General features: G+C 40.2%; 1 non-coding gene across 1 annotated transcript; it reads right to left on the reverse strand.

The window, feature by feature from the left end:
* Nucleotides 1-107,677: 107,677 nt before the first annotated feature.
* On the reverse strand, nt 107,678-107,781 carry LOC128049129 (U6 spliceosomal RNA). The gene has a single exon (XR_008199495.1). It is a non-coding gene; the product is annotated as a U6 spliceosomal RNA (small nuclear RNA).
* Nucleotides 107,782-288,358: the final 180,577 nt, after the last annotated feature.

A 288,358-nucleotide genomic window follows, 5' to 3' on the forward strand; every position in this document is an offset into this window, starting at 1 on the left:
CCATATATATGTGTTAGTATACTGTATTGATGATTTTCTTTCTGGCTTACTTCACTCTGTATAATCGGCTCCAGTTTCATCCATCTCATTAGAATGGATTCAAATGTATTCTTTTTAATGGCTGAGTAATACTCCATTGTGTATATGTACCACAGCTTTCTATCCATTCATCTGCTGATGGACATCTAGGTCGTTTCCATGTCCTGGCTATTATAAACAGTGCTGCAATGAACATTGGGGTACATGTGTCTCTTTCAATTCTGGTTTCCTCGGTGTGTATGCCCAGCAGTGGGATTACTGGGTCATAAGGCAGTTCTATTTGCAATTTTTTAAGGGAATCTCTACACTGTTCTCCATAGTGGCTATACTAGTTTGCATTCCCACCAACAGTGTAAGAGGGTTCCCTTTTCTCCACACCCTGTCCAGCATTTATTGCTTGCAGACTTTTGGATTGCAGCCATTCTGACTGGTGTGAAATGGTATCTCATTGTGTTTTTTTTTTTTAACTTTTTATTTTTACTTTATTTTACTTTATAATACTGTATTGGTTTTGCCATACATTGACATGAATCCACCATGAGTGTACATGCGATCCCAAACAAGAACCCCCCTCCCACCACCCTCCCCACAACATCCCTCCGGGTCCTCCCCGTGCACCAGCCCCAAGCATGCTGTATCCTGCATCGGACATAGAATGGTGATTCGATTTGCATTTCTCTGAAAATGAGTGATGTTGAGCATTTTTTCATGTGTTTGTTAGCCATCTGTATGTCTTCTTTGGAGAAATGTCTATTTAGTTCTTTGGCCCATTTTTTGATTGGGTCATTTATTTTTCTGGACTTCAGCTGCATAAGTTGCTTGTATATTTTGGAGATTAGTAGTTTGTCAGTTGCTTCATTTGCTATTATCATCTCCCATTCCAAAGGCTGTCTTTTCACCTTGCTTGTAGTTCCCTTTTTTGTGCAGAAGCTTTTAATTTTAATTAGATCCCATTTGTTTATTTTTGCTTTTCTTTCCAGTATTCTGGGAGGTGGATCATAGAGGATCCTGCTGTGATTTATGTTGGAGAGTGTTTTGCCTATGTTCTCCTCTAGGAGTTTTATAGTTTCTGGTCTTACATTTAGATCCTTAATCCATTTTGAGTTTATTTTTGTGTGTGGTGTTAGAAAGTGATCTAGTTTCATTCTTTTACAAGTGGTTGACCAGTTTTCCCAGCACCACTTGTTAAAGAGATTGTCTTTACTCCATTGTATATTCTTGCCTCCTTTGTCAAAGATAAGGTGTCCATAGGTGTGTGGATTTATCTCTGGGCTTTCTATTTTGTTCCATTGATCTATATTTCTGTCTTTGTGCCAGTACCATACTGTCTTGATGACTGTGGCTTTGTAGTAGAGCCTGAAGTCAGGCAAGTTGATTCCTCCAGTTCCATTCTTCTTTCTCAAGATTGCTTTGTCTATTCGAGGTTTTTTGTATTTCCATACAAATCTTGAAATGATTTGTTCTAGTTCTGTGAAAAATATGGCTGGTAGCTTGATAGGGATTGCATTGAATCTGTAGATTGCTTTGGGTAGTATACTCATTTTCACTATATTGATTCTTCTGATCCATGAACATGGTATATTTCTCCATCTATTAGTGTCCTCTTTGATTTCTTTCATCAGTGTTTTATAGTTTTCTATATATAGGTCTTTAGTTTCTTTAGGTAGATATATTCCTAAGTATTTTATTCTTTTCGTTGCAATGGTGAATGGAATTGTTTCCTTAATTTCTTTTTCTACTTTCTCATTATTAGTGTATAGGAATGCAAGGGATTTCTGTGTGTTGATTTTATATCCTGCAACTTTACTATATTCATTGATTATCTCTAGTAATTTTCTGGTGGAGTCTTTAGGGTTTTCTATGTAGAGGATCATGTCATCTGCAAACAGTGAGAGTTTTACTTCTTCTTTACCGATTTGGATTCCTTTTATTTCTTTTTCTTCTCTGATTGCTGTGGCCAAAACTTCCAGAACTATGTTGAATAGTAGTGGTGAGAGTGGGCACCCTTGTCTTGTTCCTGACTTTAGGGGAAATGCTTTCAGTTTTTCACCGTTGAGGATAATGTTTGCTGTGGTTTGTCATGTATAGTTTTTATTATGTTGAGGTATGTTCCTTCTATTCCTGCTTTCTGGAGAGTTTTTATCATAAATGGATGTTGAATTTTGTCAAAGGCCTTCTCTGCATCTATTGAGATAATCATATGGCTTTTATTTTTCAATTTGTTAATGTGGTGAATTACAATGATTGATTTGTGGATATTGAAGAATCCTTGCATCCCTGGGATAAAGCCCACTTGGTCATGGTGTATGATCTTTTTAATGTGTTGTTAGATTCTGATTGCTAGAATTTTGTTGAGGATTTTTGCATCTATGTTCATCAGTGATATTGGCCTGTAGTTTTCTTTTTTTGTGGCATCTTTGTCAGGTTTTGGTATTAGGGTGATGTTGGCCTCATAGAATGAGTTTGGAAGTTTACCTTCCTCTGCAATTTTCTGGAAGAGTTTCAGTAGGATAGGTGTTAGCTCTTCTCTAAATTTTGGTAGAATTCAGCTGTGAAGCCGTCTGGACCTGGGCTTTTGTTTGCTGGAAGATTTCTGATTACAGTTTCAATTTCCATGCTTGTGATGGGTCTGTTAAGAGTTTCTATTTCTTCCTGGTTCAGTTTTGGAAAGTTGTACTTTTCTAAGAATTTGTCCATTTCTTCCACGTTGTCCATTTTATTGGCATATAATTGCTGATAGTAGTCTCTTATGATCCTTTGTATTTCTGTGTTGTCTGTTGTGATCTCTCCATTTTCATTTCTAATTTTATTGATTTGATTTTTCTCTCTCTGCTTCTTGATGAGTCTGGCTAATGGTTTGTCAATTTTATTTATCCTTTCAAAGAACCAGCTTTTGGCTTTGTTGATTTTTGCTATGGTCTCTTTTGTTTCTTTTGCATTTATTTCTGCCCTAATTTTTAAGATTTCTTTCCTTCTACTAACTCTGGGGTTCTCCAATTCTTCCTTTTCTAGTTGCTTTAGGTGCAGAATTAGGTTATTTATTTGACTTTTTTGTTGTTTCTTGAGGTATGCCTGTATTGCTATGAACTTTCCTCTTAGCACTGCTTTTATAGTGTCCCACAGGTTTTGGGTTGTTGTGTTTTCATTTTCTTTTGTTTCCATGCATATTTTGATTTCTTTTTTGATTTCTTCTGTGATTTGTTGGTTATTCAGAAGTGTGTTGTTCAGCCTCTATATGTTGGAATTTTTAATAGTTTTTCTCCTGTAATTGAGATCTAATCTTAATGCATTATGGTCAGAAAAGATGCTTGGAATGATTTCGATTTTTTTGAATTTATCGAGGTTAGATTTATGGCCCAGGATGTGATCTATCCTGGAGAATATTCCGTGAGCATTTGAGAAAAAGGTGAAATTCATTGTTTTGGGGTGAAATGTCCTATACATATCAATTAGGTCTAACTGGTCTATTGTATCATTTAATGTTTGTGTTTCTTTGTCAATTTTCTATTTAGTTGATCTCTCCATAGGTGTGAGTGGGGTATTAAAGTCTCCCACTATTATTGTGTTACTGTTAATTTCCCCTTTTATGCTTGTTAGCATTTGTCTTACACATTGCAGTGCTCCTATGTTGGGTGTATATATGTTTATAATTGTTATATCTTCTTCTTGGATTGATCCTTTGATCATTATGTAGTGGCTTTCTTTGTCTCTTTTCACAGCCTTTGTTTTAAAGTCTATTTTGTTGGATATGAGTATTGCTACTCCTGGTTTCTTTTGGTCTCTATTTGCGTGGAGTATCTTTTTCCAGCCCTTCACTTTCAGTCTGAAAGTGTCCCTTGTTTTGAGTTGGGTCTCTTGTAGGCAGTATATATAGGGATCTTGTTTTTGTATCCATTCAGCCAGTCTTTGCCTTTTGGTTGGGGCATTCAACCCATTTATGTTTAAGGTAATTATTAATAAGTATGGTCCCGTTGCCATTTACTTTATTGTTTTGGGTTCGGGTTTATACGCCCTTTTTGTGTTTCCTGTCTAGAGAATATCCTTTAGCAATTGTTGGAGAGCTGGTTTGGTGGTGCTGAATTCTCTCAGCTTTTGCTTGTCTGTGAAGCTTTTGATTTCTCCTTCATATTTGAATGAGATCCTTGCTGGGTACAGTAATCTGGGCTGTAGGTTATTTTCTTTCAGCACTTTAAGTATGTCTTGCCATTCCCTCCTGGCCTGAAGAGTTTCTATTGAAAGGTCAGCTGTTGTCCTTATGGGAATCCCCTTGTGTGTTATTTGTTGTTTTTCCCTTGCTGCTTTCAATATTTGTTTTTTGTGTTTGATCTTTGTTACTTGATTAATATGTGTCTTGGGGTGTTTCGCCTTGGGTTTATCCTGTTTGGGACTCTCTGGGTTTCTTGGACTTGGGTGATTATTTCCTTCCCCATTTTAGGAAAGTTTTCAACTATTATCTCCTCAAGTATTTTCTCATGGTCTTTCTTTTTGTCTTCTTCTTCTGGGACTCCTATAATTCGAATGTTGGCATGTTTCATATTGTCCTGGAGGTCTCTGAGGTTGTCCTCATTTCTTTTAATTCATTTTTCTTTTTTCCTCTTTGCTTATTTCTACCATTCTATCTTCTATTTCACTAATCCTATCTTCTGCCTCCGTTATTCTACTATTTGTTGCCTCCAGAGTGTTTCTGATCTCATTTATTGCATTATTCTTTATATATTGACTCTTTTATTTCTTCTAAGTCCTTGTTAAACCTTTCTTGCATCTTCTCAATCCTTGTCTCCAGGCTATTTATCTGTGATTCCATTTTGATTTCAAGATTTTGGATTATTTTCACTATCAATTTTCAGAATTCTTTCTCAGGTAGATTCCCTATCTCTTCCTCCTTTGGTTTGGTGGGCATTTCTCCTGTTCCTTTAACTGCTGAGTATTCCTCTGTCTCTTCATCTTGGTTATATTGCTGCATTTGGGGTGGCCTTTCTATATTCTTGGAATTTGTGGAGTCCTCTTTATTATGGAGTTTCCTCACTGTGGGCGGGGTTGTATCAGTGGCTTGTCAAGGTTTCTTGGTTAGGGAGGCTTGTGTTGGAGTTCTGGTGGGTGAAGCTGGATTTCTTCTTTCTGGAGTGCAATGAAGTGACCAGTAATGGGTTATGAGACGTCAATGGTTTTGGAGAAGCTTTGAGCTGCCTGTATATTGAAGCTCAGGGGTGTGTTCCTGTGTTGCTGGAGACTTTGCATGGTATGTCTTGCTCTGGAACTTGTTGGCCCTTGGGTGGAGCTTGGTTTCAGTGTAGGTATGGAGGCATTTGATGAGCTCCTATCGATTAATGTTCTCTGGATTCAGGAGTTCTCTGATGTTCTCAGGCTTTGGACTTAAGCCTCCCGCTTCTGGTTTTCAGTTTTATTTTTACAGTAGCCTCAAGACTTCTCCATCTATACAGCACCGATGATAAAACATCTAGGTTAAAGATGAAAAGTTTCTCCACATTGAGGGACACCCAGAGAGGTTCACTGAGTTACATGGAGAAGAGGGAGTGGGTAGTTAGAGGTGACTGGAATGAGATGAGGTGGGATCAAAGAGGAGAGAGCAAGCTAGCCAGTAATCACGTCCTTATGTGCGCTCCACTGTCTGAACCGCTCGGAGGTGTTCACGGAGTTGTACAGGGAAGAGGAGAAGGAGGAAGTAGACAGAGGTGGCCAGGAGGATAAGAGAGGGAAACGAAAAGGAGAGAGACAGATCCTGCCAGTAACCAGTTCCCTGAGTGTTCTCCACTGTCTGGAACACAGAGCTTCACAGAGTTGGGTAGAGAAGAGAAGGGGGAGGGAGGAGACAGAGGCCACCTGGTGGAGAAAAAGGAGAGTCCAGAGGAGGAGAGCGTGGTCAAGCCAGTAATCTCGCTCTCAGGTAAATTTGGGTACTGAAGATTGGGTTTTTACATGTACAAAATTGACAACAAATACCAAAAAGCAAAGATTAAAAATCTAGAGTAGAGGTTGGATTTTCAAAAATACAATATTAAAGAAAAGAGGAAGAAGAAGAAGAAAGAAAAAAAAACAAAGCCACAAGAATTATTGGACAACAACAATAACAACCACAAAAAGAGTATATATGTATGGCATTTGCTTTAAAAATAGGGTCTTTTTTTTTTGAAAAGTAATAGTAGGTTATAAAAATAAAAATTAAAGGAGAAATAGAGAACTTAAAAATTTAAAAAGGTTAGAAAAAAGAGGAAAAAGAAGAAAAAACAATCAGACAACAATATAAACAACAACAACAAAAAGAATGTTCGTAAAAATAGTAAAGATATATCTGGCCCTTTCCCTGGTGTTGTGGGCAGTTGTGGGGTCACTTCCAAGGCGGTTTCCTCTGTTTAACTTCTGTTTGCTGGTCTCTTCAGTGTCTGAATTCCGCCCTGTCACGGGGGGGCGGTGGTGGACACCTTTTTTTTTTTTTAGGCTCACTTGTTCAGTCGCGCCGTGGGGAGGGAGGGATGCTGCAAACGAGTAACACTGGCATGTGCTTGCAGTGTCTCAGCTCCGCTGGGCCTGCCCCTGCTCACCGCGCACACCACTCAGGCTCTACGTTGCTCTGCTGGGTACCATCTGAGGCGGGCCGTAGGCTGCATGTACCTCCCCGGTCTAAGCCGCTCAGGCTTGGCACTCAGGTAGCCCTCAGAGGTGCAGATTCGGTTGGGCCTGCGTTTTGTGCCCTTCCCAGGTCTGAGTAGCTCAGGTGTTTGGCGAGCGCAGTTGCTGTGACTTATCGCCTTTCCCATCTCTGCTGCTCAGATTTCTGGGTGTATTGCTGGCGTCCCTTCTCTGGCAGCTGATGACTGTCCAGAACCCCCAGAAGTCTTAGTTTGCAAAGAAGCCTGCTTGCATTTTGGTAGGTAATGTGTCTCTTGGGCTGAGATTGCCCGCTTCCAGCCCTTACGGCTCTGGCTGCCTGTCACCAGAGGGGGATGGTCTGCAGCCGGTTATTTCTGTTCCATCCTTTGTTCTGTGTGCAGTCCTGGCGGTGTCTTTTGTTTGAGCTTTTCATGTGGTACCTATCCCACAGTCTGGTTTGCTAGCCCAAGTTAGTTTGCTCTGGTTACGCGCGGGGCATTCCGCCCGAATCTTACAAAGCACAGCAGCCCGCGCCTCCTGCGCCTCCCTGCCCAGCCCCCACTTGCTAGTGTCGGATGCAGGCGTCTGTGCTGCTTCTCTGCTGGGGGAGTTACTGTTGGGCTCATAATCTGTTGGTTTTAATTATTTATTTTTCCTTGTTGTTATGTTGCCCTTTGTGCTTCCAAGGCTCGCCACAGACTCAGCAGTGAGTGTTTCCTGGTGTTTGGAAACCTCTCTTCTTAAGATTCCCTTCCCGGGATGGAGCTCCCTCCCTACCTCCTTTGTCTCCTTTTTCGTCTTTTATATTTTTTCCTACCTGTTTTTGAAGACAATGATCTGCTTTTCTGGGTGCCTGATGTCCTCTGCCAGCATTCAGAAGTTGTTTTGTGGAATTTGCTCAGTGTTGAAATGTTCTTTTGATGAATTTGAGGGAGAAAGTGGTCTCCCTGTCCTATTCCTCTGCCATCTTAGGACCACCCCTTGAAATTTGATTTAAAAATAGGGTCTTTATTTTGCAAGGTGATAGGTTATAAAAATGACAATTAAAGGAGTAATAAGAACTTAAATTTAAAAAAAATTAAGAAGTGACAATAGTAAAAATATATCTTGGAATTTCTCTGGAGCTGTTGCGGGCAGTGTGGGGTCAGTTCGGTTTCAGATAGTTCCTTGTTCCAGCTTGTACTTGTTCTCAGGGTCTATAGGCCCCTCCAACGCTTAGTCCATGTTAACTACAGGGTTTTATGCTGTTGCAACTGTCACTTCCAGAGTGGTTCCCTCTTCTTTATTTTGGCTTCTTTGGTTTGCAAGTCTCTTCAGTGTCTAATTTCCACCCTGACACAAGGGGGCGAAGGTGGCCACTTATTTAGGCTCACTTGTTCAGTTGTGTTGTGGGGAGGGGGACACTGCAAACAAACATTACTGGCATGTGTGGGGAGTGTGCGCAGTGTAGGGACCACACTGCATTTGACCCTGCTCAGGCATAGTGTGCTTCCCAGGTCTACACTGCTCAGGCTAGAAGGTACTCTGCAGGGACGCTGTCCCAAGTGGGCCTTGAGTTTCGTGCGCTTCCCAGGGCTAAGCCACTCAGGTTCTCAGGTACTCCACAACAGCACAGACTAGGTTGGGTGTGCATTTTGTGCCCTTCCCAGTTCTGAGCAGCTCAGGTGACCTGGTGCTTGGTGAGTGCACTGTCCCAGGTGGGCCATGCATCTTAATCACTTCTGGTCCCGACCACTCGGTTTCCAGGTGCACTGCGAGAGCACCATCTCAGAGATATATAGATGAGTTATACAAAAAAGATCTTCACGATCCAGACAACCATGATGGTGTGATCACTCACCTAGAGCCAGACATCCTGGAGTGTGAAGTCAAGTGGGCCTTAGGAAGCATCACTATCAACAAAGCTAGTGGAGGTGATGGAATTCCAGTTGAGCTATTTCAAATCCTGAAAGATGATGCTGTGAAAGTGCTGCACTCAATATGCCAGCAAATTTGGAAAACTCAGCAGTGGCCACAGGACTGGAGAAGGTCAGTTTTCATTCTAATCCCAAAGAGAGGCAATGCCAAAGAATGCTCAGACTGCTGCACAATTGCACTCATCTCACATGCTAGCAAAGTAATGCTCAAAATCCTCCAAGCCAGGCTTCAACAGTTTGTGAATTGTGAACTTCCAGATGTTCAAGCTGGTTTTAGAAAAGGCAGAGGAACCAGAAATCAAATTGCCAATATCCATTGGATCATCGAAAAAGCAAGAGAGTTCCAGAAATACATCTACTTCTGCTTTATTGACTATGCCAAAGCCTTTGTGTGGATCACAACAAACTGTGGAAAATTCTGAAAGAGATGGGAATACCAGACCACCTGACCTGCCTCCTGAGAAATCTGTATGCAGGTCAAGAAGCAACAGTAAGAACTGAACATGGAACAACAGACTGGTTCCAAATTGGGAAAGGAGAACATCAAGGCTGTATATTATCACCCTGCTTATTTAACTTATATGCAGAGTGCATCATGCAATATGCCAGGCTGAATGAAGCCCAAGCTGTAATCAAGATTGCCAGGAGAAATATCAATAGTCTCAGATATGCAGATGACATCACCCTTATGGCAGAAAGCAAGGAAGAACTAAAGAGCCTCTTGAATGTGAAAGAGGAGAGTGAAAAAATTGGCTTAAAACTCAACATTCAGAAAACTAAGATCATGGCATCTTGTCCTGTCACTTCATGGCAAATAGATGGGGAAACAATGGAAACAGTGAGAGACTTTACTTTTGGGGGCTCCAAAATCACTGCAGATGGTGACTGCAGCCATGAAATTAAAAGATGATTGCTCCTTGGAAGAAAAGCTGTGACCAACCTAGACAGCATATTAAAAAGCAGAGACATTACTTTGCCAACTAAGCTCCATCTAGTCAAAGCTATGGTTTTTCCTGTACTCATGTGTGGATGTGAGAGTTGGACTATAAAGAAAGCTGGGCACTGAAGAACTGATGCTTTTGAACTGTGGTGTTGGAGAAGACTCTTGAGAGTTCCTTGGACTGCAAAGAGATCCATCCAGTTAATCCTAAAGGAAATCAGTCCTGGGTGTTCATTAGAAAGACTGATGCTGAAGCTGAAACTCCAATACTCTGGCTACCTGATGCGAAGAACTGACTCTTTTGAAAAGACCCTGATGCTGGGAAAGAGTAAAGGCAGGAGGAGAAGGGGACGACAGGATGAGATGGTTGGATGACATCACTGACTCGATGGACATGAGTTTGAGTAAGCTCTGGGAGTTGGTGATAGACAGGGAAGCCTTGCATGCTGCAGTCCATGGGGTCAGAAAGAGTTGGACATGACTGAGTAACTGAACTGATCACATGTTAATTTTTTTTTATGACATAGTATTTTTTTATATTCTCAGAATTGGATTAGAACTTTCAAGCCTCATTCAACTTTTTTTAAAATCAATAGGATATTTAATTTTCTAGACTTCAGCAGTAATACTAGATGCCAAAATACATGGAACTATATCAGAGTTTGAGTGAATATAAATTAGAAATCTAGCATTCTATTCCTACTAAATCAAACAAGTGGGATCAAAATGCTGTAATTTTTTTAGCTAGGCAAAAATTTACAAATTTTCTAAAATATATATTATATTATACACACTATAAATATATATATGAATAGAAAAGTTTTTCTACCATGCTTGCGAAAAGCTTGAGAAAATACAACAACAGAAAAGAAGAAATGGAGAAATTGGAAAACCATAAACTAGATTGCCAGGAGCCAGCATGTGAGATCCCACCCATGACAAGGTCATGCAGGACTCGAGGGAATCCCTGGGCCATCCGACCCATTACGAGGTCATGCGGAAGAGTCCTGATGAGCAAGGCCTCAGGACTCAACGGACCCCTGGACCTGCTAGAGCATCTACCCCCGAACCAGAATCTGTTGGTCTTATTATTTTGTGTGTTTCACCAGCTCTTCTGGCATTGGCAAGGGGCTGTCCCTGACCAAAAGAGTTAACTTAGGGCTCTGGTTGACAAATCTCCTGGGCATGAAAGGAGTGTTTCAAACCCTCTGTAGGCATTCTAGCTTACTTGGCAGCTTTATCCAGACTCTTGCAACATTGTTGAGCCTATGCAATTCTTGCTGCCAAGTTCTCACATCCCTTGTCCATTGTGTTCCTGGGAGTGCATATGGTTAGGATGTAGAAAAAACAAGTAATAGCCTTAGCATTGGCAACGTTGGACTTTGAGTTGATAAGTTCTTTCTTTGCTGTAACCTGCTGAATCTTTGCTCCATAAGAGTGTGACTCTGTGCTTTGGGGGTGACGCAGGCTAGGAGTTTGAGAGGAAGCGCTTTGAGGGAAAGTCATTGTTCTGGTATTCTGGCTGACCAACCTTTATCAAAGGGAGGTCATGGAATATCGGCAGGCCTCCGGAACAGAAGATGATGTGCAGAGGATGAGACTCTTGCAGGAAGGAACCTGATGTTGATGGGGGTTAGTGCTGATGGAGTGTTGAGTTGACTCTGCATTTTTCACCTTGCTGTATGTATAACTCGGGGTATAAAAGCCCCGAGAAGAATAAAGTAATGGGCCTCGCTTGAAGAAGCTTGGTCACCCCGTGTCTCTTTCTTTATCTCTTTATCTATCTTTCTTCATTCGCTGACGTCATCCATCCTGAGGATATCCCTGGACTCTGCTGAGGCTGGACCTCAGCACTAGATGAAATGGGAGCACTGAATATGAAATAGAAAAAGTGAAACGAACTAGATAAAAGTAAAAGATCATCATGTAGTCCAGATGTTTTCAAATATGAGAAAGATCAATTGTATTTCTATATACTGAAAGTGAACGATTAAAAATGAAACAAAAATTCAATTTATAGTAGTGCTCAAAATAATATGCTTGGAAATAAACAATAAAAGATGTTCAAGACTTGTACACTGAAAACATCAAAATATTGCAAAATAAATTTATGTAAAGTGTACAAAAAGAGCTTCCCAGATGGCGCTAGTGGTAAAGAACCCACCTGCCAGTGCTGGGGACCCAGGAGACCCTGGTTCCATCTCTGATTCAGGAAGATCCCCTGGAGGAGGGCATGGCAACGCACTTCAGTATTCTTGCTTGGAGAATCCCATGGACAGAGGATCCTGGTGGGCTACAGTCCATGGGGTCGCAAAGAGTCAGACATGACTAAAGCAACTCAGCATGTACATATTGTGTTTACAGATTGGAAGTATCAATATGGTTAAGATGGTAGTTTACTCCAACTGAATGTGTATATGTAATACAATTTTCATCAAAAGTCTAGCAACTTTTGCAAAAATTGACAAACTTATTTTAAGTTTTGAGAACTGAGTATCTAGAATCAGTTAGGCACTTTTGAAAAGCAAGAAATAGGTTGGAGGACTTAACATTACCTAATATAAAGATTTACTCTCAAGGTACAGTATTCCCAATATGGTGATAGGGTAAAAAATAGACATTATTGATCAATGGAACTGACTAGACAGAACAGAAATAAATTATAAGTTATAAGCAAACTGACTTATAATTACAGTGTCAAAATAATGTAATAGAGAAAAGAAACTCTTTTCAACAAAAGTCCTAGAAAGACTGGATATCTGTATGGGGAAAAACCAAATCTTGACTGTTAATTTACATCGTATAAAAAATTAACTTGAAATAAATCACAGACCTAAATATATGAGCAAAAACTCTAAAACTTCTGAGAAAAATAGTAGAAAAAAATCTTATGACTCTGAGAAAGGGTAAGGCATGAGGCATGAAAATGGTAAAACTGACTTTATCAAATATAAATACTTTTCCTCTTTGAAAGTCACTGTTAAGAAAATGAAAAGGCAAGCCATAAATTTATAGAAAATAGTTGTGAAACATATTCTAACCTTATATTCAGAACACCAAAAAATGCCCCAAACCAAAAAGCTCTTCCAGTCAGTGATCAAAAGGCAAAAAAAAAAAAAAAAAAAAAAAAAGGCAGAGAAAGATACAGAATAGGAACTGTAGAAAAGAAGATATACCCATGAATATTAAGTACATGAGAAGATGATCAATTACTAGTCATCAAGGAAATGCAACTTAAAATCACAATGAAATGAATCGCCAGTCTATGTTCGATACAGGATACAGGATGCTTGGGGCTGGTGCACGGGGATGATCCAGAGAGATGATATGAGGTGGGAGGTGGGAGGCAGGTTCAGGAATGGGAACTCATGTACACCCGTGGCAGATTCATGTTAATGTATGGCAAAACCAAAACAGTATTGTAAAGTAAAAAAAAAAAAAAGAAAAGATTAAAAAATAAAAAAAATAAAAAAAAATCACAATGAGAAGCTACTATAAACCCACCATAATAGCAAAAATGAAAAAGGCTCACCATACCAAATGTTAGCAACGATGTGGAACAATTGGAGCTCTCAGACTTTGCTGCTGGTGGTGCAAAACTACATACAGCCACTACAGAAAGTAGTGCAGCAATCAGTATTCCATAAAGCTAAAGATATGCTTATCCTGTGCCTCGGAAATCCCACTCTAGGTGTTCACTCGTTAGAAATGGAAATGTATAGCCACACAAAGACTTGTGTGTGAATGTTTGTAACATTTTTCATTATAGCTAAAACTGGAAACCCAACTATCAGTTTGTGAATGGGTAAAGAAAAAAAGCAGAGACATTACTTTGCCAATAAATGTGCGTCTAGTCAAGGCTATGGTTTTTCCAGTGGTCATGTATGGATGCGAGAGTTGGACTGTGAAGAGTGCTGAAGAATTGATGCTTTTGAACTGTGGTGTTGGACAAGACTCTTGAGAGTCCCTTGGACTGCAAGGAGATCCAACCAGTCCATTCTGAAGGAGATCAACCCTGGGATTTCTTTGGAGGGAATGATGCTAAAGCTGAAACTCCAGTACTTTGGCCACCTCATGTGAAGAGTTGACTCATTGGAAAAGCCTCTGATGCTGGGAGGGATTGGGGGCAGGAGGAGAAGGGGACAACAGAGGATGAGATGGCTGGATGGCATCACGGACTCGATGGACGTGAGTCTGAGTGAACTCCGGGAGATGGTGATGGACAGGGAGGCCTGGCGTGCTGCGATTCATGGGGTCGCAAAGGGTCGGACATGACTGAGCGACTGAACTGAACTGAAAGTAAATGTAGAATTACAGAATCAGTTCAGTTCAGTCTCTCAATCATGTCTGACTCTTTGTGACCCCATGGACTGCAGCATGCTAGGCTTCCCTGTCTATCACCAACTCATGGAACTTGCTCATACTCATGTCCATAGAGCTCAATTATAATAAGATACACAATATTAATACAAGAAGAAAATAGATAATTACCCCAAATATTATACTAAGTATCAGAAATCAAACACAGAAAACATACCATGTTATTGCATTTCTATAAAGTTATAGAAAAGAAAAAAATATAGGTACAGAAATCAGATCATGTTTTTTAGAGGCAGGGGATACCAAAAGGGATTTCCTACTAAAGAGCAAGAGAAAACACTTGAGATGGTACAAATATTGTTATTCTTGATTGTGATAGAAGATACCTGTTTGTAGACAATTATCAAAATTCATCACACTACATGTTTAAAATGGGTGAATTTCATTCATGTAAATAATGCTTCAATAAAGTTTAAAAAATCATTGTAGGCTCTGTAAAAATATATTACAATGTAATAAAAAAGAATATAACTCTGTAGATACAGAGGAAAAAAAGAATCTCTAAAAATAATGAGTTTGCTCTTTCAACAAAGAAGACATCATTGAAAACATCTCTTTGTGTCTTTGAAAAGTTTCATAATGGAGATACAGAAAATTATAATGCAGTAAAAGGCTAAAATGGAGGCATAGATGTAAAGGAAACTTAGTTAAATAAAAAGTAGTTTAAGACAACCCAAAATGCAGCAGTGGAAATATAGACTTTGGGATCCTTAGAGTGCTAAATTGATGCAGTACAAAATAAATTCAGTAACAGGAATTCAAAACAAAAGCAGCAACAAAAAGACTATCTTGAAGCGAAGAGAAAAAGACAGAGAGACCAAGAGATTGATGGATATGGAAGGCAGGTATTGGAGATTCACACTAAGATTTTAGTTGTTCCATAAGAATACACTTGATTTCTATGAAGAGTAACAATTATCAAAGGGAACATAGAATCTGTCCTTGAACTAAAAGAAGGTTTGAATCTATAATTCAAATGACCTTATTGAGTAGTAGATAAAATTAATAAAGAGGACAACTTCTAGTCAGATCTGTCAAGGTCTTTCATTTTAAGGAGAAAGAAGAAACACATAATGGCAAAATAAATCAGTTTCATAAAGGGAACTATAATCAGGCTTATTTTTCTCACAAACACTTATCAAATGTTTCTTATCTGAAACACAAAAAGAAAAAAATTCTGTTCTAAGTCAAATCATTCTTCATGTCAAAAGGCAACAGTAAGATATTCTTTATCTTACGAGGTAGCCAGGTACTATTAAACTATCCTAAAACAAACAAATACTTTAAAGGTGTAATCCAATTTTACAGTCTTTGATTTTTGCATGAAAGGCCTTAAAGACAACATGAAAGAAAAGCAACATAGAATATATGATCTGTGTATAGGAAAAAATTTTGAAAAGCATGGCTACAAATTTGTATTATAAACACATATATTACTTAATTTTTATTCTAAATCTGTTTAGTGTATAGTAATCATCTGGATCCTCAGCCAGTGATATTTACAGCCAGTAAGTTAAGGGAACTGAATAATCAGGATAGACACCTGCCATTTGTTGTATGGGAATTGCTGACCAAATATCAGTCCATTCATTTCCTGGGTTGGGAAGATTTGGTGGAGAAAGGATAGGCCACCCACACCAGTATTCTTGGGCTTCTCTTGTGGCTCAGCTGGTAAAGAATCTGCTTGCAATGCAGGAGACCTGGGTTCGATCCCTGAGTTGGGAAGATCCCCTGGAGGAGGGAAAGGCTACCCACTCCAGTATTCTGGCCTGGAGAATTCCTGGACTATTCCATGGGTCACAAAAAGTTGGACATGACTAAGTGACTTTCATTCACTCATCTCACATATCACTTAGGAGAAACTATAAACTTCTGGAAATAAAGGGACAGAATGAATAGGAAAGATATGTGCACAGAATTTCTTGTTATGCTTATGAGAATTGGGAGGTTGTTATTTCTTCACTATCAAATGCAAGTTTAACAATATATTTACAATATTCATGTGATTAAGAACTTGATTTCTACCTTCCAAATACTATGGAATATAAAATCAAAAGTCTATAAAACAAAAGATGAAGCATAATAGAAATAACAGAAAATTAGCAATTAGCATGAAACAAGATAACAAAAATAAGAATGGACATAGTAGTTGCTATAGCAAATATGATTGATCTGTTCTCCTACTAAAAACTCAAATTCTACAGTCTGGCAAAAGTCATAATCAAGCGTAGTTATTTTGAATGCTATAATATTAAAATATTAAAGAAGGCTCTCATCCTTATCAGCAGGGATAGGGCTGTGCAGGGAGAGGCTCAGAGAGCTTTAGTTTCCAAGCTCTTCCAACGCTCCAACCTCTCAGTGTTTCTCTTTACATTCTAAGGGCTCATGGCTCAGGCTGGGGGGCAGGGCAGCGTTTTCCACTGTGTCAGAGATCACCGTTGTGTTCTTGTGCACTGGCTTTTGGAATTCAAGTAAAAGCCCTTTCATTTCTGGTGAAATTCCTCTTGGTAGATTGGACCTAGACTGATCTTTGGAGAGAGGTCGATCTCTGAGCCTTTGGAGTGGGAGCACTGACTATAAGACCCTAGACGACCAGAGAACTAACGCTTTCTGTGCGACCCCATAGATGGCAGCCCACTAGGCTCCCCCTTCCCTGGGATTTTCCAGGCAAGAACACTGGAGTGGGTTGCCATTTCCTTCTCCAAAGCATGAAAGTGAAAAGTGAAAGTGAAGTCGCTTAGTCATGTCCGACTCTTAGTGACCTCATGGATGGCAGCCTACCAGACTCCTCTGTCCATGAGATTTTCCAGGCAAGAGTACTGGAGTAGGGTGCTGTTGCCTTCTCTGAGAACTAACACTAGGGAGTATCAAATAGTGAGAACTCACACAAAGTAAACCACTTGAATACAAGACCCAGCATCACCCAACCACCAGCAGCACCCTGTGCAGGACACCAATCATCAGCAGACAGGATTACCACCTCACTCAGACCTGCCCATCAGAGGAAAAAAAAAACAAAAACAAAAACTCAGCACAAATCTCACCCTATAGGAAGCTTGCACAAACCACCGGACCAACCTTAGGAGGGCAGAAACCAAAAGGAGGAAAGAATTCAACCTTGAAGCCTGGAAAAAGAAGACTTCAAGCACAATAATAAAAAAATAATAACAATAAAAAGTCAGAGAAACACTACACAAATGAAGGAACAAACTAGAAACATAGAAGTCCAAATAGATGAAGAGGAAATAGGCAAACTACCTGGAAAAGAATTCAGAATAATGATAATAAAGATGATCAAAAACCTTGAAAACAAAATGGAGAAAATGCAAGAATCAGTTAACAAAGACCTAGAAGAATTAAAGAATGAACATACAGAGACAAACAACACAATTACTGAAATTAAAAATACTCTAGAAGGAATCAATCGCAGAATATCTGAAACAGAAGAACAAATCAGTCAGCTGGAAGATAAATGGTGGAAATAACTTCTGAAGAGCAGAATAAAGTAAAAAGAATGAAAAGAACTGAAGATAGTCTCAGAGACCTTTGGGACAATGTCAAACGCACCAATATTTGAATTACAGGGGTCCCAGAAGAAGAAGAGAAAAAGAAAGGGTTTGAGAAAATGAGAAAATTTTTGAAGAGATTATAGTTGAAAATTTCCCCAACATGGAAAAGGAAATAGTCAATCAAATCCAAAAGGCACAAAGAGTTCCATACAGGATAAACCCAAGGAGACACCATATTAATCAAACTAACAAAGACTAAACACAAAGAAAGAATATTAAAAGCAGCAAGGGAGAAGCAACAAGTAACATACAAGAGAAACCTCATATGCTCAACAGCTGATCTTTCAGCAGAGACTACAGGCCAGAAGGGAATGGCGGGATATATTTAAAGCATTGAAAGGGAAAAATCTACAACCAAGATTGCAGTACCTGGCAAGGATCTCATTAAAAGGTATTACTGGCCCAGATAACCATGATGGTGTGGTCACTCATGTAGAGCCAGACATTTTAGGGTGTGAGGTCAAGTGGACCTTAGGAAGCATTACCACAGGCAAAGCTAGTGGAGGTGATAGAGTTCCATCTGAGCTATTTAAAATCCTAAAAGATAATGCTGTTAAAGTACTTTACTCAGTATGTCAGCAAATTTGGAAAACTCAGCAGTGGCCACAAGACTGGAAAATGTCAGTTATTCCAATCCCAAAGAAGGGCAATGCCAAAGAATGTTCAAGTTACCACATAGTTGCACTCATTTCACATGCTAGCAAGATTATGCTCAAAATCCTTCAAGCAAAGCTTTAGCAGTACATGAACTGAGAACTCCTTAAGGTACAAGCTGGGTTTAGAAAAGGCAGAGGAACCAGAGATCAAATTGCCAACATTCATTGGATCATGGAGAAAGCAAGGGAGTTCCAGAAAAAAACATCTGCTTCATTGACTATGCTAAAGCCTTTGACTTTGTGGATCACGACCAACTGTGGAAAATTCTTAAAGGGATGGGAGTACCAGACCACCTTACCTGTCTCCCAAGAAACCTGTATCCAGGTCAAGAAACAACAGTTAGAACCTTACATGGAACAATGGACTGGTTCCAAATTGGGAAAGGAGTATGTCAAGGCTGTAGACTGTCACCCTGCTTATTTAACTTATATGCAGAGTACATCATGTGAAATGCCAGGCTAGAGGAATCACAAGCTGGGATCAAGATTTCAGGGAGAAATATCAATAACCTCAGATATACAGGTGATACCACTCTAATGGAAGAAAGTGAAGAGGAACTAAAGAGCCCTGTGATGAGAATGAAAGAGGAGAGTGAAAAAGCTGGCTTAAAACTCAATATTGAAAACAATAAGATCAGGGCATCCAGTCCATCACTTCATGGCAAATAGATGGGGAAAAAGTGGAAGCAGTGACAGATTTTCTCTTCTTGGGATCCAAAATCACTGTGGACAGTGACTGCAGCCATGAAATTAAAAAACGCTTGCTCCTTGGAAGGAAAGCTATGACAAACATAGACAGCATGTTACAAAGCAGAGACATCATATTGCCCACAAAAGTGCAGACAGTCAAAGCTATAGTTTTCCCAGTAGTCATGTACAGATATGAGAGTTGGACCATAAAGAAGGCTGAGCACTGAAGAACTGATGGTTTTGAACTGTAATACTGAAGACTCTTGAGAGTCACTTGGACTGCAAGGAGATCAAACCAGTCAGTCCTAAAGGAAATCAACCCTGAATATTCATTGGAAGGACTGATGCTGAAGTTGAAGCTCCAGTATTTTCTACCTGATGTGAAGAGTTGACTCATTGGAAAAGACCCTGATTCTGGAAAAGATTGAGGGCAGGAGGAGAAGGGGGTGACAGAGGATGAGATGTTTGAATGACATCGCAGACTCAATGGGCATGAATTTGAGCAAACTCCAGGAGATAGTGGAGGACCGAGGAGCCTGCCGTGCTACAGTCCATGAGGTTGCAACAAGTTGGACATGACTTAGTGACTGAACAATAATGTTTCTAGAAATTTATCCATTTCCTCTAAGTTTTCCCATTCATTGGCATATAATTATTCACAGTGGTCTCGTATGTTCTTATGTATTTCTGTAGTATCAGTTATAATGTTTCTCCTCTTTATTTTATAAATATTACTTTCTTTCCTCTCTTTTCTTAGTTAATGGGTTTATCAATTTTGTAGATGTTTGAAAAACCCAACTCTTAGTTTCATTTATTTTTTCTATTGTTTTTCTATCCTCTATTTCTTTTATTTCTGCTGTAATTTGTATTATTTCTTTCCTTCTGATAGTGTTGACCTCAGTTTGTTCTTTTTCTAGTTACCTGAGGTGAAAAGTAAGATTATGTATTTGAGATTTTTCTGTTTTTTAAATTTGTGTTTACAGCTATAAATGTCTCTATTTTCTTTTGCTGTATCCTATATGATTTAGTGTGTATATTGTATTTTTATTTTCATTTTTGTCAAGATTTTTTAAAAAAATATAAATTTATTTATTTTAATTGGAGGCTAATTACTTTACAATATTGTATTGGTTTTGCCATACATCAACATGAATCCACCACAGGTGTACACATGTTCCCCATCCTGAACCCCCGTCCCACCTCCCTTCCCGCCCATCCTTCTGGGTCATCCCAGTGCACCAGCCCCAAGCATCCTGTATCCTGCATTGAACCTGGACTGGCGATTCATTTCATATATGATATTATACATGTTTCAATGCCATTCTCCCAAATCATCCCACCCCCTCCCTCTCCCACAGAGTCCAAAAGTCTGTTCTATACATCTGTGTCTCTTTTGCTGTCTCACATACAGGGTTATCATTACCATCTTTCTAAATTCCATATATATGCGTTAGTATACTGTATTGGTGTTTTTCTTTCTGGCTTACTTCACTCTGTATAATAGGCTCCAGTTTCATCCACCTCATTAGAACTGATTCAGTGTATTCTTTTTAATAGCTGAGTAATACTCCATTGTGTATATGTATCACAGCTTTCTTATCCATTCATCTGCTGATGGACATCTAGGTTGCTTCCATGTCCTGGCTATTATAAACAGTGCTGTGATGAACGTGTCTCTTTCTATTCTGGTTTCCTCTGTGTATGTCCAGCAGTGGGATTTCTGGGTCATAAGGCAGTTCTATTTCCAGTTTTTTAAGGAATCTCCTCAAGATATTTTATGACTTCTTTTTTGATTTCTTCTTTGATCTATTGGTTGTTCAAGAATGTGTTATTTAATTTCCATGTATTTATAAATTCTCCAATTGTTCCTTCTGTTATTGATTTCTAGTTTTCATCTCATTATGGTCAGACAGAATACATAGTATGATTTCAATCTTCTTAAGTTTGTTAAGAACTGTTTTGTGACGTAACATATTTGTCCTGGAAACTGTTCCATTTGCGCCCAAGAGGAGTGTATATTATGCTGCATTTGGTGGAATGTTCTGTATATGCCTGTTAGGTTCATTTGGTCTCGTTTAAAAGAAATTCTTTTCCTTGTTGAGAAGAATTTCAAGTGAGGAGATTATTTCAATTTGGAGAATATAGAAAATAGATACAGGATAAATGAAATGGAGATGATGAAGGCAAGAAGCTGAATAGGACAAAATGCTTTTTACTGATATCTGTTAGTGAACTGGAATAAGAGAGTTAAAATTGCTGAGGCTTTGCAGAACTTACCTGCCCACAACCTGATTTGTCACCTGCTATTCAAGTCTAATACGGGGACTCAGAGCCTTTATAGCAGAAGAAGTCTAGGTCACAAGAAGACCCAATGCCTGCTTTCAATTTGACCATCTCATTCTTATAAGCTGTATTATGGTTAAAGCATCAATCAGGCTGAAGTAGCTTCTTGCAAAAAACTCAAAAAACTCTTGTCACCTAATCTAGGTGAAATCCTCCAAGGCAAGCCAGAAAAATAAGAAGTGTGTGTAACACATGGGGATATTAGGTTTTATTTCTGTTTCCACAGACAGTGGTTTGATCTGAAGCCTGTTCTGGGAGCATCGTGTACCTCTTCTTCTTTGCCTAGGGATTCATTAGGAAAATTTGTAGAAAGTTGGAGCCCCTGGATAGAGCTTGCTGGACTATATGCAGAATATCAATAAAGATCCTCCTTCTAAAGCCACACACAAAACACTGGGTGGGGCAGAGGGGACCCTGGAGGAGTTACTCACACAAAATTTCCATTCCTCAAAACTGACAGTTTAGTCCCTTTTTTTTTTTTTTTTTTTGATGCTCACCAGATATACAGGCAGCAGAGTGGATTTCCCTGGGGTGTTTGGAGTGGCTCATACATACACGACTGTAGACCGTTTGCATTCATTTTTTGTATTTGGCAATAGCTACATCATTAATGCCCAAGTTAAACTTCAGTCTCTTCAAATGCAGAGATCCTAGCAGATTCCAGTGGGAATCTTGGGTTTCTTTGCCAGCTAATTTCATCAGGAGAGCAAGGAATACAGGAAGCAATTAGCAGGCAGTGAGAACCTGCAGTCAGGGAGGCCCTGTGACATGGCACTCTGATGAGGGGAATCCACAGGTAACTTGGCTCCGGTCCCTCTCAACATCTGGGAGGGCAGTTCACAGTGAGCAGCCTCTGGCTTTCCACTGGCAGCTTCTTTTAGACCGTTTTTTCTTTTTTTTTTTAAGAAGTTGTTATCAGTGGAAAGATAGTTTGGTGGGCCAGCTTAAGATCTGCTATGACCTGTCGGGGCTAACCATAGACTCTTTGCTCCCACCATGAGAATCCCTGGGTCCTTCATAGTTCCAGATGGGAAGCAACCTTTTCGGAACCCAAGCTCACCAGACCACAAACAACGACAGCCTCTGTCTATGCTTTTCCTCTGGTGCTTGCCTCCTTGCGTCCACAGAAGTGCCTTCTCCAGATTGAAACTCCTTCCAATTGTGCCTACATATACTTTTTTTTACATGCATATGACCATTGTAAAATCTCAGAAAGTTTAATGAGTGATAAATGATAAGATAAACAAGCATGGAAAAATGTAAATAGAATCCTGTTCCATCACTAAGTCATGTCCAACTCTTTGCTACACCATGGACTGCAGCACACCAGGCCTGCTTGCCCTTCACTGTCTCCTGGAGTTTGCGTACATAGAATCTTAAGCTCTCTGTTTCATTGAGCCACCCTGGCATGGTCTGGCATGAGGTGCTGCTCTCAGGGTTCCTGTTAGTAGTAATATGTCCTAGATTACATCAGTGCTGGATTATTTCTCTGTACTGTGACACTGCATTCTTAGGTTTCCCTAATGGGGCTGTTCTCCCTTAATATTAAAATATATCAGCTTAGCCTCTCAGAAGGCAATGGTTGGATTACAAGTGTGAGGCCATCCCCACTCATAAGCCTAGATCCATTTAGCTTGTGTTTGTGCTTCAGCAACTTTTATACATTGTTGAACTTCATTGCAAATTCATGGACAAAACTGGAAAATATTTTTATCATGGGAATCTGATGGAATTGAATCTATTTGAATAAAATCAGCATCCAGCCTACTTTTTGGAAAGACTGATGGTGCTGTCTGGAGGGCAGAGTTGCTGGAGAGCTCCCAGGCACTGCGTTCATGCTCTCTGGCCTTGTCATTTACGCATTGGCTTACAAGGGAAATTTGTCTGGGCTCTCTAGTCCTAAAATTCTGTGTTCTTCCATTTGAAATTCTCATGTATTTTCAACATTAGAAGAGTTTCTTACATGTGTCCAGCCTTTTGCAATTTAGAAAATTCTTTCATGTATGTGACCTCAAGAATCATCTTTTTATAGGTGAGTAACTTAATTCAGAGATCAGATGACTTTCTCAAGGTCACACTGCCATGAAATGAGAGTTGATTTTTTTTTTTTTTTTACACCCAGTGCTGTTTCCTTATAGCACAGATTTATAGATTTGAATCTTCCTGACAAAGCCTAGCTAGCTACTAAGGCAAAATTGCACAGAGATGGCCAGATTGGAGAATCACTTAAAACTGTAAGAGTTTTTTAAATTTATTTTTTATTGGAATATAATTGCTTTACAACTTCACAATGTTATGTTAATTTCTCCTGCACAAGGAAGTGAATCAGTTATATGTATGCATATATCCCCTCCCCCTTGGACCTCCCTCCTATCCCACCCCCAATCCAACCCTGATAGATTTTTTTTTTTTAATTTTGGACTTAAGAATGAATAGACCTTTATCTGACTGTGATGTAGTTACTCAGAAGTTGAAAACAAGTTCTCACACTCTCCATGTCTTGTGTGTACTTTTGACTGGACTTCATTTTTCTGGTTAATTTTGAATTCATTTACTCATGAAGAAAACTATTAAGCAGCTACCACTATTTCACTGGTACTGTGATAGGAGCCGTGAATAAAAACATAATCAAGACAGGCATGGTATCTGGCTTTTATAGAATGCATGGTCTTGTAAGGAAGTCAGATACTGAATGCAAGTTATGCAACTATAATGAAAAGAAGTACCTCAGGATAGTGTAACAGCAGGAACTGAGGTGCTCTGGGGAACCAGAAAGGTACCTTTCAATAAGTGTTCCTTTTGTTGAAAACCAGGATAGGATGCATATCCAAAAGTGTATAGAAGAGAGGCCCTTGGGGTCTTATTTGATGATCTAGAACTCCAGTGTGGCTGAAGAGCAGAGACAGATAGGGAGAGTAACACTCTCATTCACATTGTAGGGAAAATCTAATCATCTAGGCCGGAGCCCAGGAGGAAGGCGTGAGCCCAGGAGGAAGGCATGAATGCTGTAGCTTGGCTAGTATACAGTCACTCAGAGCATTCACAAGGGTCTGGGATGCCTGACTCAGGACAGCTGCTTTACAGCAGAGTTTTCCTATGAATGGGAATGGCTAGTATTTTGTAGGATTGGCTTGAGCATTGGTATGGTTTAGTCAGCCAAATGAAGATTATGAGAGCTCAGTGGCAGGCATGGATGGGGACCCTTCCTAAGGTACTGGAGGATTGCCTGGTTTTGAATGGTCCTTAGTGGGCTATACTCCTGACTTTGACTGGAGGAGTAGTGTTGTTCACTTTTCACTTTCATGCATTGGAGAAGGAAATGGCAGCTCACTCCAATGTTCTTGCCTGGAGAATCCCAGGGACTGGAGAGTCTGGTGGGCTGCCATCTATGGGGTCGCACAGAGTTGGACATGACTGAAGTGACTTAGCAGCAGCAGTGTTTGCCCTAGAAAATATATCTCAGCAAGAAGATAACATTTCATTTTGGCATAGCTGTGATTTTAAAAATACCTTATAGTTTCAGCATTTTCCTTCTGTAAAATTACTTTGAGTTTGCATACAGAAAGGAAAATCTGTCAATGCAACCAAAATCTGAAATTTTCTCAGAGTTTTCGTGTTTCATTATTTTATTCAAGGTTAAATCATGTGTGACCTTAAATATTTTGCAAAATAATAGCTTGTAGTCAGTGAATCTTCTTGATCAATGTGACTTGAACATGCAATTAGGTATCTATAGCAAAATGAAAGAAACATATGGAAAGTATTATTGGGGGCAGAGATACAAGTTCTGTATTCGGTTATTTCAGCATAACTACCCCAGTGCTGAGAATATAGACACTCCATAAACTGGTGATGAATAAAAGGGATACAAAGTGAATAATTATTCATTGATATGAAGGCAGTTTCTCATTTATAGAGTATAGCTCTTGTGAGTTGACTAGCTGTGAATGGGAATAAGCAGAAGTGAAATAAAGCACCTCATTGGTCAAAGGAAGCTGACAGCTACTATTACCTACCTCATAACAACCCTTAAGGGTTGCTTTTCTGGACTGATGAGAATCTAAGCAATTTTATTGGGCCAGAACCCCAGTGGCGGAGCTTTCAAAGAAGGTGGTAATCTGTGTGATCTGTTGAGGTGGACTTTTGGAGACTCTTCTTTTCAATAACTGGAGAAGACAACCTTCAGTTACTGCTTCTCTGAAAAGAAGTCCAGCCATCTGCAGTTTTCTCTTTGCTGCCTCATTCTGAATGATCTCTTTTTCCAGACAGTAATTATTATGTGTGATTTTTCCTTTGAGAAGGGTCAAGATTTGCAGCAAATACTCTGGGTCTTCATTGGGTCATTTGCTTCCTGTTGGCCAATGTGCTTTTCCCCATTGCAGTTGTAAGATATGTGACTGAGCTATGGACTTTGCAGTAGAAGTAGATGGAACAAGCCTTTCCAAATTCTGTAGGATTCTTTGACTTAGGCAGAAAGTGTCCTCTCCCTTTGATGACCCATGTCAAACAGCCTGGATTATTGGTGACTCAGGATCTAAGCCCCTCAAAATGCCAAATATTCCTTGTGTTATTCTGATTGTGAATTTCTCTTAGGGATCTTAGAAAAGAAAATGAGGGCCTTTACTGGTGGCCTACTAATTAGGATTCCATGTCTTCATTGCTGTGGCGCAGGTTCAAATGCTGGTCAGGGAATTAAGAATCTGTGAGCCTCATCAATTCAATTCAGTCGCTCAGTGGTGTCCAACTCTTTGCAACCCCATGGACTGCAGCATGCCAGGCCTCCCTGTCCATCACCAACTCCAGGAGTTTACTCAAACTCATGTCCATTGAGTCAATGATGCCATCCAAACATCTCATCCTCTGTTGTCCCCTTCTCCTCCTGCCTTCAATCTTTCCAAGTATCAGGGTCTTTTAAAATAAGTCAGCTCTTCACATCAGGTGGCCAAAGTATTGGAGTTTCAGCTTCAGCATCAGTCTTTCCCATGAATATTCAGGATTGACTTCCTTTAGGATTAACTGGATGGATCTCCTTGTTGTCCAAGAGATTCTCAAGAGTCTTCTCCAACACTGTAGTTCAAAAGTATCAGTTCTTCGGTACTCAGCTTTGTTTATGGTCCACCTCTCACATCCATACATGACTACTGGAAAAACCATAGCTTTGACTAGATCGACCTTTGTCAGCAAAGTAATGCCTCTGCTTTTTAATATGCTGTCTAAGTTGGTCATCGCTTTTCTTCCAAGGAGCAAGCGTCTTTTAATTTCATGGCTGCAGTCACCACCTGTAGTGATTTTGGAGCCCCCCAAAATAAAGTCTGTCACTGTTTCCATTGTTTTCCCATCTATTTGCCATGAACTGATGGGACAAGCTGCCATGATCTTAGCTTTCTGAATGTTGAGTTTTAAGCTAGGTTTTTTACTCTCTCCTTTCACTTTCATCAAAAGGCTCTTTAGTTCTTCTTCGCTTTCTGCCATAAGGGTGGTGTCATCTGCATATCTGAGGTTATTGATGTTTCTCCCAAAAATCTTGATTCCAGCTTGTGCTTCATCCAGCTGGCATTTCACATGATGTACTCTGCTTTTAAGTTAAATAAGCAGAGTGACAATATACAGCCTTGGAGTACTCCTTTCCCTAATTGGAACCAGTCTGTTGTTCCATGTCCAGTTCTAATTGTTGCTTCCTGACCTGCATACAGATTTCTCAGGAGGCAGGTTATGTGGTCTGGTATTCCCATCTCTTTCAGAATTTTCCACAGTTTATTGTGATCCATACAGTCAAAGGCTTTGGCATAGTCAATAAAGCAAAGTAGATGTTTTCTAAAACTCTCTTGCTTTTTCTATGATCCTGCAAATGTTGGCAATTTGATCTCTTGTTCCTCTGCCTTTTCTAAATCCAGCTTGAACATCTGGAAGTTCATGGTTCATGTACTGATGAAGCTTTGCTTGGAGAATTTTGAGCATTACTTTACTAGCATGTGAGGTGAGTGCAATTGTGCAGTAGTTTGAGCACTCTTTCTCATTGCCTTTCTTTGGGATTGGAATGAAAACTGACCTTTTCCAGTCCTGTGGCCACTGCTGAGTTTTCCAAATTTGCTGACATATTGAGTGCAACACTTTCACAGCATCATCATTTAGGATTTGAAATAGCTCAACTGGAATTCCATCACCTCCACTAGCTTTGTTCACAGTGTTGCTTCCTAAGGCCCACTTGACTTCTCATTCCAGGATGTCTGGCTATAGGTGAGTGATCATAACGTGATTATCTTGGTCGTGAAGATCTTTTTTGTACAGTTCTTCTGTGTATTCTTGCCACCTCTTCTTATATCTTCTGCTTCTGTTAGGTCCATACCATTTCTGTCCTTTATCGAGCCCATCTTTGCATGAAATGTTCCCTTGGCATCTCTAATTTTCTTGAAGAGATCTCCAGTCTTTCTCATTCTGTTGTTTCCCTCTATTTCTTTGCACTGATCACTGAGGAAGGCTTTGTTATCTCTTCTTGCTATTCTTTGGAACTCTGCATTCAGATGCTTATATCTTTCCTTTTCTCCTTTGCCTTTCACTTCTCTTCTTTTCACAGCTATTTGTAAGGCCTCCCCAGACAGCCATTTTGCTTTTTTGCATTTATTTTCCATGGAGATGGTCTTGATCCCTGTCTCCTATACAATGTCATGAAACTCCGTCCTCCCTGGGTGTTCTTTGGAAGGAATGATGCTGAAGCTGAAACTCCAGTACTTTGGACACCTCATGCGAAGAGTTGACTCATTGGAAAAGACTCTGATGCTGGGAGGGATTGGGGGCAGGAGGAGAAAGGGGCGACAGAGGATGAGATGGCTGGATGGCATCACCGACTCGATGGACGAGAGTTTGAGTGAACTTCGGGAGATGGTAATGGACAGGGAGGCCTGGCGTGCTGCGATTCGTGGAGTCGCAAAGAGTCAGACATGACTGAGCAACTGAACTGAACCGAACTGAATGGTCTAGTGGTTTTCCCTACTTTCTTCAATTTAAGTCTGAATTTGGCAATAAGGAGTTGATGATCTGAGCCAAAGTCAGCTCCTGGTCTTGTTTTTGCTGACTGTATAGAGCTTCTCCACCTTTGCCTGCAAATAATATAATCAATCTGATTTTAGTAATGACCATCTGTTGTCTGGCAAGCCACATGTTGCGGCCTAAAGGAAAATAAAAAGATAGTGAACTGAGAGCAGAATTCAAATATTCTTGGGTCCCTGACCTACTTGCAGCGTATTCTCTTACTTACTGTAACTTAGCTACATTTATAGATACCATGGCTTGATTTTTTTCCTTCTGATTTTATTGAGATATAATTGATATAGTGCTTTAAGGTATATAGCATGATGATTTGACTTATATACTTCATGAAATGATAACTAATAAATTTAATGAACATCCATTGTGTCATATACATACAAAAGTAAAGACATAGGAAAAGCTTTTTTTTTTTCCCCGTGTGATTAGAACTCCTAGAATTTACTTTCTTTTGCCTGTGTCAGTGTGTGTTTAGTTGGTCAATTGTGTCTGACTTTTTGCATCCCCCTGGACTATAGTCCGCTAGGCTCCCCGGTCCATAGAATTTTCCAAGCAAGAATATTGGAATTTTCTAAGCAAGAATATGAGAATTTTCTGAGCAAGAATACTGGAGCAGTTGCCATTTCCTCCTCCAGGGGATCTTCCCGACCCAGGGATTGAACCTGCATCTCTTGCATCTCCTGCGTTGGCAGGCAGGTCCTTTACCACTAGCACCATGTGGGAAGCTCTGTGCATTGGCAGGCAGGTTCTTTACCACTAGCACCATGTGGGAAGCTCTATGCGTTGGCAGGCAGGTTCTTTACCACCAGCACCATGTGGGAAGCTCTATGCATTGGCAGGCAGGTTCTTTACTGCCAGCACCATGTGGGAAGCTCTGTGCATTGGCAGGCAGGTTCTTTACCGCTAGCACCATGTGGGAAGCTCTATGCGTTGGCAGGCAGGTTCTTTACCGCCAGAACCATGTGGGAAGCTCTATGCGTTGGCAGGCAGGTTCTTTACCACCAGCACCATGTGGGAAGCTCTATGCATTGGCAGGCAGGTTCTTTAGCGCTAGCACCATGTGGGAAGCTCTGTGCATTGGCAGGCAGGTTCTTTACCGCTAGCACCATGTGGGAAGCTCTATGCGTTGGCAGGCAGGTTCTTTACCGCCAGAACCATGTGGGAAGCTCTATGCGTTGGCAGGCAGGTTCTTTACCACCAGCACCATGTGGGAAGCTCTATGCATTGGCAGGCAGGTTCTTTAGCGCTAGCACCATGTGGGAAGCTCTATCTTAACAACGTTCCTAAACGACATGCAGCAGTGTTCGTTATGTTTCCCTTGGTGCACTACATCCCTACTGCTTGTTTATCATATAACTGGAAGTTTGCACCTTTTGACTGTCTTCATCCAGTTTCTGCCTACCACCTTTGGAGACCACAAATCTGATGTCTTTTTTCTTTGAGTCTGTCTGTTTTTGAAGTATAAATGACCTACAATACTGTGTCTATTCCTCATGCAGTACAGGGTGATTTTATATTTCTGTACATTTCAGAGTTATCACCACAATAATTCTGTTTATCATCTGTTACTATACAAAGATATTACCTAGTTATTGACTATATTACCCATACTGTACACTTCATATCCATGACTCATTTATTTTATAATTGGAAATTTATATCTCCTTATCTTCTTTAACTATTTCTCTCACACCCTGAACTCCTCTTCCCTCTGATAGTCACCTGTTTGTTCTTTGTACCTATGACTCTATTTCTGCTTTGTTATGCTTATTTATTTGTCTTTTTTAAAAAAATATTCCACATATAGTGGATTCATACAGTATTTGTCTTTCTGTATCTAACCTATTTTACTCAGTGTAACACTCTCTAGGTCCATCCATGTTGTCCTAAATGGCAAGATTTCATTCTTTTTATGACTGAGTAATATTCCATTGCATGTATTTATTACATCTTCTTTATCCATTCATCTGTTTATCAACACTTAGGTTCCTTCCATATATTGGCTATTGTAAATAATGCTGCAGTGAGTGTAGTGGTCTATATATCTTTTCTAATTAATGTTTTCATTTTCTTTAGATAAATACCCAGGAGTGGAATTGCTACATTTTATATTGGTTCTATTTTAAAATTTTTTGAGGAGCCTCCACACTGTTTTACATAATGGGTACACCAATTTACATTCCCACCAATAGTGCACAAGGGTTTCCTTTTCCCCACATCCTCACAAAACACTTGTTATTTCTTGTCTCTTTTTGATGATAAGCATTCTAACAGCTGTGAGGTCAAAGCTTATTGTGGTTTTGATTTGCATTTCCCTGATGGTTAGTGATATTGAGCATTTTTTCATGTGTCTGTTTACCATCTGTACGTCTTCTTTGGAAAAATGTCTCTCCAGGTTCTTTGCCCATTTTAAAATTAGGTGGTTTGGGGTTTTTTGATATTGAATTGCATGAGTTCATATATTTTGAATATTAACCCCTTATTAGATGTATTGTTTGCAAAAATCCTTTCCCACTCAGTAGGCAGCTTTTCATTTTGTTGGTAGTTTCCTTTGTGGTACAAAAGCTTTTTGGTTTGATGTAGTCTCACTTGTTTATCTTTGCTTTTGTTCCCCTTTCCTGAGGAGATGTATCCAAAAAAAACATGGCTAGAACCAATGACAAAAACCATAATGTCTATGTTTTCTTTTAGAATTGTTATGGTTTCAGGCCTTACATTTAAGTCTTTAATCCACTTTGAGTTTATTTTTGTATGTAGTATCAGAAAGTTCAGTTTGATTCTTTTGCAAGTAAGTGTTCAGTTTTCCCAGCACCATTTGTTTAAGAGACTATCTTTTCCCCATTGTATGTTCTTGTATTGCTTGATTTTTTTATGTATAAATTTCCTAGTAAATAACAGCTGCCTCTCACTAAATAAAAAATTTAATAGGCAAAATAGTTTAGGGCAGGATCTTACCAACTACCAATATTAGACATCCTCAAAAGACTCAGCTCTTTAATCTTCGATAACATATTCTGGATCTATACTAGGGTCACAACCTTTTTAATAATGCACTTTCATTGTCGTGGTTATTTAGTTTCCAAAGGATTAAAGATGAACCCATTGACTCTATGGAGTCTCTTAGGTAACTAGAACCAAAAGTGCAATCTCACAGATTTCTATTTACAAACAGAAAGTCAAAGGGAAAAAGATGTTTGGGGAAGGAAGAGCCCCAGAGAAGGACTAGAAGATAGCAAAGGTCTTTGTAGACTACTATATAATGATGTGTTTTCATGTCAGGTAAACAAGTTGGATGGAAAATATTAAGAAAAATATATTTCCCTTCCTGAAAGTGCTTGCATTATATTAAAGGAAACTGGAAAGGTTAGGTTTAACCTGGGTATTTGGAAAATGTCCATGGCTATCAGTTGTTTGTCTAGTTACAGATCACTTCGTTTGTTGCAGTAGGGTTGAGGTCGACTGGGGGGATCAGAACTTGGAATCAGACTTGACCACTGGCGGAGGACCTCTGAAAACAGATTCAGACTTGGCAACTGGGAGGGTGTCCAATCTAACAAACAGACAAAGGTATCCAAGGGGAAAGCAGTCAAAGAGTCAGTAAAAAAGTGACTTGAGGATCTTATGGGGAATACAGACAAACCCATGGGTAGTCTCAGGCAGGGCTGACTCTCTGACTGTGAGTAGCCAGTGGAAAGGGTTCTTGCCTCTCAGTCAGGATCAGGAGGGAGGGCTTTATTACCTGGTAGGGGGGACAGGGACAACAAGAGTAAGGCCAGGGCTGCGGGGGCTGGACCGTCAAGAAAAGGAGCAGACAAAAATGCTAAATGCAAGGGAGTGAGGTGGGGACACGGTTATGATGATGGGCTACAAGGGGTGCTTGGTCATGGGAACCAGGCAGAGTCCAGTTAGACCAAGGCCATCAGATCAGAGTGTGATGGGACTGAATCTATTTAACCCATCTATTCAAGAAATATCCATTGACTGTTTTCAACATTCTGTATACTGTTCCAGGTATGAGGGACACAGCAATGATCAATGCACACCTGGTTTCTGTCCACATGGTATACTTAGTAGGTTAGTCAACAATAAACAATGAAAACAATAAAGAGAAAAAATGTACTGTTAGTTTATTGATTTAAACCTTTTTGATGGGAAAAATACCCCAAAATACAAAGAAGTAGAAATAACTATACGCCAAATACTTCAAAATTATATAAGGTAAAAAAAGCATCATTCTCCTGTACCCTTTTCATCCTGTCCAAAATAGGGTTTATTCCTTTTTAGAAGTTTAAAAAAAATACATTTATAAAGATATTTCTATATATCTATGCATTTTGGTGAGCAGCTTTGCTTTATTATATTACAATATGTTATGGACAACTTAACAGTAAGTATAGATCAGTAAATATACATCTAGCCATTATTTTAATAGTTGTTTTGTAGCCCATAGTATAGTTGTAACATAACACATTCAATTATTTCCTTCTAGACAGGCATTTAGATTATTTCCAGTCTTTATTATAGACAGTGTAACATCTTAAATCTTTTTAATTTAGGATCCTAACTGGTTCTAGAGATAGGAGTAGGGTGGGTTTGAAGGTGGGAGTCACATGGGAATAGGGATGGGAAGGAGGTTGGAAGCAGGTATAATCTGAGAAGGACATGGAATCCATCCTGCCCAAGTTATGTCATATAGATGATAAATAGGTCCATGGTTATTAGTGAAGCCCCCTCTCTAGCATTGTGCCTTTGTTTCAGATGTAAGGGAGCTGCATTCACCCGATGGCTTCTTTATTTAAGAATCTTGGGAGTGCCTTTGAGAAAGATTAGTTGAGGTGAGTGATGTTTCTTTGTTGGAGAGGAATATATTTCAATCAAAAGATAGAAACTGGGGGCTTCCCTGGTGGTCCAGTGGTTAAGAATCTGCCTTCCAATACAGAGGATGCTTCTTCAGTCCCTGGTCAGGGAATTAAGATCCCACATACTGTGGGACAACTACGCCCACACGCTGCAACTAGAGAAAGCCCGAGCACTGTGGTGAAGACCCAGAGCAGCTCCCCCACCAAAAAAAAAAAAAAAAAGATAAAAAGATAGAAACTATGAGAAAGGAAGGAAAGAAAACAATGTAGTATTTTTACAGGATTAATGAAAGCAAACTTTGAAAAAGTTTGATGCAGTAACTGAAAATATTTAGCTTTTTCTGTTAAGGTGGAAGTTCACGAAAAATGTTCTTTTCTTTTTCTGGAATATTAGAGCCAGTTTCTGCTTATTTTCTTTCCAAGTTACTTTTAAGGGAGGACAGCCAGTAGCAAAAATTAAGCTTTAGGACTGCATAAACTGCATGCCTTTCTCAGCGTGCCAGCTCTTCCATTCCCCAGTGGATCATCCTCCATGGCACAGCCGCATGCTTGACAGATTTTTCATTTCAGGTTTTAGATGTTCTTTCTGAAGGGAAAAAAAAAAAAGTATTATTTTATTGCAGAAATGTTAGCAAGAGTGGTGCTCCATGAATGTCTTTGAAAAGGCAAGATAAGCCAGTCTCATTATTTTCCTATTATAGACTTCTCAGTATCAGCTTTTTTCTTTATGTTCACTGCCATTTAGGTCAGCCTAATAGTCCCACACCCCCATTGCCTTTTATTATCCTCTTTGGTGATTTTTAACATTTAGCAGGCAAAAGGGTCATTTGTCACCTCAGAGTGTCATCAAGGGCATCAGTAATTGTACCAAATGTTACTTGCTAGAGCTTGGTACTTTATCCAGCATCATCATTTGTACTTTTTGTTGTTGTTTTTGCATTTTCTATGTTTTGGTTTTTATATTTCTAACTAGGGCGCAGCTTCCATAAAAGTCAGTCTAGACTCCTTCACTGGGTTTCCCATAAAGCTTTGATGAAGTAGATATTCAACAGATAAAGACCTTTTGGCATGGTCTAGAGAGGACTTTGAAGCAAGGGTAAGGAACAGAGGTTATGGATCTGGTCATGAGAGAGTTTCTTCCACAAACCACAGTGTGTGTGGCAGGTGGGGTGGGGTTGTATGTCTGGCTAGGAAGTCCATTTAGGAAGGAACCTCACATTTGTGAAGGAGTTCAAGTTTTGTTTTGGACATCTCCACATGTTTATACTTACAGTCATAGAGACACACTGTATAAAGTGAAAAGGATACAACGTTTGGGCTTGTATCCTATTATGAGACTGTACCATCTGCAATGAATACTACATTAATGTTTAAATAAAATTGTAATTGTCTTATAGTCAGTGTAAATATGTTGCACGTACATTTGTGCTTTATAAAAATAGCTTTATTAAAACATAATTGACATTCAATATACCATACATTGGCTTCCCAGGTGGCTCAGTGGTAAAGAACCCACCTGCCAATACTGGAGATTCAGATTCCATCCCTGGGTCAGGAAGGTTCCCTGGAGAAAAAAATGGCAACCCACTCCAGTATTCTTGCCTGGAAATCCCATGGACAGAGGAGCCTGGTGGGCTACAGTACATGGGGTCACAAAAAGTTGGATATGACTTAGCAACTAAACAACATCAATACTGTATATATTTGAAGTGCCCAGTTCATAAATTTTGCTACATGAAATAATTGTTTCACATGTACCTGTGAAATAATTACCACGATCAAGATAATCACCCTAAAAATTTTATATTTCTCCTTTTGTCATCCTTTCTTCCTACTTCTGTCGCCTTTGCCTCAGGCAACCACTGATCTTTCTGTAACCATACATTAGTTCACGTTTCCGTGACTTTATACAGTTGGAGCCATACTATATTTACCCTGTTTGGGTCTGTCTCATTTCAGTCAACATGACTATTTTGAGTTAAGTCTATGTTGAGCATGTACTGGTAGCTTATTCCTCTTCATTACTGGGTAATATTTCCATTGTATGGATATACATTTTTCTGCATTCACCTGTTGATGTGCATTTGGATTGCTTCTAGTTTGTAGCCATGGCCAAGGCGGGGGTGGGGGGGGGGTGGGGTGGGGGGATGGGAATCTGCCATGAGCATTTGTGCACAACCACTTGTATGGATGGATATTTGCTTTTATTTGTTTTGGATAAATACATAGGAGTGGGTTGGATAGAAGATATGGTTGGTATATATTTAACTTTTTAAGAAACTGCTGAACAATTATGCAAAGTGCTTGTATCATTTTGCATTCCCAGTGGTAATGTATGAGAGTAGCAATTCCTCCACATGCTATCTAACACTTAGTATAATTAGTTTGCTTTTGCCAGTCTAAGACGTGTGTAGTGATATCTCTTTTGGTAAAAATTTACATTCCCTTAAAATTAATCATTAATGATGTTTAGCATCTTCTCAAATGCTTATTTACCACTTGTATATCTTCCTTGGTAAAATGTTTATTCATGTTTTTAAAATTCATTTTAAAACTGATTTGTTATTGAGTCTTGAGAGTTCTTATTTTATCAGTAAGAGTCTTTTTATCAGATATAGGCTTTATAAATGTTTGGTCTCATTCTCTGGCTTGTCTTTAATAGTATACTTGATTAATAGAAGTTTTCAGTCTGATGTTCAATTTATTAATTTGTTTTTATATCAGGGATCTACCAGACCACCCTCAGTTTTGGTCTTTGTTAGGAGAACTTATGGACATGGCATGTAATTATACTTATGGCTAAAATTTGTAACAGCAAAAGATACAAAGCAACATCAGCAAAGAGAAAAGCACATAGGATACAATTCCAAGGAAACCAAGTGCTGTCTATCAGGGAAGCTTCCTAGAGACTGAATGCCTTGGGGCCGGTCATGGAGGCTTCTTCTTCCTAGGATGTATCCAAAATGCCAGACTCTCTGAAGAATGCACATGTTAAGCATAAGCCATGTTGTTTGTAAAAATATTTTAGGCTCACTGGGTTAACTCTTATCAGTTAAGAATGGTGGAATGCGCCTCCAGTCCAAGTTCCCAGACCCTAGTCAAGGGCCAATCTTGCAACAAAAAAGACTTGCAAGCAGGTCTCTCAAGGACAGTAGTCTCAGTTCTGCTATACAGTACTTTTCTGTACACTTCTTTTCTGGCTCACACTTTTGGTGGTATATCTAAGAAATACTATCCTAAGCTAAGGTTCAAAGATCTTCTTCTATGTTGACTTCGAGAAGTTTTATAGTTTTAGTTTGTGCATTTAGGTCTGTGACCTATTTTAAATTTTTTTTTTTTTGCATATGGTACTATTGAAGGAATTAAAATTCACTTTTTAAGGTATGGATAGCCTATTGTTTAAGCACCATTTGTTGAAATGACAATCTGTCCCTTCTTCAGTGAATTGCTTTTGCAATTGTTGAAAACCAGTTGTTCATGTATGTGTGGGTCTACTTATGGACCTTCTTTGATCTATTTCATTGATCTAAGTGTTTACATCGTATTGTTTTCATATGCCTTACTTTTATAATTGTTATAAGCCCCATTCTACATTATTTTTTTATCTCAAAATCTCCTCTTATTTATTTATTTATTTTTTTAAAAAAATTTTATTTTTACTTTATTTTACTTTACAGTACTGTATTGGTTTTGCCATACATTGACATGAATCCACCATGGGTGTACATGCGATCCCAAACAGGAACCCCCCTCCCACCTCCCTCCCCACAACATCCCTCTGGGTCATCCCCGTGCACCAGCCCCAAGCATGCTGTATCCTGCATTGGACATAGACTGGTGATTCAATTCTTACATGATAGTATACATGTTTCAATGCCATTCTCCCAAATCATCCCACCCTCTCCCTCTCCCTCTGAGTCCAAAAGTCCGCTATACACATCTGTGTCTTTATTGCTGTCTTGCATACACGGTCATCATCGCCATCTTTCTAAATTCCATATATATGTGTTAGTATACTGTATTGATGTTTTTCTTTCTGGCTTACTTCACTCTGTATAATCGGCTCCAGTTTCATCCATCTCATCAGAACTGATTCAAATGTATTCTTTTTAATGGCTGAGTAATACTCCATTGTGTATATGTACCACAGCTTTGTTATCCATTCCTCTGCTGATGGACATCTAGGTTGTTTCCATGTCCTGGCTATTATAAACAGTGCTGCGATGAACATTGGGGTACATGTGTCTTTTTCAATACTGGTTTCCTCGGTGTGTATGCCCAGCAGTGGGATTGCTGGGTCATAGGGCAGTTCTATTTGCAATTTTTTAAGGAATCTCCACACTGTTCTCCATAGTGGCTGTACTAGTTTGCATTCCCACCAACAGTGTAGGAGGGTTCCCTTTTCTCCACACCCTGTCCAGCATTTATTGCTTGCAGATTTTTGGATTGCAGACATTCTGACTGGTGTGAAGTGGTACCTCATTGTGGTTTTGATTTGCATTTCTCTAATAATGAGTGATGTTGAGCATCTTTTCATGTGTTTGTTAGCCATCCTTATGTCTTCTTTGGAGAAATGTCTGTTTAGTTCTTTGGCCCATTTTTTGATTGGGTAGTTTATTTTACTGGAATTGAGTTGCATAAGTTGCTTGTATAATTTTGAGATTAGTTGTTTGTCAGTTGCTTCATTTGCTATTATTTTCTCCCATTCAGAAGGCTGTCTTTTCACCTTGCTTATATTTTCCTTTGTTGTGCAGAAGCTTTTAATTTTAATTAGATCCCATTTGTTTATTTTTGCTTTTATTTCCAGAATTCTGGGAGGTGGATCATAGAGGATCCTGCTGTGATTTATGTCGGAGAGTGTTTTGCCTATGTTCTCCTCTAGGAGTTTTATAGTTTCTGGTCTTACATTTAGATCTTTAATCCATTTTGAGTTTATTTTTGTGTGTGGTGTTAGAAAGTGATCTAGTTTCATTCTTTTACAAGTGGTTGACCAGTTTTCCCAGCACGACTTGTTAAAGAGATTGTCTTTACTCCATTGTATATTCTTGCCTCCTTTGTCAAAGATAAGGTGTCCATAGGTGTGTGGATTTATCTCTGGGCTTTCTATTTTGTTCCATTGATCTATATTTCTGTCTTTGTGCCAGTACCATACTGTCTTGATGACTGTGGCTTTGTAGTAGAGCCTGAAGTCAGGCAAGTTGATTCCTCCAGTTCCCTTCTTCTTTCTCAAGATTGCTTTGGCTATTCGAGGTTTTTTGTATTTCCATACAAATCTTGAAATGATTTGTTCTAGTTCTGTGAAAAATATGGCTGGTAGCTTGATAGGGATTGCATTGAATCTGTAGATTGCTTTGGGTCGTATCCTCATTTTCACTATATTGATTCTTCCGATCCATGAACATGGTATATTTCTCCATCCATTAGTGTCCTCTTTGATTTCATTCATCAGTGTTTCATAGTTTTCTATATATAGGTCTTTAGTTTCTTTAGGTAGATATATTCCTAAGTATTTTATTCTTTTCGTTGCAATGGTGAATGGAATTGTTTCCTTAATTTCTTTTTCTACTTTCTTATTATCAGCGTATAGGAATGCAAGGGATTTCTGTGTGTTGATTTTATATCCTGCAAATTTTCTATATTCATTGATTATCTCTAATAATTTTCTGGTGGAGTCGTTAGGGTTTTCTATGTAGAGGATCATGTCATCTGCAAACAGTGAGAGTTTTCCTTCTTCTTTTCCAATTTGGATTCCTTTTATTTCTTTTTCTTCTCTGATTGCTGTGGCCAAAACTTCCAGAACTATGTTGAATAGTAGCGGTGAAAGTGGGCACCCTTGTCTTGTTCCTGACTTTAGGGGAAATGCTTTCAGTTTTTCACCATTGAGGATAATGTTTGCTGTGGGTTTGTCATATATAGCTTTTATTATGTTGAGGTATGTTCCTTCTCTTCCTGCTTTCTGGAGAGTTTTTATCATAAATGGATGTTGAATTTTGTCAAAAGCCTTCTCTGCATCTATTGAGATAATCATATGGCTTTTATTTTTCAATTTGTTAATGTGGTGAATTACATTGATTGATTTGTGGATATTGAAGAATCCTTGCATCCCTGGGATAAAGCCCACTTGGTCATGGTGTATGATCTTTTTAATGTGTTGTTGGGTTCTGATTGCTAGAATTTTGTTGAGGATTTTTGCATCTATGTTCATCAGTGATATTGGTCTGTAGTTTTCTTTTTTTTTGTAGTATCTTTGTCAGGTTTTGGTATTAGGGTGATGGTGGCCTCATAGAATGAGTTTGGAAGTTTACCTTCCTCTGCAATTATCTGGAAGAGTTTGAGTAGGATATGTGTTAGCTCTTGTCGAAATTTTTGGTAGAATTCAGCTGTGAAGCCGTCTGGACCTGGGCTTTTGTTTGCTGGAAGATTTCTGATTACAGTTTCAATTTCCATGCTTGTGATGGGTCTGTTAAGAGTTTCTATTTCTTCCTGGTTCAGTTTTGGAAAGTTGTACTTTTCTAAGAATTTGTCCATTTCTTCCACGTTGTCCATTTTATTGGCAGAGAACTGCTGATAGTAGTTTCTTAACGATCCGTTGTATTTCTGTGTTGTCTGTTGTGATCTCTCCATTTTCATTTCTAATTTTATTGATTTGATTTTTCTCTCTTTGCTTCTTGATGAGTCTGGCTAATGGTTTGTCAATTTTATTTATCCTTTCAAAGAACCAGCTTTTGGCTTTGTTGATTTTTGTTATGGTCTCTTTTGTTTCTTTTGCATTTATTTCTGCCCTAATTTTTAAGATTTCTTTCCTTCTACTAACTCTGGGGTTCTCCAATTCTTCCTTTTCTAGTTGCTTTAGGTGTAGAGTTAGGTTATTTATTTGACTTTTTTCTTGTTTCTTGATGTATGCCTGTATTGCTATGAACTTTCCTCTTAGCACTGCTTTTATAGTGTCCCACAGGTTTTGGGTTGTTGTGTTTTCATTTTCATTAGCTTCCATGCACGTTTTGATTTCTTTTTTGATTTCTTCTGTGATTTGTTCATTATTCAGAAGTGTGTTGTTCAGCCTCCATATGTTGGAATTTTTAATAGTTTTTCTCCTGTATTTGAGATCTAATCTTAATGCATTATGGTCAGCAAAGATGCTTGGAATGATTTCGATTTTTTAAAAATTTATCAAGGTTAGATTTGTGGCCCAGGATGTGATCTATCCTGGAGAAGGTTCTATGAACACTTGAGAAAAAGGTGAAATTCATTGTTTTGGGGTGAAATGTCCTATAGATATCAATTAGGTCTAACTGGTCTAATGTATCGTTTAAAGTTTGCGTTTCTTTGTTAGTTTTCTGTTTAGTTGATCTGTCCATAGGTGTGAGTGGGGTATTAAAGTCTCCCGCTATTATTGTGTTATTGTTAATTTCCCCTTTCATGCTTGTTAGCATTTGTCTTACATATTGCGGTGCTCCTATATTGGGTGCATATATATTTATAATTGTTATATCTTCTTCTTGGATTGATCCTTTGATCATTATGTAATGGCCTTCTTTGTCTCTTTTCACAGCCTTTGTTTTAAAGTCTATTTTATCAGATATGAATATTGCCACTCCTGGTTTCTTTTGGTCTCTATTTGCGTGGAATATCTTTTTCCAGCCCTTCACTATCAGTCTGAAAGTGTCCCTTGTTTTGAGTTGGGTCTCTTGTAAGCAGCATATAGAGGGGTCTTGTTTTTGTATCCATTCAGCCAATCTTTGTCTTTTGGTTGGGGCATTCAACCCATTTACATTTAAGGTAATTATTGATAAATATGATCCCATTACCGTTTACTTTATTGTTTTGGGTTTGGGTTTATACACCCTTTTTGTGTTTCCTGTCTAGAGAATATCTTTTAGAATTTGTTGGAGAGCTGGTTTGGTGGTGCTGAGTTCTCTCAGCTTTTGCTTGTCTGTGAAGCTTTTGATTTCTCCTTTGTATTTGAATGAGATCCTTGCTGGGTACAGTAATCTGGGCTGTTGGTTATTTTCTTTCATCACTTGAAGTATGTCTTGCCATTCCCTCCTGGCCTGAAGAGTTTCTGTTGAAAGATCAGCTGTTGTCCTTATGGGAATCCCCTTGTGTGTTATTTGTTGTTTTTCCCTTGCTGCTTTTAATATTTGTTCTTGATCTTTGTTAATTTGATTAATATGTGTCTTGGGGTGTTTCGCCTTGGGTTTATCCTGTTTGGGACTCTCTGGGTTTCTTGGACTTGGGTGATTATTTCCTTCCCCATTTTAGGGAAGTTTTCAACTATTATCTCCTCAAGGATTTTCTCATGGTCTTTCTTTTTGTCTTCTTCTTCTGGGACTCCTATAATTCGCATGTTGGAGCGTTTCAAGTTATCCTGGAGGTCTCTGAGAGTGTCCTCATTTCTTTTAATTCGTGTTTCTTTTTTTCTCTCTGCTTCATTTATTTCTACCATTCTATCTTCTATTTCAGTAATCCTATCTTCTGCCTCCGTTATTCTACTATTTGTTGCCTCCAGAGTGTTTCTGATCTCATTTATTGCATTATTCATTATATACTGACTCTTTTTTATTTCTTCTAGGTCCTTGTTAAACCTTTCTTGCATCTTCTGAATCCTTGTCTCCAGGCTATCTATCTGTGATTCCATTTTGATTTCATGATTTTGGATCATTTTCACTATCAATATTCGGGAGTGTTTCTCAGGTAGATTCCCTATCTCTTCCTCTTTTGTTTGGTTTGGTGGGCATTTTTCCTGTTCCTTAACCTGCTGGATATTCCTCTGTCTGTTCATCTTGGTTATATTGCTGCGTTTGGGGTGGCCTTTTAATATTCTGGTAATTTGTGGAGTTCTCTTTATTATGGAGCTTCCTCACTGTGGGTGGGTTTGTATCAGTGGCTTGTCAAGGTTTCCTGGTTAGGGAGGCTTGTGTTGGAGTTCTGGTGGGTGGAGCTGGGTTTCTTCTCTCTGGCGTACAGTGGAGTGACCAGTAATGGGTTATGAGACGTCAAAAGTTTTGGAGTAGCTTTGAGCTGCCTGTATATTGAAGCTCAGGGGTGTGTTCCTGTGTTGCTGGAGAATTTGTGTGGTATGTCTTGCTCTGGAACTTGTTGGCCCTTGGGTGGAGCTTGGTTTCAGTGTAGGTATGGAGGCATTTGATGAGCTCCTATTGCTTAATGTTCCCTGGCTTCAGGAGTTCTCTGATGTTCTCAGGCTTTGGACTTAAGCCTCCTGCTTCTGGTTTTCAGTTTTATTTTTACAGTAGCCTCAAGATTCCTCCATCTATACAGCACCGATGATAAAACATCTAGGTTAAAGATGAAAAGTTTCTCCACATTGAGGGACTCCCAGGGAGGTTCACTGAGTTACATGGAGAAGAGAAGAGGGAGGGGGTAGTTAGAGGTGACTGGAATGAGATGCAGTGAGATCAAAAGAGGAGAGAGCAAGCTTGCCTGTAGTCACTTCCTTATGTGCGCTCCACAGTCTGGACCTCTCTGAGGTATTTATGGAGTTATACAGGGAAGAGGAGAGGGAGGAAGTAGACAGAGGTGGCCAGGAGGATAAGAGAGAGGAATGAAAAGGAGAGAGACAAATCCTGCAAGTAACCAGTTCCTTAGGTGTTCTCCACCATCTAGAACACACAGAGATTCACAGAGTTGGATAGAGAAGAGATGGAGGAGGAAAGAGACAGAGGCCACCTGGTGGAGAAAAAGGAGAGTCCAAAGGAGGAGAGAGTGGTCGAGCCAGTAATCTCGCTCTCAGGTAAAATTGGGTAATGAAGTTTGGGTTTTTAAATGTAGAAAATTGACAACAAAAACCAAAAAGCAAAGATTAAAAATCTAGAGTAGAGGTTGGATTTTCAAAAATACAATATTAAAGAAGAGAAGCCGAAGGAAAAAAGGAAAAAAAAAAAAAGAAAAAAAGCCACAAGAATTATTAAAAAACTCCAACAACAACCACATAAACAGTATATATGGTGTTTGCCTTAAAAAATAGAGTCTGTTTTTTGAAAAGTAATAGTAGGTTATAGAAATAAAAATTAGAGGAGAAGTAGAAGACTTAACATTTAAAAAAAAGTTAGAAAAAATAAAGCAAGAAAAAAAAAAGAGAGGAAAAAAAAAGGAATGATTGTAAAAATAGTAAAGATATATCTGGCCCTTCTCTGATGTTGTGGGCATTGTGGGGTCACTTCCAAGGCGGTTCCCTCTGTTTAACTTCTTCTGTTTGCTGGTTTTTTAGGCTCACTAGTTAAGTCGCGCTATGGGGAGGGGGGGATGCTGCAAAAAAATAGCACTGTCGTGTGCACACAGTGTCTCAGCCCCGCTGGACCTGTCCCTTCTCACGGTGCACAAACCACTCCGGTTCTACGATGCTCAGCCAGGAACCGTCTGAGGCCGGCTCTTGGCTGCATGCACCTCCCCGGTCCAAGCCGCTCAGGTTCGGCTCTCAGGTAGCCCTCAGAGGCTCAGATTTGGTTGGGGCTGTGTTTTGTGCCCTTCCCAGGTCCGAGTAGCTCAGGAGTTTGGCGAGTGCGGTCGCTGCAACTTGTCGCCTTTTCTGTCTCTGCTGCTCAGTTTTCTGGGTGTATCGCTGGCGCCCCTTGTGAGGCAGATGGTGGCTGTCCAGCACCCCCAGAAGTGTTAGCAAAGAAGCCTGCTTGCAGTTTGGTAGGTAGAGTCTCTCCGGGGCTGCAGTTGCCCCTTTCCAGCCCTTATGGCTCTGGCTGCCTGTCCCCGGCGCGGGATGGTCTGCAGCTGGCTATTTCTGTTCCATCCTTTGTTCTGTGCTCGGTCCTGGTGGTGTCTTATGTTCGAGCTTTTCGCGTGGTAGCTATCCCACAGTCTGGCTTGCTAGCCCAAGTTAGATCGTTCTGGTTATGCGTGGGGCGTTCCTGCCCAATTCTTACAAAGCACTGCAGCCCGCGTCTCCTGCGCTTCCCTGCCCTGTCCCCACTTGCTAGTGGCGGATGCAGGCGTCTGTGCTGCTTTTCCGCTGGGGGAGTTACTGTTGGGGTTGTAATCTGTTGGTTTTAATTATTTATTTATTTTTCCCTTCCTGTTATGTTGCCCTCTGTGTTTCCAAGGCTCACCACAGACTTGGCAGGGAGAGTGTTTCCTGGTGTTTGGAAACCTCTCTTCTTAAAATTCCCTTCCTGGGACAGGCTTCCCTTACCGGGACGGAGCTCCCTCCCCACCTCCTTTGTCTCTCTCTTCATCTTTTATATTTTTTCCTACCTGTTTTCGAAGACAATGGTCTGCTTTTCTGGTTGCCTGATGTCCTCTGCCAGCATTCAGAAGTTGTTTTGTGGAGTTTGCTCAGTGTTGAAATGTTCTTTTGAGGAATTTGTGAGGGAGAAAGTGGTCTCCCCGTCCTATTCCTCTGCCATCTTAGGACCGCCCCCCTCTACGTTATTTTTATTTAAACAGTTGTCACTTATCTTTTAAAGATATTTAAACAACAAGAAAAGCTAATATATTTATTAATACTAATTCAGTTATCATATCTGGTATTCTTTCTTTATGTAAATTCTTTTATTATCTGATATTATTTTCCTTCTGCCCAAAGAACTTTAAAAAGATTTTGTAGGTCTGCTGGTGATGAACTTTTTCAGATTTTGGATATCTGAAAAAATTGATTTTGCTTTTATTTTTAAAAGATAAATTTTGCTGGGTATAAAATTATACATTGATAGTTTCTTTTTCCAGTACTTTAAGGATTTGCTTTATTCTTCTCGCATGCATTCTTTCAAAAAGATGCCTGCTGTCTTAGTTTATGTCTTTTAAAAGAATCTTAAATTCCCTTCGCATATTTCCTGGCCAACTTTTAAAGTAGAGTGGGAGCTTCATTGTAGATGGAGAATCCAGGCTCAAGTGGCTGGTGAATTGTGCTTCTGGCATTCGCTATGTGTATGGCATAAGGCAAGATGTTTAATCTCTGTTATCTTCTGTCTTGTGTGTACTGGGGACATCATACCTGAAAAAGTTATGGGTAGACATTGAATAAAATACAAGTCAGTGAGTACTTATGACATTGCTAGGCATTATATTTGTTGTTTAGTCACTAAGTTGTGTCAGCCTCTTTTGTGACCCCATGGACTATATAGCCCACCAGGATAGTCTGTTCATGGGATTTCCTAGGCAAGAATTCTTGAGTGGGTTGCCATTTTCTTCTCCAGGGGATCTTCCTGATGTAGGGATCTAATCATGTTTCCTTCTTGGAAGGCAGATTGTTTACCACTGAGTCACCTGGGAGCAGGCATTATATTATGTGTTTGTATTAGTCTTTTCTGAAGAAAGAGAACCAATAGAGTGTGTGTGTGTGTAAAATTTTCTGCAAGTATGAAGGCTATTAAGTCCCAAATGTGTAAAGTGAGCGGGCAGACTGGAGACCCAGAAAGGAGCTGGTGCTGCAGTTGAAGTCTGAAGGCTGTATTCTGACAGAATTCATTCTTCTGCAGGGGAGGTCAGTCTTTTGTTCTACCCAGGCCTTCGGCTAATTGAGTACACACACTGAGCCTGTCACATAGCAGGTGCTCAGTTAAGGTTAGCTCTCCCTTCTCGCAGTTTAAACTTCTGGTTTCCATCTCTCCCTTGCTGACTAAGCTGTGAGGAACTCAACACTCTGACAGATCTTTTTGTTCTTTCATTCTTTACCCTTACTAAAGTACAAGGTATGCAGCAGGTGCTCTGTGAATTGATGTCTGATTGCAGTTGTAGACACTATTTTGAATCTCTTCTTTATTAAATCAAACACATTTTTTTTCTTGAATGATTACTTTTTTAAAGTACCAAAGAGAAAATAAAGCTGGCCATGTCCTGAATCTGGAGAAGGCAATGGCAACCCGCTCCAGTACTCTTGCCTGGAAAATCCCATGGATGGCGGAGCCTGGTAGGCTGCAGTCCGTGGGGTTGCAAAGGGTTCGAAACGACTGAGTGACTTCACTTTCACTTTTCACTTTCATGCACTGGAGAAGGAAATGGCAACCCACTCCAGTGCTCTTGCCTGGAGAATCCCAGGGACGGGGGAGCCTGGTGGGCTGCCATCTATGGGGTCGTGCAGAGTTGGACATGACTGAAGCGACTTAGCAGCAGCAGCAGTCCTGAATCCTGCCTTCAAAAATCTTATAGTTTCACATTGAAGGTGAGTAATAAATTCATTCAGTTATTCTTCGTTCAACAGTGTGCATTTATCCCCTACTCTTTGCCAGGAATTGGTCCAAGAGCTGGAAATGCACCATAGGCTCTGTATTAGTAGACCTTGTTGCTGCTATAACAAATTACCACAGTCTTAAAATAATTCTGTCACCTTACAGTTTTACAGTCAACATCCAAAATGAGTCTTGTGTGCTCTATCACTCAGTCATGCCCATCTCTTTTGATCACATGGATTGAAGCCCACTAGGCTCCTTTGTCCAGGGGATTCTCCAGGCAAGAATAGGGTGCCATTTCCTACTCCAGGGGATCTTCCTGACACAGGGATTGAACCTGTGTCTCTTGCATCTCCTGCATTGGCAGGCAGATTCTTTACCATTGTCCCACCTGGAAAGCCCAAAATGTGTCTTCCAGGGCTAAAATCTAAATGTTGGCAGGACTGGTTCCTTCTGGAACCTCTAGGGAAACCCATTCTTTGTTTCTTCCAGTTTCTAGAGGCTACCTACATTCTTTGACTCATGGTCCCACATCACATGGCCTTTTCTTATTCTGCATTCATCATCACATCATCTTCTATTGACTCATCTCCTGCCTCTTTGTTATACGGACCCTTGTAATTTCATCTTATCCACCTGGCCAGGATAATAGCCCCATATGGTCCTTAATTTATTCACATCTGCAATGTCCATTTGACATATGCTGCTGCTGCTAAGTTGCTTCAGTCGTGTCCAATTCTGTGCGACCTCATAGACGGCAGCCCACCAGGCTCCCCAGTCCCTGGGACTCTCCGGGCACGAACACTGGAGTGGGTTGCCATTTCCTTCTCCAATGCATGAAAGGGAAAAGTGAAAGTGAAGTCGCTTAGTTGTGTCCGACTCTTAGCAACCCCATGGACTGCAGCCTACCGGGCTCCTCCGTCCATGGGATTCTACTGGAATGGGTTGCCATTGTGCACATATAAGGTAACCTATTTACAGGTTTCAAAGATGAAGGCATGATCATCTTCAGTTGATATTTATTCAGCCTACCATAGACTCTCATGTGGTAAGTGGAGACACATTTTATTAGTGTGCAAAATAATATTATGTTTAGATAAGTGTTATAAAGGAAAGTGAATCATGGTAGAGAATAACTGGGATGGAGGAACTCTTCTTGTGAGAGATTTATTTGTTAGAGAAGACCTATCTGGTGAGGTGACATTTGAGCATAAGGTGTGGGACTGTAGGGTATCCCAAACATTGCCCCACAGTATGACTGGGGGTCATCATAGAACAACAGTTTCCTACCTTGAGCAAATCACCACACACTGTTCAAATTTCCTGTGGTGGGCTTCAAGCTCTTGATGGCATTCCTGACCTCAGTCAGTAACAAGAAATCTACATGGGGTCTAATATAGTAGCGGCACCTAAGAGGTTGACCAAGCATATGCTTAGGATGAAGGAGGAGTGCCCCCTCTGCCAGAAAAGGGGGGATAATACAATTTTAATTAATGTACCCATAATTTTGCAATTAGAAAATCTAGAAAAAGCTCTTTTCTTCCATCCTATAATGTCATTTTGAAAAATGAATTTTCTTTTGACTTGCCTATAAGGAATGAACCATAATATTTCATTTTCTCAGAGTCTTCATGTGGCCCTGACCTCAGACATCTAGGCTCACCTAGGTGCCAGCCAACTTTGCTCAGCCTTCATTCTTCCTTGGCGGGCTGGCCACATTCAGAAACTGGACCTTTCTGCCACTTCTCTCCATCCCCTAGCACATGCTCCTGCTACAAATTGCCTCCTGTCTGAGTCTCCAACTTGGTTATTTACTTGCTGTTTTGCTATATTTTTTCCAGACTGTGATTAACATCTAGAAAGGCAAGGATCCCTCCAAGTAAAGTGTTGGACCATCACCTGGAAATATACCAGCTGTTTCTATAGCAGAGTTTAAGAGCATTTAGCTAATTACAAGCCTCAGGAAAAGAAAGCTTCTTAATGGAAGCAGCAAGATCTTTTCTGCCTTACAGTGGGAGCCAGTCACCAACAGATAAACAGGAGTTATGTCACGCCTCGGCCGTTTATGCCTGCACAGGGGAGAGTGTTGTAAAGTACCTCCTCTGCAGGTCTAATGCTATGATGTGTATTTTGACAAAGATGCTTTTCCAGGGCCATGAAAGTAAAAGTGCCATTAAATCAGAGGGAAGCAGAGTATAAATTGAATCTGAATGAGTCCCAGCCCAGCTTCGCCATTGCACCTTGGCTGAAATGGCCTGACCCTCCGTCACCTCCAGTTGCTTCAGTGACTGGACTTCTTAGAGGCTGATAATGGAACAGTCTATTCAGCTGGCTTGGCCTGGAGGGCCTAGGGAAGGAGGGGAGGAAGGAAGGAAGGGAGGAAGGCCCTGTCTTAGTGCCGTGGGTGCACAAGGGCCCTGAAAGTCAGTGTGTCGCATGTGTGTGTGTGTTGGTGGGGGAGGGAATGTATTGGTGCTTGGAAGTCAGTGTGTTGCATGTTTGTATGTGTGTGTGTTGGTGGGGGAGGTAATGTATTGGTGCTTGGCTGGGCAATGGCTCAAGGCCCTGGCTCTCGCATTCTAAAAGGTGGCTGCCCACTCCTTTTACGAGGCATAGCTGGGAGCAGGCTTGCCCTAATTAATCTCCGTAATAGCAATAAGTAGGCAATTAAATTCTCCCAAGGATGCGTGTAAGATTTCTTGGCTTTGGCAAAGCTATGCGATTTGGAGTTAATGGCAGGGAGCTGGAGCTTTGTGTCTGAATTGAAGCTTATTTTCAGGTTCAGAGAGATAATGACAGGCCTAGAGTTGATCCATTTTGCCGGCTCAGAGAGGTCACCCTCAGGCTTGCTAGACAGTGAGCTCAGCATCCCAGGGGTCGTGACTTCTTCATCTCCCTGATGCAAGGATTTTCTGAGTAGCTGCCTCTGCCTGACCCCTCTACCAAAGGAGTGCCCTCACTAGCTAACTCCCGCTCACCTCGGAGAGGAAGGGTGGGGCCGTTCCTGGATGTGGCTCACACACTCTGTTGTTAGAATGAGTGCCAAACCGTGTTGGTGAGCTAAAATCAACACTGAAAATACTGTTGGTCTGATGAATTCTGGCATCTTAAAGGCCAGTCCAAATCTGTGTGTCATCAGATCATTAACAGTCTCACGGTTGGTGACTGCAGCCATGAAATTAAAAGATGCCTGCTCCTTGGAAGAAAGCTATGACCAACTTAGACAGCATATTAAAAAGCAGAGGCATTACTTTGCTAACAAAGCTCCATCTAGTCAAAGCTATGGTTTTTCTGATAGTCATGTATGGATGTGAGAGTTGGACTATAAAGAAAGCCGAGCACCAAAGAATTGATGCTTTTGGGCTGTGGTGTTGGAGAAGACTCTTGAGAGTCCCTTAGACAGCAAGGAGATTTAACCAGTTCATCCTAAAGGAAATCAGTCCTGAAAATTCATTGGAAGGACTGATGTTGAAGCTGAAACTTCAAAATTTTGGCCACCTGATGTGAAGAACTGATTCATTGGAAAAGACCCTGATGCTGGGAAAGATTGAAGGTGGGAAGAGAAGGGCACAACAGAGGATGAGATGGTTGGATGGCATCACCGGCTCAATGGACATGAGTTTGAGTATGCTCTGGGAGTTGGTGATGGACAGGGAAGCCTGGTGTGCTGCAGTCCATGGGGTTGCAAAGAGTTGGACATGACTGAACGACAGAACTGACTGACTGAAGTGGGATTTCCTTGAAGCTCTTTCTTGCCCATCTCCCAGATCATCTAGGTGTTAGACAACTTCCTTAAAACCCCACCTCAGCATACTGTACACTGCACAGGAGCCCTTTAGGTTCCCCATCTACTTTCGAACAAAGCAGGCTGACTCCCCACCGCCCCCCGAGTAATCCTTGCTCACTCAGCCCTCCCAGCTTGTGTATGACATGCTGCCTCATTCTCTTCAGGGTTTCTCCTTTCCTTTTGCCTTTTCTCCTGCTGTTCTGCTCATTTCATTCTTAGAGAAGATTCTCTGCTCTCTTCTTCCCTTAAATCCTATCTATTCTATCTATGATTGTGAATCCTGCCTCCTCCAGGAAGGCTTCCTGGACTGATCCCTAGCTGTACCAAGCCCTTGTTCCTTGAACTCCTCTTAGGTCTTTTATCATATAGCTGAAACTTTAATTTTTATTGAGTTGATAGTTTCCTTTATTTCTTGTGTGTCATCTGTTCAGTTTTTACCCAACCTCACTGGTAGTACCTGGAGGGCAGAGATCAATCTTTCAGTTACTCAGTGGTACAGTTTAGAACATGGGTGCAGCAGTAGACGTGGACACACAAAACCAGAGAGCTAGTGCTGCCACTTCCTACCTGTGGGGATTTGAGGAAATTAGTTTTCATGACGGTTAGATTTTCTACTACGAGCCTAAAAGCCCTACTTAAGACAGAGGCTGCCTTTCCCTGTCTCACACGCTTCTGTCTAGGGCATAATGTCCTCAGCTCAGGCTCAGGGCTATTTGTTGACCTTTCCTTTTTTCCTTCCACTGCAGCAATTGTACTTAGTCTGCTCAGTCGTGTCTGACTCTTTGCTACCCCACAGACTGTAGCGTGCCGGGCTCTTCTGTCCATGGGGATTCTCCAGGCAAGAATACTGGAGTGGGTTGCCATGCAATCCTCCAGGGGATCTTCCCAACCCAGGGACTAAACCCAGGTCTGTCACACTGCAGGAAGATTCTTTACCATCTGAGCCATCAGGGAAGCCCACAGTAATTGTTAGGATAATGATACATATTCAGGTCTTCCCTTAAGGGCACACAGTGGGATTGTACTTCCTTGCCCATTAGGGGTGATCAAATGACTATTATTTACTTAATAAAACATGAGCTTAGCTGGTACTTGTCACTTCCCCATGGAAGTATTAGCAGCTAGAGCACAAGCCCACAGTTCTCCTCCCTCATGGTGACTGGGAAATGCATTGCTTCAAGTGGTGGCTGCTCCCTCCGTCTGGATCCCTGAGTGAAGGTGTAATGATGCAAGCAGAACCTGCATCCTGTCCAAGAAGGTTATGTAGTGTGACCAAGAAATCAACCTTTGGGGAATTTCCTGGTGGTCCAGAGGTTAAGACTTGGCCTTTCACTGTGACGGGCCCAGGTTCAATTCCTGGTCAGGGAACTAAGATCCTTCAAGTCTTGCTGCTGCTGCTGCTGCTGCTAAGTCACTTCAGTCGTGTCTGACTCTGTGCGACCCCACAGAGGGCAGTCCACCAGGCTCCCCTGTCCCTGGGATTCTCCAGGCAAGAGCACTGGAGTGGGTTGCCATTTCCTTCTCCAATGCATGAAAGTGAAAAGTGAAAGTGAAGTCGCTCAGTTGTGTCTGACTCGTGTCAGACCCCATGGACTGCAGCCCCCCAGGCTCCTCTGTCCATGGGATTTTCCAGGCAAAAGTCGATGTGGCCAAAAAAACCACAAAACCAAAAAAAAAAAAAAAAACAAAACCCCAAACCAGAAATCCACTTTTGTTAGTTTGAGCCACTGAGATTTTGTGTGTGTTTGTTTTTAATTAGCACAATATAACCTGGTCTGCCCTGTCTGATCCACCATCCTCCTTAGTCTCTGCTGCAGCCGGGTAACAAACGCTTACATGCAGTGCTAAGAGCATGAGAAATTCTTGAAGGGTGGGCTCCTGACAGTCTCAACAGTAAGTCTCCATTGATTTCAGAACCAGAAAATTCTTCCTGCTCTTTTAAAAAAAAATCAATTTATTTATTTCAATTGGAGGCTAATTACTTTACAATATTGCGGTAGTTTTTGCCATACATTGACATGAATCAGCCACAGGTGTACATGTGTCCCCCATCCTGAACACCTCTCCCACCTCCCTCCCCACCCCATCCATCTGGGTTGTCCCAGCGCACAGGCTTTGAGTGCCCTGTTTCATGCATTGAACTTGGCCTGGTCATCTGTTTCACATATGGTAATATACATGTTTCAATGCTGTTCTCCCAAATCATCCCACTCTCACCTTCTCCCAGAGTCCAAAAGTCTGTTCTTTATATCTGTGTCTCTTTTGTTGTCTCACATTGTTACCATCTTTCTAAATTCCATATATATCCATTAATATATTGTATTGGTATTTTTCTTTCTGACTTACTTCATTCTGTATAATAGGCTCCAGTTTCATCTGCCTCATTAGAATTGATTCAAATGCATTCTTTTTAATAGCTGAGTACTACTCCATTGTGTATATGTACCACAACTTTCTTATAAATTCATCTGCCGATGGACATCTAGGTTGCTTCCATGTCCTGGCTATTGTAAACAGTGCTGCGATGAACAATGGGGTACATGTGTCTCTTTCAATTCTGGTTTCTTCAGTGTGTAAGCCCAGCAGTGGGATTGCTGGGTCATATGGCAGTTCTATTTCCAGTTTTTAAAGGAATCTCCACACTGTTCTCCATAGTCTTCCTGCTCTTTTGATGAACAAAATTGAAGGTGTGAATAAGTTTGGCCAAATCAAGGCTTCAATTTTGATTTTGTAGGTTGTGTGTCATTACTTCCCCAATATATCCTTCCAGTGTCCAAAACCATGTACTACAGAAATATGTAGAATACTTAAAATGTTAGAACTAATAAAAAAAAAAAAAAAAAACCTGTAATAGGTTTGAATTGATATGAACTCCTTTACGCCTCCCCCCCCTCCCCCGATATGCTACCTCACTAATCTAAGGCATTACAACCTCCAAACACTCTTTGCCAAATTAAGATCTGGGAAAGTGAATCTTTGGTGACATATAGAGCTGATAAAGCTGATTTTGCTTTATCTACTGTACTTTGTTGAGAGAGATGAACAAAGACTTCCTCAGGATCTCTGATATGGTTGTCTGAGAGAGCCCCAGAAAGCAAAATGTCCTCATAGAATTAGTTTTAATTTCTTACATTCTTACCTTTCTCAGCTCCAAATGTACCTGCCTGCCTGTGTCTGTAGTAGGATCTCTAAGAGAAATTTCAAAATGGAAAGGTGAGGGGTGTCGACCAACAAAATGCACAGAAAATTGATAATTATGTTTTACTCGGGGGACTTGCTGAGGACCTCATTAAGTCTGGGAGGCAGCTTCTCAGATTGCCCTGAGGTTCTGCTCTGAAGCGGTGAGGGAGGAGCCAGAATACATAGAAGTCTTTGCAACAAAAATCAGGTAGTCAGCACATCAACAGATTACCATTAATTAAAGAAAAAAAATTTCTCCAGTTATTGAATTCAGCACTTTTCTAAGTATGGGAATATGCAAGAATCTGGCTTATTACAGCCATTCCTTTGATATGCACCTCCGCTATCCAGGGCAATAGCCCCTTTTCACCTTCCTACATCCTCTCAGGGTAAACAGCTGAGGTGGGTGGGAGAGGCTGCAGTGGCTGATGGCTGTATGGCCTCATGTTTTTTGATATGGCAGGTGACATTTGCCCACAGGAGGAATAGTTTTGCATCTCAGCTGAGAAGAACAATGTAACTTTTTATTCAGTTGTGGCTAATCTAGACTTTTCCTTAATTAACAGACTTGGCTAATACTGCATTATCTAATGGTGTGTCTGAAAATAATAACACTTGTTTTCCTTCCTCTGTGACAAGGCTCAGATGTATTCAAGTTAAGAGTTAGTGCGGTGGTGTTGTAGCCATGCGTTCTGGGAAACAGACTCACTCAGAAGGACGATGCAGCTTGGAGTGCAGTTTGTTACACCGGCTGGCTCAAGCAGAGTCTCCTCTTAGCTAAGGACCTCCAAACAGTTTTTGTGAAAACCTTATAGACCCTAAGTGTATGTGCTCAAACCCACCTCCCCAAATTCTCTGAAACTAGTCTGAACAAAGGAAAAAGAAAGATACAATCAAAGTTAACCTGTGAATCATATGCCTTAAGCCTAGGTAGTTAAAGGTGGAAAATTACTAATAGACCTGTGGTCATACCCCAATAAGCATAATAGAATGTATGATTCTATTTGGATACACAGATAATTAGGGTATTCTTTTAGGTGAAGGAGAGTCTAGGTAGGAGCCCTGGGGCTCTTCCATCCTGGGGCTCTGGTTTTCCAGTTGGTATGTCATTTCTATAGATACTGGGCATATAGCTCAAAGTCCACAGTCCGGCCCAAGACGGAGTCCTGCTTTCAAGATGGAGCCTGTTCTGTCTGTTTCCTCCTTCAGTGTAACTTCCCTGTCAATCCTGTGGTTAAGACTCCATACTCCCAATGCAGGGGGCAAGGATTTGATCCCTGGTCAGAGAACTAGACCAGATGCAGCCAAAAAAAAAATAAAAAAGAGTCATTGTGGAATCCAAATCCCAAGACCAGACACATGGTTTAGTTAAAAACCTAGTGAACAAGACAAGAGCGAAGTAAAGTTCAAAAGTTCCCAGCTATTTTGTTTGACTGGAGATGGGACTTGATGCATAACATGAGCTGCTCTCCCTGGGCTTCCCAGGTGGCACTGGTGGTAAAGAACCCACCTGCCAGTGCAGGAGGCATAAGAGACACGGCTTCAATGCCTGAGTCAGGAAGACCCCCTGGAGGAGGGCATGGCGGCCCACTCCAGTATTCTTGCCTGGAGAATCCCGATGGACAGAGGATCCTGGAGGGCTACAGTCCTTAGGGTTTCAAAGAGTTGGACATGCCTGAAGCGACACACACACAGACACACGCACACACAGACACACACACAGATACACAGACACACAGACACACACACAGACACACAGACACACACAGACACAGACAGACAGATACACAGACACACAGACACACACACACAGACACAGACACACACACAGACACACAGACACAGACACACAGACACACACACAGACACAGACAGACAGACACACAGACACACACAGACACAGACACACACAGACACAGACAGACAGATATACAGACACACAGACACACACACACACAGAAACACACAGACACAGACACACACACAGACACAGACAGACAGATACACAGACACACAGACACAGACACAGACACACACACAGACACAGACACACAGACACACACAGACACACAGACACACACACAGACACAGACACACACACACACACAGACACACAGACACACAGACAGACACACAGACACACACACAGACACAGACACACACAGACACACAGACACACACACAGACACACAGACACACACACACACAGACAGACAGACAGACACACAGACACACAGACACACAGACACACAGACACACACGCACAGACACAGACAGACAGACAGACACACAGACACACACATACACAGACACACACACAGATACACATACACAGACACACACACAGACACACAGACAGACACACACACAGACACAGACACACAGACACACACACACACACACACACACACACACACACACAACTTCTATCCCTGGATGGTCAGGCATAAAGGACCCAGTCTGCGGGATGGTATGGTTGTTTCTAGAAGTAAGTTTTGGGCAAGTACAGTTTTTAGAAATATTTTCTGTAGGAAACAAAATGTCACAGAATGTGAAATTTCCAGGGTATCAGCTCATTTTATAGCTGCAGTCAGATGATGGACATGACCCACCTCTTTCTCAATTTCAATGCTGGATATGAAAATTAAAATTGTAATTTTTTAACTGAAAGAACCCCTGGAGACAGTGGTGCAGTAGTCAATTTATAGATGTGAGGGTTTAAATAGCCACGACCTAAGAGAATTATAGCCATGTTGACACATTGAAAGACACCCCTTTCTCTTTGACTCAGCATGGGTGAGCACACTAAATACAGAGATTATTCAGTTTTACAGGAAAATCATAGTGTTGTATGAATACTGAGGAGTAGCAAGCTTTGGCAGCCTGGAAAATTCTTCAAAGTGGAGTGCTTGCTAATGAAACTGTTCAGGAAAAATTAAGGAGGTGAGACAAAGCGAATGATTTTCTATTTTTCAAAGTGATAAAGCAGGCTCGGTTGACTGTATACTTACACATTTATCCACAGAGGAGGAGGGAAAAGAACTGGGATTCATCTAGGGGACACTGGAATCCCAGCTTTGTTATTTTCAGCTGTGTTTCATTAAGCAGATGATTCAACCTCTTTGAGCCCGCTTCCTGATCACTGATGCTAATGCAGAAGGTTATTTTCGCAAACAAATAATTTATTTGAAAACATTGTGTAATTTGTAAAGAACATCAGAAATATGTCAGTATGATTGGCACTATTGTTGTTTTTAATTTCCTACTTTTGTTGGGTATGGAATCAATCTCTAAGTGAATTCAATCCAAGGTGAGCTTTTCCAAAAGGAAGGATAGGTGTAATTTATGTATGCAGAGAAGGTAAATGAGTTGTTCTAATAGTCTCATTGTGATGGTTAATTTTATGTGTTTGACTAGGCTAAAGGATGCCCAAATAGCTGGTAAAACATATTTTCTGAATGTGTCAGTGAGGGTGCCTCTGGAAGAGATTAGCATTTGAATTGGTGGACTGAGAAGAGAAGAGCATCCTCATAAAATGAGGTATCATCCAATCTGAGGGCCTGAATAGAACAAAGAAGTGGAGGCAAGGCAAATTTGCTCTCCTTGCTTGAGCTGGGACATTCATCTTCTCTTGCCCTTGGATGTTGGTGCTTCTTGTTCTCAGACCTTTGGACTTGGAGTCAGATTTATACCATTACCCTCTAATTTTCAGGCATGTGGACTCAGACTGGGACTGACACCCTTGACTTCTCAGGTGCTTAAGCCTTTGGACTCTGAGTTACACCACCAGCTTCCCTGGGTCTCTGGTTTGCAGATATCAGATCATGGGACTTTCTGGCCTCCATAATCTTGTGACTCTGTTCCTGCAATAAATCTCCTCTTGTGTATATCTCTATATAAACCTATTAGTTATGTTTATCTGGAGAATCCTGACTAATATGCTCATATTGCTGATGACCTAGCATAGAGACAGCTAGCCCAAAGATCACTTAATCTTTGGGCAGTATTACAAAAGATATTAGAAATCCAAAAGAAAGCCTGTTCCCCATGGCCATTCTCTATGTGCAGGACTGGTTTCTATATCTGAGAGAAAGATTGCAGATGGGTTAGAGAAAGCTGAGAGAGAGAGAGACAGAAAGGGAAAGGGGGAGAGACAGCAAGTGTTACAGGGATCAGAGAATGGAGACTCTTGCATCAAATCACATAAGTAGAACTTCAGCCTAAGATGGGGCAACAGGGGGTTAAAATCTACAAATACATGAATAGTGAGAATTTTGTTCACCCAGCTTCCTCTATGTGCATTTATTTGATATATGAATATGGGGCAAATTGGGGCTTCCCAGGTGGCACTGGTGGTAAGGAATCTGCATTCCACTGCAGGAGACAGATGAGATATGGGTTCAATCCCTGGGTCGGGAAGATTCCCTTGGAGGAAGAAAATGGCAACCACTCCAGTATTCCTGCCTGAAAAATTCCATGGACAGAGGAGCCTGGTGGGCTACAGTCCATGGGGTCACAAGGAGCTGGACACAACTGAGTGACTGAGCACACACATGGGTCAATTTTAGAGGTTGAGAAAATTTTAGAACAAATCCTTAATGTATGTGCATATACAAAAGATAGTAAACAGGAAGTTCCTCTCTCATCTGCTAATTGATCTCTTTGCCACTTCTTGTTCAATCCACTCTTCATACTGTAGCTCCAGATACACTTCCAAAATGTACATCTCACCATGCCCCAAATTACACTTTTGTATACATCTACCAAAATTACATATGTGGTTTTCTCAAACTATTTGCAAAGATGTGATGACAGAAGAAGCTGAAGACAAATGTTTTAATCTCCAGTGTTTTACCACATTGTAGAGATATGATTGTGCCAATACTTTGCTCTAACCATGAACATAGCTAATATGTTATTCTACACTCTAACCTTCACAGTAGTTTTTGGAACTAAAGAACAGTGGAGGGACACCTTGGATTTCTTCTAAGTGACCATATTTCGTTTAATTTACTTCTTTCCCTTGCTAACTTAATGGACCTCAAAGTCAGTTCTGTGGGCATCCTGATGATGTGGCTACTTGCTTTAGAGAAAGAGCCTAGGTACCAGAGAAATACATCTGTTTATGCTCTTATTACCCCTGCTTCTTTGTTACCTTCCACCTGACAGGGAGGAATGGGTGGTTCAGCTTCTTTAGACAATCACAAACCAGTCTTCTTGTTGCTCCAGAAATGTCTGGCATAGATTTCTTCTGAACATCACATAACCACCAAGCCACAGGGTATATACTAGACTGAGGTTTATTCATGATTCTATCTCTCATTTCAAATTAGATGCAGCTTCCTTGTTTAAACAAGCTCATCAGAGAGTTGAACAATGGGCATCAGATGAAAGGATTGTCCAAATAATAACCCATTAGCAATGTAACATGCTTGTAATTTGTTGTGACACTTTAAAAATAATTTGAGCCCCTGCCCCATGTAAGGACAATTTCTTTTTTCCTGGAGAAACTATAGTCTAACTGAATAAGTCACACCTCCACCTCTTTAAAGAGGAATAGGAATATATAATTTCTTGAGCTGTGCTTAATTGCTGAGTTGTGTCTGACTCTTTGTGAACCCATGGACTGTATGTAGCCTGCCAGGCTGCTCTGTCCATGGGGATTCTCCAGGCAAGAATACTAGAGTGGGTTGCCATGCCTTCCTCTAGGGGATCTTCCCGACCCAGTACCTTAATTAGGTACCAAAGTGTCTTCTCTCTCCATTTGTTCCCAGACATTTCTCTTGTTCCAAATGCTGGACCCTCAGGTTCGTGGTGAGAGGTGGTGTGAGCTCGGCCATTTATTCCTTTCCTAACTTTCCTTCCCTCAGATCTAAAGTTCTAGAAAGGCTGAGTAACTTGTTTTACTTCAGTGTAGCCAAACTCCCAACAAGTTAAATTCATGACAATTCTTTCTCCCTCCGGGGCTTCTTTTCACTCTTCTCTGTTGAGAACTTGTTCTTTCTTTCTTTCTTGATGCAGTTGTAATTTATTTATTTATTGGCTGCGCTGGGTCTTCGTTGCTGCGCAGACTTTCTTTAGTTGCAGCGAGCAGGAGCTACTTTCTAGTTGTGGTGTGCAGGCCTTTCACTGCAGTGGCGTCTCTTGTCGTGGACCCATGGACCATAGGCTCTGGAGTGCGTGGGCATCAGTAGCTGTGGCTCGTGTTGCCCCGAGGCACGTGGAATCTTAGTTTCCAGAGCAGGGATCAAACTGTATCCCCTGCATTGGCAAGCAGATTCTTAATCATTGGACTACCAGGGAAGTACCAGGGCATCCTTCTTTCAAGCAGGTTCAGCCCACAACTCAAGCCTGCTGCCTAGACTGAGCTTCTTCCTTCTTTACTGTATGGAAAGCCAATACTTTATTTCCTGGTTTGGAAGATCTTTTCTTTCCCACAAGTTTTAATATAAAGCAAACTATGTTTCTTTAAATTATTTATTTTCCTCCTTGATTTTTCTGATATCTCAGTTCCAGAGGTTAAGTGATAGTTAACTGTTGGAATACTAAATCATGAAGACTCTATTTCTGAGATTTTTTTGCTGCTATGAGCAATCACACTCTTCTGTCAGTTGCCAATTTCTTCTTTCACAGTGACTAAACCTGCATTTTTAGTCTCTGGACTCCACAACCATCATTCAATGTCTATCAGTTGTTCATTAAGTCAACTTAAAAATATATGGTACAGGGGTTCATAGAGAGGCTGTGGCAAGCTATAGAAATTTCTAGGTGAGTCTTGCCTCAGGTCTTTCCTTGAACCTGAATGCAAGTATTCAAAATATGTAAAGAAAAAAAAAATGAGGTTGCAACTTTTTTTTTTCTTTTTTGCTAATTCTAGCGTTGACAGTCCAAAGACAGTATCTACCGTACATTTATACTCTTATTCTGAAACAGAGAAGTGGAAGATAGACTTCAGAGCAATCATTCCTAGGTTGCTTCGGGGGGGGACTGAGATAGCTTATAAAAACCCTGGAGACATTGAGACTATGGGAGAGGTGTTGTAGGTGTTTGCAGATTTGATGTGAGAATACCAGAAGTCCTTAGGGTAGGAAATGACAGCTTGTTCCAATATTCTTGCCTGGGAAATGCCATGGACAGAGGAGCCTGGTGGCCTACTGTTAATGGGGTCACAAAAGACTTAGTAACTCACAACAACAAGAATCAGAAGTCCTAGGGTCACATGCAGATTTTTCACTGGACAATCATGGCAAGTGAAGGTCAGTGGGGTGCTAATGAATCATTAGGATAAGATTGTATCCTGGATCTCCTTGAGTGACAGTTACCTATCCATGGAGAATATGACTTCTCAAAATAGCACCTCTCTCAGCGTTTGAGTGACCTTGGGAATATCAGAAGCTCAGGTGAACACAGAGACCCATGTATCTATCTGCAACAATGAACAGAGTGCTATTACTATAGGTGGTGCTGAGTAGGTCACATTTTTCAGAAGGGCAATCACCTGGGTGAGCTTTCCAGGTGGCTTAGTGGTAAAGAATCTGCCTGCCAGGGCAGGAGACACGGGTTCAACCCCTGAGTTGGCAAGATCCCCTGGAGAAGGAAATGGAAACCCACTCCAGCCTTCTTGCCTGGCGAACCCCATGGATGGAGGAGACTGGTGAGCTAGAGTCCACGAGGCTGCGAAGAATCAGATACAACTTAGCAAATAAACAACAAGGATCACCTGGGCCCAGCTATACAATTAACAGTGGAATTCAGGCTTCAGCAAAGTTTCTGCCTAGTAATGTGGGGATTGAAAGTGTCAAGATATTAAAAGTAAGTACCTGATAAAATTGATCATTTATGCTGGTGTGAACTAAATTTAGCATCTGTTCTAGGCTATAGATGACCTCAACTATGGGCATTTCAGAGAAGAAGGGACATAGAAGAAGGCATTCCTTAAAGTGAAATTTTCCTGTTAAGGAATGGTCTCCAAGGAGTTCCCTGGTGGTCCAGTGGTTAGGTCTCGGCACTTTTACTGCCATGGCCTGGATTCAATTCCTGGTTAGTACCCCCTCCCCCAAAATAAAGGAATGGACTCTAGTGCCAAACTGGAGATACTAGTCTTTCCCAGACAGGGCGTGTCTGAAGCAGAACTGCGCAAGCCACTGTTGCTGTTGTTCAATGGCTCAGTCATGTCTGACTCTTTGTGACCGTGTGGACTGCAGCATACTAGGTTCCCTGTCCTCATCATCTCCTGGAGCCTGCCCAAACTCATATCCATCGAGTCAGTGATAACATCCAACTATCTTGTTCTCTGTAGTTCCCTTCTCCTCCTGCGTTCGATCTTTCCCAGCATCAGGGTCTTTTCAAATGTGTCAGTTCTTCTCTTCAGGTGGGACCAAAGTATTGGAGTTTCAGCTTCAGCATCAGTCCTTCTAGTGAATTTTCAGGACTGGTTTCCTTTATGATGGACTAGTTGGGTCTCCTTGCAGTCCAAGGGACTCTCAAGAGTCTTCTCCAGCACCACAGTTCAAAAGCATTGATTCTTTGGTGCTCAGCTTTCTTTACAGTCCAAGTCTCACATCCATACATAACCATAGCTTTGACTAGATGGACTTTGGTTGACAAAGTAATGTCTCTGCTTTTTGATACACTGTCTAGCTTGGTCATAGCTTTTCTCAGGGGTCTGTGGCCTCCAAATGGCATGGACGAGCAGCCTCTGAAACTAAAACGTGCTGACCACACAAGCTTGGGTGGTGAACATCTCAACACTAAGCTGTGTGCACAGGGGATTGATGATCAGGAAAGACACCTGTACTCCCTGGTGCTGTATAATTACCCTGGTGTTTGGCATAACCCCATGTTGGGAATTCCCAAGGATTACTGAAATTTAATTTTTCATTTGCCTGAGAGAATGGCTAGAGAAGATTAGTTTGATTTCATTCAAACAAGGAAATATAATAAATCTTGAATATCTGTATGTGGACTTTGAGTTACAACTTGTACTCTGTGATAGAAAAGTCAAGTGTAATAAGAGTTTATAATAATGGCCCTGGTTTCTTATGGGTAGTCAAGGAAGGCGTCTCTGAGGAAGTGACATTGAAGCTGAGCATTGAAGGGTGCATAGGATTTAACCAGCTGAAGAGGGGAAAGGATGAATGAAAATCCCTGAGACAAGAAGTAACTTGATGTCTTCTGTGATCTAAAAGAAAGCTAGTGAGGGTGGTGTGTAATGGACAAATGGGAGAGTATCCCAGTATGAAGGAGATGTGTTTAGGGGTCAGATTATGTAGAATTCTACAATAATAGACAGAGGTCATATCTAAAATGTCCTCTGGAAGGTTCATGAAGAATGATTTGAACAGAATGAGTACAATCAGTTTAGTTCAGTTCAGTTGCTCAGTTGTGTCCAACTCTTTGCGACCCCATGAACTGCAGCATGCCAGGCTTCCCTGTCTGTCACCAACTAATGGAAATTACTCAAACTCATGTCCATCGAGTCATTGATGCCATCCAACCATCTCATCCTTTGTTGTCCCCTTCCCCTCCTGCTTTCAACCATTCTTAGCATCACGATCTTTTTCAATGAGTCACTTCAGGTGGCCAAAGTATTGGCATTTCAGCTTCAGTATCAGTCCTTCCAGTGAATATTCAGGACTGATTTCCTTTAGGATAGACTGGTTGGATCTCCTTGCAGTCCAAGAGACTCTCAAGAGTCTTCTCCAACATCACAGCCCCAAAACATCAATTCTTTGGCGCTCAGCTTTCTTTATAGTTCAACTCTCACACCCATACATGTCTACTGGAAGAACCATACATTTGACTAGACATACCTTTGTTGACAAAGTAATGTCTCTGCTTTTGAATATGCTGTCTAGGTTGGTCATAGCTTTTCCTCCAAGGAGCAAGCATCTTTTAATTTCATGGCTGCAGTCACCATCTGCAGTCATTTTGGAGCCCCCCAAAATAAAGTCTGTCACTGTTTCCATTGTTTTCCCATCTATTTGCCATGAAGTGATGGGACCAGATGCCATGATCTTCGTTTTCTGAATGTTGAGCTTTAAGCCAACTTTTTCGCTCTCCTCTTTCACTTTCATCAAGAGGCTCTTTAGTTCTTCTTCACTTTTTGCCGTAAAGGTGGTGTCATCTGCATATCTGAGGTTATTGATATCTCTCCTGGCAATCTTGATTCCAGCTTGTGCTTCTTTCAGTCCAGCATTCTGCATGATGTACTCTGCATATAAGTTAAGTAAGCAGGGGGACAATATACAGCCTTGACGTACTCCTTTCCCAATTTGGAACCAGTCTGTTGTTCCATGTCCAGTTCTAACTATTGCTTCTTGACCTGCATGCAGATTTCTCAGGAGGCAGGTAAGGTGGTTTGATATTCCCATCTCTTTAAAAATTTTCCACAGTTTGTTGTCATCCACACAGTCAAAGGCTTTGGCTTAGTCAGTAAAACAGAAGTAGATATAGATGAGTAGAACAGTCCAGTAGAAAAGTGATCGTTGCTTGCACAAATAATGACGCAGTGATGTAAAGACATCAGTAGATTTAAGATCTCTCCTGACAATGCAATTGACAGTACTGATTGAAGAAGCAGCTATTTAATACAACCTCTTAGTTTTTGGCATGAACCAATAGATCTGTGGGATTTCCAGGAGCTAAGAGAAGAAACTTTTCATGAGGAACAGATTTCATGTGTGAGGAGGGGGATAGTAAGAATGCAGTTCTGGACTTTTATGTTGGAGAAGTCAGTGAAATAGCCAAATGAAGATATTTTATATGATTCTGAAGCACGGGGGAGAGGTCTGAATTGTAGATATGCTTTGAGAAATGTCAACCTAGAGATGCTATTTTAGCTAGAGAGATGGATGAGGCTCTCCAGGGGTTAAAGTGCGTGAGAAGAGAAGACAGTCTAGGATTAAGCCCATGGAACTCCAACATTTAGAAACTCATAGAATAAGTGGGTCCACCAAAAGAAACTAAAAGGAAGGCAGAAGAGCCATAGAAGCAGAAGGAAAACCAAGAGACTGTTTGCAGAGAAGCTTAAGGGAAGAGGGTGGGTCAAAGAGCGACTAGTACTCTGCCATGATCGCACAAAAGCAGCCTAAGATCATATATAAGTGGATGACCCTGGCCTTGTTTCAATTAAACTTTATTAGAAAACGTGTTGTAGTTGCCCAGTCCCTGGCGCAGAGGACTACTGAATAGTCTGATAAGGTGAGAACTGAATTGCTCATTTATTTAGCTGCAGTAGGATCACTATTGTCCTTATTATGATAATTTTTAGTTAATCTGTGGGAGCAAAGACTCTGTTGGTATCTACCAAAGAAAGAATGGGAGTTAGGAAGTGGAAGCAATTTATAATTTGTTCTGATGAAATATAATTTTGAAGGAAAGATATTTAAGGGCAATAGAAAGAATGAGATAGGGGGCTACGAAAAAAAGTTGTTTTGTTTGCATTTTTAAAAGAAACTAGAGTGAGCAGAATGATCCAGAAGAGTGGAGTGGAAAGTCCCCCAAGAAAATAGAATTGGAGGAGATCCAGAGTAATATAGAGAATTTGGTTTCTGAACACTTCTTCCTTTGTAACAGGAAGAAATGTGAAGGTGTCATGAGTGTGGCCTTCAGTCAACAAGTATCCTGAGTTGTGTTTAGTTTGATGAGACTATGAGGACATTTGCTTCTGACAGCTTCTATTTTCTACTTTTCTTTATGAAAGAAAACATTGAGAATTAAGAAAAACTATTCTAAAAATATTCACTATCAGTGGGACACTGGGTGAAGGGAGAAAGAAAAAAACAATTCAAAATTGGAGAAATTTGTATTACATATAACATAGTTCTCTGAATTCTGTTTCCATTGTTTGGCCATTTAGGATATTCTCTGTTTTCTGAGATTCTTTTAAAAAAGTGATATATTGCACTCTTTTTGCAACAAAGTAATTCTATTTGTATTTGTTTCCTTAGGATAGATTCTCAGAAAAAAAAAGTTTTCTTTCTCTTTTCTTAAAGAACTATTTTTAATTTTTTAAAACGTAATACCCTCTTCTGTTAAATTAGTATATGTATAACTGCAATGCTCAATTAGTATATGTATAACTGAATTACTTTGCTGTACGTAAGAAATCAATGCAACATGATAAACCAATTATACTTCAATAAAATAAATTTTAAAAAATTCTAGGACTGCAAAATATTCATTTAGCTGAAAAAAGCTTATAATAATGGCCTAAGAATACTGCAATTTTCTAGATATGTAATCCAGTATAAATTACTGGACTTAAAAAGCTTCCATTTCCTGAATTTGATGTACCAACACCACCAGTGGACGTTCACTCAGTCTGAAAGAATCCTAAGTGGAAGCAGCAGTCTGATCCAATTAATCTTCTTACTAGGATTTTGGATTGATGAAGTCTGTGTAAATTCCTTGAATCCATGGGGATTGTCTTCACTACCATCATTAAGAAATTTATCAGTAAGAAAATTAGAAGACAGGATTCAGTGACTAATCTTACAAATAATTAGTATTTTCATTTTTCAGAGCAAATTAATAAGTCTAAAAAATGTTCACATCTTTCCCTGAATGCTAAAGCATTCAGTCAGGCTTGATGATTTAATTCAATCTCTGCTTGTTCATTTTTTAATTAAAAAAAGATTTTGTATTTTTTTTCCTGCCAAATTGAATTCATTCAGCCCTTTACTCATTCATTCATCAACTCTCACTGAGCATCTACTAAGTGCTGGGCCCTCGACCAGTCCCAGGGGAGACACAGATGGTAAACTCCATCTTCCCTTATAAGGCGCCTATGTTTTGTGGATGGGAGAGGTGCGCAAGCGGCAAATGTCACAGAAGTGTGGTAAGTACAGTGGAAGAAATATGCACACAGTATCATGGAAGCCTCAAGGAAGGGGCCAGGTGAGAAGGGGCCAAAGTCCTCCCTGGAGGCAGAAATCGTAATGTGTGGGCCAAGGTTTTCAGGACAAGGATGTTTGTCAGCTGAGGGGTGTAGCTGGTGTCAGAATATCAAATGACTTCCTTGGTTTAACCCCAAATCAGCAGTGTCACTGGGCCATGACGACACCGTTAAGATGGTCCCTACTCTGCTTCTTCCTCTCCTCCTCCTTTTTTTCCTTCTTTTATTTAATTAAAAAATTTAAAAAATATTTATCGGGCTGCGTAGGGTCTTCGTTGCGTGGCACAGGCTCTTCCTTATGAGCACACGGGCTTCTCTAGTTGCACTGTGTGGGTTTAATTGCCTGCCTACATGTGGGATCTTAGTTCCTGGACCAGGGATAGAGCCCACATCCCCTGCATTGGAAGGTGGATTTTTAACCACTGGACCAGCAGGGAAGTCCCTTTTCATTTAAATCTGTAATTATTCTGAATATTTCCACAGTAATTTAACAGCAAGAAATTATACACCTTTGATGTGGCTTCTTAATTATAGCCAGAGACTTTCCAGGGCACTTTCTCACTTTTTTTTCCTAGAAGACATTTCCATTTACCTATTCATCCTAGGTTGTCGCTTTAGTCTTCTCACTGGTCCCTTTAAACCATTCATATCACTGAATCCACTCCTATGATGTGATGGGACATCTCCCCAAAATGCAGATTGGATCACTTCATCATTTAAAACTACACATTTCACTTCTCATTATCATAATCTGGATCCTTAGCAAATTTCCATGCGAATTCCTCCTCCCTTGGTAAGTATGAGGAGGAGGCTCGATGTTGCATTCTATTCATAAACTTGCTGCTGCTGCTGCTTCAGTCGCGTCCGACTCTGTGCGACCCCACAGACGGCAGCCCACCAGGCTCCGCCGTCCTTGGGATTCTCCAGGCAAGAACACTGGAGTGGGTTGCCATTTCCTTCTCCAGTGCATGAAAGTGAAAGTGAAGTTGCTCAGTTGTGCCCGACTCTTTGTGACCCCATGGACTGCAGCCTACCAGGCTCCTCTGTCCATGGGATTTTCCAGGCTACTACTTAAACTATTTACTTAAAAAACTTTATTCCTTTTCTTGGATACAAAAAGTATCATGCTTTTGTTTGTCACTTATCAGTATCCTGGACATTGTTCTATATGGGTTCATACAGCCTTTTGCATTGTTGTTTAAGGCGGTATAGTAAGTACTTAACATGAATGTAGTTCATTCCGCTAGATCTCTATTCATGAAAATTTTAGTTTTTCATCTTGTGCTGTTATAATCAATAATTTAATAAATAATCTTGAGCATAGTTGAGGAAGTGTAAGTTCTACATCCTTAAAAGTGGGTTGGATTGACAAACGGTGAATTTTATCTGTAACCTTGCTAGATACAGCCAAGTGCTCCATAGAAGCTTATTTCCTTTTTTAGTCTTGGTAAATGTGAATGAGAGAGCCTCACAAACTGACCACAATGAGTCTATTGTCACACTTTTGTAGTTTTCCCAATCAATAAATACTATCTCACAAATTTTCATGTGTTCTTTCTAACTATCATGAAGTTGAGCATCTTCTCTTGTAGTTAACATCCATTTGCTTACCCTGTTTTGGGGGGAGGGGGAAAATATCTCTTAAAAAATTTTTTTTCTATACTGTCTTTTCCCATTTGGTTCATTTGGTGTTTTTTTGGTTTGTTTTGTTTTTAAAGAGCTGTTTCTACATTTAGCCTATTAGCTTTTGTTTGTGTTATAGATTGTCAACATTTTTACATACTGTATCATTTGTCTTTGCTTATGTGTATTTTTTACCATTTAAAGATTTATTTTATTTTTATAAGTCAAAGTAACCTGACCTGCCTCTTGAGAAACCTATATGCAGGTCAGGAAGTAACAGTTAGAAATGGACATGGAACAACAGACTGGTTCCAAATAGGAAAAGGAGTACGTCAAGGCTGTATATTGTCACCCTGCTTATTTAACTTATATGCAGAGTGCATCATGAGAAATGCTGGGCTGGAAGAAGCACAAGCTGGAATCAAGATTGCTGGGAGAAATATCAATAATCTCAGATATGCAGATGACACCACCCTTATGGCAGAAAGTGAAGAGGAACTAAAAAGCCTCTTGATGAAAGTGAAAGAGGAGAGTGAAAAAGTTGGCTTAAAGCTCAACATTCAGAAAATGAAGATCATGGCATCTGGTCCCATCACTTCATGGGAAATCGATGAGGAAACAGTGGAAACAGTGTCAGACTTTAATTTTCTGGGCTCCAAAATCACTGCAGGTGGTGATTGCAGCCACAAAATTAAAAGATGCTTACTCCTTGGAAGGAAAGTTATGACCAGCCTAGATAGCATATTCAAAAGCAGAGATATTACTTTTCCAACAAAGGTCCGTCTAGTCAAGGCTATGGTTTGTCCAGTAGTCATGTATGGATGTGAGAGTTGGACTGTGAAGAAAGCTGAGCACTGAAGAATTGATGCTTTTGAACTGTGGTGTTGGAGAAGACTCTTGTGAGTCCCTTGGGTGGCAAGGAGATCTAACCAGTCCGTCCTAAAGGAGATCAGTCCTGGGTGTTCTTTGGAAGGGCTGATGCTAAAACTGAAACTCCAGTACTTTGGCCACCTCATGCGAAGAGTTGACTCATTGGAAAAGACCCTGATGCTGGGAGGAATTAGGGGCAGGAGGAGACGACAGAGGATGAGATGGCTGGATGGCATCACCAACTCGATGGACATGAGTTTGAGTGAACATCAGGAGTTGGTGATGAACAGGGAGTCCTGGTGTGCTGTGATACATGGGGTCGCAAAGAGTTGGACAAGACTGAGGTACTGAACTGAACTGAATCAATCTTTTGCCTCATAACTTTTGAATTTTGAGGGATATTTTAAAAAAATTTGTCACACCCCTGGATTAAAAAGAAAAATGTATGCAGTTTTTGTAAGTTGCATGGTTTCATTTTTAACTTTGGTTTTGCTGAGTATTATTTGAGCTATGGTTCCAATTCAACTTTTTCTAAATGGTATCTAGTGGTCACAGCAGCATTTTATATTTTTATTTCTGGTAAAGAAACACTGCAAGATTATATTAGGGACTGGATATATTAGGAGACAAATCGGTAGAGTTACAATGGAGGGAAAATGGATGGGAGTGAGTATACGTTGTGTATATAGTTTTCAGTTCAGTTTAGTCAGTAGTGTCAGATTCTTTGTGACCACGTGGACTGCAGCACTCCAGGCTTCCCTGTCCATCACCAACACCCAGAGCTTACTCAGACTCATGCCCATTGAGTTGGTGATACCATCAAACCATCCCATCATCTGTCATCCCCTACTCCTCCTGCCTTTAATCTTTCCTAGTACTAGGGTCTTTTCCAGTGAGTCAGTTTTTCGCATCAGGTGGCCAAACTTTGGAGTTTTAGCTTCAGCATCAGTAATTCCAAAGAATATTCAGGACTGATTTCCTTTAGGATGGACTGGTTGGATTTCCTTGTGGTCCAAGAGACTCTCAAGTGTCTTCTCCAACACCACAATTCAGAAACATCAATTCTTCGGTACTCAGTTCAGTTCAGTTGCTCAGTCATGTCTGACTCTTTTCGACCCCATGAACTGCAGCAAGCCAGGCCTCCCTGTCCATCACCAACTCCCGGAGTTTACCCAAACTCATGTCCATTGAGTCGGTGATGCCATCCAACCATCTCATCCTCTGTCATCCCCTTCTCTGCCTTCCCTCAATCTTTCCCAGCATCAGGGTCTTTTCAAATGAGTCAGCTCTTTGCATCAGGTGGCCAAAGTATTAGAGTTTCAGCTTCAACATCACTCCTTGCAGTGAACACCCAGGACTGATCTCCTTTAGGATGGACTGGTTGGATCTCCTTGCAGTCCAAGGGACTCTTAAGAGTCTTCTCCAACACCACAGTTCAAAAGCATCAATTCTTCTGCAGTCAGTTTTCTTTGTAGTCCAACTTTCACATCCATACATGACCACTGGAAAAACCATAGCCTTGACTAGATGGACCTTTGTTGACAAAGCAATGTCTCTGCTTTTTAATATGCCGTCTAGGCTGGTCATAACTTTCCTTCCAAGAGCAAGCTTCTTTTAATTTCATGGCTGCAGTCACCATCTGCAGTGATTTTGGAACCCCCAAAATGAAGTCAGCCACTGTTCCCACTGTTTCCCCATCAATTTCCCATGAAGTGTTGGGACCAGATGCCATGATCTTTGTTTTCTGAATGCTGAGCTTTGCGCCAACTTTTTCACTCTCCTCTTTCACTTTCATCAAGAGGCTCTTTAGTTCTTCACTTTCTGCCATAAAGGTGGTATCATCTGTGTATCTGAGGCTATTGATATTTCTCCTGGCAATGTTGATTCCAGCTTGTACTTCATGCAGACTGGAACTTTGCCTGATGTACTCTGCATATAAGTTAAATAAGCAGGGTGGTAATATACAGCCAAGACATACTCCGTTCCCTATTTGGAACCAGTCTGTTGTTCCATGTCCAGTTCTAAATGTCACTTCTTTACCTGCATACAGATTTCTCAGAGGCAGGTGAGGTGGTCTGGTATTCCAGTCTCTTTCAGAATTTTCCACAGTTTGTTGTGATCTACACAGTCAAAGTCTTTGGCATAGTCAATAAAGCAGAAGTAGATGTTTTTCTGGAGCTCTCTTGCTTTTTTGATGATCCAGTGGATTTTGGCAATTTGATCTCTGGTTCCTCTGCTTTTTCTAAAACCAGCTTGAACATGTAGAAGTTCATGATTCATGTACTGTTGAAACCTGGCTTGGAGAATTTTGAGCATTACTTTGCTAGCGTGTGAGATGTGTGCAATTGTACAGTAGTTTAAACATTATTTGGCATTGCCTCTCTTTGGGATTGGAGTGAAAACTGACCTTTTCCAGTCCTGTGGCCACTGTTAAGTTTTCCAAATTTGCTGGCATATTGAGTGCAGCACTTTCACAGCATCATCTTTTAGGATTTGAAATAGCTCAACTGGAATTCCATAACCTCCACTAGCTTTGTTCATAATAATGCTTCCTAAGGCCCACTCGACTTTGTATTCCATGTTGTTTGACTCTAGATGAGTGATCACACCATTGTGGTTACCTGCTTTCTGAGGCCCACTTGACTTCACATTCCAGGATGTCTGGCTGTAGGTGAGTGATCATACTGTCGTGATTATCTTGGTCGTGAATATCTTTTTTGTACAGTTCTTCTGTGTATTCTTGCCACCTCTAAATATCTTCTGCTTCTGTTAGGTCCATACCACTTCTGTCCTTTATTGAGCCCATCTTTGCATGAAATGTTCTCTTGGTATCTCTAATTTTCTTGAAGAGATCTCTAAACTTTCCCATTTTATTATTCCTCTATTTCTTTGCATTGATTCCTGAGGAAGGCTTTCTCATCTCTCCTTGCTATTCTTTGGATCTCTGCATTCAAATGGGTATATGTTTCCTTTTTCCTTTGCCTTTAGCTTCTCTTTTTTTCTCAGCTCCTCCTCAGACAACCATTTTGCGTTTTTGGATTTCTTTTTCTTGGGGATGGTCTTGATCACTGCCTCCTGTACAGTGTAACAAACCTCCATCCATAGTTCTTCAGGTACTCTATCAGATCTAATCCCTTGAATCTATTTGTCACTCCCACTGTATAATCATAAGGGATTTGATTTAGATCATACCTGAATGGTCTAGTGTTTTCCCTACTTTCTTCAGTTAAGTCTGAAGTTTGCAATAAGGATTTCATGACCTTTCAAGTCAGCTCCCGGTCTTGTTTTTGCTGACTGTATAGATCTTCTCCATCTTTGGCTGCAAAGAATATAATCAATCTGATTTTGGTATTGACCATCTCGTGATTTCCATGTGTAGAGTCTTCTCTTGTGTTGTTGGAAGAGGGTGTTTACTATGACTAGTGTTTTCTTTTGGCAAAGCTCTGTTAGCCTTTGCCCTGCTTTATTTTGTACTCTAAGGCCAAATTTGCTTGTTACTCTAGGTATCTCTTGACTTCCCACGTTTGCAGTCCTATCCCCTATAATGAAAAGAACACCTTTTTTTGGTGTATATAGTTTAGTATTATTTTAATTTTAAACCATGTAAATATTTTATATACTAGAAAATTAAATCAAAAGAGAAAAATCAAACATTTAAATTCCATGTAAATTAAAATAAAATGAACCTAACTATCAAATTGATAGCAATTACACAGAGGGAGCAATTATTTTAAGTAATGTCTGGACAGAGCACTCTGACTGTACTTTTTTGGTTCGATGGACTCTGAAGACAAAACAAAGAGGTGTACAAATACCATGGCAATCATGTTGAAATTACCAAAGAACTAAATCACTGTACCTCCCACTGGACAGATAGAGGACAGTCTGAGAATCTTAAAGAATAATTACTCAAACTGATTATAATCAATTGAATGAAATTATCCACATATCAACTGTTATGCAAAAGCTAAAAGAGTGAAAGAGAAGAAAAGAAAAAGGAAAGTTCTTGTACCAAAATCTACAAACTAATAAATAGAGAAAATATGGTATAATTATAAAGTTATTATTTTGAAAACACCAGTGTAATAATTTAAGGCATATACTATCAATGAATATTAAACTTATCACATGTAAGTATATTAAACAGGTATTCATATGGTGGCAGAGGATCACCCACAGATGACTGTTGTAATTACATGGAATAATAACACATGAGAAAATAAATCTCTCTGTGCTTCTCTTAAATTGTTCACAAAAATGGCCCATTGCTGTCTTCCCTGTATCTCCCTCCCTTCTAAGGTGAGTAGCAAGTGCCATCAGGAGGTGGTGTCTATGTCCCCACCCTTTACATATGGATTGGGTTTATGACTTCCTTTGGCAATAGAACACAGCAGAATAATGTTCTTCACTTCTGTGTCCAGGTCCCTAGAGGTGTGTGTGTGTTTGCCCATTCTCTTTTATTTCTGCCATGGCATCAGGAACAGCCTACTGGACAATGAGGGATCACAAGGGCAGAATTGGTCCAGTTGTTTCAGACAAAGCCCCAGACGCATGAGGTCAGCATCAGTCAACCTGTAGCTGGCCACAGGTGCGTGAGTGAGCCTTGCCCAAAGACCTGAGCCCAGCACACCCAGATGATCAGCCCAGCTGACGGTCACACTCTTGCTTTAAAGCTAATAGATTTGGAGGTGGCTTGTTCCAAAGGAAAATCTGATTCAGACATGAGCCTGTTAGTGTAGAAGCATTGGCTTTGGGGCCAGGCAGCTGGAAGTAGCTGGAAAAATAATGAGCAGTTAACTGAAGCTGAAAAACTGAAGAGGCAATTGTTGTTGAAGTCTGGATGGAAAAGCTCCATGTTATGTAGTAGTGAAGCCACTGGAAAAATGTTGCCGTTAGTAGCTTGGAAGGTTAAAATATGTACCTGGTGGGCTTTACATTTGCCTTATTTTAGCGGCATATGACGACATTCAAGGGATGCATGAGCTGAAGTTAGAACTATTTAGTTTGCAAATAGAATTTGGAGGAAATTCAAAGGAACTAGAACTTGTAGGGATAGAACATGAAACTACTTATTGTCTTGCCTTCTCAATCAATAAAAGATTCTTGAGGTAGAATACAGCCTATGGGTACAGAGGAAATCATGAATGTGCCCCTAAGATCCTTTATCAAGGTGTCTGAAAGAATTAAGGAGACATCTAGAAGAACTTCTCCAGTCAGAAATATGATTCATAGTCATCTCAAGGGCATTCTGTCAAGGAGACTGCCATGCACAAAGTGCTGCAAGTAAGTTAGGATGCACAGAAGTGCATTTGTTCCACATTTATATATTTTTGTATTATTATTGAGACAATTGATATTCGACATTGTATAAGTTTAAGGTGAACAGTGTATTCATTTGCTGCATTTATATACTGCAGTATGATTACCACCCTTGGGTTAGCCCACACCTCTATCACATAATTATCATTTCTTTTTTTGTGTGATGGAAACAGCTAAAATCTAGTCTCTTTCCAACTTTGAAATTTATAGCACTATTTCTATCTGTGCTTTCTATCTCCAGCACCTGTTGGTCTACTGGTTGCTCACTCGTACCCTTAGAAACCGTCTCTCCAATTCCCACCCCCACCTCCCTAGCTCCTGGTAACCACCATTCTATTCTCTCTTTCTTACAGATTTGGCTTTTTAAAAAGATGTAATCATGAGATGAACCTTTTTATTTATTGATTGATTTTTTTATTGAAGAATAATTGCTTTACAGAATTTTGTTTTCTGTCAAACCTCAAGATGAATAAGCCATAGGTATACATATATCCCCTCCCTTTTGAACCTCCCTCCCACGTCCCTCCCCATCCCACCCCTCTAGGTTGATACCAAGCCCCTGTTTGGATTTCCTGAGCCACACAGCAAATTCCCATTGCCTATCTATTTTACATATGGTAATGTAAGTTTCCATGTTACTCTTTTGATACATCTCACCCTCTCCTCCCCTCTTCCCATGTCCATAAGTCTATTCTCTATGTCTGTTTTATGCCAAGTGAGATAACATAGAGAAAGACAAATACTGTATGACTTCAATTAAATGTGGAATCTAAAAAATTTACAGATTTTACAAATCTGTAAAAGCAGAAGTGTGTTTTGAAAGCAATTGTGGGTGTGGATTTTTTTCCCCAAATGGATTAGAATTTACTGTCAGATATGTAAAATCTAAGCAGTTTTAAGAGACTTTAAGAGCAGCAGAAGCATCATCAGCTGAATTCAAAGGAACTCTGATTTTATAAATTTCACAAAAGCCTTTGGGCCTCCAAATTTCCACAAGAAATAAATAGGCTGCAAAAAGTTACTTGGCTATAAATATAGCTATTTCATTTATCTCTGAGGGTGAGGCCAAGAACCTAATAAGTCAGTTACATTGAGAACAATGGATTTGTGAGCTTCCCAAGGTTATTAGAGGATAATGAACTAGAAGCTAGTCCCAGGGAGCAGAACTAGGCTGTGATCAAGAAACATTCCTTGCTCCCGTATTTGAGGATCTGATAACCTTTGTTCAGTGGGGTTTTAGAATTGCTATGGACCCGAGAATGCCACAGCAAAGAGAGCAAACCAGTTGATCCTAGAGGAAATCAATCCTGAATATTCCTTGGAAGGACTGATGCTGAAACTGAACTTCCAGTACTTTGGCCACTGATACGAAGAGCCAGTTCACTGGAGAAGACCCTGATACTGGGAGAGATTGAGGGCAGGAGGAGAAGAGGGTGACAGAGGATGAGATGGTTGGATGGCATCACCGACTCCGTGGACATGAGTTTGAGCAAACTCCAGATGATAGTGAAGGACAGGGAAGCCTGTTCATTCTGCAGTCCATGGGGATGCGAAGAGTGGGACATGACTGAGTGAGCAACAGGAGCATCAACAAGAAAATGCCTCTACTCCCATCTTAAAGGCTCCCATTTACTCCCTGAAAATGAAAACATTTTTTGTGGTTTGTCCCATTTTCTATCTCATAGTTATTTCTTTTTAAAAATATTTATGTTTGTTTATTTATTTGTTTGTCCACATTGTGTCTTAGTTTCAGCGTGTGGGGTCTAGATCCCCAACTAGGCCCAGGCCCCTTCCTTGCATTTGGCTTATGGAATCTTAGTCACTGGACCACAAGTAGAGTCTTTCATCATTATTTCCTGAGTGTGTGGCAGCAAAAAACTTGCGGGTATTGACCAAGAGAATCCAGACGTCAAGAGTGAAGACCTGATTATAGGAGGCTTTTGGAGGTGTCAGGTGGGAATTCATCTTTTTCATATAGGAAGGTTCTGGATAATTTTGATCAGAGCGGAGAATGTGGTAGATCATTTGCAGAAATGACAACAGTTCTTCTTTTATATTCATGTACCACCATTCTTCCCATTGAGATGTGAAGTCCATTTCCCTTCCTCTTACATTTGAACTGGTCTTGTGACTTGCTTATCAATGGGTTACTTCTGAACCAGGCTTCATGAGGACCTATATATTTCCACTTAGTCTCTTGAATCCCTGCCCTCTCATGAGAACAAGGCCAAGTTAGCCTGCTGGGTGATAAGAAACTGCAAGGAGCAGGGTGAGTCCAGGTGGACCAGCCAAGATCCCAGACACATAAGAGAGCTCAGCCAAAAAAGCAAAGCTGGCTCTCTGAATGACCCACAGCTGATCTCAAATGCTTGAGTGGACTCCACTGAGAATAAATGGACCAGGCCTGGGTTTACCAGAACATCACAACTGACCTGTGGATGCGTGAGGTAATGAATGGTTGTTGATTAAACCATTAAAATTTGGGAGGCTTTTTCATGCAGTAAAAACCAACTGATATAATGCTAAATGTTGTGGAACAGAAAGATAAATAGAAACATGTTCCAGATGGTATCACTGGTCAGCAGAACCAATGCCAACACATACCTTCTTTGGATATTTTATTATATGAGATAAATCAACCCCTATGTATTTCAGCCACTCTAAGTAGGCTTGTGTGTTCCTTGCAGCTGAATTAATTTCAAATTGATTCATCAGCTCTTTTGCCCTGAGTACACTTCTCTTTTTACCTGCCTTGAGCAAATTTGTCTAGATTTATCTGATGCTTTTCTTAATTCATAGAACGAAATAAATTCTCAGAAAGTATTTATTAAATGAATTGATGAGTGAATGATTTGGCCACCTAATGATTATGATCTTGGAATCTTTGTCTTCATCTAGCAGTATTTCTGGGCTCCAGGTCAATATTTCTAACAGTCTTAAGAGTCATTAAACCTAAAAAAAAAAAAAAAGCTTCTTTCAACCAGAACGTCTTATTCAGTTACTAGTTTTCTGCCTTTTTAGAAAGAGGATTGTGATGGATTAGGATATCTATACTGCAGTTTCAGACTTCTTGTTTTCTTAAAGAAAACTGCAAACAAATCTGTCATTGCTGTGAACACCAGTGCATGTGAGGGCATAAAGTATTCGAGTAGAACTCTACATTTTGCTCTATCAGAGTTACTAGTTTCACTTCTTTAAATTCTTAAGCTTTCTGTACCTAATCTATCCAATTAGGAGTATTATATATTAACACACTGGGACTGCAGCGGATATCTCTAGACTTCTGAGTGCATGAGAAGTTAGAGTCATGTAAATGCATTGTCTCACTGTCAATATCTTTTTATTTTTTGTCAGTTTTTTTGGCTGCACTGTGTCTTTGATGTGGCATTCGGGCTTCTCTGGTTGTAGAGCTCAGGCTTCAGAGCGCGTGGGCTCAGTAGTTGCAGTGAGCAGGCTTCCTTGCTCCTGGGCGTGAGGGATCTTAGTTCCTGACCAGGGATCAAGCATGCATCCCCTGCATTGGAAGGTGGATTCTTAACCACTGGACTACCAGGGAAGCCCTCACTGTTACTTTCTGTTTTCTGTGTTCTTACACATACTGCCATGTACTGGGATGGGAGAATGTTTTATTGTACTAAAGACTTGCAAATTAGATCAAAAAACGAAGAAAACAATGTGATAACCAAGTACAACTTTATTGTATGCTAGGAAGTTTTTGAACTGAGAAAGGCGGTGGGAGAGAAATGAACTTAAAACTTGGGCAAGTAATTTAAACTTATTCCATCTCAACATTCTCACCTGTATAATTGAGGTGATAATAATCTATTCCCTTCACAGGGATATTCTGAGAACAAAATGGACAGGGAAGAGCTTTGGGAATTGTAAACGACTATGAAGTAGGAAGACTTCTTCAGTGGCTCAGTGGTAAAGAATCTGCTTGCAATGCAGGAACCACAGGAGATGTGGGTTCGATCCCTAGGTGGGAAGATCCCTTGGAGGAGGGTGTGGCAATCCACTCCAGTATTCTTGCCTGGAGTATCCCCATGGACAGAGGAGCCTAGAAGGGCTACAGTCCGTAGGATCACAAAGAATTGGACATGACTAAAGCGATTTAGCATGAACGCATGAGGTAGAAATTGTTTGTGTATCACCCCACAAAATACATGTGTATCACTATATGCCTTCTTATAGCTCATAAAAGTCTATTTTAAAGAAATGCCAACAGTTTGTGAAAAAAAAAAGACAACATCTTTGTTCCTAGAAATCTTGTTTTCCTATAAATATTGAATATATGATATTTGAGAGACATTAATTAATATTGTGGTCATTGTTATCCTTATTACTATCAGTTTTTTTGTCTGTGTGTGTGTCCTTTTTGCCACTTTATCTTTCCTTCAAAGAATATGTTAGTAGGACTTTAAATTGCATTTGAATGCTGCCATTTAAAAAAAATATTTGCATAGCATTTTATTATCAGCAAAAGATTTTCACTTTTATTCTGTTATTTGAAACTCAAACCAAAACTGAAAATCTTTTCAAGGTATGGCCCTGATAATTGATTCTTAATCACCAGGTAATCAGAAAGCTATACACATTAGAAACCTTTCTTTCTGGACCCCCAGAAAAACTGCTTTAATCTCAGTGTCTATGAAGCCCCTCATTTCCTCTAGTAGTTTCTTTTAAGTCTTTCTTAAATTATGTGTTTATTTTGACTGCTCTGGATTTTCCATGTTTTCTCTAGTTTCAGCAAGCAGGCCCTACTCTCTAGCTGTGATGCAAGTATTTCTCATTGCAGTGGCCTCTCCTGCCACTGAGCAGGGGCAGAACGCTGCCATTTCTAATTAAATCAGGGTGCTGAATGATCCTGATAGATTTCAAGGGACACCCTGGGCCCTCAAATGGTCCAAACGCCTTGCCAAATGGCACGTGCCTGATCTGGGGTGATGGGAAAGCCACTGGATTTGCAGTTAGAACTGAATGTAACCATACTTCTGTCACTCAGAGAGGAGATCTTGGTTCTTAGACTGGAAGAAGACTTTTATTAATATGAATAGGGAAAACAGAAGCTTTAAGAAGAGAAATGTAAGCTCAATTAAATGGGAGTGCAATTACTTGGGATATGGATCAAGGAATCAAAGCAGAGACAAATATTGCAGTAGTAAGATAACTGAAACAAAAACACATCTTCAAGGTCTAGTTGAGATGGAGCAACAAAGAAGAGGTGATATTTGCATGCTGGGGAAGATGAGTTGTGGGTGAGAGACCTTTTCCATCAGGGAGGAGAGATTTTTCTTTCTATACCATGACTTTTGCTTCCTGGGATGTGATTTCACTTACTATCACTTCATTTTCCACTGCAAAATGATCATCAGAGATGTTCTTAGATGTGCTAACATCCATGGGTGCCATTTCAGATGCTGAACATTGGGGACACTGGAGGGCCTTGTTATGGAGACAGGTGGAATGGTGGTGGGGTGGAACAGTCTAGGGCATGATGACAATGGCTCTACTTTTAAGGTTAGAGAACAGACTCCATTTGCCTTCACAGAAGCCCAGTTTTGTACATTTCAGACTTAGGTAAGAAATATTCTCTCCAGCTAGCACAAGGAAATTTATAGCTCACAATCACTTACACTTGTAAGTACTTGAAGAAAAATGCCCCTTTGTTCTTACTGCTGAAGAAATGGTAGCTAGGTGTTTCCCCCTTCTTTATTTTGTGATCTGAGCATAGTTTCTTTGCTGAGGGAAGTCTTTTATTCATTCATTCACTTACCCATTGAAACACTTCTCGAGTAGGTGTTTTGTGTCAGGGTTCTAGCTGTGACAAAAAAGACAAAATATCTCTGCCCTTGTGGAACCTATAATTTAATTTGGAGAATGTAATCATGAAAACAAAGCATAAGATCACTTAAGGTAACAGGGTGCATATGACAGTGGGAGGGGAAATTTTTAAACCATCAGGTAATTTCTCTCTGAGAAGGGACCTATGGACTGACTTCTGAGTGATGGATGCATAGACATTCCAGAAAAGTGGATGAACATTGTCTCAAATCACTAGAACTTTTATTTTTGGGTACATATACAACATATCTGGACTTCCTCGGTGGCTCAGCAGTAAAGAATCTGCCTGCAGCCCAGGAGATGTGGGTTCCATCCCTGGGCTGGGAAGATCCCTTGGAGGAGGGCATGGCAACCCACTCCAGTATTATTGCCTGGAGAATCCCCGTGGACAGAGGAGCCTGGTGGGCTACATATAGGGTCACAAAGAGTTGGCTATAACTGAGTGACTTAGTACACATGCATACAACATATCTAGAAGTGGACAGCTGAGGACCAATGTATTAGTTCAATGACCATCTCAAGGAGAGAAACTCTTATTATCATTCTGATCATCCGTTTTTAATATGTTGGATTTTCTCCTCATGATTCCAAAATGACTGCTGTACTCCTAGGTGTCACATGTGGATTCAAGTCAGAACAAAAAGGAAATGGGAGTGTTTATCAGGGCTGGCTATATAATTAATAGGAATGGTAAAAAATGGAATTGTGGGGTCCTTCTTCATGAAGTAGGGAAAAAATGACCTTTAAAAAGACTGACACAAGACTTCCCTGGTGGCACCATAGGTAAGAGTCTGCCTGCCAGTGCAGAGGACATGGGTTCAATCCCTGGTCTGGGAGGATTCCACATGCCTCAGAGTGACTGGGCCTGAGCACCTAGAACCTGTTATCTGCAACATCAGAAGCTGCTGCAAAGCAAGCCTGCATACCACCACGAAGAATAGGCCTCACTCACCACAACTAGAGAAAGCCGGAGCAACAGCAATGGAGATCCAGTGCAACCAAAAAATAAATAAATTATTTGTTAAAAATAATAAAGTTAAAGAAAGGAGAGTATCAAAATTAGAAGAACTTTGAAAAAGGACTAACACAAAATAAAGCTTTTCATTAAAAAATATTTTAGTACTTATAAAAGATAAGTGATATCTGAATGACAGCATAAATTTACCAATTGCAAAAAAAATTTGGTGCCATAGATTTATGCAAAACAATAAATACTACTGAGTAACATGATATCTTAAATCATCTTTTTACAGCTTGCTTTTCTGCAATTTCATTTATTAGGTCATCAAAATTTATACTCAAAGTAGGTTCATTTTCAATCAATGTAATTGAAAGCAACACCAGTCACTCTTGGCAAATGCAAGGCTGCAAATCATTTTTTATAATATTTTAATCTTGAGAAGTATCTTTCTGCTGAGGCAACAATTGTCATGGGAGCTGCTAAGTGTATTTTATAGACTGTGGCAACGTGAAAAAATTTTTCTGATAAATTATTTTGAAGTAAAAATTTTAGGACATCTAAAGTTGATTCTCATGAAACAATTTTCTAAAATAAGTTTTTCACAAGTCTGAATTTTTTTTTAAGTGTAAACTTGTACCATGGCATTTTAATGTCTCCTCTGACATTTTCTGTAGTGTATGAGGTTGAACAAGATATGGAAAGTGGCTTCATGATTTGCCTGTAATTCAAAACGCCTGTTTATGCAGTCTGTCATTGTATTTTCAATTAAAAACAAAACATTAATTTTAAAGTTGCCTTCCTCATTAATAATTGGTTGATCTGCAGCTGCATTTGAGAAGTGTTCTGTTCTGCGGAATGCCACATCTTTACATTTCATTTCTATGTGCTTTGCAATGTTTCTGTAGTTTTCCAAACTGGAGATCCTAAATTCTTTGTAGAATCCAAATAACTCTGATATGCTTTGTTGCAATGTCCATGCATATGCTATTATTCTGTAAAAATTTGCTGACATTTCTGTTCTGGTACCGAAGGCAGAGTTAATACTTATGCAGAGGCTGCAGTAAAGAGCTCCAGAGAAGATAGCAAACTGTCCTCTCCTGCATCACAGTGCGCAGCTCCTAAGCCTGCTGTTACTCTGGGCCCAGGTCCCTGCCCACCATTTTGGGGCCCGCTGGTATTCTGGTTGCCCAGGGCAAGTGTACTCAGCATCCAGGTCAACTGATCAAGTGCCTGCACTGTATGCTTTGTCTGCTGAGACCATCACTGGAGAATCTCTGCTGCTTGTGATCACACTCTACTGTCTACTAGGACTTCACTTTGAACATAAATTCAAAGACAAATTTATTAAGAATTTAAAAAGGCAATAGCAGAATATTACACTGAGTGGGAAGGTATGGGCGGGCCCTTCTGAGAGCAGAACCCTCTGTGATTCTGCCTTGCAGCTAGTCCTAGTGCCTGTAATTTATGTCTTTTTTAATAATCAGGAAGGCAAAAATGGTCCCAGAAGTCTCTGCTTATGACTTATTGCCTCTCTGTCATGGCCAATACTTCTTGCTCTAAGGTACTCTGGGGCGGGTTGGGGGGGAGCAGTGATAGTTTTCCAGTTTCTGTAGTGGAGGCAGGCAAGGGAGAAAGGACTCGGGAATGAGTGTTGGTTTAGCTGACCAAGAGTCTGCTGTATACAACCCCAAGACTATTTGCGGTGAAATGAATGAACAGGGAGTGTGACTTGCTGAGATGGATACAAACTTGTGGGGATGGGGGTGCTTGAAGGACAGCAAAAAGCCCAGTGTGGTTGGATCAGAGTAGAGGAAGAATATAGATAGGGCTTTGAACCCTTGAGTGGAGCACTGATGCTATAGGACTTCAATTGGCTGGTGCCAACATGCTGTGTAGAGACACTTGATAGCCTGTTTCTCATTTCCCACTTCCCAGGGAACTAGGAACAGAGGACTTATGAGGCCATGAGTGTGTGTGGTCAAGGGCGGAGTAGCAGAACAGAAGGGAAAGGCAATCTGGTAACGTGGGAGACTTGCTTCTAGAACCTGCTTGTGACATGTTTGGGTTTAGTGCTGTTCATTCCGATTCTGCCTAATGGTGATGTGCTGCTGGGGATGCCTGATTTTATACCTCGGTGGATCAGATAGTTCTCAGTCCATGATGGGAAGCCCTGACTTCATCATCATCTGGTACTTTATGACTGGGTGGTGGTGGTGGTGTTCAGTAGCTCAGTCATGTCTGACTCTCTGCCACCCTGTGGACTGCAGCACGCCAGGCTCCCCTGTCCTTCACCATCTCCCGGAGCTTGCTTGAACTCATGTGCATTAAGTCAGTGATGCCATCCAACCATCTTGTCCTCTGTCATCCCCTCCTCCTCCTGCCTTCAATCTTTCCCAGCATCGTGGTCTTTTCTAATAAGTCGGCTCTTCATATCAGGTGGCCAAATTATTTGAGCTTCAGCTTCAGCATCTGTCCTTCCAATGAATCTTCAGGACTGATTTCCTTTAGGGTTGACTGGTTTGACCTCCTTGAAGTCCAAGAGACTCTCAAGAGTCTTCTCCAACACCACGGTTCAAAAGCATCAGTTCTTTTGCACTCTGTCTTCTTTATGGTCCAACTCTCACATCCGTACATGACTACTGATAAAACCATAGCTTTGACTAGATGGACCTTTGTTGGCAAAGTAATGTCTCTGCTTTTTAATATGCTGTCTAGGTTTGACTGGGTGTTGAGTTTCTACCAAACCCAGTAACAGGTCAAAAACTGATATTCAGAAATAGAACAGGCATAAATTAGCTCCAGACTCTGACATTTTTAATGTTCTCCTCTGAATGTGGATTGACCTGGGTTCTGTGAAACATCCTGACCTTCCACAAACTGAGTTCAGCTTGAGTGATAGCCTGGACCATCTGGAGATCTGCCTTGCTCTAGGTCCTTCTTTAAAGTTCACAAGTTCTATTCTCTAGGTAAATTCATCAAAATAGCACCCCTAAATGTTTATATGTTACCTCAAAAATTTAAAGGACCTCACTGAGCATTGTTTCTCTTCCTTTGTGATACAGGCTGCAGTGTATATGTAGCAACATGTCCTTTCCAAAGTATACTCTGATATGTCCCAGATAACTAGATACTGCACCTCTGGCTGAGACGGCTGCTTTGTACTGTTGTAGACTGTGATTGATTCACACTCTCTGGGTGTGTGTGAATCTAACCATGTGATCTAGGATCTGGGATCTCTGCTACTCTCTACTCTCCCAGCTCTTTTGCAAGATGTCATTACTAAAGAATTTTTTCCTACTGCTCTTTTTAAATGCAATTCTATGCTCCTCCCTTTCTGAGGCTGAACTCTAAGGCTCCATTGCTGTTTGGATACCAGCTGGATTTATCTCCTAAAAGTACTGGCAGGATATTGAAGGTTAGGAGGAGAGATATTGGAGTGTTATTTTCCCCTCGCTTTCTCTCACCAGCTCTTCAAATGGCCATGGCTGCATCATACTGTTGAGACCATAGCTTCACTGAACTCCCTCTTCATGCAATTACAGGTCCTATTCATCCCTCCCTGCATTTGCCCCCTCAGGTCTGGGGATGGTAATGACTTCCTGCTGTTGTTAACCCCAGGCTACTTCAGTATCCCTCCTTTGAGTCCTTTAACCCTGTTTAGACCTTTGGAAATAATCTAATAGGTAAACCATCTTAACTACCCATTTTGAGCATGTCATCAGTTTCTTGCCAGTTGTTGAGTTATAGAGAAAATCAAGATCACTTATTATGTGGTGTTCCCTTGCAATTGTGATAGCGAAAAATATTAGTAACTGAATATCAGGATCCAGGAATTATAGTGGCAAGTTCTGGAAAATAATCCACATCTAAAACAAGTAGCTACAATTACAGTCATAATCTGATAATGGCTTGTATTGTTACTCTTTATGATCCATCTCTTTTGTGGAACCTATATCATTCCCTCCTGCATGTCTCAAGTTTTCGGTGATGGAACCCATTTCTGCAGCTTCCCCTCAGATATGGTTTTGGATTTAATATGTTATGGTCATTTGCTTCCACTTGGCCCTTACTTTACATTAGAAACCAATGTGTGAGTATTGCTAGCTGTTGAAAACAACCATTTCCAGTAAGTACTACTTTGTATCTGGCATATGTATAGGATCTTACTGGTTCTATAAAATAGATAATTTAAAAGTGGTATAATAGAGAGTAATAGATCCAGGGCCATATTCTGAATGGTGGAAAGCAGTAGTATTAATGGGTCAAAGAATGAGTGTTGCCCCGTGCGTGTGTGTGTGTGTGTGTGTGTGCACACCCATGCTCATTCATGTCTGATTCTTTGGGACCTCTTGGACTATAGCCTACGAGGCCCGTCTGTCCATGATATTTTCCAAGAATATACCGGAGTGGGTTTCCATTTCCTACTCCAGGGGATCTTCCCGACCCATGAATGGAAACTGTGTCTCTTGAGTCTCCTGCACTGGCAGGTGCATTCTTTACCATTAGTGCCATCTGGGAAGCCCCACCTCAGGTCCTGTTGTTGTTCAGTTGCTCAGTCATGTCCGACTCTTTGTGACCCCATGGACTACAGCACACCAGGCTTCCCTGTCCTTCACCAACAGGCAAGCTCAAGCTTGCTCGAGCTCATGTGCATTGAGTTGGTGATGCCATCCAACCATCTCATCCTGTCATCCTCTTCTCCTCCTGCCTTCAATCTTTCCCAGCATTGAGGTATTTTCTAAGGAGTCAGCTCTTCGCATCAGGTGGCCAAAGTATTGGAGCTTCAGCATCAGTCCTTCCATTGAATATTCAGGGTTGATTTCCTTTAGGATTGGCTGGTTTGATCTTCTTACTGTCCAAGGGACTCTCAAGAGTCTTCTCCAACACCACAGTTCTAAAGCATCAATTCTTCATACCACAGGTACTAGGGTACTAGTGTTTAATAAATTCTAAACAGTGTGAATATTTCCTTTTCTTCATTGCATAGTTATCCTGAAAAATGGCCACAGTCCCCTCCCTTTTGAGAATCTTAGAGTAAGATTCAGAGTTCTTGCTGCTGATGTTGTTGGAGACCATTTTCTAAAGATTATCCAGCCTCCCCTTTATTTAATAAACCCTGAGGTTTTTTTTTTTTTTAACTGGCTCAGATTAGGGTGTCAGATGAAGGGTTATGACTCTCTTTTGGTTACCCTATGTTCGTAAGATTTTAATGTGCTTGTTTTGTTTGTGCCCTAGTTATATGAGGAAATTTGTAGGATGCCCATTTATTTTTTAGTCACTCTCCACAAAGGTCATTTCAAGCAGATCATTCTGATACCTAATGATGCATTTTGGGCCTCTATACTCCTTTGACTCTGATAACACTGCCTGGCCTCAGCCATTCATGACTGTGCTATTCCCACTGAAATGAAGGAAACTATTTCAGACACAGTAGTTCTACCAGCATCCCTGACCTTGAGGGAAGAGCTTAGTTTGGACAGGGGATTTGCACATGTTAAATCCACTCCAATATTTATATCTCCCTAAGTCTCTGTAGTTCTTCTTTAATAGCACATTAAGAAATTGCTGGCATCTTAACTTCATTTAGTGCAAGCCTTTGTTGAACCCATATTTCAGTTAATCAGCCAAGCAACCAATTAGAACTGCTCCCTGCTGCTTGTATTCACACACTGAGTTCAGAAATGCTTCAAAGTGCATAGCAGATCTATTAGGGAGAATTTAAAGTTGTGCTCTTTTTCCTTGACCTGGCATTTTCAGAATCCATTCTTATACATATTTCAAGAATATTTTAGGTGAAGATAAACGAAGCCATTCAGTTTTTTTTCGGAGGACAAGTTTTCTCTCTTAGGTCTGACATGGCTATTGGCCCTTGGGGAATGCCAACATCTCATTCTATGCCTAGGTTTGCAGGCACTGAAGAATATTTGGATGGAATGAGATGTAGGACATGCAAAAAGAAGCCATGAGAACAGCTCCATGAAAGAAGGTGTTTACAGATCCTCTAGGAATGTCACGGATAACTCATCAGAAGGGATGTCAGAAGAAGCTCAGTCAATGTTAGGGCCTTGATTCTGGGTTGATTGATACCATACCACTTCCTCACTCTGATTTTAGGATTCCAGGCTTTCCCAACTGAAATGCTAATGTCTTAGCAAAAGGCTTGACAGAGTTATAGATTGAATTGATACTGTAATTGTCAACTCCCGTTTTGAAAGTCTTAGTTGAATTTCAGCTATTTCCATCCTGTTAATACTACTTTCAGAGTATACAAGATCCAAATTCTCACAGTATCCAAATTTTCAGTGTGTTCCTTGAGTTGAGAATTATTTTCAGCCTTTTCTCCCTTATAAACATATCTAATGAGTGTAATAATAACCATTCCATCCCAAACTATTTGATTTTTTAATCTCTCATACTGGTCTATGCCTATGGCTATTCAGTCTCCCCTAGTTTTGCCTTCACGAGGCACTTTGATTCAGATGATCACAGATATCTGTTTCAATTAGCTGTTTCACCAATGTCTGCTGTCCGATGACAGAGCCTGATCCCTCATCCCCTTTAGGATTTTGTAGTGTTAATTAAAAAAGTTCAGATAATCTACTCAGAATTTGGATTTGGGATTTCAGGCTTACAGAGAATGCTGGCAATTAAGGAAGGAGAGCTAGCTTGGCTTCATGGGGATAGGACCATTTTTTCTAATACTTAGGAGATGACAGGGATTCGTGTAATGTCTAGGTTTGAGACCCCTTTCCCATTCACATGCCACATTGAAGAGGTATCAGCCTCTTTGATTGGCAGAATGTGGCTCCCAGGGCTCCCAGGTAGGACAATGAGAGCCAGTGGCTTTCAGGCCTCAATAAATGGCTCTTGTTTGGAATTGGTGGGAAGGGAGGCTGAGGGGGAGTTGAGTAGGGGGACACCTGGCTCTGAATGAACCAGGAAAGCTTGGATAATGAGATTCTCAGAGGTAACCATCATGGGCATATAAGACTAGAATCCCTGCTCCTATTTTTATAGGATGAAATAGTTGTTATCAATGTTCAGTCACTCAGTCATGTCTGAGTCTTTGCAACCCCATGGACTGCAGCATGCCAGGCTTCCCTATCCTTCACTATCTCCTGAAATTTGCTCAGATTCATGTCCCTTGAGTTGATGATGCCATCCAACCATCTCATTCTCTGTCACCCCCTTCTCCTCCTACACTCAGTCTTTCTCAGCATCAGGGTCTTTTCCAGTGAGTCTGCTCTTTGCATCATATGGCCAAAGTATTGGAGCTTCCTCTTGAATGAGTATTCAGGATTGATTTTCTTTAGGATTGATGGTTCAATGTCCTTGCTGTCCATGGGACTCTAAAGAGTCTTCTCCAGCACCACAATTGGAAAGCATCAGTTCTTTGGTGCTCAGCCTTCTTTATGGTCCAACTCTTATATCCATACATGATTACAGGAAAAAACCATAGCTTAAATTTAAGAATGAATAAAATCCTATAAGTTTGCTTAATAGTTATTTCCTGATTGATTAATTCTGTTACCTGCAGAAAGTAAGAAGGAGCATAGTTTAGGAAAAACATTTTGCTTGGGTTAATGTTGAAATGATTCATTGATTTCAGTTTGTGACTAGCTCTAAGAATATAGTATTTCTTGGTGTCCAAAATCATAGGATTTACTTAAAAGGAACTGTTTTAAGATTCACTCAGTTTTTATTCTGTAGAAGGAACAATGCTGTGCATTTGATGTGAAGCATCTTCTTTAAAACAAAATGAAAACCCCCCACAGAGTCCAGGGTTTGAGTTTAATTCTGTTACTGTACGTTTCAATTCTGTAATTTCTATTTGGTTTAATGTTTTTTCTAGTTCTCTGCTTTTTTCCATTTATTCCAAGAGAATTTATAATTGATGATCAGAGCATTGTTGTGATGGCTGGCTTAAAACTCTTGTCCAGTAATTCATCCACAGATTGATATTGGTATTGGCAGCAGTTGATTGATTTCTCATTCAAGTTGTCCCCTATAATGAAAAGGACATCTTTTTTGGGTGTTAGTTCTAAAAGGTCTTGTAGGTCTTCATAAAACCGTTCAACTTCAGTTTCTTCAGCGTTACTGGTTGGGGCATAGACTTGGATAACTGTGATATTGAATGGTTTGCCTTGGAGATGAACAGAGATCATTCTGTTGTTTTTGAGATTGCATCCAAGTACTGGATTTCAGACTCTTTTGTTGACCATGATGGCTACTCCATTTCTTCTGAGGGATTCCTGCCCGCAGTAGTAGATATAATGGTCATCTGAGTTAAATTCACCCATTCCAGTCCATTTTAGTTTGCTGATTCCTAGAATGTTGACGTTCACCCTTGCCATCTCTTGTTTGACCACTTCCAATTTGCCTTGATTCGTGGACCTGACATTCCAGGTTCCTATGCAGTATTGCTCTTTACAGTATTGGATCTTGCTTCTATCACCAGTCACATCCACAACTGGATATTGTTTTTGCTTTGGTTCCATCCCTTCATTCTTTCTGGAGTTATTTCTCCTCTGATCTCCAGTAGCATATTGGGCACCTAATGACCTGGGGAGTTCCTCTTTTGGCACCCTATCATATTGCCTTTTCATTACTGTTCATGGGCTTCTCAAGGCAAGAATACTGAAGTGGCTTGCCATTCCCTTCTCCAGTGGACCACGTTCTGTCAGACCTCTCCACCATGACCTGCCCGTCTTGGGTTGCCCGGCAGGCATGGCTTGGTTTCATTGAGTTAGACAAGGCTGTGGTCCTAGTGTGATTAGATTGACTAGTTTTCTGTGAGTATGGTTTCAGTGTGTCTGCCCTCTGATGCCCTCTTGCAACACCTACCATCTTGCTTGGGTTTCTCTTACCTTAGACGTGGGGGTATCTCTTCACGGCTGCTCCAGCAAAGCACAGCCGCTGCTCCTTACCTTGGATGAGTGGTATCTCCTTACCACCACCGTTCCTGACCTTCAACATGGGATAGCTCCTCTAGACCCTCCTGCGCCTACGCAGCCACTGCTCCTCGGGATGCTCCTCCCAGCCGCCGGCCCTGGCCTCAGGCGTGGGTGGATCCTCAGGGTCACTGCCCCTGGCTTCGGGCGTGAGGTGGCTTCTCCCAGCCGCCCCTGACCTCGGATGCGGGGTGTCTCCTCCTGGTCACCCCTTTTCATTATAGGGGTCTGGAATGCAAAAGTAGGAAGTCAAGAAACACCTGGAGTAACAGGCAAATTTGGCCTTGGAATGAAGAATGAAGCAGGGCAAAGACTAATAGAGTTTTGCCAAGAAAATGCACTGGTCATAGCAAACACCCTCTTCAACAACACAAGAGAAGACTCTACACATGGACATCACCAGATGGTCAACACCAAAATCAGATTGATTATATTCTTTGCAGCCAAAGATGGAGAAGCTCTATACAGTCAACATAAACAAGACTGGGAGCTGACTGTGGCTCAGATCATGAACTCCTCATTGCCAAATTCAGACTCAAATTGAAGAAAGTAGGGAAAACCGCTAGACCATTCAGGTATGACCTAAAGCAAATCCCTTATGATTATACAGTGGAAGTGAGAAATAGATTTAAGGGTCTAGATCTGATAGATAGAGTGCCTGATGAACTATGGAATGAGGTTTGTGACATTGTGCAGGAGACAGGGATCAAGACCATCCCCATAGAAAAGAAATGCAAAAAAGCAAAATGGCTGTCTGGGGAGGCCTTACAAATAGCTGTGAAGAGAAGAGAGGTGAAAAGCAAAGGAGAAAAGGAAAGATATAGGCATCTAAATGCAGAGTTTCAAAGAATAGCAAGAAGAGATAAGAAAGCCTCCTTTGGTGATCAATGCAAAGAAATAGAGGAAAACAACAGAATGGGAAAGACTAGAAATCTCTTCAAGAAAATTAGAGATACCAAGGGAACATTTCATGGAAAGATGGGCTCGATAAAGGACAGAAATGGTCTGGACCTAACAGAAGCAGAAGATATTAAGAAGAGGTGGCAAGAATACACAGAAGAACTGTACAAAAAAGATCTTCACGACCCAGATAGTCATGATGATGTGATCACTAGTCTAGAACCAGACATCTTGGAATGTGAAGTCAAGTGGTCCTTAGAAAGCATCACTATGAACAAAGCTAGTGGAGGTGATAGAATTCCAATTGAGCTGTTTTAAATCCTGAAAGATGATGCTGTGAAAGTGCTGCACTCAATATGCCAGCAAATTTGGAAAACTCAGCAGTGGCCACAGGACAGGAACAGGTCAGTTTTCATTCCAATCCCAAAGAAAGGCAATGCCAAAGAATGCTCAAACTACCGCACAATTGCATTCATCTCACATGCTAGTAAAGTCATGCTCAAAATTCTCCAAGCCAGGCTTCAGCAATACATGAACCGTGAACTCCCTGACATTCAAGCTGGTTTTAGAAAAGGCAGAGGAACCAGAGATCAAATTGCCAACATCTGCTGGATCATCGAAAAAGCAAGAGAGTTCCAGAAAAATATCTATTTCTGCTTTATTGACTATGCCAAAGCCTTTGACTGTGTGGATCACAATAAACTGTGGAAAATTCTGAGATGGGAATACCAGACCACCTGACCTGCCTCTTGAGAAATCTGTATGCAGGTCAGGAAGCAACAGTTGGAACTGGACATGGAACAACAGACTGGTTCCAAATAGGAAAAGGAGTACATCAAGGCTGTATATTGTCACCCTGCTTATTTAACTTCTATGCAGAGTACATCATGAGAAACACTGGACTGGAAGAAACACAAGCTGGAATCAAGATTGCTGGCAGAAATATCAATAATCTCAGATATGCAGATGACACCACCTTTATGGCAGAAAGTGAAGAGGAGCTAAAAAGCCTCTTGATGAAAGTGAGAGAGGAGAGCGAAACAGTTGGCCTAAAGCTCAACATTCAGAAAATGAAGATCATGGCATCTGGTCCCATCACTTCATGGGAAATCGATGGGGAAATAGTGGGAACAGTGTCAGACTTTATTTTTGGGGGCTCCAGAATCACTGCAGATGGTGACTGCAGCCATGAAATTAAAAGACGCTTAATCCTTGGGAAAAAAGTTATGACCAACCTAGATAGCATATTCAAAAGCAGAGACATTACTTTGCTGACTAAGGTCTGTCTAGTCAAGGCTATGGTTTTTCCCGTGGTCATGTATGGATGTGAGAGTTGGACTGTGAAGAAGGCTGAGTGCCGAAGAACTGATGCTTTTGAATGTGGTGTTGGAGAAGACTCTTGAGAGTCCCTTGGACTGCAAGGAGATCCAGCCAGTCCATTCTGAAGGAGATCAACCCTGGGATTTCTTTGGAAGGAATGATGCTAAAGCTGAAGCTCCAGTACTTTGGCCACCTCATGCGAAGAGTTGACTCATTGGAAAAGACTCTGATGCTGGGAGGGATTGGGGGCAGGAGGAGAAGGGGACGACAGAGGATGAGATGGCTGGATGGCATCACGGACTCGATGGACGTGAGTCTAAGTGAACTCCAGGAGATGGTGATGAACAGGGAGGCCTGGCGTGCTGCGATTCATGGGGTCGCAAAGAGTCAGACACAACTGAGTGACTGAACTGAACTGAACTGATTCAAGTTGTGATTTTCATGATTCTTTATAGGACAAGTAAAACTTTTAATGTGCCTTGGACACTTTGTCTATTATTTTAGGAGCCTCTTGGTCTTATTTAAATATTTTATTTTTTCATGCAGTTTTCCTGTTTAGCTTTAACCTGCAGGTCCTGGCAAGTGTGCTGTGGTACTTTTGCAGGAAGGAGGACCCCTTCCAGGGCCCGGAATTGGGCTCTTGTCTAACACTCGGAAAGGAATTTTCTGAGGAGATACATGTGCTGACAAAGCAAGAGATTTTATTGGGAAGGGGTGCCCGGGAGGAGAGCAGTAGGGTAAGGGAACCCAGAAGAACTACTCTGCCACATGGCTCTCAGTCTCGGGTTTTATGGTGATGGGATTCATTTCTGCGTTGCCTCTGAGCAATCATTCTGACTCAGAGTCCTTCCTGGTGGCACATGCATTGCTCATCCAAGATGGATGTCAGTGAGGATTCTTGGAGGTGGTCGGACACTTGGTGTCACTGTTTGACCTTTCCTGAACTCTTCCATTTGGTGGTGGTTTATTAGTCCTGTGCTCCTTACCAGGACCTCCTGTCATAAAACAACTCATGCCAACGGTGACTGTGGTGCCTGACCAGGGTGGACAGCTTCAGTCACTGTACTTCCCCTAGCAGTACTGATGACAGTTTAATTTTCAGAATCTTTTGAGTCCTATTTTGGTTTTCTTGGTTTATCTACTGCCCATGGGTCTCCCTCCTATGGGTCCTGCTTGTACTGTCTGAGGGGTGAAAGGAGTTTTCCCGGGTCTGGCTGCTGGTTGTCTCTTGTTGGCGAATGGGTGTAGAGTGAAGCCTTCTACCTGTCCCCACTTAGGTCTTTTCACCATGCTACTCGGGTGTCTCTAGACAGGGGAGGAGCAACTGAAGAATGTGTGGACCAAGAGGCTTCCCAGACCAAACCACTTGTGATAGTTGGATTCTTTAGTCTGATTCTGCCTGCCCACCGTGGTATTTCTTTGAAGAAAAGTGGAGTCCTCAGGGTTGATGACAAAACATGTTCCCACAGTTGCCTATTTTTGGTTCTGGTCCAGGATGATCCCTTTTGCTGACGGTGTTGGCTTCACCTGCTGTCTGACGGACTCAGTCTTGGGGAGGAAGGAACCTGTCTGGACTGATTTCTCATGCTAGTTTGGAGGTCATGAAATACAGCACTTGGGCTGCCTTCTTCTAATGCGTGTAGGTTGCAAGATGCCCTGCTGTTGTGGGATTCTTTGAATCTTGGGGTCCCAAACAGCTTACCTTCCTCTAAACTGCCTATCACAGCTATCATTGTTTCAGCTATTCTGAGGCTTATTGTTTTGCTTAGCAGGGAAGCACTGGAAGGAATGAGTCAGTGTCACATTGTCTGGACTTGAACTCCTGCAGTTAAATTTATTATCACAATGAGAAAGTCTATATAAATTCCCAAAGTTACTAAACTATATACTACAGTGTTGAAGGAGGAAACAGAACAGGCTCTATCTAGAAAGCAGGACTCCATCTTGGGCCAGACTATGGACTTTGAGCTATATGCCCAGTATCTATGGAAATGTCATACCAACTGGAAAACCAGGCCCCCGGAAGGAAGGAAGAGCTCCAGGGCTCATACTTAGACTCTCCTTCACCTAAAAGAATACCCTAATTATCTGTCTATCCAAATAGAATCATACATTCTATTATGCTTATTGGGCTATGACCACAAGCCTATTGATAATTGTCCACTGTGAACTACTTAGGCTTAAGGCATATGAATCACTGGTTAACTTTGATTGTGTCTTTCTTTTTCCTTTGTTCAGACTAGTTTCAGGGAATTTTGGGAGGTGGGTTTGGGCACGTACACTTAGGGTATATAAGGTTTTCACAAAAACTGGTTGGGGTCCTTGGGTAAGAGGAGACTCCGCCTTGAGCCCGCCAGTGTAATAAACTGCACTCCACCGTCTGCATTGTCCTTCTGAGTGAGTTTGTTTCCCAGAACTTGTGGCTACAACAGTGTCAGGATTCAAACCTACATCTGCCTAAATCCAAATTTTATGCTTTTTTCTTTTCTCCCCAAATGGAAAATTTCAGGGAAATATTAACAGAAAATATCCAATAATTAATAGCAAAAATTATCTTTCCACTCAGAACCCACATTTACTAATGGATTTACTTTAACCAGTGTTTGTGCCCCAATCGACCTACCCTGAGTAATAAACAGAGATTGATTAGTAGACACAGACCATATCTGTCACTTTGGACAGAGAAAATTGCTATTTACCTGGACACTGTTCACGAGTATCACGGCTTCCCAGGTGGTGCAGTGGTAAAGAATCTGCCAATGCAGGAGAGCCAGGAGATGCAGGTTGGACCCCTGGGTGAGGAAGATCCCCTGGAGTAGGAAGTGACAACCCACTTCAGTATTTTTGCTGGGAAAATTCCATAATCAGAGGAGCCTGGTGGGCTACAGTCCACAGGATCACAAAGAGTTGGACACCACTGAGCGACTGAGCATGCACAATCACCAGTGTAATCACCCTGTAGCTTTTCAAATGCTCCCTTTTCAAAAACAAAAACACAAAATGCACCCTTTTCTGTGCCTCTTTGGGTTGTATTCTTCTGCTACACAATTAACACCTTTTAAACTAGATGCCCTGCAGACAACACTAGCTTCTCAACATGACAGTGAAGTGGGGAAACTTCTGTTCTCTCCGCATCTAATTTGAAGTGAAAGAAGATTGATCACCATCAAGGTGTTTGAAATCCCACTTGGCTATAGAGAGGATAACACTGAATCTGATGTAGAACTCTTTAGTTCATTTACAGGATTATTTTGGGGAGTGATTACATATGACACAAACAAAAAGATGCAGGCGATGCATAGGACAGAAGTATAGCTGTTTTCACTGATAGTTATTCTTAGTAGGTACAGATCCCATATATCAGGCCATAGAAGGAAGCAGTAAAATGGATTAGGATTAAGACAGCCTTCAAGGACCATCCTTTGTTAAAGCTAAATTAATCCTCCCACAATGGCCCTTTTATGGAACACTATGGGGTATAGAGCTGGCTTCTGGCTGAAAACTGAAAGGAAATGGAATTTAAAACTAGAGCCTGTGAACAATGGATGGGTCTGCTGATGGAGGTAGCCCCGTGGCAATCCATTTTTCTGTGAAAATTCTAATCTTAGGTAAAGGTAGGCAGTGATGGATTCTATTATGGTATTCTGGGTCCCCCAGCTGGTCAAGAGCACCATCTCCTTAGGAAGCTTGCTTTGCTTGTTTCTCTGAAAGGCAGAATAAGAGTATGTTAAGTGAACCCTGAACTTGGCTGTGCCCCAGGCTGGCATTTTCAGTACACAGTTGGATGAATCCAGGGAGGACTGTTGGAAATTGGTTGATGAGTAACAAGGAAGGGTTTTCTCTCTCTGATGGGCTCTAGATGTCTCCCAGTCCTTTGTATCTAGAAGACGCCATGTTAAAAAGTGGAAAAACCATACCTTGGTTCCCCTGGTTGGGAATCCCCTTCTTTGTTCTAAGTCCTTGGAAGTCTTTTCATTCTTCAAGTCTGTACAAATGCTATTATGAGCTTTAGGGTCCAGCACTATGCCTTGTTTAACTGTGCCTGTACCCATCTATTATTCAGTGCATTCTTTTTTTTTTTTTAAGGTGGACTTTTTTTTTTTTTTTTTTTAAAATACAAGTTTAGTAACCTTGACTTAACCCAGATGATGCTAATAGCCATGCTCTTTGAAAGGTTTCTACTGGGTTTGAAAGTTTCTACTGGAGACATGCATGTGCGAACCATGGGGGCACCCATAAAGGTGGGAGGGATTCTGAAAGAACATCCCCGATTCCTGCCTGACACTGCAAATGGAGGTTGTTTTTGGATGGCATTCCATCAGAATCATCTCAGCTTTCTTCCTATGAGGTTGAGCTACTTTATTGGAAATGAGGATGAGTTTATTTTTTGCCTTTTTCTTTTCTTTTTAAATTTTAAACTGTAGTCTGTGATACTCATGCTGCAGGAAATAAATTGTCATTAAAGTTTTTGGCTTTCAGGTACACCTATTTACTTTCGTTCCTTTTTTTTTTTTTTTTTAATAGCCTTTATTTTTAGAGCAGTTTTAGGTTTTCAGCAAAACTGAGAGGAGGGTACACAGATTTCCCATATACCCCCTGTTCCCACTCATGCATAGCTTTCCTCATTCTCAACCAGAGTGGTATGTTTGTTATAATGGATGGATGTACATTGATGCAACATTATCCACCAAAAGCTATAGTTTATATTAAGGATCACTCTTGGTATTGTACATTTTATTGTTGCTTAGTTGCGAAGTCACATTAGACTCTTTTGCTACCCTATGGACTATATAGCCCACCAGGCTCCTCTGCCCATGGGATTTTCCAGGCAAGAATACTGGAGAGAATTGCCATTTCCTTCTTCAGGGGATCTTCCTGACCCAGAGATCGACCTTGCATCTCCTGTATTGGCAGGTGAGTTCTTACCACTGAGCCACCAGGGAAACCGTTGCACACTCTATGGGTTTGGACAAATTTGTGATATGTATCCACCCTCATATGCAGAGTAGTTTCACTGCCCTGAAAATATTCTGTGCTCCCTCATCCCTCCACCCCCTTAACCTCTGTCAACTGTTGATCTTTTTACTGTCTCCATAGTTTTGTCTTTTCCGGAATGTCACATATCATGGTATATTTACTTTTCAGGTTAGTGTCTTTCACTTAGTAATATAGGTGTAACTATTTCTGCTTCAGCCTTTCCCCTATTTTCTTATTCCTGGGATGATTTCAGTGGGAAGAGAGCTGAGGAGTTTGAAGAGGATCTAGATACCTATGAAAAATTTGCCATTTATAAGTTCTTTTTAATGTCTCTCCCTTTTTCTGGTTATCACATAACTAGAATTTATTTTTTTAGTTTTGAACTTAACTTTAGAAATTGTGTTCTTTGCCAACCCTACCTTTCTAATTACTAGGAGCCTCCAGATTGCTAGTAAACATTTAAAAAGTTAGAATTTACTTATACTAGTTAATTATGAAATGATCAATTTAATGAGCAAATATTTATTACTATTCCCATTTTATCAATATCTCATAAGTAGTTCATGTAGATCAAAAGTAATATATGTTTGAAGTTAATTTATAAACTCAAATTATAATATGAAGCCAGTCCTTTGATAATTACTTCCGAATTAAATAAATGTACTCACTGTGAGGAAAAATCATTTATTGCCCATTTTCTTTATTGGAAAACAAAAAGATATAATTAATGGTAAACTACAGTGGAGGTGAATCAAAGGACAGAGCTTCACAGCCAACTGGGGAACCGTAGGATTAAAAATCCCCCAATTTTTTTTTTCCATCACAGATCTCAATGATTATACCAGAGGCTGAAGTATTGCCAGCCCTTAGCAAAATTGTAAGGAGAAGGAGATGGCACCCCACTCCAGTACTCTTGCCTGGAGAATCCCAGGGATGGAGGAGTCTGGTGGGCTGCTGTTTATGGGATCGCACAGAGTCAAACATGGCTGAAGTGACTTAGCAGCAGCAGCAGCAGCAGCAAAACTGTAAAGCGAATGAAATTTGTCTTCATCCTCATTCAATACTCCAGTGAACTCCCTACTATTTTTCTTGTCTCACAGGCAAAAAGATTAGATGTGTTTCCTTTTGTTAGTTTTTGGTTGTAATCGATAAAAATCAACTGTGTTTGGCTTAAGGCAAATAGGGATGTTATGGGAAGCATCCTGGAGTGTTGAGTGTGATCACAACAGAGCTGGATATTGAGTCATGAAGGAGACATCGGGATGGCTCTGGGAACTTCAGTATCACGCATTCATAAACCTTCTGTCCTGGCACTAACACAAGTGTGACTCACCTTACTTGACATGCTGTCTGTGCTCTGTCTAGCTGAGGCTTCTGTAAGAAAGTCAGTAGTCCCCTGCTTGTTCAAGGGGAAAGATCCCATGGAAGAAACAGTTACCTGGGCTTCCTCTTATACTGGGGACCCTTTTCAGAGCGTGAGAGTGAGCAAGGCAGCCCACTCCATAGGGTACGACTTCTCCATGGAGGAAAAGAGATCTGCCAAAATTGACCACTTCTGGTCATAGGTTATATTTGGAAGTGCTTTACCATTTCTTTGGCACTATCACGTTTGAAACAACAGGATATACTCTTTAGACCAATGGGGAAAAACTGGCAATCAAATCACTGGTAACCTTCATAGATATAGGATATAGAAAGGGATTCTTTGGCTGAGAGAAATATAGCTGATAGAAGACAGACATGATCATAAGAATCAATAAATTAAGTTAAGTGAGTCTTCCCCTTGGTATCACTTGAAAAACTTCTTAGGGTTCTCTCCTATTCCTGAGAGTCTTGAGTAAAGACAAGGAAAAAATAATATTGAGGACTTCTCTGGCTTCCCTGCTGGCTCAGATGATAAAGAATCTGCCTCCAAGGTAGTGACACTGGGGTTTGATCCCTGGGTGGGAAAGATCCCCTGCAAAAGTATTCTTGCCTGGAGAATTCCATGGACAGAGGAGCCTGGCGGGCTACAGTCCATGGGGTCGCAAAGAGTCAGACATGACTGAAGAAAGTAGCACCTTGATGGTCCAGTGGTTGAAACTCCATGCTTCAGATGCTGAGGATGTGTGCTCGATCCCTGGTCGGGAAACTAAGATCCCACATGCTGCATAGTGTGGTCGAAAAATACAAAAATAAAAAGATAAGATTTACTACTTGATCCTAGGAAATGAGGCAGTCCTAGCCCAAGCCATCTAAGTAATCATGTATCTGCTTTTGGAGAGGATGATAAGAATTTACACCCCCTGAGCACTTAAATACTGGGCTTCCCTGGTGGCTCAGATGATAAAGAATCTGTCAGCAATGTGGGAGACCCAGGTTCAATTCCTGGGTGGGGAAGATCCTCTGGAGGCAGAAGTGGCAGCCCACTCCAGTGTTCTTGCTTGGGAAATCCCATGGACAGAGGAGCCTGGCAGGCTACAGTCCACAGGATTGCAAAGAGCTGGACATGACTGATTGACTAACTCTGTCACTTTCACTGAGCACTTATTAAAACACTGTGGTAGGCCCTTTGCTTATTCAGTTTACTCATTCACAATTGCCCGATCAGATGATCCTATACTATTAAAATCTCAGTTTTAACCCTGAGATAAAGCTGAAATGGAGTTTCCATATAGTTTCACCATTCAGCATGTGCATTCAAGGCCCAGGAGAAGCAAACAGTGGAAGAATGTATTGCCACATCTCACTTACCTATTCTGGAAAAAGCTTTGGCATCAGGATTTGTGGTTCAGGAGAAGGCGTCACACTTGAAATTCACTTTGGAATATCCAGTATTTACTAAGATGTAAAATAACTGTTAAGGGCCTTTTCCTACTAGAGATGCATCTTTACCTGTGTAACTGACAAGATTGTTTGTTCTGTTTTCAAGTGTTATTCCTGAGAATAAGGGAAATGGAAGAAAATGGTACCAGAAATAGTTCACAGAATAACTGCAAGGGTTATATTGTACAATATAAGCATACTGCTTTATGTTCATAGGATAATAGAATCTGTTGTCATATACATATATAGTAAAAATATAAAATCTGTTGATTTTATGACAGCCCTGGGAGTTTGGCTAAGGACTGTTGGCCTTGCTCACAAAGGAAGAGCCCAGGATTGCTCAGTTGGAGAGTCAGTCAGGTCCCTTATTGGAAATGGCTCATCCAACAGTGCATGAGTTACATACTCAAGACTTATTGGATGAGCCTCACTCATCCAAGTAAGACTAACTTATTATTGACATTTAAGATTTCTTAAAAAAAAATATTTATTTAGTGTTTGGCCAATGACAGATCTCAGTTGTGGCATGAGGTTTGTTGAGGCATGCAAGATCTTTCAGTTGCAGCATGTAAACACTTATTTGTAGCACATGGGATCTAGTTCCCTAAACAGGGGTCAAACCCAGGCCCCCTGCACTGGGAACATGAAGTCTTAGCCACTGGACCACCAGGGAAGTCCCTAAGATTTCTTTTAAACAAGATGCCTCTCCCCTCCCTTCTTAGATGGTGCTAGAGGAACCTAGTGGAGATTTATAAATTTTACCACTGCCCAGAGATAAAGTCATTCTTCTACCCCTGTCTCAGTGGACGCCATGTGGGAAGCAGTAAGGGGCTCTCCTAACCCTCCCAAGGAGATATCTGTCCTGCCTAATGGGGAGCCAGAACTGTCACCCCTGCTGACACTAACAAGGAGCCCCTCTCATTCTTCAATGTTAGTAGATATGGTTCTTTTCTTATATATTAAAGCATATACATGGAATCTAAAAAAGTGGTGTGGATGAACTTATTTGCAAAACAGAAATAGGGACACAGACATAGAGAACAAATGTACAGACACCAATGGGGGAAAGGGGGTGTGAATTGGGAGATTGGGGTTGACATATATACATTGCTGTGTATGGAATAGATGACTAGTGAGAGCCTACTGTATAGAACCCTACTCAATGCTCTGTGCTGACCTGTATGGAAGAAAATTCCAGAAGGAAGGAGGTGTGTGAATACATATGACTGATTCACTTCAGTGTACAGCAGAAACTAGCACAATGTTGTGAAGCAACAGTACCCCAATCCATTTTTAAAAAGGTCGATAAAATAAATCTCTAGCAAGACTGACAAAAAGACAGAAGACACAAGTTACCGATATCAGAAATGACAGTAGATATGACTGTGGTTCCTACATCTATCAAAAGGATGATAAAGGATTTTTATGAATAACTTTGCACGGACAAATTTGATATCCTAAATACAGTAGTCTAATTTCTCAAAAACACAACTATCATAACCTACCCAATATAAAAAATTAAATAGCCCTATGAATATTAAGAAAATTGAATTTGTAATGAAAAAAAAATCCCCCCAAAAGGCATCTCCAGGACCAGATAATTTCACTGATAATTCTACCAAATGTTGAAGGAGGAATTAACACCAATACTGGATAATCTTTTCCAGAAAACAGAAGAGGAAGGAACACTCAACTCTTTTTTTATTTTTAATTTTATCTTTTTAATTTACAATACTGTATTGGTTTTGCCCTACATTGACATGAATCCACCACAGGTGTACATGAGTTCCCAACCCTGAAACCCCCTCCCACGACCCTCCCCATATTATCACTCTGGGTCTTCCCAGTGCACCAGCCCCAAGCATCCTGTATCCTGTATTGAACCTAGACTAGCAATTCGTTTCTTACATGATAGTAGACATGTTTCAATGCCATTCTCCCAAATCATCCCACCCTCTCCCTCTCCCTCAGAGTCCAAAAGTCTGTTCTTTACATTTGTGTCTCTTTTGCTGTCTCGCATTCAGGGTTATCATTACCATCTTACTAAATTCCATATATATGTGATAGTATACTGTACTGGTGTTTTTCTTTCTGGCTTACTTCACTCTGTATAATTGGCTCCAGTTTCATCCACCTCATTAGAACTGATTCAAGTGTATTCTTTTTAATGGCTGAGTAATACTCCATTGTGTATATGTACCACAGCTTTCTTATCCATTCGCCTGCTGATGGACATCTAGGTTACTTCCATGTCCTGGCTTTTATAAACAGTGCTGCGATGAACATTGGGGTACACGTGTCTCTTTCAATACTGGTTTCCTCAGTGTGTATGCCCAGCAGTGGGATTGCTGGGTCATAAGGCAGTTCTATTTGCAGTTTTTTAAGGAATCTCCACACTGTTCTCCATAGTGGCTGTACTAGTTTGCATTCCCACCAACAGTGTAAGAGGGTTCCCTTTTCTCCACACCCTCTCCAGCATTTATTGCTTGCAGACTTTTGGATCGCAGCCAGTCTGACTGGTGTGAAATGACACCTCATTGTGGTCTTGATTTGCATTTCTCTGATAATGGGTGATGTTGAGCATCTTTTCATGTGTTTGTTAGCCATCCCTATGTCTTCTTTGGAGAAATGTCTATTTAGTTCTTTGGCCCATTTTTTGATTGGGTCATTTATTTCTCTGGAATTGAGTTGCATAAGTTGCTTGTATATTTTTGAGATTAGTTGTTTGTCAGTTGCTTCATTTGCTATTGTTTTCTCCCATTCAGAAGGCTGTCTTTTCACCTTGCTTGTAGTTTCCTTTGTTGTGCAGAAGCTTTTAATTTTAATTAGATCCCATTAGTTTATTTTTGCTTTTATATCCAGTATTCTGGGAGGTGGATCATAGAGGATCCTGCTGTGGTTTATGTCGGAGAGTGTTTTGCCTATGTTCTCCTCTAGGAGTTTTATAGTTTCTGGTCTTATGTATACATCTTTAATCCATTTTGAGTTTATTTTTGTGAATGGTGTTAGAAAGTGTTCTATTTTCATTCTTTTACAAGTGGTTGGCCAGTTTTCCCAGCACCACTTGTTAAAGAGATTGTCTTTACTCCATTGTATATTCTTGCCTCCTTTGTCGAAGATAAGGTGTCCCTATGTGTGTGGATTTATCTCTGAGCTTTCTATTTTGTTCCATTGATCTATATTTCTGTCTTTGTGCCAGTACCATACTGTATTGATGACTGTGGCTTTGTAGTAGAGCCTGAGGTCCGGCAGGTTGATTCCTCCAGTTCCATTCTTCTTTCTCAAGATTACTTTGGCTATTCGAGGTTTTTTGTATTTCCATACAAATCTTGAAATGATTTGTTCTAGTTCTGTGAAAAATATGGCTGGTAGCTTGATAGGGATTGCATTGAATCTGTAGATTGCTTTGGGTAGTATCCTCATTTTCACTATATTGATTCTTCCGATCCATGAACATGGTATATTTCTCCATCTATTAGTGTCCTCTTTGATTTCATTCATCAGTGTTTTATAGTTTTCTATATATAGGTCTTTAGTTTCTTTAGGTAGATATGTTCCTAAGTATTTTATTCTTTTCATTGCAATGGTGAATGGAATTGTTTCCTTAATATCTTTTTCTACTTTCTCATTATTAGTGTATAGGAATGCAAGGTATTTCTGTGCGTTAATTTTGTATCCTGCAACTTTACTATATTCATTGATGAGCTCTAGTAATTTTCTGGTGGAGTCTTCAGGGTTTTCTATGTAGAGGATCATGTCATCTGCAAACAGTGAGAGTTTCACTTCTTCTTTTCCAATTTGGATTCCTTTTATTTCTTTTTCTGCTCTGATTGCTGTGGCCAAAACTTCCAGAACTATGTTGAATAGTAGTGGTGAGAGTGGGCACCCTTGTCTTGTTCCTGACTTTAGGGGAAATGCTTCCAATTTTTCACTATTGAGGATGTTTGCTGTGGGCTTGTCATATATAGCTTTTATTATGTTGAGGTATGTTCCTTCTCTTCCTGCTTTCTGGAGAGTTTTTATCATAAATGGATGTTAAATTTTGTCAAAGGTCTTCTCTGCATCTATTGAGATAATCATATGGCTTATTTTTCAACTTGTTAATGTGGTGAATTACACTGATTGATTTGTGGATATTGAAGAATCCTTGCATCCCTGGGATAAAGCCCACTTGGTCAGGGTGTATGATCTTTTTAATGTGTTGTTGGATTCTGATTGCTAGAATTTTGTTAAGGATTTTTGCATCTATGTTCATCAGTGATATTGGCCTGTAGTTTTCTTTTTTTGTGGCATCTTTGTAAGGTTTTGGTATTAGGGTGATGTTGGCCTCATAGAATGTGTTTGGAAGTTTACCTTCCTCTGCAATTTTCTGGAAGAGTTTGAGGAGGATAGGTGTTAGCTCTTCTCGAAATTTTTGGTAGAAAATTCTGTCAAGCCATCTGGACCTGGGCTTTTGTTTGCTGGAAGATTTCTGATTACAGTTTCAATTTCCGTGCTTGTGATGGGTCTGTTAAGATTTTCTATTTCTTCCTGATTCAGTTTTGGAAAGTTGTAGTTTTCTAAGAATTTGTCCATTTCTTCCATGTTGTCCATTTTATTGGCATATAATTGCTGATAGTAGTCTCTTATGATCCTTTGTATTTCTGTGTTGTCTGTTGTGATCTCTCCATTTTCATTTCTAATTTTATTGATTTGATTTTTCTCTCTTTGTTTCTTGATGAGTTTGGTTAATGGTTTGTCAATTTTATTTATCCTTTCAAAGAACCAGCTTTTGGCTTTGTTGATTTTTGCTATGACCTCTTTTGTTTCTTTTGCATTTATTTCTGCCCTAATTTTTAAGATTTCTTTCCTTCTACTAACTCTGGGGTTCTCCAATTCTTCCTTTTCTAGTTGCTTTAGGTGTAGGATTAGGTTATTTATTTGACTTTTTTCTTGTTTCTTGAGGTATGCCTGTATTGCCATGAACTTTCCTCTTAGCACTGCTTTTATAGTGTCCCACAGATTTTGGATTGTTGTGTTTTCATTTTCATTCTTTTCTATGTGTATTTTGATTTCTTCTGTGATTTGTTGGTTTTCAGAAGTGTGTTGTTCAGCCTCCATATGTTGGAATTTTTAATAGTTTTTCTCCTGTAATTGGCATCTAATCTTAATGCATTATGGTCAGAAAAGATGCTTGGAATGATTTCATTTTTTTTTGAATTTATCAAGGCTAGATTTATGGCCCAGGATGTGATCTATCCTGGAGAAGGTTCCGTGTGCACTTGAAAAAAAGGTGAAATTCATTGTTTTGGGGTGAAATGTCCTATAGATATCAATTAGGTCTAACTGGTCTATTGTATCATTTAAAGTTTGTGTTTCCTTGTTAATTTTCTATTTAGTTGATCTGTCCATAGGTGTGAGTGAGGTATTAAAGTCTCCCACTATTATTGTGTTATTGTTAATTTCCCCTTTCATACTTGTTAGCATTTGCCTTACATATTGCAGTGCTCCTATGTTGGGTGCATATATGTTTATAATTGTTATATCTTCTTCTTGGATTGATCCTTTGATCATTATGTAGTGGCCTTCTTTGTCTCTTTTCACAGCCTTGTTTTAAATTCTATTTTATCTGATATAAGTATAGCTACTCCTGCTTTCTTTTGGTCTCTATTTGCATGGAATATCTTTTTCCAGCCCTTTACTTTCAGTCTGTATGTGTCCCTTCTTTTTGGTCTCTTGTAGACAGCATATATAGGGGTCTTGTTTTGGTATCCATTCAGCCAGTCTTTGTCTTTTGGTTCGGGCATTCAACCCATTTACGTTTAAGGTAATTATTGATAAGTATGATCCCGTTGCCATTTATTTTATTGTTTTGGGTTCGGGTTTATACACCCTTTTTGTGCTTCCTGTCTAGAGAATATCCTTTAGCAATTGTTGGAGAGCTGGTTTGGTGGTGCTGAATTCTCTCAGCTTTTGCTTGTCTGTAAAGCTTTTGATTTCTCCTTCATATTTGAATGAGATCCTTGCTGGGTACAGTAATCTGGGCTGTCGGTTATTTTCTTTCATCACTTTAAGTATGTCTTGCCATTCCCTCCTGGCCTGAAGAGTTTCTATTGAAAGGTCAGCTGTTGTCCTTATGGGAATCCCCTTGTGTGTTATTTGTTGTTTTTCCCTTGCTGCTTTTAATATTTGTTCTTTGTGTTTGATCTTTGTTAACTTGATTAATATGTGTCTTGAGGTGTTTCGCCTTGGGTTTACCCTATTTGAAACTCTCTGTGTTTCTTGGACTTGGGTGATTATTTCCTTCCCCATTTTAGGGAAGTTTTCAACTATTATCTCCTCAAGTATTTTCTCATGGTCTTTCTTTTTGTCTTCTTCTTCTGGGACTCCTATAATTCGAATGTTGGTGCATTTCATATTGTCCTCGAGGTCTCTGAGAGTGTCCTCATTTCTTTTAATTCGTTTTTCTTTTGTCCTCTCTGATTCATTTATTTCTACCATTCTACCTTCCACTTCACTAATCCTATCTTCTGCCTCCATTATTCTACTATTTGCTGCCTCTAGAGTGTTTCTGATCTCATTTATTGCATTATTCTTTATATATCGACTCTCTTTTATTTCTTCTAGGTCCTTGTGAAACCTTTCTTGCATCTTCTCAATCCTTGTCTCCAGGCTATTTATCTGTGGTTCCATTTTGATTTCAAGATTTTGGATCATTTTCACTATCATTATTTGGAATTCTTTCTCAGGTAGATTCCCTGTCTCCTCCTCTTTTGTTTGGTTTGGTAGGCATTTCTCCTGTTCCTTTACCTGCTGGGTATTCCTCTGTCTCTTCATCTTGGTTATATTGCTGTGTTTGGGGTGGCCTTTCTATATTCTGGGAATTTGTGAAGTTCTCTTTATTTTGCAGTTTCCTCACTGTGGATGGGGTTGTATAAGTGGCTTGTCAACGTTTCTTGGTTAGGGAAGCTTGTGTCAAAATTCCGGTGGCTGGAGCTGGATTTCTTCTTTCTGGAGTGCAATGAAGTGCCCAATAATGAGTTATGAGATGTCAGTGGTTTTGGAGTAACTTTGAGCTGCCTGTATATTGAAGCTCAAGGGTGTGTTCCTGTGTTGCTGGAGAATTTGTGTGGTATGTCTTGCTCTGGAGCTTGTTGGCCCTTGGGTGGTGCTTGGTTTCAGTGTAGGTATGGAGGCATTTGATGAGCTCCTATCTATTAATGTTCCCTGGATTCAGGAGTTCTCTAATGTTCTCAGGATTTGGACTTAAGCCTCCTGCTTCTGATTTTCAGTTTTATTTTTACAGTAGCCTCAAGACTTCTCCATCTATACAGCACTGATGATAAGACATCTAGGTTAGAGATGAAAAGTTTCTCTACATTGAGGGACACTCAGAGAGGTTCACTGAGTTACATGGAGAAGAGAAGAGGGAGCGTGGAGTTAGAGGTGACTGGAGTGAGATGAGGTGGGATCAGACGAGGAGCGAACAAGGTAGCCAGTAGTAGTTCCTTAGGTGTGCTCCACTGTCTGGACCGCTCAGAGGTGTTCACGGAGTTATACAGGGAAGAGGAGAGGGAGGAAGGAGACAGGTGGCCAGGAGGGTAAAAGAGGGAAATGAAAAGGAGAGAGACAGATCCAGCCAGTAACCAGTTCCCTAAGTGTTCTCCACTGTCTGGAACACACAGAGATTCACAGAGTTGGGTAGAGAAGAGAAGGGGGGAGGGAGGAGACAGAGACAACCTGGTGGAGAAAAAGGAGAGTCCAAAGGAGGAGAGAGCGGTCAAGCCTGTTATCTCGCTCTCAAGTAAAACTGGGTACTGAAGATTGGGTATTTAAAGGTACAAAATTGATAACAAATACCAAAAAGCAAAGATTAAAAATCTGTTTTTGAAGACAATGACCTGCTTTTCTGGATGCCTAATGTCCTCTACCAGCATTCAGAAGTTGTTTTGTGAAGTTTACTCAGCGTTGAAATATTCTTTTGATGAATTTGTGAGGGAGAAACTGGTCTCCTCATCCTATTCCTCTGCCATCTTAGGACCGCCCCCTCAACTCTTTTGTATGAAGTTACTATTACCTTGGCACCAAAATATGAAATGCTTCAAGAATTTTCATATCATCTTTATGCAAAGGCCATGCTCATATTTGTATTGTTCCAGTTTTTGTATATGTAGTAAACAAGTGAGCACTTAAATTCTTTCTTTTAGGTGGCTATTTTGCCCTAAATAGCTTTTGTCCAAGCTCACTCTGCTCACCGCATGATAGGCTAATAAATCTGGGGCACTCAGGGTTGAGAAAAGGAAGGGACTTTATTTGGGAAGCCAGCTGACTGAGAAGATGGCAGGCTACTGCCTTAAAATAACTATTTTCTTGGGGCCTGGATGCCAGATTCTTTTATGAATTGAAGATGGGGAGAGGAACGGCAACAAAATAAAAAGACCATTTAATTCTTGCAGATATCTCCTAAAGCAGCAGGTTCAAAATTAACCCTTGCTGGTTACATATCTAATATATGATAGCATTTGGCTGATAACCCAAAGATATCATTCCTAGCAGCCCTGTGATTTGCTTCATGTGCTATGATTAATAAAGTCAATTGTTCGATCTGATTCTATTGCGTTAAGACAACCTGCAGATATTTTGAAGTCATGTTTGTAAGTAAATTGATTTCATTTAGAAACATCCACTCCCTCTCTCTACTTTTCTTGTTGTCTGCCTTATGAAACATATCCAACACAGTTGGATAACTAGGGCTTATTTTACTTTACCTAAACTTTTGTGTGCCTGTGGATTACATCGACCTGGAGAAATTCTGAGGGGAAAAAATATTATTTCATAATTCAAGAAATCAACTGTGTCAATAAATTATTCTTGCTACTCTTTGTTTCTCTCTCTTTCCTTACAAATATGCAAGATTATAAATGTTTTGTTTCTAAAGCTTTCCACTATGTGTAAGTACCTTGGGTTCTGGAAATATTTAGTAGAATGTGTTCTGTCTAATTTCTCCTATTCAGTTGGTGTATATTTTTAAAAACTGGTGTCAGAAATTACAGTCCTCTTCTCTGATATTGAAATATAGTATTTTGAGTGTTTGAGATTTCCCCTTAGTGTGAAAATTGATTGCATTTCATTTCTTAACTAGACTATTTTTTAGAGGAGTTTCAGACTTACAGAAAAGTTGAGAGAATAGTTCAAGAGAATTCTCATTTGTCATGCACTCAGTTTCCCTTTTATTAGTATGACAGTTATGATAGTTATATTGACACAGTAGTATTAACTAAAATTCATAATTTATTCAGATTTCCTCATTTTTTACCTAGTGTCCTTTTCTATTTTAGGATCCTGTCTAGGACACCACATTACAGTTAAATGATTATGTTCCCTTTGGCTCCTCTTGGCTGTGGAGTTTCTCAGACTTCCTTTGTTTTTTATTATCTTGACCGTTTTGAGATGGGGTGGTGGATTGCCCTTTCCTACTCCAGGGAATCTTCCCGGCTCAAAGACTGAAACCAGGTGTCCTGCCTTGCAGGCAGTCTCCTGCATTCTTTACTGGCATCCACCACGGAAGCCCTGTTTTGAGGACTGCTGGGTATGTGTTTGTAGGACATGCCACAGTTGGACTTTATATGATATCTTTCTCATGAACAAGGCGATCAAGGCCATTTTTATCTGCCCAGTGGCTGTTCAGTGTTCAGTATTAGTTGCTCAGTCGTGTCTGACTCTTGGTGACCCCATGAACTACAGCCCACCAGGCTCCTCCATCCATGGGATTTTCCAGGCAAGAGTACTGGAGTGGGTTGCCATTTCCTTCTCCAGGGGATCTTCCTGACCCAGGGATGGAACCTGGGGCTCCTGCACTGTAGGCAGACTCTTGACTATCTGAGCTACCAAGGAAGCCCAGTGTGTGAGAGTTAGATAAAGGAGAGGTTGTTGGTAAGAGCTCAGGATTGCTTCGTTTACATATCAAAGACATGCTCTCAGACAAGTGGTTTGCCAGCTCTGCTGCTAAGTCGCTTCAGTTGTGTTCAACTGTGTGCGACCCCATTGACAGCTCTAGGAATTAGTTAATTTGGGGAGAGACAATACTGAAAGTTTGCTGTTGCGAGCCATGTGCTACACATGGATTTGTGGCCTCTGGAGGAGAGGAATTCAATCTGCGGCCAGAGATGATGCTTGATCACTTGGAGCTTTTGTGCAGCAAAGTTTTAAGTAAGCCAGAAAGAAAAACACCAATACAGTATGCTAACACATATATATGGAATTTAGAAAGATGGCAATGACGACCCTGTATGCAAGACAGGAAAAAAGACAGAGATGTGTATAACGGACTTTTGGACTCAGAGGGAGAGGGAGAGGGTGGGATGATTTGGGAGAATGGCATTCTAACATGTATACTCTCATGTAAGAATCGAATCGCCAGTCAATGTCTGACGCAGGATACAGCATGCTTGGGGCTGGTGAATGGGGATGACCCAGAGAGATGCTATGGGGAGGGAGGTGGGAGGGGGGTTCATGTTTGGGAACACATGTAAGAATTAAAGATTTTAAAATTAAAAAAAAAAATTTAGGGTATAATCTTTTCAAAAGATTTGAAACATATGTGGATACATGAGGAAATTTCATTCTTGTATTTTGAGAGTGATCATATTTGTTAAAGTTTTGAAATTAAAAAAAAATTAAGTTGTAAAAAAAAATGAAGATATTAATGAGAAAAAAAAAAGTATAATAGAGATAGGGAAAGCTTCTGACTTAGACATCAGAAGGGGACAGAAAGAGTGCCTGTTAGTTTTTAGCAAGGCATTTTATCTCTGTTAGTTTCTAATCAGATAAAAGAAACACGTCAAGGCTGAGAAGTTTCACCAGGCCCCTCTCCCACAATATGCATTTTTGAGATAGGACTTCACATGGTGTGTCATCTCCTCCCCCCTCTCCCCCCAAGAAACAGCAAACATGAATACTGGTCTGTTGAGCCATTCCTAGCCCACAGTTTGAGAAAAGGAAAAAAAAAGGTTAGCCTTAGGCAGAACCGGTTTCGTCAACAGAGAAGGAAAAAAAAAAAAAAAAAACACATCAGTTTATTTCCTCCTGCCACTTGGGGACCTCTGGCCTTCCTACCTGTTGCCCTCTCAATACCTTCCTGAGAACACAGGCCCCAAGATATCAAAGTAGCATAGAATACAGAAAATAAAAACATGACTTATATACAACTGATGTTTTACTGTTTCCATGGTTGCAGTTTTTCCAGAATGTCATTTAGTTAGAATCATATGATATGTAGACTTTTCAGACTGATTACTTTCCCTTAGTAAGATGTATTTAAAACTCTTTTTTTTTTTAACTTTTAATTTTGTATTGGCATATAGCCAATTAGGACTGCCCTGGTAGCTCAGCTGGTAAAGAATCCGCCTGCAATGCAGGAGACCCTGGTTCGATTCCTCGGTTGGGAAGATCCCCTGGAGAAGGGCGTGGTAACCCACTCCAGTATTCTTGCCTGGAGAATCTCCAGGGACAGAGGTGCCAGGCAGGCTACAGTCCTTTGGGTTGCAAAGAGTTGGACTCGGCTGAGCGACTAAACACAGCACAAGCACATAGCACATAGACGATTAACAATGTTGTGATAGTTTCAGGTGAGCAGTGAAGGGACTCAGCTATACATATATGTGCAATCCATTCTCCCCCAAACCCTCTTCCATTCAGGCTGCCACATAACACCGAGCCGAGTTTCCTGTGCTATGCAATAGGTCCTTGTCAGTTATCCATTTTAAATAGAGCAGTGTGTACATGCGGAGAAGGCAATGGCAACCCACTCCAGTACTCTTGCCTGGAAAGTCCCATGGACGGAGGCGCCTGGTGGGCTGCAGTCCATGGGTTCGTTAGGAGTTGGACACAACTGAGCAACTTCACTTTCACTTTTCACTTTCATGCATTGGAGAAGGAAATGGCAACCTACTCCAGTGTTCTTGCCTGGAGAATCCCAGAAACGAGGGAGCCTGGTGGGCTGCCATCTCTGGGGTCGCACAGAGTTGGATATGACTGAAGCGACTTGGCAGCAGCAGCAGCAGCAGTGTGTACATGACCATCCCAAGCTCCCTAACTGTCTGTTCACCCCTGGCAACCATAAGTTTGTTTTCTAAGTCTGTGAATCTCTTTCTGTTAAACTCCTTCATATCTTTATAGCTCATTTATCTTGAAGTGGCAAACAACATTCTATTGTATGGATGTGTCACTATTTGTTTATCCATTAACTTATTGGGGATATCTTCTCTCCAGTTGCTTCGAATAAAGCTGCTACAAACATCCATGTGCAGATCTTTGTCTTGACATGTTTTCAAATTAATTGGAAAAATATCTCTGATATAATTGCTGGATCATATGTTGAGACTATGTTTAGCTCTGTAACAAGCTGTCCAAAAAGCTTCCAAAGTGGCTATACCGTTTTGCATTCCAACCAACAATGAATGAAAATGTCAGTTGTTCCTCATCCTCACCAGCATTTGGTATTTCCACTGTTTTTGGATTTTAGCCTTTTCAATAAGTATCTAGTTATATCTCATTCTTCTCCATTAATATACCTACTCAGATTTTTCACCTGTTTCTTAATTGAGTTGTTATTTTCTTATTGTTGAGTTTTAAGATTTTGGGCTACGTTTTAGATAAAAATCCTTAATCAGTTACATGGTTTGCAGATATTTTCTTTCAGTATGTGGCTTGTCTTTTGTTTCCCATGATGGTGTCTTTTACAGAGCAGAAGTTTTAAAGTATTTACTTTTAATGAAGTTGAATATATAATTTTGTTCTTTCACTAATTCTACTTTAGTTGTATCGAAAAGCTCATTGCCAAACCCAAAGGCAGACAGATTTTCTCTGTGTTTTCTTTTGGAAGTTTTATATTGAAGTCTATGATCTATTTTTTGTTAATTTTTTGAAATGGGTAATATTATTATTTTACTAATAGATGTTTAATTAGTCTAGCACTATTTGTTATAAAGATTATCCTTTCTCCATTGAATGGCCTTTGTTCCTTTGTCAAAAGGCAGTTGACTATATTTTTGTGGAGCTATTTCTGGGCTCTCTCTTTGGTTCCATTGCTATATGTGTCTGTTCATTTGCCAGTATCACATAATCTTGATTACTGTAGCTTTATAAAAAATAAACTTTTCAAAGGGCCCAACTTTGAGTAATTAAATTTGTCAGGAAGAAGCCCTGAGCTCTGAGATTTTTATTTTCCAATTAAGTCAGTGGTATACCTGGAATGAGTATTCATCCAATGCTTACATTTTCCAGCTAAAATTTTAATACAATAATGTGGCAGAGTTTCTAGGTACACAAAATATCAAGTATTTTATTAGCTTAGAAACAATAGTTTCAATATATAATGGTGAAAAAAGATTTGTATCCAAGGTATATAAAGAACTCTTACAGAGCAATATGAAAATCATAAATAAATAAGTTTAAAAGTAGATGAGGGATGTGAATGGGCAATTCACCGAAGAAATTAAGGCCAAAAAAAAAAGAAAGAAAATATTCTTTCCTAACTCCTCAAGGATCTAGAGGTACAAATTAAAACAATAATAATAGCATTTCACATCAATCAGATTCACAAATTTAAAATTCACAAATTAAATTCACAAATTTAAAAGCCTGATAATATCATGTGATAGATTATGACACAATAGGAAAATTCATGTACTATTACTGCAGAACCAATTAGTGTGAACACCCTAGAGAGTATTTTGAAACCATCTAATAATGTTAAATATTGGTATTTCCTGTGACACAGCAGCATTTCACCTCAAAGCATGTAATTTAGAGAAATTCTTTAAAAAAGCTACAGAAAGTGATTAAAAATGTAATAGATTTTTCTATTTTATGTATTCAACCATTGATTTTACCTAGGAAAGTCTAAGGAAAGAAGTTATTCCAATCCCTTTCTTTTCCTCAATCTGAAACCCTTGTTCTAGGTTTAAATTTTTGGGCAGGCAAGCCGGAAGGAGAGTAACTGAAACAGCAAGCATCACAGCCAAAGTCACATCCAGGCAATTTTCCTGTTAACTACACTGAGGGAGAATATGGCAAATAACTTCAGAAGATGTTTCAGAAATTGCTTCTGCTTTTTTGTGGCATACTGTCCATATCATTTGGCAAATGTATTATAGAACTTTTATCATATTAGCACACAATCTTGATGATTGTATTAAAAGCTTGTGCTAAGGCACCATGGAAAATTGGAAACACCAGGTATTTTCATGCCATATTAGTGCTCAAGGGACTTAGAGAGACAAATTAAACTTGAATAAAAGCTTTGGGTTCATCATGCTTTGCTTCAGAGACACATTTTAAAAATTCATGGTTTAGCAAAACGCCTCTACAGTGTTTGGAACCAGACATTTCTGAATATTTCAACCGACCTAAGTGATGACCATTTTATAGAAGTTTGTAAGAGAAATATATGAAATTGTAAGTAAAGGGTTTAACATCATGATTGGCACAGAGTAAAAGCTCAGTGAATGTCAATTCCACACCCCACCCCTCTCCCTGCCAATTTACTTAGAATAAGTCCAACATGCAGAGAGTTATAGAGAGTAAATCAGCCATTTAAAGAATCATGGTATCTTTTCAAAATGTCTCAAATGATCTTTAAAGAAATAAATTATTACAGGCACAGTTAACGCTCCCTGTGTTCCATCTCTGACTACATTTATCTAACTTCCCCGAAAATAACTGTTTTCCTTATTAACTCATCATTCCCATGAATTTATATATGCTTTAAATATATATTTACATATGAATAACAAATAATAAAGTGTATAGTGTAAAAAATTAAGAAACAGTAGCCTCAATTAGCGGAGAAGACAATGGCAACCCACTCCAGTACTCTTGCCTGGAAAATCCCATGGACGGAGGAGCCTAGTAGGCTGCAGTCCATGGGGTCGCTAAGAGTTGGACACGACTGAGAGACTTCACTTTCACTTTCATGCATTGGAGAAGGAAATGGCAACCCACTCCAGTGTTCTTGCCTGGAGAATCCCAAGGACGGGGGACCCTGGTGGGCTGCCGTCTGTGGGGTCGCACAGAGTCGGACACGACAGAAGCGACTTAGCAGCAGCAGCAGCAGTAACCTCAATTAGATAGAGACCAGGAGGGGGTGCTTTCATGCCCTATGGAGCCCAAGGGGAGGGAAAAGTCCCGACAAGGATTCATCCGTTGAGAAACTACCGGCTCTTTGACTACTATAGCCATCCCAGCATCCTTTTCCCCTCTTTAAAAGTGTTCTTCCTTTGCCATGTGGAAACTTAAAAATGGCTCACCATGTCTGTGGACCCCAAATTCCAATTCTTGAATAAACTCACCTTTGCTGGGGAAATAATTGGCAATCTGTTTAAGGTAAACAATAGACTTCCCGGGTGGCTCAGATGGTAAAGTGTCTGTCTACAATGCGGGAGACCCGGGTTCAATCCCTGGGTTGGGAAGATCCCCCACGAAGGAAATGGCAATCTACTCCAGTATTATTGCCTGGAAAATCTCATGGACAGAGGAGCCTGGTAGGCTACAGTCCATGGGGTCACAAAGAGTCGGACATGACTGAGCGACTTCACTTTCATAAACAATAGATAAGCTTTTAATATTTAAAACTTTATATAAATGATAATATTTTATTTTTATGCATTGAGCAAATTTAAAACCTAATTCAATATTTTCCCATGTAGATAAAAAATTGTCCCAGGTCAATATATTAAATAGTTCATTCTTTTCTCATTGATTTGTAATGTCATTCTTAATCAAATGTCAAGTTTACCTGTAGCTGTGTTTGGTTTTTGAATTCCCTTCTGTCCTATCAGTTTCATCTTACATCCCTGTGTCAGTATCACATTTCTTATTCAAAACAGCTTTATGACAAAGTTTATATTTTGTAAGGCAATTCCTTTTAATTATTTCAGATTTTAGTGGCTATTCTTAAACTTTATTTTCTGTATTAGTTAGAATCTGATAAGTTACATATACAAACATTTCAGACTTTTATTGGAATGGTACTGAATTTTCAAAGTACTGGACAGATTTTATTTTATTATACTATAATAAAATTATATTGTTTTATTATAATATAGCTTATATGATATAGCTTGAGTTCTGTCAGTAAGAAACAAAGCTAGGCATTTGTTAAATAAGATTTTACTTAGTAACTACTACAGTAGGGAAGAGATTCAAGTTTAAATTGAGCTCAGTTCAGTCTTTGAAGAGGTTACTGGGCACATAACAGGGAAAATAAGGGAGAAGAAATGATGGGGGCTCTAGCAAAGCTGAAGAACTTTAAAGTTACAAAGTGGGTTGGGAGGTTGGTCAACGTGATTAGGCCATCTGGGTTTGCTAACTGGCACATATTGAAAATGGGTTCTTACACTCCTACAGAGGCAGTGAGACAGCATCTCTGTATAGATATTGGCTGGGATGATCAGTAAATTGATTTTGCAGCTTTAAGCTTTCCCAGGAAGGAGCTTAAGAGGGCCTGGGTCATCCCAGAGGCGTGGTTTTGAGCTGCTAGAAATTATGCTAGAATTTGTTCAAGTATCTTAGTGTGGGAGGTAGACAGCTTTGTTTGTGCCGAGAGCCTACGGTCTTTGTAGGCCAAAGTTGAGGCCTAGATGGGAGGGGAGCTCAGATGATCCTGAGTCATGGAGATGATAGTGCTCTGCGTATGCTCAGTTGTGTCTGACTCTCTGCCACCCTGTGGACTGTAGCCCACCAGACTCCTCTGTCCATGGGATTTTCCAGGCAAGAATATTGGAGTGGGTTGCCATTTTCTCTTCCAGGGCCGCTCAAGGAGAGAGTCTGTCAATTCATTTCTTTTATACTCTTTACTAGTATTTGTGACTGAGAGACTTAGGCCGGTAGGAGGACACCTGTACAAAATAAAGTGATATTTCTGTATATCTGAATTTTGGATGTTTAAATTCCTTCTCTGCCTTATACACACACAGATAGGCATATAGATGAATAGATAGATGACCACTAGACAGATAAAAAGAAAGAATATACTTAAGGAAAAAGCAACTGACAACCTTTTAGAAGTAGAAAAACATATGAGACAGAAATCACCTAAATCACCCCAGAAAGAGTTCAGGTACAAACTTCTGGGCCGTCTCCAGGATATTGCATACAAGATGTTCCCTTTTAGAAAGGACCTCTGAAAAGAGATATAAGGATTAAAAGGGAGGTGAAAAACATGGGAGAAAACCAAAATCCATTAGAGAGATGAAAGCCGTGGTAGAAGTAGCGTGAATTAGAGTACAATCAAAAACACTTATTATAGAAAAGACCATAGATATGGATGGCAAAAGAGACATAATATACACGTAATGATATCCTTGGAAAAGTCAAAATATGATATAAGATGTAATAAACTATGTAAACTCAAAATTTCTTCTAAAATAAAAAACATTGTTTTTTGCAGAGCAAATGGGCACATCAACTCCCAGAAGATTTTGATACAGAAAAATTAAAACTTATAGCTTAAGAATATCAAATTTAAAAGTAAAATGAAGGCTTCTGTGGGTAGTCATTGAGGCAGACAAAGCAAATTGTGTCAAGTTTGGGCCTCAGACTTTCTAAATTAACACTTACTCAAGTAGACAGAAAATAAATTCTGAGGAAATTCTGTGGGAAATAAAGTGTGACCTAATATTTGTATCTTGAGCCCTGTTGTCAATTCAAGTATAAAGGTAACAAAGAGACAATTATAGATGTTCAAGAAGCTTAGGACTGAAGCATCTGAGCTCCTACTATCAAATCAACAAGCAATCAAGCAAAGAACAAACTCTAATGAATGACAAAATGCAAAGAAACAAGACATGCCTCAAGATACTCAAAAAATAGAAAGCATGTTGAAAGCACTTGTGGTCGGCTCTTAATCCATTTACTTAGAGATGTAAAATACAACAACTGTGAAAGTATATTTATAAAAAAGATACCATGATAGGTGGGGCTTCTCTGGTGATTCAGAGGGTAAACAATCTGCCTGCAATGCAAGAGACCCAGGTTAGATCCCTGGGTCAGGAAGATGCCCTGGTGAAGGGAATGGCAGTGCATTCCAATATTCTTGCCCGGAGAATTCCATGGACAGAGGAGCCTGGTGGACTACAGATCATGGGGTTGCAATGAGTTGGACATGACTGGGTGACTAACACTTTCACTTTCACTTTGATAGGTAGTCATTTTTAATATCATTTTCTAAAATTTAGAGCTATGTTTTAGGAACCAGATATTTCTTATGCGGAATATTATTCAGGAATGGCTGGGATAAGTTACAGAAACATACATCTGCAAAATCTCAATAGCTGAATACAAGAAGTCTTCATTTCTTCTTGTTGCAATAATGGCTATAGGTCCAGGCATCTGTATCCATTCAATTTTATTGTCCTTCAGGTACACTATCTGAATTATGTAGCCTCCGTGTGAACACAGTTGGGAAAGAGACTATTAGAGAGGCATATATGGCAAATGAATGCTTTGCTTGGAAGTCACATCATTCTTCCACTGCAACTCAGTGGCTAGAGATAGTCACATGATCCCATCTACCAACAAAAGAATATCATGCAGCGTTAATCCCCTGGAGCATAAAAGGAGAGGAAAGTCAGACAAGATGAGAACTGGAAGGCTTTATCAAAGTAAGAGTTACTTCTCTGAAATTCAGTAACCCCCTTAGATTTCCATTCATGCTCTCTTCCTTTCCCCAGCTCTTTTTAAAAAGGATTTTATTGGAGTAGTTGGTTTGGTAAAGAATCTGTCTGCAGTGTGAGAGACATGGATTTGATCCCTGCATCAGGATTATTCCCTGGAAAAGGGAATGGCTACCCACTCCATTATTCTTGCCTGGAGCATTGCATGGACAGAGGAGTCTGGTGGGCTGTAGTCCATGGAGTCTCAAGAGTCGGACATGGCTATATGACTAACACTCACGTAGTTGATTTGCAGTGTTGTAAATTTGTTATTGTTAGTTTCAGGTGAATCAGTTATATACTTATTATCCACTCTTTCCTAGATTATTTTCCCAGATAGGCTGTTACAGAGTATTGATTTTCTCTTTTTGTTTCACTTAAGTTTAACTGAATTCTAAGCTATTTATCATGAATGAAAGTGAAAAGTGGTAGTCACTCAGTTGTGTCCAACTCTTTGTGATCGCATGGACTGTAGACCACCAGGCTTCTCTGTCCATGTAATTCTCCAGGCAAGAATACTGGAATGGGTTGCCATTTCCTTCTCCAGGGCATCTTCCTGACCCAGGGATTGAAACCACATCTCCTGTGTCTCTGGCATTATAGGCAGATTCTTTACTGCTGAGCCACCAGGGAATTGTTTTATCATGAATACAATTATATAATTTTTCACAGATTTATTTTTTCATTTCTTTTCCCTCTTCCTCCTACTCTTTTTTCCTTCCTTCTTTTCTTTCTTTCTTCTGCCTTCTCTCTCTTCCTCCTTCCCTCTCTTCCTTTCTGTGTATGCATAAATAACACTTATGTAAAAAATTGATAAACAGAAACATCAATTATTTAGAGTTGGGAACCAGAAAAGGAAGCTTTCATGCCCTGTGATGATAGCAGAGCCTGATAGGAAGAAGAAAGACTCCTCTTCTTTCCTGGCATAGACTCAACCAGTAAAGCATCACGAACTCTCTCTTGTATAGACCTTCCAACTTCCTTTTCCGTTCTGTGAAAGCATTCTTCTTCTTTTGCTGTGCAGGGACTGGCACATGGCTTGCCACGGTTGAAGACCTCATTGCCATTCTCTGCAGATTGTGCATAAACTTATCTTACTTTTGAGAAATATCTCACGATCTGTTTATTTCAGTTCAATACTTACCAAATGTTAATGGTGGTGATTATTTTATATTTTTAATTTTCTTTTTAACACCAGGATATAGCGTTTTTTTTTTTTTTTTAACCAAAGAAAGAATACAACTACAAATGATGTAATAATGCAAGGTACAATTTGAATATGTTGAAGAAAGTAGAAGAGAATAGGTACCCTATATAGAAGCTTCAGTGCAAGAAATAGACTCAATGCTGGTTTCCCACATCACGGCTCATATGCGTTACATATATCTGACTGCATATACTGCTTCTCATAATTGATGATGAAAATAGCATCACAGTTCCCAGAACTTCTGCCTATTTGCTGCTTTCAGACACACCACTATTTTATTAAGTATTAATTTCCATTGGATAAAATGTTCTTTGAGCTAACCTAATTCACCCATTTGTCGCAAACTTGAAGAAAGTGGGGAAAACCACTAGACCATTCAGGTATGACCTAAATCAAATCCTTTATGACTATACAGTGGAAGTAAGAAATAGATTTAAGGGATTAGATCTGATAGAGTACCTGATGAACTATGGATGGAGTTTCATGACCTTGTACAGGAGACAGGAATCAAGATCATCCCCCAAAAAAAGAAAGGCAAAAAAGAAAAATGGCTGTCTGAGGAGGCCTTACAAATACCTGTGAAAAGAAGAGAAGCAAAAAGCAAAGGAGAAAAGGAAAGATATACCCATTTGAATGCAGAGTTCCAAAGAATAGCAAGGAGAGATAAGAAAGTCTTCCTCAGCTATCAATGCAAGGAAAGAGAGAAAAACAGTAGAATGGGAAAGACGAGAGATCTCTTCAAGAAAATTAGAGATACCAAGGGAACATTTCATGCAAAGATGGGCTCAATAAAGGATAGAAATGATATGGACCTAACAGAAGCAGAAGATATTAAGCACAGGTGGCAAGAATACACAGAAGAACTGTACAAAAAGGATTTTCATGACCCAGATAATTACAGTGGTGTGATAACTCACACTCACCTAGAGCCAGGCATCCTGGAATGTGAAGTGGGCCTTAGGAAGCATCACTATGAACAAAGCTAGTGGAGGTGATGGAATTCCAGTTGAGCTATTTCATATCCTAAAAGATGATGCTGTGAAAGTGTTGCACTCAATATGCCAGCAAATTTGGACAACTCAGCAGTGGCCACAAGACTGGAAAAGGTCAGCTTTCATTCCAATCCCAAAGAAAGGCAATGCCAAAGAATGCTCAAACTACTGCACAATTGCACTCATCTCGCATGCTAGCAAAGTAATGCTCAAAATTCTCCAAGTCAGGCTTCAGCAATACGGGAACTGTGAAAGTCCACATGTTGAAGCTGGTTTTAGAAAAGGCAGAGGAACCAGAGATCAAATTGCCAATATCTGCTGGATCACTGAAAAAGCAAGAGTTCCAGAAAAACATCTACTTCTGCTTTATTGACTATGCCAAAGCCTTTGACTGTGTGGATCACAATAAACTGTGGAAAATTCTGAAAGAGATGGGAATACTAGACCACCTGACCTGCCTCTTGAGAAACCTATATGGAGGTCAGGAAGCAACCGTTAGAACTGGACGTGGAACAACAGACTGGTTCCAAATAGGAAAAGGAGTACGTCAAGGCTGTATATTGTCACCCTGCTTATTTAACTTACATGCAGAGTACATCATGAGAAATGCTGGGCTGGAAGAAGCACAAGCTGGAATCGAGATTGCCAGGAGAAATATCAGTCACCCCAGATATGCAGATAATACCACCCTTATGGCAGAAAGTGAAGAACTAAAAAGCCTCTTGATGAAAGTGAAAGAGGAGAGCGAAAAAGTTGGCTTAAAGCTCAACATTCAGAAAATGAAGATCATGGCTTCCAGTCCCATCACTTCATGGCAGATAGACGGGGAAACGGTGGAAACAGTGGCTGACTATTTTTGTGGGCTCCAAAATCACTGCAGATGGTGATTGCAGCCATGAAATTAAAAGACGCTTACTCCTTGGAAGGAAAGTTATGACCAACCTAGACAGCATGTTAAAAAGCAGAGATATTACTTTGTCATCAAAGGTCCATTTAGTCAAGGCTATGGTTTTTCCTGTGGTCATGTATGGATGTGAGAGTTGGACTGTGAAGAAAGCTGAGTGCCGAAGAATTGATGCTTTTGACCTGTGGTGTTGGAGAAGACTCTTGAGAGTCCCTTGGACTGCAAAGAGATCCAACCAGTCCATCCTAAAGCAGATCAGTTCTGGGTGTTCATGGAGGGACTGATGTTGAAGCTGAAACTCCAATACTTTGGCCACCTGATGCAAAGAGCTGACTCATTTTAAAAGACCCTAATGCTGGGAAAGACTGAAGGCAGGAATAGAAGGGGACGACAGAGGATGAGATGTTTGGATGGCATCACTGATTCAATGAACGTGGGTTTGGGTGGACTCCAGGAGTTGGTAATGGACAGGGAGGCCTGGCGTGCTGTGGTTCATGGGGTCACAAAGAGTCGGACACGACTGAGTGACTGAACGACTGAACTGAACTGAACACTAGATGATCTAAATGCATTAAACTAGTTCTCCATATCATCCCCACTTGTATCTAACCTGTTCCTATTTGTGTCAAATTTATATATAGTTTTTAAACTTGGGTTTTGGTCCTATTACATCTATTTACCATCTGCTGTCTTTGACTTTCTTTCAAGTGCTTTGTTTGGACTTTTCCTCCTCAGTTTTTTCATGCTTCATGAAACAAACTCTGTCAATGGATGATGCCTCAGGAGCCTGATTCCCTGAGCCAGCCCACTAGCTGGCTCCTAGTGGAGAGACCTTACTAGACCCACTCTCAAAATTTACATTTTAAGATAATAGGATTAACCAGAAGGTTTTTTCCAGAGACTGTCCTCAAGCAGGTTACATTGTTGTTGTATAATCCCTAGTACAGAGTTTAAACTGAGTTGTGCAATTGACTAAGACTAAGGAATATAGTCTGAAATTAAAAGACGTTTACTCCTTGAAAGGAAAGTCATGACCAACCTAGACAGCATATGGACTCAATGGACATGGGTTTGGGTAGAGTCTGGGAGTTGGTGATGGATAGGGAGGCCTGGTGTGATGCGGTTCATGGGGTCACAAAGAGTTGGACATGACTGAGCAACTGAACTGAACTGAACTGAACTGAAGGAATGTAGACAAAAAAGTTTGTCCTTTCCTCCTCCTTGAGAATTCCAGACTCCTTTCTCCTTGGGGACCGCTGGACTTCTTATCAACGTGCCTAGGAATTGACTCTCTCTGGGAGCTTACTGCGCTGAACACATTTTCCGAGAAGGGGGCTTCCTTTAGAGGCCACATAGGATAATGGTTTAGGTGCCTAATGTTTGGAGTAACCTAATCAGGGTCCTAATTTAAGTTCTGGCTTTTACTGGTAGATGAATCCCCTGATTCTCAGTGTCTTGGTCTGTTCAGTGAAGATCAGTATGCCTTCCTTTTAAGACTGTTGTAAGGATAAAATGATAAAGCTTAGGTAGAGTGCTTACCATAATGTGAGCTGTAGGGAAAATGTTCACAAAGAGTGACTTTCATTTATTATAAAGTCGCAAAAGCAAAGACTGTTCTAGGAGACATAAGACAAAGCAAATTCTGAGGTGAAAATTACTCTTTCCAGACTAATGACTTTGAAAGATACTTTAACTCTTACATCTGTGAGACGTGGTGGATGGAGCTACCAGTTTTAAGTGACTACTGATATCTTGAATCGCGTTTTCCTGCTTCTAAAAAACATTTTAAATTGCCCCATAGGCAATTCTCAGTCCTCAGACAGCTCTTTGATTCTGTTTCGATGAGACACTTCCTCTTCATCCCCAAAATGTGGAAGAAGCAGCTTTCCCAGCACAGAGGAACATGAGTCAACTGCAAATAGGAAGGCGCTGTTTATGGAGCATATTTCTTTTGGAAGAATCATTGTCACGTATCTGACTCAACACTTATTTCTAGAAGAACAAGTTGTTCAGGAAGGAAATCTATTTCCATATCTAAAATGAAAGTTTTATTTAAGAAGTGCAGTTGGAATAAATCATGCAAGAGAAAGCGGTTAGAGCGCACAGCTGCTGGTTTCAAATTTAACACTATTTGTATACGAAGAAGTCTCTGGGAAAGTTTCAGTTCTAGACTCTCTGGGTAGCTTCAGGGCAAGTGAGAGTGTTCTTGATTCCTAGCCCTGTTTGCAAGGGCCTTTGTGCAGAGGCTCTGTGGCTGTTAAACAAGCAACAACCATCCAACGAAACCCACACTGTTTTGGGGTTCAGATTTTTGAGATTTGACCCTGAGAGTTTTCTAAGCAAAGTGAGCGAAAGTGTTTGTTGCTGCTATGTCGAAGAAAAGCAAAATTGAAAGAGATGCTGATCTGAGTGGATCTAGAAGTAGATGGAAATTAAGATATGAGACTCAAGGGTCCGTATTCAGGGAAACTTCCTGGACAAAGGTTCATAGCCTGACACATTTTGATGCATGATTTAGCATTTCATCATCTTACAAGCACAGCCTCACTTTCAGGATTCTCTCTCTAATCTCACTATCTTGTTCTCTAATGCTTCTTCCCTCAGCCTTTTCACATTCTTTCGCTTTTCTCTGTTCTGTTTCTTTTATCTTTCCCATTTGGTTTTTCCTACATATGTCTTCTCAAGTACTATTTTTTTTCTGTAAGATTTCTGCACCCTCCTTTTCTTCTCCTCAAGTATTTCTTCCCATTTTTCTATCCTTTCATTATGTCCTCCTATTCCTCTTTCTCTGTATTTCCTACTTTCTCTTCTTTTTGCCACCAGTTGGATGAGGAGTAGAAAATATACCTTACATGATGGCGCCATACCTGCCACATCCCCATGAAACTTTATACTCTCCAATTGAATGTCATCTCTGCTTTTCTGGATTCTCCAAATACTCTGTCTCTAATTTGTCCTTGGCTCCCTCCTTCTAGCAGTCTGGGCAACTATCTGCTCCCCTGCATCCCAGTGGGAGCTCCTTGTGTGAAAGAATAATGTCTTCTCCATCACTGTCTTCTGCATAAAGCTTAACATGAGTGGTTGGTGGTTTACTTGGACTGTAGCCTGCCCATCTCCTCTGTCCCTGGGATTTCCCAGGCAAGAATACTAGAGTGGGTTGCTATTACCTTCTCTTCTCTTTCTGATCCAGGGATCGAACCCAGGTTTCCTGCACTGCAGGTGGATTCTTTACTGACTGAGCCACCAGGGAAATGGCTTGCAGTTGGTAGAAATTTTATTCAATAAATATTCCTGAATATACATATAAAATGGTTAGTATGGCAACTTAATATGTGGTTAGCAGTTACAAATTTTTATCTGCTGAGAAAGTTCTACAAATAGGTGCTCTATCCTGCTAAAAAGAGTTTTACTTTAAAGATACATTTCCAAGGAAATTTTGTTTCAGGAAAGACTGTTATTTAGATAGTATGAGTTTAGAAACAGAGCAACCACTGTATTGGTCATTAAGCTTACAGGGCTGTTTGTGAATGTTTCAGGTGGGGTTAGGGAGAGGAGAATGAGTCAGATCACTGTCCTGAGAACCAGGAGGCGTGTGTGGGGCCTGTGTCACCCCATATGAAAGATATGGTATAGTCTAAATGATAATATTTGAGAGATTTTGATGAATTCAATTTATTGATTTCAAACTTTTAAAATGAACTCAATATATATCTCTTCTCCATTTCCTCTTCTTTCAAGATCAAGGGAGAAGATAAACTAGGGTAAAATGCAAGTATTTTAGCTTTCCCTGTGAGAAGCAGAGATGTACACGCACCCTGGGTATGTGGGGCTTGGTCTGCTGTCACTCACAGTTAATGGAAAAGAACTTCAGAGGACCTAGATGACCTTTGCCATATCATCTTCTCCCCGACCCCAGAAGTCTTTGGGCTCATATTTTTCTAGTGTCTCTCTCCATTCCAGCCTATTTCTTAGGAAGGCTGGCCATAGGTATGTTTCTATCCTGGGGCTTTGTGCCCTCTGCCAAGAAGGCTTCTCCCCAGATGGCCTCATGGCTCTATCCTACTCTTCTTTTTAGATCTTCTTACAGAGAGGCCTTTCCTCTTCACCTTCTCTAAAAGTGTGAAACTTCTTACTTTATGTCAGTCTTTCATGCTTTGTCTTTCCATTTTTCACACTTATTATATACACTCTAACACTGAATATCAGCTCACACAAGACCAGTTTCATAGCCCCAGGCTTGGTTTTATGCTCTGCTTGCACCATCTTGAAATTCTTAATAACTTTTGAACAAGGGCCCTGTGTTTTCAGTTGGTATTGGACCCTGCAGCTAACGTAGCCAGTTCTGAGTTTATTTACTTTTAATATTGCCCGTCTCACCTCTAGAGTATAAGCTGATTGGTAGTTGTGATTAATGTTTTTTTCCAGATATTATACATGTTTGAAAAATATTAGTATAATTAATAAATGAAACAATTGAGTCTGTTAGATATAAATAAAATGGAGTTCTTTCTTGTCTTTTTCTTATATATATTTTTGCTATGCTTAAAAATATATGTTGGAAGTGGGGGTGTGCTGCCATTTTGTAGCAAACATTATGCAGGGATTGAGAAATTAAAAAGCCAAAGCTTTGTGAGGTTTTAGCAATATATGTTGGAAATTATGGCATTGCACTATGGGTGTCTGAAGGCTCAGTGTCAGGGAGTACCAAAAGATATATCTTTATCTATGTATCTATATATGTATGTATATATAATGATATACACATAACATAAAATATGTTTTATGTTTGACTCTTTGTGACATCATGGATTATAGCCTGCCCGGCTCCTCTGTCCATGGAATTTTCCAGGCAAGAATACTGGAGTGGGTTGCCATTTCCTACTCCAGGGAATCTTCCTGACCCAGGAATTGAGCTTGTGTTTCTTGCATCTTCTGCATTGGCAGATGGATACTTTACCACTGTGCTACCTGGGAAACCCATTATAGAAGTGTGTATATATATATATATATATATATATATATATATATATATATATATATATATATATATATAGTAATATAAGCTTAACATAAAATTAGCCATTTTGGCCATTTTCAGCCATACAATTCAGTGGCCTTAAGTACATTCACACTGTTGTACAGCCGTTGTTACCATGCATCTCCGTAACATGTTCAACTTCCCAGCTGAATCTAAAAATTCCTAATCCTCCCTTTACCTCAGCCCCTGACAACCACTATTCTATTATACTTTCTGTCTCTATGACTTAGAATAGTTAAGTTGCTTCATATAAGTAGGATCATACAGTATATATCCTTCTGAGCTTCAAGGTCTATCTATATTTTAATATGCATCAGAATTCCTTTCCTTTTTACGGTTGAAAAATATTCCATTGGATGTAGAGGCCACTTTTTTTGTAATCAGTTCATGTATTAATGGACACTTGAGTTGCTTCCACCTTTTGGCCTTGTGAATAATGTTGCCATGAGCATGGATGTACAAATGTTCGAGTACCTGCGTTAAGTTCTTTTGGGTTTAAACCTAGCAGTGCGATTGCCAGATCATATGGTGATTCCATGTTTAGATTTTTAGAAAAATTGTTTTCCATAGTAGTGGCACCTTTTTACATTCCCATCAAAAGCAAGAGGGTTCCACTTTCTCCACATTCTCAACCCACTCCAGTATTCTTGCCTGGAAAATTCCATGGACAGAGGAGCCTGGCAGGCTATAATCCATGATGTCACAAAGAGTCAAACATAAAACATATTTTATGTTATGTGTATATCATTATATATACATACATATATAGATATATAGATAAAGATATATCTTTTGGTACTCCCTGACACTGAGCCTTCAGACACCCATAGTGCAATGCCATGATTTCCAACATATATTGCTAAAACCTCACAAAACTATGGCTTTCTAATTTCTCAATCTTTGCATAATGTTTGCTACAAAATGGAGCACACCCCACTTCCAACATACATTGTTACTCATAGCAAAAATATATATAAGAAAAAGACAGAGCAAGAGGGTTCTGTTTTCTCCACATTCTCACCAATAATTGGTGAGGATTTTATAATATATAATTTATAATATTATATAATAGTATATGTAATAATATGTGATATTTTTTATAATATCCATCATAATTGAGGATCATTCCCCTAATGGTTAGTGATGTTAAACATTCTTTCATGTGCTTATTGGCTATTTGCATATCTCCTTATTTATTCAAGTCGCTTGTCCATTTGTAAAATCAAATTGTTGTTGAGTTGTAGGTGCTCTTTATATATTAATCTCTTATGTATAATTTGGAAATATTTTCTACCATTTCATGGGTTGCCTCTCACTCTGTTGATAATGTCTTTTGATGCACAAAATTTTAAATTTGAGGCAGCCCAATTAATTGTTTTATTTTGTTGCCTATACAAACCCAATGTCATCAAACTTTTCTATGTTTTCTTCTAGAGTTTGCCATTCTGAGTTAATTTTTGTTTATAAGGTAAAAGTACTCCTTCATTCCTTTGCACATGGATATTCAGATTTTTCCAGCATTCTTTATTGAAAAGACTGTATGTTTACCATGAAAACGTATTGGCACTATATGAACGTTTGCAACTTTTTCTATAATTTCTAATAGTTTCCATTGGAAATCTTCCAAAATGATTTCATTATTTCTAAAAATAAACTGCATGATAAATCAGGTCCAGTGCTAACAGGCATTTCCTGTTTTTTGGGAAAATATCTTAAAAACTTGTTTGTTTGTTTACTTATTTTAGGTAATGGGGAGAAATAATAGATAACCGGGGAAGAAGATTGTCCAGCACTGAAAAAATTAAACAACTAAGAGAGTAAGTCAATGACCTCTTTAAATGTAATTTTAATAAAATTTTATATCAGGCTCATGTCATTGCCTCTTCAAGGTAAGCCCCACCATCCTAACTTCTATTTATGGCTTATCTATCTCTGGTAGATGGATTTGTAGGGTCAGGTTATTCTTTAGGGTCTAGGTGGGGAGAAAATAAAAGCGGCAAGGCTGAGGTCTTTGGCTTATACCATGCATGTGTGCATGCTAAGTCGCTTCAGTCATGTCTGACTCTGTGCAACACTATGGACTGTAGCCTGCCAGGCTCTTCTGTCCGTGGGACTCTCCATGCAAGAATAATGGAGTGGTTTGCTGTGCCCTCCTAGAGGGGATCTTCCCAACCCAGGGATCAAACCAGAGTCTCACGTCTCCTGCATTGGAAGGCAGGTTCTTTACCATGAGCATCACCTCAGCAGCTTTTGGCTTATTAACGTATTTTACCAAATAACTTTTATAACAGAGCATTACACTGAAGTGTGAAGTGCTTTTTCAATGCTTAATGAATTAGTATTTTGTTTCTCACTGGCTATTATTGCCTGTTGGTAGTGTCCCCAAGATTTCTGAAGACAAGGAGAAAGGAAGATGAGTTTGATTAATAACACTTATTGTAAATTCATAACAGCTAAGCCCTATTACACATCAAGAAAATAATACATAGAAAGTGATTCAGTCATAGGAGTTAATCAAGACCCAGAGAAATAAAATCCAAGAATTGCAGACTTTTGGGGAACAGTACTTGGATAAGATTATACCATTTGTATTTGGATCTCTGAGGGCTCAGGGATCCATAGAGATAGTGAAATACAGAGCAAAAAAGAAGTGTTGGGACTTGTGGAGCCAACTGAAAGAGAACAGTGGAATCTGTGAACCAAGACAGCACGCACCTGCCTCCAATTTGTACTGGAGTACCAGGCTAGCAGAGGAAATGGAAAGAAAAAAAAGTATATGTATATGTATACATATATACATGTATATATGCTGTTGTTTAGTCGCTCAGTCGTGTCCAGCTGTTTGGGACCCCATGGACTGTAGCCCACCAGGCTCCTATGGCCAGGGGCTTTCCCAGGCAACTGGAGTGGGTTGCCATTTCCACCCTGCTCTCCTGAGCATCTCCTGCATTACAGGTGGTTTTTTTTTTTTGTTTTGTTTTTTTTTCAACTGAGCCACTGGGAAAGCCTATATATATATGTATAACAAACCCAAAAGGAAAAATGGACATTAGGAAAAGCTGAAATAAAGCATATTATTGCAATTCTAACATGGTACGGTTTTGAATGTCTCTGCAGGAAAGGAGCAGAGAAGGCAATGTCACCCCACTCCAGTACTCTTGTCTGGAAAATCCCATGGACGGAGGAGCCTGGTGGGCTGCAGTCCATGGGGTCGTGAAGAGTCGGACACGACTGAGCAACTTCACTTTCACTTTTCCCTTTCCTGCATTGGAGAAGGAAATGGCAACCCACTCCAGTGTTCTTGCCTGGAGAATCCCAGGGATGGGGGAGCCTGGTGGGCTGCCATCTCTGGGGTCACACAGAGTCAGACAGGGCTGAAGTGACTTAGCAGCAGCAGTAGCAGCAGCAGGAAATGAGAGAGTTTATATGAGAGGGAGCTCCATGCCCAGTTGCCACTACTGTCCCAGAGAGGGATGGAAAGCTTAGCCTTGATGATGACTTTTGATACTGAGTTTTTTAAAAGAAGTTTTTCATTTTAAGATAATTTTAGATTCATATACAGTTATAAAATGATAGATCCTTTGTACACATTTCCTAGTTTCACCAATGAAAACATCTTCCAAAACTATAGTATGATATCACAACCGGGATATTGAAATTGAAATTGATATATTCAGAACATTTACATCATCACAAGGATCCCTCACATTGCCCTTTTATGGCCACATCCGCTTCCTTTTCACTTTCAACCCACTCCTTAAACCATGGCAAACACTAAACTATTCTCCATTTCTGTATCCAGTTCTAAGATATGCATATATTCAATATATATATTCAAATTCATTCATATATTTAGCTTTAAATATATATATGGCTTCCCTGGTGGCTCAGCAGTAAAGAATCCACCTGCAAGGCAAACGTGAGAGGCATGGGTAGGGAGGATCACCTGGAGGAGTGCACGGCCACCTCCTCCAGTATTCTTGACTGAAGAATCTCATGGACAGAGGAACCTGGCAGGCTACAGTCCATGGGGTCGCAAAGAGTATATAATACATATATTATAATGGCATGTATTTTGTGATTGTTGTTCAGTTGCTGTCATGTCCAACTCTTTCAACCCCATAGACCAGCATGCCAGGCTTCCCCTGTCCTTCACTGTCTTCCTGAATTTGCTCAAACTCATGTCCATTAAGTCAATGACGCCATCCAACCATCTCATCCTCTGTTGTCCCCTTCTTCTCCTGCTCTCAATCTTTCCCAGCATCAGGGTCTTTTCCAATGGGTCGGCATATCAGGTAGCCAAAGCTTTAGCTTCAGTTCAGTTCAGTTCAGTTGCTCAGTCATATCAGACTCTTTGCGACCCCATGGACTGCAATACTTACTCCAGGCTTCCCTGTCCATCACCAACTTCAGAGCCTGCTCAAACTCATGTCTATCGCATCAGGGATGCCATCCAGCCATCTCATCCTCTGTCATCCCCTTTTCTTCCTGCCTTTAATCTTTTGCAGCATCAGGGTCTTTTCCAATGAGTCAGTTCTGCACATCAGGTGGCCAAAGTATTGGGCTTTCAGCTCCAGCATCAGTCCTCCCAATGAATATTCAGGACTGATTTCCCTTAGGATTCACTGGTTTGATCTCCTTGCTGTCAAAGGGACTCTCAAGAATCTTCTTCAGCATCACAGTTCAAAAGCATCATTTCTTCAGCGCTCAGCCTTCTTTATGGTCCAACTCTCACATCTGTTCATGACTACTAGGAAAACCAGTAGTTTTGACAATACAGACTCGACTATATCTTTGACTATACAGACCTTTGTTGCAAGGTGATAACTCAGCTTTTTAATTCACTGTCTAGTTTTGTCATAGCTTTTCTTCCAAGGAGCAAATGTCTTTCAATTTCGTGGCTATAGTTATAATCCACAGTGATTTTGGAGCCCAAGAAATAAAGTCTGCCACTGTTTCCACTTTTTCCCCATCTATTTGCAGTGAAATGACGGGACTGGATGTTATGATCTTCGTTTTTTTGAATGTTGAGTTTTAAGCCAGCTTTTTCACATTTAATGATATGTATATGCTTTGTCGTGGCCAACTCTTTGTGACCTGATGGACTGTTGCCTGGCCTCTCTGTCCATGGAATTTTCCAGGCAAGAATACTGCAGTAAGTAGCGATATGTATATATCATCACAAAGTATGTAACCATTTGGAGTTTTTTTTTTTTTCTATTCGTTTTTGTATGTTTCAATAGTTTGTTCCTTTTTGTACTATAGTTTGTTAAACCATTGATTTGTTGAAGGACATCTGGGATAGTTCTAGTTTTTGGCAGTTACAAATAAAATCTCTGTAAACATTCACATACAGGTTTTTGTGTGAACATTAGTTTTTATTTTTCTAGGATAAATGCCCAGGAGTACAGTTGCTGAAATGCTTGTTAGTTGCATGATTAGTTTTATAAGAATTGCCAAACTGTTTTTCAGAGTGGCTGTACCATTGTCTCTTCCAAAGACCAATGAATGGGTTATCTAATTTCTCCACATCCTTGCCATCATTTGTTGTTGGCCCTACTTTTTTTTGTTTTAGCCATTCTGTGATTTTCATTTTCATTTCCTTCATTGCAAATGATGTTGAACATCTTTTCATGTGCCTATTTCATCTTTTTCAGTAAAATGTCTCTTGTTTTTTGCCTTTTGAATTATTTTAATTTGATTTTAGTTTTTGCAATTGAATTTTGAATATTTTAAAATATTATAGATGAAAGTCCTTTGTTCATTATGTGGTTTGCAAATATTTCACTACATTTTGTTGCTTACCTTTTCACTGACTTAATAGGGCCTTTCATAGAGCAATAGTTTTGAATTATTATGAAGTAAAGTTTATATTTTAAAGGATCATATTTTCAATTTCAATAGAGGATATACTTATATAGCTTTGTATCCTAGAGATTTTTATCCTTTTTGTTCCTAAAAGTTTTATAGTTTTCAGTTCAGTTCAGTTGCTCAGTTGTGGCATATTCTTTGACCCCACGGACTGCAGCATGCCAGGCTTCCCTGTCCATAACCAACTCCCGGAGTTTACTCAAATACATGTCCGTTGAGTTGGTGATGCCATCCAATCATCTCATCCTCTATTGTCCCCTTCTCCTTCCGCCTTCAGTCTTTCCCAGCATCAGGGTCTTTTCCAATGAGTCAGCTCTTCACATCAGGTGGCCAAAGTATTGGAGTTTCAGCTTCAGCATCAGTCCTTCCAATGAATATTCAGGACTGATTTCCTTTAAGATGGACTGGTTTGATCCCCTTCCAGTCCAAGGGACTCTCAAGAGTCTTCCCCAACACCACAGTTCAAAAGCATCAATTCTTTGTGTCTCAGCTTTCTTTATAGTCCAACTCTCACATCCATACATGACAACTGGAAAAACCATAGTTTAGACTAGATGGATCTTTGTTGGTAAAGTAATTTCTCTGATTTTTAATATGCTGTCTAGGTTGACCATAACTTTTTTCCCAAGGAGCAAGTGTCTTTTAATTTCATGGCTGCAGTCACCATCTGCAGTGACTTTGGAGCCCCCCAAAATAAAGTCTCTCATTGTTTCCATTGTTTCCCCATCTATTTGCCATGAAGTGATAGGACCAGATGCCATGATCTTAGTTTTCTGAATGTTGAGTTTTAAGCCAACTTTTTCACTCTCCTCTTTCACTTTCATCAAGAGGTTCTTTAGTTTTTCTTTGCTTTCTGCCATAAGGGTGGTGTCATCTGCATATCTGAGGTTATTGATATTTCTCCCAGCAATGTTGATTCCAGCTTTTGCTTCATCCAGCCCAGCATTTGTCATGATGTACTCTGCATAGAAGTTAAATAAGCAGGGTGACAATATACAGCCTTGATGTTCTCCTTTCCCAATTTGGAACCAGTCTGTTGTTCCATGTCTAGTTCTAACTGTTGCTTCTTGACCTGCATACAGAGTTCTCAGGAGGCAGGTCAGGTGGTCTGGTATTCCCTTCTTTTTAAGAGTTTTCCACAGTTTGTTGTGATCCATACAGTCAAAGGCTTTGGCATAGTCAATAAAGCAGAAGTAGATGTTTTTCTGGAACTCTCTTGCTTTTTCGATGATCCAACGGATGTTGGCAATTTCATCTCTGGTTATAGATTTAGGTTTTATTTATTTATTTGGTTTTGGCTGCGCTGGGTCTCTGTTGCGTCTAGTTTCTCTAGGTTTATGAACAGGAGCTACTCTCTAGTTGCAGTGTGGGAGCTTCTCATTGCGATGGCTTCTGTTGTTGTGAAGCATGGGCTCTAGAGTTGGTAGGCTTCAGTAGTTGCTGCATGTGGGCCCAGTAGTTGCAGCTCCTGGGCTCTAGAGCACAGACTTAGTAGCTGTGGTACAAGGGCTTAGTTGCTCAGAGGCAACTAAGGGATCCTCCCTGATCAGGGATTGAACCCAAGTCTCCTGCACTGGCATGCAGATTCTTTCTCATGGCAGAGCCAGGAGAGTCCATGATCTATTTTGAGAAAACTCTTTTATAAGATGTGAGATTTAAGTTGAGGTTTATTTTTTGCTTATGTTCATCTGCTTGGTCCCACGCCATTTATTGATATTCACTTTAGTTCAGTCACTCAGTCGTGTCCGACTCTTTGCGACCCCAGGAATTGCAGCACGCCAGGCCTCCCTGTCCATCACCAACTCCCAGAGTCCACTCAGACTCACGTCCATTGAGTCCGTGATGCCATCCAGCCATCTCATCCTCTGTCGTCCCCTTCTCCTCCTGCCCCCAATCCCTCCCAGCATCAGAGTCTCTTCCAATGAGTCAACTCTTCTCATGAGGTGGCCAAAGTACTGGAGTTTCAGCTTTAGCATCATTCCTTCCAAAGAAATCCCAGGGCTGATGTCCTTCAGAATGGACTGGTTAGATCTCCTTGCAGTCCAAGGGACTCTCAAGAGTCTTCTCCAACACCACAGGTCAAAAGCATCAATTCTTCGGCACTCAGCTTTCTTCACAGTCCAACTCTCACATCTATACATGACCACTGGAAAAACCATAGCCTTGACTAGACGGACCTTAGTTGGCAAAGTCATGTCTCTGCTTTTGAATATACTATCTAGGTTGGTCATAACTTTTCTTCCAAGGAGTAAGCATATTTTAATTTCATGGCTGCAGTCACCATCTGCTGTGATTTTGGAGCCCCAAGAAATAAAGTCTGACACTGTTTCCACTGTTTCCCCATCTATTTCCCATGAAGTGATGGGACCGGATGCCATGATCTTTGTTTTCTGAATGTTGAGCTTTAGGCCAACTTTTTCGCTCTCCACTTTCACTTTCATCAAGAGGCTTTTTAGTTCCTCTTCACCTTCTTCCATAAAGGTGGTGTTATCTGCATATCTGAGGTGATTGATCTTTCTCCTGGCAATCTTTATTAATTCTATCTTGTGTTTCTTCCAGTCCAGTGTTTCTCATGATGTACTCCAAGTTAAATAAGCAGGGTGACAATATACAGCCTTGACGTACTCCTTTTCCTATTTGAAACCAGTCTGTTGTTCCATGTCCAGTTCTAACTGTTGCTTCCTGACCTGCATACAGATTTCTCAAGAGGCAGGTCAGGTGGTCTGGTATTCCCATCTCTTTCAGAATTTTCCATAGTTTATTGTGATCCACACAGTCAAAGACTTTGGCATAGTCAATAAAGCAGAAATAGATGTTTTTCTGAAACTCTCTTTCTTTTTCCATGATCCAGCAGATGTTGGCAATTTGATCTCTGGTTCCTGTGCCTTTTCTAAAACCAGCTTGGACATCAGGAAGTTCACGGTTCATGTATTGCTGAAGCCTGGCTTGGAGAATTTTGAGCATTACTTTATTAGCATGTGAGATGAGTGCAATTGTGCGGTAGTTTGAGCATTCTTTGGCATTGCCTTTCTTTGGGATTGGAATGAAAACTGACCTTTTCCAGTCAGGGTAATATTAATATTATAAAATAAGAACTATGCTCTCCTTTCTGTTATCTAGAAGAGATTGTTTACAACTGGTATTAATTCTTTAAACTTTTAGTAGAAATCTCTAATGAAACCATTTGATCCTAGATATTTATTTTTATATTTTTTTAGATTTAAGATTATAAATTGAGTTTTCTTAATTGCCATAGGATTATTGAAATAATCTATTCATATTGGCTGACTTGTGGTAACTTGTGTCTTTTAAGGAATTGGTGACTATTTTAAGCTGTCAAATCAACATGTGTAGAGGTGGTATTGCAGTGTTTCTTTGCAGCCTTACAAGGGTAGACATCTAGGCTCTCCACTCAACCTTTTCTGGCAAAGCTAGGGGTGGGGTCACAGGTTTTTTCCTGCAGTGCTTGTTAGGTGGTGTAGAGCAGTTGTTGGTTAAAATGTTTCTGTCTTGCTATGTTGTTCCTTTTCTGACTCTTTAACTGAAGGGTGTAGGCTCTTACTTGGATCTGCAGGTTGCCTACATTCTTTAGCTCCACCTGTAGACTCTGTGTGTGTGTGCTCAGTTGCTCAGTCATTTTGACTCTTTGTGACCCCGTGGGCTTTAACCCACCAGGCTCTTCTGTCCATGGGAGTCTCCAGGCAAGAGTACTGGGTTGCGTTACCATTTCTACTCCAGGGGTTCTTCCCAAACCAGGGATCGAAACTGCGTCTCTTGTGTCTCCTGCATTGGCAGGCAGATTCTTTACCACTGTGCCACCTCTGAAGCCCCCAACTATAGGCTATATGAAACAAAAACGAAAATGAGACAGACTGTCGCCCCTTCCCCACGAACTCCCAGATACAAACCATAGAAAACCATCTTGTTTTTCAGGTCTTGAGGTTCTTAGTTCAGTTCAGTCGCTCAGTTGTGTCCAACTCTTTGCGACCCCGTAAATCGCCGCACGCCAGGCCTCCCTGTCCTTAGTCAGTCTGCATTCTTACTTTCACCTTTTAGAATCTTTCTGTGTTGTTTTATATAATATCTAAGGTTTTTAGCTGTATTTAGTGATAGGAATAGGGAAAAGTATATATAGCCTATCCTCCTACAAGTAGAAGTTCATGATATATTTTAAATGAAAAATAATTTTAAATAACAATATATATGGTGTGAACCTGTTTTTATATACATAAAACATAAAAAAGAAAATTACCATTATATGTGATAAATAGGTAGCTATAATATATAAAGATATAAGTATATACTATATAAATATATAGATATCTAATTGCACCAAAGTTGCTCTTAAAATGGAGAATTAGATTGGTGACATATTTTTGTATTTTACTTTTATACTATTGTATTATTGATTTTTTTGTTGCAAGTTATCCGTTTTTTCTCCCTTTTTCATTCTTTCTTTTCTCCTAATTAATTAAATGTTAGTTGGACAACTTCATAACAAAGAAGACTTTATGCCTTTCTTACAAAAATCTTAAAGTGTGTAGATGTGTGGTTTTCACTGTCTTCTCCTTCTGCAGAAAAAAAATCCTTTTCAATCAGCCACACAGTCATCAATACACAATTGTTCTCATGGATTAAAGAGCTTCAATTTTGTCTAGTCTTTCACACTCTTCAATCACAGCACCCAGTTTCTCAATTTCACCTATTTTCTCAGCAACTTGAAAGCTCTTTCAAATGATATCCTTAATAATCAGAGCAATCTTGGTGTCTTTCCCAGATATACAGTTTATCAGTAGTATGTAATTGTGCTTCTATGACAAAATATATAGTCTGTTCAAATGTTCTTTCCACTTGAAAATTCATGTCATTCTTGCACTTTCCTCTTGAACGTTATTGGGGAAACGGACCATAACTGACTATCTGCTGGATCTAATGTTGGCAGCCAGCTCTGATATAAGACATCAACCCATTCTTCTGGATGTTAGTTTTTCTGTTAATTGGCTGGAAATACTTTCCTCTAGCTCTGTGAAATGGAATAGGCTGTATACTCTGAAATTTTCAAAGAGTAAAGTTAAAAAATCCCTCTCACACTGATGACCTTTATTGCTGTAGATAATCTTTAGCAATTTACTCTACTGTTTCATTCAGATTTTCTATTTCTTACTGTGTTAATGTTGGTGCTGGTTTAATTGTTACCATTGTATACTTGTTAGTCTTTTAGAGCACAAAGCGTTTCATCAGTATTTCTAATTTTATTACAAAACAATAACAGTAATCCTTTATATTTTAATCATTGTATTTGTCATATCCTCTTTCTAATTTTCATTTCTTAATCTTATTTTTTATTAAACTTAACAGTGTTTTTCCCATTATATTAGACTTTTTAAGTGACTATATTTTTAATTTATCCATCAATTTACTCACTTTTAGTTTTGAATTTTGTTTTGCTTTTCCAAATATTATTTCCTTCTCTCAATTTTCTTTTGAGAGGAAAAATTGCTTTTACTCATTTTCTAAAATCTCATCTACTTTGCATTTCAGAGAATAAGATTTTAGTGAACATTTTCCATCAAGGAAAAATAATTTTATATATTTGTTTAAAAAAATGCTCATTCTCTCTGAGAAACTTGGATTCAATAGAGAGAAAATATGTGGTATGTCTAGGTCAGCTATGCTCCATTTCTCTCTGCCTTGTGATGTAGGAGATTCTGGCATATACTCTCACTGGTCATCATTACCTGGTTATAATGTGACTACACGTGTGTAATGCCTTGTTATTATCCAGAATCTGTGGACATTACAGCAACTAGATGTCAGAAGTGATGTAATCAGAAACGAGGCCAGAACTTGATACTGGTGTTAGGTAGCATAGCTTAGTAAAAAAAAAGTTCAAGGGTAATGTGATCAAAAGTCCCCACCCTGTAGTTCTAACACATAGGCAGTACTTCACTTCGGAAAGGCAGAATACCTGAAGACCCACCTCCTGAGTACCTCTCCCATGTGGAAACTGGGCTGATCTCAGAATCATGTTTCTCCAGCAAATATAAAATGAGTACATGTCACAGGTTTTAATTTGTTAATTAATGAGGAAATCAGTAACATGTTGTGACTGGTTCAAAGAGCATTTAAGAAGCAACATTCACAGGCTATTAAGCAAAGAAATATTGAGATGATTGTTGATTAGATACTGCTGTTTAATGTTTAATAGACTATCAATTTGTGGGATTAATCTGTTCATTTGACAGAAATTATTTGCATCACTATAGGACAAAAACACATATGTTAATAAGTAACTTCATTATGTCTATAACTTTTATTTTCAGGTTTTGTGGATGATGTTATTCTTTTTTAAGAAAGATTTACTTGAAGGATAATTGCTTTAAAATATTATGTTATTTTTGGCCATACATCAGTGTAAATCAGATGTAGTTATACATATGTCCCCTGTAGCTTTCAATTAGTCTTAAACCATGAGATGAACTAAGTGCATTCTCCTAAATAATCCTTGAGTGGTCTTTGCCCCATATGAAATGGACACAATTCCCACATTTTTATTTTCAAGTTTCAGATCATTTTTCTGACCATAGAAAGTCTCCTAAAACTGTTGGTGAGAACGCCCACGGTAAAACCTTTGATGATTAAACTTACCATCTCTAGCACTAGAAACATTTTTGGAAGTAAGAGCATGTTTCCTTTGAAAGTCTGAAAAATCACTTCAACTTGTTTGATGAGCAACATTCCGTTTCAGTTTTATCCAAGCTATAAGGAGAATTATTTAGGCAGCTAAATATGGAAGAACCTGGGCAGAAATTAATCAGTTTTCACTGTAAAAAAAGTAAAGGATGGTTTTGATACACCATGGCTTAAAGACTTGGAGATACGCTAAGATGGACAGACCAGAAGAAGGATTAAGTGTGTTGATTTTTAATACCCTTAAGAGCAGTTCTCAAACTATTGTTGTTGTTCAGTCACTAAGATGTGTTCAACTCTTTGCAACCCCATGGACTGCATCACGGCAGACTTCACTGCCCTTTACTGTCCCCTGGAGTTTGCTCACATTCATTCTCAACCTTTAGCTTATGCTGAGAATCACCTCGGGGAGGTTTGCTAAAACACAGCTTCTGGGTCCTAATATGTGTTCCCCCAGATCAGCAGAATCAGCTTCATCTAAGAACTTTTTAGAAAATCAAATTCTCAGGTCATGCTCTATTCAGAAACTTTGGGGTTGGGTTATATGTTTTCAGGCCCTTAAGGTGAATCTGATGTTCAGTTAAGTTTGAGAACTCCTTCCTTAGAATAAGCCAACAGTCACTTCAGGTGGAGAATAATAAAGGATGGTTGAGAAGCATTACTGCAACCCACAGGCAATATCCTAAGCAATTGACACTTTCCACATGAGTTAACTTCTCCTAACAAAACTAGAGCATCAGGGTCTTTTCCAGTGTGTCAACTCTTCGCATGAGGTGGCCAAAGTATTGGAGTTTCAGCCTCAGCATCAGTCCTTCCAATGAACACCCAGGACTGGTCTCCTTTAGGATGGACTGGTTGGATCTCCTTGCAGTCCAAGGGACTCTCAAGATTCTTCTCCAACACCACAGGTCAAAAGCATCAATTCTTTGGCGCTCAGCTTTCTTCACAGTCCAACTCTCACATCCATACATGACCACTGGAAAAACCATAGCCTTGACCAGACGGACCTTTGTTGGCAAAGTAATATCTCTGCTTTTGAATATGCTATCTAGGTTGGTCATAACTTTCCTTCCAGGTAGTAAGCATCTTTTAATTTCATGGCCGCAATCACCATCTGCAGTGTTCTTGGAGCTCCCCAAAATAAAGTCTGACACTGTTTCCACCATTTCCCTATCTATTTCCCATGAAGTGATGGGATCAGATGCCATGATCTTAGTTTTCTGAATGTTGAGCTTTAAGCCAACTTTTCCACTCTCCTCTTTCACCCTCATCAAGAGGCTTTTTAGTTCCTCTTCCCTTTCTGCCATAAGGGTGGTGTCATCTGCATATCTGAGTTCAGTTCAGTTCAGTTCAGTCACTCAGTCGTGTCCAACTCTTTGGCAATTTGATCTCTGGTTCCTCTGCCTTTTCTAAAACCAGCTTGAACATCTGGAAGTTCAAGGTTCACATATGCTGAAGTGTGGCTTGGAGAATTTTGAGCATTACTTTACTAGTGTGTGGGATGAGTGCAATTGAGGGCAGGAGAAGAAGGGGACGACAGAGGATGACATGGCTGGATGGCATCAGTGACTTGATACACATGAATTGGGTCAACTCCGGAAGTTGGTGATGGACAGGGAGGCCTGGCCATTGTGATTCATGGGGTCGCAAAGAGTCGAACATGACTGAGCGACTGAAACTGAACTGAACAAAACTATTGGAAAGATGCTATCATCATCTTCATAGGTTGAGGGCTACAGTGGTAAAGCCATCCGCACAGAGTCAAAGACAGAGAAGCGGTACAGCCAGGATCTGCTCCCAGCATCTCCATTTCCAATCACTGCTCTACTCTTTCTCATCTTTTTTTTCTGTCTGGCTTATGTTACATAGTATAACATCTTCAAGGTCCATCCACATTGCAGCATGTGTCAGAATCTTCTTTCTATTAAAAGCTGAAAAATGTTCCATTGTGTACATATATGTATCCCATTTTATTCCATTCATCTGTTGATGACCATTTTAGTAGCTTCCACATTTTACCTATGTGAATAGCAGTTCTATGAACATGGATATACCAATATCCATTCAATTCCTGCTTTCCATTCATGTGTGTATGTACCCAGAATTGGAATTACTGGACCATATGGTAATTTTATGTTTTAATTTTTTGAGAAATCCATACTATTTTGCACATTATTTCTCCTACTTTCTTCAATGAGGAAAATAAGTCTCAAAGAGGTTGTATGACTTGCATAGTTTTGTCCAGTTGGTAAATGGTAAAATTAAGATTCTCATTTGTATCTCTTTTATGCCAAAGCTCCACTAGGGCATATTTTAAGCTAGCCTGGTAAACGTTCAAGGCAAAGGGCAGAACTTTTCTTGTTGTTGTTATTGGCCAATTGGCTTTAAAAATGAAAATCTGTCACCCTGTTTATATGTGGAGATCTACTTCTGCATAAATTTCCACAGCTTCTTCACTTTAGGCCTTTCTTCCGTAGCAAAGACTGGTACTTTTCTTAAGGATACAGAGAAGCCCAGATGTTTAATTATTTATGTAACTGTATTGCAAAATATATGCGTAGCCAGGAAGATTTTTTGCATGTCAACATAATTAAACAGGCAGATGAGCCCATAAAATATTTAAGGTCCTGTATAAAGTCTTTAAGGGGTCCTTTCAAAACCAATAAGAAGATGTTAGGAGAAGCTCCATCCCTAGTGTAAGAGGAAGAGATCCAGAAGAATCAGACTGCTCCTGGAAAGAACAGCTATGGCCACATTAGCATGAGTGTTAGTCCACATTGAGGCCCAGAGGAAAAAGCCTCGGAGAGTCAGCTTCCCTGTAGGTCAGCAGGAAACCTCTGGCCTCTACAACCTGGAGGCTTGTGCTCACTTAGATTGCAAAGAGCACTTTGTGTGGATTCCAGCAAATGAATTAAATGAAAATACTTGAAAGTCAATTTAACAAGATCTAACTAGTATGTCCTTTTTTGGTCAAATACTTCCAGTGCCAGTGTCTCTCTTCTGAATGCTAAGGAAGCATATTAAGGTTATTCACCTGCTTATTTTTGGCTGAGTACTTTGCTCTGATTGGGCTCTGGATACTTGTATTTAATTTTAAAATAGATAATAAGACATTGCTTTAATAAAAGCAATACCCAGGATCCGGTAATAATAATGACAAAAATAGTCTGAATAATAATGACTTCTATTGTTGTTTAGTTGCTAAGTCATGTCTGACTCTTTGCAACCCCATGGACTATATATAGCCCGCCAGACTCGTCTGTCCGTGGGATTTCCCAGGCAAGAATGCTGGATTGGGTTGCCATTTCCTTCTCCAGGAAATGATTACTATTATCGAGCTCTTAAAATGTGCCTGATACAATGTTAACTTCTCTTATCTAAGTTTCCATCTTTAGTTCTCACTCTGACATAGGAACCATTTTTATCTCAAGTTTCCTGTGAGGAAACCGAGGCTCAAACTCAGATAGAAATTAATAGACAAAGTTGAATTTTATCATTGCCCTGTGCTCTCAGGAAAGAGCAACAATTAAGAAACCTCTCCACTCTTTCATGTTCAAGGAAATGATTTATTGTAAAAAAAAAAAAAACCAAACACCGTTGGCCCTAGGACTTAGATAAAACTCTCAGATGCCCCCCTGTTTATCTCTGAAAAAGTCAGACACAGACTCTCCAAATTCCCATTCTTTGTCCCATAAATGAGTAGCTTAACTGTTTGTACCCAGTACGGACAAAATACTGCTACCATGACTTGAACAAACTTTAGTTAGACTTCTCTCCTTTCCCACACACCCTTGGACTTTGACCTATCCTCAACCTGAGGTGGCACACAGACCCTTTTAAAAGGTCCTTTGGCTGCAGTCCATGGGGTCACTAAGAGTCCCACACGACCGAGCGACTTCACTTTCACATTTCACTTTCCTGCATTGGAGAAGGAAATGGCAACCCACTCCAGTGTTCTTGCCTGGAGAATCCCAGGGATGGGGGAGCCTGGTGGGCTGCTGTCTATGGGGTTGCACAGAGTCGGACACGACTGAAGCAACTTAGCAGCAGCAGCAGCAGCAGAATTAGGCTGGACCTTGCAGGGTAACAAACTCTCCTATCACACGGCAGCTCTGCCACCTCCATCCTCTCATCTCACTTCCCCACATCCTATTCTTTTCATCCCTGTTTGCATCCCTCTGTCCAAGAAAACCCCTTTTTCTGCCTGAGAATGGAGACATTTGTGGATTTCAATGTTGTTGTTTAGTTGCTAAGTCGTGTCTGACTCTTGCAACCCCATGGACACCCGGCTCCTCTGTCTGTGGGATTTCCCAGGCAAGAATACTGGAGCGGATTGCCATTTTCTCCTCCAGGGGATCATCTCAACCCAGGGATTGAACCTGCATATCCTGCATTGGCAGGTGGGTTCTTTACCACTGAGCTGCAAGGGAAAACTGTGGATCTCAACAGCCTTCTCTCTATTGCGATAGGTCCTGCCCTGTTTTGCATTAGTTCCTCTGGCAATAACCCTTTGGGATAAAGTATATCTTTACCTAAGTCCAGACTTATTTTAATTTCAAGGGAAAAATATGATTGTAATGTAATTATAATTGAACTAAAAAGTCTGTTTGAGTCAAAATATTATTTGTAATACTACATACTAATTAAGACCTGGAAAGCGCCTGCAGACATTGCTCATCCTTAAAATCCAGTTCTTGCAGAACCCTCTGTGAACGCATGTAGCATATCTGAGCTGCTCCCTCTCTCCCTCACTGCATTGTGTGCTCCTTGTTGGCAGGATCTTGGCTTTAAATCTACAGCAAGAAGAAAATATCTGCTAAAATAAGTTTTCTGAAAACAAAATGTTAATAGTAAGTGGTCATTAGATTTGAATGGCTGTGCTTTGGTGAGAATTTCCTTCTTTGGTCCTCAGATACATAATTCCTGTCATAAGCCCCAGACCCCAATGGTCTGTCCTCAGCACTCTCACAGTGATGTTTAAGTCAGCACTTGGAATTCCTCTTTGGTTGCTGATCAATTTTAGACCACAGTGACTAGGTGAAAAGAAGTCACCAATGTGGCCAGGATGCTTCTGTTGCTGCCAGCAAATCTGGGAGGCCACTGTCACTGCTGAACCTGGAATCTGGACAGTTTAGGGAGACGCTTGTGTTCCTGCACATACCACTGGAGCTGGAAGATGCTGGTGCCTGCTGTCATGCCCAAAGAGCCAGGTCTGGTGTTTCTTTCTCTAAGAGTCTCCTGCCTACTTCTAGCAGGAGAACTCCTCAACTGCCGGCTTTATCCCCAAATTAGCTCCAGTGTCCAGTGCTATAGTGCTACTTCCCAGTGGTGCAGAAGAGACCTGGGGATGGATGGAAAGGCCGTGAATATAGAGGGCATGGTGGCAGAAGATACTGGCAAGGTCTGTGGTCATCAGGAGTGGGTACAGAACAGCATCCATCAACCTGGAGATTCCCAGACTCCCCTGAGCATGCTGGGCACAGGAGTCATGGTCACCGGGCAGATAAGGAAGCCAGTGAGGACCTTGAGGGCAGCAGAGGACAAATCATCTCAAATTTGAGAAGGGTGGGGAGGGAGGAGGCATTTGAAAGAGAAGACAAAAACCCAATAGGGAATTAGGGAGTTTTAACTTGAATAGTTTATCAAAAGGAGAATGTTCTGAACTTTCAAGGGATCATGACAACTTTAATCACATTCTAAACCCCACCTTTAGGAGTTCCCTGGTGGCTTAGTGGTTAGGCTTTGGTGCTGGCACTGCCATGACCTAAGTTTTATTTCTGGTCTGGAACCTGACATCTTGCAAGCAACATGGCCAAAATGTAAAAAAAAAAAAAAAAAAAAAAAAAAAAAATCTAGACTTTTGGGAATCCCCTGGCAGTCCAGTGGTTAGGACTCCACACTGTCACTCCCATGGGTTGGGGGCTTAATTCCTGGTTGGGGAACTAAGATCCCTGAAAGCTATACAGCTAAGAAAAGAGACCAAAAAAAAAAAAAAAAACAAAAAACCCTGCATATTCTAAACCCCACCTTTAATAAGGCGCAGTGAGAGCTTTGGCACAGGAAAATAGCGTGGCTCACTGTGTGCACATCTGAGTGAATGTGTGTGTCCTAAATTGCTTCATTCGTGTCCCATGCATTGTGACCCTCAGGACGGTAGCCCGCCAGGCTCCTCTGTCCATGAGAGTCTCCAGACAGTAGCAACCGAGAAATTCTGACATCACCATGACCCTGTCCTGGTTACTATGGGAAAGGAGAAAGTACTTAGCAGGAGAGAATGCTCTGAGGACGTGAGCCGAGGTAAACAGAGTCAGCAAAACCAGGAAGAGAGCAAAGGTCAGTTCTGAGCAGATGGAGAGTGAGTGCCAGTGCCCTGAAGAAGCAGGGCACTGGACACATGTAAGGAGTGGAAAGAAGGCCGGGGCGGTCCAGAGATGAAAAGACACCACTGTGTGTGCCTGTGAGTGCCTGGGGTGAGGAGGGGGAGGAGCAGGGTGATGCCGGAGTGCATCTCAGAGAGTGGTTATGAATGAGCTTCAGTTTACAGTTGCCATTATCAGCCATTTGATTTTTCTCATTGAATTTTATTTAAAAAAGAACAAAAATATAGACTTTGTGTATATTTAAGTAAAGACACTTTCAGTTTTTTTGATTTTGTAAACTTGCAGTTAATGTACCATTTCAACTTGCTTTTCCTGGATGTGTTCATAGCTTTGTAATGCTCAGCTGAAGACTTTGGGGGTATATCTCAAGAGTATCTCTTAAGTTAGGAACGAGGGCTATAAACCAGAGTCACTGTATCCACTTAAGTAGTCTCAAACATTTGCCCAGGCAGAACTAAAATGAATCTTTAAAGGGTCAAAGAGTTTGCAGAAGGTGTATTTGGAAAGTTGCTTGTGCCCCTTCCCCATGTCATCTTGCAAACCTGAAAAAGTGCTGCCCAACACCTCACAATTTTTTTCACTCACTGTTCTATGGTGACCCTCAAAAATACCTGGGCCCTGGTGATTTTCTAATCTTTCATCATTTCTCGTGTCCCAAGCAATTGGTTCTGATGTTTCCTTGTGTCCAACAAGTACTTTTGGTAAGGGTCATCTGTGCCCTCAGTCAAGCCTCCAGCCCTGACCCCCCATTTCTCATCTTTCATCATCTTCCTGTTCATGTCAGGGTATGGAGGCCACAGAGCATTCCAAGGAGCTTCTCTGGAGTAAAAACTGCTCTGTGGACCATGCCATGGGGGACTTACATCTTTACACCAGATCCTTGGCTTCCTGCCAGGAATCACTCCTTGGATCAAGTAGTGTTGATGAAAAATTGGTCAAAGGTCCATCACATACACACACACACACACATACACCCAGCTGAACACACTAGTAGAATTATTGGTTTGAAGATGGCCGTAAAGGTTGGAAACGCTTGTCTCTAAGAATGGCCACATTATCATATTTCTGGTAGCCAGGTTGCTGCAGGATAGTCAGTAATTTGTGACAAGGTTGGCAATCAGTCATCCCCAAATCAAACGTGGAGAGAGAAGTTCAGGGAGACCAGCTGGATAGAGGGAGCTGGGGGATGAGCAGCAAATGCCCAGCCTAGGTTTTGCTGTTGTTCAGTCACCAAGTCATGCCCGACCCTTTGCAATCCCATAGACTGCAGCCCACCAGGCTGCTCTCTTCATGAGATCTCCCAGGCAAGACTACTGGAGTGCGCTGTCATTTCCTTCTCCAGGGGATCTTCCCAACTCAGGGATCGAACCCACGTCTCCTGCATTGTAGACAGATTCTTTAATGCTGAGCCACCAGGGAATCCCGAAGGACCAGCCTCCTGTCTCACAAATTGATGCTAGAAAGTTCAGCCCAGGAAATGAAAGTCAATGAAAGGGCATATCTGAAGACACTGCAGATGAAGAGAGAACACAAGGGGTCAGCATGAAACAGGGAGCTGAGGAGACCTGAGGAAGCATGAAGCTGTGGTCTTGGGAAGACCTTGGTGATGTTTAAATGGCACAGGTGCTAGCTGCCCAGGAGGTCTTGGAGAACATTCTCCATGGAGTTTCAGGGCACAGCTGACTGCCGCTCTAGAAAAGAAAGGTGATTACCAGACATCGTAAGTCCAACTGGGTGTAGGGGTGGGGGGGGTCACGAGATCCCAGTTGGTCTGAATCAAGTTTAACATTCTCCTCTTTGCTTTTCTCTATGGGGATTCTCAAAGCACAAAGCATTCCACTAACAATGCACTTTCACTTACTTCTCAGCCTTCTGTGCTCGGCGTGGGTGGGGGGGTGGTCTCCACAGCTTATGAAATTACAAAGAATTGAGAATACTCCCCAGACTTAATGGTCTGCATTGTAATATCTGGATGAATGCCTCAGATCATTGACCATGTACCATAGCATTTCAGCCTGGAAGGAGGCATCTTCACCAGTCAGAGTGCAATGATAGCATTCTCCTTCCATTCTTCAAGTTATCAGCCAGTCCCATTTCAGGGCAAGGAGAAGAATAATGAATAGTGAGCCTAAACAGGCTTACCCAGAGATCTGAATCAATAAAAGTTGGTTGATGCAAAACATACGAGCACAGGCTCAGAGTTAGTTATGACAGATCATTCATTTCCATGACATACAAAGTGGGCATGAGAAATTTAAGACTGCTGAAGCCAGCAGAGAATAACTGACTGAGCAATGACATTCACCTGGATTCCAATCTCTCATGAGCCGTGTGATTTGGGGAAAATCATTTAATCTCTTTGTCCCTTAGTGTGTTGATTCGTAATGTTGAAATGTGACTTGAAACAAACATAATACTTCTATCTTAAGAGTGGTTCTGCAAGTGAGGTACCACGTGCCAGCGTAAGAGACCAGTCATACCTGTAGAAAGAGAGTTCATGTCCTGCTAAAGATCTTCCTGACCAGAAGTGGGGTGTGATTGGGCAGGCTCTAAGCATGAAGTTGACATCAATGCTGGAATGTTCTCTTGGCCATGAGAGAAGTCGTAGTGCTAGGACGAAGGCTTGTATGTTAGCTTGGGCCCTGCCTATGCTAGTGGGGCTGGAACTAGAAGGAAAGAACACAGGAAGTACAGGTGATTCTTGGGGACCAAGGTTTACATCACAGGAGATGGGCTGAGATCATCCAAGGTCCGTGAGCTCAGACAGGGTCAAGGAAGCTTAGTATGATGAGCCAGAGGGTTGAGGTACTCTGTCCATTCTCCATGTTTGATCACTTTTAGAACTGGGGTCCTATGAAAACACCAGACTCTCTCATCTCTGCTAAGGGAATCCCATGTCACTTGAGTCAGAGCTCTGAAGGCAAAGTAGTACATTCTGGAAGCAAAGGGAAGTGGACAACATCATTAATCAGAGGGAGAGACACCCTCCCCCCATGTGGGAAGTCAACACCTCAAGGACAGAAATCATCCATCATTCCTTCTTCCCTAGAGATTGTCCCTCCAGGACATAGATATGAACATTATGGATAGTATTCACCTGAAGCCAAAAGGGTGATGTTTCTAGTGAGGGCCTTTACCTGCAAATCATGCTGTGAGCAGTCAATAAATCAATTCCATTACCATCCTTCAGTTGTAGAATATTCTTCAGAAAAACACAACAAAATTAAAATAGTAAACCCCCTCCAATCACAATAAAATCTTTCTTCTAAAAGAGGAGTGATGCTGGGCTCCTTTCTCATTTTTCTAGATGTCTGAAAATACTCCCATTGGTTGATCGTTTAGGCAGAACTCAAACAACTATTGTTTTGTTTTTTTAATTTTTTGAGGTAGCCTTGACATACAACATTATACTGGCTTCAAGTGTATGATATAATAATTTAAGATTTGTACATATTGCACAATGATCACCACCACAATAAGTCTACCTAGCATCGGTCATCATACGTAGTTGTAGAATTTTTTTCTTGTGATGAGAACTTTTATTATCTCTTGGTAGCTTTCCAATATGAAACATAGTATTATTAACTACAGTCGCCATGCTGCACATTATATTCCCAAGACTCATTTATTTTATAACTAGGACTTTTTTCGAATAACTGTTTTGATGAGTATGACTTTAAAAATTAATTGACTAACCTTTATACTAAACTTGCCTTCACTATGACCTAGGTCAAGCAAAATTACCTGCCTTCTCCAGCTTCCAGTACAAAGATGGTGCTATGCGATTTCTACTTTATTCCCCAGGAATGTTAAACTGCTATATTTCCCTCATTTTCCCTACATTCTACTCTACTATTTATGAGATGGTTGTTTGTTGAGTCGGACGAGTCCCAATTTCTGGGAAATTCAGGTCTTCCCAATCACTCTGTTCATAGAAAATAAAACCAGCTGATAGCTTCCTAGCTGTTTTATTAGGGGATAAAAAGTCATAGAAACATATTGAGAAAAACTAGGAACTACCGTAAATGTCCAAAGATTGAAGTGAGTTGGATTTCAGTTCAGTTCAGTTGCTCAGTTGTGTCTGACTCTTTGCGACCCCATGAATCGCAGCACGCCAGGCCTCCCTGTCCATCACCAACTCCCGGAGTTCACTCAGATTCACATCCATTGAGTCAGTGATGCCATCCAGCCATCTCATCCTCTGTCATCCCCTTCTCCTCCTGCCCCCAATCCCTCCCAGCATCAGAGTCTTTTCCAGTGAGTCAACTCTTCACATGAGGTGGCCAAAGTACTGGAGTTTCAGCTTTAGCATCATTCCTTCCAAAGAAATCCCAGGGTTGATCTCCTTCAGAATGGACTGGTTGGATCTCCCTGTAGCCCAATGGACTCTCAAGAGTCTTCTCCAACACCACAGTTCAAAAGCATCAATTCTTTGGTGCTCAGCCTTCTTCACAGTCCAACTCTCACATCCATACATGACTACTGGAAAAACCATAGCCTTGACTAGATGGACCTTTGTTGGCAAAGTAATGTCTCTGCTTTTTTTGAATATGCTATCTAGGTTGGTCATAACTTTTCTTCCAAGGAGTAAGCATCTTTTAATTTCATGGCTGCAGTCACCATCTGCTGTGATTTTGGAGCCCCCCAAAAATAAAGTCTGACACTGTTTCCACTGTTTCCCCATCTATTTCCCATGAAGTGATGGAACCAGATGTCATGATTTTCACTAAATATTCTAGGGGACCTGAACTGAGAGAAACCAACTAACAAGAGGTGGAGGGCAGCTGGGAGAAGAAATCAGGAGGAAGCCATAGAACAGTCTGAGAGTGAGGTGGGCTAATGACCTGTGACAGGGGAGAAGCCATTTGGGAGCATTTACTGCACCATTGCTATGGTCTGGGAGGAGCAGGCTTTGGTATGCAAGGAACATAGAAGTCTTTAAAGTGGTCATTCTCCATTGTCTGAGAATTCCTCCAACAATAAATGTATATGGGACTTTACCGTTTATAACGCTTTGGGCAGATGCTGAGTCATCTGTGATGGGATGATGCTGGGAATTATGGTAACAAACATTCTGAAGATTTGCAGTTCTTGTTTCCAATTCTAGTTCAACCATTCCTTCTCCTCATAGGACCTGGCTGTGAATGCAGTCGAAATAAAGATTTCCCCTCTCCCATAGGAAAATGTTTCGAAATTCACGCAACCTGGGCAGGGAGGGACAGAGTGACACACCAGAACGGTGCCACAGGCTCCATCTCTGAGGCTTGTGCTCCCTCCACACGGTCTGATGGTAGGTAGACTGAGGATGCCTGCTTCCTTTTGCTGTGTGTGAAAGCCGTGGGTGGCTGAGCACCTTGTCTGGCGTGTGGCATCAGCACTGCTGACTTTAAGCACACGTGCCTGGCTCCTGCATTGATCCAGGTGGGCTTAGACACTCTTCCTATTAAAGATCTTAACCGACCATGAACTTAACTGCTCTCCACGTCCCTGCTGGCCCCCAACCATGTCTGGCTACTTGCTATTCTTGTGTTTGTCTTAGCTTCCAACATGATTTTCTGGGCTTTTATGCCAGATCTTGCCTGCTTCTCAGTTTACCCAAGCCTTGGGATTCTCTGGCAGCCCTTGCCCAAAACCTGGGAGTGGAAACTTAGCAGATGCCCCATAGTCCAATGAATGGATAAGGGAGTGAGTCTCATTGAGCCCTCAAAGCCTGAACGCTGCAGGCCAACTGTCTGCCTTAAGTCCCAGCCCTGAAGCCTGGGGCTATATGACTCAACTTCTCTGAGTCAGTTTACTCATCAGTACGTGGGAATAATAATAATACTTTTCCTTGTATTGTGATATATGCTATTAGCACCGTGCCAGACATATGTGCTAGTCTATTTTTTGTTGTTGTTAAACTTTTTATTTTGTATTGGAATACAGCAGATTAGCAATGTTGTGAAGGTTTCAGGTGGACTGCACAGGGACTCAGCCATAGATACACATCTATCCATTCTCACCCAAACTCCTCTCCTGTCCAGCTGCCACATGACATTGAGCAGAGTTCCCTGTGCCATACAGTGGATCCTTGTTGGTTATCCATTTTAAATATAGCCGTGTGTATACATCGATCCCAAATTCCCTAACTATCTCTTCCTCCTAACCTTTCCCCTGGCAACCAGAAATTTATTTTCCAAGTCTATAAGTCTGTTTCTCTTTTGTAAATAAGTTCATTTGTATCGTTTCTTTTTAGATTCCACAAATAAGCGATGTCATATGATATTTCTCCTTCTCTGTCTGAATGCTAGTTTTCTATTATCAATGCCATTTTCTTCATGACACTATCATATTTCCTGCTTAACTTAAACCACAAAAATTAAGGTCTTTCAGGTGGCACATGGTCCAGGATCCATCTTTATTTTTCTGGTCAGCCATATGTTCCCAGAAAAAAAACCACTTGCTGAGGAACATTCATATCTATATCTCTTTGAATTTCCCCAGACAAGAACCTAAAGGTACTTACTGAGCTGCGAACACTTCTGCTGAGATCAGTGTAAATTTAGCCACATTGATTCCTTGGTGAATCTATAATTGCTGTCTGGAAGATAGATCTCCATCACATAAACCCAGTTCGGAAAGGCAAGTCTACACATAATGTGCACAACTCCTTTGTTACTGCCTGGGATGCTCACGAAAGCTTCTTTTCCTGTCACTGCCAATGGGAGGTGGCCAGAATGCTTGCTCCCGGGGGGACAAAAATTACTGGCAGTTCTTCACACAGAATACTAGAAAATAACTTGGTGCTGTCCTTTCCTCTCATTTGCAGCATAAGATGCTGTCAAATGAAAACATTACAACTTGTAAGAAGATAATTCAATAAACAAAAAAATTACAATTTTCATCATCTTGAAGGGCAACCTGGGAACAAAACTAAATAACTGCCTTGGTCTCATTGGCTTCCAGAGGGAAACTGAAAAACAGAGGCCAAGCAAGTCTGAACTTTTTCACGGAAGAGAAAAGACATTTTTGAGAAAGGAAGGTAAAGAAGTTATTTTTGAAGTTAAGCTATAGATTCAAAAGGGCAGATATCTGAGTGAGCATAAGAAGTGTTCTTGCCAAGATGGAATCCCTAAGCTTTTATTTTTTTTCAGTGTGGTTATACCCTGTATAGTAGGAATTACAGCAAACGAAAAGATCTTACACTTTGTCAATCAGATTAAATGGGGACATTTCATATGAGAAGAGAGAAGTGTCTTTTGAAATCCAAGGGCAAGAGTGCAGTACTAGAGTTTACAGTGAGACTTGACAGTTTCTAGGTATCACTGTTATTTCTCTCCTTCTCTGTGGACCAGTTTTCTTCACTTCCAAGCCCACATAATTAAAAAAAAAAAAAAAGTGGCCCACATTTCCTGCATTTTACCAATTGGCATTAGCCAAACAGACAGGACTCCTTCTTCAACTCTAAATTTCAGTTCTTAGAGACAAGCTTCTGATTAGCTGCTTCGGTCATTGGCCTAATCACCTGGTAGACAGAGCAGGGTTAAAGGTCATGGTCACATTGTGGAAAACACCTGCCAGGAACTTGTTATTGTGAGCTAGGGAGGGGTGGGGGAGGGCAGGTAAAGTATGTCACTCTGTGCTGGGGAAGATGTCTCAGTAGCCATCTACCATAAACCCAGTGGAAAGCCAAGACATTGGAATAGGAGCATTGTTCAATTTTTTGTTATGGTTGTTAAATCAAGCAATTTATACAGTTAGGTTGATGAGGCCAAGAAGAGTATTTATTTGTACCTGTAACTTTAAAAAAATTTTAACTGGAGGATAATTGCTTCACAATGTTGTGTTGGTTTCTGTCATATAACAATGTGGATCAGCCATATGAAAGAAAAGAAAGAAAGTGAAGTCGCTCAGTCATGCCAGACTCTTTGTGACCCCATGGACAGTAGCCTGCACCAAGCTCCTTCGTCCATGGGATTTTCAAGGCAAGGGTACTGGAGTGGGCTGCCATTTCCTTCTCCAGGGAATCTTCCCCACCCAGGGATTGAACCCAGGTCTCTCGCATTATAGACAGACACTTTACTGTCTGAGCCACCTTGCCTCCCTCTTGACCTTCCCTCCCACCCCCACCATTCCACCCCTCTAGGTCATCACAGAGTACTGGGCTGAGCTTGCTGTGTTGTACAGCAGCTTCCCACTAGCTCGCTGTTTTACACATGGTAGAGTGTATATGTCAGTGTTACTCTTTGAATTTGCCCTACCCTCTCCTTCCTCTCCTGTGTGCAAGTCTGTCATCTCTGTCTGTGCCTCTGCAAATAGTTCCTACCCTGCAAATAGTTTCATCAGTATTGTTTTCCTAGATTCCACATATATTTGTTAATATTATGGTGTTTGTTCTTCTCTTTCTGACTTACTTTACTGTGTATGACAGACTCTAGGTTCATCCTGTATTTGCAACTTTTTATCTTGACATTTCATTTATTTTATTCTAGCATGAGAAAAATTATTCTCAGGTAGATTTTCTAGTTTTTGATATTCAGATCTCCAGGTCACCTAGAAAACTGACTTAGTTGTATAAAGAATCTATACAGGAAAGTACAATATGTGAGGTTAAAATCTCTATAGTCACTATTCCTATATTTTTTGAAATCTTCTGACAGAGATCTTTCTTCCTCACTCAGTCTTCTGGGTATCACTTATTTAAAAGTAAGTGACAAAATTTTATCAAACCTCGTCATTGACCATGGGTTGCTCTAACTCTGCTTTCTTGCACTGGGAAGTTGAGATGGACAACAGAATAAGCAATCTTATGGTCTGATCCAAATGCTTTTTTATTATAAGTCCCAGTCACTACTAAGCTACATCATTCCCTTTCTTCAGGACTAATTTGGGGTTTCCTTTTAATTTTCATTGGGTAAAGAAAGCATATTGAAAAGCAGAGACATTACTTTGCCAACAAAGGTCTGTCTAGTCAAGGCTATGGTTTTTCCAGTGATCATGTATGGATGTGGGAGTTGGACTGTGAAGAAAGCTGAGCACTGAAGAATTGATGCTTTTGAACTGTGGTGTTGGAGAAGACTCTTGAGTGTCCCTTGGACTGCAAGGAGATTCAACCAGTCCATTCTGAAGGAGATCAGCCCTGGGTGTTCTTTGGAAGGAATGATGCTAAAGCTGAAACTCCAGTACTTTGGCCACCTCATGTGAAGAGTTGACTCATTGGAAAAGACTCTGATGCTGGGAGGGATTGGGGGCAGGAGGAAGAGGGGATGACAGAGGGTGAGATGGCTGGATGGCATCACTGACTCGATGGATGTGAGTCTGAGTGAACTCCGGGAGATGTTGATGGACAGGGAGGCCTGGTGTGCTGTGATTCATGGGGTCGCAAAGAGTTGGACACGACTGAGCGACTGGACTGGACTGAACTGAACCATGCTTCTGCTTCCCAGATGGTGCTAGTGGTAAAGAAGCTTCCTGCCAGTGCAGGAGATGTATGAGATGCAGGTTCGATCCCTGGGTTGGGAAGATTCCCTAGAGGAGGGCACAGCAACCCACTCCAGTATTCTTACCTGGAAAACCCCATGGATAGAGAAGCCTGGCGGCCTATGGCCCATAGGGTAGCAGAGTGTCTGACACTACTGAAGTGACTTAGCACACACACACACAGTGACTCAACCACTTCTAACCATATATTATGAGAATACAACTTGAATCAATAATTTAGAATTATTTAAAAGTTAGTGACAAAATTTTATCAAACCTCTTAAATTTTGTTTTTAGTTATTTTTCCTTTAAATAAACTTTTGGAATAGTTTATTTACAGAAATAGAAAAATGCACAAAGCTAGATTAATTTTCTCTTTTAAATATGTTAGTTTAGATTCTGAGAGTGACAGGCTGATGTAAGGTCAGCTAGATTCATTTTCATAAGTAAAACACCTTGCATCTCACAGTCATTTCCCTTCCAAAAGTAATCACTGCCTAGACTTTGAATACCTTTGGACAGTTTTATCTGTCACTGAAATTTATGCAGTATGTTTGGGTGGCTTCTTTTGCTCAAAATTATCCAAGGCTTATTCATGTTGTTCATGCATTTGATGAGTAGAGTTTATTAATTTTCAGTTCTGTATAAGGTTGCTTGTATGAAGATGACACAATATATTTGTACATTCAAATGCTGATGGCCTTTTGTGTTGTTGCCGTTGTGAGATTATTACAAGTCACATTCCCACAAGGGCTCTTGCAAGTGTCCTTCTGTGAATATATGTATAAATTTATATTTGGAATATGCCAAGGCATGTAACAGCTGTGTCAGAGCCTATATGTAAGATGAGCTTTAGCCAGTATACCTAAGTGGTTGTACCAACATACGTTTATCTACAGCAAACCATGAAAGTTGCAATAGCTCTCCACGATTCCAGCAAATGCCATTACTGGTACTTAAAGCTTTGTCAATTCTGGTATTTGATACTGGATTTTATTTGCATGTCTTTGATGATTGATGAGGAGATGAGAACATTTTTACATGTTAACTATGATGTGCCAGCTCAGGGATTTTATCCAGTTTTCTATTGGGTTCTCTTTCTATTGCTGGTTGTCCAAATAGCTCTTAATAAGTCATTGTCAGTTATAAGCTTTGCTAGATGGCTTTTCATAAGGTGGTCCTGTACTTATTAACCTGTTTATTCAATGAATTGTACCACTGTTCCCTTACCTACCCTATTCCATATTGATGACTTTGAGGGATGTTGTACATTTGTCCTTCCTGTTCCACCCTCTTCCGCCCTCCTCTTGTTTGGGAAAGCCCTGTTCATAAATGTTTTGTCAGATATGTACATGCTGTGACTTGACTTCTGACTCTCTTAATGGCATCTCTTGATGTGTGTGTGCTCAGCCGCTAAGTTGTATCCAACTCTTTGCAGCCCCATAGACAGTAGCCTGCCAGGCTTCTCTGTCCATAGGATTCTCCAGGCAACAATTCTGAAGTGGCTTGGCAGGCGGACTCTTAACCATTGAGGCACTTGGGAAGCCCTATCTCTTCATGAATATAGTGCTTAATTTTAATATAGTCCAATTTATCATAGTTTTATTTCTATTATTTTTCTGTATCCTGTTTAAGAAACCTTTCCTACCCCAAGATCATGAAGATGTTTTCTTTTCTGTTTTACTTTTCACATTTAGGTTTATAATCCACTTGCACATGATATGAGTTGGGAATAAAGATTTTTCTGTGGTTATCTAACTGATTGATTATCGATACAAAACATCATTTATCCTTTGCTGTTAAGTCACCTTTGTCAAAGATTAAGTGATAATCTATGTGCAGATCTATTTATGAGCTTTTGTTCTGGTTCATGTTTTTTTTTCTTTTTGGTACCAGTAGGTACCACACTATCCTAATCTTTATTGCATTACAAAATTCTTGATAGCAAGTAGTATGCTTTCTCACATTTTGTTCTTCCTGCTTAATTTCCAGAAGAATGGAGATACCAGTTCTTTTGTTATCAAAGTCTAGCTGAATTCCATTGTCCTCAGAGAACATATAATGAATGATTTAACTTCTTTTGGATTTTTTTTTATGATCTAACAGGAGTCAGAATTGATAAATATTTGTACTTAAAGGGAATGTTTGCTCCTGTACTGTTATTTTTATTTTTACCATGTTGTGTATGTATCAATTAGATCAAATTTGAAAAAAGCTTTTATTTTTTGTTTTATTTTATCTTTTTTGTTCTATTTATCTATTCCTTTTTTTTTTTTAATTTGATAATCAAATACCTAGTGTAAGGCCGGACCCGGGGGGCCATGATGGGCTGCCCCTCCTCTCCCTCCCAGATCCCGGGGACCAATGACAGCACACTTCGCCAGCTAAAGCCGCCCCACCCCAGCCACGTAGAAGGACCTGTCAGCCCGCGACGCCTCGGCCTGGCGACCTATCCGAACCCCCGTCCATTTAGCCTGACCATCCCTCGCAACAACTTATAAAAATCACCCCCAACATGATCCGGGCGCGGACTTCCTCGACTTGCCTCCTTTGGGTTGGAACCCGCCAGGGAGCGCTTCGCGGGCGCGGACTTCCTCGACCTGCCTCGCTGGGGTCCGGGAACCCTGCCCGGGAGCGCTTTGCCATTAAAAAGCCCGTTAGACACTCTTTTGGTGTCCTGGTCTTTTACCTAACATTTGGCGCCATGGCCCCCGGGGTCCGGCCTTACAGCTAGTTCCTAAGGGAAATGGGTGATACCCTTGACTTAGTCAAAGGATTCACATAGATGTGAGGCTTCCCAGGTGGCTCATTAGTAAATAATCTGCCTGCCAGGCAGGAGACATGGGTTTGATTCCTGGGTGGGGAAACTCCCATGGGGAAGGAAACGACAACCCACACCCATATTCTTGCCTGGGAAATTCCATGGACAGAGGAGCCTGCTGGGCTACAGGCCATGGGATCGCAAAGAATCAGACATGACTGAGCAACTGAATACTCATGCATCAAGAAATACCATTAAAAGAGTTAGAAGCCAAGTCAAAGCACGCATGTATCTAACGAAATATTTGTGAAATAGACTTTCCCAAACAAGAGGAGGGTGAAAGAGGGAGGAGAATGGAGCAGGAAGGACACATGTACAACATCCCTCAAAGTCATCAATATAAAATAGGGTAGGACAACGTGGTTTTTAAGAATAAGACATTACTAACTTTCAGTATATGATGGCTACGCCAAGCGGGGTCTGAAAAGAAATGATTTCCCTGTAGATGCTGGTAAGCCTCAACCCCCCAATATCCCAGGGTCCCCTTCTCAGTTTACAGGCCCAAAAGGCTGCAAGCCCTCAGAAAAGCTGGTGAGATCTGAGAGGATAGGGGCTTAGCCAAACAGGTGAGTCACAAGGTAGTATAAAGTCTTGGAAAGTTTCTATGTACTGAAGAGAGTTTGAAAGCATTAAGAAATGTTGCTGGAAAAAGAGATAGCCAATGGGAACTTGCTGTATGACTCAGAGAACTCAAACAGGGACTCTGTGACAGTCTAGAAGCGTGGGATGGGGAGGGAGATGAGAGGGAGGTTTGGGAGGGAGAGGACATGAGTACGTGTATCAGTGGTTGATTCTTGTTGATGTATGACAGAAAACCACAAAATTCTGTAAACCAGTTATCCTTCAATTGAAAAAAAAAAAAAAGAAATGTCACTGTAACTAAAGGAGCCTTGAATGTCAAAGCAAGGGTCAACTCTTCAGCGATAAGGATGACTTGTTAATGAAAGACATCATAAAGGATGCTGTGATGCTCATTCTAGAATGAATATTTCTTCTACAATTCTCCAAACTAAGGCACAATATCACAACATAGTGGGTTGGCCAAAAAGTTCATTTGGTTTTTCCATAATCTTATGGAAAACCGGAACACATCTTTTGGCCAACCCAATAGTGCTTCAGGAAAAACAGGTAGAAGACATCTCAAATTGAGACTAAGATTTTATCACCCCCGCAGATGTGTGTGTGTGTATACACAATTTAAGGAGAACAACTTTGTGGGGGGAAAGTTTAATATATACAACTTATTGTCTAAAATTCTGCTATACAATATATTTTGATATATGTACATAAACTGGAATGTGAACCGTGAACTCCCTGATGTTCAATCTGGTTTTAGAAAAGGCAGAGGAACCAGAGATCAAATTGCCAACATCCGCTGGATCATGGGAAAAGCAAGAAAGTTCCAGAAAAACATCGATTTCTGCTTTATTGACTATGCCAAAGCCTTTGACTGTGTGGATCACAATAAACTGTGGAAAATTCTGAAAGAGATGGGAATACCAGACCACCTGACCTGCCTCTTGAGAAATCTGTATGCAGGTCAGGAAGCAACAGTTAGAACTGGACATGGAACAACAGACTGGTTCCAAATAGGAAAAGGAGTACGTCAAGGCTGTATATTCTCACCCTGCTTATTTAACTTCTATGCAGAGTTCATCATGAGAAACACTGGACTGGAAGAAACACAAGCTGGAATCAAGATTGCCGGGAGAAATATCAATCACCTCAGATATGCAGATGACACCACCCTTATGGCAGAAAGTGAAGAGGAGCTAAAAAGCCTCTTGATGAAAGTCAAAGAGGAGAGTGAAAAAGTTGGCTTAAAGCTCAACATTCAGAAAATGAAGATCATGGCATCCAGTCCCATCAGTTCATGGGAAATAGATGGGGAAACAGTGGAAACAGTGTCAGACTTTACTTTTGGGGGCTCCAAAATCACAGCAGATGGCGACTGCAGCCATGAAATTAAAAGACGCTTACTCCTTGGAAGAAAAGTTATGACCAACCTAGATAGTATATTCAAAAGCAGAGACTACTTTGCCGACTAAGGTCCGTCTAGTCAAGGCTATGGTTTTTCCTGTGGTCATGTATGGATGTGAGAGTTGGACTGTGAAGAAGGCTGAGCTCCAAAGAATTGATGCGTTTGCATTGTGGTGTTGGAGAAGACTCTTGAGAGTCCCTTGGACTGCAAGGAGATCCAACCAGTCCATTCTGAAGGAGATCAGCCCTGGGATTTCTTTGGAAGGAATGATGCTAAAGCTGAAGCTCCAGTACTTTGGCCACCTCATGAGAAGGGTTGACTTATTGGAAAAGACTCTGATGCTGGGAGGGATTGGGGGCAGGAGCAGAAGGGGACGACCGAGGACGAGATGGCTGGATGGCATCACGGACTCGATGGACGTGATTCTGAGTGAACTCTGGGAGTTGGGGATGGACAGGGAGGCCTGGTGTGCTGTGATTCATGGGGTCACAAAGAGTCAGACACGACTGAGCGACTGAACTGAACTGAAATATATATATATATATATATATGTGTGTGTGTGTGTATATATATATATATATATGTATGTTTGTATATGCATAACTATGTTTTTCCCCAAAAGTCATTCTCCCTACATTATGAAACTTCTCTCAACAAAATTGATTACAGCTAGACAATTCTATCCTCTGTTTTATTAAGAGAAAGACTATTTCAAACACAAAATCAAATAATTGTATGTTTTTCTATAGTTTGTATGTAGCTTTTAGAGGTATCATTCTCTTGAATAAGAGTAAAGAGGCAATAGATTGATTGCCAAAGACCAAGATCTATCAAGGACTAAGTGCAAACTCTCCCAAATTCATGTCATAGGGACATCCCATCTCCAGGTGGACTCCAGCAAGGAATTTCTCCCTCTGGTGCTGGCTGTCCAAATAGCCCTTAGTAAGTCCTTATCCATTATAACCTTTGCTAGATCGCTTTTCATAATATGGTCCCATATTTGTTAACCTATTTATTCAATGAATAGTACCCCTTGCTCCTTTGGACTTCCCTGGTAATACTAGTGGTAAAGAACCTGCCTGTCAATGCAGGAGACTTGAGACATGGGTTCAATCCCTGGGCTGGGAAGATTCCCTGGAGAAGGACATGGCAACCCATTCCAGTATTCTTGCTGAGAGAATCCCATGGACAGAAGAGCCTACAGTCCATAGGCTGGCAAAAAGTCACACATGACTGAAATGACAGCACACACGCATGAACACACCCACCCTGTGCTCTCTTACCTATCTTATTCTATACTGAAGACTTTGAGGAATGTTGTACATTTGTCCTTCCAGTTTTATTCTCCACCTGTCTCCACCCTCCTCTGAGGTCCAGATGCTGACCTGTATAGACTGCATCAGTGTCTTCACATGGCTAATGAACCAGCTAAGTAAACCAGATTAGGGGTTCCCTCCCTTCCAGCTCTCCAAAACTGCACATTAGTGAGAAAAATAAATGTAGTTTTTGTAACCACTAACTTTTGGAGTGGTTTACTATTCTCTATAGGTCACCGTAGCACTTTCCTACTTGCTACACTTACACTCTGGTCTCCTCAATTCTCATATGTTTACCTTCTATATAAAGTGAGAATACATCCTGGCTGCGGGTCCTGACCTATGAAGCCACATAAAGCTTCAGGCTAAATAATCCTGGGAAACCCCAGCTCTGGTCTTCCCAGGGTCAGATATGAGGATAAAACAAGAACAAAAGATGTCGGCCAGGAGATCCAGGATGAAGCAGATCCAAGCTTGACGACCAGGGCAAGACTAGCAGCTCAGATATAGGATGGTTTGTAGGTTTGTTTGGTATGTATTCAGTACATGTATGATGTTGAGTGCAGCTGCTTAAAGGAGTTGGGCAGGGCAGTCAGGAGCAAGGTGTGAGACTAAGTTGGCGGTGGTGTGTTTGTGCTGACCTCAAGCCATGGCCTGATTCTGAAGTATGGAGCAAATTCTCCAACATAATTTTCTTATCTTGACCTACATTTGTGCTCCAACAGCTGTTTAAAAATCTGCCAGTCTCCAAAATAAACGATGCTGTTAATGGAAATTGCAGCTATTCTGATTCCTCAACAGAACCAAAGTTGTGCCTTTAAAAGCAATGCACATCCCTTGCTGTCAGCCTATTTGCTTAAAATCTTAATCACAGTTCTTTACGGTGGACAGCAAATGGCACATGTGACCTGTTGACTGATATTAACCTTGTGTTTTATGTCATCACCATAAAATACTCTGCTGAATACTGGTGGCAAATGAAAGGCAGACACAGCGTTTATCAGCCACTACATATGAATCATGACTAAAAACAACAAGTATGAATATAATAGAAATTATCTATAGAATTAAATTGTGGGAAAAGAGTTCATCTTCCTTTGACAATTTTATACTGCCTGCCAGCATATGGTCCCTTAACTACCCTATATGTTTGGGGAACAATAACTTGAAGTGTCATTTAAAAAAACTGATGTCTTAAGTGATGAATAACTCCAAAAATATATTAAAAAGATAAAGGGAGAAGAACAGAAGAAAGTTAATGATCCTTGTAATTTGACAGTCAGGCACAATGTTGGCTTCTAAATTTCCACTGAAAGCTTTGTTCCTCTGATAGAAATTTGGCTATTTTGAAGATGATGGACAATGAGAAGCATGAGTCAGTGTCAACAAGCGTGACCTCTATGCCACATAGTCAAGAGTGAGGAAAGGACACAGAGAAAAGGAAAGAGAGAAAACTGAAACAGACATGGGACTTCCCTGGTGATCCAGTGGTCAAGAATCCACCTTAGAATGCAGGGGCATGGGTTTGATCCCTGATTGAGGAACTAAGATCTTACATAAGTAAGTAAGTGAAAGTTGCTCAGTAGTGTCTGACTCTTTGCAACCCCATGGACTGTAGCCTGCCAGGCTTCTCTGTCCAGGGAATTCTCCAGGCAAGAATACTGGAGTGGGTGGCCATTCCCTTTTTCAGGGGATCTTCCCAACTCAGGGATCAAGCCCAGATCTTCTGCATTGCAGGCAGAGTCTTCTACCCATCTGAGCTACCAGGGGAGCTGAAGATCCTACATGCTGCAGGGCAGTTAAGCCCATACATAGCAACTAGAGAGTCCGATTGACATAACTAAAACCCAACACAGCCAAAGGAAGGAAGAAAGAAAGAGAAGGAAATGGAAAGAGAAAGCAAGAGAACAGCTGGATCCTACCCTTTGAGATATGCATTGTGAAGGCCTGGAAAATGGTATGAGTGTTTTCACCCAAAGTCATGGGTTTGAATCTGATCTCACCTTTTACCCTTTAAATAACCTTGGAAAAGTCACTTTTAACCCTGTGACCTGAGCTCTGTACCTGCTGAGCAGGACTAATGGCATCTTGCATGGTTGATAATAGGAGAGATGCACAAAGAGCAGTGCCTGACCTCAAATGTGGGTTGAATAAATGTTGGCTTCTTTCTTCTCTTTCCCCATGTTTGTTTTCTCTAAACTTCTTTCTGAAGAGGGGAAAAACAAATTAATCAAGATGACCAGTGTTTTTAGCAGAGGTTCCTGAAAGAACATATTGCCCAGATCTCTCTGGTTGCACAAAGTTGCCATGGAAACTTTGTGCTACTAGAGATCTGGGAATATCTTTTCTTCTGAGAAGAATGTGAGAAAGTCTCTGGAAGGGAGGGTGGATCATCCTTTCAGTGGCCTCAGGAGCCTGCTGATTCCAAGATTTTATCCATCAAGTTGAGATGACTTGGTTTCTCAGACAGCTCAGAGATTTGCCTAATTTCTGTTTCACACTGGGACATGTCAATTCAGCTTAAGAGTGTAGACAAAGATTTTTCTGCTCCCATGTATTGTACAGAGTTCCTAAGTCTCATAGTTCAGTATTGAAACACAGTTCAGTAGGGACTAATGTTTCTAATTAGCCAATTTCTCAGCTGCTTCTCTTTGATTGCAAAGTCTGGATATCAAGGTGATTGTTAATAAGGCTCTCTGTGGTAGAGATTCAATCCTTCTTTAGGAGTAGAGGCTGTATTTCATCCTGAAATGTGGAAGAGCCGGAGGATTTTAAATCTTGTGGAGAGTTATTTTCCATCATTAGTGGCCTGCTTGGCCTGAGGGTAGAGAGACTTCTTGCAGTCCTGTGACTCCAAGGTTCTAATCTGGAGTTCCCCATGTCAAGTACAGCATCCCTCAACCCCTGGTCACAACTCATCTTTGCATTGCTCTCTCCCCAACTAAGCTGTAAGCTTTTAGAGTGTCAAAAACATGATTTGTTTTCAATAATTATCCCCTTCCATATATGATGAGTGCTTGTAAATTTTTATTGTTGTTGTTCAGTTGCTAAGACATGTCCAACTCTGCGATCCCATGAACCACAGCACTCCAGGCTTCCCTGTCTTTTACTATCTCCTGGAGTTTTCTCAAAGTCATGTCCATTGAGTCGATGATGCTATCTAACCGTCTCATCCTCTGCCACCCCCTTCTCCTTTTGCCTTCAATCTTTCCCAGCATCTCCATGAGTCAGCTTTTTGTATCAGTTGGCCAAATTATTGGCGCTTCAGCATCCGTTCTTCCAGTGAATATTCAGGATTGATTTCCTTTAGGACAGACTGGTTTGATCCCTTTGCAGTCTAAGGGATTCTCAAGAGCCTTCTCCAACACCACAACTTGAAAGCATCAGTTCTTCGGCTCTCGGCTTTATTTATGGTCCAATTTTCACATCCCTACAAGACTACCGGAAAAACCGTAACTTTGACTATACGGACCTTTGTTGGCAAAATGATGTCTCTGCTTTTAATACGCTGTCTGGTTTTGTCATAGCTTTCCTTCCAAGAACAAACATCTTTTAAAAACGTGTAAGGGAATAACATTAAGGTGCCTTTTTATTTATACTGATCTTCTCGATCTTCACGAGAAGCTATTACCTGTGGAAATTAGACTTGTGAATAAAACAAGAGCAGCTTGTACCAAAAAGAGAGAAGTGGATTCTTCTCTCCTTTGGAAAGGAAAAAGAGAAGGGGAGCTGATTTTGTTGGTCATTTATTACGTTCCAGACAAGGTACTAGGAATTTCAGATGGGTCATTCATACATCCTCCAATAATACTAGAAATATACAGCAGAAAATAGAGATCAGATTGAAAATATAGATAAAAAATAGGTATAAATGGATCTTTCCTTGAGTCTCTGGAACATGATAGTTCTTCATTCAGAATGGCCTGATATTACATGGGCTGTGTTACCTAAGCTGGACTTGATGTATGTAGACCTTATGTCCCAGGTGTGACTCCAGTCATTGCCAGAAGAGAGCCTTGCTCACTCCACTTAGAGATGAAAACTGGGTCAGGTTGCTGAAAGTGTACAGGATTCACACCCTGGTTATTCATGACCTAAAGGACTTTTTCTTTTCTTTACACCCTTCAATCTCCTTACAGCCTAATGGAGAAGGTGGGGATTGTATTGGAAAAAGGCTAACATATATATTTTCTCTGTCATGTGAATAGTGACCAAATCTAAGTAAGAAACCAAAAGGAATTCATCTGCAGGAGCTGAGGGACATAGTAGTATGCATTAGACATGAAATGCCACAGGCAACATCCGTTCTTTTCTTTGCTTCCCTTGGTGTGTATTTTTCAAAGACCAGCAGCCCTGAGAACAGGTTGCACTGAATACTTTATAGAATTAGAAAAAAAAAAAACTCAGATATGATATTGACCAGTTGTCACAGTCAGCTTTTAATGCCGTGTATACTTTTACACAAGTGTAATGTTCAGTACTAGGCATAATATGTCTACGTCATTATAAGGCAATGACCCAGAAAGAAATAAGGCTGGCTTTGCAATTAGATGGTCCCAGGTTCATGGAGCATTGCAGACACTTACTAAGTCCATGACTACAAACAAAATAATGAAGAAATGTCAGCTATTCCACAGAGTAACTGGGAAGATGAAATGAGATGACTTATGTGAAATAACTTGGCTAGGCAATGTAATTTATGCTTTTCCTTTTTTTATTTTTGTTTCTTTTTATTCTCCTTTCAGATTGAGAATTTTGATGGAATTGATAAATCAATTCAAACTGTGGACTTGTGTGGTCTCAGGTTAGAATGCCCAAGATAGCTGGACAAAAAGAGGAAGAATCAATACCATACAACTTACTGTCTGAGATGAATGAAAGCAGTATGCCTGGATGTTGCTGCCTTCTATAAGTGGAATTGATTCGGTAAGCAACTTTAATTAAAGGAAAAAGGGTTTCTCTCTCTCTTTTTTCCCCACAGAGTTAAAATCAGGGAATCTATTTTCAAGGGAAGAAGGAGAGCATATCAGTGGAAATAGAGAAGAGACTGAACAGAGAAACAAAAATACAGAGAATAATAAATTTGTGTTTTGAGTTTTCCCATATGTGAGAATTGCTCATTTGGAAGGGCCTGATACTGCCAGCGCAGGTGGTGTAAGGTGTCCCTGACAAGCACAGTTCTTATATCACAGGCTTGGTTTCAACCCTTGCCCACCAAAGGCCCAGAATTTCATACCCAAGGGTCCTCCCAAGGCTCACTCTTCCTGCTCTGTGGTTTTGAGGACATCTGCATGAAAGTACAGACTTTGCCTCCTGTGGCTTTATCACTACTCCAAGTCACAGGATAGTGGTAGCCATGGCAACACCTTCAGTGTTGCTAACCTGGGGTAGCAAACTCTCAGGTAGGAAATGAGAGACAGACACATATTGAGCCAAAAGAATTTGAAGGCAAAAATGACTTCAAACATACCACCCTCTTCAACTCCAGACCTTGGTAGATGACAAATCAGCAGCAAGGAGGAAGAGAGGAGGAAACAGTGCTTATTAAGCGTCTCTTGGGCACCAGATACTCTGCTAGGGGCTTGCCTAGATTGTTATTTCAAACTTTCAACTTTTTACTTTGTATTGGGGTATAGCTGATTAACAATGCTGTGGTAGTTTCAGGTGAAGAGTGAAGGGACTCAGCCATGCATGTTGTTCTGAAAATAATCCAATGAGGACAGTGTGATTATTAACCTCCATGAATTATGCATAAGTAGAAATAACAGGTTGTTTGGTTACTTGCCCAAGTGTACAAGTTGGGGAAGTGTCAGATGTGAAATTGGTTCCAGCTCTGTCATGTTCTTCCCCCACTGTGAAGTTTGGTTTACAACTTGTGAACATTCTGCCTGTGACATTTCAACTTCATTGACCCCTCACTCGCCCACCCTCGAGTGGTGAGCTCTTCTTCCTGATGTGTTCTTAGGAGCTAGTCTCAAAAGCTAAAGTATCGTAGCCATACTAATTTAATGTCCCAGAAGGAATCCAAGACCCCTACTTGGTCTGTCAATAAATAGCTAAGGGCATCTTCGTCCAATTACACCAGTTTAAAAAAAATTTGGCCTCCCTGGTGGCTCAGTGGTAAAGAATCCGCCTGCCAATTCAGGAGATGTGTGTTTGATTCCTTGGGTCAGGAATATCCCCTGGAATAGGAAATGGCAACCCACTCAGGTATCCTTACCTGGGAAATCCCATGGACAGAGGAGCCTGGTGGGCAACAGTCCATGGGGTCACAAAGAATCGGACGTAAGTTAGTGACTAAACTACAACAACAACACCCCAAATCACCCCTTATATATGAGCAAAGGAAATAGGAACTCAAGAGATTAAGATAGACGTTATTAGCCAAGATGCCAGACTTTTAATTATTGAGTCAGCATCTGGCTTCAGCTTGGTAAGGGTCCTCTGTGCACTGGGACAGCAGTCCACCACAAGAACCCAAACACAAACGTAAAAGGGAGGGGTGTGGTGAATCTACTTTCTCATCTTCCTCTTTCTTACTAAAATGGTAAATTTCAGTATCTGGAGACCTCTAGATTGAAACTCTGGTCTATGAGGTGGGGCTATAGGACATGTTTATCTTCCTCTTTGTGTTGCTCTGTATCCCCTTCTGTTTTTATGATCATTATGCATTATTTTTATAATGGCAGAGATAAGTTATATTTTAAAAGAAGAAAATATTTCTAGTAAAATAAAATACAGTACATGCATAGTGAAATGCTCAGGAAACCAGCTGCATGATTTGCGTCGGTTTAAATGGACACCAGGAATTGACTGGTATTTCTAATGAGTTGGTCCTGAGATCCTTACCAGCGTTGATCCTTACCAGTCATCAGTGCAATTTCATATGATTTAGTTTCAGGGGCTGCAATGATAAAGTATGACTCTGGAACCTGGTGCATTCCATATCTCTACCCATGGAACCCTATATGGGGCAGCTGAGATTTCTCTACTCATCACTTCCAAAACACCTGTTCTTCTGCAGGACAAAGCCCAGGACTGAAGGTACTTCCTGTTTCTGAGGCCAGTTGGGAGATTATTTGAAACAGATAAGTGACAACATGGGGCTCCAGTAGAGGAAGAGAAAAATGCACTCACTATATGCTGCTTCCATTCACCACGGCTCTGTTGCTGTGTGTTCAGGAATCAAATGCCACAATATTAAGCTCTCTCTATCCACATGAAGGGCTTCCCTGGTGGTGCAGAGGTTAAAGTGCCTGCCTGCAATGTGGGAGACCTGGGTTCGATCCCAAAACAAGGGGATGTGATACCAGTGATGTTTGTCTAAAGCTCCAGCCATTCTGCTTAAGAAACGTCTACTAAACAAAAAATAAGGAGAATGGGAAATCATTCATGAGAAGCAGTAATGGAATATCATCAAGCATTTAGCTGTGCTTAATATTTGCCTATATATTGTGATTTCAGTCCTACTCAGTTCAGTCACTCTGTTGTGTCTGACTCTGCTACCCCATGGACTGCAGCATGCCAGGCTTCCCTGTCCATCACCAGCTCCTGAAGCTTGCTTGTAGTCATGTTCATGGAGTTGGTAATGCCATCCAACCATCTCATCCTCTGTTGTCCCCTTCTCCTCCCACCTTCAGTCTTTCCCAGCATCAGGGTCTTTTCCAGTGAGTCAGTTCTTTGCATCAGGTGGCCAAAGTATTGGAGCTTCAGCTTCATCATCAGTCTTTCCAATGTATATTCAGGACTGATTTCCTTTAGGATTGACTGGTTGGATCTCCTTGTAGTCCAAAGGACTCAGGAGTCCAACACCACAGTTCAAAAGCATCAGTTCTTCAGTCCATGCTCACCTTTCTTTATCTTGTGATCTCAGTCCTGCTTGGTACAGGCAATTATTTCTGATTTTAAAATTCTTTCTTAATATTTCACCTCTTCCACTGTCTGTATAAGCCTATGTTATTTTTATCCTGATGTCTGATACTGGGCATGAGTTTATTTAAAAGCTAAAGTCATAAGCATTGATTTAAAAATGTATTTTAAACCCTTCTTCACCTTCATTGGCTTTGTGTGCTCCTCTGTGACTTGTTTGGTTCCTGGGTTTCTGACTCCTTCCTCACACCAGCAGGGCTCCATAGCAATGCTCCCAGAATGTTCACCAATAGCACTTGCGTTGTAGAGCTATAGCCTGGAGATTGCCATGCTGTGTCCACCTCCCCTCAATCATTTTCTCTTCTTTGTGTCCACCCATGACTCTTGCTGACTCTCAATACTTGATATGAAGACAAATACATTAGCATTTCCCTAAAGTAAACACTTTCTAGTTAATTTCCTCTCACTTTGGAGTCTGTGGAATCAAAGAATATTAAGAAAGTGTTTCAGTTTAGTTCAGTCAGTCAGTCGTGTCCGACTCTTTGCGACCCGATGAATCGCATCACGCCAGGCTTCCCTGTCCATCACCAACTCCCAGAATTCACTCAGAATCACGTCCATCGAGTCAGTGATGCCATCCAGCCATCTCATCCTCTGTCGTCCCCTTCTCCTCCTGCCCCCAATCACTCCCAGCATCAGAGTCTTTTCCAATGAGTCAACTCTTCACATGAGGTGGCCAAAGTACTGGAGTTTCAGCTTTAGCATCATTCCTTCCAAAGAAATCCCGGGGCTGATCTCCTTCAGAATGGACTGGTTGGATCTCCTTGCAGTCCAAGGGACTCTCAAGAATCTTCTCCAACACCACAGTTCAAAAGCATCAATTCTTCGGCTCTCAGCCTTCTTCACAGTCCAACTCTCCCATTCATACATGACCACAGGAAAAACCATAGCCTTGACTAGATGGACCTTAGTTGGCAAAGTAGTCTCTGCTTTTGAATATACTATCTAGGTTGGTCATAACTTTTCTTCCAAGGAGTAAGTGTCTTTTAATTTCATGGCTGCAGTCACCATCTGCAGTGATTTTGGGGCCCCCAAAAATAAAGTCTGACACTGTTTCCACTGTTTCCCCATCTATTTCCCATGAAGTGATGGGACCGGATGCCATGATCTTCGTTTTCTGAATGTTGAGGTTTAAGCCAACTTTTTCACTCTCCTCTTTCACTTTCAGCAAGAGGCTTTTTAGTTCCTCTTCACTTTCTGCCATAAGGGTTAGTTAGAAAGAGTTTTGAGGGAATTATTTAGAGGTCGGAATCTCCCATTTAGAGTCTAAGCCCTGTGATAAAGTGGGAAGGGTAGGGAAACATAGGGTACAGATGATCAGATCAAAATCCAGCTGCCTGAGCTGGTCTCACACAGTGGGGACTTTGGAGGCAGCAACAGAAAACAATTGGTATACATGCCAGTGACAGATTTCAGAAATATTCTGCTGTCTGTTCGGGCTGCAGGCAAAATAACATCTGATCAGTCAGCCATATACTTCTCAGGGAGCTTGTGTCAATTATTGCTTTATTGCATCTTAGCTTCTAATTAACCCTTTAGCGTGCTCTGGAAATGGACCTGGGACCAGTTTTGCTTTGCTGGTAAGGACAGTGCTAATTTTGATCGTACAGAGCGCTGCAGAGTCATTTCAGGGGAAAGAAAGGATTTTGCTCTGTGGCCCCAGTGCACTTGTTGGCAGGCTCCTGCACAATGTGTGGGGTTCCTCTGGGTCCAACTCCTATCACATCCACAATTTCCCCAGCTGTGGGTGTAGTTTCTTTAGCATCCTGGCCTTGCAGTGCAACAGCAGACAGCAGCACCTGGTGGGCAGCAGTTTCTCTGAGGTGTTTCTCAAGCAGTTTTGAAGGAGAGCCTCTAATGAGCACCTGCCTGTGAACAACTTTCTGGAAAGTTCCAGAGGGTAGAATTCTAGCCAGCTCTTGCATAGGTCACCACGGGACTTGCCTGCCTTTCGGTGAGCTGTGGCTGTGCTTTCCCAACAAAGAGAGAAGTGGGATCCTTTTATTCTTTGCTCTCTCCCATTTGAAGATAAATGCTTATTTGTCTTTAATTATTTATTTTCATAATTAATTAAATATATTTAAATTATATTATTTAATTATATTCAATTATTTATTAAATAATATTTTTATTTAATTCAAAATTTAAACAAATGGAACAATATTAACATGAATTTAATATTTTCTGCCTTGGGATCAAGACATGGCCATTTCCTTTTGGGAAAAAAATCAGCAGAGATGGATGAGAGAATAGAATCTTAGAGCCTCTGAGCCAGAAGGAGATAATCTATTCCAGTAACTCTGTTTTGTAACGAGGAACTGAATGAAATGCTTTCACAAGTGAGTGCAGTAGATGAGGTCAAGTCCTCAAAACTTATCATAGTGCGCTTTTGGGAATTTATTTAAATTCCCTGGCTGTTTCTAACATGCAACCAGGATTAGGAACCATAGGTCTAGATAGAAAATTCAAACCATACAGAAGAGGATATTCAAAGGATTTCCATGTATCTCATTTACTTCCAGTCTAGTCTCTACGTCTTTCTGACTTCTGTATATAGTTCATCTTCTCTAGGTCTCACTGATCAGGAGATAGCCTCTGGAAAAATTCTTACAGTGATGCATTTGATAATATTTGATGTATACCTGGTCATTTTAAATCATTAGAACTCCAGCCCCCAAGCCCCTGCTCACAGTCTGTGGACTCACAAAGTGACCCCATTAACTCCCATCCTCACCTTCACTGTGATTGTTGCTGTTGTTGAGTTGCCCAGTTGTGCCTGATTGTTTGCGACCCCATGTACTGCAGCACACCAGGCCTCCCTGTCCCTCACCATCTTTTGGAGTCTGCCCACATTCATGTTCATTGCATTGGCGATGACATCCAGCCATCTCATCCTCTGATGCCCTTTTCTTCCCACTGTGATTAACAACTTTTTCTCCTTGGTTGCCCCAAAGCTCATCATAGTGCCTCTGATAATTTCACTGACGTCTCATTCTTGGTTATACCTATGTCTTCTGTTATGGCCTCATGGCTCAAGTGCATTAATATTTTTCTGGCAGGTCTTGGTTTGACCCTGGTAGTCTCTACTGAACTGGGGAAAATGTAGATGGTGTTAAGTTTCTTTATTTGGAAATTCATTCCCAAACTCCAAAACTCAGATTTTCATTTGATTCCATGCTCACTGAATAAATGGCCCAGATTTTTGAACTTCAAATTTTAGAAAAATTTAAAAGATACTCTTAGTTTGACATATGGTATCAATATTTGACTGGTGAATTCAAGGTATTAAGAAAGAAATGCTATTTAATATTATCATCTTTTCATAAAAGAAAAGATATTTGATCTTCAGAGTGTAGAAAGGGTATGATATTGAAATGAAGACTACTTCTTAAAGTTAATAAAATTTACTTTATAAAACTTAATCATATAATAATTTTTCCCTAATTTCCATGCAGCATATCACAAATGGACTTTGGTCCATAGCTAAGGTTTGGAAGGCAATACTGTGAATTTCTAGGAAACCCTAGAGACTTGGGTTAGAAGATTACTTAGAAAACAATCTCATGTATATCTACACAATAGTGCTTTATAATTCACTCTTTTATGATCCCCCGTCAAGGAACCTCAGTTTAGTTGGGGACTTCCCATGAACAAGAGTGTTCTGTACACTCCCTCAGTGTTAAAGATGGTCAGGCTTTCTCAGTTTATTGGGACACGTTTTAGTTTCAATCTTTGGTTGTAAGGAAAAGATCACCTTTATCTTCCCCAAAAGAGGACATTGATTTTAAGTAAACATGTGGACTGAAACTGGTATTGACCTAGAAATCATAAATTCTGTTTATTCCTATACTCTCACTCATGATCTCTGTATGTAAAAAAATTATGAGATCAGAAAAAATGTTGAACATGAAAATAAAAAATTGTTTACTTGAAATATTTGCTACAGATGAAGTCCAGCTTTCAGAAGAATTGGACACCGAGAGTAAAATGTAGAGTGAGATGCTAGAGGAAAAGAAAGCTACAGGTAGTCTGATCATTGGTAGGAAAACACAGGTTGCCTCTTAGAGTAAACCTACATAGGGTGGCACACGCCTATAGATACCAGTATTGTAAGCATGTAAGATAAATTTGTTTTCATTAGAGAATCGGACACATATAAGAATAGGGGCTCAAGGCAATGTTTATTTGGGGGAAAAGTAGTAAATAGAGCATTCTTGTATTTTGAGGTTTATTTCTGAATGCAAAGTTTTTTTTTTATGATTGTACTAAATAGTAAACATTTTTTCCATATGGAAGCAGGGCAAGATGTCAATTTTACCTTTTAATCTTTCAATTATAGATCTCCCTAACTGTGAACTACTTTTGCCAGTTTTTCTTCTTTCAGATTTCTGTAAGAAAACTATGATTGACACCATTCATTTCATTGTGTTAAGTCAGGGATCACTGTTCAGTCTATCAGCTTATTGCCCTTGGATGAAGTGCTCATCCTTTGCTCAAATAGCTGTAAATCGTGGACACCGTGGGTCACATAGAGTAGAAAGAGAAGCCTTTTAATGAGTGCAGGTACATTCTTTCAGAAGGGAGTTTGGGCATGAAAGTAATACAAATAACAGGTTTTATTACAGTGGTCTTAGCCCTTGTTGTCAGCCTCAAACTCACTCAGTCTTAAATAATCCATGAGATTCATTATATCCTCAAGCAAATAGAAAATTTATTAACCTACTCTGCTAGCCTGTGTGGGCATTTCCAGAACCCCAAGGGGGTAATGGTGAAGGAGATAAGGGCTGGAAATCTAGCTTAGATATACATCATAGGACAAAAGTAGATTTACTTGACCTTTTATATCACAGAACCTTGTTTTTTAAACTTTTTACTAAGGTATAGTTGCCTTACAATATTGTGTTAATTTTTGCTTTACAACAAAGTGAATCAGCCGTCAGTTCAGTTCAGTCACTCAGTCATGTCTGACTCTTTGCTACCCCATGGACTGCAACATGCCAGGCTTCCCTGTCCATCACCAATTCCTGGAGCTTGCTCAAACATATGTCTGTCGAGTTGGTGATGCCATACAACCATCTCATCCTCTGTCATCCATTTCTCCTCTTGCCTTCAATCTTTCCCAGCATCAGGGTCTTTTTAAATGAGTCAACCCTTTGAATCAGGTAGTCAAAGTATTGGAACTTCAGCTTCAGAATCAGTCCTTACAATGAATAATTGAAGATTGATTTCCTTCAGGATTGACTGGTTTGATCTTGCAGTCCAAGGGACTCTCAAGGATCTTCTCCAACACCACAGTTCAAAAGCATCAACCAGCCTTCTTTATGGTCCAGTTCTTACATCCATACATGACTATTGGAAAAACCATAACTTTGACTAGATGAACCTTTGTTGACAAAGTAATGTCTCTGCTTTTTAATATGCTGCCTAGGTTGGTCATAGCTTTTCCTCCAAGGAGCAAGCATCTTTTAATTTCATGGCGGCAGTCACCATCTGCAGTCATTTTGGAGCCCCCCAAAATAAAGTCTGTCACTGTTTCCATTGTTTTCCCACCTATTTGCCATGAAGTGAAGGGACCAGACGCCATGATCTTTGTTCTTTGAATGTTGAGTTTTAAGCCACTTTTTCGCTCTCCTCTTTCACTTTCATCAAGAGGCTCTTTAGTTTTCTTCTCTTTCTGCCTTAAGGGTGGTGTCATCTGTGTATCTGAGATTATTGATAAATCTCCCGGGGATCTTGATTCCAGCTTGTGCTTCATCCAGCCCAGCGTTTCTCATGATGTACTCTGCATATAAGTTAAATAAGCCTGGTGACAATATGCATACATATATCCTCTTGGACCTCCCTCCCCATCTCCCCCTATCCCACAAATCCAGGTCACCTTTTAATGGATTCTTTTTCCTTAAAGAAATTTTACATAATCTAGGTAGTGATTGGTGTTTCTTGAAATAAATACATGAAGGATCTAGGTAAATGAGATTTTCAAAGTATATATAAATTGAGAAGGATGGGCTAATGACATGATATCTGTTCACTCATGTCTTAATAGTTGTTGAAAACATATTTTTATGCTTTTCTAATGAGGATAACATTTGTTTTATGAAGCACCACAACAAAAGCTCTGCTGTATAGACACCTTTAGTAAATTCTGAAACTGGTTGCCATAAAGTCTCACTGATGGAATTTGTAAGCCCTTTTGTTTTAGAATTTTATGAAGTTCAGAGAAACAAGCACTAAAACTTTTTTAATGATTTTTTGTCAGTGTTGAAGAAAGAAAATTGCTGTCATGTTACCAGTAATATAATGAAAGTCATGGCCCAAAAGTGTTGACTGTAATGGAAAAAAAAGTATAGTATAGTTACAAAAAATAAAATAAGACCATGAGATCGACAGTGAAGGAAGATGTGTTTCAGCCCCAGCATGTATTTGGATAGATGTGTAAACTTGCATGAAACATTTATCCTCTTTGGGTTTCCATTTTGCAAACATTGGAAACAGAAATAAACAAAAACTCTTTCATACTGAACACCCTTTATGAAGAATATTCCTATCTTTTCTGAAAAGGAGAAAAGGAAAAAGTTCATAAAATAGGCAAAGACTGAGAAAATTATCGAATGATAAATTGGAGAATAAAAGATAGAAGCAAAAGGAAAGGGAAAATTAAAAGTAGAAGGAACACAGAGTTTATACATTTGTGACTTTCCCCAGATACCAAGTAAGTATAAAAGCCCAGGGCCAGAAGGGAGGATGGAGATCAAGGCTTCATATTCATAAGCTTTGTGAGTGCAACCAAATTCCACTGATGCCCCTGAAACCTTGGCCCCTTATTTATAAAATAAAAGTAGTAGTTGAAATGATTTATAAGATACCTTCCTGATTTATGACTTATCTTTATATAATTGTAAAGTGGAAGTATTTCATTTTACTCACTTTAAGCTGCCAGATACCAACTCTGTCTCTGCCATACTGATATGCAAATTAACCCAAAATGCTTTCGTGGCATAATTATGCATATGCTTTCAGATACCCTTCAATACCTGCATGCACTCTCACTCATTAATAAAATATGAAATCTGCAATTTCTGTAATTACTCTGTTTGTTTAAGTGAGGAAAGCATTTGCTAAGAACACACTGCCTGGACCTGAACATCAGGTGAACTCTGTGGGCAGCCCCTTAGCTCATCCTGACCAAAGCTACAGCCTTGCCCTAGCTGTTCCTGGCTTAAGTAGTAAAGAAAATGCAGTGGAATCACATGCCTTTGGAGACTTTGCCATATGTAGGGTCGTGATTCATGGGGTCGCAAAGAGTCGGACACAACTGAGCGACTGAACTGAACTGAACTGAGGGTCCCCCCTCATTATTTCTGGTGCTTGGGACAGGCAAGCAGACTGCATTAGCAGCAAAGCTGAGACAGCACTTCGGCACTCACAGACGAATCTAGCTCTGCCTCCAGCAAACATCTGCCCTGCTGTTTAGTTTTATGGGGGTTACCACCTTTGTGTGGCAATACTATTGAAATATCTAACAAGGTCCTTATATAGTAACAAGGTGGAATGGATTGGGAGCTTATATTAAGGAAAGTGACCAGGTTTAAAGCTCAGTCAATCACTCAAGTGAAGGGACCTGAACTGATCTCTAGATCTCTGAAGCTAACCTCTCTCTTCATCTATAAAGTGGAAATTAGAGTAATAAATGCTCAGTTTGCTTCTAGAATTTTTGTAGTCTCAAAATCTCCCTAGAGGGCAAAATGGAAGCAGACTTAGACTGCATCTTCATTTTCAAATGGTTCAGACAGAACAAACGGCTCAACAATCCAGTCCCGGTGGGCACTAGGAATGTTAACATAGTGTTGACACATTATTTTCCTCTTCTCTCCATATGTTCACTTTTTTCATTTCAGTGCTCCTTTATGTGTCCCCAACCCCACACTCACTCTTCTGGAATTTCTATTGCCTTAAGGCCAGAAACAGGTATGGCTAAGTGTGAATGATGCTTAGGATACTCGACCTACCCAGCATTGTCCTGATGATAACAGCTCATGTTCACTGAGGTCCACCCTGGGCCTGTCATTGTGGTATTTATGTGGATGGTCATCTTATCTAATCATATTCTCATTCCCATGAGTAGTGAGTGTAGTAGTCTCAAGTTGATAAATTTATAGATAGGAACACTTGCCCACAATCACAAGTGCCTGACAATATCCCAGAACTGTCTTCATCGCTTTCTTATTCACTTCTATTTTTCACCTCCACAGTTATAGCTCCTCCCTCTGTATTCCATCTTCACTACATTTTCTTCATTATTCTGGGTTGATAACATCTACAGACTTCTCTTGGCTTCTTAGTCACTGGCTTCCTCTTAGGCCTTGACTCCATTCTTTCCTCTTATTTACAGATCCTGTAAAGTCTTGGATAGAAAACCGATTGATTCCAGCCTTAGAAGCATGAAATCTATCAGCCAAGTTTGTGCATTTTGTCTCTCCAATTAAAACTTTAACTTTATTGCCTAATCAGGAATAACTATCAGTTCTTGAGGGCTCAGTGCATAGCAGGAAGTTTTCTGAGAGCACTTAACCTACATCATTTCACACAGATATTATGATAAACCCTTAAATAAGATTCCGTTATTTTACAGAAGCTCTTAAATCGTAATACAGCGAGTGAATGACAGAGTCAGAATCCTAATTAAGGTCTATTTGATACCTTTCTAAATATAACCTTTATAGTATTGATATGTTAACTTTAATCATGTTTATTCTGATTGATAATTCACTCTATATCTTGGTTGCCTGATTTTATTTTGGATTCCAACTAGAGTTGAAGCCAACCATAATGCTGATTTTGTTTGTTGAAATCTTACCCTTCTCACTTAATACCTTCATGCTAATCCCTCCACCTATACAAATTAACTACTAAAAATCTCAGTTCCTAAAAGGCCCTAACATCAAGAACAACTGCTTCCTAATAGTCTACAATATAAATGTCATTTTCTTGACAGTAACTCTATGTGGCTGGCATAAAAGTCAATGATATTGACTTTTGGCATAATATGATATGTTTCTATTCCAGTACCTATTAGGAGTGGGGGAACAATATATGACAATCTTTTGTTAGGATGCTTCTAAAAGTTAGAAGCATCGTTCGTCACAGTTTGAAGTTAGTTGCTCCTGCTACTGCTATGCATACTGTGATGTCCCGTCACCTACAGGTTGAGACTTCCAGTGTTTCTGTCACCATCAACCCAGTGAGTGTGATAGGAATGAATTATAAACCTGTTAATTTGGAGCAAGTGTAATCTATATATATTACAGTGTGGCCAAAGACTGGAGTTTCATTTTTTTGAACTTCGTTGAAAATTTGATGAAAATGCTACAGATTCAAGATCAACAAACTCCCCAAAGGGAACATGATAGAAAATATAAGCTTGAATGAAGACTTCTTATCAGAAAAATAATGTGAGCAAGCAGAATGTGGAGTATCGTTTTTTATAATTTCCATTTATTTTTGAGCCTTTTAAATGTGGTAACATTGGTTTATAACATTATGTAAGTTTCATGTGGGTAACATATTTCTAGTTCTGTAAAGACTACAGTGTGCTCACCACCAGAAATTTAGTTTTTATCTGTCACCATATAGTTGTCCCATTTCATCAATTTGATCCTCTCCTCCCCATCCTTTCCCCTCTGGTAGCCACTACTCAGTTCTCTGTACCTGCATGTTTGTTTTTGGATAGTTTGGTTGATTCATTTGTTTATTTTACATATTTTGCATATGAGTGAAATCATAAAGTATTTATCTTTGTTTGAGTTATTTCTAGCCAATTATTTCTAGCAATTTCTAACTAACCAATCTGACCACGTGGACCACAACCTTGTCTAACTCAATGAAAATATTAGCCATCTTGTGTAGGGCCACCCAAAACAGATGGGGCATTGTGGACAGTTCTGACAAAATGTGGTCCACTAAAGAATTTCACCTTTTTCTCAAGTGCTCACAGAACCTTCTCCAGGATAGATCACATCCTGGGCCATAAATCTAACCTTGATAAATTCAAAAAAATCGAAATCATTCCAAGCGTCTTTTCTGACCATAATGCATTAAGATTAGATGTCAATTACAGGAGAAAAACTATTAAAAATGCCAACATATGGAGGCTGAACAACACGCTTCTGAATAACCAACAAATCACAGAAGAAATCAAAAAAGAAATCAAAATATGCATAGAAAGAAAAGAAAATGAAAACACAACAACCCAAAACCTGTGGGACACTATAAAAGCAGTGCTAAGAGGAAAGTTCATAGCAATACAGGCATACCTCAAGAAACAAGAAAAAAGTCAAATAAATAACCTAACTCTACACCTAAAGTGACTAGAAAAGGAAGAAATGGAGAACCCCAGAGTTAGTAGAAGGAAAGAAATCTTAAAAATTAGGGCAGAAATAAATGCAAAAGAAACAAAAGAGACCATAGCAAAAATCAACAAAGCCAAAAGCTGGTTCTTTGAAAGGATAAATAAAATTGACAAACCATTAGCCAGACTCATGAAGAAACAAGTCAATAAAATTAGAAATGAAAATGGAGAGATCACAACAGACAACACAGAAATACAAAGGATCATAAGAGACTACTATCAGCAATTATATGCCAATAAAATGGACAACGTGGAAGAAATGGACAAATTCTTAGAAAAGTACAACTTTCCAAAACTGAACCAGGAAGAAATAGAAAATCTTAACAGACCCATCACAAGCACGGAAATTGAAACTGTAATCAGAAATCTTCCAGCAAACAAAAGCACAGATCCAGATGGCTTCACAGCTGAATTCTACCAAAAATTTCAAGAAGAGCTAACACCTATCCTACTCAAACTCTTCCAGAAAATTGCAGAGGAAGGTAAACTTCCAAACTCATTCTATGAGGCCACCATCACCCTAACACCAAAACCAGACAAAGATACTACAAAAAAGGAAAACTACAGGCCAATATCACTGAGGAACATAGGTGCAAAAATCCTCAGCAAAATTCTAGCAATCAGAATCCAACAACACATAAAAAAGATCATACACCATGACCAAGTGGGCTTTATCCCAGGGATGCAAGGATTCTTCAATATCCGCAAATCAATCAATGTAATTCACCACATTAACAAATTGAAAAATAAAAGCCATATGATTATCTCAATAGATGCAGAGAAGGCCTTTGACAAAATTCAACATCCATTTATGATAAAAACTCTCCAGAAAGCAGGAATAGAAGGAACATACCTCAACATAATAAAAGCTATATATGACAAACCCACAGCAAACATTATCCTCAATGGTGAAAAATTGAAAGCATTTCCCCTAAAGTCAGGAACAAGACAAGAGTGCCCACTTTCACCACTACTATTCAACATAGTTCTGGAAGTTTTGGCCACAGCAATCAGAGCAGAAAAAGAAATAAAAGGAATCCAAATTGGAAAAGAAGAAGGAAAACTCTCACTGTTTGCAGATGACATGATCCTCTACATAGAAAACCCTAAAGACTCCACCAGAAAATTACTAGAGCTCATCAATGAATATAGTAAAGTTGCAGGATATAAAATCAACACACAGAAATCCCTTGCATTCCTATACACTAATAATGAGAAAGTAGAAAAAGAAATTAAGGAAACAGTTCCATTCACCATTGCAACGAAAAGAATAAAATACTTAGGAATATATCTACCTAAAGAAACTAAAGACCTCTATATAGAAAACTATAAAACACTGATGAAAGAAATCAAAGAGGACACTAATAAATGGAGAAATATATGATGTTCATGGATCGGAAAAATCAATATAGTGAAAATGATTAAACTACCCAAAGCAATCTACAGATTCAATGCAATCCCTATCAAGCTACCAGCGGTATTTTTCACAGAACTAGAACAAAGAATTTCAAGATTTGTATGGAAATACAAAAAACCTCGAATAGCCAAAGCAATCTTGAGGAAGAAGAATGGAACTGGAGGAATCAACTTGCGTGACTTCAGGCTCTACTACAAAGCCACAGTCATCAAGACAGTATGGTACTGGCACAAAGACAGAAATATAGATCAATGGAACAAAATAGAAAGCTCAGAGATAAATCCACACACCTATGGACACCTTATCTTTGACAAAGGAGGCAAGAATATACAATGGAGTAAAGACAATCTCTTTAACAAGTGGTGCTGGGAAAACTGGTCAACCACTTGTAAAAGAATGAAACTAGATCACTTTCTAACACCACACAAAAGTAAACTCAAAATGGATTAAAGATCTAAATGGAAGACCAGAAACTATAAAACTCCTAGAGAAGAACATAGGCAAAACACTCTCCGACATAAACCACAGCAGGATCCTCTATGATCCACCTCCCAGAATACTGGAAAGAAAAGCAAAAATAAACAAATGGGATCTAATTAAAATTAAAAGCTTCTGCACAACAAAGGAAAGTATAAGCAAGGTGAAAAGACAGCCTTCTGAATGGGAGAAAATAATAGCAAATGAAGCAACTGACAAAAAACTAATCTCAAAAATATACAAGCAAGATATGCAGCTCAATTCCAGAGAAATAAATGGCCCAATCAAAAAATGGGCCAAAGAACTAAATAGACATTTCTCCAAAGAAGACATACAGATGGCTAACAAACACATGAAAAGGTGCTCAACATCACTCATTATTAGAGAAATGCAAATCAAGACCACAATGAGGTACCATTTCACACCAGTCAGAATGGCTGCAATCCAAAAGTCTGCAAGCAATAAATGCTGGAGAGGGTGTGGAGAAAAGGGAACCCTCTTACACTGTTGGTGGGAATGCAAACTAGTACAGCCACTATGGAGAACAGTGTGGAGATTCCTTAAAAAATTGCAAATAGAACTGCCTTATGACCCAGCAATCCCACTGCTGGGCATACACACCGAGGGAACCAGAATAGAAAGAGACACATGTACCCCAATGTTCATCACAGCACTGTTTATAAAAGCCAAGACATGGAAGCAACCTAGATGTCCATCAGCAGATGAATGGATAAGAAAGCTGTGGTACATATACACAATGGAGTATTACTCAGCCATTAAAAAGAATACATTTGAATCCGTTCTAATGAGATGGATGAAATTGGAGCCGATTATACAGAGTGAAGTAAGCCAGAAAGAAAAACACCAATACAGTATACTAACACATATATATGGAATTTAGAAAGATGGTAATGATGACTCTGTATGCGAGACAGCAAAAGAGACACAGATGTGTAGAGCGGACTTTTGGACTCAGAGGGAGAGGGAGAGGGTGGGATGATTTGGGAGAATGGCATTGAAACATGTATAGTATCATGTAAGAAATGAATTGCCTGTCTATGTTTGATGCAGGATACAGGATGCTTGGGACTGGTGCACGGGGATGATCCAGAGAGATGATATGGGGTGGGAGGTGGGAGGGGGGTTCATGTTTGGGAACTCCTGTACACCCGTTGTTGATTCAAAAAAAAAAAGAGAAGGAAATGGCAAACCACTTCAGTAGTCTTGCTTTGAGAACCCCATGAACAGTATGAAAAGGCAAAAAGATAAGACACTGAAAGAGGAACTCCCCAGGTTGATAGGTGCCCAATATGCTACTGGATATCAGTGGAGAAATAACTCCAGAAAGAATGAAGGGACGGAGCCAAAGCAAAAAGAATACCCATTGTGGATGTGACTGGTGATGGAAGTAAAGTCTGATGCTGTAAAGAGCAATATTTCCTAGGAACCTGGAATGTTAGACTCATGAATCAAGGCAAATTGGAAGTGGTCAAACAGGAGATGGCAAGAGTGAACATTGACATTTTAGGAATCAGTGAACTAAAATGGACTGGAATGGGTGAATTTAACTCAGATGACCATTATATCCACTACTGTGGGCAAGAATCCCTTAGAAGAAACGGAGTAGCCATCATGGTCAACAAGAGAGTCCAAAATGCAGTACATGGTAGCAATCTCAAAAATGACAGAATGATGTCTGTTCATTGCTAAGGCAATCCATTCAATATAACAGTAATCCAAGTCTATGCCTTTACCAGTAATGCTGAAGAAGCTGAAGTTGAATGGTTCTTGAAGACCTACAAGACCTTCTAGAACTAACACTCAGAAAATATTTCCTTTCCATTATAGGGGACTGGAATGCAAAGGTAGGAAGTCAAGAGATACCTGGAGTAACAGGCAAATCTGGCCTTAGAGTAAAAAACGCAGCAGGTCAAAGGGTAACAGAGATTTGCCAAGAGAATGCACTGGTCATAGCAAACACCCTCTTCCAACAACACAAGAGAAGACTCTACACGTGGCCATCACCAGATGGTCAACACCAAAACATGATTGATTATATTCTTTGCAGCCAAAGATGGAGAATCTCTATACTGTCAGCAAAAACAAGACTGGGAGCAGACTATATCTCAGATCATGAACTCTTTATTGACAAATTCAGACTTAAATTGAAGAAAGTAGGGAAATCCATTAGACCATTCAGGTATGATCTAAATCAAATCCCTTACAATTATATAGTAGAAGTGAGAAATAAATTCAAGGGATTAGATCTGATAGACAGACTGCCTGAAGATCTATGGATGGAGGTTCATGACATTGTACCAGAGGCAGTGATCAAGACCACCAAAAGAAAAAGAAATGCAAAAAGGCAAAATGGTTGTCTGGGGAGGCCTTACAAATAGCTGAGAAAAGAAAAGATGTGAAAGGCAAAGGAGAAAAGGAGAGATATACAAATTTCAATGCAGAGTTCCAAAGAATAGCAAGGAGAGATAAGAAAGACTTCGTTAGTGATAAATGCAGAGACAGAAGGAAAAAATAGCATGGGAATGACTAGAAATCTCTTCAAGAAAATGAGAGACACCAAGGGAAAATTTCATGCAAAGATGGGCACAATAAAGGGCAGAAATGGTATGGATCTAACAGAAGCAGAAGATATTAAGAAGAGGTGGCAAGAATACATAGAAGAGTGATACAAAAAAGATCTTTATGATCCAGATAACCATGATGGTGTCATCACTCACCTAGAGCCAGGCATCCTGGAATATAGTCAAGTGGGCCTTAGAAAGCATCACTACAAACACAGCTAGTGGAGGTGATGGAATTCCAGTTGAGCTATTTCAAATCCTAAATGATGATGCTGTGGAAGTGCTGCACTCAATATGCCAGCAAATTTAGAAAACTCAGCAGTGGCCACAGGACTGGAAAAGGTCAGTTTTCATTCCAATCCCAAATAAAGGCAATGCCAAAGAATGTTCAAACTGCCACACAATTGCACTCATCTCACCTGCTAGCAAAGTAATGCTCAAAGTTTTCCAAGCCAGACTTCAACAGTATGTGAACAGTGAAGTTCCAGATGTGCAGGCTGGATTTAGAAAAAGCAGAGGAACCAGAGATCAAATCGCCAACATCCATCAGATCATCAGAAAAGCAAGAGAGTTCCAGAAAAATATCTACTTCTACTTTATTGACTACACCAAAGCTTTTGACTATGTGAATCACAACAAACTGTGGAAAATTCTGAAAGAGATGGGAATACCAGACCACCTGACCTGCCTCCTGAGATATCTGTATGCAGGTCAAGGAGCAACAGTTAGAACTGGACTTGGAACAACAGATTGATACCAAATAGGGAAAGGTGTACATCAAGGCTGTATATTGTCACCCTGCATATTTAACTTCTTTGCAGAGTACTCAATGAGAAATGCTGGGCTGGATAAAGCACAAGCTGGAATCAAGATTGCCAGGAGAAATATGAATAACCTCAGACATGCAGATTACATCACCATTATGGCAGAAAGCAAAGAAGAACTAAAGAGCCTCTTGATGAAAGTGAAAGAGGAGAGTGAAAAAGTTGGCTTGAAGCTCAATATTCAGACAATGAAGATCATGGCATCCAGTCCCTTCACTTCATGGCAAATAGATGGGAGAACAATGGAAACAGGGTCAGACTTTATTTTCTTGGGCTCCCAAATCACTGCAGATGGTGACTGCAGCCATAAAATGAAAAGAAGGTTACTCCTTGGAAGGAAAATTACGACCGACTTAGAATATTAAAAAGCAGATTACTGTGGCATATACTGTGGCAACAAATTTCTCTCTAGTCAAAGCTATGGTTTTTCCAGTCGTCATGTATGGATGTGACAGTTGGACTATGAAGAAAGCTGAGCGCCGAAGCATTGATGCTTTTGAACTGTGGTGTTGGAGAAGATTCTTGAGAGTCTCTTGAACTGCAAGGAGATCCGACCAGGATTTCAATCCTAAAGGAAATCAGTCCTGAATATTCATTGGAAGTACTGTTGTTAAAGCTGAAATTCCAATACTTTGGCTACCTGATGGAAGAACTGACTCATTGGAAAAGACCCTAATGCTGCAAAAGATTGAAGGCAGGAGGAGAAGGGAATGACAGAGGATGAGATGGTTGAATGGCATCACTGACTTGATGGATATGAGTCTGAGCAATCTCTGGGGCTTGGTGATGGACAGGGATGCCTAGTGTGCTGCAGTCCATGGGGTTGCAAATAGTTCGAAATGACTAAGCAACTGAACTGAACTGACTTATTTCACTTAGCATAATACCCTCAAAGTCCATCCATGTCGTTGCAAAAGGCAAGATTTCTTATTTTTATGGCTAAGTAGTAGTGTATCTCTTATATATATCCATTCATCATCAGTACACATTTAGGTTATTTTCTTACCTTGGCTATTTAAATGATGTTGCAGTGACTGTAGGAGTGAATATGTCTTCTTGAATTAGTGTTTTTGTATTCTTCAGATAAATACCTGGAAATAAAATTGCTGGATTATAGAATACTTCTTTTTTAGTTTTTTGAAAAATTGCTGTACTGTTTTTCATAGTGGCTATGCCAGTTAACCTTCGCATCAACAGTATATGAGGGTTCCCTCTTCTCCAACACTTGTTATTTCTTGCCTTTTTGACAGCTGCCATTCTAACAGGTGCGATGTGATAGCTCATTGTGGTTTTGATATGCATTTTCCTAATAAGTAGTGATATTGAACATCTTTTCCTGTGCCTGATGGCCATCCGTAGGTCTTTGGAAAAATGTCCATTCAGCTCCTGTGCCCATTTTAAAATCAGGTTGTTTGTTTGTTGTTGGTGAACTGTATAAGTTATTTATATATTTTAGATTGTCAGATTTACCCATTATCAGGTATGTGATCTGCAAATTTCTTCTGCCACTAGGTAGACTGTCTTTTCATTTTGTTGATAGTTTCTTTTGCTGTGCAGAAGCTTGTTAGTTTGATGTCATCAGTTAAGTAGAAGAACGAGAAATTAAGAAAATAATCTCATTTGTTATAGGAACAAAAAGGAACAAAATACTTCGGAATAAATTTAACCAAGGAGTTAAGAGACCTGAAAACTATATGACATTGTTGAAAAAATTTAAAGACACAAAGAAATGTAAAGATATTCCATGCTCATGGACTGGAAGAATTAACACTGTTAAAGTGTTAATATAATCTAAAGCAATCTGCATATTCAATGCAATCCTTATCACAATCCCAGCAAAATGTTACATAAATAGAACAAAAAATTCTACAATTTATATGGAACCACAGGAGACCTCCAATAGCCAAAGGAATCCTGAGATAAAGAGCAAAACTGGAAGTATCACAGTCCCTGATTGCAAACAACATTACAAAGTTGTAGTAATCAAAATATTCTGTTATTGGTAGACAAACAGATAACATAGATCAGTGGAATATAATAGAGAGTCCAGAAATAAGCCCACATGTATGAAAAATTAATTCACACCAAAGGAGCAAAGAACATACAATGGACAAAGGATAGTCTCTTGAATAAACAGTGCTGGGAACATTGGATAGTCGCATGCAAAAAAATAATAGAACACTATCTTATACCATATATAAAAAATCAACTCAAAATGGATTAAAGAATTGAATCTAAAATCTGAAACCATAAAATTAGAAGAAAGCATAGGCAATATGCTCTTTGACATGGGCCTTAGCTGTATCTTTGTGGATATGTCTCCTTAGGCAAGGGAAGTAAAAGAAATATCATCATTAAACTGCTGCAAGAAAATACCTAAAAAATTGGTACCTTGAATTTTATACCCAGTGGAGATGTATTTTAAAAACAAAAGTTATCATTATAGACTTATTGAATGGATAAAATTTGACAATTCCCATTTTTAGCAATAATGTAGAGCAACAGGGACTCTCATCCTTTGTAGGTGGGGATGCAAAGTAGTACAGTCTCTTTTGAAGATAGCTTCCCAGTCTTTTCTAACCTGCATGAAACACACTTGTGTTTCTAGGTATTTACCCAACTCATTTGAAAATTTAAGTTTATAAAATTTTTTTCATGGAAATGTTTATAAATGTTTCTTCATATCTCTGAAAACAACCAAGTTTCTTTGAATGGGTAAATGAAAAACAAACTGTGGCATAGTCATACAGCAGAATACTATTCAGTGATTAAAATAAATAAGATTATGAAGCCACACAAATACTTAAGATAAATAGAAGCATTTAATCATTACTCTTGCTGTGTGTGTGTGTGCATGTGTGTGTTAGTTGCTCAGTCATGTCTAACTCTTTGTGACCCCATGGACTATAGCCCTCCAGGCTCCTCTGTCCATGGGATTCTCCAGGCAAGAATACTGGAGTGGGTTACCATTTCCTTCACTCTTGCTGTGTATGTCATGATAAATATATCATAGTCCTTCTAAGCCTAGTTCTAGTTCAAAATCTTCCTACTGCCAAAAGCTATTATTGATTCTTTCAATTCAAATATTATATCATCTCTCTGAAGCCTCAAAGCAATTATCTTCTTTTACTACGAAAAAAAAAGAAAAAAAGAAAGAAAAGAAATCACCCAGGAGTGATGCTTAAATGAATTTAGGTGTCACCTGGGCTTGAGCTCAAATGCCAGTTCTCCCAGTGTTCATTTTGTTAACCTCACTGAAGTTACATTGTGGTGTTGTGGAGGGAGAAAATGAGGTAATACGGTTACAATATGGAGACATGTCTGCCAGGATAAGTGTTCGATAAACATTACTTCTTGTATCTCTCCAAAGTGAGTTTTAAATGCCTGCGGACTGCATTACTGTGTGAATGGCATCACTGATTCAATGGACATGAACTTGGGCAAACTCCAGAAGATGGTGAGGAACAAGGAAGCCTGGTGTGTGCAGCCCATAGGGTCACAAAGAGTTGGAACATGACTTGGCAACTGAACAACAACAGGACTGCATCTTCCATTTCCTCTGTTTCCACCACAGCACTTAGCTAGTTGATGCATTTAAATAGTGCTCAGTATAGACGAAATAATGAATGAGAACAATGTATTAAATTTCCATTACTTCTGTAACAAAATACTTCATAATCTGTGGCTTACTACAACACTGATTCATTACAGCTCTGGAACTAAGAGGTCCAAAATGGATTTGTCTAAAACCAAGGTGTCAGCAGAGCTGTGCTCCTTCTGGAGCTTCTGGGAGACCATCTGTTTTTTGGCTTTTTTCAGCTGCTAGAAGCTGCTTGTGTTCTTGGCTCATGACTACTTCCAACTTCAACCATTAGAGTAGCCAATTGACTGTTTCTCACATCATATCACTAAGCCTTCTGCCTCCTCCTTCTGCATGTAAAGGACTTTATGATTATATGGGGCCCATTGAATAATTCAGGGTAAGCTTAAGAGCCATTGTTTAGCAACTTGAATTCCTTCTAAAACTAGTTCTGCTTCACCAAGTAACAACATATTCACAGGTTACAAAAAATAGGATGAGAACATCTTTGGGAAGTCATTATTCTGCTGGCTACAGTAGATAATTCCATTTTGATGATGTATGGTTGGGTAAAGGCTCATTTACACTCTTGCCCACAGGTGAGAATGTCAAAGATGTTGAGAGAAAGATGGGTGATATAATGATGGAATTTGGCCAGGGGTTAGAGAGGGAAGTGGGTAGAACTGAAGCTTCGGGACCAGAGCATCTTCAGGTGGTAGAAAGTTATTGACTGTCTTTGTGGAATGATTAGATCTGTGAAACCAATACATTGCTGGTATTGTAAGAAAACCACAAGAGGGTTACTTTGAGGAGGAAAAACAGGTTTGGACATGCAAGCAGGGAGTGCTAAGATAATCTCACATTGAAACATGATAAGACGTTGCCTGATGTTGATGAGAGTGGAAACAGACGGAATAAAGAATATGAACATTTTTTGTTGAAGAATCAATTGGCACTGGTGTCTGGATGCATATGTGGATGAAAATAGCTGTAATTTCCAGTTTGGGTGCTTGAGTGACTTCTGGCATTGCTTTCCCAGTTCTTTCTCCAAGGAATCCTTCTACACTTGTTCATATAACTTGCTACCAAGCAGCATGACTGAGATTTCCTGGCCACATCACTGAAGTTGGAAGTGAAGGATTGGTAAGCTGGGGTGCTGTGCGCTTAGCAACCAGGCTGAAGGTTATAGCAATCAAGGCTGTTCTCAGCTCTCACCACATCATGTCTTTTGAATTTTCTGCCAAGATTATTTTTTGGATTAAATCTTTGAGGTGACACTCTTGTCTTTTAACCTATGTGAATATTTCTCTAAATGCTCACTGCTTTTTCTGTTAACCTGCTCTATGCCACTGTCAAGTAAAAGTTAAAATCAGTTTTTCAAGGGTGATAACATAGAACAAAGGTTTTAGACTTTGTGCTAATAATCATTGTCTTAGCTTGGACTACCATAAAAATAATATAATGTCACAGGGAATAGCATTCACTATCTTGTAATAACCTATAGTGGAAAGTAATCTGAAAAGGAATACATATGTGTGTGTGTGTGTGTGTGTGTGTGTGTGTGTGTGTATAAATCACTTTGTTATACACCTGCAACTAACACAATCTTCTAAATGAACTATGAAAAATACTGTAGACTGGGCAGTTAAACAACTGAAATTTACTTCTCACACTCTGGAAGCTGGGAAGTGCAAGATCAAGGTGCTGGGCAAGATTGGTTTCTTTCTAAGGCCACTTCTCTTGGATTGTAGGCAGCTTCCATCCTGCTGTGCTTGTATGACCTTGTCTTTATGCAGGCATGGGGAAAAAGAGAAAGTGAGTTCTCTTATATTTCTTCATACAAGAGCACAAATCCCACCATCAGGGACCCATGCTTATGATCTCATCTAACCTTAATTACCTCCCAAAGGTTTCATCTCCAAGTATCATCACATTGAAATTCACATATGAATTTTGGAGGGAAATAAACATTCAGTATCCCTGGTGGCTCAGATGGCAAACAATCCATCTGCAATAGGGGAGACCTGGTTTCAGTCCCTGGGTTGGCAAGATCCCCTGGAGAAGAGAATGGCTACCCACTTCAGTATTCTGGCCTGGAGAATTCCAAGGACAGGGGAGCCTGGCAGGCTACAGTCCATGGGGTCGCAAAGAGTAGGACATGACTGAGAGAATTTAACTTTCTGCTTTGACTTTCATGTAACAGTCACGTTGCTTTCTTACTTATTTCAAAGATTCAAGGCAAATCCCTCCTTATTATTCCTACTCCTTTCCCATGTATACACACAATTTATTGCTCTGATGCTCAAGGTCAGTCAGTTGACTGTGGAAAAAGTCAGATGACCCTTCTATTTACAGGGCTCTTTCAAAACTTTGATCAGACTTCTCTGCATGCATAGTTTTCTCTGTGATCAATTGGCTCGTCAGTCTTCAAGTAGGGACAGAATATTAATATATCTGGTCTCAGTGGCTACGTGAATCCTTACATAACTGTGTAAGCTTCCTTGCAATAAGATGCAACTGAAATTTAAGTACTGCAAGATTTTCCTTGGTTGTAATGCCTGCTTAAGTTTCTGGGCCAATGTCAGGAAGATAAACCATTCTGGTTCTCGGAAATTACATTAACTTCATGATGTAGATATCTTCTATCTTTCTCTCTTCTTCATGGATAGAAAGAATGGGACATTTCTGGAAGGGCACGAATGATATTCCTCTGTCATCATAATATTGATATTCCTAACAAACAACAGTGACATTATCAGGGAAGATGAAGTAGTGAGTCAGCAGTTACAGCTTTGTCCCCATTCATAGAGGCTGATCTAAACCCTTCTCTCCTCCTGATACATTTGGACATCTTATGATCTCTGTCTTCCAGTTACTCTTAAGTGTCACATGCATCTGGGTTCCACAGGGGTGGGATCCCGAATGGATTTCAATTATTTTTCTTCCTCCAACACCCAGAAATCCTACATCAATCTCATGTAAAAGTCACATAATTTATAGATTAGAATGTATCTTCTTATACCTTCCTATAGTCAGATATGATGCTAATAGAGCATGTGATACTAAAATAAAACAATCTTTCCAAAGGTGGGCTTCCAGAGACTATTTTGGAATTGAGGAAAATTTGCACAGTAATAGAGGTAATTTACATGTGATTAGGATCCTGCACAGTTACTGAAATAGAACTGATATCTAGGCCATGCCAGGCTCCTTTTCCTCTAGTGATTATCAACCATTAAAAAAAACAACAAAAAAAATCAGCCAAATCTGCTTGTCAACTGCTGTATGAAAAATAGTCAAATAACCTATTGGTAGCATTCATTCCTATTCTTCTTGTACTTTAATTGATCCATTAGGATAGATTCACTTCTTCATCTCTTTTTACCTAAACTTTGCCTAGCTCTCTGGCTCAGTAATACTAAATACAGTCTAGCAAACACAAGATAAATTCTCCCAGTTGGCCCTCAAAACCAGTCTCTGCTGCAGGTATTTTTGTCTGCATTTGTTGCATGAGTTGGCTGAGAGAGACCAACTCACCTGTCAAGGTCACTCAGCTCCTAACTGTTGAACCCTCCAGGATTCGATTTCCACATGAGATAGCTACTACTAAAATTTCTCTCCAAGACTTACCATTTTAATAGCCACCTTTTCAAGGTGGCCCAAATGACTCACATGACACCTGGGAAAATCAAATACTGCCTGAGTCCTGAGCCATGAGGAAAAAGGGTGACTGGTGGCACATGGATTTTATGAACTAGGGGCGGGCATAGATTAAAGTCATTGATCAACATCGTAGAGTAACTCCGCTGCTTGCCTTTGCAATGAGGGAAGAGAAATTTGCATTGCTTATTTCCAGGACAGTAATTGTCCTGCTGTCAGGATGCTGTCGCATGCCCGGTGCTGATTTATAAAGCTGAAGCATCATGGCTCTCAGGTGGCCTCTCTGCACAGCAGAAGGGAGCCTGCAGTGCATCCACCTTTGGAGGAGAGTTCATTCTACCAAGTTAGCTGTGATTTATGGTCCTGAGTCATGCTGTGTTCCTGACAAACCGCATGTTGGGAGCAGCAGGAGGAAGCACTGAAAAAGCTGGTGTTGAGTGAGGGAATGTAGACTCTTGCACTTGGATTGTGGAATCTGTGCCCCTAGAAAGGACTGGAACAGAGCAATTAGGGAGAGTTTCCAGGCTACAGCTGGCTGCCCAATGGAATATAGAATAGACAATTCCAAATTTGAGGCTGCTAGAACTTTGCCATTGAAAGAACAAGGGCATCAGCTGATCCTGTAATTGCTGGAAATATGGTCTATGCAGCAATCTACACCTCTTGGGAAATAGTCATGCTATAGATGCATTTGGCACATGCTACTTACTGTACATATCCCTGGAACTTTGTCTTCAGGCCTGCCTTCACCAGTTAAAATTAAAAACAAAGAAACAAACAAAGGGTGTTTATCATTCATGTAGCAGAGAGACAGTAGAAAACACCGTCACCATCTAACATATGAAACCTAGCCCATTGGCCTCCTTAGCTCTGTGTGTGAGACTCCTTAATTCTCTGTGCCTCCATTTATCTGGGAAGCACAGATGGTTGTAATTATTAGAAGGGAACATACTGGAAAGAACACATTTCAGCTACTTTCCTTTTTGGAACAGCAGTTGTGTCTACTGTTTTACTCCTTAAGTGCCAGGGATATATCTGATTTCTCTGTTCTTTCTTTCCAAATTCTCAGCCCAGCATAACAACTGCCATAAAGTTGAAACACAATCAGTATTATATCTGGGGCTGAAACAGAAGGGATGAATGGCCACACCTATTCAAGGGGACAGCAGATCAACAATTTCCATCATCCTAGGAATTAGGACTAGTAGGAGACCCAAAAGAAGCAATTATTTAATAAACCCTCTGCAGCATAAAGCAATCAATGAAAGTGAAAGTGAAAGTCGCTCAGCTGTGTCTGATTCGTTGCGACCCCATGGACTATACAGTCCATGGAATTCTCCTGGCCAGAATACTGGAGTGGATATGCAGTCAGTGAAACATGAATCAAAACCTAACTCCAGTAAGCTATGGAATCTTGGATAATTCCAGGCTATGTCTCCCCAAGTTTGTGCCCTCGCCTAAAATAATGATAGTTGCCTTATAAAACTGTGCAATAATGTAGCTAACAAACAGCTATTAGATGCTAAATAAAGGGTAGTACAGCTATTTGCTGTTACTGTTAATGTTACTGTTGTTAATTACAGTATTATTATTGTAATCATTACTGACTGCCAGGAATTTAGCTAAATATTGCCTTACATTGTTCTTGCTGCTTCTGGTGCTGCTAAGTTGCTTCAGTTGTGTCTAACTCTGTGCGACCCTAAAGACAGCAGCCCACCAGGCTCCTCTGTCCCTGGGATTCTCCAGGCAAGAACACTGGGATAGGTTGCCATTTCCTTCTCCAATGCATGAAAGTGAAAAGTGAAAGTGAAGTCGCTCAGTTGTGTCTGACTCTTAGTGACCCCATGGACTGCAGCCTCCCAGGCTCCTCCATCCATGGGATTCTCCAGGTGAGAGTACTGGAGTGGGGTGCCATTGCCTTCTCCTACATTGTTCTTAGACCTCCATAAAGATCATCATTGCTCAACTAAAAAGTTAGTTAGTTTTCTTTCAGAAGCGATGATTAGTGGTGTTTAGTTCAGGAGGTGTTCTCAGATCTGGAATGCAGTGTTGTACAATACCCCTGATAAAACCAGACTTCATGGAGTACTTACTATTTGCTAAGCGCTGGACTAAGTGTTTTACATATTTTGACACATTTGATCCTAATGACAGTGCTGTGAATTATATGTTACATTCTTCTCCCAACTTTACAAATAAAGGTTGGGGTCGCAGAATCCTGTAAATTGAGCAGTTTACCCAGTGTCAGACAGCTAACTACTGTTGGTGTCAGAATTATAATCTGGGAGTTTGAGCTAATGAGTCTGTGCTCTTAATCGCTACACTTGTTCTCATGAAGCTACAGTCTGAAGGATGAGACAGACAACAAGAAGTTAGCAAATGCATCAGTTCAGTTCAGTTGCCCAGTAGTGTCCGACTCTTTGCGACCCCATGGACTGCAGCACTCCAGGCTTCCCTGTCCATCACCAACTCCCAGAGCCTGCTCAAACTCATGTCCATTGAGTCGGTGATGCCATCCAGCCATCTCATCGTCTGTCATCCCCTTTTCCTCCTGCCTACACTCTTTCCCAGCATAACAGTCTTTTCAAGTGAGTCAGCTCTTCACATCAGGTGGCCAAATATTGGAGCGTCAGCTTCAACATCAGTCCTTCCAGTGAACACCCAGGACTGATCTCCTTCAGGATGGACTGGTTGGATCTCCTTGCAGTCCAAGGGACTCTCAAAATTCTTCTCCAACACCACAGTTCACAAGCATCAATTCTTAGGCGCTCAGCTTGCTTTATAGTCCAATTCTCACATCTGTACATGACTACTGGAAAAACCATAACTTTGACTAGATAGATCTTTGTTGTCAAAGTAATGTCTCTGCTTTTGAATATGCTATCTAGGTTGGTCATAGCTTTTCTTCCAAGGAGCAAGCGTCTTTTAATTTCATGACTGCAGTCACCATCTGCAGTGATTTTGGAGCCCAAGAAAATAAAGTCTGTCTCTGTTTCCATGGTTTCCCCATCTATTTGCCATGAAGTGATGGGACCAGATGCCATGATCTTAGCTTTTTGAATATTGAGCTTTAAGCTAACTTTTTCACTCTCCTCTTTCATTTTCATCAAGAAGCTCTTTAGTTCTTCTTCACTTTCTGCCATAAGGGTGGTGTCATCTGCATATCTGAGGTTATTGATATTTCTCCCAGCAATCTTGATTCCAGCTTGTGCTTCCTCCAGTCTGGCATTTTGGATGATGCAGTCTTCATAGAAGTTAAATAAACAAGGTGACAATATACAGCCTCGATGTACTCCTTTCCCAGTTTTGAACCAGTCCATTGTTCCATGTCCAGTTATAACTGTTGCTTCTTGAGCTGCATGCAGATTTCTCAGGAGGCAGGTAAGTTGGTCTGGTAATCCCATCTCTTGAAGAATTTCCCACAGTTTGTTGTGATCCACACAGTGAAAGGTTTTAGCATAGTCAATGAAGCATAAGTAGGTGTTTCTCTGGAATTCTCTTGCTTTTTCTGTGATCCAAGGGATGCTGGCAATATGCATACCTAACAGAATTTGTGTGCAGAAAGCGTGGCATACATAATGAAGTTTTGAGCATACGTGCTCAGTCTCTTCTGTCATGTCCAACTCTTTGCGACCCATGGACTATAGCCTGCCATGCTCCTCCATCCTTGGGATTTTCTAGGCAAGAATCCTGGAGTGGGTTGCCATGCCCTTCTGCAGGAGATCTTCCTGACCCAGGGATTGAACCCAGGGTTCCTGAGTCTTCTGCATTGCAGGGAGTTTCTTTACCACTGAGCCACCTGGTAAGCCCATCAAAATATCAGGGAGTGTCAAATACCACTAGAAAATAATATGAGAGCCTAGAGAGAAAGAGGAGACAAATCTTGTAATTTTGGTAGCCAGTGAATTACCTACACGAAGGGTGTAGTTTCCCAAACCTCTAAATAATAAAAATGAAAAACCATGAGTAGATTGAAGGGGAGAGTTTCTCTGGCAACACAAGCAGTAATTGGGTCAGTCTGGTTGAAGGACAGTGAGAAGGCCAGTGTGACTTACATGATGTACACGCAGTATTTAGCTTTGCTGCAGTGACAAAAGCAACCTTCAATCTCTGTGACTCATACCATGTAACATGAATTCCTTACTGATGTTATGTGTTGGCAGCTGCCTCTGTGTGAATGCTGTGCTTGTGAGAGGGGAAGAGCAAGCACTACCGGAAGCATAATATTTCATGGGGCCACGTGGTGGCCATCGCTTCTGCTCATTTTCTCTGGTCCGAGATTGCCCTATGGCCAAGCTAGTAGCAGAGGGGAGTGATGCTCCTTAGCAGGTCATGTGACACAGACCTGCTGGTCTGTGGTCCAAGTGGTCTAGTCACCGTCCTGAGACACAAAAGAGTTTCTCCAGGTTCGGCAGAAATGATCCCAGAGTAAAGGGACAGTCTTCCTCGAGGACTGGAAGAGCTGGGTGCCTGGCCCTAATGTGAGTTAAATCTTGTCTTGGCAAGCTTACCTCAATCAGGGACCACAAACAAAGAGAATTTCTCAGACAACTGTGTTCTGTGCCAAGTGTTCTGTTCCCAGAAGAGGTGGTCCATTGATAAATTGTTCTGTGCCCATGAATCGCAGAGGGATCAGGCTGAGAATGGACAAAAATGTGCTGCAAATATAGTGAAAACTTACTCTGCATTTTAATTGCAGCCCTGGTCTTAAGTCAAATTATTTCCCATTGGTAAGTTTCATGCTTCTCATCTGTAAAATGGAGACATTATACTCACCTATTTGATCACTGTTTGAACAGAAGGTCCATGTGCCAAGACTACAATAATAGGCACCCCACAAATGACCATTAGGGTTTCCTTTCTGGTGAAAATATTTTCCTTTTTCTGACTGATGGTGAGATCAGTAAGGTAAATGGATTGATTTCACATATATTTAAGGACTTAAAAAGCTAAACAGTGCAGAGAAAGTTGCCTTCTCCCTGCCTTCCAGGATCCAAGGATTTTACTTGCCGTCCTAGACTGATCACGTGTGACATTGGCAGTATGTCGGTTCGCACCTTGTAATTCTGACTTCTGTTTCATTACACAAAGAAAATGAGTTTCCCACCTTCCATTGTCAAGGCATCCTGGGATTGGCACACCCTTCACATAAATCAAAACAACCATAATGAGATCTAGAGAAAGACAGGGCTTTACTTGTAATAAAATGCCAGCAAGATTCTGTCAGAGAAACCTCAGATGATCCTGACACTGTTCATGTTAGAAACTCACCAGGCTGGCCATTTAACAGAACCTTTAAGTTTTCTTAACATCCTAGCACCTGGACAAAGGCTGTAGTCACCTCTGCAGATGGACAAACATTGGCAGAAAGGACAGATTTGCCACCACAATAAACTGCTCTTTGGTGGAGGGAAACAAAACATTATAAAAGAAAGGGGTTCAAATGGCACTCTCCCCCAGGGCTTTAAGAGACTTGAAAATGAAAGCTGGTGGAATTTTAAAGTTGGCAGGGGACAAAGACCATTGATCTAGACAAGACAAGGGAGAAAAAGAAAACCCCAGTGAAGTCACATTAGCAAAGGCATTGGTATAAAACAAGAGCAGAGCAATTTTAGAAGTCCAGAGGAAGAAGGGAGATAATGAAAGATTATAAATGCCTTTGACTTCACAGAGAAGAGAAATGAAAGAGAGAGTAGGAGGGAGAAACAGGGAAGACAAGCGTGGATATTTATAGCTGAATAACCTCCCTGTTCCATGGTGATACAGGTGGCTCAAAGAGGTTTCCACATGCTGGTGAAATGCTTGTGATAAACAGCAAAACAGACACAAATAAAAGCTCTGGAAAGTGAAAGTGAAAGTTGCTCAGTTGTGTCCAACTCTTTGTGAAACCATGGACTGTACAGTCCATGGAATTCTCCAGGCCAGAATACTAGAGTGGGTAGCCATTCCCTTCTCCAGGAGATCTTCCCAACCCAGGGATTGAACCCAGGTCTCCCGCATTGCAGGTGGATTCTATTAGTATTTTCCTTTCTTTGTCATCACAGAGTAATACCAATCTTTTCATCTTTGCCAAGAACATTAAGCCAAAAATGGTAACGATAGTTGACATTTATTGAATACTGATTATATGCCAGGCAAGTCACTAAGAGCTTTATAAAGTTGATCCTTGTATAAACACTATGTGTTATCAGAGTTATTTCCATACTTAGTACAAGGAAACTGAATCACAGAGAGGAGTGACTCAATGTAATTCCAGAACTTGGACTATTATATTTAGCTATAATCAATTTAATAATTAAAAATAATATCTTATTTAAATTTGTTTCTTTGTTTATTAGTGAGATTAAACATCTTTTACTGGATATTTGTGCTTTAATAAATTACACTTTCAAGGCATTTCCCAATATTCTGTTTGGGAGATTGTCATTTCATACTGACTTCTAAGCTCTATTTCAGTGACATTATATGGTACATATATGCTACCCTTCTTGTTCATTTACCTTTTAAGTTGGTTACAAATTCCTTTGTTGGAGAAAGATATTGTTTAATGTCATAATATCATAGATAAAGACCTTTATAAACACAAACAGTTAAAATTTTTTTTTGATATTTTAAAAATTCTGGTAATTAGAGTTAATCATATGAATTACATTAGAGAAAATAAGGCAGAATATTATTATTGCATACTAAGAAAACAAAAAAATTATAATTCAAAAAATTAGGTGAAAACATAAGTTGTTAGTTTCAGATTATTTTTCACTGAGATAAAATGTACACAGAGTTCTCAGAATTTTCCTTGTCTAGCTTGATGAATTTTTGCCTATATTTATGCCCACATGTCTACCATCTAGACCAAGATATAGAACACTTTCACTGCCTGAGAAATTTCTTGTGTGTTCTTGCCCAGTGTCACCCTCTTTTGAATTTTATGTTCATTAGGTTAGGTTTTGCCTGTAAGATGTGTGTTTGTCTCAGTGAGATATAATTCAGACATATAAAAATGAACAAAAAATATATAACACTTATATAGGTGGGTATATATATGTATATACATATATATATGTAACCACAGTCCAAATCAAGGTACAAAACATTTTCATCAGCTCAGAAGTTCCCTCTTGTTCCTTCTCTGTTGATATCCCTCTACAAGTAAGCAGTATTTTGATTTCAATCACGCTAGTTTAGTCTTCTGTGTTCTCGAACTTCCTGTGAATAGAATCACACAGAATCTGATCTTTTTGCTCTGGCATCTTTGACTTAGCATGAGACTGATGGGTCACTAGTTAATTCTGTATTTTAACTGAATTTTTCCATTGTGTAAATATACTACATTTAATTACCCATTCCTCTTTTGCTGTACATTTGAGCTGTTTCCAGTTTTACATTGTTTTGGTACAGATGCTAGGAATATTCTTATATAAAGAGTTTAATAAAGAAGCCAAAACAAAATAGATTGATTGCAGATAAAATTATCTCATTAAACCATTAACAATTAACTAGAAATTTATGAGACGTTCCATTCATAATAGTCCTAAATTACCTATAATAATTAGTGCCTCACTGAATAAGAATTATACTAGATATTTGCAAAGGAAACTGTGACATTTTGTTGGGATAAATAAAAAGGCTGAAATGATGGAGACAAGTCATGCACCTGTATATTTCAGTTAACTATTATTTAAAATGTTTACTATTCCCAATTTTCTTATAAAATTAGCACCATTTCAACTGTAATCCAAATATTATTTTAAATTAAATGATTTTAAAATTTGTCTGGAAAAAAGGAATGAGAGATATTGAAGGATAGTTATCAATAATAGTGTCAATGTGGGGAGGGACTGGTGTTAATCATTTTTAAATGTATAAAGCATGAGAGAAAAGAGTTTAAAAGAAAAAATAAAAAATCAACCAAAAAACCTTTTATATATACCTATCATATATACATATATATATATTTGTTTATTTATGATAATCTTCCTAAAACTGTGTAAGAAAGAAATACTTAATAAACAATGTTGTATACCTTCAGAAATAAAGAAGGTTGGACCTTAGTTTTAGGTCATACCTGATCTTTCCCAGGTAAACAAATGGTATTAAGAAAGAACTACTAGAAGAAGATGATGAGGTTTTACAATGAGTTTATGTATTTTTACTTCACTGTTGTGAATTGCTAACTATAGAAGGCAGATCTACTAGACAGATGCATTAGAACTAGCAGAGTCTTGATGGGTGTAATACCTTGGAATTGCTGGGTATATCAGTCAGGATATGTTAGGTTATGCTGCAGAAACAAAACTGTCAGTATTTCAGGGGCTTGATGAAATAATGAATAACAGTTTATTTCTCATTCACTCAAAGTCAACTACAGATCTAGGAAGCATTCCAGAGTTTCTGTCCTTCGTGAGGTGCCCATATCCCAGGAGGCTTTGATTTTGTGGTGTCTTCATCTAAAAGAAGAGAAGCTAAAGGCAAAGGAGAACAGGAAAGATCTACCCATTTGAATGCAGTGTTCCAAAGAATAGCAAGGAGAGATAAGAAAGACTTCCTCAGTGATCAATGCGAAGAAATAGAAGAAAACAATAGAATGGAAATGACTAGAAATCTCTTCAAGAAAATTAGAGCTACCAAGGGAACATTTCATGCAAAGATGGGCACAGTAAAGGACAGAAATGGTATGGACTTAACAGAAGCAGAAGATTTTAAGAAGAGGTGGCAACAATATGCAGAACTATAAAAAAAGAGCTTCATGACCAGATAATCATGATGGTGTCATCACTTACCTAGAACCAGACATCCTGGAATGTGAAGTCAACTGGGCCTTTAGAGGCATCACTATGAATAAAGCTAGCAGAGGTGATGGAATTCCAACTGAGCTATTTCAAATCCTAACCAGATGATGCTGTGAAAGTGCTGCACTCAATATGTCAGCAAATTTGGAAAACTCAGCAGTGGCCACAGGACTGGAAAAGGTCAGTTTTCATTCCAATCCCAAAGGCAATGCCAAAGAACGTTCAAACCACCACACAATGGCACTCATCTCACACACTAGTAAAATAATGCTCAAAATACTCCAAGCCAGGTTTCAACAGTCTGTGAATTGTGAACTTCCAGATATTCAAGCTAGATTTAGAAAAGGCACAGGAACCAGAGATCAAATTGCCAACATCCGTCAGATCATAGAAAAAGCAAGAAAGTTCCAGAAAAACATCTATTTCTCCTTTATTGACTATGTCAAAGCCTTTGACTGTACGGATCACAACAAACTGTGGAAAATTCTGAAAGAGATGGGAATACCAGACCACCTGACCTGCCTCCTGAGAAATCTGTATGCAGATCAAGAAGCAACAGTTAGAACTGAACATGGACCACCAGACTGGTTCCAAATAGGAAAAGGAGTACATCAAGGCTGTATATTGTCACCCTACTTATTTAACTTGTATGCAGAGTACATCATGCGAAATGCTGGGCTGGATGAAGCACAAGCTGGAATCAAGATTGCCGGGAGAAATATCAATCACCTCAGATATGCAGATGACACCACCCTTATGGCAGAAAGCAAAGAAAAACTAAAGAACCTCTTGATGAAAGTGAAAGAGGAGAGTGAAAAAGTTGGCTTAAAGCTCAACATTCAGAAAGCTAAGATCATGGCATCCAGTCCCATCACTTCATGGGAAATAGATGGGGAAACAATGGAAACAGTGACAGACTTTATTTTGGGGGGCTCCAAAATACTGCAGATGGTGACTGCAGCCACGAGATTAAAAGACACTTACTCCTTGGAAGGACAGTTATGACCAATGTAGACAGCATATTCAAAAGCAGAGACATTACTTTGCCAACAAAGGTCCATCTAAAGCTATGGTTTTTCTGATAGTCATGTATGGAGGTGAGAGTTGGATTATAAAGAAAGCTGAGCACTGAAGAATTGATGCTTTTGAACTGTGGTGTTGGAGAAGATCCTTGAGAGTCCCTTGGACTGCAAGAAGATCCAACCAGTCCATCCTAAAGGAAATCAGTCCTGAATATTCATTGAAAGGACTGATGCTAAAGCTGAAACTCCAATACTTTGGTCACCTGATGGAAGAACTGACTCACTGGAAAAAACCCTGATGCTGGGTAAGATTGAAGGCAGGAAGAGAAGGGTATGACAGAAGAGGAGATGGTTGGCTGGCATCACTGACTCTATGGCAATGAGTTTGAGTAAGCTCTGGGTGTTGGTGATGGACAGGGAAGCCTGGCATGCTGCAGTCCATGAGGTCACAAAGAGGCAGACACGACTGAGTGACTGAACTGAACTCATCTAAATACAAACTTCTGCAGTGACTGCCACAGAGAATGTGACGAATAGTACACCAACTTATACATGCTTTTGTTCACATTTTGCTTATGTGATCCTTCTTAAATTTTTAGAGTATGTAGCCATAAGATGGATTTCCCTGATGGCTCAGCTGGTAAAGAATCTGCTTGCCAATGCAGGAGATGCAGGAGACACAGGTTTGGTCCCTGAGTGGGGAGATCCCCCTGGAGGAGAAAATGACAACCCACTCCGGTATTTCTTGCCTGCAAAATCCCATGAAAAGAGGAACCTGGTGAGCTACAATCCAAAGGGTCACAAAGAGTCAGACACGACTGAGTGGATGCAAGTGAACCATTAAGAGAGTTGAGTAGTGATGAAAATTCTACTGCACTGACCCTCGTATAGAGAGAACAGAGTTGGGCTCAGGGCAGGCCACCCCAGAGTCTGTCTCAAGGACATATTGATTATTTTAGAAACAGCTGATAAAAGAAAGAGGGACACTTTGACCCTCCTTTTTTTCTCCCTGAAAGCAGGAAATAAATCTCTCACATGATAGGTTCACTCTCTTCACCTGGAGTAGAAGGACACCCTTTTTGTGAGAGCTAGGAAGTTGGTCCTGAAAAGCCTGTTTAAATAAACCTTGTTACTTCTCTAATTTATTGCCCCTAGCCCAAGCTGTTTAGATTCTTCACTAATTAAGTACCCAAAGTCTAAGTTTCTTTGTCTTATCAGTTATTCACAAATTTATTGTTTGTTTGCCTGGAAAATATAAAATCCGCCTGCTTTGGACACTTCGTTGTCCAGTCGTTTGCTGCTGCTGCTGCTGCTGCTAAATCGCTTCAGTCGTGTCCAACTCTGCGACCCCATAGATAGCAGCCCACCAGGCTCCCTTGTCCCTGGGATTCTCCAGACAAGAATACTGGAGTGGGTTGCCATTTCCTTCTCCAGTGCATGAAAGTGAAAAGGGAAAGTGAAGTTGCTCAGTCGTGTCTGACTCTTAGCGACCCCATGGACTGTAGCCTTCCAGGCTCCTCCACCCATGGGATTTTCCAGTTGCTTAGTCATGTCCAACTCTTTGCGACCCCATGGACTGCAGCCTGCCAGGCCCCTTTGTCCATGGCGTTTTTCCAGGCAAGAATCCTGGAGTGAGTTGCCATTTCCTTCTCCAGGGGATGTTCCTGGATCAGGGATCAAATCGGTTGTCTCCCACGTTGGCATGCCGATTCTTGACCTCTGAGTCACCAGGGAAACCCCTGATAATTGCTTTGGACACTTATTAGGTCCTACTTCTGTACGTCCTCCATGCACACAAATGTATTTTTTTTCTCCTGTTAAGCTATCTTGTGTCAATTTTATTATTAGTCCAGCCAGAAAAACTCAAGAGGGGAGGAGAGGGAGATTTCCCCTTCCTGACAGTGGGCTAAATACAAGCTTCCATGTCTTCATGACTTTTGCTGCCTTATGCTTTTGCTCCATGATGTGAGAGCTGAGATGGGGCCCAGCAGTTCAAATAGGAGGACTATCTACTGCTCCACAAAGACACTCATTAAGGGTTTGTAGAACTGTTCATACACTGTCTGCTTGGGGAGAGAGGACGGGTTTCCCTGTCTTGCAGGGACTTTCTGATGAGTAGATTTTGGTGCTTCCACAACAAGAGTCCGAGTTCAGGTTCTACAAGCTCTTGATAAAAGTTTTCTAGAGTAAGCACTCAGTGCAGGCTTACAAGAGCTCAAAAAAGGATCAGGTGCAAAAAAAGGAATGGCCACATGTTCCCAGGAGGAATTGCCTGCAGTGCCTTGAACTTTATAATTCTGTGCCTTGAACTTCTATAGTACTTGACATGAATTAAATGTATTGCAAAAATATAGTGCAAAAGGAGCATTTATTCCCAGCGGATTCTCCCCAACTCAAAAACATCATGGGGCATCTGCTATGCCTCCAACCGTTGCAAAAGAAATAACTCCTTTTCTGTCACATAACAGGGTGTATACATGTACATCATATTTGTTTGTGGAAAACATTAGATCCTGGGGGGTAAATACTGAAGAAAACGGGCTTATAAATAAGATGTTAAAGTAAAATCTAAAATTTCAGATCCCCAGTTAGGTTTTCAAGAACATAGCACCACTTATTTAAATGTGCATATTAAATAGTTTGCAGCCGAAAATTCTCCAAGTACATAGATGATGGAGTTCCCCGTAGAAGAGGGCCCTAAGCTTTAATGACAGTTGTGTGTGTTATGATTCTAACGAACTCTTCCTCATCTTAGTTTCCTCACTTGTACAATTGTTGGGTGAGGTTGCGAGATACAAATTTCAGGTGAAGTTGTTTAATTTAAGATCCAGTCAAACTAAATCTTTTTAAAAAAATATTTTTATTTTTATTTGTTTATTTGTGGCTGTGCTAGGTCTCTGTTGCTGCGTGGGCTTTGCTCTAGTTGCAGTGAGCTGGGGCTGCTCTCTAGCTGGAGTGTGCAGGCTTCTCATTGTGGTGGCTTTTGTGGTTGCAGAGCAAGCACATGCTGTAGGGTGAGTGGACTTCAGTGGTTGTGGCGTATGAGCTCAGTACCTATGGCTCTAGAGTACAGGCTCGGTAGTTGTAGTTCAAGAGTACAGGCTCAATAGTTGTGGCACACAGGATTACATTTCTCCAAGGCATGTGGGATCTTCCTGGATCAAACATCAAAACCATGTATCCTGCATTGGCAGGTATATAATTTTTTTTTTTTTTTCCCACTGATCCTCTACGGAAGCTCCTAGCTAATTCTTAAAACAAATAGGGTTTAGAGTTTGTTAGATAGATTTGGGTTTAAATCCAAAATCTGCCTAATATTCACCATGAGTCCTCGAGAAAATTATTTTACTTCTTTGAACTTGAATTTCTTTATTGATAAAATAAGGATAATAATATCTCTTTCATAAGATTCTTATAAAGATAAATAAATTAACTCATGCCATGGTGTAGCAGGGCTGAGGGAAAGAACTCTTGGAGAGCACAAACAAAACCTTGTGTGCACCAGGACCCAGAGGAAAGGAGCAGTGACCCCTCAAGAGACTGACCCAGACCTGCCTGTGAGTATTTGAGGGTCTTCTGTGGAGGCGTAGGTTGGAAGTGGCCTGCTGCTGGGACAGGGGCACTGGCAGCAGCAGTCCTGGGAGGCACATGTTGGGACAAGTCCTTTTTTAAAGTAGCACTTCAGTTCAAGGGATTAGATATGATAGACAGAGCGCCTGAAGAATAATGGACAGAGGTTCATAACATTGTATAGGAAGTGGTGACCAAAACCATCTCAAAGAAAAAGAACTGCAAGAAGGCAAAGTGGTTGTCTGAGGAGGTCTTACAAATAGCTGAGAAAAGAAGAGAAGTGAAAGGCAAAGGATAAAGGGAAAGATATACCCATCTGAATGCAGAATTCCACAGAATAGCAAGGAGAGATTACAAAATCTTCTAAAATGAACAGTGCAAAGACATAGAGGAAAACAATAAAATGGGTAAGATCTCTTCAAGAAAATTGGAGATACAGAGGGAACATTTCACACAAAGATGGGCACAATAAAGGAAAGAAATGGCAAGGATCTAACAGAAGCAGAAGATGTTAAGAGGAGGTGGCAAGAATACACGGAAGAACTATACGAAAAAGGTCTTCATGACCTGAATAATCATGATACTGGTGGTCACTCACCTAAAATCAGACATTCTGGAGTGTGAAGTCAAGTGGACCTTAGGAAGCATTACTGCCAATAAAGCTAGTGGATGTAATGAAATTCCAGCTGAGCTACTTCAAATCCTAAAAGATGATGCTGTTAAAGTGCTGCACTCAATGTCAGTAAGTTTGGAAAAACTCAGCAGTGGCCACAGGACTGGAAAAGATCAGTTTTCATTCCAATCCCGAGAGAAGACAATGACAAAGAATATTCAAACTACCATACAGTTGCGTTTATTTCACATGCTAGAAAGTTAATGCTCAAAATCCGTCAAGCTAGGCTTCAACAGTACATGAACTGAGATCTTCTGTATATACAAGCTGGACTTATAAAAGGCAGAGAAACCAGAGATAAATTGCCGACATCCGTTGGGTCATAGAAAAAGCAAGGGAATTACATACAAACATCTACTTCTGCTTCATTGACTACACTGAAGCCTTTGACTGTGTGGATCACAACAAACTGTGGAAAATTCTTAAAGAGATGGTAATATCAGAACACCTTACATGTCTCTTGAGAAATCTTGTGTGCAGGATAAGAAGCAACAGCTGGAACCAGACATGGGACAATGGACTGGTTCAGAATTGGGAAAGGAATATGTCAAGGCTATGTATTGTCACTCTGCTTATTTAACTTATATGCAGAGTGCATCATGCGAAATGCTGGACTGGATGAAGCACAAGCTGAAATCAAGATTTCTGGGAGAAATACCAACAGTCATGGATATGCAGATGATACCACCCTAATGGCAGAAAGTGAAGAGGAACTAAACAGCCTCTTTATGAAGGTGAAAGAGGAGAGTGAAAAAGCTGGCTTAAAACTCAATATTCAAAAAACAAACATCATGGCATCTGGTCCGATCACGTCATGGCAAATAGATGGGGAAACAATGGAAACAGTGACAGACTTTATTTTCCTGGGCTCCAAAATCACTGTTGATGGTGACTGCAGTCATGAAATTAAAAGACACTTGCTCCTTGGAAGAAAAGGTATGACCAACCTAAACAGCATATTAAAAAGCAGAGACATTACTTTGCCAACAAAGATCCGTCTAGTCAAAGTTGTGGTTTTTTCAGTAGTCATGTATGGATGTGAGAGTTGGACTATATAGAAAGCTGAGGGCTGAAGAATTGATGCTTTTGAACTGTGGTGTTGGAGAACACTCTTGAGAGTTCCTGGACTGCAAGGGGGTCCAACTAGTCCATCCTAAAGAAAATCAGTCCTGAATATTCATTGGAAAGACTGATGTTGAATCTGAAACTGCAATACTTTGGCTACCTGATGTGAAGAACTGACTCATTAGAAAGACCTCAATCTGGGAAAGATTGAAGGCAGGAGGAGAAGGGGATGACAGAGGATGAGGTGGTTGGATGCCATCACTGACTCAATGGACATGAGTTTGAGTCAGCTCTGGGAGTTGGTGATGGACAGGGAGGTCTGGTGTGCTGCAGTCCATGGGGTTGCAAAGAGTTGGACACGACTGAGCAACTGAACTGAACTGAAAGCTTTAGGTGACCAAATATTTAATGCCATAGAGTATTTTATGGAAATGGAGGATTGGGACTGCGGGCTCGTTAGATTGTTTCTAAGTTGCTGAAAAATGTGAAGAAAGAACACTTTGAGCCTACAGCTTTAAATTCTTGCCTGAAATTTTGGGTAATGAACTAGAAAGAAGCTCTGTCTCTGTTGGTCACAGGATTGAAGTTTCTGAAAAATAAACTGAAAGACTAAGCCTGTGAGTGTCTGGATTATGATGTAAATTAATTCACAACATTGGAAGGTCTTTTTATTTTTTTAAGTTTGGGCATTTATTATGAAGTAGTAGGACCTTGTAAATTGGGAAGATGAATTTCTGGGAGTATATTTTCATCAAGCTAAAAATTTTGATCTTCTGAATTTTATTGAGCTTCCTTTCCCCATAGAATGAGTCCTCCATCTCCTGTTTTAGAACCCAAATGGCCTCTCCTCAGATTGTCTTGAAGAAGATGACTGATACTACTTCCAAATACTCTCCTAGAAGTACAAAAAAGGACAGCTAACTGCAAATGCTTGCCAGTGTGTGAGACAATGGGAGCCCTTACACGCTGACATTGGGTGTGTGAATTGTACAAGTCCTTTGGAAAACCGACATTGTCTACTGAAGCTAAATGCATGGGGAACATAGCCCATGACCCATCGTTTCTGCTCCTGAGTATCTAACCTATATACTTATTTAAGTATATGCACCAAGAGACAGGTTCAGAAATATTTAGCACAGCCCCATTTACACTTGAGAACAATTCACATGTCCATCATCAAAAGAAAGGAAAATAAACTGGTAGATTTATACATGGAGTTTCAGCTTTAGCATCAGTCCTTCCAATGAACACCCAGGATTGATCTCCTCTAGAAAGGACTGGTTGGATCTCCTTACAGTCCAAGGGACTTGCAAGAGTCTTCTCCAGCACCATAGTTCAAAAGCATCAATTCTTCGGCACTCAGCTTTCTTCACAGTCCAACTCTCACGTTCATACATGACCACTGGACAAACCATAGCCTGACTAGATGGACCTTAGTCGGCAAAGTAATGTCTCTGCTTTTAAATATGCTATCTGGGTTGGTCACAACTTTGTAAGGGAGATCCTTACAAAATACTGTAAGGAGGTTGTTGTGTATACTAAGTTGTGTCTGACTCTTTTGCGACCCCAGGGACTAACCCACCAGGCTCCTCTGTCCTTGGGATTTCCCAGGCAAAAATACTGGTCTGGGTTGCCATTTCCTTCTCTAGGGGCTCTTACTGACCTAGAGGTTGAATCCCTGTCTCCTGGATTGGCAGGTGGATTCTTTGCCGCGAGCTACCTGGGAAGCCCCCTGTAAGGAAGAAGTAGGTCCAATGTGGTAAAAAGAGAGCACCGAGAACCCCTAAAAAGAATACATTTTTGTGTGTATAGGGTTACAGGCATGTGAGAAGTCACCCCTGAGCTGGTAAGATTGAGAACTCAGGCTTTAGGGTGACACAGTGTCTACAGGCAGAGAAGTGGCACAGGAGATCCAGGCCTGGGAGTCCATGGGAATGGAGGTGAGTCAGGAATCTCAGGGTGGGGTGTTGCTGAAGCAAAAGGTAGACAGGAAAGGGAAAGAAGGAGGGGAAAGTGATGAAGCCAGAAAGGTTAGCTGGATCCCCAAATTTTCCTCATGACTTTTTATAATCTCTTCATTCTGTTTCTCTCCTCCCATTTAATCACCAGACAATCATTGATCTACTCTGTTACTGTAGATTAGTTCACACTTTCTAGAATTTTATATAAATAAAATTATACTTTATAAACAAATAAAGGTTGGCTAAGATCAATCTGAGGAGGGCATGGGTGTTATATTAGATTGCTTAGACTTTTTTTGCAAATGGGAAGAGGAAGTAGTCATATAATACATTTGAAGACAAACGGACCTAAGAAAATATCTGAGTTTTATATAATTATCCATTAGTAATTACCTAATTACTAATTAAATAATTATAGAGGCTAAAGCAAATCTGTATTTAAAATGCTTGTGTCTATCTCCTGAAAAAAATGGCAATTTAGTATTTTGGAATTTTAAATCACAGCGACTAACCACATGACTGAACAACCATTTGTATAGGTATTGCACGTTGAGAAATTTGGAAGGAATACAAATTAATATTTTAAAAGTGATTTATATTTATGATAAGTCCTCCTTCACTAACCTAAGACTTCTAATAAAGTATTTCTCCCCTAGACTATTTTAACAAGTGTGTTCAAAGAACGTAGTATTTGCAGTATCCTTTATCCTTGGGGGGATAACTTTCAAGATCCCCAGTGGATGCTTAAAACTCCAGATAGTATCAATTCTATGTATACTATGTTTTTCTTCTATATACATATCTATGGTAAAGTTTAATTTATATATTAGGCCACAGTAAGAGATTAACAACAATAGCTAATAATAAAATAGAACACTTATAAAAATACACTATAATAAAATTCATGTGAGTATGTGCTTTCTCTCTCTTGAAATATCTTATGTATCACTTTCATGCCTTTTTCATCCTTACTAAGCACTTATCGTGCACAGTGGCTGTAACTCTTGCAATTTGAGGTGCGACAGCAAAATAAGCATGGATTTTTTTTTTTCTTTCTTCACAGTTTCACAGATGGAAGATTTTTTTTTTACCATAGATCTTAGCAACTTCAGCATGCACTTTTTTTTCCTTCGTTATTAAGTTGAGGACTTTCACCTTTGCACTTGAAGGTCATACTCGTGGCTTCTCTTTGGCATATCCAAATTCCCAGCATCACGACTCTTGTGCTTTGGGGTGATGGTTAGAAAAATCAGGGTGACTTGAACACAAGCACTGTGGCAATAACACCACTGTTGCTGTAGTAACCGTGACAGCTGCTGAAGTGACTAGTGGGTAAAATCCACTGCACAAAGGACTGATTCCTGTCCCTGCAGGACAGAGTGGACTGGAAAGAGATGTCATATATAGAATGTGCAGTTTAAAACTTATGAAGTATTTGTGAACTTTTCCATTTAATATTTTTGACCACAGTTGACTCTGGGTAACTGAGACTGTAAAGTGAAATCTCAGATAAGTGGGGGGATGATTGTACAATTATAATCAGATTTCCTTTTATGGACTTGGTTTATAATTTTAAAACCAGTGGATACCAGTTGTCCATGCAGAATTTCCAAAGCTTTTGTAAGTAAATTTACTGATCTTTGTGTTTTGACACCTTCCTTTCTCTACACTTTACTGCTGTGTTCCAGACATGTCAGGGGACATTCAACTTTAAGGGATCCAATATGTACTTCTTTTGTGTGCTGTTTTCAAGGACTTTCTATTCCTTATCAGTTCCTGGAAAACAAGAGCGAGTGGAGCTGCACGTAGTTCTCAGGACTAAGATCATGAGAGGGGGCGCCTGCTTGGATTCCTTTCAGTGACTCCCTTCAGTGAACTTTTACTTAAAAATAATCTATTCAGTTATGCCCTTCTTACTCAGGATATGGAATGCTTTCTGGCCCTTTGTAGATTGTTATTTGCTTGGCTTTGTTTTTGCTCATTTTTTTTTTTTTTTTTTTTTACTGCCTAAAGCTGCCTTGTATAAAGATATATAAACATGCATTTCTGCAAATGAAGCACCCTTCTTTCACTCGAGACTTGGGTCCCCTGCATCCCTCTTCTTGTCGACTCCAGTCCCCAGGTCCCTGTCTGTAAAGACCATAACACAGACAGACTTTATGCGGTAATTAAATCTTAGAACTTCTTCTTCCTACATAACTGTAACTTTGTGCCCATTGACCAACATCTTCCCATTTCCCTACCTCCCCACCCCTGGTAATCACCAGTACTTCCTTCTCTCTCTCTCCTGTGAATTTCACTTTTTTCCATTCCAGCTATAAGTGAGATCCTGTAGTATTTTTCTTTCTTTCTGTTTCTGGTTCATTTCAGTTAGCTTGAGGTCCTCCAGGTTCTTCTTTGTTGTTGCAAATGGCAGAAGGCTGTGGGCTGGGACAGGAAATAAAATATAGTAAAATCTGGCTTTCAAATAAAGCAAAATAGATTTTTTAGCTTAATTTTTTAAATTAACCTTGGGGAGTCTTCTGTATTGCTTGGGTCTGGGGAACGAGCAGCTCTGTGGTAATGTTCTTTGGTCTTCTTACTGATATTTCAGATTCCCTCATCCCCATGGAAATAATTGATATTTAACCCTCACATAGAATTTGGGATCAGAAATATGAATTCAAAGGTAGGTGCCGAGAAATGGTTTCCAGGCAACCACAACATATACTTATTTTAAGAAGTGATGGTTCAATGAGAGTGTGAATCATTTGACAGTTTAGTAGCGTATAGATAGAGTTCTAAGCCCTGTGCTTCTAAAAGCACTCTCCAAAGAACTATGTTCTTTGATCTAAATGGTTATACAGGTGAATTGTGTTTAACAATGTTTCCAGGGACATCAAAACGGCTGTTCTATTCCAGTCTTAAAATGGAAATCAGTTGTAACAGTTTACTGAATATGTGCAGCATGGGTATTTTTATTCCTATCTCAAGTGGTACTTGTGAGGTGTTTGCACACTATTTTGTGTATATATATTTGTAGCAGGAAGAACCAGGATTATATTTAAAACTGTGTAACCTTATTTCCCACAACTCCCACTTCTGTGTTTCTCTTTACATTAGAGTGTTTCAAAAACTATTCATGTTAAAGACTACATACTCAAACACTTCAACTGTGTCCAGCTCTTTGCGACCCCATGGACTGTAGCCTTCCAGACTCTGTCAGTTGACTCCTCAGGCAAGAATACTGGAGTGAGTAGCCATTCCATTCTCCAGGGCATCCTCCTGACCTGGGGATCGAACCCTCACCTTCTGCATTGCAGGGAGACTCCTTGCCATCTGAGCCACCAGGGAAGGGCTTCACATATATTACTTCAATTAGTTTTCCCAGAATATCAGTGAAGTAGGTACTAATAATAGCTGTATTTTCCAGATGAGAAAACAGGCTTGACTAAGTGAATTAACGTTCCCAAGGTTCCAAAGTTAATACATGAGTCACAGAGCCATGATTTGAATTCAGGGAGAGGACACAGTTAACTTCAAGTAACTCTCATACTTAATCTTCAACTTTAGCCTACCTATATCTGCAAACAGTTGTCCATTTAAGGTGCTCATTTCTTATCTCCCTTTCTCTCTTCCTCCTACTCCTATTTGTCTCATATTTATTCAGCTTCACTGAATCTATTGTCTACAACGTGGCCAATGAAACTAGTGTTGCTAAATCCAATGTCTACCTCCTCAAGTTTCTCATTAAAATACAAAATACGGTAGTATCTTGTTTGAATTCTGTGATACAGCCCACTGTTTGTTTGTTTGTCTGTCTCCTTTGCTCTCATCCTTCCTCCTTTACACAAATTCCAGATGTTCAAGTTTCCCAGGGTTTAGTCCTCTTCTTTATAATGGACAGCTCTCTTTGACTATTTTATTAATTCACAGAGTTTATATAACATCTGTATGCTGTTACATTCCAGATCTATAGCTTCATCCTTCCCCTCATCTAGACTTTCTCTTGAAATCCAAACCTGAACTTTCCAATTGGAAATCTAATAGACATCTCAAATTGAGCATGCCTAAGAAGCACCTTATTTTATTGGGCTCCAAAATCACTGCAGATGGTGACTGCAGTCATGAAATTAAAAGACGCTTGCTCCTTGGAAGAAAAGCTATGACCAACCTAGACAGCATATTAAAAAGCAGAGACGTTACTTTGCTGACAAAGGACGGTCTAGTCAAAGTTATGGTTTTTCCAGTAGTCATGTATGGATGTGAGAGTTGGACTATAAAGAAAGCTGAGCCCTGAAGAATTGATGCTTTTGAACTATGGTGGTATTGGAAAAGACTCTTGAGAGTCCCTTGAACAACAAGGCGATCAAATCAGTCATTCCTAAAGGAAACCACACCTAAATATTCAATGTAAGAAATGATGCTGAAATTGACACTCCAATACTTTGGCACCTGATGCAAAGAACTGACTCATTTGAAAAGACCCTGATGCTGGGAAAGATTGAAGGGAGGAGGAGAAGGGTATGTCAGAGGATAAGATGGTTGGATGGCATCACCAACTAGATGGACATGAGTTTGAGTCAGCTCTGGGAGTTGGTGATGGACGGAGAAGCCTGGCATGCTGTAGTCCATGGGGTCACAGAGTTGGACACGACTGAGTGAGTGAACTGAACTGAACTGAAGCAGAACCTTTGAATCCAACCCTCCTTTTTCAAACTTATTTTGCCTGAAGACTTCTCCCTCTCATTAATCAACAACAATTTCCTACAAGTCACTCAAGCCCACACCTAGAAATCTTCCTTGACTGCGATCTTTCTTTTATACTCTACATCCAAAGTGTCAGGAAATCTTTCTGGATTTACATTCAGAATGTATTCGGCATCTGACAACATCAGACAACCTTTCCTGCAGTCATCCCCACCCAGGTGAACCTGATCTGTAGCCTGAATTTCTGCAGTCATGCTCACACTGGCTTCATGCTTCCAATGTTACAACTGTGTGATCTACTCTTTACACAGCAGCTGGAGTGATCCTTGTAAAAAGAAAGTCAAATAAAGTCATACCCCCACTCAAATTCTTTCAATATTTTCCTGTCTTGCTCAAAATACATGGCAAAGTCCTTATGGTGATCCTGAACCATTTGCAGCCTTCATCCTCCTCTGACTTCACTTCTACTTTTCCCTCCTATTGAATATCTTACAGCCGCATGAATATATTTCTTGCTGTGTCTTAAATATGTCAGGCATATTCAGGCCTTAGGATCTTTGCACTTACTGTTCCCTCTTCCTGGAACTCTCTTCCTCAGTATCTAAATGATTAGTTCTCTCATTTTCTTCTAGTATTTGCTCAGATTTTATCTTCCCAAAGATGCCTGCTGTGACCATCTTAATTGAAAATAAGGCTTACATCCCCATGTACATCTCTCAGTACTCCCTATGGTGTTCTATTTTTCATACAACTTTTCAACTTTTAACATATTATATGATTATTATTTTTATTATTTATTCTCTGAGTTCTATATAGAAAAGTAAATTCTATAAGGGCAGCGGTTTAGGTCTGTTTTGTTCACTAGTGTATTTCACATGCCTAGAGCAGCATATGGCATATAGTGGTGCCTTATATATGTGTGTGAATGTGTGTACATGTGTGTATATATATGTATGTGAGTATATATGTGTTCATATGTATATATGAAATACATATATGAATGACTGAATGGACTCATAAAGTAGAAGAAAAAAGGAGTCAGATCCAAAATAAAATTATACATCTACACTTGTAGGCTCAAAGAACATATTTAACAGCTTTAAAACAATGGCGTTAATACTCTATATGTATACATTTATCATTTCAATGGAATTCTCAGATATGGCTAAGGGAACTTCAGAGGTCTATTTGAATGGGAGTCTACTAAACAGTATTGGTATAGAGTTTAGTTGAGAGATTGGTGAACCCAGTGCATCACTATGCAGGTAGCATTTATAAATGAGACACATAAGGAAAAAAGCACTCTCACACATGTATGTACACACACACACACACAACACACACACACATTCCCACTCAAACTCACAGCTCAAGCAAATACCTCTAGTAAGCAATAAGTCATTTCCAGGAAGAAGCATGATTTTAAAGTTACACTTGACTTGGCAATAAACAAAAACTTGTTTACAATAAGAAATGATTTAGGCACAATTTTAACTTCCCTCAGCTTTAGTTTTCTCAACTATTTTTAAAATAAAAGGGCAATAACAGTAATATCAAAATTGTTAACAGCTTAGGAATATTAAAGTAGGTATTGTATAAGAAATATTTTTTTAACATTTTATCATGAGGAATTTTCTCTGGTTTTAAATATCAGTCCAGTTAAAGATTTTCTGCTCCTCACTTGTAACCATCTTCTAAGGCACCTTAAACCTCTGGAGCCAGGAGCTGTCTTTCTAATGCTGCTCAACGCTGTGCTTCCCAAGACCAGTCTTCATCAGAAAAAGTTGAGATGAGATATGTCTGTCTTCCTGGAAATGGAAGCATTCCAATGTTTCTTCCAATTCTAATGTATTATGATACAAAAAATGTGTGTTTCAGGCAAGATCTTCATATTATATCCTCATAAAAGCTATTGCTGCTAAATAGGTAGAGAGCTGTTGATAATTCAGGAGGGACAAAATTTCCCATTTTATTTTCTAGTACTTTAATACTGGCAAATCAGTGTTAGTACAGACTGTAGGCCAGTGCAAGGAGATAAAACTCAGAAAACCACTTAATATTTATCTTACAATGTTTCAATTATGGTTCAATTGTGTTTCTGTCACAGGGCATATAATTATGAACATTAAATAGTAATTTATGTCCCTTGTTCCTTAAGCTCTTCTAAAATGGGTCAAATCATTTAATGTCCTATCAGTTTGGGGGGAAAAAAGAGCATTTTATTCCATACAAATAAAATGTATGTTCCTTGGGTAAAGTAGCAGTGTTTTCTTCTGCTCTGATGATAAATGTAATTCAGGTGGAGCCTGTATCTCTTGATGTTACGAGTTTGAATCCTGGCTATCTGGTTGTCATCTGGGTGAATTTATGTATGTCCTTTCACTTCTCAGATCCTTGGGGATTTGTTGTTTCTTCACAATATGAATTTAAATAATATAAACTTTGCAAAAATTGCTATTACCATCAAATAAAGTGTGTTGAGTGAAAGTGCTCAGCCTCCAGTGCAGGGCTCAGAGCACTGGGCATTTTCCTTTCTTCTTTGTTTACTACCTTGCCCTGAGTGTCTTAAGATACCTTGGCCTGTGGCTGTGTTTTATATTCATGCCTTGTTTTTGGAGTCGTTTTTCTTTTTTTGTTCCTGTTTTCTTTTCTTTTTTCTTTCAGTGAATTTTCATTTCATTTTTTTTTTTAAATTAGAAGATAATTGCTTTACAATGTTGTGTTGTTTTCTGCATACAATAATATGAATCAGCTCTGTGTATACATATATCCCCTCCCTCCTAAGCCTCCCTCCCTCCAGCCCTCCCGCCCCTCTGAGTCATCGCAGAGTGCCGCTGAGCTCCCTGTTACAGGGCAACTTCCCTCCAGCTGTCTGTTTTACACACGGTAGTGTATGTACGTCAGTGCTTCTCTCAATTTGTCCCACCCTCTCCTTCCCCATCTGTGTCGACAAGTCCATTTTTTACATCTGTATTTCTGACCTGCGAAAAGATTCATCAGTACCATTTTCTAGATTCCATATATATGTGTTAATATATAATATCTGTTATTCAGATTTACTTCACTCTGTATAACAAGTTCTATGTTCATCTACCTCACTAGGTCTGACTCAAATTCATTCCTTTTTATGGCTGAGTATCTGCTTTTTTCTTAAAGTTCTGGCACCCACTGTAGCATGAATTGGATAAGCTCAGCCTTCCAGGCCCCTCAGGTGTTAGGCTCCTGGTCAGGCTGATAACAGGACTCCCCACTCCCAGTCAATACTGCTGAGACAGTTACTTCTCAGGTGCACGTTTTTTCTGCCTTCCTTCACCCCAGACTTTAGTATTGCCTCATCTTTATTGACCATTTTTATATGTAAACACCTGGATCAAAGTGTGTCTGTGTCTGGAGAACGGGGAAAACACAAGTTCTCGGTTGCCCATATTATTTTGTTTCTGTATTCCATGGAAGCAGATATTCATTTAATAGGAGTCTGACTTCACTAGTTTGTTGAATGCTTGGCTAGGTAATGAGTGAATTTCTCTGCTGCCCTGAACTAGACTTGATCTATACTCAATTCTTATAGGCCACAAAAAAAGGAAAGAGACAATAATGCTAAAAAATTATGTATGAGCATTGAAGCTCCACAAATAGGATTTTTAGAGACTTAAAAAAACCATACTGGTTAAAATATAAGGTTTAAAGTTGGCAAAGAAAATCAGAATTTGGGGGCCAACTATTTCATGTAAAAGGTACCAAGATATAACCTCAAAACCCCATTTCACCATTTACTCTGCTTTCACTTACTGTCCAGATTGCCCTGTGAGTGTTGTATAGCCTAGCTTGGGAGGAGCAGCTACCGTTTAGACAGCAGTGGCATTACTAGCCTCTTCTTGGGCTAGAATTATATTTGATCATTCATTCTGGTTTTCATTCATTCATCGAATAAAGCAAGGAAGCAGAATCTAAGCTCCAGGAGGTCAAAGACTCTATCTATTCTGTTTGCTTTTATTTCCTCAGCTCCTACAGGAGTGTTGGCAAAGAGTGGGTACGTTTTACATTTTCCCAGAGGATTGATATTATGGCTTCTTTTTCCCTTAAGTGCAGTGAAGACTCTATTTAGGACTTCCACCCTTCCTAACATTTATCTACTCTGACGTCAACCACATCTCGACAAGGTCATGCCCCACTCAGCATCTGCCACATTTTAGACGAAGGTCTTCACTGGGAAGACAAGCCCATCATCTTCCCTGAGGAGGGTTGGATGCCCTGGTTTAGTACTGATCTGTTGACACTGGGGAGGATGAAGGCCAGGACCCCTTGGCCACTGCTCAGCTGGAGGAAACTGGCTTGCAGAACCTTTGTGTGTTGTTGAACGTTACAAATCAGAATGAAGGGTTGCAAAGCACAGCTCAGAAATTTACAGGGCCTGCCTGGAAATGAGACAGGATTTGAGCCAATTTATCATGGCATGCACTCTGCTTGCTTCAAGGCAGAGGGAACCATAAATAAGGGGGATGAGAGTGGATTTGCTGTTTGAGCATTTTAATTCAGAGCAAGTAAATATGTGGACCTCATAGGCACCATTGTCTCCTGATGATTTCTTTCATTTTCATTAATCACCTCTCTGGCAGCCGGTGGAAACATCTCATGTGGAGGCGTAGTGCTGGGCCTATAGCGGATCATTGCATCAAGAAGTCCTGCTCATAATTTTCAGATTTATAAAAGCTGAGAAGAAAGATCTTTAAGATCAATGTAGTTACCTCCTAGTTTTATTCAGGTAAAATGAAAACATCAAGGATATTTGGTTTCCTTCCATTCACATGACTTAAAACTCTTACATTCTGTATTCCACTGCATTTTTATTGTACTGTGAAGCAGGTCCGCTGATATCTACTCTTAGTTTCTCTTGCTTTATTTTACAGGTGCTTCTTTAGTGTGGCTTTCTTTGCCTTAGAGGCATTTAAAAAATTTCATTTATTGAGGTATAGTAGATGTATAATATTATACAGGCTTTAGGTATACAATGTAGCAATTCACAATTTTTGAAGGTTATATTCCATTTATAGTTATTATAAAATGTTGACTCTCTTCCCTGTGCTGGACAGTATGTCCTTATAGTTTATTTACTTTGTACATAATACATTGTACCTCTTAATCACTTACTCTTATCTTGCCCTTCCCCACTTCCATTTTCCTGCTGGTCACTACTAGTTTGTTCTGTATATTTGTTCTGTTTCTTTCTTATTATAGTCACTGGTTTTATTTTTTAGATTCCACATATAAGTGACATCATACAGCATTTGTCTTTTTCTGTCTGACTTGTTTACCCTCCAAGTCCACCCATGTTATTGCAAATGACAAAATTTCATTCTTTTTTATGACTGAGTAGCATTCCATTTGGAAGGGATGATGCTGAAGCTGAAGCTCCAGTACTCTGGCCACCTCATACGAAGAGTTGACTTATTGAAAAAGACTCTGATGCTGGGAGGGATTAGGGGCAGGAGGAGAAGGGGATGACAGAGGATGAGATGGCTGGATGGCATCACCAACTCGATGGACATGAGTTTGGTTGAACTCCAGGAGTTGGTGATGGACAGGGAGGCCTGGCATGCTGCGATTCATGGGGTCGCAAAAAGTCGGACATGACTGAGCGACTGAACTGAACTGAGCATTCCATTTTGGGTTTCCCAGGTGTATTCGTGATAAAGAATCCACCTGCCAACCCAAGAGATGCAGGAAATGTGGGTTCAGTTTCTGGGTTGGGAAGATGCTCTGGAGGAGGAAATGGCAACCCACTCCAGTCTGCTTGCTTGGATAATCCCATGGACAGAGGAACATGGTGGGCTACAGTCCATGGAGTCACAGAGTCAGACATGAGTGTGTAACTGAGCATGAACACCCAGTATTTCGTTTTATATACATACACACACAACACACACATGCGTGCGTGTATACACACACACACCCCACATCTCCAAATAGTTTTTGAAGGACATGGAATTAATTGCTTAACATCTTCCTGGGGTGGAGGTGGAAAAACACGTAGTTTTGAAGTTAGTAGTGAAGTCACCTTTTATTTTTTTATGCTTTTCCATCTCTTTTATTTCATTCTGGAGAATGAAAATTAACTGTACTTTTTCCAAGCAGTTTTTTGGTTACAGATTTCTATGATAAATCCATTACTGTCTATGGGCTCATAATTTAGCTAGTCTAGCCTTTCAGGAGAAACATACATAAAATCTATTAAGACTATAAACATAATAGAATCTATGAAAGATCAGAGATACAAGGTAGAAAAGTAGCACTTTTTGATATAGCTGAATTGATAAGATTGTTTTGACCCCAAAAGAATTTGATATGGCAAATTTGATGCCTTGAAATGTAAAAATACTTTAAAAATATTACCAAATAGCAATCACAGTAGGTGTCCTTAATGGTTATTTTTCTTAAGTCCATTCCTGATCATATTCTTAACTTCCTCCCTCAGTGGTGGATAATGGCAAGCATCTGGGCAAGCATTTGAAGATATGCTGTAACCCAGACATAAGGTGAGGAATTTAGAGAAATAATTTACATATCATAAAATTCACCCATTTAAAATGTTCAATTCAGTGGTTTTTAGTATGTTTAGATCAACCCTGGGATTTCTTTGGAAGGAATGATGCTGAAGCTGAAACTCCAGTACTTTGGCCACCTCATGAGAAGAGTTGACTCGTTGGAAAAGACTCTGATGCTGGGAGGGATTGGGGGCAGGAGGAGAAGGGGACGACCCAGGATGAGATGGCTGGATGGCATCACGGACTCGATGGATGTGAGTCTGAGTGAACTCCGGGAGATGGTGATGGACAGGGAGGCCTGACGTGCTGCGATTCATGGGGTCGCAAAGAGTCAGACACGACTGAGCGACTGAACTGAACTGAGCTGAACTGAACAGATGTATACAACTAACATCATAGTCTTTAACCATAATTCTATCACCATAATTTCAGAACATGTTCATCACCTCAGATAGAAATTTCATACCCATTAGCAGTTATTTCTCCTACCATAAACACTCATATGCCTGACCCATCTTTAGTCCTAAGAAACCACTAATCTCCTTTCCATCTCTATGGACTTGCTTATTTTGGACATTTCCTTTAAATGGTGTCGTGTGATATAGTCTTTTGTGATTGGCTTCTTTGACTTAACACAGTGGTTTTTGAGGCTCACCTATGTCATTACAATAAAGATGGGCTCGATAAAGGACAGAAATGTTATGGACCTAACAGAAGCAGAAGATATGAAGAAGAGGTGGCAAGAATACACAGAAGAACTGTACAAAAAAGATCTTCATGACCCAGGTAATCACGATGATATGAAAACTCACCTAGAGCCAGATATCCTGGAATGTGAAGTCAAGTGGGCCTTAGGAAGCATCACTATGAACAAAGCTAGTGGAGGTGATGGAATTCCAGTTGAGCTATTTCAAATCCTAAAAGATGATGTTGTGAAAGTGCTGCACTCAATATGTCAGCAAATTTGGAAAACTCAGCAGTGGCCACAGGACTGGAAAAGGTCAGTTTTCATTCTAATCCCAAAGAAAGGCAATGCCAAGGAATGCTCAAACCACTGCACAACTGCACTCATCTCACACGCTAGTAAAGTAATGCTCAAAATTCTCCAAGCCAGGCTTCAGCAATACATGAACCATGAACATCCAGATGTTCAAGCTGGTTTTAGAAAAGGCACAGGAACCAGAAATCAAATTGCCAACATCTGCTGGATCATCAAAAAAGCAAGAGAGTTCCAGAAAAACATCTATTTCTGCTTTATTGGCTACACCAAAGCTTGACTGTGGGATCACAACCAACAGTGGAAAATTCTGAAAGAGATGGGAATACCAGACCACCTGACCAGCCTCTTGAGAAACCTACATGCAGGTCAGGAAGCAACAGTTAGAACTGGACATGGAACAACAGACTGGTTCCAAATCAGGAAAGGAGTATGTCAAAGCTCTATATTGTCACTCTGCTTATTTAACTTATATGCAGAGTACATCATGAGAAATCCTGGGATAGATGAAACACAAGCTAGAATCAAGATTGCCAGGAGAAATGTCAATAACCTCAGATATGCAGATGACACCATCCTTATGGCAGAAAGTGAAGAAGAACTAAAGTGCCTCTTGATGAAAGTGAAGGAGGAGAGTGAAAAAGTTGGCTTAAAGCTCAACATTCAGAAAACGAAGATCATGGCATCTGGTCCCATCACTTCATGGCAAATAGATGAGAAACAGTGGAAACAGTGGCTAACTTTATTTTTTTTTGGGGGGGGGGCTCCAAAATCACTGCAGATGGTGATTGCAGCCATGAAATTAAAAGATGCATACTCCTTGGAAGGAAAGTTATTACCAACCTAGACAGCATATTAAAATGAAGAGACATTACTTTTTCAACAAAGGTCTGTCTAGTCAAGGCTGTGGTTTTTCCAGTAGTCATGTATGGGTGTGAGAGCTGAACTTTAAAGAAAGCTGAGTGCTGAAGAAGTGATGCTTTTGAACTGTGGTATTGGAGAAGACTCTTGAGAGTCCCTTGGACTGCAAGGAGGTCCAACCAATCCATCCTAAAGGAAATCAGTCCTGAATATTCATTGGAAGGACTGATGTTGAAGCTGAAATTCCAATATTTTGGCCACGTGATATGAAGAGCTGACTCATTTGAAAAGACCCTGATGCTGGGAAAGATTGAAGGCAGGAGGAGAAGGGGACGACAGATGATGAGATGGTTGGATGGCATCACCGACTTGATGGACATGAGATTGGGTGGACTCCGGGAGTTGGTGATGGACAGGGAGGCCTGGCGTGCTGCGGTTCATGGGGTTGCAAAGAGTCGGACACGACTGAGCGACTGAAATGAACTGAACTATGTCATCACATGTATCAGCACTTCATTCTTTATTGCCAGATAATATTCCACTGTATAAATATGCCATATCTGTTTCTTCATTATGAAATTCATGGGTATTTGTGTTGTCCCCACTGTTTCGCCTATTGTGAATAATGCTGCTATGCATGTTCATATACAAGTTTTTGTGTGGATCTATCTCATTTCTCTTCGGTGGAAACTTAAGAGTAGAATTGATGCAATTTTACGGTAACTCTGTTTAATGTTTAAAAAGATAAAGATTATTATGTTTTTAATTTGGAAAGCATATTGATTTTTGCTTCTAGAATTTATTGAAATGTCCACGTAATGCAGCCAAATGACAGTGTTATAGACTCATTTAATTGTGTCTTACAAATGAGTAGGACTTGTGCTATTCAAAGAATAAATAAATCATGATACTACTCACAGAAAGCTCATGATTCAGGAGGGGAAACAGACCGTGACACTGAAGGGTCTAGTAACCAGGAGAGAGCAGGTGGAGGGGAAGTGAGCAGGGCAGTCAGAAGAACACCTAGGAGAGAGAAAATATTGTAAGCAGAGCGAAGCTGGTAGCAAAAGGGCATCAGGGGAGATGCACTGAAAGGAAAGAGAGCATCACATGTCAGAACACTGACTGGGAGAAAAGGCACAACATATTTATGGGAAATCAAACAATACAGCCTAAATGGGGGGCTAGTCTGTGAGGAGCTAGCAAGTGACTTCAGATCATTAAGCAGACTTCTAGAGAACTATCTGTTTTCTTTTATCCCTGAAAGAAATAAGAAAGAGAAAGAACTATAAAATGCCTTGGAAAATGGAACTGGCTATCAAAAAGTTTATTTTTATTAAAGTGTTAATGAAAAAAAGCAATATTTTATTTTCAGTCCAAACTATCAGTTAGTAAAATTTTACTTTTTATTTTAAAAGACATAATTGCCAACTGTAGAAAATTTAGAAAATATTAAAGAATATAAAATAAAAATCAATAATAATCTCACAGCCTAGAAACAAACATTTTTTAGCATTTTGAAATCTACCCTATATTCATTTTCATATTTATAGCTGCTTACATAGTTGGAACTTTAAATGTAGTTGTATAAATGAAATATGGATTAACCTATAAAGATTATTTTAATTGCTTTGCAATTAATATTATGCTATAAGAATTTTTCTAATTCCTAACACTCTCCTAGAAAATTATTTCTAAGATGATGGAAAATTTCACCATAAGCATGAGGTGATTTATCAAATCTCTTCCATATGGTCATTTTATGACATCCTTTTACCCCAAAATAATTAATAAATATTTTGCTGTCAGAAATGGCTTTTTGAAATGACTAATTGCTCACTAAAGTGATTTACAAATGGAGTAATTGAACTAAGTATATAAAAATGAAAGCTGTTTTTAAAAGGAAAGATTTTGTTATAAATTTATGGACTTTAGAGGACAAAGACTTTCTCCCCTACATGAAAACAGTGGAAGCAAGTGCCAAAGTAATAGATAATGGCATTGATTATATTAAAGATTTAAATAGCAACATTTTGTCCAAAATGTTAAAAAAAAACAGGCAGAATATTGAAAAAAATAAGAGTTGGCATTCTTAATATAAACAGGGTTAATCAATGCATTACAACTAGGAGACCTTCTGATATAGTAGGAAAATGGGCAAAGAATATGAATTGTCATTTTATATACTTAGTTCAATTACTCCATTTGTAAATCCCTTTAGTGAGCAATCAGTCATTTCAAAAAGCCATTTCTGACAGCAAAATATTTATTAATTATATTGGGATAAAAGGATGTCATAAAATGACCATATGGAAGAGATCTGATAAATCACCTCATGCTTATGGTGAAATTTTCCATCATCTTAAAAATAATTTTCTAGGAGAGTGTTAGGAATTAGAAAAATTCTTATAGCACAGTATTAATTGCAAAGCAATACAAATAATCTTTAAAACTTAAATACCTAATACAAAGTTTTAAAATTGCTTTTCACATGTAATTAAAGAAAGCATTTTAAACACAAATCACATATCATTATTTTGCATACCTAATTAGTAGTCAGTTAAAAACTGATAATTTTCAATCCAAGGAGATTCAGTTGAAATGTGCATTTCTTGTTTTCTTAGTGGGTTGCAGAGTGGGCAGGGCTCTCTTGAAAGAAATTTAATAGTGTATATATATAGTATGTGTCTTTAAAACGTTTATGCTCATTAATACAATCTAAGAAAGTTCCCAGTAACTAAGACAAAGATTTACGACTAAAGATATGCATTGTTGGGCTTCCCTGACAGCTCAGATGGTCAAGAACCTGCCTGCAGTGCAGGAGACCTGGGTTCAGTCCCTGGGTTGGGAAGATCCCCTGGAGGAGGGCATGGCAACCACTCCAGTATTCTTGCCTGGAGAATCCCATGGACAGAGGAGCCTGGCGGGCTACAGTCCATGGGGTTGCAAAGAGTGACATGACTCACTGACACAACTAAGTGACCAAAGACAGCATGTGCATTGTTAGGCATTATAAATACTATATCACATATTTCCATAATCATAAAATAATGATTATAAAGACTGCTAAATAAATTGAGGCCTATATGAAATGAAATATCGGTCTTCCATTAAAGTGACACTTTAAGAAACACTTTATGATGGGCCAATTCATATTATATATGTGAAAAATCAATGTACAAAACTACTTATGGAAGAGTATCAACTAGAGAGAGATACAGGGAGGTAGAAAGACTTAAAGGAAACATATTTATGATATTAATATTGGTTTCTTCTAGGAAGTAAGCTATGGTTAACTTAGATATTTCTCTTCTCTGTTTGCTAAGTCTTCTTTTCATTCCGGTGAGAAGGGCATATGCCTTGGAAGCCCTGTGCAAGGAGATGATTACAGAAAGCGTCCAGAAGGATATCGAAAGTGTCTCCCTGATTCTTTTGGTTTTGGGTTCTGGTAGGTCTAAATCTGTCATGTTATACTCAATATCAGGATTACATTCTTGTTTTCTGTTGTTCTCTGCCCAGTAGGACGTCCTGCGTATCTGTGGCAGCCTATCACTAAGGCCTGAGATTTGTCCCCATAATCTCGTTGAGCTAAATCCTGCCTTCTCTGGATACCACTTTTGAGACTGGAGTCGGCTTCACAAAGTGGCCTGCTTGCTGTCTTTATTTCCTGCACTAGAACTGGCTTCTGCAGGTGCGTCCGGTTCACCAGGCATCTCCCAGCATCTCTTAAGACTCTTGGTTCTTTGCTGGCTTTGTGTTGCCTCATCACACATAACATCTCAAAACACTTACTCTAAAGAGGATTCTCTTTGTTGACTTTTCACAACATCGAAAGGGTATAGAGAGCAACAGAGAAGCACTGAAATGAGAACAGGCATGGGTACAAAGTGTACAGGATTTTAGAGCTGAAGACGAAAGACACTCTTAAAGGGAGAAGTGACAGAATCATGGAAGATGAGGCGATATGGGAGCTCTGTGAGGCCATGCCATCTCTGAAGACTGGCTTAGAGTAGTTGGACAGTAATTTCTGCCCAGAGTTCCCTAGCCCTTGGCCTCAAATATCTGAAAAATTATGTAGATCATAGCTAGACCCTCAGTTATCTTCTTCAAAGATCTGTCTTCCTACCAGGCAGATGGTAGCCAAAGCCATGGATGGCTTCACCTGGAAGTTTAGGTCCTTGGGGTTATCACTAAGGAAAAAGATGTTTTTCGTGTCACGGAAACTGGTGTAAACTGCATTGTTGATACTGAATTCTTCTTATCAGTCAAAATACATTTTAAAATACTTATCAAGTTTTTACTTTATACAGAGAATAATAATAGCTTCTAGAAGAAAAAATGATACCTGCACATAAGAAATTAATCTTCTTCCTGGAAAGATGACACATATTATATTGTAAGCAGTGGTTGCTATAAATGAAGTATTTTGGTTGCTATACATGAAGTATTTGCATCCCTTGTATCTCAGGCAGAGGGCTTTCCAGGTGGCACTGGTGATAAAGAACCTGCCTGCCAATGCAGGAGATGTGAGACCTGGGTTCAGTCCCTGGAGGAGGAAGTGGCAACCTGCCTCCAGGATTCTTGCCTGGAAAATCCCATGGATAGAGGGCTACAGTCAATAGGATCACAAAGAGCTGAACACGAAAAGCAACTCAGCACACACATAGACACACACACACACACACGCACACACACACACACACACACACACGCATCTTGGACAGAACATAAGGCTGTTCAGTGACTGTTGTTACTGGCAGCACCAGAACATGGAACCATTACATTTAAAAACTGTAACTAGTAACAGTCTATGTGGTGGGAGTATGTGTCTCATGTATTTCTAGATAACAATTTTTACCCATCTAAAGGGGATATTTTGGGAGACATTTTGGGGCCATTGGAAAGCTCACTTCATTGTGAGGAAGAAGGAGGATGGCATTACTGAACAATTCCTATGTGTCAGACATAGCATTAAATTTTTTCATATGGGGTGTCATTTAGGGAAATAGCCCTGGTAATATATATTATATCTATATAGAGCAAGAAACTTTTCATCTGAGATGTTACTCAATTTTCATTTTAATCCTGGAGGTAAATATTAGTTTCTTAAATTGAGTCAGAGTCCTCCAATAATTAAATCCATTTCATAATTATCTGTAACTCAATCTATCTGGCTCATTCTTGGTCCTCAGTATGTATATGTTAAAAGTCTCAGGGAAAGTAAGTGACAGGTTGTGGTCTGTCTTCCACTGTCAGACTTTAACTAAGCAGTTGCAGCAGTCTGCTGCTGCTGCTGCTAAGTCGCTTCAGTCGTGTCCGACTGTGTGCCACCCCATAGACAGAAGCCCACCAGGCTCCGCCATCCCTGGGATTCTCCAGGCAAGAACACTGGAGTGGGTTGCCATTTCCTTCTCCAATGCATGAAAGTGAAAAGTGAAAGTGAAGTCGCTCAGTCATGTCTGATTCTTTGAGACCCCATAGTCTGTTTAACTTCAAAATCAAAGGGTCTAGACTCTTCTGTTTGACCTTAGGAAAAATCATTTCTGAAATATTCAGCCTCCTCATCTGAGGGCAAAGCCACTTATTTCCTAAATCATGGTGAACTGAAGTCTGAGTCCCACCACCAGTCAGATGAGCAGGAGTTCTGAGGCAGTGAGGATGGGAGCCAAGCAGAGCAAGGGTATCAAAGGTCTCCACTTCTAAAACCTCCCCTGACAATATGGCCACAGCTGATGGGACCACTGACCAGCAAACTCTACCACACTCTCAGCTGCAGTGCGCTCTGATTCGGTGATCTAAAGACCTTCTGTTGTAACTGACACATAACCAGGACGGAAAGTAGCCTGAGATCTTAGGGAAATGTAGGGATGTGTTTTACCTCTACAAAGGTGCTATCCAATACATATAGAATGTGTGCCATATAAATGATTTAAAATTTTCTAGTAACACATTAAAAAGGTAAAACAAACAGAAACAGGTGAAATTAATTTGTAGTTTGAATAATTAATTTAATTTATTATATTTAATACCCCAAATATTATTATTTCCATGTGGAGTTAATATAAAAATATTGAGATTTTTTTTCATGTTCTTTGAAATCTATTGTGTTTTACACTTACGGTGCATTTCACTTCATGTTAGTCAAATTTCAAGTACTTTTTGTTGTTTAGTCACTCAGTCATGTCCATCTCTTTGCAACCCAATGGACTGCAGCATGCCAGGCTTCCCTGTCCTTTACAATCTCCCAGAGATTACTCAACTCATGTCCATTCAATCGGTGATGCCATCCGATTCAATGAACATGAGTTCAAGTGCTTATATGTGTCTATTGTATTGGACAATGCAGGTCTAAGCTCCATATTTTGCTTTCAAAATTGGAAACAAGTACATTCAGACTTTCTGGGAAGCCTAACATGACTTGGCCTATGATAAAGGTCCTTGTGGGCAACCTACATTTCTGTGCCTCTTCATATGGACTATATGCTAAACATTGAAGTTCAAGAAGTTTCTTATATATATATTTTCCTTTAATTGATCAGCGCAACACTGATATGTAGTTTTCATAGCATTCATTATACAGATACCTATGGCATATTAGTTTCCTGGCTGCTGTAACAATGTACTGCAAACTGGGTATCTTAAACACAGATATTTTATTATCTCACGTTTCTGCAGGCCAGAAGTCTGAGGTCAAGGTATGTGCATGGCCATGCTCCCTCTGAAGGCATAAGGAAAGGATCTGCTCTTGGCCTGTCTCCTAGCTTCTAGTAGTTCTTGGTTTGTGGCAGCATAAGTCCAGTCTTCACATGATGTTCTTGCTGTGTGAGTGAAAGTGAAAGTCACTCAGTCGTGTCTGACTCTTTGTGACCCCATGGACAATACAGCCCATGGAATTCTCTAGCCTAGGATACTGAAGCCTTTCCCTTCTCCAGGGGATCTTCCGGAGAAGGCGATGGCACCCTACTCCGGTACTCTTGCCTGGAAAATCGCATGGACGGAGGAGCCTGGTGGGCTGCAGTCCATGGGGTTGCGAAGAGTCAGACACGACTGAGCGACTTCCCTTTCACTTTTCACTTTCCTGCATTGGAGAAGGAAATGGCAACCCACTCCAGTGTTCTTGCCTGGAGAATCCCGGGGACGGGGGAGCCTGGTGGGCTGCTGTCTATGGGGTCACACAGAGTTGGACACGACTGAAGTGACTTAGCAGCAGCAGCAGCAGCAGCAGGGGATCTTCCCAACCCAGAGATTGAACACTGGTCTCCCGCCTTGCAGGCGGATTCTTTACCAGCTGAGCCACAAGGGAAGCCCTTGTGTGAGCATCTGTATCCAAATTTCTCCTTTTTACAAGGACACCAGTTATATTGCATTAGAAGATCATCTTATTCCTGTACGATCTCATGTTAACTAATGACATCTCCAATGACCCTGTTTATAAATAGAGTCACATTTGGAGGTACTGGGGATTAGAATTTTAACACAAAAATTTTGGGGAAACATGGTCAATCCATTACGTAAGCTTGAGGAAGTACTCATTAATTATACTGCCTAAGGCTGGCTTGTTCAGTCACTCAGCATGTCCGACTCTTTGGGAACCCATGCACTACAGCATGCCGGACTTCCCTGTCCAACACCATCTCCCAGAGCTTGCTCATACTCACGTCCATTGAGTCTGTGATGCCATCCAACCATCTCATCCTCTCATCCCCTTCTCCTCCTGCCATCAAGCATCAAGGTCTTTTCTAACTTTCATCAACCATCAAGCACCTGCCTTTCCCAGCATCAAGGTCTTTTCTAATGAGTCAGCTCTTCACATCAGGTGGCCAAAGTATTGGAGTTTCAGCTTCAGCATCAGTCCTTCCAATGAATATTCAGGACTGATTTCCTTTTGGACTGACTGATTTGATCTTGCACTCCAAGGAACTCTCAAGTCTTCTCCAACCCCACAGCTTAGAATCATCAGTTCTTCAGTGCTCAGCCTTCTTCACAGTCCAACTCTCACATCCATACATGACTTCTGGAAAAACCATAGCTTTGACTATACGGATCTTTGTCGGCAAAGTAATGTCTCTGCTTTTTAATACACTGTCCAGGTTTGTCATATCTTTTCTTCCAAGGAGCAAGTGTCTTTTAATTTCATGGCTGCAGTCACAATCTGCAGTGATTTTGGAGTCCAAGAAAATAAAATCTGTCACTGTTTCCATTGTTTCCCCATTTATTTGCCATGAAGTGATGGAACCAGATGCTGTGATCTTTGTTTTTTGAATGTTGAATTTTTAGCCAGCTTTTTCACTCTCCTCTTTCACTTTCATCAAGAGGCTCTTTAGTTTTTCTTTGCTTTCTGCCATAAGGGTGGTGTCATCTGCATATCTGAAGTTATTGATATTTCTCCTGGCAATCTTGATTCCAGCCTATGCTTCATCCAGCCCAGCATTTTTCATGATGTACTCTGCATATAAGTTAAATAAGCAAGGTGACAATATAGTCTTGACGTACCGCTTCCCGATTTGGAACCAGTCTGTTGTTCCATGTCTGGTTCCAACTGTTGCTTCTTGACCTGCACACAGGTTTTGCAGGAGGCAGGTCAGGTGGTCTGGGATCCCATCTCTTTGCCTCGTTTTGCATTATTAACTGTATGTTGTGTTTTTGTGTGTGTGTCTGGTTTTGTGTATGTCTTTCTCCTCGGCTTCATGGGGGCCAGTTCATAATCCCAACCTCTAAGCATTCCTCAGCACATAGTAGGTTCTCAATAGGTGTTTACTGAGCAAAAGAATAAAAGAGCAAAGTTTCTGGCAGATTATAAGCATGTTTGTGTTGTTACTACTGTCACACTAGGGAGGTGTAGACCTTTTATAGCTTGTCCTTGCTTTGGCTAGAATTTCTCCCTAGCAGGCTTTATAACACTTATTATAAATTCCATCTGGATGGGAACTTGGCTAAGCTTTTGGCCTTGAGCTTTTAATTGATGCTACATTTATTGGAATGTGAAAAATATGAGTTCTAGTCTTTACGATGCTCTCTTATGCCTATGTAATTTACAGTTTGTTGCCACAGAAGTGCTTTCTGACTCAGTTATCAGTTTTTACAGAAATAAAATTTAAAGGCCTTAAGGATAGACCTATGAAGTAAGGAACAGGGGCTATGGAGTGGCAGCATCTTGAGCAGCCAATTGTCTTGTATTGAAATGTGTTTTTTCAGGTGCTATTAAGAAGAGCCCTCATCCTGCCACAAGTTGAGTCACAGACAGTCCACTTCTAGGCACACAGTACTGCTCTTATAAAAGGACTCTAGGTCATCCTCAGGCATGACACCACCTGTTCACAAACACACTTTCAAATAACGATCCAGTTGGTTAGATTTCATTTCAGATTCTATGATGTGGAACATAGATTATTGCCTGTAGACTTACTAATGTGTGTTTTGTAAGTTAGATATATAATATACCTGAACTCATCATTTATTGAATTAACATTTATTGCGTACCTACAGGCTTCCATGGTGGCTCAGCTGGTGAAGGACCCGCCTGCAATGTGGGAGACCTGGGTTCTATCCCTGGGTTGGGAAGATCCCCTGGAGAAGGGAAAGGCTACCCACTCCAGTATTTTGGCCTGGAGAATTCCATGGACTGTATAGTCCATGGGGTCACAAAGAGTTGGACACGACTGAGTGACTTTCACTTGCTAAACTTGTTATATAATCAGTGCTAGGAACACATATAACTGAGACTACCAGGCTGCCCTTGAAGACTTCACAATCTACAGACATAACAGATTCATTATATTCAATACAATGAGTAAAAGTTGTTTTAAAAGGACAGGGCACTTTGAAGGCAGAGACAAGATTTTTACTGTGAATATTGAAATGAAGTGAATGGGCAACTCATTCTAGCCCACACGAATTTCCTTCTGAGTGGGCTGATTCTGGAAAATATTGGCAAATTGTGGTAAAGATGAGCATGAACTAGAGAGTCCTATAGAAAAGTAATATGGTATAGTTTGAAGGGGGCTCTTTAAACCCCATTTCATGGTTTCATAGTAAGTGAGCCTGCATCTTTCCTGGGCCAAAGAACTCCAAAGGACAGCTGTACATGTCCCTCCTATGATCCCCCTCTTTCATAAAAACAATGATAATTAATATGTGCATGTTATACACTGAATTTTGAAGCTTTTTATATAATTTTCTCATGTAATTGTCATCCCAATGCTTTGATATATGCTTTGCCATATCCACTCTAAAGACCAGAAAATTTAGGCTTGGGAAGAGTTTATGACTTACCCGAGATCACATGAGTATTTTGTAGTTATATTGGCCAGTACCCTTGCTTTTAAAAAACATTAAATTAGACAGTTTGCTGGTCAGCTATCTGGATAGCGCAGGGGTAGACGTAGTGCCAGGGGATTAGAAACAGAGCTGCTAAAGTCATCAGAGTTTTCTCTAAATCAAACCTGTCCCTTTCTGCAGGCTGGCTTCATTTTCTCCAGCAGGTTCTTCCATGTGGTAGTTTGCTATTCCCCTGGCAATTCTGAGGGAACATTCCAGTTGCTTTACCTCTCGGGGGCACAGAGGTCTTCCCAACTATCTCCAGATACCGGGTTGCAGAGGGAGGCTCTGACTGGCTCATTGGCTCAGGTAACCCCTCACTACAGCTTGAGTAAGGGTCACCGCCAACACCATGTTTTTAAACAGTTACTGGAGGAAAAATAGTGTTATTGTAGGCATTTAGAATAATTAAAGAGTATATCAGTGGTGGATTCGGAGCTGAAATTCAATATTTCATAACTCCATATACAACATTGCTTCATTTATTTTGGACATAGAGAACACCATAGTCATTTTTTTCCCTTTTAACGTTTTAATTTATATGGGAGTATAGTTGATAAACAATGTTGTGTTAGTTTCAGGTGAACAGCGAAGTGATTCAGTTGTACATATACATGTATCTATTCTTTTTCATTTTTATTTTCCTATTAAGGTTGTCACTTAATATTGAGCAGAGTTCGCTGTGCTATCCTGTAGGTCCTTGTTGGTTATCCATTTTAAATATAGCAATGTGTACATGTCCATCCCAAACTCACTAACTATCCCTCCTTCTCCACCTCCAGTAACTTTGAGTTTGAGAACACCATTGTCATTTTAAGTTGTATATATAAGGGACTTTTTGTCATTTGCACTTGAATGGGTCACAGGTACCTCAAACTGGTTTTGGAGTGGACTTGCACTGTGCTGCCGCTGTCCCGGCTTAGTGCTCAGCTGGCCTTCCTCCAGGTTTCTGTCTCAGTGGCAATTGGCCCAGGGTTATGTTACAACTTTCCTGAGCCCTAGGCACTTTTGCTTCCTCCATTTAAAAAAATGTAAAGATTATATTTTACTGCGGTGGTATAAAGATGGATGGCTTTCCAGGTGGCTCAGTGGTAAAGAATCCAGCTTTACAAAGCAGGGGATGTGGAATGATCCCTAGGTCGGGAAGATCCCCTGGAGAAGGGAATGGCAACCCACTCCAGTATTCTTGCCTGGAAAATCCCATGGACAGAGGAGCCTGGCAGGCCATAGGGTCGCAAAGAGTCAGACACAGCAACAACAAGAAAGATGGCTATATTAGTTTCATATAGCTAAATACTTTCTTTGAAATTTTTCGTTTTGCTTTTAGGATTTAAAAAGTAATTCTGTGGGTCTCTAAAAGTGTTCTGGGCCCAAACACTGTGCCTGCTGAGCCTAATGGATATTTGTGGTCTGAATTGGCTTGTATCCGTCTGAATGGTACAAGCCAGAAACTTGGGATTTATCGCTAACATCTTCCTTCTTCATCAGCACATCCCAATCACCATATTCCATCAAATTTGCCGCTTCAGTTTCTCCCCAGATTAGAAACCACCTGCATTTGTTTTTCTCACTCCATTTCTACTTCCATGGTCTAAACAGTCACACCATCTTTATGAGTCTCCTCACATCCATTGTTTTATTTCTTCACTCTGTGATCGTTAGTGCACTTAGAATGATCTCTTAAAAACAAATCTCTTCTCTAAAACCATTCAAGAGCTTGTTGTTCTTCTTGGGATAATGAAAAAAAGTCTCAACCTGTAAGTTCTTGGAGGAGCTAGCTCCCAGCAGTGCAATCAAGTCTTGTAGGACTTACTCTGGCTCATTCTTCCTATTACGGCCATACTTGGCTTCTTTCAGTTCCTTGAATGCAGCCCTCTCTTTTCATCTCAGGTCATTCTGGAATGTTCTTTCTTCTCCCTGACTTCTCATATTAATTATTCACCATTCTTTACATCTTGCTGAAAACGTCACTTTGTGCTGGAATCTTTCCCTGGAACCTCCTCACACAGCTTGAATCATGTATTATGTTTTCTGGGCAAACTGTGTTTGTTCTTTGAATCCAATGATCTATAATTACAGCTAAATGTCTAACTGTGGAAATAATGAGTTAGTGTCTGTTTCACCCACTGGAGGGAATGTTCCAGGCCAAATTTGTTTATCATGGTTTCACCATCAAGCCTGCTATACAATGAATACTCAATATCTGCTGACTTAACTGAATGAATGAAAAATGTATATTGATGTGTCCTGAAATACGTCACACTTAAAAATTCACAACAGAGCTTTTTGAGGCTCAATGCCAGGTACTCTGGTAGGCTCTGAAGACATAGGACATTCATAATCACCACCCTCATGGCTTTTTTTTTTCTAACCAGTGAGACACATAGTTCAGTTCAGTTCAGTTCAGTTCAGTCGCTCAGTTGTGTACGACTCTTTGCGACCCCATGAATCGCAGCACACCAGGCCTCCCTGTTCATCACCATCTCCCGGAGTTCATTCAGACTCACGTCCATGAGTCCATGATACCATCCAGCCATCTCATCCTTGGTCGTCCCCTTCTCCTCCTGCCCCCAATCCCTCCCAGCATCAGAGTCTTTTTCAATGAGTCAACTCTTCCCATGAGGTGGCCAAAGTACTGGAGTTTCAGCTTTGGCATCATTCCTTCCAAAGAAATCCCAGGGCTGATCTCCTTCAGAATGGACTGGTTGGATCTCCTTGCAGTCCAAGGGACTCTCAAGAGTCTTCTCCAACACCACAGTGCAAAAGCATCAATTCTTCGGCACTCAGCCTTCTTCACAGTCCAACTCTCACATCCATACATGACCACAGGAAAAACCATAGCCTTGACTAGATGGACCTTAGTCGGCAAAGTAATGTCTCTGATTTTGAATATACTATCTAGGTTGGTCATAACTTTTCTTCCAAGGAGTAAGTGTCTTTTAATTTCATTTCTGCAGTCACCATCTGCAGTGATTTTGGGGCCCCAAAAAATAAAGTCTGACACTGTTTCCACTGTTTCCCCATCTATTTCCCATGAAGTGATGGGACCGGATGCCATGATCTTCGTTTTCTGAATGTTGAGCTTTAGACCAACTTTTTCACTCTCCTCTTTCACTTTCATCAAGAGGCTTCTTAGCTCCTCTTAGACACATAGTAGTTAGGTCAATAACAAATTAATTAAATTCTCCCTAGTTGTATGTAGTGTTCTGAAAGAGTAGGAAGGATGCCAAGTTAGCCTTTAAAAGCTTCCTCATCCATAATATTGGAGAAGGCAATGGCACCCCACTCCAGTACTGTTGCCTGGAAAATCCCATGGATTGAGGAGCCTGGTAGGCTGCAGTCCATGGGGTTGCTAAGAGTTGGGCATAACTGAGTGACTTCACTTTTGCTTTTCATTTTCATGCATTGGAGAAGGAAATGGCAACCCACTCCAGTGTTCTTGCCTGGAGAATCCCAGGGGTGGGGGAGCCTGGTGGGCTGCCATCTACGGGGTTGCACAGAGTCGGACACGACTGAACCGACTTAGCAGCAGCAGCAGCATCCATAATATAGTAGTTTAGTTGCTGAGACAACGTGGTTCCTGATGTTTGGGACACAGTTATTGTTTTTCCTCTCCTTTGAAATCACTGTGAGATGTGCAGAGTATAGCACAGTTGAGGGCCTCATGACTTGTTCCATTGCCCACAGCTGAGTCACTGAGTTCCTGGCTGTTGATCTGGATACTTAGTTGCACTGAACAAGAGTTCCCTGGGAGCTTGAAGGTTTTGACCCTTTATCCTGGGATGCTTCCATTTAGTTGATTTGGACACTACCCTGATGCTGATAATTGATCAGATTGGTTTTCAATGTAGAATGAGGCTCTGGAAAATAGAAACTGCATCCCTAAAAATAAACAGAAGTATCGATGGATAGATTAAATGATCATACCAGGATGAAAAGGCTACAACTGCTATGCTCTTAATTACTGATATCACAGACCCATCTTTTTTGTTCTAATAGATCAGAAAGTGTCTGTGTGTCTTTTGAAAGTGGATGCAATTTCACAAGTGTGGACCAGTCCAGAATCCAAAAGGTGAATAAATTACTGCATGAAAAACATTTTTAATACTGGCCTCTTATGTTTCGGTGACCTCCACGCTCCATCTCATATATGGATGTCTTGCGTAAAAAGTTCAAATAATAGCTTTATTTTATAGTTGATACAATGGAGACTCAGTGAAATGATGTAATTTACCCAAAGTCTCAAGATGTCTTAATAAAGACACTGCTTAGTCTGCAGGTTGACTAGAGATTTGGTGACCTTATTTTATCCTGCTACTTTGCTTTTCCATTATCAATTGATTCAACCAACTCTTTACCATCTGCACATTGTGGTTTTTATAGAATAAATCGTTTGTCACAAATAATGTGAAACTCACCTACTAGTGTACCACCTTGTCCTTACTGCTAATTTCTCTGTGCTCAGAAGTCTACATAATAATAACAGCCCGAGGGAAACAGAATCGGGAAAAGAAATAAATGAAAAACAGCCCCAGCCAAACACAGGGCCAGACCTATCTTGGCCATAAGATGAAGCAATGAAAGTCATCAGCAAGTAGCCCAAAGACCTTCAAAGGATGTAAGGTGCTACAGTGAATGAGTTTGCTCTTTGGAGTTAGCAAACATTAGAAATATAATTACTACTTACTTTGTTGGGTGATCCTGGGCAAATTAACTTACCATTTTAGAGGCTTAGGTATTTTTCCACTGTTAATTTGAGATAATAAAACCAATAGAACCAATTAGCAGAGCTGTTGTGCGCAAGTCCCTTTCTCTCCTTCTTACTGGAAGGGAGAGGAGGATGGTAGCATCATCTCTTCATTCGTCTCCCCCTTACTCCTCTTGTGAGAGGGTAGCTGTTTCTAGACTGATTGCTTAACTTGAAAGATATTTATTGGGCCAGGGAGGAATCAATGTGTATTAAGCTACCCTAGTTAATGGTTCAGCATCTACTGCACAGTGTCAGAATCATGCAGCCTGCTGGAAGGTGGCACCATCCACAAGGTAGATGCAGGATTCAGACAGGCTGGATTCTGCTTAGACTCAGAATCCTAGTCCCAGGCTCCAACCCAGACTCAGTAATGCATCCCACATTGCAGTGTTCATCATCAGCCCAGCTTTTGATGACATAGTGCTTTTCTCTTCTTTCCCCATCTAAAAACTAGGGATCCACCTATCTTGAACGTTGTGATGGGATAAACTTTGTTAAAACCAGATAAGGGACTTGGAGGAATGTCTGACGTAGGGTTAGTGTAATAAATATATGTAGGCTGAATGAACTACCTTGTGAAGTTGGATTATTATTCTCCCCACTTTGAAGATGGGAACACTGGAGGTCAGAGAGGTTCTGCCATAGGCAGATGATATTAGAGCCAAAATTTGAACCAAGGCCAGCAGACTATCCATTTGCATTAGCCAATGTTATGTACTTACTAATAGGGAGAATATAGAGAAATGCTCCTACACATTTTCTTCCCCAATTCTCTATCACACAATTGAGAAGAGAGAGGGGAAGAAAGAGGGGGTTGAACTATTACTAACATGATATTGCATCTGCAGATTCATTTCTACATTTGGGTTAAATCAATTGTCAAAGGATAGTAAGAATTGAATGGGGTTCAGGGAGAATTGAGTCTGAGTGACTGGTAATGTTGATCTCTGACATAGAGAGTTGCTGACTAGTTTCCCGAAACTCAAGTTATATCACTAAAGCAGGAGGCATATTCTTATCTGAAAGTGAGGAGAAGGAAGTGAGTTTGGGAGCTTAAGAATTATGAAAGAAGCCATTAAGTCCCCGTGGAGAGAAATCAAATATTGCCTGGAGTCCTGCAGCAAAGCCATACCATCATTCATGAGGCAGGCTCCATGAAAGGTAAAGGATATAAATAGGAGAGGGAAGGAGAGAGAGGGACAGAGAGAGAGAGCAGTGGGGGAGAGGGGGAGAGAGAGAGATTATGCCAAATAAATAGTAAAATTTCCATATGAAAACGTTTACATTTCACTGAAATGCACCCAATAAAAGGCAGTCAGCATTTAGAGTGTAGAATCCTCTTTCTTGACTTTGTGTCCAGGGATAGTCAATAATTGACCATGAGCTCCAAAATTCCCAGGACACACTGCAGCCTTCAAATCTGCACTTTAGTCCCCACTCCCTGTCCTGAGAGATTACCCACTTTCCATGGCTCTTGGCTGACGCTGTGATCAGTTAGTCCAGCCAACGCAGAACTGTACTTGACATTTTTCTAAGAGCCAATTCCTGCACAACTGCTTAATCCAGCTTCATAATTTAAAAGTATAACATGGGCCATGCTGAGAGAGAATTTTTAATTTAGGCAACGGTGCTTGATTCACAGAGATCATGTGCTTCCTGGCATCAGTGAGCTAGGACTTTTGACCTGCAGATAAGCCTAGCTCCGTCATTCCACTATATGTCTGTAGAAGCAGACATATTTCAGTGTGTTGATAGTGGAAAAGAGATGCAAATGTGACCAGAATCATGGCACTCTCCTCAGGACTTACAGGAGCCAAACTCATATGCTCTCTTGTTTAAAAACACTGTGAGGAAATCAACGCACAGGGTGTTAACCAGGATCTATGCATTTATCCCCCCAGATGGAAAGGCAATTCAGAGTGAGTTCCAAGTCCCACCCTGTGGGTTTTACAGCAGTCTGCTGTGTCACTCATCACTGTCTTCCCTTCTCTGAGCTTGCATGGTGTCGTTACACAACGGTTTGCAACACCTGCCAAACACCCAACAATTCTGCTAAAATAAAAAGTTAAATAATGAGTGCTGCTTTGTGGGGGAGTCATATGAGTGTTGTCAACAGGACATGAAGAACTGAGTGGGGCTCTGGGTGAGGACTGACCCCGAGAGACTGGGAATGGCGATATCACCTAGAATTATGAATTTTACTATAGGTCTGTCTCACTTTTAACTTCCATACGACCTGAGATGAGCTCTGAGAACCCTGTCCATGCAACATTATGTTCATTACAACATAAGTTTAGAAGAAGCATTGTTTTTACATCAGAGAAGTAATGCCGATCCCCCATTTCCCTTGGGTTCTATTGTAGGATAACTGACTGCCCAGAAATTTAGAGTATTTTGATTTGTTAATGATCTTAGCTGTGTGATGACATTGGTCAATCCATCTGCCACTTCTGCTTACCTCTTCTCCAACTGAGTAATGGATGATTCAGGAATAGCTCTTCAACAGTTTATAAAATTGACAGTTTGCTGATGAAAATATCTTCAAACTGTGACAAGACACGTGGAAAACCACTTATAGTCTATATAGTGATCAGCTGGCTCTTTATTTCTTTAATATCACTAGACATGGGTAGGTTTAGTGAGTCAGGGGAAGTTTTCAGTCAAGAATGTTTAGAAGTGGTATAATTTGGTTAATGGAATAACCAGGATGAATTGAAATTAAGAAAATCATATTTTCCTATTTGTTTCATGTGTTAAAGATATATACATATATATATATATTTTTTTTTTTTTTTGAGAGAGAGAGAAGTCCCCAATTTGATTACACTAAAAAACTAAAGAGGACATTCAGTTTTCTTGAAAAGAAGACTCATAGACATAACTGTTTCATTCTTCCTTCTAATATCCATAGTGGACAACTGTCACAAGCAGAGGTTGAGAATGAACTTGGCTTAGAATAAAGAAGTTTATTTCTTCTTTCTTTTATTCCCACAGTTATTTCTCCCTCCTTACCTAAGGCATGTGAGAATTCTTATCTCTGAAACCTTCAATTTCCTTGGGATTTTACTTTCAGACTTTTACAAAACAATGTCTGGATCTGGTTCAGGCTAGGAACGTTAACCTTTTTCCATGAAATCTACTTTTTGCATTGCCATGCTCTTTGCATTGTGAAGGATTGATATTTTTCAATCCTCAAAATAGGTAATTTCCTTATCTTTATTTTAAAAAAATTCTCATTACTAGATGGGCTGATGAAGAAGAGGTCCTTCTCACCTGGGGCCAGAAGTCCAAAGTCTTGTTAGAAAAAAATGACAGGTTTTTCAACCTGGACTGCTGTTGAGATAGGGGTTAGAAAAGGCTGTAGACGGGAAGGAGGATGGGGTTGGAAGAGTCTTGTTAAGCCTGTGACTCAAGCTAGTTTATACACTGGAGGCACAACAAGCTGAGATGTGGCTGAGCAAGGAGACTGGGATTTTAAGGTTCCCAAGGAAGATGTAAAGCAAGGGAAGGCAAAAGGGTTCACCTTGAACAGAAGGAGAGACAAAGGGAGGCTTCTGGACCAAACAAGCGATGGTTGCCAGTACACACGAACATGTAAGTCGAAGGGCAGGGAGTGTGGATGTTCAGCCTGAGGTATCCACTGAAAAGCAGAAAAGAATTAGAGCAGAGTAATAGACTTGAGAGATGAAATACTTTTGTGCCCATATTGCCTGAAGCTGCTCATTTTTCAATGGTGAGGTGAGAAAGCAGAACAGGAAAATGTATTAAAAAAAATTGTGTTGTGATACATTCTTATACGAGGCTCACCAGATTGTTTCAGACACTGCTTGAAATGGCACACATATAGTGACACCCCCTAGGAAGTAGGGACTGTGATTAGCCCCACTTTATAAATGAAGAAGCTGAGATACAAAGAAGTTAAGTAATTGGCTCAAAGTCGCAGAGCAGGCACATGAGCCAGGATTCCAACCTAAGTAGATATAGGTTCCACAATAGATGTTCTTACCTATTATGTTGTGTCTCAAAGAACAAAAAGCAGTGGCATAATATATTATTTGCAGTTTTATCAGGACAAGATTTCAAAGTTAGGCTTTTGTGTGAGTTGCTTCCTGAAACTTTTTCCTCCTATTCTATACACAAATAAACTCCTTTTTAGTTTGAGCCACATGGAACAGAAAATAAACAGTCTTTTATATATATAATAAATATGACAGATAAATTTATATTTCTATTTCATAAATATAATGAAAATACATAGTGACAGATAAACCATTATCTGTCAGAAACTCCCCAAATTGTCATTCAAAATACTTAATATTGTTCATATTTCCTGGATGATATCTTAATCTGCTGCTGCATTTTATAAATGCATTCATCTTTATTTCTCAAAAGACATAAATCAGCTAAATTTATGTCACTTGCATCCACATGTTCTTTCATATTTTCCCTCAGAAACATTCCCACCTTAAAGGGCCCTCCATCTGGGGAGGGTTTTGATGAGCTGTGGGAGCTAGAAACCTGCAAAGAGCAATTTCTTTTGTCAAAAGGAAGATAATAGCTGGCCAACTCCTTTCCTCCCTGAAACGAAAATCCCCGACATGGGAAAAACTTCTGGTTATGAGTGTTCGTTGTGTATGCACGCTTAGTCGCTCGGTCATGTCCATCTCTTTGCAGCTCTATGGCCTGTAGCTCACCAGGCTCCTATGTCCATGGAATTTTCCTGACAAGAATACTGGAGTGGGTTTCCATTTCCTACTCCAGTGTATCTTCCTGACCCAGGGATCAAACACACGTCTCCTGTATTGGCAGGTGGGTTCTTTACCACTAGCATCCATGAGTGTTTCTTGGAGAAGTTTTAAAGCTTTTGTATCTTTTCCTCAAGTTCATTCCTAATCCAGTCTGGTTTATGGCAGACTCATTCTGAAATCACTGCAGACAATAACTGTGCCGTGAAATTTTAAGATGCTTGCTCCCTGGAAGGAGACTATGACAAACCTAGACAGTGTCTTAGAAAGCAGAGACATCACAGAGGCAACAAAGGTCCATATAGCCAAAGCTATGGTTTTTCCAGTATTCATGTATGGATGTGAGAGCTGGACCATAAGGAAGGCTGAATGCCAAAGAATTGATACTTTAGAACTGTGGTGTTGGAGAAGGTCCTTGAGATTCCCTTGGACAGCAAAGTGATCAAACTAGTTAGTCCTAAAGGAAATCAATCATGAATATTCATTGGAAGGACTGATGCTGAAGCTGAAGCTCCAATACTTGGGCCACCTGATGCGAAGAGCTGACTCACTGGAAATACTCTGATGCTGGGAAAGATTGAGGGCAGGAGGAGAGGAGGGCAACAGAGGTTGAGATGGTTGGATGGCATCACTGACTCAATGGACGTGAGTTTGAGCAAACTCTGGGAGATAGTGAAGTACAGGGAAGCCCAAGGAAGCCCGACTCTCTTGCAAAGAGCCGGACATGACTGGGCCACTGAATAACAACAGTTTGAAATACTGGCCACTGCTAGCCCGAGGGCTAGTATCATACTGCCTGCAGTGATATCAGCTCCAGTCTTTGGGAAACCATGAAAGGGAGAACAGGACTTATTGGCATTTGGGAAAATAATTTCCTCCAGTATGAGGGCATCTGTTAATTAAAATGGCTTCAACTGTCACTGTGGGCTTTGACAGAAAGGTCCCAGTTGCCAAGGGGAGTGAAATGCTGCCACAGAATTGACTGATGTGTTCAGACACATTTGACAGGGACAATCTTCTGAAAGGATCATGGTTAAAAGAAAAAAAATGATTTTGGTTTTATGTACAAGTTCTATGATTAGAAAGAGCCAAATTACTTTTATCCCTTTGCTTCTCTTCTGTCAAAGCAGCCTGTATAAATATTCTGGAGAGTCGTGCAAGTCACAAGAGATGACAAAGATTTTGGCATCACCATGATATTTCAGTTGAGACCATTCAGTTGCTGTTAACCTGCTGATAAAAAGTGGGGACTGAGAATCAGATACCCCTGGGCTCAAACTCTGGTTCAGATACTTCCTAAATGTATGACTTAGGTACAAAATTTCCAAGAGTAACTTTTTATGACCTGCTGAAAATTGGGGGAATAAGGAAATGGCAACCCACTCCAGTGTTTTTGCCTAGAAAATCCCATGGACAGAGGAGTCTGGTGGGCTACAGTCCGTGGGGTCACAAAGAGTCGGACACGACTGAGTGGCTTCACTATACACTATAATATTATATATCTCGTGTGTGTGTATATATATATATACAGGCTCCCCATGTGTTACTAATAATAAACCCACCTGCCAATGCAGGAGACATAAGAGACATGGGTTCAATCCCTGGGTCAGGAAGATCCCCTGGAGGAGGGCATGGCAATCTACTCCAGTATTGTTGCCTGGAGAATCCCATGGACAGAGAAGCCTGGTGGGCTATGGTTCATAGATAGGGTCACAAGGAGTTGGACACGACTCAAGCAATTTAGCATATATTTGTGTGTGTACGCATATATATATATATATATATATATGCTTGTTATATAATAGATATTTGAAAACTGTTGTTCTATTTACCCTTCCTTATCTTTTAGAATAGGCTACATTTTGGAGAAAGCAAGAAGCATTCATTTCCCCCCACTTTTAAGTTGGAATATAGTTGCTTTACAATGGTGTGTTCGTTTCTGCTGTGCAACATGAACCAGCTGTATGTGTGTGCTGAGTTCCTTCAGTTGTGTCCAACTCTGTGTGGCCCTGTGAACTGTCGCCTTCCAGGCTCTTCTGTCCGTGGGATCCTCCAGGCAAGAATCCTGGAGTGGGTTGCTCTGTGCCCTGCTCCTGGGGATCTTCCCGACCCAGGGATCGAACCCTGTATTTCTTCCCTCTTAGGCCTCTCTCCCACTCTCACCTCCATCCCAATCATCCCGCCCCTCTGGGTCATCACAGAGTACCGAGCTGAGCCCCTGTGCTCTGCAGCAGCTTCCGGCTAGCTATCTACTTTACACAAGCAATGTGTGTATGTCAGTGCCACTCCCTCCATCCGTCCCACCCTCTTCTTCCTTCCCTGTGCCCACAAGTCTTTTCCCTATGTCAGCATCTCCACTCTTGCCCTGAAAATAGGTTCATATGTACCGTTTGTCTAGATTCCACAACAGTTCAGTTCAGTTCAGTTCAGTTCAGTTCAGTCGCTCAGTCGTGTCTGACTCTTTGTGACCCCATGAATCGCAGCACGCCAGGCCTCCCTGTCCATCACCATCTCCCGGAGTTCACTCAGACTCACGTCCATCAAGTCCGTGATGCCATCCAGCCATTTCATCCTCTGTCGTCCCCTTCTCCTCCTGCCCCCAATCCCTCCCAGCATCAGAGGCTTTTCCAATGAGTCAACTCTTCACATGAGGTGGCCAAAGTACTGGAGTTTCAACTTTAGCATCATTCCTTCCAAAGAAATCCCAGGGTTGATCTCCTTCAGAATGGACTGGTTGGATCTCCTTGCAGTCCAAGGGACTCTCAAGAGTCTTCTCCAACACCACAGTTCAAAAACATCAATTCTTCGGCACTCAGCCTTCTTCGTAGTCCAACTCTCACATCCATACATGACCACCGGAAAAACCATAGCCTTGACTAGACGGACCTTAGTCGGCAAAGTAATGTCTCTGCTTTTGAATATACTCTCTGGGTTGGTCATAACTTTTCTTCCAAGGAGTGTCTTTTAATTTCATGGCTGCAGTCACCACCTGCAGTGATTTTGGAGCCCAAAAAAATAAAGTCTGACACTGTTTCTACTGTTTCCCCATCTATTTCCCATGAAGTGATGGGACCAGATGCCATGATCTTCGTTTTCTGAATGTTGAGCTTTATGCTTTTTTTTCTCTTTCTGACTTTCTTCACTCAGTATGACAGTCTCTAGGTCTGTCCACGTTGCTACAAATGACCCAATTTCATTCCTTTTATCTGATGGAGAAAGCAAAAAACATTCAAAATTAAGACTTATAAATTAGGAAATATTTCTTTTTATTTTAAAAACAAATAGGAGTCACATAAGAGTAGTTTCTATGGTTTGATACAGCCATATGATAGAATATTTTGCAAACTAGTGTTTAAAAAATCACGTTGTAATGAATAATTCATGCCATAAACCTGTTTATGTGAGAATTTTGTGAAAATTTTAGCACATTAAATTGTATATAAAATATGATCATGTTTTTATTTTTAAAGAGACATCAAGTGATTTTTAATACTTTTTAATTCCTGCTGATAGGCTTTTAGGAAATTTTAATTTTCTTATATCTTCTATGCTTTAATACAAAATATATAGTTTAAAAAAGAGAGAAAATATAAAAATGACTCCAGAAGTTAGAAATGAAACCAAATGTGAATGAAATGGTTTTCCTGGATGGCTTAGAAAATATCTCTGGGAATGATTTTGAGAAAGAGTTAATCAAAAGTGATTTAAGCAGTGACAGTGCTATATTAATGAGGCTAACTATTTTGAAAGAGTCAAAGTCATTTACACACAGGAGTTCTTAAGTTTTGATATAAAGATCCACCTTGTTATTTTATAATGGCCCTTTAAAAATCTCCCAGCAATGTACAAGGAGGGGGAGTTTTGAGTTCTGGGGGAAAGGACACATATAACCTGGAAATTTCTGTGCTAGATAATTCACTTTCTTTTCTGTTTTATCCTTTCTGTCCTTGAGAAGAATCTTCTGTTATTTAATTTTTAAAGGGGAGGAAACTTTTATTCAGCAGTTTACCTAAAGTCAGCAGCTAGCGTGGGAAACAGTCGGCATGGAAAGATTTAACTTTAACCCTATCCAGACCATCACCACAAAATTGACAGTAGATGCTTCAGCTGTGCTGGCCAATGTGTTTATCACTGACCACATGTGCCTATTTAAGTTTAAATTCGTTCAAAATGCATAAGATTTAAAACTAGGTTCAGGCTCACTAGACACATTTCAAGTGCTTGACAGCCACACATGGATCAAAATGTCAAGCATTGGACATATGTTTCATCTCTGAAGGTTCCACTGGTCAACACTGCAAGTCGGGTAGTTCACAGATGGAAGAAATGACTGATGGTTGATCAGAGTGGTCATAGAAAGCCCAGCTGGGGTAAAGATCAACAAACTTTATTTTTAGTAATTTTGCCTGTCCTTTCAGACTCCTTCTCCAACCCTTGTTCCTCATTGATTACCCCAAGTCTTGATATCTCTTGCCTACTTTCCATGATGACAGGCCTGAGGACTGTTATCCACTATTGTCAATGTCCTTTCCCAGGGAACACAGGTTATTACTCAGGCCTTGCGACTGGTAAAATGGAGTGAAGATCATCTTCAGATTATAATAATAAAAACAAGGCAGTGGATATAATTTCTCAATTAAAACAAATTTCATCCATAATTGTCCTTAAACATTTGACTTTCTGTTGGACTACTTGCCAGCCCCCTGTCACCCTGGCCCAGGTCCTCTTGGAGCTCTGAGCTGAGCTCCCTGTGCATACAACGCATTCCCACCAGCTATCTGTTTTAAAGTGTCAAAGCTACTCTGTCCCACGACCCTTCTCTCCCCATGTCAACACGTCCGTTCTCAGCATCTGCATTCTACTCCTTCCCTGCAAAGAGGTTCATCTGTACCTCTTTTCTAGATTAACATATGCATTCTACTCCTTCCCTGCAAAGAGGTTCATCTGTACCTTTTTTCTAGATTCACATATGCATTCTCTTTCTGACTTACTTCACTCTGTATGACAGACTCGAGGAGGAACATCCATGTGTCTGCAAGTAACCCAATTTTGTTCCTTTTTATGACTGAGCAATATTCCATCTGCTGAATGTTTCTAGCTCTTGCCCGCAGTGTACTGTGGTTCCTGGTTTTACCCCAGTCCTTGGACTCCTCCATTTGCTCCTCCAACCTCGAGGGCACAAAGCCTTTCTGCTTTTGCTGCGTTCTCTGTCTGGTTCCCAGTGGTTCATCCCTGCGCTACATTCTGTCTGATTTAAAATATATCAAGTGGTTTTGTTGTTTTGATTTGATGTGACTAGTATACTTCATGACCTGTCCCCTGCTCACCTCTCTAGTCTCATGAGCCATTTTTTCCCCATCAGTTTCTGAGTTCCTATCATATGATGCTTTGTTCGTGAAGGCATCTCTCTTCCCCTCTTCTAGATAATTCCTACTTATCCTCAGTAGTTAAATCTTGTCTGCCAAACAACCATCCTGACTCTCCTAATCTACCCTGGGTATCCTGCTCTTTCTCCCATTGCAGCCTAGCCTGCCACTTAGCTCATTTTCACATAGCTCTGAGTTGTCCTCCTCCTCATGAGGAAAGGTAGATCTGGGAGGGTATGGACCATGACTCCCCTTTTTTACCCCTGTCCCTATCACTTCTGACACAATGCCTGATACATGAAAGGCGGTCAAAATATTTTTGAGTGAATAAATAAATGACACACAATGAGTGAATTTTTTAAAGGAAGACAAAATGTGTTGGTGGCTGATCTTGTGTTATAAATACACAGTCAGATTTTAAGTTCTGAAAATAATTCTTTGTTTGTATGGTAGATTTGGGGCCAGTTCATGAAGCTACAAAGAGTAGGTACTCTGGCACACACGGATGCCTTAGGACCACTGTCACCATGCTTTTCTTTCCTCATATCATCTTGCAGCCTTGTTTCACTGAATCTTGCTTTGGTGCCCATTTCTAATGGGCTCACATTAACGGAATAGTGGGTGAATGATAACATATATTCAAAAGATCAAAGGCTTTTTGGAGCGCATTCTTGATGAAAAAGTGAATGATAAAATAATGGGATTTTCAGGCCCCACTAAAAAAGGACTACTGAGGATATATTTGGGATAAGAAAGCTCTTCCTGATCTCTCTTATCATACCATATTGCAAAGCCTTTTTTACTGTTACTAGCTGTGTGTATGCTGTGTTGTGTCAGACACACAGATTTTTGAGAGAGGGACAGAAAGAGAGAGAAAGACAGAGACAGACAGACAGACACACACACACGCAGAAATAAGATATTGACAAAGAGAAAGGGGTTTCGTTTCTTTGCTTTTGCTATTGTTGTTCCGCTTATACTGCATTCTCGTGGTTGTTGTTTTCTTTAGTTTTAGTAGACCTAGAGTCTACTAAATGGCCCACCTTTCTACAAATGACCCAATTTCATTCCTTTTTATGGCTGAGTAATATTCCATTATATATATGCACCTCATCTTTATCCATTCACAGGGGTGATGAGGAGGGGCTCTTGGGGATTAGCCTTTATTTCTTCAAATATGTTTTATATCCCTTTCTGTCTCTTTTAAGGAGGCAGTACTGGGTCACCTTTGGGAAGTTTGGTGATGATGTGTTTTAGCCAGTATGTTAGCTATCCATTGACTTTGGGTGGATCTAAGATCTAGATTTCAGAGATATGTGAGTAGAAGCTGGTGAACATGTGCAGAAACTATCTGTATACTGTGAGGCTGACTACATTTGGGCCCTGCAGATTGCTTCCATCCTAAGGGTTATGTCAGTCTGTGTCTTGCCCCAGGAGCCACATGCTGGTCTCCGACACAGAGAGGGTTTAAGATCCCTGTATGTTGTCTCAGGGAATCAGTAGAGACTTGTCTGGGACAGAAGGTTTTCAGACACTTAGGATAATACTTCTTAGCTACAAGAGTGTTGAACTAATTATTTTATATACATTTTCTCAATGAGACCTTACGTTGTAAGCTATAGCTTTGGATAATGATTAAAAGAAGCATTTTATGTTCTCAAAATTTGTGAGTCCAAGAGCCATTTCCTATTACATGGATACTGCCTTTTTTTTCTTTAGGCAGAGATATTAAGTTGGAGATAAGAAATATTCCTTTATGAAAAAAACATTTCTTCAGCTGCCATAATATTCCATATTTTGATGTCTGAGTCACTGCCTCGAATTGTACCCCGAATCTCTTTTGATTTGGGATGCTGAGTCTCAGTCCTCTTTCTCAGAGATTAGCTTTTTTTTTCTTTTTTTCTGAAAATTAAGTTTTCCTTCTGAGGCAGGACTGTTTTGCTTATAAAATGTTTTAGAGAATAAATATTGATCCATTATGGAAATGAAGCCTGAGAAAGATTACAGAGACCAGAGGGGCATGTGAACATACCCCAAGTGTCAGCAAAGCTTGAAATCTCTGTCTAACTGACTTACAAAGCATGGCAGTTAAATAAGATCAAATGAGGAACTCCATTAAAACTGTTTTTAACAATGATCAGGGCATAGAGTTTGCATTGGCATCTCACAGTCTAGACCCGTCTTTCAGGGCTGGAAAATAGTCTCTTCCTTTCTAAAAGGAAATCTGTCTTTTAAAATTGGCCTCACGTGTGGATGGAAACAAAAATAGTCTTTAATAGTGCATTGTTTCCAATTGCCTGAGGTTATTTATCAGAGCTCAGTTGTATGACTTGAGCAGTACAAATTTCAGATTTCACACATTCTGAATCAAAGTGCCATTTAGAATTCAAATGGTCTTACAGCAAATGCAAAAATCAAAGCAGATTCACATATGGTAATTTATCAGCTAAGCCTTCTCACTGCAGATTTTCTGTTTGCTCTCCCCTCAACCCATTCTTTTTGGCAAACAAGGTTCCTTGGAATGGAACCTATAGTGGTAGTATCATATTCAACATCATTATCAGTCATTTGTATTATTGTAATTATTGCAGTTGTTGTTTATTTCAGAGAATGGTACTGCCAGGAGGTCACTCTAAGTGATAACCAGTCCAAGAGACATATAGAAATGCTATTTGAATCTGAAGTGTGCAAGTTTGAGGCATTTCTTCTACAGACTGGGTCTTAGCATTGTCAGCTTAACCATAAAGATCCATCTGAAAATCTTATGATATCTGAAGGCAGAGTACACTTTGCAGTGGACCTGTAAAGACCTGCATTCTTATCCCAGCTCAGCAATAAAATTTGTTTGTTCTGTGAGTCATGATCTTCTTCTGCAGGAGGATAAATATTATACAGAGGCCTTAAAGTTGGACTGAAGTAAGTTTGTGTCTTGCTCTACCCTTGATGTAAACTTTTCAAATACTCAATTTTTTTTTTTCCTCCATGAAATGTAGATAATGATAGCATTGTTAGGAGACTTCAATGAGGCAAACCTGCAAAAACATGTATCACCCAGCTTGATATATTTAATGTTGTTGTTGTTGTTGTTTAGTCACTATGTTATGTCTGACTCTGTGCCTTTGTGGACTTGGTAGCCTGCCAGGCTCCTCTGTCCATGGGATTTCCCAGGCAAGAATACTGGAGTGGGTGGCCATTCCCTTCTCCAGGGGATCTTCCCCACCCAGGATTGAACCTGCATCTCCTGTGCAGGCAGGTGGATTCTCTACTACTGCACCATTTGGGAAGCCCATATTTCATAGAAAAAGCTTAATCAATCTTAGCCCTGTTAAATTTTGTGTAATTTATTTATTTACTTTTGCCTGCGCTGGGTCTTTGCTGCTGCACGGGCTTTCTCTATTTGTGGCGAGTGGGAACGACTCTCTATTTGCTGGATGTGAGCTTGTCATTGCAGTGGCTTCTCTTATTGCAGAGCACAGTCTCTAGGGCAGAAGGCCCAGCAGTTACAACTCACAGGCTCTAGAGTGCAGGCTCAGTAGTTGTAGGGCAGGGGCTTAATTGCCCTGTGGCATGTGAAATCTTCCTGGACTAAGAATCGAACCTGTGCACCCTGCACTGGCAGGCAGATACATAACCACTGAGCCACTAGGGAAGTCCAGCTCTTGGTTTTATTGAATTGTCAGAGTATGAATAAATGATCTTGAACATTCTGAGAAGATCTGATTTACATTCTTACTGAAAGTGCTTTGTATGTATGGACCTCATAGGTAAGAATTATCTTGCAATTAGATAAATTAAGACATAATATTCTCTTGGTCTCTAGAACAGAGGTTCCTAAAAGTATTTCAGCAGTAAATATGATGAAGGCAAATAGGAAACATGAACAGATTCTTGCCCATTAATTTTCTTAAGAATTTTAGTGTGGGAAAACTGGAGTGGGTGGTTTTTTGACAACTGTGGTATTAAAGAGGTCTTCTAGTTCAGTGCTTTTTAGGTAGGTCATGCAGCTATATTTATTCTGTTGCTTACTATTTCCATGAACTTGTGCAAGTAGTTTGACCTCTTTGAGCCCCTGCTTTCTCATTGGAAATAATACGTGATTCATAGGGATTGTGATAACAGGTTGCATACTAAATGCTGAGCCCCTTACACAAGGCTAGACATCTAGTAGATGTGTTAAAATATTCTGGGACAAAATCAAGATTATCAGGAAGTGGGAGGTGGGAAATGAGATAAAATATCCTTACATCAAACAAGTTGAAGAACCAATGTATGAGAAGATAACAAGACAAACTCCAGGAAATGAAGTTGTGTTATCCTTCCACGACTTTCTAGTTAGTTCTTAAACTCACGAAATTGCCTTTCCTAGCAACATCAATATATCGCCTGTTTGGTTTTCATCATAGATTTTGTGTCAATTTTTGTTTTGTTATTGTTTTTTCAAATAAGGCAAATGCTGTAGGCTATAGGAGAAGGCAATGGCACCCCACTCCAGTACTCTTGCCTGGAAAACCCCATGGACAGAGGAGCCTGGAAGGCTGCAGTCCATGGGGGCACTGAGGATTGGACATGACTCAGTGACTTCACTTTCACTTTTCACTTTCACGGATTGGAGAAGGAAATGGCAACCCACTCCAGTGTTCTTGCCTGGAGAATCCCCCGGGAGCCTGATGGGCTGCCATCTATGGGGTTGCACAGAGTCAGACAGGAATGAAGCGACTTAGCAGCAGCAGTATATGCTTGTGCTCCCACCAAATTCATATGTTGAGGCCTTATCCCCATTGAGATGGTATTTGGAGATGGAGCCTTTGGTCATGAGAGTGAAACCTTCATGAATGAAATTAGTGACTTTAAAAAAATTTTATTTTTAATTGGCAAATAATTGTTTTTCAATATTGTGTTCGTTTCTACCATACATCAACATGAATCAGCCATAGGTATACGTATGTCCCCTCCCTCTTGAACCTCCCTCATACCTCCACCCCTCCCACCCTGCTAGGTTGTTACAGGGCACCAGTTTGAGTTCCCTGAGTCTTTTAAAAAGAGACAGTGTCTTTTAAAAGAGACTCCAGAGAGCTCCCTAGCCAATTTCATCATGTGAGGGCACAGCAAGAAGACAGACTTCCATGAAGTAGAAAGTAAGTTCTTCAGTTCAGTTCAGTTCAGTCACTCAGTCATGTCCGACTCTTTGCGACCCCATGAATCGCAGCATGCCAGGCCTCCCTGTCCATCACCAACTCCCGGAGTTCACTGAGACTCGTGTCCATTGAGTCAGTGATGCCATCCAGCCATCTCATCCTCTGTCGTCCCCTTCTCCTCCTGCCCCCAATCCCTCCCAGCATCAGAGTCTTTTCCAATGAGTCAACTCTTCACATGAGGTGGCCAAAGTATTGGAGTTTCAGCTTTAGCATCATTCCTGCCAAAGAACACCCAGGACTGACCTCCTTTAGAATGGGCTGGTTGGATCTCCTTGCAGTCCAAGGGACTCTCAAGGGTCTTCTCCAACACCACAGTTTAAAAGCATCAATTCTTCGGCACTCAGCCTTCTTCACAGTCCAACTCTCACATCCATACATGACCACAGGAAAAACCTTAGCCTTGACTAGACGGAACTTTGTTGGCAAAGTAATGTCTCTGCTTTTTAATATGCTGTCTAGGTTGGTCATAACTTTCCTTCTAAGGAGTAAGTGTCTTTTAATTTCATGGCTGCAGTCAACATCTGCAGTGATTTTGGAGCCCCCTAAAATAAAGTCTGACACTGTTTCCACTGTTTCCCCATCTATTTCCCATGAAGTGATGGGACCAGATGCCATGATCGTAGTTTTTTGAATGTTAAGCTTTAAGCCAACTTTTTCACTCTCCTCTTTCACTTTCATCAAGAGGCTTTTTAGCTCCTCTTCACTTTCTGCCATAAGGGTGGTGTCATCTGCATATCTGAGGTGATTGATATTTCTGCCAGCAATCTTGATTCCAGATTGTGCTTCTTCCAGCCCAGCATTTCTCATGATGTACTCTGTATAGAAGTTAAGTAAGCAGGGTGACAATATACAGCCTTGACGTACACTTTTTCCTATTTGGAACCAGTCTGTTGTTCTATGTCCAGTTCTAACTGTTGTTTCCTGACCTGCATGTAGGTTTCTTAAGAGGCAGGTCAGGTGCTCTGGTATTCCCATCTCTTTCAGAATTTTCCACAGTTTATTGTGATCCACACAGTCAAAGGCTTTGGCATAGAAGGCAGAAATAGATTTTTTCTGGAACTCTCTTGCTTTTTCGATGATCCAGCAGATGTTGAAAATTTGATCTCTGGTTCCTCTGCCTTTTCTAAAACCAGCTTGACCATCAGGAAGTTCATGGTTCAAGTATTGCTGAAGCCTGGCTTGGAGAATTTTGAGCATTTACTAGTGTGTGAGATGAGTGCAATTGTGCAGTAGTTTGAGCATTCTTTGGCATTGCCTTAATTTGAGATTGGAATGAAAACTGACCTTTTCCAGTCCTGTGGCCATTGCTGAGTTTTCCAAATTTGCTGGCATGTTGAGTGCAGCACTTTCACAGCATCATCTTTCAGGATTTGAAATAGCTCCACTGGAATTCCATCACTTCCGCTAGTTTTTCTCATAATGATGCTAAGGCCCACTTGACTTCACATTCCAGAATGTCTGGCTCTAGGTGAGTGATCACACCATCATGATTAGAAGATCTTTTTTGTACAGTTCTTCTGTGTATTCTTGCTGCCTCTTCTTAATATCTTCTGCTTCTGTTAGGTCCATACCGTTTCTGTCCTTTATTGAGCCCATGTTTGCATGAAGTGTTCCCTTGGCATCTCTAATTTTCTTGAAGAGATCTCTAGTCTTTCCCATTCTGTTGTTTTCCTCTGTTTCTTTGCATTGATTGCTAAGGAAGGCTTTCTTATCTCTCCTTGCTATTCTTTGGAATTCTGCATTCAGATGCTTTTATCTTTCCTTTTCTCCTTTGCTTTTCACTTCTCTTCTTTTCACAGCTATTTGTAAGGCCTCCCCAGAAAGCCATTTTGCTTTTTTTGCATTTCTTTTCCATGGGAATGGTCTTGATCTCTGTCTCCTGTACAATGTCATGAACTTCCATCCATAGTTCATCAGGCATTCTCTTTGTCAGATCTAGTCCCTTAAATCTATATTCACTATATTTCCCTGTGCTATGCAGTATGTTTTTATTGTTTACCTATTTTCTATACAGTAGCATCCATATGTTCTTTTTTCTTTAAATTAATCTTTATTAGAGTATAGTTGATTTACAATGTGGTGTTAGTTTCTGCTGTACAGGAAATTGAATCCATTAAGAATGAATCACTCTTTATTTAAATTTTGTTTCCATAGAGGTCATTATAGAGTATTGAATCAAGTTCCCTGTGCTATACAGTAGGTTCTTATTAGTCATCTTTTTTTTATATAATAGTATGTATATGTCAACCTCAATTTCCCATGTCTATCTCAATCTCCCAATTTATCCCTTCTCCCTTTTCCCCCTTGGTAACCATAAGATTGTTTTCTACATCTGTAGTATATGTGTGTATATATGTTAATACCAAACTCCTAATTTATCCCTCCTCCCTGCTTCCCCTTTGGTCATCATGAAGTTGTTTTCTGTGGTCTGTAAGTCTATTTCTTGTTTGTCCATAAGTTCATTTGCATCATATATTTTAGATTCCACATATAAGTGACATCATATGGTTTTTGTCTTTCTCTGTCTGATTGACTCAGTATGATGAACTTTAGGTCCCTCTTTGTTGCTGCAAATGGCATTATTTCATTGTTTACAATGTATATTCTTTACACTATAAAGTCTTCTAAAAGGTCTCTTACATAGTTTTGATTTTTAAAAGCAGAGCTAGTAGTACTAGTATTACTGAGAGCAGGGTTCCTAAAACGATGAGCTGCTATATCGTCTAAATTCTCCCGAGACTCTCCGGAACCCAGGGAGTGGATAAAAGGGAGGATTGAGCAGAACTGTAGCTGCTGCTCCTGCAGGTGATATGCAGGTAAGAAAATATCAGCCTCAGTCTTAGAGGACAGACTGTTCAGGATTATAAAGTGCCAAAGCCTGTTATGACCCCTTTGGGTAGCCCTTATTTCACAGTTAAAGAAACATGTGAAGCAGACCTACGTTTTACTTAGATGGCATGTTTTAGAAGTCCTTTTGAAGGGGCTACTAATAAGTACAGTCTGGTGGTTAAAGCTGCCTCCATCTCAGCCTATTGTAAGAACTACAGCTATGCATATCCTGGAGATATAACTTTGCCAGCAAAGAAATAAGTAAGATTTGGTGTTGTGGGTTATTGCAGCTTCAAGGTGAGGAATCAGTGGAAAGTCTGAAACACCAGTTTTTGTGCTTTCCAATTTATGTAGTCTTAAGCTCAGTTTCTCCATATGCAATATAGAGATGATGATGATCTTATTTGAAACCCTATAATATATATATATTATTTATGTATCTGATATAAGAGTTGGAAACATTTCACATTAATATTGACCAGAATGTTCAGATAGACTCTACGTTGGAAGTTGAACTTGGGTACCAAACAAGGTTTAGACCTTCGCTAAGAAGAAGGTAGGAAAGGATAGTTAGTTTGAGTAGAAGGGCACAGACAACATAAGCTGGTGCAATGATGTTTTATTCATTCAAGTGTGCTTTACAGATTTGGACCATACCTTTCCATTTATCTTAGTATTATTTTTGTCTTTATCAGAGCAGAAAAAAATAGTAAGTTATGCTTCTGGCAGTATAATCAAATAAACACCTTGATAGATCCTTTAAATTAAAAAAGTTAAAAATACTAGATTAAAAAGTATATTTTGGGGGTAGAGAAAAAAAATTAATTCTTAAAGGCCAAAATTATGTCAAAGTGGGAAGTTACAGCACTAAGCAACTCCTACACATTATTGTGACCTTACAGTCCAGGATGTAGGGCTTAAAAAACAGACAAACAAAAACTTATTCTTAGTCTCAATTGAGAATCTAGTAGGAGGGTTTACATAATGTTGTCAAGGTGAACTAGAAGCGAGTCATCTGTCCCCATACCCTCAAAGACTTAAAAAATAGATGTACTTAGCAAATATTTCTTACTATGTTTAAATAAATTAAAGAAGGAATTTATGCCTAGATCTTTGGTGCTGGGCACGGTGCAAAATAATTTTTTCTTGGGAATAAGTAGACCACAAGCCAACACTCATGTGGTTTACAGCCTGCATTTATACTGCCTGGAGGATGTTATAGCTGAGGATTTAGGTTAAAGTTGATAGTTGATATTGTCCTCAAGAGCTAGAAGAGGCAGATGTAAATACTCTTGTGAACAATACACCTCATCCAAAGAATTCCCAGGGCAAAATTTCAAGGGATATATGAGCACATAATCAGAAGCCAAATTAAAAAAGGAAAAGAAAAAGCTATACAAGGCAAGTGAAAGTGAGAAAAAAATAACAGTAGGATCATACTCTCAAAGACTTCAGGAATAGGTACAACTAGATCCCAATCTTCTTACTTTGTTTTTATAAATAAAGAGGGAGTAAAGACTCTAGGTAAGAAGCAGAAGACTATGAAAATTTTTTTTTAAAATTGGATTTAAAAAATAACAAAGACAACTCCTAGAAATGAACACTTAAATATTAAAAAGAATAATAATAATTAGCAGAGTAAATGAAACTCCAAACAAAATTATAGAATTGGGAAAAGGTATAAAGAAATTATTTGGAAGGTAATGAAAAGAGACAAAGAGAACGTTGACAGGAACATTACACTGAAATTTAAGAAACAACTGAAGTTTCTAATAACGTTAAATAAATGTCAAAGTGCAAAATATTACAAGACCTACATAATATATTAAAATTATGTTGTCACTTAAATTACTTGTTCATAGAAATAATTCACTCAATCAATGTATACTAACTCCCAGTCAATGTAGTAGATTCTGGTGGTCCAATGGGCAAAAAAGCATGTGATGTGGACATTTTCACTGTATAACTCTAAAAGGAGGTTCCAGAGACAAGAAATAAAGGAGAGGAAATGAATCATCAATGAAATAATGAAGAACGCGCATGCATGCTGTTGATTCCGTCGTGTCTGACTCTTTGAGACCGCATAGACTGTAGCCTACTAGGCTCCTCTGTCCATGGAATTCCCAAGGCAAGCATAATGGAGTGGGTCACCATTCCCTTCTCCAGGGGATCGTCCCTACCCAGGGAACTAAGCTAAGTCTCCTGCATTGCAGGCAGATTCTTTACCCCTATGCCAGTGGGGAAGCCCATAATGAAAAAACATTTTCCCAGAAATAAAATATGTCCCAGTAGTGAACAGGCTCTTTAATCATTCAGTGTATTGAATGAATAGAGACAATACCTCATCCCTTCGTATGTAGACATTTTGTAACTGTGGGGTCAGAAAATTCTGAGAGAGAGAGATGGTACCGATAGAGAGAAAAGGAAGAAGAAGGAGACGAAGCGGAGGAGAAGCGGGAGGAAAGAGGGCTGTTCATACAATGAATCAGGAATCAAAGGGTCATTATTCATTAAACTCTTCATTGTATCCATGAAGTCTATGAAGACGATGAAGTCTATGAAGACGTCCTCCATGAAGACGATGGAGGAATGCCTTATAAATAAATTATTTCTCACTTAGAATTCTATTTCTCAACAAACTATTGTGAGAGTAGACTTAGAAATTTGTCAGAAATGAATACTCTTAAAAATAGCCTTTCATACACTCCTTTTCTCAGGAAACCAATAATAAAATACTTTGCCAAGTTCATGGAGTAAACCAAGAGATTGGAATATAAAGAATCAAAGAAATAGAGGCTCCAGCACAGCAAAAGCAGACAGAATTCTCAGGATGATCACACAGATGCTAAAATGGGAGAAGTCCAGAATTCCATCTGTCCAGTTTGGGACATCTGAGAAACTGTGCAGTGCTCTTCCAGCAGGTGAAAGATGGGACAACTGATGTGTCTCAACCACCTGCCACGAGAATTACGCAACTGGAGGAATTTGATTGTGAAGTCATGATATGCTCAGAGTAAATAAGCTAAAGAAAATCAGTGTACTGTTTAGACAACAAAAGTAATCAATAATAAGTTATGTTTACATGGAAATAGCAAAGTGGGCATGACCATTGATCTAAACAAAATTAGAGTATACTGAGAAAATTATGGGGCTGAGAAGGGAGGGATGAGTGATGGTGGGGAGGATCAACAAAAACCAGGTAAACCTCCATATTAAGTTTGGGAATTGCTATCTAATATTTAAGACTAAAGTTTATAGAAGTAGAAATGTGTCCTTCAGATACATGAAGTCAAACAATAGAAGATTTGGCTCACAGACTTAAACTAGTTGCTTATGTGGACAGGAGGGGAATATAGTGGTATTTCTGTAATGAGCTTTGAAAATTACTTGACCCTTTAAACTATGGAAAAAACTACAGAAATGTATAAAACAAAAATAATAAAGACAAGATAAAAACTCTTTAGAATTAAATGGTAATGAGAGGACTACATATTATTTTAGGTGAAACTACACGTACAGATATGCAGGCATACAAACACAAACATGCATTTACACACAAACATAACCACATATATAGAGACACATGTACACATACATATGTTTGAATAAACAAAGACATATATACACATATTGATAAACAAATATACAGAAACACACACATATACAAATGATTATACAAAAGCACAATGTACATACACATACATGTACATATAATACATACGCACATGCACAGTCACAGGTACACACCACTGTATATGCATGTATATATATACATACACATCTATCTATACATGTGTATACTTACATAAAAACATACACATGAAATCATAAACTTATAAAAATAAATGCATTTAAGTATATTAATATGTATATGTATTTGAGTATATTAATATGTATATTAATATGAATTTCTATAAAAATGTTAGTAAGAGTTAACTGTATTGTGAAATTATGTATTTGTTATCTGAACAATTTTTAAACATTTTCCAACTTGTTATTAATATTTAGAAATACACATTTTGACTAGAAATTTCTGTAATGAATATGTGGTACACCTTACCATTTTTTTTAATCTGGCCTTTGGCTTTCTAATTTCTTACAAATATAATTACATAAAACTACTTTCTATTAATGCTACATTCTTTGTCTTTTTTTGAAAATCTTTTTGAACATTTTCTTTGAAAGGAAATATACTTACATTTTAAATCCTTTTTTGTCTATCAGTGAATAAATGAAAGAGTTTTTAAGAAATGAAGCCTTTGGATTAATTGCATATAATTAAAACCATGGTGTTTGCAATTTTGAGATTTTCTATTAAAACTATTTTTGAAAACGTTGCTTGTAATTTAATTAAAAATTGGGCTTAACTACTTTTAAAATCTTTATCCATTATCTGCAGAGTTGTCTGAGGGAAGAAAGTGATCCTTACAAAGAAAGGAGGTCAGTATAGAAAGGGGAGATTTTGAGCATCTAAATTGTCCCACAGTGGTGCAGACTCTGCATACTTCAACTCACCTAATTTAAACGATAAAGAGAGCTGGGTGGTGTGGAAAGAAATGGAGTTTAGTTTAACTTTAAGGCTGCTCTGCAAACTTTCTCCAGGGAATTGTATTTAACTTCAGAAAACTACTTTCTGTGTACATTTACAAAACCCAAGTGTGTTTTGAGAGAAAATCAATTTTAAAATGTGTTTTCTTAGTTAAATGAAACTCGAATTCTGTAAACAGTGGCTCAGCCCTCCAGGACAATAAGACCTTGGGTTGTTGGCGTTTGTCTCTGGGGAAGGCAGTTGGACTAAGCAATCACCTGTTTCCTGTGGCCCTTGGTGTACTATTAGAAAAGCAGCCACACATGATGGATTAACTCACCAAAGCAAGGCAGCAGCGTGATGTGGCTGCCTGCTTCATTTCCTAAAGTGTCTCAGTGGCTTTGCCAGCATATTAGTATCTCATCTGGTAAGGTTAGAAGTAGATTTAAAAGCTGTGCCACTTCATATCAACCCATTGGTGACTACTAAGATGGTTATGTGGGGTTTTGGGGGGCAGTACCCAAAGTGGAGGAGGAGGTTCTGAAATCTTTCTAGGCTTCACACAAAAGAACATGCTGGTTAACTAGCTATGTGGAAAAGGTGGAAGCAGTGACATATTTTATTTTCTTGGGCTCCAAAATCACTGCAGACAATGACTGCAGGCATGAAATTAAAAGCCGCCTGCTCCTCAGAAGAAAAGCTATAACAAACCTAGACAGTGTATTAAAAAGCAGAGACATCACTTTGTTGAAAAAGATCCATACAGTCAAAGCTATAATTTTTTTAGTAGTCCGGTACAGATGTGAGAGTTGGACCATAAAAAAGATGAACACCGAAGAACTAATGCTTCCAAAATGTGGTGCTGGAGAAGACTCTAGAGAGTGCCTTGGACAATAAGGAGATCAAACCAGTCAATCCTAGAGGAAATCAACCCTGAATATTGGTTGGAAGGACTGATGTTGAAGCTGAAACTCCAATACTTTGGCCACCTGATGTGAAGAACTGACTCATTGAAAAAGACCCTGATGCTGGGAAAGATTGAGGGCAGGAGGAGAAGGGGTGAGATGGTTGGATGGCATCATTGACTCAAGGGACTTGAATTTGAGCAAACTCTGGGAGACAAAGAAGCCTGGTATGCTGCAGTCCATGGGGTCACAAAGAGTCAGACAACTTAGTAACTGAACAACAACAAATCAAGGGTGCAGAATTACAGGGGCCCCATCTGATACAGAAGTATTCATCCTCACCAGCACTGTAGGTGAGGCAAGGCACTGGACCTTCTCCAGCCCCAATTTTCTCATTTCTAAAAGCCCTATCTCACAAGGTTCCTAGAAATGTTACCAAACCAGGTTTGTTTGCTTGACATGCAAGCCAAAATGCTGGGAAATTGAGGTTTGCTGCAAAGAATGGGTTTATTCACAAGGTTGCAAGCAAGGAAATGGGAGAATGAGTCTCAAATATGACATCCCTCCAGAAGCAGGTGTCTTAGGCATGGGGAAAGGTAATTAGAGATAAGGAAAAGATGAACTAATTGCTGTTCTGTACAGCATGTCTAGAGTAAGTTTTTCTTCACTGGATCAGTTCAGTTCAGTTCAGTCACTCAGTCGTGTCCGACTCTTTGCGACCCCATGAATCACAGCATGCCAGGCCTCCCTGTCCATCACTAACTCCCGGAGTTCACTCAGACTCATGTCCATCGAGTCAGTGATGCCATCCAGACGTTCAAAAATTGAGGTGCTTAGTATGATCTAAGGGTGGAGGTTTTGGCCTTCTGTGATGTCAAAGGGTCATTACTTGGTCATTCCTGTGACAGCCCAGTATTAGGGTTGGTGTTCTATCAGCTTTATCTGGCTTGAACTTGAACTAGAAACTGCAGACTTTGAGTTCCTGGAAGACAACATGGGCAAACATCTTATTGTTTAGGCTATATGGAGCTTGAAGGGTATGCAGTTGGCAACAAATAATGTTAATTTGCCTGCCAATGCAAGAGATGCAATTTTGATCCCTGGTTTGGGGAGATCCCATGGAAGAGGGCATGGCAACGCACTCCAGTATTCTTGCCTGGAGAATCCCATGGACAGAGGAGCCTGGTGGCATACAGTCCATAGGGTTGCACAGAATTGGACATGACTGAAAGGACTAAGCATGCACAGCTATCATTTAGCTGTTTATTCCCAAGGCTAGCACAGGATAATAGACAAAAAGTCACACTTTTTTTCCCTTTCAGAGATTTTTCTTGGGCTAAAATGAGAGAATGCCACTAGGCCTGAGGTCAAAAGAATACCCATCCTTGCCAACAGTTAGGTTAATACGTGTGAAATTGACATTTCTAGACCTGTAGTATAAGCTGGTGTGCATAGCAGAAATTTCAAGATTGTTAAATAATTTCTAACATGACCAACACCAGACAATTTTGGGTCTTTAAATGGAAACCTGGTCCCATACCCAGCTCCCTCTCTAGAGCCATTGGACACAACATCCAAGCCTTTAACATGTGCAATCAAGACAAAACATTCTGCTTTCTTGACCTATGGCAGGTGTGACTTTCATTGTTTACCCATTGGGAGTGGGAGAAATTGTGTAAGATCCATGGAGAAGAATTTAAAGAACATGGACTTTAGGGTTATAACTAAGTTTAACTACCTGCTCTTTCATTTTGTGGCCCTGTGACATTGGTAAGAGCATTGTGTATTCCTAGGCTTTAGCTTCTCATCTGTAAGGTGGAACCAATAGTGCCTACCTTTTTGGGTCACTATGCATTAATATGCACATGCTTAGTTGTGTCTGGCTCTTTCGTGACCCCATGGACTGTAGCCTGCCAGGTGCCTGTATCCATAGAATTTCCCAGACAAGAATACTGGAGTGGGGTGCCATTTCCTATCCAGGGAATCTTCCCAACCCAGGGATTGAACCCAAGTCCCTTGTGTCTCCTGCATTGGCAGGAGGATTCTTTACCGCTAGGGCCACCTGGGAAGCTGGGATTACAGCAATGTATGTAAAACATTTGGAACAATGTAAGGCACATATTTGCTATTCATAGAATGGAGAAATGCAAGTGTATGGATCTTACGTGCAAAAAGCATTTAGTATTTTTTACTTTTAAAAACTTGAGTTTCATATTAAATATTATCATTTTTTGGAGCAAACTATTCGTGCTGAAATTTCATTACATATGTAAATCTGAGTTATTTTTTCCTACCTTCCAATACTATTAGTGCTTTGCCAAGTCACTAATTACTGAATTAGCCAAAACAGCTGGTTTAAATCAAATCATCGATGGAAGTTTAGGTGAGGAATAGCAATGTCAGGGCAGCATTGATTTGAACAACAGACAGGCATGCCATGTTTAACCTTCAAGCTCAAATCACACTGTTAGGAAATCTACCACTGATGCTAATTGGGAAGAAGAGAAAATCAAATAACCCATTTGCTGAGTGTAAAAAAATAGATCAGCATTATTGGGCAGCGACCCTCTTCAAATGAATTGTTTAACACAATTTAGAGTCTATGAAGCCAAAAGCCCAAGGTCTTTAAGAGGTGAACTGTTACTTTCAAACAATCAAACTGGGAAGATACCCAACAATCACTGAGCCTCTCCTGTTTGTATGGTGGCAAGGTCTCTAAGAGACTAACCCCTAGAGATGCTAGAATAATGACATGGCTTTCCATTTTATTGGCCGTGGAGAAAGACAAATACCCACTCAGTTCACTGAGATAAGAAGACAGATTAGCAAGTAGTTAATTCTTACTGGGCCAAATATCTGGTTGTATTTTTAATGCTCTAATTTGAGGAATTTCTGTTTGTCTTCTAATTTATCCTTAGGGTTTGAAGAACCCTTTCCTCTCCAAAGCCCCTTGGGACTAGAAATTAATAATAAGGTTAATTTCTAGTCCCATGGGCTTTATTAGCAGGAAATTATGGGTTTCCCTGGTGGCTCAGTGCCAAAGAATCTGCCTGCAATGCAGGAGACTTGCAAGAGACATGGGTTTGATCCCTGTGTGGGGAAGATCCCTGGAGGAGGAAATATCAACCCACTCCAGTATTTTTGCCTGGAAAATCCCATGGACAGAGGAGTCTGATGAGCTGTAGTTCACGGGGTCGCAAAGAGTCACACATGACTGAGCAACAGCAGGATATTGGGTAAGTTATTATATTATTTCAAAAGAATAATAATGGAGCAAGGATTTGTCTTATACAGCTACCCCCAAATATGGTGACTGGAACAGAGAAGGGTGGTTGTCAGGTGAATTCAGGGTTCAGTGACAGCAGGTCATGGAGATTAGACCAATCAGTTAGATACACATTTCTGCTTTCTGCTGCAGTGTGATCTACTGAAGGATTTCATATTATAATACAGTGTTTCAATTTGGAGTAACCTGTGTGTGATAGCTAATTGTATGTGTCGGTTTGATTGGGTGAAGGGGTGCCCGGACATTTGGTCAAGCATTATTCTGGAACGTGTTTATGAGGGTGCTTCTGAGTGAGATAAACATTTAGATCAGAAAAACACATAAAGTGGATTTTTCTTCCCAACTTGGGTGGGCCTGAATAGTACAAAAAGGCTGAGAAGAAGGAAACTCTACTGCCTGACTGTTTTCAGCTTGGACATTGGTCTTTTCTTGCTTTTGAATGGAAACATTGGACCTTTGGTTTTGAGCCTGCTGGCTTTTAGACTAGAACTTGTACCATCAGCTCTACTGGTTCTCAGGCCTCAAGATGCAGAATAGAGCTACATTGTCAGCTTCTGTGGCTCTCCAGCTTGCTATTCTTGGGACTTCTCAGCCTCTATAATTTCCTGAGCCAATATCTCATGATAAATTTTCTTGCTCTTTCTCTTTATAATAATAATTTGTATATCCTATTGGTTATCTTTCACTAGAGAACTCAGACTAGTAGAGTAACTCCCAGGATTAACTAGGTGATACTGTTACTTAGAACATTACAATCATTGTTACTAAGCCATCTTCCTTCACACAGTGATGGATTCTACATAGGCTCTCTCCTAATCTTTATGCCCATTATGTGGGAGACTGTTGCTTTTATGGTGAAACTAGAAGTCCAAGGGATTAATTGACTTCCTAGAGCCATTTATTTATTAACTAAAAGTCAATCCCTGTCTTGGGACTTTTCTACCTTCAACATGAGCTGTTAGTCCAAAAATAATCCACTGACCTCAACCTATTCCACTCACAATTTCTTGTTTTTAAACAAGAAGAAATACAAAATTTAATTGAATCTGTAACTATTTCTGAATTTTTTAAACTTTCAGAGCTTACTTCTCCCCAACTCTATCTCCTAAGCACAGTTGACAGTTGAACAGCTCTAGAGTTAGGGGCACTGACATTTCACATAGGGAAAAAAATCTGCCTTTACAACTGACCTACATCAGTATCCTTGAATTCAACCAACCTTGAATCATGTAGCACCTACTTATGGAAAAAAAATCCCTCTATCAGTGGACCTGCCCAGTCCAAACCGATGTGTTTAAGGGCCAACTGTACCCTCAGAAGTGCTGAACTCTGTAAATAATGTCATTGCAGTGGACATTATGATGTTCTACTCATAGACCAGGGCTTCCCTGGTGGCTCAGACTATGAAGAATATGCTTGTAATGTAGGAGATCCGGGTTTGATCCTTGTGTCAGGAAGATCCCTTGGAGAAAGGAATGACTACCCACTCCAGTATTCTTGCCTAAAGAATTCCGTGCACAGAGGAGCCTGGTGGGCTACAATTCATGGGGTATGAAGAGTTGGACACAGCTCAGCAACTAATACACACATACCCATATAGACTGAAATAGGTCCACAAGACTGAAGGACCTATTTCCCAAGCTGCAGGGAAAACAACTGCCAAGACAGTGCTCAGCATTATCACTTTTCAGGAACTGCCTTGGCTGAGGAAAATTGACTGCCCAAGATTATGCCTTCTCATTGCAGGAGCACCGAATAACTGATCTGCACAGAGGTTTAAGGAGTGGGGCATTTGTCCTAAATCTATACAACTCTGAAGCACCAGATCAGCTTTAGAACCCTTCAAGGAGTAAGTTGAGATCTTGATTGAGACTTCACCACTGCCCAACTTCTCTCTTCTTTCAGTTGGCTTCCTTTAGTTCCATAGATGTCAATCCCAAGAACACCTCTTAGTGAACTTCCTGTACTTTAATCTCTATCTTGGGCTTCCCAGGTGGTGACAGTGGTAAAGAACCTGCCTGGCAATGCAGGAAACATAAGAGACACGGGTTCAACCCCATCCCTGAGTTGGGAAGGTCCTCTGGACGAGGGCACGGCAACCCAGTTCATCATTCTTGCCTGGAGAATCCTATGGACAGAGGAATCTGGCAGGCTACAGTCCATAGGGTTGCAGAGATGAACGTGACTGAAGCTACTTAGCAGGCAGTCTCTATCCTCAGAGTCCTTGTATTGCCTGGGGACCTCAACTTGCAGGAGTCATAGTGATACAAATTAAATAAAAAGGATCAACTATTCCCTAGGAGTTCCTCTGTTCAATGCTGTGAATAGAACATGCTAAAACAATGCAGGGGTTTAGAATATTGAAGAACAGAAAGCAGTGAAAAGCACAGGGAAGGGTTTGTTGATAGACCTCTGTAGCAAGTGTTTGGAAAATAACTATCAATGATTAGAGTTTTTTATGACAAAATATCTGTTTCCTTCTTCAGGTTAGGAAGTTTTTAACCATAATATCCTCAAATATGTTTTTGAATCCCCGTCTCTCTCATCTTCTGAGACCCCCTACAGTACAGATGTTGGTATATTCAATATTATTACTTCAGAGATCTCTCACACTGTTTTAATTTTTTAAATTCATTTTTTCTTTTTGCTGTTATGATTGGGTGATTTCCATTGTTCTATTTTTCACTTATGCAAGCTTCGCTATCACTTAATGTGCTAGTCATTCCTTCTAGCATGTGTTTTTCTTTAAATTTCAGTTATTGAATTCTTTATTTCTAATTGAGCCCCTTTTATATTTTCTAGTTCCTTGTTATAATTTTCACTCTATTCGTCTATTCTGTTCCCTAATTCTCTGAACATTTTTATTACCAATGCTTTGAATTCTTTGTCTGATAAATTTTTAATTTCTGTTTCATTATTTTTTCACGATTTTGCTCTTGCTCTTTCAATTGAGAGCGGTTCCCCTTCCTTTCCATTTTGTTTAACCATCTCTGACAGTTCAGAATTTAGGTGAACCACAGAGGAGCCTAGTGGGCTGCCGTCTATGGGGTCGCACAGAGTCGAACATGACTGAAGCAATTTAGCAGCAGTAGCAGCAGCAGCGACCTACTGCAGTCTTAAGGGATGTTCTTGTCTGGGGGCATCCCTGTACCGACTGTAAGTGCTCCATGTCTTTGGAGCATTGGATTTGGCAGGGAAGCAAGTCACATCTTTCCTCGGGGTTTGTTGACCACTGTCACCTTGATAGGGCATGGGGCTGGGATGGAATGGCTAGTACTGGAGTCAGGTGTGAGGCAATACTTTCCCCCTTCTCAGTGGCTGCCACTACCCCATCAGGAGCAAGGTCTGATCCCAAGTTGCTGGAGCAGAAGCCTTGAGGGCACGAGCTTGCTCTGTTTTCTTTAAATGTGTGCTTACCCCTCTCCCAGCACTGGGACACTTGCCACAGATGGAGAGTGCCGAAGCGAGGCAGGCCCATGCCAGCTCTTGGCTTGTGACAGCTGCAGACAGAGGTCCAACCTGTCTGTGATGAGCTGCCTGTGCAGGCGCCTGTGATTGTTGCCCTTGCTCTGCTCAGAGGCCGCCTCCAGCGCAAGTCCCCTTTTGTCCTACACAGCGATCCCTTCCCCCGACTTCCCCCACATGCCTTGTTGTGGAGCTTCACTACAGGCTAGGTGGGTCCCCGTGAACTCTTGGTGTGTATCAGGCTGTGAGCTGTGGTGGAGTGACTGCTTTCATTGCTCTTCGTTTATTCTGATGTGCTGAACAATGGCTGCCAACCACCCCACCCAGGCCTTGCCCTGGGACTGTGTCATCTCTGAGTCCCATGACCAAGTCTCCCTGGTTGTGGCTGCCCAAATCCAGTGCCATGCTGTGACTTGGAGTGAGCAGGGCTGGGGGATTCAGTCAGCTTGGTGCCGGGCACATGCTGAGGCAGTTACAGGAAACCCAGAAGCCATTAGAATAATCCTAGCTGCACTCTATACCCCTTTGGGGACAAGCGATCACCCTGCACTCATCTTGAGCAAAATCCAAGCTTCCCACAGCCCTCCAATTACTACCAGCAGTCCTCGGGTCACCCATGGGGCTCATCTTCTCTGAGGCAGGACCCCAGGACTAGGACACCTCTTCTGTGATTCTTATTGCTCACTCCTCAGGGTAGGTGTCTTTGTGTGGAATCTCCCTTTTGCTGAGTCACCTCCCAGTGGCACAGGTCCCAGCCCAATTATGTGTGGATCTTACTCACAGCCTTGGTTTTACAGGAGCCCATCTGCCAGTTCGTAGTTAGTTTTCAGAGGAAATTCATTCACATATCAGTGTATTTTTGATGATGTGTTCATGGGGAAGGTTAGTTCCCTTTCCCCTTACATCACCGTCTTATTCGATCCACCCCAATTGCCCCGGAAGCAGACAGCTTTGAGTTTAAATCAGAGATTGGATCAATAAGAGTAATGTGTCTATGGATAAACCACTTAACCTTTGTGCTGCAATCACCTCTTCTTAAAATGGGGAAGGCTTGCCTTATAGGGATCTTAAATTATGCAGCAATTTTGTAAGTAAAACACACAGCTCTGCATCTACCATATTGTTAACAATCAAAATTGGTCAAACCTGGAGCCTAATAAAAATAAATTGGTCATCATTAGGTGCCAAAATTTACCTGATTGAAAAGGAGGCCTAGTCTTTCTGAGAGAGAAGGACTCCTGGCTGGGCTGAGGCTGAGGTTTCAGTGACCTTATTAGAAGGTGGACCCAGACCAGGTGACATTCTGTGATCTGAGACACAAGTTTAGCTGCATAGGAAAGAAGAGGTTTCTCTCTGAGAGTGAGCACAGTGACGTCACCCTTAGAGCAACTCTGTGAGCGCTCAAAATTCTGTGCATGTTAAATCGGTGGGTTGCAAAGCTCACTGTCTATATTAGGAAGGAAATGCTAAGCTCCCAGCTGATGGTCTCTTCATAATTGCCTTGGAGACCTGTGGTACCCTAGTGGCTGGACTGTGAAGAAGACAGATCAGGAGGGAAGAAGCTAAGGTTGGTGAATAAACCAAAGTTATTAATTTGAAGCCCTTAAACTTGGGCTTCCCTGGTAGTTCAGATGGTAAATAATATGTCGGAGACCCTGGTTCAATCCCTGGGTTGAGAAGATTCCCCTGGAGAAGGGCAACCCACTCCAGTATTCTTGCCTGGAGAATTCCATGGGCAGAGGAACCTGGCTGACTATAATCCATATGGTCACAAAGAGTCAGGCATGACTGAGTGACTAACACTTTCACTTTCATCTTAGTTTTCGTTATCAAAGTCTTTTTCTTTCTCAATCCAGGGCATGGTTCCCTCTGTGACTGCATTAGGAGGCCGAATGTTGCTGAATGAAATGAAATTAAAGTGCAATTGCGGGGAAGCATGAGGGACATTTCACTGAGGTAGTATTCACACAGGCTACGTGAATCAGGACTCCATGCAAAGCAGCACCATTGTAATGATGCAGATAAAATTGCTCTGTCACGCAATGCTTATTTATTTTGTGCTTAAAGGTATAGAAAAGTAGAGAGAATAATGGAAATCATTTTCACTTTCCTACTTTCTAGAATTAATTAACATTTTTGCCATTTTTGCCTGAGATATGAATATGTACTTTTATATAAAATTGCATATAATGATATATGTACTTTAATAAAACATTATAGGGAAAGCCAGTTTTTGTTACTGCCCTCAAACAATTTGCCTCCCTCCCTCCTTCTACCAACGTGAACTTGGCTTCACATATTTCCTGTGAATGTTTTGAGACTTAAATAGTACCGCATTAGTCAGGGTTCTATTTCTTAACCCTGTTCCATTCTTCTTCTCTCTTGCACACTCTCTCTCTCTCTCTCTCTCTCTCTCTATATATATATATATATATATATATATATATATATATATACACACACAGATGCACATATATAGATATATAGGTGCATAATCTGTCTAGCCAAATTGATGCAGAATATTAACATACTGTATACTTTCATGCTACATTTAAGAAGAGTTACTATATAAATTTCTTTCTGTATTTTTGTTTTAAAATTTCACAAAAATAATTTTTCTTTATGCATCTTGAATTTCTTAACACTAGGTATTGCAATTCTTTCCATGCACTATATGTAAATTAAGTCTATTCATCTTAAGTGCTATATGGTATTTCAACATATGAATGTTACACAGTTTATTTTATTCATGGATGTTTAAGTACTATAAATCTTTTATTGTGCCCTGCTATAAAAACATCCTTGACATGACTACTATTGTTCACGTGCAAGGGTTCTCTAAAGTACTTACCAAATGTAGGACTGAAAGGTTGTCATTGAAAGCACAGTTAAGCTTTTAAATTTACTAGACCAGATATTCTCCATAGTGGATATTTCCTCTAGTAGACGGCAGACTTCCTTTTTGCTTACAATCCTAGCCAACTTTAGGTATGCCACGTATTTTGCTACTCCGAGGATGATAAAAAAGTAACTTGAAAAAATAATTGGCTTTCTTCTCACATGATTGAGATTTTCTCTCATTATTTTTCATGATTTTGCTTCTTCCTTTGTGAATTGCTTTTCATATCATATGACCAGCTTTTTCATGTGATATTTGAAAAATCTATATCTTGACTTCTACAGTTGAAAGTTGAGTTCTTTGTTTTTTATAATAACTGTAATATATGCTGTGAATACCTTCTCCAAATAAATTTTTAGCTTTGTTGTTTATGATGTCTCTGTTATACAGGTTTTTTTTTTTTTTTTTATCAGTGTGTGTGTGTTTATCTTTCCTTCCTTATAGGATGCAAAAATCTTCTACGTATTCTTCTAAGAGTTTCATAAGGTGTTTTTATGTTTTGTCATCATAGAAAACAAAGTTTCTACGTTGATTTTTGGAGTAATCTTTTAGAATTTAAATGATTTTTTAAAGGAAAAATGATTTTACATACTCTCTTAATTGTACAAGCACCTACAGTATTTTTTATATTGTTGAGGTATTCTTATCAATATAGGTGATTGTATAAATAGCAGACTTATAATCACAACATGTGTAACAGTAAGCTCCCCTGGAAAATAATTTACAATTCTGTGTGGAGAGATAAGTTTTTCTTAACAAACATTCTGATACCTAATTTCTTATATTAAATATCCATAATTGCAAAGTCAGAAGTCAAGTCTTTGGATTTTAAAAAACAAACTTTATAATTTTAGGAAAGTGCTTTCCCTCTTTTAAGAAACAGGCTTAGGCAGAAGGTAAATTTTATGATAATAAGTTACAATATATTTCATGGTAACTAGTATGTAAATAATCACTGATCTTCTTATTTACTCAAGCAAAGGCGTTAATCCAGGGCTTTACATTCTCCAAAGTATTGTAGCCTCTCAAGGTTCCTAATACCCAAACTAGTGCTCTTTATTAAAATAAGTTTTAATTAATACTGAATTTTGTGTTTTTAATTCATTTGAAATTTATTTTTAATCTGTAGTATAAAATGACTTCCCTGGTGGCTCAGATGGGAAAGAATCCGTCTGCAATGCAGGAGACCTGGATTTAATCCCTGGGTTGGGAAGATGCCCTAGAGAAGGGAATGGCGACTCACTTCAGTATTCTTGCCTGGAGAATTTGGTGGACAGAGGAGCCTGGCAGGCTACAGTCCATGGGGTCGCAAAGAGTAGGACATGACTGAGTGACTAACACTTTCATACTTTCAGAGTATAAAATAACATATTTTAACCTTTGATACAAAATAGGGTTTTAATTTCATTTTTATTCCCATCATCATTACTCATTGTATGAATGTATAAAGTCAGTTGTCTGTCTCCCTCCCCTTTTTGTTTTTAACATTCCATTTCCCCAAAGATTCAAGTTTTCATTTAAATCTGAAAGTCACTTGACCTTTGTTAAAAGCAGCAAAACAGATTTTATTGAATAAAATAGGGAATAAACTATTGCAGTAGGGGAGAGACACTAAACTCCAAATACAATGTGATGGTGGTGGTTTAGCCACTAAGTCATGCCTGACTCTTGCGACCCCATAGACTGTAGCCCACCAGGCTCCTTTGTCTATGAGATTTTCCAGACAAGAATACTGGAGCAAGTTGTCATTTCCTTCTCCAAGGGGTCTTCCCAACCCAGGGATCGAACCCATGTCTCCTGCATTGGCAGGCATGTTCTTTAGCACTGAGCCACCTGGGAAGCTCCCAAATATGATAGAGATCAGTAGAGATTTGAGACACGGCAGCATGATGGGAGAGAAAGAAAAATTACTACGAAGGACTTCATTAGTGTCACAGGTGGGAAGGAAGGGGCACTTGATTTGATATTAATGGTGGAGGAAGAGGCAATTGATTGAACATCAAGGGTGAAGGAATCTTTATGTGACTGTATATAGGGACATAGAAGAAGTACAAGTTAAGTGAGATTATAAGGTTGGGGCCATAATTCAGTAGAACTAAAAGTGGAAGTGTTGGTCCCTCAGTCCTGTCTGATTTTTTGTGACCCATGGACTGTAGGCTGCCAGGCTCCTCTGTCCGTGGAATCCGTAGAACTGGTGCCCTTAGAAGAAGGAGAGACACCAGAGTTCACTTGCTCCCTTTTTCCCTCCACAGATGCTGCAGAGGAAAGGCCATGTGTGTATGCATTAAGCAGGTGGTCATCTGCAAGCCAGGAAGTCAACTCTCACCAGGAATAGAATCAGCTGGCACTTTGATCTGAAACTTTTGCTCTCCAGACCTGTGAGAAAATGAATCTGTTGTGTAAGTCACGAAGTATGGTATTTTGTTATGGCAGCCCTAATTCAATCTATTTTTAAAAATTTATTGTGTTAATACCCCACTATTTTAATTAATTATACTAATAATTGTGAAGGAAGATCCAATTCTGTTCTATTCTTTTTAGGCTATCTGGTTCTTTTCCTATTTATTAGTATAAATTGATTTTAGTGCAAGTTTGTCTAAGTTTACAAACAGTACCGTTGAAGTGCATTGAACTCTATCGGCATTAGATATTAGTTTGGTCAGAATTGAAAATTTTAGAGTATGTATTCTTCCTAAACAGTAAATCTACCTATTTATTCAGATGTGCTTTTCTAATTCTATACCATTTTATAACACATACGTGTTTATTCCTTCATATCTCCGTTTGTTGTATCGTAAGTGGTATATTTTTCTTCATTACATTTTCTGCTTGGTATTTGATAATGTATGGTTGATATAATGCCACTTTTCTTTAAATACTTCAGCACGTATTTCCTTAAAAATCAAGATCGTTCTCTTTCATAATCACAGTACAATTTAAAGTTTTCAAAATTCACATCAGTGGATATTATTATAATTTTCTATTTCCCTTGCTCAAATCTTACCAACAGGTCTAATAATATACTTTATCATCAAAGGTAGGGGTAGATTAAATAAATATTTTCCAGTCCTGGGGTCACTCCAGGCTTGTATAATACATTTAGTTGTCTTGTCCCTATGGAATGGAAATGGAAAAAATAGTTTCTTAGTTTTTCCTTGACTTTCATGAGGTTTGCACTTTAAAAAATTCAAGCCATGTATTTAGATGAATATCCTTCATTTTCATTTGGTTATTTCTTCTTGACTAGATTAAAATTATGACCCAGATAACCACAATATTGTGATCACTCATCTAGAGCCAGACATCCTGGATGCAGAGTCAAGTGGGCCTTAGGAAGCATCTCTACAAACAAACCTAGTAGAGGTGATGCAATTCCAGTTGAGCTATTTCAAATCCTAAAAGATGATGCTGTGAAAATGCTGCACTCAATATGCCAGCACATTTGGAAAACTCAGCAGTGGTGGCCACGGGACCAGAAAAGGTCAGTTTTCATTCCAATCCCAAAGAAAGTCAATGGCAAAGAATAATCAAACTACCGCACAATTGCACTCATCTCACATGCTAGCAAAGTAATGCTCAAAATCCTCCAAGCCAAGCTTCAACAGTATGTGAACCATGAACTTCCAGATGTTCAAGCTGGATTTAGAAAAAGCAGAGGATCCAGAGATCAACTTGCCAACTTCTGTCATATCATCGAAAAAGCAAGAGAGTTCCAGAAAAACATCTACTTTTGCTTTATTGACTATGTCAAAGCCTTTGACTGTGTGGATCACAACAAACTGTGGAAAATTTTTAAGGAGATGGGAATACCAGACCACTTGACCTGCCTCCTGAGAAATCTGTATGCAAGTCAAGAAGCAATAGTTAGAACTGGTCATAGAACAACAGACTGGTTTCACATTGGGAAAGGAATATATCAAGGTTGTACATTGTCACCCTGCTTATTTAACTTATATGCAGAGTACATCATGCGAAATGCCAGGCTGGATGAAGCACAAGCTGGAATCAAGATTTTCAGGAGAAATATCAATAGCCTCAGATACGCAGATGACACCACCTTTATGGTAGAAAGTGAAGAGGGATTAAAGAGCCTCTTGATGAAAGTGAAAAAGGAGAGTGAAAAAGTTGGCTTAAAACTCAACATTCAGAAAACTAAGATCATGGCATCTGGTCACATCACTTCATGGCAAATAGATGGGGAAACAATGGAAACAGTGAGAGACTTTATTTTGGGGGGCTCCAAAATCACATGCAGCCATGAAATAAAAGACCCTTGCTCCTTGGAAGAAAAGCTGTGACAAACCTAGATAGCATATTAAAAAGAAGAGACATTACTTTGCCAACAAAGGTCTGCAGAGTCAAAGCTATGGTTTCTCCAGTAGTCATGTATGGATGTGAGAGTTGAAATACAAAGAACGCTGAGTGCCGAAGAATGGATGTTTTCAAACTGTAGTGTTGGACAAGACTCCTGAGAGTCCTTGGAATGCAAGTAGATCAAACCAGTCAATCCTAAATGAAATCAGTCCTGAATATTCATTGGAAAGACTGATGCTGAAGCTGAAACTCCAATAATTTGGTCACCTGATGGGAAGAACTGACTCACTAGAAAAGACCCTGATGCTGGGAAAGATTGAAGGCAGGAGGAGAAGGGGACGACAGAGGATGAGATGGTTGGATGACATCACTGACTCAATGGACATGAGTTTGAGCAAGCTTTGGGAGTTGGTGATGGACAGGGAAGCCTGGCATGTTGCAGTCCATGGGGTTGCAAAGAGTCAGACACAACTGAGTGAGTGAACTCAACTGAACTGAGATTAAAATTATATATTTTGGGCAGAAATTTTATAGCAGTGATGTAGTAAATAAACTTTTCATTGTGTTACACCAGTGAGAACATATGGTTATCTTGTCCCATTACTGATAATAACTTTGATACTTGGGAAATGTGTGTGTTTTCCAGATTTCTCAATTAAAGTTATTATTTTTTCCATTTTTAATTAATATAATTTGAAACTATGTAAATATTTAAATTGTCATCATACTTTTACCCATAGGTTTTAGAATCTATTCATGATTCACTAAATTATATATTTGTTATCAAGTGGCAATTTTCTAATTTCATTATCCCTTCCATATTTATTAGTTCACATTCTAGTGAAAAAATAGATTTTCCTTCCATCTAACTTGTTCATGTAGTTATTTTTAAAATACAAAATGTTTGCATTCATTTGTGTTTCCACAGAGTCCTAGAATTTTATTTTATCCAGTAAGTAATAATCTGTAACTACTATTTGATAATCATTTTCCCTAATTTGGCCAGTGGGCACACCTTCAATCAGGCTTCTGTGTTGTGTTGACATACCCAACTATTCTTTGAGCATTTCCTTACTTTCTGGCACAAAAAGATATTTCAGATTCATCTGAACTTTTCCAGCCCAATCTGAAATCAGTGATTTCTAAGGATCACAGGATCCTTGTTTAGAAGAATGGCATTTGGAAACTAAGAACTGCGTGCTGTCTGTATTCATCATTACTAGGCTCTCCCCACTGCTCAGTCCTTTCTCACAGATGGAACCAGGAAATACACAAACCCACACACAAACACACTGATTTCCATACTTATGAGTCATCTATGATAAAACTCTAATTGTTTACTGATACTTCCATTTCTAATACAAAACTACAGGGTTCATTTTCACTTTCTATCTTTCCATATTTGTAAGCAACTTCTTTCCTCTCATTCTGTTTGATTTCCTCTTCAAGGTTGATTTCCTTTAGGAAATTTCCTTTAGGAAATCTGGTTTGATTTCCTTGCGGTCCAAGGGACTCTCAAGAGTCTTTTTCAGCACCACAGTTCAAAAGCATCAATTCTTTGGTTCTCAGCCTTCTTTATGGTCCAACTCTCACATCCTTACATGACTACTGGAAAAACCGTAACTTTGACTATACAGACCTTTGTAAGCAAAGTGATGTCTCTGCTTTTTAATATGCCATCTAGGTTTGTCATAGCTTTTCATCCAAGGAGCAAGGTTCCTTTAATTTCATGGCTGCAGTCACTGTCAGCAGTGATTTTCAGTTCAGTTCAGTTGCTCAGTCGTATCCGACTCTTTGTGAACCCATGAACCGCAGCACGCCAGGCCTCCCTATCCATCACCAACTGCTGGAGTCCACCCAAACCCATGTCCATTGAGTTGGTGATGCCATCCAACCGTCTCATCCTCTGTCGTCCCCTTCTCCTGCCCTCAGTCTTTCCCAGCATCAGGGTCTTGGAGCCCCCAAAATAAAATGGTTCCATTTTCCCCCATCTATTTGCCATGAAAATGATGGGAGGTCTCTGAGTCTCCCTATTTTTTTCCTGTCCTTTTTCTCTGTTGTTTAGATTAGAAAATTTCTCTTAATCTGTCTTCATGTTCACTGACTCTTTCCTTCTAGTATTTCCATTTTTATATTGAGCCATTTTGAGGAATTTTAAAATTTATACTATGGTTCTCAAAGTTGACTCTTTTTTATTACTATTAATTCTTTGTTGAGAAGTTCTATCTTTCCATTCTATCCAAGAGTGCTTTTCCTTATATCTTGCAATATGGTTATGGAAGTTTCTTCAAAGTCTTTGGTTCACATTCGAACATTTGTTGGTTTCATACTTTGCATCTGATGAATGTTAGGTTTTGCTTGTTCTTTTTGTGATGAATAATTTTGAATTATATCCTGGACATTTTTAATAATATGCTATGAGATCCTGTGTCCTTTAAAAATCTTCTTGAGAATGTTGATTTTCCTTCTGCTTTAGCAGATTGTCAGTGTAGAGTATAGAGTGTCCTGAGCCATAACCTACCAGGATTGGAGGAGTGGAGGGGTACCGAGGTAAACTGGTGCCAGGGGTTGGTTAGTCAGGGAAGCCAGGACAGCCCCATCCATAATATTAATAACTCTCCAAGAGCTGAGCTGTTCTCTCACTGTGCTGACTGAATTGATTCAGAAAGAGAAGACCTGACTAAAGAAGCTAGAGTTAGGGGTCCCATAGTCTAGGCATGTATCCCAGAAGTTGGAAACCCCTAGTCCACAGTCTATCAGTGGATGTTGGGATGGACACTTTGAGCCACTTTTGTGCATATGTTCACCAAGTCTTTTCTGCATCAGCTTGCTTGATTTCTTCCCATGTTTGCTTGCCTTCCCCACCCCAGCCTACCTGCATTTGCAGTCAGCAGCCCCAGCATACTGTTGGTCCATTCTGGGGGCCCCTGAAGGGCACCAGCAGGAGTCGTTCTGCTCAGTGCCTCTGTAGCCACAGAGTTCTTCATCAATGCGTCCCCAGCTGCCTCCACTCCATAGCCACACCTCTGCATCCAAGCCTGCCTTCAACTCTGATGAAATCAATATGGATACCACTCCCCGCCCCATGGCTGCCACCTCCAGGTGTCTCCCCCTGGCCCCAGTGAGAACTTCTTTCCATTGGTCATGGAATTTCTTGTTCCGAGAATGTGCTGCCCAGTGGCTGTACTGCTTCAGTGCTAGGCTTCACCAGCTGTCTGCCCAGTGAGTCAGTGACCTAAATACAACTTTCCAACTTTTCCTTTGACCCAGGAGAGTATCCCATATTTAGGTGTCCTGACAGGCCTCACCCTGAAGCCACCAACTGTGACAGCTCTTTCCCTTTTGGAGCCTCAGCAGCCTCAGCGGAAGCTCCAGACTTGACCTCTCTTGTAGCCCAGCCTCCCACTAACAGCACGGTTCTGTCAGTCTCTGGACTTCCTGTGTTCCCCTCTGGCATCCCTGTCAATACCCAGCTGGCCTTTTGTGATGCTTCATGTGTTTTCCTCACTGGTGCAGCCACTACTTCTGGCTTTGGGGCTGCTATCAAAATACCTGGTACTGAGGGCAGGAGCCAACCTTTAGCCTACACCCATTTTCTGCCATGGGATCTGTACTTCCTGTGAGTAGCAACAGCTTGGACTCAGTGTGGCTGCCCTGGGTCCCTGGGCCGTGTCTGGAGCACTTAGCTTGATCCGGGACTGAGGGGGTCACCCTACACCACTGCTCATGTTGGGGAAGGCTTGGCCTTAGTCAGGTCCTGCAGTGGCTGCAGTTGGAGAGCCCAGCTTTATGGAAAGAAAACCTGTCTCAGGAGGCACTTTCCTTCCTGCCTAAGGTCAGAGCGCTTGGGGCTCCCTTCTCATCTCTCCATGACCCTTCAGAGCATGCCTGATACTAGTGGAGGAGACAATACCACTGAAAAGAAACAAGTTCTAGGAGATGGTTCTTTTCCTTCTTGGTCAGAGCACACTTCTAGTCAGAGGGGTGGACTCCATATTGGTATTTGGAGATACTTCTCTTCTGCCTTTTGTCAAAAGACCTGAGGCCTCCCTGAGCATTGCGCATCTGATGCATTCAGAGGGCCTGGCACCATAACTGTGCTTGGAGCCATTGTTCTTTTTGCCTAAAGTCAGAGCACCTGGGGCCTACCTGTCCAGAAGACAGGTGTTGCAATAGGAGGGGAGAGTACCATACCTGTATTTGGAGTTGCTTTTAGTCCCCACTTCTGTCATAGTACCTGAGCTCACCGGTCCAGAGTATTCGTGGTGCAGTGGGAATTGGCTGTATCATATCTCTATTGGAGTCTACTATGCTCCTGCCATCTTCCATCAGAACACTCAGGACCCACTTTTTCGAAGCACAGAGGGTGCATAAGGAGGAGCCAGCATTGTATCTGTGCCTGGAGACACCACTGTTCATACTAGTATTCAGAATACATGGGGAACTATAGCCAGAGCTCATCTCCTTCTGTCTGAGGGGAAGATTCCCTGTAGTTTTAGTAAGACACTTCTAGTCTCATCTTCTGTCCAAACACCAGAAACACGCCCAGCCAGAGTACACTCCTTTGACTTTGGAGGAGCTAGCACTGCTGAGAAAATACTTGCGTTTGAAAGTACTTTTGCCTCTACCTTTGGTCAAAGAACTATCCCTCTGGTATGCACGCAGCCAGCTGCAGCTACCCTTGCTTTGAAGCTACCCTTGTTACTTGCGCAGGGCTTTACTGGAGACAAATGTTAGGCCTGCAGCCAGTTCATTTTCTTCTATTGTGATATCTAGGATCACATTGACTAAGCCAGAGAGCCTTCCTTTAGAAACCAAGCATTGAATGGATGCAGAGAAGAAGCAAAAAAACTTATGGGAAACTTTGTAATGATTCAGTCAAAGATCTGATCACGAGTTTCCAGTTTGTAGGAACTGGCAGTGTCTATGGTGAGCAGACAAAACAAGTGGGGGTGGTGAAGTGGGTAACTGTGATGATACCGGGCCTGTTCTAGCTGGCTGGCTTGAATAGATGGATGTGAGTAGTTTTAGCCCAAATATAATCAGTTTAATTTTTTTTTTTTTTTTGGTTGTGCTGTGTGGCATATAAAATCTTAGTTTCCTGACTAAGGATAGAACTCAAGCCCTCTGCACTGGACTACCAGAAAAGTCCTCAGTTTAGTTTTTAGTAATATGAGATGCTTGTGGGAGATTTAGGTAATATAAAGTTCATTTGCTCATTTACTTATCAATTTCCTATATGTATTTTGCCTCTGGGATGTGCTTAGGGCTCTTAGGTAGTAGTGTCAGTTATGAAAAAGACTAAATCCCTGCCTTTGTGGAGCCTGCATTATACTAGAGGGGAGGAAATAAACAGCAAACATAATCGGTAAATTATCTGGTAGGTTATCAGCAACAAGTGCTATGGAGGGTAGGCCGTTTGTGTCACAGGCCTTGACCCTGGTGTAAGGGCCCACCCAGGCTGGCTCAGAGGGCAGACATTGCTGGCTCCCATTGGTTTTTCTAGTTCTCCAAGAAGGCTGCCAGTGATGTTTAAGTGTTATCAATGAACTGTTTCGAAGTGAGGGCAGGCCATCAGGTGGACAGAGGGGAGTCGGGAAAGGGCTGATGCTGAACCTGAAGCTACAATACTTTGGTCACCTGATGCGAAGAGCCAATTCATTAGAAAAGACTTCAACGCTGGGAAAGATTGAAGGCAAAAGGAGAAGCGGGTGACAGAAGATGAGATGGTTGGGTGGCGTCACCCACTCGATGGACATGAGTTTGAGCAAACTCTGGGAGATGAAGGACAGGAAACCCTGGTGTGCTGCAGTCCATGGGGTTGAGGAGGCAGACATGGCTGAGCATTTTGGACAACAACAAGGAAGTCCAGACCTAACCCCCTTAGCCTTGACTGGTTTCTTGTGCTAGAGTGTCATGGGGGCAGGGTTGCGAGTTCTGAGACTGTGTGGAATCACATTATGAGAGAGCGGCCAGGGACCTAGGGGCTAGATGTGTCAGAATATAAAGAAAATTCTCATGGATATATGTATCCACCTACCCTGGGTGATCAAAAATTCAAAGCTTTTAGGGAAAAATCATTGTATTCTGTTGAGCTTTCCTAGCCCTAACTGTGCACAAAACCACGCACAGCCCTCACAGGAGGCAGGATGCCTTGGTCGGGTCTGACGTTTCGTGACATCTGTCCTGTACTGGAAAGGAGAGGAGACACACAACATTCTGGACTGGGACTTCCCAGGTTGTTCAGTGCTTAAGACACCTGGCTTCCACTGCAGGGGGCATGGGTTCCATTCCTGATTGGGGAACTGAAATCCCACATGCTGTGAGTTGTGGCCAAAAAATCCTGGACTCTCTTAAAATGGCTTGTAAGGAGAAGGTTTGAATTAGTTGTAGAAATGCCCTGCGCAAAACTCACAGATGCCACACTGCCTCTCTCAGTCTCACCTTCCTTAACTGCATGATGTAAGAATACTCCCTGCCTTTCAAAGCAGGTAGATTGTGTGCAAATTTGCATTTGGGAACTGCAAAATGCAAAAGGTAAAAAAGTCAGAGAGTCTGAATTTGAATCCTGCCTCTAGCACTTGAGAGATCTTGGCAGAGTACTTAATCTCTCTGTAAAGTAGTACTAAAAATAGTGCCAAATTTACTTGTTTGTTGTGAGAATTTAGGTAATATTATTCATAAGGCACTTAGAGCACTGCCTGGCACGTAAAAGGTGAAATACAGGCATTTGCCTTCTCATTACAAAGTTAATAATTCATAGAAATTACTAACATAAGTTTTGTTAATATATAATCCCTTCAAAACTGGTATGATGGTGCCATAGCTTGGGATCCTAGAAAAGATTTAATCATCAACTGGCTGAGAAGGTTTGTTGGGAAAATAAGTAGTTGATGTTTATCACTTTTTTTTCTATAATTACCAGCTACGTTAGGCTCACTGGAGAATAATTAATATTAATGAGAGGCAGCAGAGAACTGAATATTATAGTTTGAAATGCTTCTCAGATGGCGAAACCCACCTCCAGCTGAAATTGTACATCAAGGATGAAGAAAACTTGCCTCCAAGTGCACCTGAAATGGAACCCCATGTGGTATCCTGAGGTGTTGAAGAGTAGAGCACCCACAGTATGGAAGCTGGGCTGTGGCTTTAGGAAGGGTTGTTAACGGAGCTCCACGCTTTTGCTGGAAGGTCAAGTGCAAACAGACAGATCTGACAGGAAGAGTGATTCCACATGAAAAGCCTAGAGAGAAATGTCTGTCACATCTCCCAGTGGTGGCCAGCAGCTGTTTCTGGTGCAGCAGTGACATGTCTCTTTGGGCATTTCAGAGCTGAACTGCACATGGGGCTCAGGAACGGCCCTTCTGGGTGAGAGAATGGGAGAGGTTAAAGGCAGAGAGCACCTTTTGTTTCAGTTTTGTAAATGAACACGTGCTGTTCCCACTCCATCTTTTCCCTCATGTTCAGTTCAGTTCAGTCTCTCAGTTCTGTCTGACTTTTTGTGACCCCATGGACTGGAGCATGGCAGGCCTCCCTGAGCATCACCAACTCCCAGAGTTTACCCAAACGCATGTCCATTGAGTTGGTGTTGCCATCCAACCATCTCAGCCTCTGTCATCCCCTTCCCCTCCAGCCCTCAATCTTTCCCAGCATCAGGGTCTTTTCAAATGAGTCAGTTGTTCGTATCAGGTGGCCAAAGTACTGGAGCCTCGGCTTCAACATCAGTCCTTCCAATGAAAACCCAGAACTGATCTCCTTAAGGATGGACTGATTGGATCTCCTCACAGTCCAAGGGACTCTCAAGAGTCTTCTCAACACCACAGTTCAAAAGCATCATTTCTTCTACACTCAGCTTCCTTTATAGTCCAAATCTCACATCCATACATGACCACTGGAAAAACCATAGCCTTGACTAGATGGACCTTTGTTGACAAAGTGATGTCTCTGCTTTTTAATATGCTATCTAGGTTGGTCATAACTTTCCTTCCAAGGAGTAAGCATCTTTTAATTTCATGGCTGCAATCACCATCTTCAATGATTTTGGAGCCCCTCAAAATAAAGTGAGCCACTGTTTCCACTGTTTCCCCATCTATATGCCATGAAGTGATGGGACTGGATGCCATGATCTCAGTTTTCTGAATGTTGAGCTTTTGGCAACTTTTTCACTCTCCTCTTTCACTTTCATTAGGAGGCTCTTTAGTTCTTTTTCACTTTCTGCCAAAAGGGTGGTGTCATCTGCATATCTGAGGTTATTGATATCTCTCCTGGAATCTTGATTCCAGCTTGTACTTCATCCACCCCAGCATTTCTCATTATGTACTCTGCATAAAAGTTAAATAAGCAGGGTTATAGTATATCCTTCTCGTACTCCTTTTCCTATTTGGAACCAGTGTGTGTTCCATGTTCAGTTCTAACTGTTGTTTCCTGACCTGCATATAAATTTCTCAAGAGGCAGGTCAGGTGCTCTGGTATTCCCATCTCTTGAAGAATTTTCCACAGTTTGTTGTGATCCACACAGTCAAAGGCTTTGGCATAGTCAATAAAGAAGAAACAAATGTTTTTCTGGAACTCTCTTGCTTTTTCAGTGATCCAGCAGATATTGGCAATTTGATCTCTGGATCCTCTGCCTTTTCTAAAACCAACTTGAACATCTGGAAGTTCATGGTTCACATATTGCTGAAGCCTGCCTTGGAGAATTTTGAGCATTACTTTACTAGCGTGTGAGATGAGTGCAATTGTGTGCTAGTTTGAGCATTTTTTGGCATTGCCTTTCTTTTGGATTGGAATGAAAACTGACCTTTTCCAGTCCTGTGGCCACAGCTGAGTTTTCCAAATTTGCTGGCATATTGAATGCAGCACTTTCACAGCATCATCTTTTAAAAAGATTTGAAATAGCTCAACTGGAATTCCATCCCTCCACTCACTTTGCTCATAGTGATACTTCCTAAGGCCCAATTGACTTCATATTTCAGAATGTCTGGCTCTAGGTGAGTGATTACACCATCATGATTATCTGGGTTGTGAAGATCTTTTTTGTACAGTTCTTCTGTGTATTCTTGCCACCTCTTCTTAATATCTTCTGCTTCTGTTAGGTGCATACCATTTCTTTCCTTTATCGAGCCCATCTTTGCATGAAATGTTCCCTTATGTATCTAATTTTCCTGAAGAGATATCTAGTTTTTTCCCATTCTATTGTTTTCCTCTTTCTTTGCATTGATTGCTGAGGGAGGCTTTCTTATCTCTCCTTGCTATTCTTTGAAACTCTGCATTCAAATGTGTATATCTTTCCTTTTCTCCTTTGCTTTTCACTTCTCTTTTCTCAGCTATTTGTAAGGCCTCCTCAGACAGCCATTTTGCTTTTTTCCATTTCTTTTTCTTGGGGATGATCTCAATCCCTGTCTCCTGTACAATGTCACGAACCTCCATCCATAGTTCATCAGGAACTCTATCAGATCTAGTTCTTAAATCTATTTCTCACTTCCACTGTAAAATCATAAGGGATTTGGTTTAGGTCATACCTGAATGATCTAGTGATCTTCCCCACTTTCTTCAATTAAAGTCTGAATTTGGTAATAAGGCATTCATGTTCTGAGCCACAGTCAGCTCCCAGTCTTGTTTTTGCTGACTGTGTAGAGCGTCTCCATCTTTGGCTGCATAGAATATAACTGATCTGATTTTGGTGTTGACCATCTGGTGATGTCCATGTGTAGAGTCTTCTCTTGTGTTGTTGGAAGAGGGTGTTTGCTATGACCAGTGCATTTTCTTGGCAAAACTCTATTAGTCTTTGCCCTGCTTCATTCCACATTCCAAGGCCAAATTTGCCAGTTACTCCAGTTGTTTCTTGACTTCATACTTTTGCATTCCAGTCCATTATAATGAAAAGGACATCTTTTGGGGTGTTAGTTCTGGAGGTCTTGTAGGTCTTCACAGAACCGTTCAACTTCAGCTTCTTCAGCGTTACTGGTCAGGGCATAGACTTGGATTACCGTGATATTGAATGGTTTGCCTTGGAAACGAACAGAGATCATTCTGTTGTTTTTGAGATTGCATCCAAGTACTGCATTTCAGACTCTTTTGTGGACTATGATGGCTACTTCATTTCTTTTAAGGGATTTCTGCCTACAGTAGTAGATATAATGGTCATCTGAGTTAAATTCACCCATTCCAGTCCATTTTAATTCACTGATTCCTAGAATGTTGACATTCATTCTTGCCATCTCCTGTTTGACCACTTCCATTTTGCCTTGATTCATGGACCTGACATTCCAGGTTCCTAGGCAATATCGCTCTTAACAGCATCAGACTTTGCTTCTATCACCAGTCACATCCACAACTGGGTGTTGTTTTTGCTCTAGCTCTGTCTCTTCATTCTTTCTGGAGTTATTTCTTCACTCTTCTCCAGAAGCATATTGGGTGCCTACTGACCTGGGGAGTTCATCTTTCAGTGTCCTATCTTTTTGCCTTTTCATAATGTTTTTGGGGTTCTCAAGGCAAGAATACTGAAGTGGTTTGCCATTCCCTTCTCCAGTGGACTGCATTCTGTCAGACCTCTCCACCATGACCTATCTGTCCTGGGTGGCCCCACACAGCATGACTTAGTTTCATTGAGTTAAACAAGCTGTCCATGTGATCAGATTGGCTTGTTGTCTGTGATTGTGATTTCCGTCTGTCTGCCCTCTGATGCCTTCTCTTAGTGCCTACTGTTTTACTTGGGTTTCAGGATTACTGATGAAATGAAGAATGAACGTAAAAATGGGGGTGGTGGGGAGGGTGGTTCTTGGTGAGAGTGAGACACAGGTCAGAGCTCTTGGTGGGTGAAACGACACAACTAACTCTCTTGTCCCTCTTCTAGGAGTCCTTTCCACCTTTCTCTTCAGAACACAGGGTGGTGCTTTATGAGTGGTGTCTGTGATGAATTGTATTGTCAGACCCAGTTTGTTGGAATAGAGGGGCAATATGGTAGCTAGTCTGCAAAGGCAACCTTCCAATGAACCACACCGTTCAGTATCCATGCTCTCTGTGCTCCTTCCTACTTGTTGACTTGAAGCAAAGGAGATGGATCTCATAGGCAGAAGGTACAGTGGTTAGAAAATTGAGGCACTACAGTAGAAGACCAAAGTGACAAAGGAAAGTACGAGATTGAAAGCACAGTTGTCACAGGAACCCAGAACAACGTACAAGTCACGGCCTATCAGTTCAGGTGAATCACGTGAGCATGAGATTCTGCACCATAGTAGCCCTTCTGTGTATGTTTTAGAGTGTGTTTGTGTGTGTGCTAAATTGCTTCAGTCATGTCCGTCTCTTTTTGATGTTATGGACTATAGCCTGCCAGACTCCTCTGTCCATAGGATTCTGTAGGTGTGAATACTGGAGTGGGTTGCCATGCCCTCCTTTGGGGATCTTCCCAACCCAGGGATCAAACCTGCGTCTCTTATGTCTCCTGAGTTGGCAGGTGAGTTCTTTACCACTGGCACCACCTGGGAAGTCCTTGAGGTATTCAAAGTTCAAAAATTAACAGAAATGAAAAATTTGGAGCCACACCCTAAACCTACTGAGTCACATACTCTTGGAGTAGGGCTGACATTTAATTAGACTTCAGGTAACTCTGATGCTCATTGAAGTTTAGGAACCAGTGGCTTAGATATTCATTATTCAAAATGTAATCCACATAGCTTGTTAAAAATGCAGACTTAATCTTAATTAGAATCTGCTTGTTAACAGTATTCCCAGATAGATCCTGTGCACTTAATATTTGAGAAGCATTGGCTTAGAATCTTCATGCCAGATTATAGGTAGTGCCTTCAAAACTGATGTGTTTGCAAAGTAGGCAATGTAGAGAACTTAGCTGTGTTCTCATGCAAAGAGGATTTGGCTCTTAACAGAACTGAGCCATGCTTGAGTCAGTGCTTGAACCTCCAGTCTAAAAACCTTACGTGGAAAAACCTATAGTCTCTACCATTCCTAGGATATAAACCAGGCTCAGGTCTGGAATATTGGAATGGCCTAAAGATGCCTGAGCAATAATATCTTTCCAACCAGAGAGAGAAGGCTCCTTGTTGCTGGACTCAGATATATTCCTGAGATAGTAGGAGTTGGCTCAGAGACGGGCAGTCTGGGTAATACCTCTTTTCCCATAGTGTAGGCTTTTCTTACAGTCTTTTTTTTTTAAAATCAGTGAATGCATCCCCTTTTGCTGTTGAGCAGGGTAAAGGAAAGCTCTCATTTGCTGAGCTCTATTATGTGTAGGGCATTATGATCTTTCTTTATAAGACTGATACTTGTTCCTTATAAACATCCTATAACATGGACACTGTTTGTTAACTGACTAATTTATACAAAGTTTAAGAGCTTATCCATATTCCATCTATGAGAAGCAGTTTTTTGTTTTTGCCTTTTTTTTTTTTTTTTTTTAGGTTCTCTCATCTTTTGATACAACTTTCAGGTCTTTTTATCATTAGATAACTCAAGATGACTACAGCAGCATCTTGCCTAGAAGATAGGAGAAGATGAGCTTTTTGTATAAAATTGTTTTATTATCTTCTGAAGGGATATCTCAAAAGAAAAAAATCTATAACCCTCTCAAGATGCATCTGATAGGCCTTCAGATTGGTACCTTCTGACAACCACATATGTTTTTGAAAAATAACTTTCAAGTCTTTATTTTGTGAGGGTGAGTGGTGAGGAGGCTGCATAGAATAGGAAGAAAGTATCGAGTGTGGATTCAAACTTTGGGCTATATCCGAGTTTCTCAGTTCTTTAGAAGAGTGACACTGTTCAAGGTCAAGGTTAACACCCTTGAGCCTCATATTTTTTCTTACATAAAATGCCTGAGATGTAATAGATCCTAAATTAATGTTGGCCCTCTTCCTATATTTTATCCTCTAGAATGGACCCTGGAGCAAACATGTGGTAATAATTTCAGCTTGACCTCATTCCCTCATGACAAATTGTTGAGCTCAAGTACCTGGAGGATGTGGAATAACAGCACTTTCTCTTAAGACTTTTCCGTGGTATACAGTGACACACATTTGCTTATTCTATTCATTTATTCATTCAGTTTCTATGAAGTAAACTGTATTCGACTCAGTGATATAATGGTAGGCAAAGGTAGATTCAAATGAGGAAAAATCTGGAAGATGGCAGATATTTAGCAAACAATCACACAACATGTGTAACTGTAAACTGAAGTAGATGTGGGAAAGATGTTTAAAATGCTCTAAAGATATATAACACAGGGATCATGTCTTCTCTGGGAAGTTAGAGAAGGCTTCCCTGAGAGAGTGAAATATGATCTGAAGAAGAAAGAATAATTAAGAGTTAAGACATAATTAGACCCTTAGTAGAAAACATAGGGAAAAAGGTAGGAACAATTCTTAGATATAAGACAAAAATCATAATTGATTAAAAAGTGATAAAATGGATATCATCAACATTTAAAATATTTGCTTTTTTGAAATCCTGTTGAGAAAACCACAGACTAAGAAAAATATTTGAAATGTATATCAGAACATGTTGTGCATGCTCAACCGTGTCTGACTCTGTGACTCCATGAAGTGTAGGCTGCCAGGCTCTTCTGTCTGTGGAATTTTCCAGGCAAGAATACTGGAATGGGTTGTTCTCTTCTCCAAGGGATCTTCCTGACCAAGGGACTGAACCCACATATCCCACATTGGCAGGCAGATTTTTGACCACTTAGCTACCCGGGAAGCCCAGAATATGTTAACAACTCTCAAATCTGGAAAATGAGAA

The sequence above is a fragment of the Budorcas taxicolor genome, chromosome 5, assembly GCF_023091745.1.
Source record: "Budorcas taxicolor isolate Tak-1 chromosome 5, Takin1.1, whole genome shotgun sequence".
Classification (NCBI taxonomy): domain Eukaryota; kingdom Metazoa; phylum Chordata; class Mammalia; order Artiodactyla; family Bovidae; genus Budorcas; species Budorcas taxicolor.